Raw genomic sequence first — 288,358 nt, 5'->3', positions numbered from 1 at the left:
TGTATCCTTTAACGATACGTAGCTATTTTTTTTTTTAACAATTAATTTGCTTATTTTTTATACTTTCACTGACTTTATTTACCTTACCAACAGTAGACTGAGGGACTTATTAAAAAAAAAAAGTGTCATTAATGGACCAAGTGTAGTAACCAACCAGGTATCAGTTTATTGCCGTAAGGCCATTAAAAGATGATTTGTGGGCTGCATAATGCTGGCTTTCTTACTAAGTTCTTGCATTTGGAACCTGATCTCATTAGCATAGATATGGTAGGACATTGTTAAACAACATGACTGTGAATTTTATGGTACAAAGAAAACCTTTAAATGCTGATTTACTATTTTCACCTTACTATTTTTACCTTTCACCTTAGTCATTGATGGTACATTTTCCGGAACCAAAGTAATGGGATAGAGGGATAATGATTTTTCTAATAAATGACCCCCCCCCCAGTATTAGAATACTCTTCCAGCATACTGGAAAATAATGTTGATTAAGCACAATGTTATTTGAAGAAAGCAAACCAATGCTTTCATTGCAATATTAACAAAAAGGAATCTGTATAAAAATATCAATTACTTGCGTTGTCGTTGAAAAACGATTGCATATTTGTTAGCATTGAAACATTTTATATATTAAATAGATTTTCAGTCAATATTTAACTTTATAATTTGAAACCCACTAATACTATTGAGCTATATCAAATACATAGCACTACCTATGTGGGAGTCTGTTGAACATTCTCTTTTTCGGCTTTCTAATGCTTTAAAATAACTATTTGTGCTGTATTCTCAGACATGAGACTCATATGCAAGCTCATCTAGTTCTGCACAATTTAAATATTTTAATAATAGTGTGTCTTTTATTTAAATAGTGAATGAAAAATGTACATATGGCACAGGACATTTTTATGTGAAGAAAAAGGGTACATGAAAATGAAAATAATAATAAAAAAGTTGAAATATATCAAAGGTTTCAGCAAGGTACAGGAGGAAAGGCAGAGGTCACCTTCTGAAACTAGAGGGTGGGAGGCTCTCGGGAAATGTGAGGAAGTACTTCAAGGGAAGGGTGATGAATTCATGCTATTTACAGTGAGAGAATTGAAATATGCTCTGAACAGACATAAAGCTATCCTAAAAGACTGAGGAACTAAAGGATATGAAATGCTCTGAATTTTCACAGCAGCCTAGGTGGGCCTCTTACATCTGTACTTTTCTATTGTCTCACAGTTTTGTATTCTAGGTCATAGGCAGAATATCATCATGTTAACATTTTAACTGTAGGAAAGTCTTTCCAGTCACATAAAGTTCAGTTTATGTGGAAGTGTGAAGAATTAAGGTTACATTTATCAAACATTAAGGATCATCATTACTGGTGGATATTTTCTTTCATCAAATCTCTGCCCTATTAATAAACATATGCTTTGTTCTCTTTAGTTTGATGCTTCAAATTTAAATTGAAAAATATTCTTTAATATAGATGTAGAAGTTAAAATGTAACCAGTAATAGGCCACTATTACAAATAGTTTTTATGCTTTATTAAGTGTAATTATAAATACCGGTTTATAGCTTTTCACTGTACAGCAGTTACAACCACCTAAATACATAACAATAAAAAATAATTATTTTTAGAGTTTGCATATTTTAATGTTTTGCAGCATAACTTCCGAAAGGATATTTATTCATAAAACCGACTGGAGTATTGTATACATGAAACTTTTTTATATATTTATGTATTTACTGAATTCCATTGCTTTGTTCATTATACATTACAGTTTGTTTATTTTTTATTTTAAGTCAATGGTTTTGTCAAGTTGTAAAAAACAAAAACCAAATGCATAACAAAACCCGGAGTTAAGGCTGTCAGATGGAAAAATTTGGGCAAGTAAATATATTTGGTAGATTGTAACAAAATATATTTGAGTCAGCTAACCTGAACCATTCGCTGAAGTCATTTGGGAGGAATATTTAAAAGGCCCAGCCTTGGCATGCAAATGAAAACACCACACCTTCTTACTCACTGTGGGATATTTACATTTGTTTTTTCTTTATTTCATACAAGAACCACTTTTCTTTCTTCTGTAAGTAGCGCAATTGTGATAGACAATGTCATTTTCTTGATATCAAAGTGTCACCATAATGTTAACTAAAAATATAAGTTTAAATATTTCTTCTTTATACACTTCCTAAGAAGAGACTAGAAAGCAGACTGTAAAAAATTGATTCACCTTATCACACATTGTGTGAAACCCATTTCTTCTGCTAACAGACAGTAGGAGATTTAAACAGTCAGCATGCCTGAGTGCAGCAGAACAGAATGCTTTTGAATTGTTGGTACGTTTAAGGCAGTGGTCTCCAAGTCGTTCATGGTCTTTAATATCGATTTAATGAAGGGGCACAGTGCATCCAATCAGTGGACTGGAAGCTGAGGGTGTATTTCTGTCTAGGCTGACTATGGGCTAAAAAAATAATCGATAGTTAAAAACTTTCCCCAAAGGAGTTTCTTACAAAGTTTACATCCTACTGGAAATCGATTTATCATATGCGTGTAATCAGTTTTTCTCCCATTATGGCATTTATGAATGTCATTAATTGTAAATTTACTTATGCTGGCCATACACATGGCAATTCGTTAGCAGTTTACACAACTTTCAACTAGGTTTTGTTAGCATATACAAATAGATCAAAGCATCCTATCACCAGCAGTTTTTCATTTATGCAGCAGGGATGTTAGCTTGACCCATTTATTTGTGTTTGCGAAAGTGGTCGAAATTGCTAGCAAATCCACTTTTATGTATGACCAACTTTAAAATCTTAAAGCAAACCTTTCTAAAAAATACAAATGCACAGAGACTAAAGCAAGCCATAGACGATACAATTGTCTTTGGTTAAAGGAAAGAAAATGGCTCTATTTCTCCATCAACAACAGTGAGTGTTCCCTCCCGCAGCACTATCTTATCCTGGAATACACTAATGGTGTAGAGACCAATTAGTTCTAGGTTACTTTATTTCTGCATAGCTTAAACAAGTGGGTTGTAGTGCCATAGAAGAAAGGGCTGTGCACTAAATTTACCCGAGAGATTCTCTCTCAACAGCATTTTTTATCGTCTTTGGCACCAAGGTGAAGCTTTAAGTCCACCCTGTTTTTATTTAGAGTTTTGTGTGGATCATAGATCTATTAGCCTCTGGATATAACATCACTTTAAAACTTAAACTGTGATTGGGTGTGTTTGTGTGTTGGTATTAGTTATCTGTGTTGTCAGTAGTTAATGTGAAAGACTGAAAGCTTATGATTACTGAGCTTGAACTCTGCCTTGAATTTTATCATACACAAACAGATTTGAAATGTTCAAAGTGTTCAAAGCCATAGGCAAACCACAGAGATGAGGTGAGTCAGACTGTCTGCCAGAACATCTTTCTCTGAAAGATCTTTCCAAAACAATTGTATGGTTGTTTCAGTCAAACATGCACATGTATGAACTGAGCAGAACCCTTGGCACAGGTGTTATCTTTGGAGAACAAAAGCTTTTGGGGGGAATCTAACAAATTTGCTAAATATCAAATACTTTGGTCTAATTGCCTGCACTTGCAGAGCCTGAGCACCTCTCCTATAGGCCACATGCAGCAGATAAACCACCACAGCTCCAAACAAGATTAACAAAACTCACATGGAAAGCCATGCAAACCAAATAGCAATTCAGAGATGAGACTGGAGGATTTAGAATCCAACTCAACTCTAGCAATCATGTCTAGTAAAACATAACTTTTGTTTATGTTGCAAAATATATTAAAATTAAGATTCATTACCTTACAGATGTAAAATCACTTGGAAGTCTGTTGCATTACATTTCTAGATATTTTATTTAAATACATTTAGATGTAAATAGTTGTAATCCCAAAGTTGTGGCAAATGTTGCATCCTTCGGTTTCACATCTGGCTTGCCATCTAGTTTGCAGAGTGCATTACCATGCTTTGACTGAAGTTATAATGAAGCTAACTGCGACTTAAATAAAATACCTAAATTAATATTTATTAAAAGGTACTGTATATCTGCTTTATTTACATGGGCTTTAGCTTGTACAAAACCATTATGTACAGCAAGTTTTACAAAGAATTTGAAAAGCTTTCAAGCCCAGTGCACATGAACTGAAAATCAGCTGGTTCAGCCGATGCCCGCTTTTTTTTTTGGTACGTATATCCCACTGTGTTTATTCAACAGAAGTCGGTCTAATGGTCTTGCTGGAAAACCAGCATTCGATCAGCACTTGCAACTAATGGCTGCAAGTGCTGATCTGTGCATTTGGGCGGGGAGGGGGTCCCCCTTGTCAAGAATACAAGGTCTCAGTATAAGAGATCCCTGCATCACACATCAATGTGTTGATGCTGGGATCTGTCATGTTTTTTTTGTTTTTTTTCCTTCAGCCCTCTTCTCAAAAACTGAATGTGTTTATCCAGCTTTAGATAGATACAAGCACCTTTAGCTCTAGTTTGTAGATGTTTAACAGAGATCTTGATGGAAACCACATGTCATGGATCTGCAGTAATGTTTGTCAGCTTACCTCTCCATGTGTTCAGCTTAGAGACCAGCCCCACTTCACCTGGCTGCTTAAGTAATCTCGCCTCAAAGCATGGCTCCACCCCTGGCCCTATCAGGGAACACTATATTAACCTGTGCACTGCAAGCCAGCCCTGGTGATTAATATTGTGTGTTTGTCTTCTGTGTGCTCCTTGCTGTGTGTTCTACATCTGGTTCTAGTTACCAATCTTGGCTTGTTCTTGACTGTCCTTGTCTGCTTCTTATCTCTACCTTGGCGTGTTCCTTGACTATCCTTACCTGCTTGTTTCCCGACCTTTGGCTTTATCCTAACTATGGTTCGTTGCCGCAGTCTGCTGCTTCCTCTCTACCTTCCTGTAGTCTACTGTGAGCGTGAGCTGCGACCTGGAGCCAGACTGCAGCTAAATCATTCCCCACCACTAGGGACCTCTGAACACCCGCTGGCTCTTAGATTCTGCGCCCTGGGAAATCTCATGCTCTAGCTCCCAGTGTGATCCGTGTTGGTGCTCCAGAAAACCTGCTCTCCTGAATCACCTAGAGCTCCATCAGCAGCAGTCAGCCATAGGGTCCACTACCTTGCGGTGCACTTTTGACCCCAACGGGGGGTGCATCTGTCACCTGGACTCAGGTGACCTGACACCACAGTACATTTACTGCAGAGGTCAATCACAGCACACATGTACCATGTTATAGCTTTGTGTCAATCACAGCCCACAATAGTAATCACAGCTGTTATAAATATAACCCATTCATGACAGTTTAAAACATTGTTATTGCAGTGATCAATGTACACTGAGGGAAAAAAGTGTTTTATCCCCTGCTGATTTTGTACGTTTGCCCACTGACAAAGAAATGATCAGGCTGTAATTTTAATGGTATGTTTATTTTAATAGTGAGAGACAGAATAACAACAAAAATATCCAGAAAAACTTATTTTAAAAAGAAGTTATAAATTGATTTGCGTTTTAATGAGTGAAATAAATATTTGACCCCTTCGCAAAATATGACTTAGTACTTGGTGGTAAAACCCTTGTTGGCAATCACAGGGGTCAGACGTTTCTTGTAGTTGGCCACCAGGTTTGCACACTTCTCAGGAGGTATTTTGTCCCACACCTCTTTGCAGATCCTCTCCAGTCATTAAAGTTTTGAGGCTGATGGTAACCCAAACCTTCAGCTCCTTCCACATATTTTCTATGGGATTAAGGTCTGGAGACTGGCTAGGCCACTCCAGGACCTTAATGTGCTTCTGCTTGAGGCCACTCCTTTGTTGCATTGGCCGTGTGTTTTTGGGTCATTGTCATGCAGGAAGACCCATCCACGACCCATTTTCAATGCCCTGACTGATGGAAGGAGGTTCTCACTCAAGATTTGACGGTACATGGGCCTCGTCCATCGTCCCTTTGATGCGGTAAAATTGTCTTGTCCCCTTAGCAGAAAAACACTCCTAAAGCATAATGTTTCCACCCCCATGTTTGACAGTTGGGATGGTGTTCTTGGGGTCATAGGCAGCGTTCCTCCTCCTCCAAACACGGCAAGTTGAGTTGATGCCAAAGAGCTTGATTTTGGTCTCATCTGACCACAACACTTTCACCCAGTTCTCCTCTGAATCATTCAGATGTTCATTAGCAAACTTCAGACAGGTCTGTACATGTGCTTTCTTGAGCAGGGGGGCTTGCGGGCGCTGCAGGATTTCAGTCCTTCGCGGCGTAGTGTGGTACCAATTGTTTTCTTGGTGACTATATTCCCAGCTGCCTTCAGATCATTGACAAGATTTTCTTGTGTAGTTCTAGGCTGATTCCTCACTGTTCTCATAATCATTAAAACTCCACAAGGTGAGATCTTGCATGGAGCCCCAGACCGAGGGAGATTGACAGTTATTTTGTGTTTCTTCCATTTGCCAATTGCAGCAACTGTTGTCACCCTCTCACCAAGCTGCTTGGAGATGGTCTTGTAACCCATTCCAGCCTTGTGTAGGTCTACAATCTTGTCCCTGTCCTTGGACAGCTCTTTAGTCTTGGCCATGGTGGAGAGATTGGACTCTGATTGCTTCTGTGAACAGGTGTCTTTTATACAGGTAACAAGCTGAGATTAGGAGCACTCCATTTAAGAGAGTGCTCCAAATCTCAGCTCGTTACCTGTATAGAAGACACCTGGAAGCCAGAAATCCTGCTGATAGTGGATCAAACACTTATTTCACTCATTAAAATTCAAATCAATTTATAATTTTTTTGAAATGTGTTTTTCTGGATATTTTTGTTATTCTGTCTCTCGCTGTTAAAATAAACCTACAATTATAGACTGATCATTTCTTTGTCAGTGGACAAACATACAAAATCAGCAGGGGATCAAATACTTTTTTCCCTCACTGTAACCGCAATCAAAATGTAAAAAAAAAAAATCCCAGATTAATAGTGTCACTATGGTGATACTGTACTACTCTGATGAAGGTATGTTAAAAAAGAAAACTGCTAAAACAATGTTTAAAAAATGTTTGTTTCTTTTTATAAACATATTGTCACCAGTCAGTATCCCTGATCACCACCACACCAGCCATATGATGATGCTGTACTGCACTGGTGACAGTATGTGAAAAAAAAAAATTGTAATTTCTTAATTTTAAAAAAAATAACACTTCAAAAACTCGCCATGCCTCTTACTAAATACCTCAGACTCTCTAGTTTCCAAAAGGGGTAATTTGTGGGGTATTTGTACTGTCCTGGCATTTTAATGACTTCAAGAAATGAGATAGGCAATCAGTACATGAGGACTGATCAATTTCCAAATGTATATACAATAGTTTGTAGACGCTATAACTTTCACACAAACCAATTAATATACACCTATTGGGATTTTTTTGTTACTAGGTACATGTAGAAGTATATATTTTGGCCTAAATTTTTGAAGAAATTAGATTTTATTGGATATGTTTTATAACAGAAAGTAGAAAATATTGTTTTGGGGGTTTTTTGTTTTTTTTAATATGCAATAACAAATTATATAAATTTAATTTGTATACAGTGTTGCATGGCGGCGCAGTTGCCAGTTAAAGTATCACAGTGCTGAATTGCAAAAAACAGCCCGGCCATGAAGGGGGTAAATCCTTCCAGAGGTCAAGTGCTTAAATAAGCTGCTAGCAGGCTGAATTCAGCTAACACCTTGTTTAAAGCGAAAGCCAGCACTTCCATTTAGATCGGTTTTGAACATCCTTGCGCTGAAGATGAAAGTTGGTTTTAGGCCTAGTTTACACTTGTGGCTGGTGGGCAGAAAAAAATAGCAGATTTAGTTGCAGGTTGATGTCACCTTCTAACCTAATAAAGTGAATGGGGCCGCACCACAACCACCATGCACTGCACGTGTTTGTGGTGCAGGCTTACAAGGTTAAAACAGGCGGTGATATTGTGTTATTTTGCCTCCCAGTCACTTGTCAAACGCCCTCTGAGAAGTGATCCGCCGAAGATCCCTTTTCAGATGCACAGCAAAGGCTCAGCCTTTTCTCTCTCTATATGACACAGTAGTAGGAGTCAATGAACTGTGGAACCGTAAATTTTTCTTAGGACTTAGAATGACTTCAAGACTGTCCTGACCATTAATGGTGGGGCTAATAACAGCAAGTGCAGTTGCACTAAATTGAATTGTTGGGCTCAGTCTTCAAGGTAGTCCTGAAGATAAATTACACTATCTTTTTTATTATTATTATTTGTGGCAGGTGATAATAGGGAAATAGTTTTACAAAATGGTGCTGAATATAAATTATGCTGTATCTATATTTTTTTTTTTTTTTTTTTTTTTTTTTTTTTTTTTTTTTAATTTCTGGCAGGTGAAAATAGATTTACACAGGTCATGATTGATCCCCTACATCATTTTGTTTCTACCTGTAAATTAAATTTAATGTTTTATAAAGTTTTCGTATTTTAGGGCACATTCATTTCTTCTTTTACTCATTTTTTTTACAGATTGGTTTATACGTATTTCATATGGTACAGCTAGTGTTGGTAAAAGAGGCCCTTGTTATCTTGAAGGCTTGGTACATTGTAGACTGCAGATACTAAGTTGGGAATTCAGGTCTTCTTTTCTAATCTCTAGTCATATTGAGTGTTTCTGTCCAAGTTTTCATCTTATAGATCTGTATTTTTGCCTGTGCTACCAAGTAACACAAAGTGACAGCTGCTTTCTAATCCTGTTAGCAGCCATCTTAATCGAATGTCATGACAAATCTTGTCCTCCCACCTACTCCATTTGAGCTGGAGAATTGTGTTCAGAAACATGTTTAGAGAAGACACAGACAACATGTATTGAGCAGACATTGACATCCAATTATTTTTGGATTTGTGGGTTTTTCTATATAGTAAACCAGTTTTACTTTCCAGAAAAAGATATCAATGGAAAAAAAAATCATTTTTTTGTGTGTGTTTACAGATACAATCTCAGCATAATACTCAGCATAGTATCATTTATGATTCCAGCATCACATTTGGAAGTTGTAATTGTAGTTTAAATATAAAGAAGAAGCAGATTCATTTTTGGTCAGTTGTGACTGCTTGTTTCTAGGCAACAGTCTATAATTCATAAAAGCCTGAACAGGTGGATGCAGATAGGAGGCCTTGCAGGATATCTCCTCGATTCTAGCACAAAATAATCTAACTCGCATGGTGATAGCTTGGAAGAAAAAAAGCATCTGAACCAGAATTATAAGCAAAATAATCAGCGACTAGGGGATCTTAACCCAGATATAATTCAGACGTAATACAGCACAGCAGACACAGTGTCTATTATTAAAAATGTTTATATAATCTGCAGATCATATTAATATGAAATCATATAGTGATTAAGATATGTATGTTATAAGATAATAGAGACAAAATGATTTCTACCTCAATATTTGTCCTGAACGCTATACAACACAGAATGTTTTTATTCAGGACTATTCCAAATACAGGTACCTTCATTTGGTCAAGCAGTGCTTTGATGCCCAAGGAAGAAACTGTCATTGGGTACGAATATGGAACTGGGAGAATCGATTACACATTCATTTTCTGTCAGCAATTATGCAATTTTAACAGTGTTTTTAACACTTAGAGGAACGTTTTTTAAAGCAGTGAATCTGATATTCACCAAACATTCAATACAGGTGAATCTTCCTGGTGCATGTGTTGCAAACCACATTGATTCACCACTAGTAAATATCTGGTGAATGTCACATTTGCTGCTGCACAAAAATGTCCCTAACAGTTTAACCACTTCAGCCCCGGAAGGATTTACCCCCTTCCTGACCAGAGCGTTTTTGCGATTCGGCACTGCGTCGCTTTAACTGACAATTGCGCGGTCGTGCGACGTGGCTCCCAAACAAAATTGACGTCCTTTTTTTCCCACAAATAGAGCTTTCTTTTGGTGGTATTTGATCGCCTCTGCGATTTTTATTTTTTGCGCTATAAACAAAATAAGAGCGACAATTTTAAAAAAACGCATTATTTTTTACATTTTGCTATAATAAATATCCCCCAAAAATATATAAAAAAAACATTTTTTTTCTTCAGTTTAGGCCGATCGTATTCTTCTACATATTTTTGGTAAAAAAAATCGCAATAAGTGTTTATTAATTGGTTTGCGCAAACGTTATAGTGTTTACTAAATAGGGGATAGTTTTATGGCATTTTTATTAATAATTTTTTTTTTACTAGTAATGGCGGCGATCAGCGATTTTTATTGTGACTGCGACGTTATGGCGGACATGTCGGACATTTTTGACACATTTTTGGGACCATTGTCATTTATACAGCGATCAGTGCGAATAAAAATGCACTGATTACTGTGTAAATGACACTGGCAGTGAAGGGGTTAACCACTAGGGGGCGGGGAGGGGTTAAGTGTGTCCTAGGGAGTGATTACTAACTGTAGGGGGATGGGCTGTGTGGGTGATGTCACTGATCTCTGCTCCGATGACAGGGAGCAGAGATCGAGTGACACTAGTCACTAGGCAGAACGGGGAGATGCTGTTTACAACGGCATCTCCCCGTTCATCCGCTCCGTGAGGCGATCGCGGGTATTCCTGCGGCGATCGAGTCCGCGGGACCCGCGACCCGACTCACGGAGCTCCCGGCCGGCGCGCGCGCCGCCGGTGGCACGCACGCACGGGCACGGCGGGAAATTCAAATGGACGTACAGGTACTCCCATTTGCCCAGCCGTGCCGCTCTGCCGACGTACATCGGCGTGCGCCGGTCGGCAAGCGGTTAATACACAAAAAAAACGTATCTGAGCATTACATCACTGTGATATATATGTCTGCCATTCAGCAATGTTCCAAGAATTTTAACCTATTTTTATTTGGCTCCTTTGTTATACGGAACTAGTTAATTCTCTAAGTTTTTTTTTTTTTTTTTTTCAATCAATACCTGGAGCAGTTAGTTAATTCTAATGCAATGCACATATGTTAAAAAAAAGTGACTATTGGAGATCATGTCAATGAGCTGAGAATTTATTCACAGTCCAAGATACATATTAAAATCTTGCACCTGTGCACCCCCCTCAAAAAACTGTAATTGAAGGATTTCCACTTTTGAAGGAAAATCAGCAGGGATGATATTGATCCGTCTTTTTAGGGGGCCAGAGTGCAGCAGAAGGTGATACTGTGGAAGGCCACCACAAGCCCTCTGTTTTTCTGCCAAATTAGGCAGAAGGCTGACAGTGTAAGAGAACAAAAGAAGGGTTCTATTTCACACTGCAGATTTATCCCAACCGTCTCCTCACACCCTCCCTTAAAAATGCTTTTTTTTTTTACCTAGTGATTTCATAATGGTTTTGGTGCTTAGTCTTGCATTGAAACAGTTACTGTTGAAATGGGCAGGAAACAGTTTTGTTTTAATTGCTAAAATGATTCGGAAGTGCTTCGTGTGCTGCTTCTATACAGCAGGTGCTGTGCATTAATTGGCCTGTGCAGGCCTGACCCAAGGTCCCTTGCAGCGGGCCCAATTTTACGCAGAGTTGAAATAGCTTATTTATTATATTGTATAACCTGGCGTACATGATGTGTGCTTGCAAGTATTTTATTTCATGGTCTGCAATTTCTAATGTCATGTGGGTTTGGAAACCTGTGTTTCTTTGGTAATGTACTAGCAGCAGGTAAGCTCTAAATACCATCCATCAGAAGCTAATTTTTTTTACCCAGATACTCTAATGACTGATGAACCTGTCTTTAGTACGAATGTTTAGCACAGTAGAGAGCCATATGCCACTGGCACGGTTTCCTGTGCTTTTCTCAGTGTTACTGCTGAACAGATTAGGCAAAATCTAAAATAATCTAACTTTATAATCTATAATTTTCTTTTTTTTAGAATTGCAGCACTAAATTCTCTAGCACAAATAACTGATGACATCTTTATAATGCAAATGCACAGCTTCTATAATTAGCTATAACTGTTCCTGCATAGCCTTAAAAGGAATGGCATCATGCTTTGTTGCTTCCTGTCTGCTTCAAGCAGACCTGTGCACATTAGAAGTCCCTCCCCTGTGTGGGAAGAGCACAGCTGTTACTGTAAATCTCATCCAGTAACTGTATCACCCCATTTTCTGACTCTGAAGGATGAAATTGAGAAATAGAGCACTGTGCAGTCATCCTTTACGTCTGCAATTTTAGCTCTTGCATTAGATTTTCATGCTTTTATTCCAAAGCAAATAGCACTGGGCAAGTAACAGAGCTTATGATAAATGTCCACCATTCTTTTCCATGCCTTTTATATCATGTGTCTCAGGTTTTGCTGGCCACCTCACTGAATTAGACCAGAGGCAGGGATGGGGTTCTAAAATGTAAGTGTGATGGCTTTCCTGCGACACATCGATGCCACATTAGAAAACCTCCAAAAAGTTGTCAGGTGCTTTAATTAGAAATAAAAAAGTATACATCATTAACACAACAAAGTCAATGATGGGCTTGAAGATAAGTCTCCTGGGAAGACCTTCTTTAAAAATGAAAGGGACGTGATAGATTTCCATATCATTTATAACTCCCCTAATTGCATTTGGAAGGCTTGCCAATAAAATAGAAAATTGGCAGCGTATATCCATTATAGTAATTTTGCCAACAATGGCAAGCAGCTGGCTTTACTGGGTTTTATTTCCCACCACCCATAATTAATCATCAGCTAGAGATGTCTGAAACTTAAGATTGTGGCAGTGCCGTGTCACATCCAAACTTCCTTAAAACACTAAAATCGGTTGACTATACACATTGACGGTTCCTTCAAGCTAATGCATTGCGGTACAAGGCAGACTGCTGCTTAATGAGTGTTACTTTGATAATCGGATGTGAAGGTGACCTACGACCCTCCATGTCAAAGGAGAGGATGCAGCAAGCTGGATGAAAGATACAAGACCGAGATCTGCAAACTTTATACCAATTAGACAAGGAGTACAAAATACATCAGTGCAGATTGGGTTTATCAGAGAGACTTGTAAGGCTTGTGACCATTTTGTAGGAGTAGTTCTGAAAACAGCCTGTCATAGCAATTTGGGCTGTGACCAGTGATCTCATTTTTTTTTTCCTTTGTAGAATGTAACTCTAGGAGTGAAGTAAGTTGCTCCCTATCTATATATTTCTGTATGTCTTTTCTTTTTAATCTATATCAGCTTGAAACTGCATAAGCTTTTCAGAAGTGGTTGGTCACAATGTTATAATTTAGGAATGTCTTCTTTTCGATTAATGTAGTTTTTTTTACAATACCATGTTACAGTACATAATACTACTGTATGTGGCCCCAATACATATTCAACATTTTTCAGTTTGATGTGATTTAACAAATGATTAAACTAGTTATATAATCGTTTTATTTTACTAAGAATATGCTTACAGTATGACTGTTGCCAGAGCAGTGCAATCATATTGTCTCACTTAAAAATATTAAACAAGCATTTAATATTGATACTATATACTCATCTTTACATGAGCCAGCACTGTCAAAATGCACCATGCAGTCACCCCCCAATGCTAATCTTTCGAAAATCAATTGTTTTGGGGGGAAAAATCCGACATTGCGGTTTGTTTTTTTTCCATTAAAATTGCCATTTCGAGATTCGAAAATTAGCCCACTAACACTTTGAAAGTCGAACGATCGAGCGTATCGAACGATTTTCTATCCATGTATGGCCAGCATTAGTGTCCCCTTGAAGCTAGGGTAAAATGTAATTTCAATCAAAAATGATCAGTTATGGGTGGGAGTATGTTGGGCCAAATCATCCATACGGTAGGTGTGCAGACCTTGCAACTCAATAGAGATCTTGACTCCAAAGTCCCTGAGAAGTATAACTGACAATTTTTTTAGCCTATACCAAAATTGAAATATAGACTTCAGTTAATCTGTTTAAAGTTTACATCACAAACTCTAGAAGTGTCTGTCATATCTGTGTACTGACAGGAGCCTCATAGGTTATGACTGTAGCAGATTTGGATAAAAGTAGTGTGGACAAATAACACCTTCAACGTATGTTCAGTAAGTCCCATCTTCCAGGCCAGCATGAGATCTCACATTTCCATCGCAAACACCCAGGAAATGCTAATTAAAGCTTCATCTCCAGACATTTTGCAAACTCTTCAATGTGTCACTCATTTGTTGGCTTTCTTCATAACTGCTAGTTTAAGAATAAAATACTCTTTCCTATTTAAAGCAGATTTGTGTTGCTTTAACCACTTCAGCCCCAGAAGATTTTACCCCCTTAGCCCCGATTCACACAGGGGCGGCATGACTTGCAGGTCGCCTCACCGAGGTGACCTGCACACGACTGCCACGGCGACTTGCAAAAGGACTTCTGTATAGAAGTCTATGCAAGTCGCCCCCAAAGTAGTACAGGAACCTTTTTCTAATTCGGAGCGACTTGCGTCGCTCCTATTAGAACGGTTCCATTGTACAGAACGGGAGGCGACTTGTCAGGCGGCTAGGTCACCTGACAAGTCGCCCCTGTGTGAACCGGCACTAAATGACCAGAGCATTTTTCGCAGTACGGCACTGCGTCGCTTTAACTGACAATTGCTCGGTCGTGCGACGTTGCACCCAAACAAAATTGACATCTTTTTTTTTCCCACACACAGAGCTTTCGTTTGGTGGTATTTGATCAGCTCTGCGGTTTTTATTTTTTGCGCTATAAGCAAAAAAAGACCGACAATTTTGGAAAAAAAAGCAATATCTTTTTACTTTTTGCTATAATAAATATCCCCCAAAAAATATAGAAAAACAAATTTCTTCATCGGTTTAGGCCGATATGTATTCTTCTGCATATTTTTGGTAAAAAAAAATCGCAATAAGTGTATATCGATTGGTTTGCGCAAAAGTTATAGCGTCTACAAAATAGGGAATAGATTTATGGCATTTTTATCATAATTTTGTGATCAGCGATTTTTATCGGGACTGCGACATTGTGGCGGACACATCGGGCACTTTTGACACTATTTTGGGACCATTGCCATTTATACAGCGGTCAGAGCTAAAAATAGAAACTGATTACTGTATAAATGTCACTGGCAGGGAATGGGTTAAACACTAGGGGGCGATCAAGGGGATAAGTGTGTTCCCTCAGTGTGTTCTAACTGTAGGGGGGATGGGCTCACTAGGACATGACGGGGATCACTGCTCCCGATGACAGGGAGCAGTAGATCCCTGTCATGTCACTAGGCAGAACAAGAAAATGCCTTGCTTACATAGGCATCTCCCCGTTCTGCTTGTCCTTGCCACGTTCCTGCGGAACGTGGCATCTTGTGTGTGCCCGCTAGCCTGCGATCACGGAGGGATGTACAGGTCCACCCATTTGCGCATATGTGCCATTCTGCCGACGTACATCGTCGTGCAGCGGTCGGCAAGTGGTTAATATTATTTTCTGTATGAATGATCAATTCCTCAATTGGACAAGAGTTCTATATGTACTTAACACTGCAAGGTAAGGTATGTTCTATAAATATACTGTAGGTTTTTATGAAGATCTGATACTTGTTAATGTTATAGCTTGCTTTCTACTGAGATCTGATACAGCTTTAGTTATTACATACAATGTTTTATGTTCTGTATGTCTAAAATTCAGTACAATTTTACTGTGATAGGTGTCAGAGGGCCAAGAGATCTGTGTAATTGAAGCTATGAAGATGCAGAACAGTATGACAGCTGCTAAAACTGCCAAGGTAATGTTTGATGTGAAATTTCACAAAAAGTACTGGTAATTTCCTCTCTCATGAGATATTTTGGATTTTTGTAACAATGTGTTTCAAGCTAGAGAAGAAAAAATGGTATTGTTGCCCTTCACATTCAATCAAGGTTTACTTGCTGTTAGAAAATAAAAAGTGGAATTAAAGCGGGGTTCCACCCAAGTTTTGAACAATATCTGTATGTATTCTCTTCCTTGCCTAGATGCTGACATGCCGTTTAAAAAAATTTAAATCGCAGTAATTAACTAGCACCCTCCTGGGAGCTAGTCTCAGGCTTCCCAGAATGCCACTGAGCATGTGCAGGAACAAGCGGTGAATGCTGGGAGCACAGCATTCACCACATCCAGGAAATAAATGCTTGTGGGCTTCAAATACCCACAATGAAGATGGAAACCGCCTGCAGTGAATAATATAAGTTATTCTTTCCGACGAAATCTGACACAGGTGGACATATTACACACAATATGTGAGTATGTAATGCTGAGAAGAAAAGTTTGTGAATGAACTCAAAAAAAAAAAAAAAAGATAGATAGGTGGACCCCCGCTTTAAGTTATTATAGACAATTGCTTAGATCTAGTTTCTATATATTAGACCGGCTGTTAGAAAAGGTATAGAGTAGACAGACAAGATCAAGCATCATTACATTGTAAATCTTCCTACAACTCATTTAACCAACATTCACACAGGATCTGAATGTAGGATAAAAACCAATGTTAGGTCAGACTGCAAACAATACAAGTCAGTAGGCAGCCACCAAAGTGCATTCACTATCCATATTTTACCTGCTTAATAAATACTATATGAACCTTTTTTTTTTTTTTTGAGGGGCTGGGGGGATAGCCTTCATCATAAAATCCTGACAAGGGACCTACTTAAAGAGACCCCGTTGCCAGACCATTAATTTTAACAGCTATCTTTAATGTTATATGTTCATTTAATGTATTCCATGCATGGTATTTACTTGTAAAAGTCTCCCTTGTGTAGACATCTAAAAGCCCTGAGACTGCTGCTGGGTGCTGACATCTTGGATGTGCTGTCAGCAGCCCTCGTAGGCGCAGAGCTGTCACTCAAATGACTTTTTATAGTATTCCCAGCCCTCAAAAATTGCACTCGCCTGCTCGCATTTGACGAGTGAAATTATGAGCGGTGCGAGTATGGAAAGGGCTGTGCTGCATCGGGTATGTATCCAGTCGCCCCCCATCCCCCCCGCCGCGCACACGCTCGCAGTGCGGCCAGTTCAATATGCAGCTGCCTGGGACCACACATCTCTGCCCCGCACAGGCTCGCAGCGCGAGCTTTGCAAATAAGAGTACCAGCCAGCGCCGCCCCTCTCCACCGTCTACACATTGCCGCTTGGGACCGCCCCTCTCCACCCCCGATACATCCCTGCACTGCACAGGCTAGTACTGTACTGCTAGTACTGCGGGAGCCAGCGCTGCCCCTCTCCACCGTCCACACATCGCCGCTTGGGACCGCCCCTCTTCACCCCCGATACATCCCTGCACTGCACAGGCTAGTACTGTACTGCTAGTACTGCGGGAGCCAGCACTGCCCCTCTCCACCGTCCACACATTGCCGCTTGGGACTGCCCCTCTACACCTCCCACACATCTCTGTCCCGCACAGGCTAGCAGCAGACCTTTGCAAGGAAGTGTGCCAGCCAGCGCCGCCCCTCTCCACCATCCACACATTGCCGCTCAGGACCACCCCTCTCCACATCTCCGTCCCGAACAGGCTAGCAGCAGATTTTTGAAAATAAATGCAACAGCCGGCGCCGCTTAGGACCGTCCCTCTCCTCCCACACATCCAAGATATGCACTGATGCTTGACCCCCTGGCTGCAGGACAATGGTATGTAATAATGTGACATTCTGTGATGTTCTGGAGACATTGTGGGATTGAAGATGTTTGCTGGGAGCAAGGGGGGATTGAGAGCACATATGTGCTGGATTGGGGAGGGGGTTAATTGGAGGCATAGGTCTGAATCATCCCCCCCATCCAGTAATCCATTATAACTTATGCCACCAATTCTGCCAGCCCCCCCCCCTTCCATTCTATCATACCTATGACTCCAATTCCGCCCCCCCCCCCCCCCCATTCTATCATACCATGTGATAGAATGGGGGGAGGGAAGGGGAATTGGAGGCATAGGTATGATAGAATGGTTAGAGGGGGGTGGAATTGGAGGCATAGTTATGATAGAATGGGGGGGGGGGGCGGAATTGGAGTCATAGGTATGATAGAATGGGGGGGCGGAATTGGAGTCAAAGGTATGATAGAATGGGGAGGGGGGGCGGAATTGGAGGCATAGGTATGATAGAATGGGGGTTTGCTGGGGGGGGGGGGCGTTGGAGGCAGAGACATACTGGGAAGAGGGATTATAGGTATAGAGGTGTGCTAGAGGGAGAAGGGATTGGAGACATAGGTGTGATGGAGAGGGGAGGCATTGGAGGAGGCGTTGGAGGTAGAGGTGTACTGCGGGAGGCATTGGAGATAGAGGTGTACTGCGGGAGGCTTGGAGGTAGAAGTGTACTGCGGGAGGCATTGAAGGTAGAGGTGTACTGCGGGAGGCGTTGAAGGTAGAGGTGTACTGCGGGAGGCGTTGAAGGTAGAGGTGTACTGCGGGAGGCGTTGAAGGTAGAGGTGTACTGTGGGAATCCTTGAATGTAGAGGTGTACTGTGATGGAGGTAGAGGTGTACTGCGGGAGGCGTTGGAGGTAGAGGTGTACTGCGGGAGGCGTTGGAGGTAGAGGTGTACTGCGGGAGGCGTTGAAGGTAGAGGTGTTGAGCAAGGAATTACTCTGTTTTTTTGTTTTTGTTTTTTGCATGTGTTGCCCTTCCGTGTGCTCCTTGCTGCAAAGGCCTACAGAAAGGACTACATGTGTGCAGACTAAACCCCAGTTTTTAACACATACTGTTAGACAGGACAATTTGGTTGTTTATAGCAGGCTGGTCGGTAAATTGAGCTGGGAATTTCTGTTTTTTTTTTTTTTTATTTATTTTTTTTTTTTTATTTATTTTTTTTTTTTTTGCATGTCTTGCCCTTCAATGTGCTCCTTGCTGGCCAGTTATAGGTGAGGGCAGTGGCCATTTGTTTGTAATGTTAAAATATTGGTGAGGGGACATACAGGACACCTTTGCTACCATTGTGTTATGTGCTGGGTGTCCAGTGCGCCTCTGTGCCTTTAAGGAGAGGTGGTCTCCCTCCAGGCTCACTTGCCCTCTGCCTATCCTTTATAATGCATGTGCTTCCACTGTAGAGGCTCTCGAAATTTAGAGTTAGGACTACAGAAAATACTGGGGTGCCTTGACGGGGCTCTGTAGCTTACGCATGTATTTGCAAATATGTGCAGACTAAACCCCTGTTTTTACCGCATACTGTTAGACAGGAAAATTCTGTCGGTTAGCAGGCCGGTCAGTAAGTTTTTTTTTTTTTTTTCTTTTTTTTTTTCTTTTTTTTTTTTCTCTTTTTTTTTTTTTTTTTTGTTTGATGAACAGTTTATTTTATATAGTGCTGGTCATTTAACATGACATTTTTTTAATTTAATCATCTTTATTTATATTCATACAAAATACATCTCAGTGCACAATATTCTTACAGTGACATATTACTAATCGAGTAATCCACCACTCTTGGATGTACATAAAAACCCCATAACAAAAGTGCTCTATTATTTTGTATAACCTTATCCCCCTTCCCTTACTACGTCCCCTTCCCACAACCCCCCCCTCTCCCTTCCCTGCCCACCCTCCCCCATTCACATCATTACAACAAATATTAACCTTCCTATTCGTAAGGGCATTATCCCTATGTTCCACTATAGCGGGTATCCCACTTCCTCCAGCCAAGGTCTCCAAAGTTTTTTAAATGCTTTTAAGTTCCTCCTTTTTATATATACTGCCTTTTCCTTCCACATTGTTTCAGTCACTGTTTTAATCCACTCATCTTTCCGTGGGGGGGTTCTTGCCTGCCATCTTTGAGCAATTAACTTTCTTGCCTGAAAGAGACATCTCTGAACTATTGTAGTTTTGCAGGTTCCAATGTCCATATCCTCCCCTACACCCAAAATACATAGTTTCGGGTCCATTTTAAGTTCTAGGGAGAAAACTTTATTGAGAGTTTCTACAATCTCTGACCAGTACCGGAATAATTTCGGGCATTTCCATAGCATATGCAACAAGTCCCCTTCATCCTGACATCTAGGGCAGTTGGCGTCCATTCTCCTCCCAAACTCGAATAACCTTTTAGGGGTGTAATATGTCCTATGGAGTACCATTAGATGTGAAATCTTTTGGGCAGGGGAAATCGACACCCGATGTCCCCCCGCTAGTATCTCCCTCCACTGCCCGTCTGAAAGCACGCCCAACTCTCTCTCCCATTTGCCTCTACTTTTAAGTTTTTCCGGGGCCTCAATGCTGTTTTTACAAATATGTGGGTATATTTCAGCTATAGACCCACAGTGGCCTTCTTGATCACCCAGTTTCTGAAGCACGGTGGTCTCATTCCAGAGGGGACCCTGGTCCCCAAACTGTGACTTAAGGGCATGTTTAACTTGTATGTAGTTATATAATGACCTATCTGGTATATCAAATTCTTCTTTTAATGCGGAAAAGGGTTTTAGTAAAGACTGATTATATAGCTGAACTAATTTCTCTATTCCTCTTTTTTCCCATATTTTAATCGTTCCTATTTTTTGTAGTTCTTGTAGATTCTTATTGTTCCACAAGGGAGTGTGTTTGATCCAACCATTTATTCCCAGCAGCGCTTTGACGGTTCTCCACACTTTTTTTATTAATTTGACCGTAGGGGTTTTATATATAAAGGAGTCTGCTTCCAAAGTCTCTATCACGGTCCTATGGGGGGCTCCCGTGATCGTCAATCTCTCATTGCTATTTTTCCCCAAGTACTGCAGCTGGGCTGCCAAAAAATAACTACGTGGGTGCGGTACTGCCATCCCCCCTTCCCGCGATGATAGTTGTAGGGTCTGCAATCTTATCCTAGGAGAACCCCCTTTCCATATAAGGTCTCTAAATATTGTTTCTGTTTTATCAAACCATTTCCTGCTTATCCATATTGGCGAGTTCTGCATTATATACAGCAATTGGGGTAGCCATAGCATTTTAATTAAATTGCACCTCCCTGCTGTTGATAACGGGAGGCCCTTCCATATTTCGATCTTATCTTTGAATTTCTTTAACAGCGGGGCTAAGTTATTATCTAAGTAACTCTCTGGGTCCTTAGTTATCTTAATACCTAGATATTTTGTTAGCGTTGTTATTTCTAACCTGTTATTATTTGAGGGGGTATCTATACTATCTGGGTCTAATGGCAATAACACTGATTTTTCCCAATTTATGGACAATCCCGAGATTTTCCCAAACCTTGAGAATATGTCCATTACTTGATTCAGAGATCCCTCTGTGTCTCCCATGAATATGAGGACGTCGTCCGCATACAATGCGATCCGCTCCTCGCCATTCTCCCTCTGGAACCCCACTATTTTCCTATCTTGCCTTACTATTGTAGCTAATGGCTCCATGGCTAGGGCAAAAATCATGGGAGACAAAGGGCATCCCTGCCTCGTTCCCCTCTCTAATTTAAACCCATTCGAATAATCATTATTGACTTTTACTTTTGCATTTGGTTCATTATACAATACTTTAACCCAGTTGATAAATGAGGAACCAAAACCGTACTCTTTTAATACTCTCCAGACATATTCCCATTCTACGCTGTCGAATGCTTTTACCACATCCAACAGAAGCATTGCTCTCGAGCCTCTGTTTTCCGTGGGGATCTGCAAGTTCAAAAAAACTCTCCTGATGTTCATACTGGTTGTTCGGTGGGGTATAAATCCCATCTGGTCCGGGTGGACTATTTTATGAATCACTCTCTTTACTCTAGTAGCTAAAATTTTTGCTAGGATCTTTACGTCTGCACAGAGTAATGATATAGGTCTATATGACCCAGGGTCCAGGGGATCTTTCCCCTCTTTATGCAATACTATTATTGTGGCTTCTGTCATTGAAGTGGGTAGCCTCCCTTGCTCTTTTGCCCAGTTGAAAACGTCCAAAAGTTCCTGAAATAGTACCTCCCCATACTGCTTATATATTTCAACTGGGAGGCCATCGGGACCTGGTGATTTATGATTGGCCATTTCTGATACTGCCTTTTTGATCTCTTCTGTAGTAATTGGTCTTTCCAATTCCTCAACATCCATCTCCTCCAATATTGGTATGTCGATATTTTGAAAAAATTTGTCCATTTCCCCCTCATCCCTGGTCCCACTAGATTTATATAACCTCTTATAGTATTCTTTAAACGTCTCAGTGATCATTTCCAATTGAGATGTTGTCTCACCTGCCGAGGTCTTAATGACCGGGACCACGGATGGGGGGGAGCCGGACCTAACTATATGGGCCAGTATCTTTCCTACTTTTTCCCCTTCCCCGAACATGACTTGCTTCTGGAATGCCCTTTTATTTTCCACTTTCCTAATTATTATATCTTTATACCTTTGTTGTTTATTTTCCCACACTCTCTGTTTTTCAGGGGAAGGTTCATTTGTGTACTCTCTTTCAGCAGCAATTAATTCCCTCTTAAACCGCTCCTCCCAGTCCCGGGACGTTTTTTTAATTTTTGACACCTTCTGTATAAGTAAGCCCCTTAAGTATGCCTTCAGTGCGTCCCACAGCACCCCCCTCGATGTGGTGCCCGAATTAAACTTTATGAATTCTTTCAATTCTGCTATTACCCCTTCCTGGTTCTCTATCACTTCCAACCAAGCTGGATTCAACTTCCATGTTCTATAGGTTTTCTTATGACCCGGGTTTATCGAGATTGTGAGCGGAGAGTGGTCCGATACCCCTCTAGGGTGATAATTTATGTTATTTATTGCTTGTGATGCTAAACTATTACCTAAAACTAAGTCTATCCTTGACAGCGAAGCACAGGAGCTCGAGTAGCACGAAAATTGCTGAACCCTCGGATTCCGTATTCTCCACATGTCAAGCAGCCCTGTTTCTTGAAGGAATTGTTTCAACCGGTTTTCCTGCTTTCGTTGACTCTGTTTCCCCCCAGGGAATCTATCTATTTTATTGTTCAAAACCATGTTAAAATCCCCGACAACTATAATTGGTAATTCAGCCTTATCAATTATGAATTCCATAAGATTATACATAATATCCAATTTAAACGGGGGCGGAATATATAAATTAGCCAGTACACATTCCAGATTCTCCATTACACAATGCAGGAGCACATACCGCCCCTCATCGTCTATCCTGCACTGTCTGCAAGTGAACGCTACCCCACTACCAATCAAAGTTGATACTCCTCTAGAGTAGGAGGTATATGTAGAGTGGAACTGGTGTTGATATCTCTTCTTCCATAAATTGTTTTTAGAATCTTTTGTCAGGTGTGTCTCTTGCAGACAGGCAATTTCGACTTTTAGTGTATCTAAACCCTCATATACTGCTGCTCGTTTAACAGGGGAACCCAACCCTCTAACATTCCATGATCCAATATTCGGGGCCATTATTTATTACTTGTGTTTATAAACAGGGGACCTTCAATTAAAGGGAAAAGGCAGTAATAGAAGCGAGCAGGACATCAACAGACAGGAAGGAGAAAGAGAGAAAAAAAAAAAAAAAAAAAGGAGGAAAACTACCACCCCACCACTAGGTCCACTCCCTAACGCCTTACGTTCCCAACTAACTAGGGTGTTTATCTCTGCTGAAAAGAGGGGCTTTTTCTCATCCCACAACCTTTTTACTTTAGTGACTTCAAGTCTTAGAGACCTATGCATAATACACGTGACATACATATTTACCATAACTATTTATAATTTGCGAGTGTATTCAGTGCTACCTTGTGGAAAAATATAAATCTTTTTCTTTTTCTTTTTCTTTTTTAAAGTGCAAGCGTGCCCTTTTTGTATCTTCATATTATAGTCGTTACCCTTCTCTTCCCACCTCCCCCATCCCTCCCCTCCCCCCCCACACCATTCTAGGTCCCCCTTGTAGGCTTTTTTAATGACCATCACCCGCTCCTCTACCCCTACCCTTCCTACCCTCCGTCCTCCCCCCACCCCCCCTCCCTCTCCTCCATCCCTCACCCGTACAAAGACCTATCTTGCTTTTTATAGCAACCCTGTGAGTCCCCCCACCCCACACATACAAGTTATATCTTTTTATATTCTTTCCTTCCTCGTTTGCAGCCCCTGTTTATTTCGGCAAAAGCTGATCTTTCTTTTCTTCCAACCATGCTCGCGCTCTCTCTGGGGATTCAAAGATCTGACTTCCCCCCAACGCATTTACCCGAAGCCTGGCGGGGTAAAGGAGAGCATACGTAATGTCATACATTTGGAGGCTACGCTTGATACCCAGAAATTCCATCCTGCGCTTCTGCAATTCGGGTGAAAAGTCAGGGTACATTGATATCTTGGCTTAATTATAATACAGGTTCCCCCTTTCCCTAGCCCTTCGAAGAAGGGTCACCTTATCCTTGTAGTTTAAGAACTTCAATAACAAAGCTCTTGGGGGGCTACCCTGAACGGGGGGTCTAAATGGAACTCTATGTGCCCTTTCAATGGAGAACTGCTGTGAGAATGTTTCTACCCCAAAAGTCTCAATTAGCCATTTTTCCACGAAACCTGCCGGGTCTAATCCCTCGCTCTTCTCTGGGAGCCCAATTATCCTCACATTGTCTCTCCTGAGTCTATTTTCCATTTCGTCGAATTTTTCCATAAGTCTTTTTATCTAATCTTTCTGTGCTTTTAACTCTTGCTTCATTGGATTTAGGTCATCTTCCAGCTGGCTTATTCTCCCTTCTATTTCTGTCACTCTTTCTGCCATTTTCTTGAGATCTTGGCTTACATGAGCTAGTTCTTCCCTCATATCCTTCATTTGATCCGCCATATTACTCAGAGATTGTTTGCATGCGTTAACTGCAGTGAGGATTTCTTTAAGGGTTGGTTCGCCTTCCGTTACATGTATCTGGGTATTACTTGTTTCTGTTGTTTTCCCCACCATACTCGCACCTTTGTTTGAGGGGTTCCTTGTTGTGGTGCTATTTGGGAGCGCGTTCGTCTGGCCCTGGCTCTTCCTGTCTGACGCTGTTTTGCTTTGTACCTGCTGCCCCCCTTTCGTCGGTGTATGGTCTGTTATGTTAACCAGTCTCTCCAATTTTGCAGTTGCCGCCACCGCAGCTGCCGTTGCCCCTGCTACCAATGACACACCACCTTTGTCTTTGTCTTTTTCTTTCTCCTTGGCTGATCGCAGAGACTGAGACCCCATAGCTTCCATATTTACCTGCTCATCTCCCTTCCTTCTTGTCGACATTTTTAACCCCACCGGCCACAACTACTTTGTAGTATCTATCGTGGTACAACAGTACTTGAAGGGGCCAGGAGTCAATATAGTCAATATAGGGGAGTATCTAATATAGAGGGGGTACTTTTAGGAATATTTCAAGCTTTCCAACGTTTCGACTGGTAGATCCCTGAGTTTAAACTTCTCAGTGTAGTATACCACAGTATGGGCTGATGAGCTGATGCAGTACAATGTGCTACATCCCCTTTTCCTATCACCAGCAAGACTCACAAGTTCTATAGTTTACTTAGGCTTCTTCCCAGGAACTGGGACATAAAGGGTGGTATTATGAAAGATAGCAGCACTTCATTCAGTCCCAATCACATTTTTTAAATTCCTTTATTGCAAATACACTGAAGGCATAGAAATACAATCTGGGTTACAGTGCCTTACATATTCCATGTTGAAACATTTTTGAATCACATAAAATCTGACTGTAAACCAAAGTCCAAGTTATTTATCAAACAGATATAGTAGCCCAGATAGGTTCTAGCCAAAAGTATGACTGTTCTATTCAGAATATAAAAACTTATTAAGGTTGCCTACAACGGGCTTCCTTGCATAACACTAGATTGGTTTATGAACAGTTTTGATATTTATGGTAGTAATTAAATCTTCATAGAGAGATATGTCTATTGCTGTATATATGAGTGTTACCTGCTCATCATAAAATAATATTATTCCCATTTTATTCGTTTTCGCCGTCACCACGGCTGCTTAGTGAGCGGATCAAGATACAGAAAAAAAAACAGAGAAGAAGAGATTAGAAAACGGATAGAAAAGCCAAGTAAGCGGAGGGGAGGGGGATGCGTGAAAGGGAAGGAAGGAGGACAAAATAGGGTAATTTATATAGGAGTGGCTGCGACACCGCCCCCCCCCCCGACCCCACCCATCACACACTAGGAGGTTGTATATAGATATCTGCGTTAACAGGGTCCTCGCTCAGGTGGGTGAGGATTGAGTCTGGGCTAGGTCCTGTAGATAGGCGTCTGTACCGACAAAATATCTCCAGGGTCTCCATTTATCAATAAATTGTTCCTCTTTGTTTTGCAGAGTTGCCGTCAATTCCTCCATGCGTAGAATACAGTTCACTTTTGAATACCACAGGGCCCTAGTCGGAGGTAGAGGATCCCGCCAGAGCGCCGGGATGCAGGTTCTAGCAGCGTTAAGAAGCTGCATAGTCAGCGTTTTCTTGTATTTTTGAATCGGTCTTGTGGTCAGGTGCAGGAGGCATGCGGCCGGGTTGTCTTTGAGATCAACCGAGGTCAGATTTTGGATGGTCGAGGTTACTTCCTCCCAAAAGGGTCTCAGAAGCGGGCACGACCAAAAAATGTGGAACAGATTGCCCACCTCCCTGTCGCATCTCCAACACCTATCCGACAGTGACGGATTCATTTTGTTTAACACATATGGGACTCTGTACCACCTGGTCAATATTTTATATCCCGCTTCTTGATATTGGCTCGCTATAGAGGATTTGTGTGCCAAGATCAAGACCTTCTCTCTTTGCTTAGTGGAGAACTGGGTCCCCAGATCCCTTTCCCACTTCAGGAGGAACTCCGGGGTTGAGTCCCCTCTCTGACCCGAAAGTAGACTGTACAAGTAGGACAGTGTGTGTCTAATAGGTTCTCCAGATCGGCAGAGTGACTCTAGAGGGGTGTAGCTCCGAGGGACATATGATAGTTCCTGGAGGGTCTTCAGGTAGTGCCTAAGTTGGAGAGCGCTGAGGCCGTCCAATGGGGGATCTATGAGTTTGGAAAGTGCGGAGGCAGTTGGGAAGTCACCCTGGGGCCAGATCTCGCCTAGAGACTGCTTCTCATTAAACTTTAATTGTCTCAATCTACGGCTTGTGAGTCCGGGGGAAAAGTCGGGGTTACCTATGATAGGTGTCATGGGAGAGGGTAGCGGTGAAATGTCCGTAGCTCGGAATATTTTCCTCACCACTCGAAGGGTGGCCCCTATCAGTGGGTGAGATTTCATATCTGCTGGCGGAGTGGACAAGAGCCATGTTGATGGGAGTAAGGGAATAGAGACATCCTCAATTTCCATCCCCACCCATTGTTTTGAGTCCCCATTGCAGTGCCAGTCTACAATCCTGGCTAAGTGAACCGCTTGGTAATAACGAAATATATCCGGGAGCCCCACCCCCCCCTTGTCTTTAGATTTAGTCAGTGATTGTAGTTTCATTCTGGGGGATTTGTGAGACCAGATAAATTCTCTAATGGTAGACTGAATTTGTTTAAAGAAGGTAGTTGGTAGCTGAATTGGTAGTGTTTGAAGTATATATAAAATCCGGGGAAGGGCTGTCATTTTCAGGGCGTTGCAACGTCCGAACCAGGTTAGGGTAAGCTTGTGCCACAACTGGAGATCTGTCTTTAGTCTCTGGAGTAGGGGTACAAAATTGCTGTTGTATAAATGTGCCAAGTCCGGGGTGATGTCCACCCCAAGATAGCGGATAGATTTCTCCGCCCACCTAAAGGGGAATGATTTGCTCATGTTTACTGCTTCCTTAGCTGGTACTGTGATGTTTAACACCGCGGACTTGGCACAATTGACTTTGAAATTTGATAATTCCCCATACACCCTAAGAGCAGACAAGATGTTGGGAAGAGTGATACATGGGTTTGAGACAAAGAAGATCAGATCATCGGCGAAAGCCGCGATTTTGTGATGCCCCGAGGGCTTGACAATGCCTGTAACATTAGGGTGCCCACGGATGCTACACATGAATGGTTCAAGGGTGAGGATGAAAATCAGTGGGGACAGGGGGCATCCCTGTCTCGTCCCATTTGTAATATTGAAGAAATCTGAGCGCCACTCGTTGACCCGTACCGCAGCCGAGGGAGTCGAGTACAAAGACGACATCCAGCCTCTCATGTTTGGGCTCATACCAATATGTTCTAGGGTGGCCCGCATAAAATGCCAGGCCACCCGGTCGAAGGCCTTCTCTGCGTCCGTAGATAGGAGCAGAAAAGGCTTCCGGACTGATCTCGCTTCATGGATTAGATTGAGCACTCTGATGGTGTTGTCTCTCGACTCCCTTAGCGGCACAAACCCCGCCTGGTCTAGGTGAACCAACTGAGGGATATGTGGTAAGATTCTATTGGCGAGGATTTTGGAAAATAGTTTCAAATCTACGTTAAGCAACGCAATCGGGCGATAATTACTGCAATAATTAGGATCTTTCCCTTCTTTTGGGATCAGGGATATAAATGCCCGTAAGGGGTCTACCATGTTAGTATTAGTATTATTCCCCCTTAGTGAGTTGTATGCTTTCAAAAATTGTGACGATAAGTTGGGCTCAAAAGTCTGGTAATAGGTCAGGGTGAAGCCATCCGGCCCCGGTGCCTTCCTGGGTTTCGTTTGTGCCAGGGCTAGCAATAGTTCTTCCTGGGTAATATCCGCTTCAAGAGCGTCACTTATTTCAGCTGGCAAAGTAGGCATGCCCGAGGACCTGATGTATTCACCCGCTAGTCTCTCTTTCTCCACCAGAGAGCCCGTGGGTTCCTCCCTATGTATATTATAAAGCTGTTGATAATACTCAACAAATTCTCTGGCTATATCCCTAGAGGTATGGACTTTTGCTCCTTGTGGGTTCATTATAGATGGGATATAGGTGCGCTGTCTCGGAGCCCTTAGAAGCCTGGCCAGCATGGTTCCTGGCTTATTGGAAAATTCGAACATGGTTCTTTTAGCCCAAGCCAGATTCTGTATGGTTTTATGGTACAAGAGGTCTTTCAGTTCACCCCTGGCCTTCAGTAGAGCCTTGAGATGTGCTTCGGCCATAGACTTCTTGTGTAGCTGCTCGAGAGATCGTACCTGGGATATCATGAGTTCGATCTGTTTGGTTCTTTCCCTTTTTTTGGCAGCCCCGATCCTAATTAGTTCCCCTCTTACTACACATTTGTGGGCCTCCCATATTGTCATAGAGGGCAACAATGGGTCTGTGTTCTCTGAAAAATAGTTGGTTAATGTCCTACTTATCTCTGCACGTACTTCCGGAATTTGTAGGAGGGATTCGTTCAGTTTCCATGTGGGGGGGGATCTTATGTCCGTATCCCAGCACATGGTTACATGTGTGGGAGCATGGTCCGATAGTGATATGTAGTCAATTTGGGATGAAGTGACATATGGGAGATCTTTATGCTGGATTTGGAAGAAGTCTATCCTGGAGTAAGTTCTATGCACCGCGGAGAAGTAGGTGTAATCCCTCTCCTCCGGGTGCATGACCCTCCAGGGGTCAACCAACTGTAGGCTAGCTAGCTCCTGTTTGAGCTTTTTCAGGTAGTTGAAAGACAAGTGGGATGCCCCTCTTGAAACGTCGAGGAGCGGCTCTGGGGCAAAGTTAAAGTCTCCGCCCATCAGAAACATACCCTCTCGGAATTCCAGGATCAAGGGAGTGAGTGCTCGCAAGAAGGATAAGTGATCAGAATTAGGGAGATAGACATTGACCAGGGTCACTATGGAATTTCTAATCTTGCCTTTCAGAAATAGGTACCGCCCCAGAGGGTCTGCTCTCTCTTCTAACAGCGTCCACGGTATAGATCTTGCTATTAGTATGCTGACCCCCTTGGATTTCGGCAGGGGGGAGGGGGCATGATATACATTGGGGAAATCCCTCTTGCCAAGTCTGGGAACTGCCGACTGTTTGAAATGTGTTTCCTGAATAAACGCCACCTGTGAGCGCGATTTTTTCAGGTCAGAGAGGAGTCTGGAGCGCTTTTCTGGTGTCGCCAGACCTCTAACATTGAGTGAGGTAAACTTTATCTCACCTTGCTTACGTGAACCCGGGGGGATTCCCAGGGGGGCCATGTCGCTCACCAATACCATACCGGAAAAACAAGAAAGAAAAAAAAAAAAAAAAAAAAAAAAAAGGGGGGGGGGGGGGGGGGGGAACTGATCAGTGAGGTATAAAGCAGGGGGCAATGGGGGGGTTGCAGACAGGAGTGAAAGGGGTGAAGAAAGGAGAGGAGTAGGGGGGGTGGAGAAGAGGGGGGGTGGGAGAAAAAAGAAGGGGAGGGGAGAAGAAGAGGGGGGGGGACTAGAAAATAAAGAAACAGGTATAGAAACAGAGCAGGAAGGTGGAAAAGAACAAATGCTAAGAGGGATAAACGAATTATCCCCCTGTTGCTAAACTAAGCCTTGCGCACTTATGCGCTACCTATTAGTGGGAGTGGAAGGCTAGACTCTGTGATACAGCGGGAGACGTGTCGACAGGTGAGAACCGGCATGTTAAGAGATACCGGACTACTACCGTTTATAATAAAACATACCAAATAATAATAAAACTTTCCAAAAATAACTCAATTTGCCGTATTGCAGAACCGTTCAGGTCGCCTGTATGTATCCCCCCGTATCGCAACATATTGGAACACAGAGGGACACGCACACTAGCTTCCCGTCAGCAATAAAGCTATCACAGTAAGTTCCAGTATCAAACCTCAGTACATCATTAGATTATATACCATTCCGTGTCTTGTGAATTAGGGCTCCTTCAGCGCCACTCCCCCGCCCCCTCAACATAAAATGAGAAAAAAACCTGCAATAAACTGCAAACGGAGGGTAACAGAACAAAAACACGAACAAAAAATGTCTCCGTTGGAAGCAGTAAGTGATGGAAGGGGGGGGCAGCGCGAAGTCCCCCATGTCATTTGGGTCTAAGTGACTACTTTAGGCAATTGCCTCCCTGTGTCTAGAGGCAGGGCCCCTCTTAGGTGCATAAACAAGATAAGCCCCTTAGACTAACTATAACCCACTCACGGAACCGTGTGGATAAATTGTGAGATCAGGAAGGTTAGTCCAATCAAGACTCTGGTGAGGTGAGGTTGTCTCTCGGAGAGGTTCTGGATCTGGAACGCCATTGTCGTCTGCTGGGTCTTTGGGGTCTCGGAGATGCAGAACGTGGCTTGCTGGAGGTTATTGGAAAGTCCAGCCAGTTGGGTACTGAGAAGCCGGGGATTGCCAAAAATCCGAACAGATCAGGAAGCTGGTCGGGCCATCGCAGAACAAAAGAGTTGTTCCCTTTCTGTACTATCAAGTGGAAGGGGTGTCCCCATCGGTATGTAGCTCCTGTTGATCTGATCGCTTCAAGTAATGGTCGTAGTTGGCCCCTCATGCGTAGAGTGAGTCGCGATAAATCCGGGAGTAATTGCACAGACGCCCCATCAAAGTCCACGGGACCCCGAGTCCATGCTCTTTGCAGAATTTCCTCCTTAATTGTGTAGTAATGGACTCTCGCCAACACATCTCTCGGTGCGGGTTCTTCTCCTCCCCTAGGACCCTGTACACGGTGCACTCGGTCTAATTCCAGCTCAGCTGTAGGAGGTTTGTCCAGCAGTCGGTTAAATATGGCTACTATCGTGGCTCTGAGATCATTCCCTGATGTGGCTTCAGGTAAGCCGCGTACCCTAATGTTGTTCCTCCTGCTGCGATTTTCGCCATCGTCTATGGATAATTGCATCAGGATCAAGCGCTTTTTATAATCGACATGAACCTTTTCCATTGCTGACATTCTGGATTCAAGCAGGGAGGTGGATGTTTCCACTTCAGATACCCTGGAGTCCACTGTATCAATCCTCTGGTTAAGGTCATGGATTTCTTTAGAAAGGGTATTCACAATTGTAGCTGCAGAGTCAGAGATATCCTTTTTGGTGGGGAGAAGGGCGATCAGCTCTTTCCAGCCTTCAGGGAGTGCTGGCCCCTGTGTACTAGCAGATTGTATAGTTTGTGCGAATGAGCTACTGTCTAACCCCGGGATTTCTGGGGATAGGATCGTGGAGTCCGGTCTGTTGGGAAGAGACCCGTTACCTTGTGTGGCATTGGGGGGTCCTTTACCCGTCTTTTTGAGCGAAGCAGTGCCAGCGTTGTTGTTACTGCGCGGCGGCGCCATCTTGGATTCCTGGGCCTGTGACGGAGTGGCCGAATTCCGCAAGAAATAGGCTGCAATGTCCGCGGTTTTTTTTGTTGCGGGAGATCCCGGGGGTCTGTCCGTCATGGGCATGTAGTTATTTATCCGGTAGGTGTAATAAATCCGGTTCCGGCCCGAACGAAGCACGGAGCTCCCTAAAGAAGCAGCCTCACAGCGCCATTGCCAAGCCACGCCCAGTCCCAATCACATTTTGACTTTTCACTCACCCCTCCAAAGATTCACCCTCCAGCTGAACGGGTCCCTCCTCGAGGTACACAGGGTCAGAGTCTTCTCAACCCATCCGATGTCCCGTCCGACATTCAGCTTAGCCTTCCTCCCAATGCCGCTCACAACTGTCTCAGCGGTCCTTCCCTGCTGACACCTTGACGTCAGCCCTTACTGTGAGTGTCTTGACTGTTCCCGTGTATCGCGGCTTCACTTCCGGGTCTCACACAGCTCCAGTTCCAGCGAGATCTGGCAAGCGGCAGGGGGGCCCGACGATATTGAAGGGGAGAGCACCTCAGCTACTTAGGGGAGAAGGCACCACTTCAGGTAGGGGCACACGGCATACGGGCATTCATATCACCGATCTGCAAGTCGCATCAGCTGGTTTCAGGCAACAGCAGGTAGCATGTAATGGGTTACCGGTAACGGGTAGCGAATCCACATTGCTACCAGTGGATACCTTCGGCCATGTACTCTTGAACTTTACCAGGCTATAGGTGGGGTGGGGAGAGCACTCACGCCGCTCCTCACTGACTCACTCCTCCATCCACATCCGGTCCCGCCTCCTTCTCATTTAACATCAGGCCGGTCAGTAAGTTGAGCGAGGAATTTCTCTGGTTTTCTTTTGCATGTGTTGCCCTTCTATGTGCTCCTTGTTGCAAAGGCCAGTTATAGGTGAGGGCAGTGGCCATTTGTTTTTACTGGGGGAGGCGTTGGAGGTAGACGTGTACTGTGATGTAAAATGGGGATTGTGATATGCAGGGGGGACAGAGGACACGAATGTAAGAAGAACATTGTTGCACCCCACGACCACTACCACCACCAGGAGAGGAAAAGGGCACCTGAATCAGATGAACTGCGCAATTTGTCAATGTTCTTTCTCTGTTACTGGGATTTGTACTCCTCTATAACTGGTGGTATTTTGTACTGATGTATTATATACTGCTGGGATGTGTAGTCCTCTATAGCTGGTGCTATTCTGTATTGGTTCTTTCTTGTTCTCCGCAGAGATGTGACACCTCATCTTAGTAAACAAATTCAACTGGCTTTTCTCTTCAGTTTTGAGGCCTTTACAGGTTTTTGAAAGCACATAAAAGAAACATGAATCAGAGCAAATTAAACTTTTTCAATAAAGCAAAAGCTCAACCTACTACTGTGGAGTCACAACCAAATCCTATAGAAAAAGACAATGAATCAAGAACAAATCCAGCTGCTAGTTGTAGTTTGCCTCACAACTCAACTGCCATAACACCTAAGAGGAAAAATGATGGTGATGCTGACAAGACCTGTTAAAAATGCCCTTTTAATATGCATTGGCTGGAACAATTTTCATGGCTTATTTTCTCAGAGGATACAGATACGTGTAAAGTTTGCAGTCGGTTCCCCCAAAGTGCTGATGCAAAATGCAAAGATGGGATAAAGGCTCCCTTTAAAAGGGAAACCTTTGTATAGCACGAGAAAAGTAACAAGCACAAGGAGAATGTTGATAAGGTAAAGGCTAAAGACAACCCTGAAGAGAGACCTTTAGCTGTGTGTGTCAGAAGAATGAACGCTGCAGTGTTTCAGCACATGTTTAACATCACTTATTATGTAGCTGCTAAGCTTGATTTACCAGTTCTGCAGAAGTATGGAAATGATGTGCAATGCAAACAATTCATTATTTTCATTGCAAAAACAATCAGAGAAAGTCTTGTGGCAAACATTAAAAAAGTCAACTTTTATTGACATCATGATTGACGGATCTACTGATCAAACCTCCACTCAAAATGCAAACATTTATGTCCGTTATGTTTCAGAAGGAGAAATAAAAGAAGATTTTTTAGGTACTTTTGCTCTAGAAAGGTTTTTTCAAAGGATTGACTGCCTTTTTTTGGATAGTCTGCATCTTAATTACAAAGGCACTTCTTGGGTTGCAGGTTTGGGAACGGATTGGGCTGCAAGCATGCTTGGCCACAAGTCTGGTTTGGCAGTCCAGATGAAAGACATCTGCCCACAGATGATCAGTATACATTGTGTGGCTCATCGCTTGCAGTTTGCTGTCTTGGATGTTTGCAAAGAAGTGCCATACCTACAAACATTTGATGATGTGGTGCGGCGTACTTTTAAACGTTATCATGGCTCTGCCAAACGCCTACAGCAACTGAAAGAAATGGTAAAGTCTTTAAGTGAGGAAATCTTGAAACTGAAAGATATACACACAGTGCTGGTTATGCAGCAAAGTAGATGCTATTCGTGAAAACTGGAAAACAGTGGTGAGGCATTTTGAGCAGATATCAGCTGAAGGATCAGTTGATTCTGCTAAGGTTAAAGGTATCCTGTCCTGAAAGACCTAAAACTGGTGAAGTATGTGATACTTTTTTGTTTTTCCTGCTGTGGCAAGCTGAAATCATTGTCAGAGGGTCTTCAAAACAAAGAACTTCTGATATGTCATGTAAAAACCAAACTAGAACATTCAGTTAAAATTCTCCAGGATCTTTGTAAAGAGAGAGGAAAAAACAAACTTGAATTTCTAGATAAGTTTACAGGTGATGGAACACTTTATGGGCTACAGCTGACCAACCTTGAAGCCGGTGAAAGAGAATTTCAGTCTATACGCCAAACTGTTTTGGATAAAGCTGAAAGATATTTCATTTTGAGGCTTTCTTCAGTTTCTTCAGATATTGTGCAATCTTTTAATAAATTTTACAGCCTGTCCTGGCCAGACAAAGCACACATCCTCAACTTTGGATTGACTGAGTTGCACAGAATTGCAAAGCATGTTTTGCATGAGTTTGAGGACAACGTTGACCTTTTAGAAGCAGAGTGGGCTGACATGAAACTCTCCATTCAAAATGGACTTTCTTTCAATGAGACTTTGAAAAGAATGAACCAGCAGAAAGAGAGATTCCCCACAATACTCCCTCTTGTCAACTTCTGTGCCGCATTTCCCCCAACAACAGCATTGTGTGAACGTGGCTTTAGCTACCAAAACAGAATAAAGACTGTGTATCGTTCATCACTGGTGTTAGAGACTTTGGATGACCTTTTGATGATTGCTGTTAATGGACCACCACTTACGGATTACAATCCAAATTCAGCCATTGATAAGTGGTATTTTTCATCAGAAAGGGGATGTTACACAGGGCTTGCTCCTTCTGTACAACGTCTACCATAGCAAATCTCTGAAATTGGCTTTCTATTGTTAAGCCATATTGTTTGCCATGAAAGGAAGCCCTGCTTTATTTGCCTTAATACCACACTTTCACTTAGGGAAAGCACTTGTTTTCCTTTTATGTTTACATTGTTTTATGTTAATATTAAAGTTGTTGTTTATTTTTGTAACCTAATTCTAAATAAAACATTTAAGTGTTATTTCATGATATCATTTACAAGGGCGTGTTTAGGGGCCTGGCAGGGTAGGATTTGGGTGGGGCAACAGGTGGCGAGTAACTTTTAAGGCCTGGCTAGTAGCTCAGGACCTGAAATTTTGAGGCCTGGTATTCCCCCTTGCTCCTCCCCAGCAGCTGCATAATAGATTATGTAAGGGGTTGAAGAGAGGGAAGATGTGCTGCTGGCACTCCAAAACACTCCAAAAGAGTAGAGGGGCTATGGCGTGCAAGGAGAGGAGGGGCCCGTGCTTAGAAATGGCTTTTTATAGCGAGTTTAAAGGAGCACTGCCAAAAAACATATTTATGGAAAGGAAAAATACTGCAAGTAAACATTTAAAATGTTCTGTTCTTTTACTTATTTTTAGTTTGGTAACAGGGTCTCTTTAAGTGATCTTTTGAAAGTGGTACCACATGCTTACATACATGCACACTCAGAACCCATAATAACTATGAATACATTTGGAGGCTTTCATATTAATTGTTGTAGATAATTAAATCAGTTTTTTTTCTTTTTACACTGAACCAACAGAAATGTACTTTCTTGTCAAAGTGAAAACCAATCTCTTCAGTGTTTTTTTTTTTAATCTAAATAATTTTTGTTTTTCTGAGTCTTTCTTGTAATGTAATGTAGACCTATTATTTTGACAAATTTTGTAAAAAGGTGACAAGGATGTTTGGTCTGCAGTGAAAAAACACAATGGGGTTAATTCTCTAAAGGCAAATCCACTTTGCACTACTAGTGCACTTGGAAATGCAGTCACTGTAGATCCGAGGGGTACATGCAAGGAAAATAAAAAATAGCATTTCTGCCTGTACATGATAAAATCAGCAGAGCTTCCCTTGATTTCAGATCTTCCCCTTAGATTTACAGCGACTGCACTTCTATGTGTACTTGCAGTGCACTTGTAGTGCAGAGTGAATTTGCCTTTAGTAAATCAACCCCGTTGTCATCCTGTAGATAGGCTGGTCTTATATATACACCTAGTTTTACATGAGCCTAGAATGTGACAAACAAATTTAAACCTAGCTCCCACCAACATTTTTTAAGTGGTAACAGCAGCAGGTTTTAGTTTTCCTTTGGGGAAAGAGGGTTCAACTCTTTCGCTGCCAGTAACATATGGCGGCACAAAACCACTCCCAGCTAGCCAAGTCAGTATGCCTTACATCAGCTGCATTTCCTACTCTGCTTTAGGCTCATGGTCACTTCAGCAACTATGAACTACTGGTAAAATGGTCCTCCAGACTCTGAATAAATAGATAGCTATAACCAGCATCTAGCATGCTGCTGATCATAGCATTTCACTCATAAAGTGACTCCCTGCTGCTCTACTGACCACAGCAAGGAGAATCCAATGACGGGCAGGCCCTGGAAAAAAATTTCTGTGTATTCTACACTGCGCACTGTCTCCTCTGTGCCCACCAGTCCCCCTTGTTTGTAGCAGCACAGACAGTGGGCTGTGCAGGCAAAAAGACTGCCCGCAGATCCGGATGTTCAGGGTGGCTGAGTGGAGGATCGGTAAATATGACTATAAGTATAACTTTCCTGAATGAACACCAGTGCGATCAGTGTTGATCACCTAGTGTCCATTCATTAATACTGAGATAGTAAATATGAATGCCCATTTATGATTACGATCTCTTTGTGAATGAACTGGAGCACTCTGTACGGAACCCTTCCTGCTCAATGTATGAGTGCAACTGTGGCTGCAATAGAGAGCTTGAGGACTCAAAAGCTTTCTCTATTTCAAAAGTGAAATATCGGGGGTCTATTCAAACCCCTGATATTTCACTAAAGCACCCTCAGCCAGTAGTAAAAAAAATAAACAATTTTCCCTATTCATATCAGTGTGACATGGGAATGCATGTGCCATTGTGTATGTTCCACAGTGAAAAAAAAAAAACAGATCATTTTGCTGGTGCACTGCTATGTCAGTCATTGTTAATGCCACCTTAGCTCACCTTGCTATGCATTGCAGTGAGCCACAACACTTTTTTTTATCCAAACTCTTTTTTATTAAAGTGGAACTTCACCCAAAAAGGGCAAGTTCTGCTCCTTTGCACCCCCCCCCTCCTCCTCTTGAATTATTGGCATTTTTTTTAGGGTGAGCAAGTACCTGGTTTTGATAGGTACCCTCTTCCACTTCGGCCAGAACACCACGGTGATCTGAGCAGAAGTCCCCCCCCAGGTCCCAGACTGTGGGACCAAGTAAAGTGCTGTTGTGTCAATACCAGTAATAACCATACCAACAAACATCAGGTTAGTTTATTTGTGTATAGCAGTACCCAGCTAAAGATGGGATAGCAAAGAATCTTGCAGCCAACAAAGGATAAAAACAGGTCAATAAATATCACAACACTTATTACCATGCTTTGTGGTGTACTGAATTAAAAAAAAAAAAAGTATACACCTTTTTAGTGTGATTTATGTGCATTGGGAAGCCCATTTAACTGAATGGTCTTCCGTAACACGATGCATGGTAGTGCACGTGAAAACACGTATCAATGCACACTTGCTGGTGTGCATGTGTGCTGCAGTGGTGTCATGGTTATGCAGTAATTGTTCTCTGTCAGCTTACCTTCTCCTCATGTGTTCAGACTAAGAGGCCAGCCACTCACACCTGGCTGGTATTATAACCTCTCCTCTAAGCATGGCCCCACCCCAGGCCCTATCAGGGAACCCTATATTAACCTGTGCATTGCAAGCCAGCAGTGCTGATCAACCATTGTGTGTTAGCTTTCGTGTGTACTTGCTGTGTTTCCTACATCTGATTCCAGTTACCGACTTTGGCCTGTTCTCGAGGCTCTGGTGAACACCTGCTGGCTCTTAGACTCCGCACCCAGGGAATCTTATGCTCTAACCCCAGTAGGATCCGTGCTGGTGTTCCAGCGGCCCTGCCTTCCTTACCACCCTGATTCCCATCCACAGCAGTCAGCCGTAGGGTCCACTACCTTGCGGTGCACTCCTGATCCCAACGGTGTGCATCTGTCACCTAGCCTCAAGGTGACCTGACAAGTGGCACTGTTGCAACATATTGTAATGCTTATTTATTACTTTTTTTTTTTTTTACTTTTTTTAAATTATATATATATCGCAATTCACAACAGCACATTGCATCACATTGCCCTGCATTAATAAACTGTATGCCTGGATCATTTTATTACAACACGCACATGGTATTCTGGATCGAATGTTACCACAACACATAAGTGTAAAGCCAGCCTCCAGATTCATAGCATTGCTTATTTACAGTTTTGGGTACCTTCGATCTTCACATAAAGGCACAATTTTAAATTTACACGTTATTAGCTCAATACAGTTTTAGCTCTGAGATTTAGTAGAAATTGTGTAAGTTATGTTGTGTTTGTGAGCCTAATAATCAGAACCCGATCATAGACACACAACATGAAGCCTGTCTTACGAAAGTAGAAATTTCTGCTGCTATGTCTGATTTATTCCAACACCTGTAAATGATGTTCTGCCTCTACACCCCCTTATTATCTACAAAAGTTACAACCTGGGATACCTAGTTCATTTTCATTTGCAGAAGGCAAAGGGAAAGCTGTCTTTTTTGTGGAGGTTACAAATTATTTTTTATTGCCTGAATTATGGAAAGTTATATCTTCAGCTCCCGCCACATGCTAGCTATTGTGGACTCATTGGTTGCAATAAAGTATATATATATATATATATATATATATATATATATATATATATACACACACGTTCCTGGACAAGGCCATAGAGTAAGTGGGTGCTGCAGCAGATACCAGCTGGAAACTGGAAATGCCATACATCAAAGTATATCTCGTATACCGTGAATTGTCAAAATGAATGTCCCATCACATCACAGTGATAAAGTGCACTATTTTGGGACTGCACAAAACCCCTTTGCCAGGTATCTGCAGCAAAGAAACATTCTACTTTACCTTTGTGATGTGACCTTCTCACATATGAGATATACTCTGATGTATGGTGTCAATAGTCTCCAGCTGGTATCTGCTGCAACACCCACTTATGGCCTTCTCCAGAAATTTGTACGATGGGATTAATGCATGTTCATTGGTAGAAGCAGTGTGTTCTAGATAGATAAACTTGGTTCAACTAATTCCTTACATATTCTTTCATATTCTTACATATTCTTTCTTACATATTCTACATATTCTTCCAAGCACAAAAAAGAGGCCTACTTATAGAAAGATTTTCCCTATTCTTGATCAAGACCTTATATAATACCTTATATAATAATTCAGCCCAACTCTGGGAGGTTACTCCTTACTCCTAAAATTTTTTACACCTTGTACCCTATAGAAGAGGGGTTTAGGAAGAAATTAACTGTTCCTGGCCATCCTTTGGATTAAAGGTTTGCCCCCGCCCCTTGTCAAAAGAGGGGGAGTAAGATGTCTATTGACAGTTGCTCCACCTTAGAGCAAAGACATCCCAGCCTTTTGTTTTACTTTGCCCTTTGGAGAGATATACAAAACGTCTCTATTGCAGTTTTCTCTCCATTCTTTGTTTTTTCTCTGCTACACTTCCTTACTTGCTGCTTCACAAGGCAGACTGCTTTACCTACATCTTGTTGCTGTTTACTTTCACAAGGGGTGTTCATCTCCTTCCTATCTATGGACCCTTATCTATTCAACAATACATGTTCTGTCATATTCCAGAAAAACATCTATTTTTATCACTGCAGTGACTCGCCCACACAGAGCCCTCCCCTTGTGCTGAAAGGGTTACTCTCTTATAAGGGCCTCTGTAAGAATAAAATCTCCCTGTTAACCCTAACAACAGTTCTGCCTTGCCTCTCCCTATGTTCTTCCTGGGGTGGCCCCTCCTATTCTTGCGCTATTTGGCAATGAACTATGCTGGAAGACATTCCTTTTTGCTTCCCTAGGCTTTATTTACCCTTTGTGAAAAAGTTATTCCCCCCCCCCCCCATATCCTGCCTTGAAGACATGTCATACATTTATGATTTGCATTGTGGGTGGGCTCCAGACGGTTATATATGTCTGCATACCATATTTTTCCCTTGACACCTGAATCCATTTTGGTCTTCTCAGGGAGGTTATTTTGCCATTCTTTCTAGGCTTCTGTCCTTAGGGAACAAATCCCTCTTTCCCTACCTATACCCATCCTCATAAGACTTTCTCAGATTAATGTAATAGTTGCTGGCATGTGTTGTTGTCAGCTTGTGTTTTTGTAAAAAAAAACGTGCTGCTCTCCAGTGTGGTCATTCACAACACAAGCCAACAGTTGCAACTGTACTATCTCCTCTTGTTGCTGGCTGGTCTGTGTTCACCAGCTTTCTTTAGACCCCTTTCACACTGAGGCGGTTTTCAGGCGTTTTAGCGCTAGAAATATTGCCTGTAAAGTCCCGGAAAATTGCCTCCCATTCATTTCAGTGTGACTTTTCACACTGGGGCGGTGTGCTTGCGGGGGGTTAGGAAAAATCTTGCAAGCAGCATCTTTGGGGCGTTCTGGGAACGCTGTATACAGTGCTCCCAAAACACCCTGCCCATTAAAATGAATAGCCAGAGCGCCTGAAAAGTGTTTTGGAAGCGCCGCAAAACTGGCGCTTTCTACCACTTTCTTTGGCTGCTAGTGCGGGTTAAAAGCGCCCAGCTGGCGGCCGAAAAACGCCACTTAAACAGCGGTAAAGCGCCGCTAAAACGAGCAGCGCTTTACCGCTAACACTCGCCGGCCCCAGTGTGAAGGTAGCTATACAGTAAAAATGAAGATGGGGAGGGCTTCACAATTACATGGAAGAGTTGCAAAATAAAGGGGCGGTGGCTTCAGTGTTGGCTGTACCTCCCCCATGGGAACACCTATATATTGGGCTCTAGCACTGACAGAACTAAAAGTGTAAGTTTAATTAAAGGAGATAAATGGAATTAAAAAAAAAAAACATACATACTCGCCTCAATGCTGCAGCATCATTGTAATGCTACAGCTGTTCTACTTTGGCTCTAAGACCGAGAACTGAGCCATTGATCGCTCAGCTCTCAGTCTTCTTGAAGCGGAAAGCATTGACTGTCAGTCCTCACTCTCTGCTCTGTTCTGCCTGCACTCACTGTAGTACCTGCCGGAAGAGCTAAGATTCGAGAATTATTTCACCTTATTTCTACTTCTAGTAACCCATGCAGTATGAGGGGATCACACTGCACAGGTATATATTTAACAGAAGCCAGGAACGGGGGTTTAAAACTTGACAGAACCACAGATAACTACAGTTAAAACTATTTTGTTTCCAGTTTGCAATACTACAAAATGTAAATACGACTATGAGAATGAGAGGTGAAAGTTTATGAAAAGTAAAGTGTACGTGATATCCTAAAACACATGGTTATATCATTTAAATTTTGCATAGAAGAGAATTCAAGTGAAGTTTCAATTTCAGAATATTGCATTGCCTTTCTTTGTGTTATTTTTGGTAAATCTCCCATTCTGGGTAGGTGTTCACAACTGTGTTTCAGACATAAGAGCTAACCATCTGAATACTACAACACTGGCTAAAATAATTTTATGTATCTAACTTTATTGTAATGTTTTGAACAGGTAGTAGCTGTGCATTGCAAGCCTGGCGAAACTGTGGGAGAGGGAGATCTACTGGTGCAGCTGGAATAAATCCCATTTTCTACAAGACTTTGATACTTTAAACATGATTTCACGTCAACTCATATATTCATGTTTTGAGATGACATTCCTACAAAACAGATTTTATACAGTTATATTTATTAGAAATAAAGGTGGGATAAATAAACATGATTAAGAAATTTTCTGTGGTGGCTTATTTTTGTTATATTATCTCTCCTTGTGCGCTTTACATGTTGGCAGTTTTGTGGCAAACTTCACCGCAAAGATCATATTCCTCGCTTTTTGGTAGAAACTCACGACTGCATTATTTTCCTTCTTCCTGGATACCAAAGGGGAGAGTCTGACTTTTACAGTTACAAAAGTAGCCGCATTGTTTTCATAAGGAAATAAAAGAGTGGGATTGTCCTTTAAAGGTTTATAACAGACTACCTTCTATAAAGAATTCACTCAGCACGGGACTTTGAAGCAAGTGTAGATTACTGGAGTAGCAGTGTCTACTTCATTGATTCCCAACATCATTTGATTGTAATACCCAGAGACATATTCACCATGCTTTTTTTTTTTTTTTTTTTTAAATCAAAGAAGATTTATTTATAGTGTAGCAAGCAGGAGGCATAGAGTTCCAGGGCAAACAAATAGTACACAATACGAAATAGAGCTTGCAGGCCCATTTCTACTCCATAGGGTGTTACATAATGGAGTTTCTGATAATGCTAATATTTACCTCCAGAGTGAAAGTAATATACCGAGAGGCAGCAAAGACTGTGGGCTCGAACTGGCCGATTAATGGTACATAGACAAATATGTTGTCTATCAGGCATGTAGAGTCCTTCCTACTACTCGGAGTTAGACCTGAGGTATGTAACCATGGAGCTCAAAGTTTTTCAGATTTATTGGGACAGCCCCAATGTTGATAAATGTATCTTTTCAATCTATGTGTGTCACCCATGAGCTCCAACCATTCCTTATGGGTAGGGGGATCCCCCAACTTCCAATGTACCAACATGGCCTGGAATATGACTTATATACACAATACTTAGTTTTGTGGGAAAAGTGCTGTTTTAGTAGTGCATGCAACTTAAAATCTCTTTGCTGAATTGATCATTTGTGTCAAGGTATGCAGGAGGAAAATGAATCAGTATTACAGTGGAACAGAAAAATATGCTTCTTGATTAATAGTGCGATGCTGATACTCCAGGAATGTTTTAAAATCCAGCATCTTAACAAAATAGTCCTAATTGTCAGATTCATTGGATAATCCAAAAAAAAGGTCAACTTACATTAAATAGACAGTAGGGCAGAAATGACCGTAAATAATGAGTTATAATTATCCTTATATTGCACTTTATTGTAGAGTATCTAACCAAAAATGCAATTTTTTTGCAGGGGGTGCTCACAATCTGATTTGTATGTTAGTAGAGACTTTGGGGAAAATCAGCAAGCCAATCACACAAGCAGGAAATAACATTTCTGGGGGGCGTTCTGTACACCATCTGTGTACAGAATCCCTCCAGGTAGCCATATTGCTTTGCATGTTACAGAAAATTACAGAGCTGCAGATTGAAAAGGAATGGTAACATTGAATTACAATATCTTGACATTAAATGTCATAACACTGAGATACAATATGACTTGTGGCACAATTGTATATGCTATATTATAATTTATTTTTTTTCCAACGAAAGTGGAGTTACTCAAAGTGCCCGTGTTGAAATAAAATTACCCAATGTAGTTTTACCATGTACAACTGTGTGTATTTATGTATAATATATATATATTTTTTTTTTTTTACATCAGAGATATACACAAAATGTAGTCCCTGAGACCAAAGAAGCCTTAGTTCCATGTTCAGCTAACAGCAGATATTGCACATGTCCAGTATAGAACCCCAGCTTACCATATACAATTACTGACACTTGCTTTCTGTTTTTAAAACATACGTTATTCAATGGATGTGAAAGGTTCAATATTGACTCTATATGTGATGAGCTTGTAAGTCCTAAAAAAATAGGCCCAACCCTTATTTTTTTGTTTGTATTATAAAAATGGCATTAGCTAAGGTTTCTTTTTCTGTAGACCACCATTGGTATTGACAGTTGTGATTTTTCCAGAGATTACAATGACAGCAGATTGATCAAGTCCACACATTCATTCTACATTTCACCTAACATATTTTTATTTAAACAATTTATAACGCTATATGTGCAGATCCCCAGCACTGTCCCTTTAAATTATACAATTCATATATATACACTATAAATCATAAAAATCAATTATGCAAAATGTCATCACAGTCCTTCCAACAAAGTGCAATAGTGCTTTTTTCAAAGTGCAAACATTGCTCCAGATCTTCTTATGTGCAATAAGGTGCTGTGCTCCCCCTTTTGTGCCCTCACTCACCAAATAATGAGTGTAAATATGCCTGTACTAGATAAATGCTTGGATATCATCTCTCCAGCTCCTCCACAAATGATGAATGTAAATACACCTGTCAAAGGTGGCTACTCAGATGTCATTTCTCCAGCTCCTCCACTTCTCTCAATAGGATAGCAGGTTAATGCTCACATAAAGGGGGTAGAAATATCTCCATAGTGTGATTCCATTTTATTGTTAAAAAATGTTTAAAAATATAATACATTTTCCACTCACAAATTCACTGTGCAAACAAGCATGGGTTTGGAACCAACAGCACAGTGTGCATTCCAAAAGCCGCACGTGACATCAAAAAGGGAGCACGGCAACTTATTGCACATAAGATAATTTGGAGCACTGTTGCACTTTGTTGGGAGGACTGACATTTTACACGATTGAGCTTTATGAACTTTTATGATTTTATAGTGTGTGTGTGTGTGTGTGTGTGTGTGTATATATATATATATATATATATATATATATATATATATATATATATATATATATATAGTATTTTGCCGTATTTGTCAATGAGGTTCTTTATCTTCTCAGATGGTAAAGCTGCCCATTCCTCTTGGCAAAAAGCCACCAATTCCTGTAAATTCTTGGGCTGTCTTGCATGAACTGCACATTTGAGATCTCCCCAGAGTGGCTCAATGATATTGAGGTCAGGAGACTGAGATGGCCACTCCAGAACCTTCACTTTATTCTGCTGTAGCCAGTGACAGGTCGACTTGGCCTTGTGTTTTGGATCATTGTCATGTTGTAATGTCCAAGTCCTATGCGCAGCTTCCTGGCTGATGAATGCTAATGTTCCTCCAGTATTTTTTGATAACATACTGCATTCATCTTGCCATTAATTTTGACCAAATTTCCTGTGTTTTTGTAGCTCACACATCCCCAAAACATCAGCGATCCACCTCCATGTTTCACAGTAGGAATGGTGTACCTTTCATCATAGGCCTTGTTGACTCCTCTCCAAATGTAGTGTTTATGGTTGTGGCCAAAAAGCTCAATTTTGGTCTCATAACTCCAAATGACTTTGTGCCAGAAGGTTTGAGGCTTGTCTCTGTGCTGTTTGGTGTATTGTAAGCGGAATACTTTGTGGCATTTGCGTAGTAATGGCTTTCTTCTGACGATTAGACCATGCAGCCCATCTTTCTTCAAGTGCCTCCTTATTGTGCACCTTGAAACAGCCACAACACATGTTTTCAGAGAGTCCTGTATTTCACCTGAAGTTATTTGTGGGTTTTTCTTTGCATCCCAATAATTTTCCTTGCTGAAATTTTAGTTGGTCTACCTGACCGTGGTTTGGTTTCAACAGAACCCCTCATTTTCTACTTCTTGATGTTTGAACACTGCTGAATGGCATTCTCAATTCCTTGGATATCTTTTTATATCCCTTTCCTGTTTTATACAGTTCAGCTACCTTTTCCCGCAGATCCTTTGACAATTCTTTTGCTTTCCCCTTGACTCAGAATCCAGAAACGTCAGTGCAGCACTGGATGAAAGATGCAAGGGTCTGTCAGGAGTCCAGAAACTCATTGACCTTTTATACACACACACTAATTACAAGCAAACAGATCACAGGTGAGGATGGTTACCTTTAATAGCCATTCAAACCCCTTTGTGTCAACTTGTGTGCATGTCATCAGGCCAAAATCACCAGGGTATGTAAACTTTTGATCGGGGTCATTTGGGTAGTTTCTGTATTGATTATGATTTAAAAAGAGTAAACACAGTTGATTGATAATAAATGGCTTCAGCCAAACACTAACCATGAGTGATAAAAATGTTTTATGTTATCATTCATATTCTCTGAAAAATGGCCAAGAAATCATAAATTCCACCATGGTATGTAAACTTATGAGCACAACTGTATATACAGTATCTCACAAAAGTGAGTACACCCCTCACATTTTTGTAAATAGGTTATTTTATCTTTTCATGTGACAACACTGAAAAAATTACACTTTGCTACAATGTAAAGTAGTGTAAATATGCTGCCCCCTCAAAATAACTCAACACACAGCCATTAACTACTTCCCCGCCATATAGCTGAATGACGGCCGGAAAGTGGGTCTGTTATCCTGACTGGGCATCATAGGTCCAGCAGAATAAGCCACGATTGTGCGCAGTGCGGCGTTTGGTGGTGTCAGTCTGACACACCGCATTTCCGATCGTGGTAAGGTGCCTATGACGTGATCAGCTGTGTCCAATCACAGCTGATCACAGTAGACACAGCTGATCACAGTGTAAACAGGAAAAGTCGTGTATTGGCTTTTCCTCCACTCACACTGACAGGGACGAGTAGAGGAGATCCGATCGGCTGCTCTCCTGACAGGGTGGTATCTGCGCTGATTATTAGTGCAGCCCCCCAAGGATGCCCACCCTTGACCACCAGGTAAGCCCAATAGAGCCCACAAGGGATGCCAATCAGTGCCCATCAGTGATGCCTGCCAGTGCTGCCTATTAGTGCCCATCAGTGCTGCCTATGAGTGCCCATCAGTGCTGCCTATGAGTGCCCATCAGCGCTGTATATCAGTCCCACCTATCAGTGCTGCTTATCAGTGCCACCTCAGTAGTGACCATCAGTGCAGCCTCATCAGTGCCCAATCAGTGAAGGAGAAACTTACTTATTTACAAAGTTTTGTAACAAACGAAGAAAACGTTTTTTGGGTTTTTTTTTTGTTTTTTATTTGTCTTTTTTTATTTGTTGAGCAAAAAGTGCCCTGTATTGAAGTGGTTAATGTTGTTTAAACCACTGGCAACCTTAAGTGAAAATGTCCAAATTGGGCCCAAAGTGCCAATATTTTGTGTGGCCACCATTTTCCAGCACTGCCCTAACCCACTTGGGCATGGAGTTCACCAGATCTTCACAGGTTGCCACTGGAGTCCTCTTCCACTCCTCCATGACGACATCGCAGAGCTGGTGGATGTTAGAGACCTTGCACTCCTCCACCTTCCATTGGAGGATGCTTGATAGGGTTTAGGTTTAGAGTCATGTTTGGCCAGTCCATCACCTTTACCCTCAGCTTCTTTAGCAAGGCAGTGGTCGTCTTGGAGGTGTGTTTGAGGTCATTGTCATGTTGGAATACTGCCCTGTGGCCCAGTCTCCAAAAGGAGGGGATCATGCTCTGCTTCAGTATGTCACAGTACATGTTGGCATTCATTGTTCCCTCAATGAACTGTAGCTTCCCAGTGCTGGTGAAAAAATGGCTAATTGGGCCCAATTTGGACATTTTCACTTAGGGATGTACTCACTGCTGTTGCCAGCGGTTTAGAAATTAATGGCTGTGAGAGTTATTATGAGGGGACAGCAAATTTACACTGTTATACAAGCTGTACACTCACTACTTTACATTGTAGCAAAGTGTAATTTCTTGAGTGTTGTCACATGAAAAGATATAATAAAATATTTACAAAAATGTGAGGGTGTACCCACTTTTTTGTGAGATACTGTGTGTGTGTTACATATATATATATTTTATAATTTAAAGGGACAGCGCTGGGGATATGCACATGTTTCATTTAAAGGGACCACAGACCTCTTTCCCAGCAGCAGCCCATACACCAGTTTTTAGGACTTTATTGTTACTTCATAGACACTTTCCCTACCTAAGCACAGGTACACAAACATCAGATCAATTTATTAAGATAGTTGAAGCCAAATTACTAAAATAGCAGTAAAATGTGTATCTTAAATATGAAATTGTGTATAATTTAATCAGAATGTCTTGTAATCACAGTGTATTAAGAGGTAATATTTCCTTTGTGTATAAGGCCACATTTATTATCTGTCCTGACGATCACAGAAAAGCAATCCATGTGCCCCACAGGAATCGTAACAGTCATGGTAAGTTAGACTAAGCCACTCTGGCTTGTAGCTTGTCGTGCTGTAGACAAAACACTCTATGGTGCTAGCAGCTGGTCTCTCCTCAGGTGAGCCATCTTTACCTTCCCAATCCAATATTTCAATCCTCTTAATAGTGCGTTGGTACATGTCTGGGCAGCCTTCAAATTCATCCAGGAATTGTAGCATCTGGTCATCAACTGAGTAGATTTCTCCAGCAATACGATGACCCGTTCTTGGGACTTCTAAGAGAAATGGAATGTTCTCTTCCCGTGCAATGACCAATGGATACTTGTCAACAGTGCGTCCCCTGCCTTTAAATAATGCTTTTCCAAGCTTAGAATCTGTCATAATGTGATAGTTTGGCTGTCCTTGTTTCAGAGTTCCATATACAAAGATGTTATGCATGACTTCTTCCTGTGGGAAAATGAATTTAGATATATGGATCATTAATCCATTCAAGATAAAGTAAATGGTAGGATATATTAAATGAATGACACACTGAGGTTGATTTACTAAAACCAGAGAGTGCAAAATGTGGTGCAGCTGTGCATGGTAGACAATCAGCTTCTAACTTAAGCTTCATTGTTCAATTAAGCTTTGACAAAAAAAAACCTGGAAGCTGATTGGTTTCTATGCAGAGCTGCACCAGATTTGCGCACTCAAGTTTTAGTAAATCAACCACATTAAGTCTATTTTCTCTAAAACAACTCCTAACATTACCCATTCTTTTAGATGTGGTTTCAGTTTTGTTTAGAAAAAAAATCATCTGTTCACCTTCATAAAATGCAAGAGTTTTGCAAGCCTTATTACATATTGCTATTGTGCCTTACTAGCGTACATAAAATAAATGTTCCAACAGAGAGGCTGAGACTCCAGCAGTTGCCATGGAAGCCGGACAGAATATGGATCGCCTTAGAATTCCCAACGCTTATAAGAAGTTGCAAAATTCAACCGGTTGCCATCTACCCACACCTAACACCTCTTTTTAGGCCTTGTATATGCAGACTTAATCTTGTACAGAAGGCGTTTAAAAGGCTTTAGCAAGATTTCTCTGCTTTCCAGAATTTTTAAGAACAACACTCAGATCATTATGGTAGTGCAGGTTCTCTTTATACAAACTGCAGGCAGGTTTCTAGTAGTGCTGAAGGTCCCCAAAAGCCTGCTTAAAGGTTTGTTGATTTGTTTAACCACTTCAGCTTTCGTACCTGTATACTCTTAAGGCCCCTTTCACATGGATGGACCATCCATTGCTCTCTATGGAGCGGCGGATGTCAGTGGACACCCACTGGCATCCAATTTGGTACGCTAAAAAAAGCCATTGGGTGGGTCAGTTGACAGTCGAGTGGAAACTGATTGCCCCATAGAGAAGAGCAGACTGTGTCCCTGTCCGGTCTGCATAGCGGAGCAACCATGGAACTGTCATCCACTTGCTCAGTGGGGATCAGCGGACAGATCCTCCGCTGAGCAGGTGGATCCACTTGACGGAGTCTGCCCCGTCTGAAAGGGGCCTTATGAATGAAAACAATGTTTATATTTACACTATGGGCCTGTTTATTGGCATCAACTTTGTCATTACTTATAATAGCAAAGTAATGCATACATTTTATTCTATAATTTGACTAGTTTAAAATGAAACTAAAATGGTGTTTGTGGTATGGCAGTTATTTGCAAATGAAAAAACAATTCTTGTTGCGACACTGGAAAAAAAAAAAAAATGAAAACTTAAAAAAAAAATGAATGGTAAAAAAAAAAAGAAAAAAAAGAAAAACATAAACAGGACAAATAGTAAATCTCCCAAATGGGGGCACAGACAGCAACAAAAACTGACAAGGGTTTTAATCTCTCTCCACTCTAAAACTAAAAAAAAAAGTTTTGCCTTTAGTTACACTTTTACTTTGGATTAATAAGAAGTTAAATAGAAATACATTTTATTAAAAAAAAAGTAAAGGTTTTTTTTTAAATATAAATGCTATTCAGTGCTCGAGTTGCTGCCATATTGGAGATTCTCATACCGTTCAGTCATGTTCAAACAACACCTATGAAATAAGACAGTTGGTCAACTGGCAAACAAAATTTGTTGTATATGTTATGCTTTATCTCCTTTTTATTAAAATAGTCTGTTCAAGGGATTACAAAAGAATACAAAATAGTCATACAGTGACAGATCGGAGCTCTGTCAAAGTTCATATCCTTCAGACTTTTAACTGAATAAAAAATACATGGTCGCATATTCACTGATAAAGTGTATATATAATAGACAATACAAGAAAGATGAATGCATTGTTTAATTCAAAATTTGGTCATAACAATCGCAAACATAACATTACAGGCATACCCTAACTAGCCGGCTTGGTAAGTGGTAGAATATACCCGCATGTATAGTGCTGAATGTATCCGACGATTCTAGCAAGACTAAACCAACAAAGTTAATAATCATTGTAGAATGTTAACAGAAGGAGAAATAAGAAAGAAATTGTGTCAGAACAAGCAATGCATGTTTGGGTGTTATATACAGTATCTCACAAAAGTGAGTACACCCCTCACATTTTTGTAAATATTTTATTACATCTTTTCATGTGACAACACTCAAGAAATGACACTTTGCTACAATTTAAAGTAGTTAGTGTACAGCTTCTATAACAGTGTAACTTTGTTGTCCCCTCAAAATAACTCAACACACAGCTATTAATGTCTAAACCGCTGGCAACAAAAGTGAGTACACCCCTAAGTGAAAATGTCCAAACTGGGCCCAAAGTGTCAATATTTTGTGTGGCTACCTTTATTTTCCAGCACTGCCGTAACACTCTTGGGCATGGAGTTCACCAGAGCCTCACAGGTTACCACTGGAGTCCTCTTCCACGCCTCCATGATGACATCACGGAACTGGTGGATGTTAGAGACCTTTCGCGACTCCACCTTCGGTTTGAGGATGCCCCACAGATGCTCAATAGGGTTTAGGTCTGGAGACATGCTTAGCTAGTCCATCACCTTTACTCTCAGCTTCTTTAGCAAGGCACTGGTCATCTTGAAGGTTTGTTTGGGGTTGTTATCTTGTTGGAAAACTGCCCTGTGGCCCAGTCTCAGAAGGGAGGGGATCATGCTCTGTTTCAGTCTGTCACAGTACATGTTGGGATTCATGGTTCTCTCAATGAACTGTAGCTCCCCAATGCTGGCAGTATTCATGCAGCCCCAAATAAGTTTATCTTGGTCTCATCATCTCATCATATTCTTGTGCATCATCTTTAGAAAAGGCTTCCTTCTTGGACGACAGCCATGCAGACCAATTTGATGCCGTGTGCGGCGTATGGTCTGAGCACTGAAAGGCTGACCCCCCACCCCTTCAAGCTCTGCAGCAATGCTGGCAGCACTCATACGTCTATTTTTCAAAGACAACCTCTGGATTTGAGCATGTGCACTCAACCCCTTTGGTCGACCATGGCGAGGCCTGTTCTGAGTGGAAAATTTCCTGTTAAACCTCTGTGTGGTCTTGGCCACTGTGCCGCAGCTCAGTTTCATGGTCTTGGCAATCTTCTTATAGCCTATGCCAGGGATATGCAATTAGCGGACCTCCAGCTGTTGCAGAACTACAAGTCCCACGAGGCATAGCAAGACTCTGACAGCCACAAGCAGGACAACCAGAAGCAGAGCCATGATGGGACTTTTTTGCAACAGCTGGAGGTCCACTAATTGCATATCCCTGGCCTAGGCCATCTTTATGTAGAAAAACAATTCTTTTTTTCAGCTCCTCAGAGAGTTCTTTGCCATGAGGTGCCATGTTGAACTTCCAGTGACCAGTATGAGAGAGTGAGAGCGATAACACCTTCTACTTTACATTGTAGCAAAGTGTCATTTCTTCACTGTTGTCACGTGAAAAGATATATAATAACATATTTTCAAAAATGTGAGGGATGTACTCACTTTTGTGAGATACTGTATCTTATAACCTGCATACAATGCAATATCTAATATGTAGGCTGTATGACTAGATGCTTCTGTGACAGATAATGTGATCATATTTAGAACATCAACACTAATAAAGACACCAATGTAGCCAGGCACTTTAGATTACAGCATGGTCCCTCAGAATACAAATGATAGAACCGATTGACTCTCCCATTAGAGGAGGGAATCGTTTCTCCCTTCTCTGTAAAAGGGAGGTTTATTGGATTTTAAACTTCAAACCCGCATTTCTAAATGACTCAACCAGGAGTGGGATATTACCCATTAGTATGAGTAAACCACTTCCTCCCCCACTGATTCTCTTCCCTTTCACAAAACCCACCCCTCCTCCAAATCCCCCCTTTCCTCCTCCCCCAAACCCCATTTCTTGTCCTCATTCCCCACCATCTCCCCCCACTTTTCCTGCCCTCACTACCCCCCTCCTGTCAGGCTGCCTTTAGATCACATTTTGATGGGGACAAGGATCTTTTTTTTTAATTTGACACTTCTTCTGTTGAATGAGTAGGGGTCATCCGATGGGGCCATCCGATGATGTAATTGTGTGACCCAGCGCCCTTGTGACGTCATCGACCCAGCATGCCCCGAGTCACCAACTAATGTCATTGGGTGCCCCCACCCCCTTAGTTATTTAAGAACTGTCAGATGGCAGAAGCCTTCGTTTTTGTTTTTTTTGTTTTTGTTTTTTTTTGCAGGTCGGCAGCGACAACATTTATTGTGATCTATGCTGGATTTACTTTGGGGGACATTGTTTTTGTTTGCTTTTTTAATAAAGGAATTGATGAAATTTGATGAAAAATTGTACCCCATGTTAAAGGGGGCATCCAAATTCTGATAAGCCCCCCACCCACAGACCCCCACAACCATCGGCCAGGGTTGTGGGGAAGAGGCCCTTGTCCCCATCAACATGGGGACAAGGTACTCTTGGGAGGGAAAAGAGCCCCCCTGCCTCAAAGCACCCCCCCATGTTGAGTGCATGTGGCCTGATATGGTTCAGGAGGGGGGCGCATGCTCGTCCACTCCTTTCCTGGCCTGCAGCGCTGCATGCTTGGATAGGGGTCTGGTATGGATTTTGGGGGACCCCACACTATTTTTTTTCTACATTTTGGCATGGGGTGCCGCCTAAAATCTGTACCAAGCCTGAAGGGCCTGGTATGGATTTAATGGGGGACACGCAGTTGTTTTTTTTAAGTTTTTTAATGCTGGCATTCTTTGGTTTACATTCAGCTGTCAGCAAGGAAGCACCTTAACTGACTATCCACAGTTTAAGGAGCCTTTCCTATTAGAAAAAATGCAAAATTCATGGTCCATTGTGCAGGTCCAATGAAGCCTTGCATGCAAAACACAATATGCTGTGGGGAAAAAAAATTCCCAGGCCCATTCCAGAAATGCAGTGGCTGAAAAATGCATAAATGAGAACGTGTCCCATTGGAAACCATGTTAAATGGACTGTAGTGTGTTTCTGCAAAATGCACTAAAAACCCACTATTTTTATTTATGCTTTTTCACATAGATGTGTGTGTAAATATACTGTAGATATTTTATTCATTAGCTTGTCGAGTAATGCATCAAATCTATACACTTTTTTCAAACACTTTTCTATTCCACACATTACCCATCTTTATATTGTCTCTTTTAATTCTCATTTTTATTTCATTTTTTGATTTCATGATTTTTCTTTTTTTTTGTTTATATTTGCATACTCACCTTCAGTTTCCATTGATTTTTCAAGCATTTTCTTTAAGACTACTTACTTTTTTACGGCTGATGATGCTTTCAATACTTCTTTGACAGGAGTCACTTTCGGAGGGGAGGGGGGGTTGTGGAACTTGGCTTACCTTAGAGAGCTCTGGAGACTCCGTGTCCAGCTCCCCTGGCCCCTCTTATGTGTAAATCACCCTGTGTCCATTAGGGGCACAGGGTAACTGAGAACCCCACTATGATCTGTGCTATTTAGACACACTGTACAGCCATACTGGAATGTTGTGTGTATATATTGTGTGTTGTCTCATGCTGTTGTGAACTCTTTGCTAGGAGCGTTTGGGGTGGGGGATGTATTCCAATGTTCTATTGTGTCTGGCTGCCTTGGATATTATGGGATGTGTATGTAGATTAGCTGTGAGATTGGTGGGGGCGAATTCCTCCAACAGCTCTCCCTGCTGATAAGACTGTTTACTGATGAGAAATTTCAATACACCTGACCTGTGTGTCTATTGTGATTGGACAGTTTACCCCACCCTGAATCCAAGGGTGGGCGGAGTGTCTCTGAGTTGTATATCTGTGATAAGGTGCTGGAATAAAGGAGTTTGATGTTCACCCTACACTGAGTTACGGCTGGTGACTGGGTGGGCTAAAGGGTCTTGGATAGTGCTGGTTCTGGACAAAGGAAGCATTTACAGTGGACATAATCCTGTTGAGGATAAGGGTTCATCACAACTTCCATTATGATTCTGACTCCCACCTCTATGACTAAGCCTCCGTGGGTGGGGCAAAACTCAGCGGAGCGTTGATTGTGTAGGCTAAGGCAGTTCCTTATTCTGATCTTACATCAGCTGGCCAGGAGAGCAGTGTCCACCTAACTCTATTGTGTGTGTGAAGGTCACACCTGCTATGTAATACAAATACAAAACTGTAATTTTGACAGCAGGCAATTGCCAGCAATAGCAGGGGGAGATGAGCTAAATGTAGGAGATGCTTCCTAAAAACTTTGACAATTTTTAAGACAATATCTTACGTTTAAAATGCTGAGTTATTAAAAAATGTTTAAAAAGCTGCCTGAAGCTTGCTCAATGCATTGTAATAACTTGCTGTACACAGTGCTCTTACACAAGCTGAAGTTTGTTCATTTAAAGCGGAGTTCCACATAAAATGGAACTTCCCCTTTTCGGAGCCCTCCCCCCCTCCGGTGTCACATTTGGCACCTTTCAGGGGGGAGGGGGGTGCAGATACCTGTATAATACAGGTATTTTCACCCACTTCCGGGCATAGACCCCCGCGGGGGGTCTACGCCACTTCCTGTCCCCCTCCCGCTGTTTGCTGGGAGACACACAGGTCCCAGAGACAGCAGGGACCATTCGGATTGCGCAGCGTGACTCGTGCATGCGCAGCAGGGAACCAGGAAGTGAAGCCGCAAGGCTTCACGTCCTGATCCCCTTAGCGAAGATGGCGGCGGCAGCATCCGAGGACCGAGGGACGGTTCGGCCTCGGGTGCCGACATCGCGGGCACCCTGGACAGGTAAGTGTCCTAATTTTAAAAGTCAGCAGCTGCAGTATTTGTAGCTGCTGACTTTAAAAAAAAAAAAATTCAGCAGACCTCCGCTTTAAGGCTCTGGAGTGGCCTGGCCTTTTAATGTGCAAGATTAACTTTTTGTAAGACATGACATGGTAAAAGATGACATGTTTATCCGGTTCCCGACCGGCGCACGCCGATGTACGTCGGCAGAATGGCATGGCTGGGCAAATGGGCGTACCTGTACGTCCATTTGAATTCCCTGCCGTGCCATTGCATGCGTGCCGGTGTCTTGCCGAGAATGTTCCCTCGGTGGATAAGTTCCCCCCTGTACTGCGCAGGCGCAGCGCCTGCGCAGTACATACTACTGTCAGCCGCCGGAGATAGCCGAAGCTCAAATGCTTCAATCAGCTGTACACGGCGCCTGCGCTCTGGGTCCAGATTCCTTCCCCACCATCCAAGTGGACCTAGAGGGGGAATCTAAAAGTGCCCAGCGCAGCGAGGCCGTGCCCGAAGCGTGGCGAGCGAAGCGAGCCCGCGAGGGGCCCTCTTACAGGCGCCGTGTACAGCTGATTTTCAGCTGTTCTGCTTCGGCTATTTCCGCCGATACCTACTGCGCAGGCGCAGTAGAGGGGGGAACTTATACGCCGAGCGGAACTTTCTCGGCAGAACACCGGCCGGGAGCTCCAAGAGTCGGGTTGCGGGTCCCGCGGACTGGAGCGCCGCGGAGATACCCGCGATCGGCTCACGGAGAGGACGAACGGGGAAATGCTGATGTAAACAGCATCTCCCCGTTTTGCCTAGAGACAAGTGTCACTGATCACAGCTCCCTGTCATCGGGAGCTGTGATCAGAGTAATGACACTGCTAGCCCATCCCCCTATAGTTAGTAATCACTCCCCTAGGACACACTTAACCCCTCCCCGCCCCCTAGTGGTTAACCCCTTCACTGCCAGTGTAATTTACACAGTAATCAGTGCATTTTTAATCGCACTGATCGCTGTATAAATGACAATGGTCCCAAAAATGTCCGCCATAACATCGCAGTCACAATAAAAATCGCTGTAAAAAAAAATTATTAATAAAAATGCCATAAAACTATCCCCTATTTAGTAAACGCTATAACTTTTGCGCAAACCAATCAATAAATGCTTACTGCAATTTTTTTTTTTTTTTTTTTACCAAAAATATGTAGAATACGTATCGGCCTAAACTGAGGGGAAAAAATGGGTTTTTTTAATATATTTTGGGGGGATATTTATTATAGCAAAATGTAAAAAATAATGCGTTTTTTCAAAATTGTCACTCTTATTTTGTTTATAGCGCAAAAAATAAAAATCGCAGAGGCGATCAAATACCACCAAAAGAAAGCTCTATTTGTGGGGAAAAAAAGGACATCAATTTTGTTTGGGAGCCACGTCGCACGACCGCGCAATTGTCAGTTAAAGCGACGCAGTGCCGAATCGCAACGCTCTGGTCAGGAAGGGGGTAAAATCTTCCGGGGCTGAAGCGGTTAAAGAGGACTTGTATTTTGGATTAATATCTAGAAAGAATAACTACAAAACAATTAGAATTTGCATGAAAACCAGTTATATTTTTTTTTAACTGCAAGTCAGAGTGTGGATCAGATCAAACCGTTTCATGCAAATCCACTTAATTTTGGGTAGACACAGAAGGATTCAATCATCAACCTAATCCTTATTTTCTGCTCCAGCGGGGAAATCTACCAGCCGGACTCAATCTGGTCTTGCCCAGAACACATATGGCACAATGTAGGCTTGCAACTCAAACTGGGTCTCCTATTTTTACAGCCAGGAACCACAAGACTATGCACCATCGTACTGAAAGTGTGTGCACCAAAAAAGGAGTCCCTTGTTCATGAAATATAGGGTGGCGAATAGAATTTGCATCCCCCCCCCCCCGATAATTTAGTGTTTTTTTATTATACTGTATTTGGCATGTAAATGCTATGTATAGGACCTAATTTAAATGTCCAAGCTCTAAGAGTGCGTCAGTGTTCTTCATATTTCTTATTTGAAAATATTTAGATAAATATCTATTATACATATTTTTGAAAATATATTTGACAGCTGTGAAAAAATGACATATAAAATATACTAGTTCTACCTTTATATATATATATATATATATATATATATATATATATATATATATATATATATATATATATATATATATATGATCATTTTAGAAATCCAATAGTAGGGACTCAGAATCATTTTACATGTCTAGAAAATTGCTGCTATATAATAGCCATAAATAGTGTGTGTTGTTCTACTAGCCGCAAATGTTATATTTGCAATTTCCTGACACAGTAGATGTCAATTCCAAGCATGGAGGCTTCTGTTACCTGGATAACAAAGAACCTTCTGCTTCTTCTATTTTTATTAACAGAATCTTTACTCTTATAGTTAAATGTTCAGTAATCAACACTTATACTCTAGGAAGAAACCTGCCCCAGAAGGAACTGCAAAAGGGTCAGAGGTGAGCACTAAAACACGCAATTAAGTCTCATAAGAGGATTAAGCCACTCATGTTCACTCTGAATCAGAAAAATGAATTGTGTATACATTGTTCAAATCCAAGAATTTAGATGTCAAGACCAATAACTGTTAAATGGAGGAAGTGAGCACATAGAAGAACCAAGCAAGCAAGAAACTAATAAAGGCCTCACATCACAGGCAGCACTGATGAACATTAATGCATCCAATTAACCAGAGCAAATGCCCCAGTGACGTCAGCTGCAACTGCTAAACCACAGTGAGCTTACTATTTTATACCTACAGAATATATTCACTGTAAAACGCATCAGCCATTCTTTCTAGCAAAGTATCATAGTGAATGGTAGGGATGCAGGTAAGTACAAATGCAAACATTTGATTGCAGAATGCAGTTATAAACCTAAAATTACCTACTGTTGTATTTTTAAATTTGTATTTTTTGTTACAGCAGTCACCTAATTTGCTTGTAATGAAGTATGCTGCAGGTTGTAGAAACCTCTGCAGTGATGCTTGGTCCTTTTCAGAGTGGTGAACTTACTGTGCTGTGGATAATAACAGCTTTGGGTCTAATGTTGAAGAAGAATATGATGGACATTTGCCCCTTTCTGTCCTCTCCTTTATTGACAAAAGTCTTTCTGATATTTTCACAGAATGCAACATGCTCTGACAGGTACACCTTCTCCACAGCTCCTTAAGTTCATCACTGTGAGGACTGGACATCACTAGAGAAAATCAGCCTGAAGGACACGGGATACACTTTTTACAGCCAAATTGAGGCTGCAGTTGTAATAAAAATAAACTATATTCTCAGCTTTAAAGACAACTGCACCTTTTTGTTTTTAAATCAATGTTGTAATGAGCCTAGCACACATATTACATCAGCAATATAAATATCATACATGTTTCCACATAAACTAAGATTTTGTACTGTTATTTGTTTTACCATTCTGTGCATTACCTAATCAACTCTTACATTTTTTACCTGTTAAAAAAAATATATATATATTTTATCAAGGTCTGCCTAAATTAAAGACTTAGTTCACTTTTCATATAAAGTGGCCAATGCAGATAAGGGGCCTCCATATTTTTGAAAACTGACAATTTTTATTGAGTTTTTACACTAACAATACAGGGTAGCTATTGAGTACAAGAGTTCCAAGACATTAGAATCGAGTACAACAAGAGAACACTCTGATCAGAAGCAAATAGCCCAGAGTGAGTGTAATGTATATTGATGAGCGGGAAATTACTTTTTAAATGTATACACACCTATGTCCTTAATTCCATGAGACTACAGAAGTTGGGTGCTGGTTCCCAGCATTGTAGGGGCAAGCGTGCTTCCTTCCTCGCTTATCTCAGCAACAATGAGCTCAGCCCATGCTCACTATGTTTGAATAGTGAATTCCGCACCCTATTCTTAACTCCCCCAGCGGCTGGCACATTGCTCCACTGTTCAACACTCACAGGATGTGGGCAGGCCTTCAGCATCCTTGCATACCTTGCACTGTGCATGAAGATGTTGGAGAGCTGCATGAGTTTTGGCGGCTTTAGAAGATCTTACAAAGTGAAGGAAGCCTGCAGGTGCAAGGTATAAGGTAAGCATTCCATCAATCTAATCTCCTGAGCATTGCAGTGCCAAGCAAGACCCACTGCAAAGGTAACTTTTTCTTTAGCCCAGAGTTTGGCTTTAAGTCACAAGATACCTGACCATTCAATGCCATTGGCGCCTCCTCAAAGATTAGGCCTTCTGCACATATTAATATTGTTATATTTATGCAAGATATTTGCTGGCAGCAGATCTTGTGTAAAAAGATGTTTGTGTTGCATCCGAGCTCACACAGCCAACCCCCTTATACGTCCATATGGATTGAGATGTGTAAATTTTGCACATATGCTGCCGCCATATGAATGACTCATTCAGAGCCAAAGTAAACAATAGCATGCAGTCAGGGGGCACCACTGATCACACACTATTGTGTACACGATGGCCCTAAATGAGTGATTCATGTGGTGCATGTGCAGTCATTCTGAATAACTAAGGTAATTCTGTACATGCACAGCATGAATGACTCATTCAAGACCAACATGTAAACAGTATGCAATCAGTGGAGTCAACCACTGCTTACATACTATTGTTTACATGTTGGCACTGCACAATGGCGGTAGCACCCAGGGTCCATTACTCTGTACACATGTAGCACAAATGTTTACAAGTGTACAGCGTAAAATACTGTTCTAAAGCAGGACCACCATCACAGATATTTAGCTTTGGTTTATGCAGCTAAAGGCTACCGACAAACACAGAGCAGGGTGCGTGGGCCCATAGCATACAATACGGCTGCAATCAGATTAATATGAATTATAGATCTGAACACATCAAACGGGCACACCCATCTGCATGAGTGCTTAGACTGTTTTTTCAAATCTATATACAATGGTATGATCATTCTGTGTTCCCTGGAAAAATGACTGCTGCATGTTACTGACTCTAGAGATGCTCATGTATTTTAAACCCACAACTATTTACCTTTAGTTTATCTTTCCTTAAAGTGTTATTAAAGTCAAAAACATGTTTTGAATTAAAATAACAAACATTTTCTACTTACCTGGTCTGTGCAGTTGTATTGCACAGAGTGGTCCCGATTCTCCTCTTCTGGGGTCCCCAGCAGCGATCTAGGCTCCTCCTCTTCTTTTGAGGGACTACCACTGCTGGGAGTGAAGATGCCCGAAAAGTTAGAGGGGCTTTTAAACTAGGCGACGGGGGGAGGATCCAGAGGTAGAGATAGTCAGCGCAGAACATATTCCAGAGGGTAGTATTGGGGGCATTAGTAAATTGACTAAAGGACATAAATCCAAGGAAAGTATGGTAACAAGTCATATTTGCAACCTCAGAACACCCAATAAGAATACAGTATGCGTCCGGTCTAAACTACATGGCATGTTCACCAATGCCAGGAGCCTGGTGGACAAGATGGGAGAACTAGAGATACTGTTGCACGAGGAGGATTTAGATTTTGTGGGAATTTCAGAGACTTGGTTCAACAGCTCTTATGATTGGCTGGCAACCATTCAAGGGTATTCCCTTTATTGCAGGGATAGGGAGGATAAAAAGGGGGTGGGGCATGCCTGTATATCAAGAATAATTACAAGTGAATATGATAGATGATATCACTAGGGGAGCTATGAAGGAGGTGGAATCCTTATGAGTAGAGCTCCAAAGGGATAAAACTAAGGGGAAAGTAATACTGGGAGTATGCTATAGGCCCCCTAACCTGAGGAGGTCTGTCTCCCTATCACAAATTGGATAAGCGGCAAGGATGGGAGGTGTCATCATAATGAGGGATTTTAATTATCCAGACATAGACTGGGTGGAAGGAACCGCACATTCGTCTAAGGCTCGCCAGTTCCTAAATGTCTTGTAGGACAATTTCATGGGTCAGATGATAGATGCACCAACTAGAAACAAAGCGTTATTAGACCTACTGATTAACAACAATACAGACCTGATCATGGATGTGTAAATAAGGGGCAATTTAGGAAACGGCGATCACAGGTCAATTAGCTTCAGTATAAATCACACAAATAGGAAACATAAGGGGAATACAAAGACACTGAATTTCAAAAGAGCCAACTTCCCTAACTACGAGCCTTGCTAGAAGATATAAGTTAGGATAAAATCTTAGTAACAAAGAACACGGAGGAGAGATGGGTTTGCTTTAAGAGCGTATTAAATGAGGGCATTAGCCAGTGTATCCCATTGGGAAATAAATTTAAAAGAGCTAACAGAAGTCTAGGATGGCTTAACTCCAATATAAAAATGCATATAGAAGGAAGAAGGATTTAAAAAAAACACAAGGCTGAGGGATCATCAGCATTCAGACTTTACAAAGAATGCAACAAGAAATGTAAGGATGCAATTAGAGATAGAACACGAAAGACACATAGCGGAGGAGAGCAAAAAAAAAACCCAAGAAATTCTTTAAGTGCATAAACAGTAAAAGATTGAGGACAGACCATATTGGCCCCATAATGAATGAGGAAGGGAATCTGGTTATTAAGGATAGTTAGATGGCAAAGGTTTTGAATCTATTCTTCTCCTCAGTCTTCACAAGGGAATCGGGGGGCTTCAGTAACCAAAAACTGCAGTGTTTATCCTCATGACACATCACAGGAAGCACCCACATGGCTAACAGAGGACAGAATTAGAAATAGACTTGAAAAACTTAACATTAATCAGTCACCGGGACCAGATGGCTTGCACCCGAGGGTCCTTAGGGAACTCAGTCAAGTAATTGCCAGACCATTGTTCCTAATTTTTACTGACTGGAATGGTACCAGCTTATTGGAGAAAAGCCAATGTAGCACCAGTATTTAAAAAAGGGCTAAAATACATCTCTGGGAATTACAGACCAGTTAGCCTAACATCAATAGTATGCAAGCTCTTGGAGGGGAAGATCAGTGACTATATACAAGATTTTAGTAATGAAAACGGTATCATTAGCAGTAATCAGTATGGATTCATGAACAATCGTTCTTGCCAAACCAATCTATTAACCTTCTATGAGGAGGGGAGCTGCCATCAATATAAAGGAAGCCCATAGGCGTGGTGTATCTGGATTTTGCAAAGGCATTTGACACAGTTCCCCATAAACGTTTACTGTACAAAGTAAGGTCAGTTGTCATGGACCATAGGGTGAGTACATGGATTGAAAACTGGCTACAAGGGCGAGTTCAGAGGGTGGTGATAAATGGGGAGTACTCGGAATGGTCAGGGGTGGAAAGTGGGGTCCTCCAGGGTTCTGTCCTGGGACCAATCCTATTTAATTTGTTCATAAACAACCTGGAGGATGGGGTGAACAGCTCAATCTCTGTATTTGCAGACGATACTAAGCTAAGCAGGGAAATAACTTCTCTGCAGGATGCAGAAACCTTGCAAGTAGATCTGAACAAATTAATGGGGTGGGCAACTACATGGCAAATGAGGTTTCATGTGGAAAAAATGTAAAATAATGCATTTGGGTGGCAAAAATATGAATGCAATCTACTCACTGGGGGAGAACCACTAGGGAAATCGAGGATGGAAAAGGGCCTGGAGGTCCTAGTAGATGATAGGCTCAGCAATGGCATGCAATGCCAAGCTGCAGCTAACAAAGCAAACAGAATGCTGGCATCATGCATTAAAAGGGGATTAAGTCAAGAGATAAAGCGGTAATTCTCCCACTCTACAAGACTCTGGTCCAGCCGCACCTGGAGTATGCTGTCCAGTTCTGGGCATAAGTCCTGAGGAAGGATGTGATGGAAATTAAGTGAGTACAGAGAAGGGCAACAAAACTAATAAAGGGACTATTAGTTATTTCGTTATGAAGAAAGGTTACGACCACTGAACTTATTCTCTCTGGAGAAGAGACGCTTGAGAGGGGTATGATTGCAATGATTTACAAATTCCGTACTGGTGACCCAACAATAGGGATAAAACTTTTCTGCGGAAGGGAGTTTAATAAGACACGTAGCCACTCATTAAAATGAGAAGAAAAGAGGTTTAACCTTAAACGGCATAGGAGGTTCTTTACTGTAAGAGTGGCAAGGATATGGAATTCCCTTCCACAGACGGTGGTTTCAGCGGGGAGCATGGATAGTTTCAAGAAACTATTAGATAAGCACCTGAACGATCACAACATACAGGGGTATACAATGTAATACTGAGATAAAAGCACACACATAGGTTGGACTTGATGGACCTTGTGTCTTTTTTCAACCTCACCTACTACGAAACTATATATATATGCCATTTTTTGATTGATGAGATGAGCATGGGCTACTGATTAACTATATAGTAGGTGTACTATGTAACCATAGCCAGCCACTGGTTATGGAGAGAGCTTAGTCCCCACATTCCCGGCCTGTGTGACTGTCTGACTTACACAGCGGGATGTAGGACCAACCCCCACTTCCTCCTCACTGCATCTGATTGACAGCAGCAAGAGCCAATGGGTATGCTGCTGCTTGAATGCTGTGTAAAGAGGAAGGGGAGAAAAGATGCAGCCATGCACAGTGCTGATCTCCTTCTCCCCTCTCTTCCCTTTCACACAGGCAAGGGGGGTGCACAGGGACACTGAAAATGTTTTTTACCTTAATGCAAACAATGCATTAAGGTAAACAAAACGCTTTTAGGTTTAGTAACACTTTAATGATACAATCTGTCACGAGAGAAGGATGGAGGTTGCCACTGCTGTTCCTCTTCTTTTGAAAATGCTATTTGCCCAGATGTCATGCATGCCCTCTTGTATCAATACATTGATTGCCTGACTAAGAACAAGTATGGAAATAAGGATTTCTGACTTTCCTGACCTCCATACTTGTTTGAAGCCTGTGGATAACTGGAACAGCCAGACTAATGCCGTGTACACATGACCATACTTTTCGACCAAACTGGTCCGACGGAACGGATCCGTCGAACAATTCGATCGTGTGTGGGCTTCATTGGACCTTTTCTGTCGAAAAATCTGTCGGACTTTAGAAATAGAACATTTCGAATCTTTCCGACGGACTAGAGTCCGATCGAAAAATTGGTTCGTCTGTATGATAGTCCGACGGACAAAAAAGGACGCAAGGGCAGCTATTGGCTACTGGCTATGAACTTCCTTATTCTAGTCCTGTCATACGTCATCACGTTAGAAACGATTGGACTTTGGTGTGATCGTATGTAGGCACGTACGTTTAGTTGGAACTCTGTCAGAACTCCGTCGAAAAGTCCTTCGGAGTTCAGTCCGACGAGAAGTCCGCTCGTGTGTACGCGGCATAAGGGTGCTACGAGGAGGAAATCAGAAGTGGAAGCTCCTGCATTTCTCTCATGACACCTTTTTATGAACAGAAACCTAATCCAACATTGTCAACATATAGCAGTTACCTTGAGGTACATATACGTTTGGTTTTGTTTCAATGTATGCAAACCAAGTGATCTCATATACATATATTTCCTGATCTAATGGGCTGAGAGCCTGGTTCCACCCTCTTCTGCACCGTAAGCCTTGATATCATTCAGTGAGGCCACCAACCACAGTAATGGACCATTTAGTGAGCCTTATCAGGTCAGTGGGGTTGGAGCCGGGCTTTCAACTCATCATTCCAGGAAATGTGTATATCAGGCCCTCCCCGAAATGTTTTCAATCAAAGTAAACCTTGAGTAACTACTGCTGACAGTGCAGGACTGGGTGTTTTACACTTCGAGTTCTTTTTTTCTTTTTTGTGATCTATAAGGAGGGCATTCTTCCTCCTGACCATCAATATAAGGACATTCTTCCTGCTGATCATCAATGGTGGCATAGTGCCCATCTCCCAATGAACACTAGTGTAAGAGGCCCCTTCTCTCAATCACCAACAATCTAAGGGGGGGCCTCCTCCTCCACTGTGTACAATATAAATGGGCATTTCAAAGACCACCATATTAAGGGGGACTCTTCTTCACTAACCGACTATGTAAATGAGCCTTTTACTTACCACCAGTTTAAGAAGAGACTTTACTGACCACCAATAAAAGAGAATGCTACCGTTTTCAATATCCACATTTCTTTTCTGGCCTTTATTATTTTTTATTTCATTTCATTAGTATGATTGAACAGAATTGTCATATAGAGTAGGTTTCAAAATATGCAAAGTATGCCACATTCTTTTATGTATTTTTATAGTTTAACTTACTGTTCACACTGATTTAGTGTAGCTGTAGATATTATAAGAATAAATATTGTCAGGGGTTCCCTTAGACTTGAACGTTAGCGCAAGGATTCCTGAATGTTAAAGGATAAGTGTACCTTTCTAAACATGTTACACAAGTATTTAGGTTAGAGCTGCACGATTCTGGCTAAAGTAAGAATCACAATTTTTTTTTGCTTAGAATAAAGATCACAATTCTCGTGGCATAACATCATCTTTCACATTATACAAAAAAATTGGGCTAACGTTACTGTTTTTTCTTAATTCATTGAAGTGTATTTCATACAACAAACATTATATATATATATATATATATATATATATATATATATATATATATATATATATATATATATATATATAATGTTTGGGGGTTCTAAGTCATTTTCTAGCATAAAATAATGTTTTTAACTTGTAAGCCACAAGTCTCAGAAAAAGGTTTAGTCTTTAAATGGTAAAACTAACCTCATTTACAGACCTAAGTTCATTCCTCCTTTGATCTAAAAGAGCTTAAATATACTTTGTTTATAGTTATCTCCCAGCGCTGACAATGTTGATAAACATTTGCCTGCTTTTTTTTGACAGCTCTGAGTGAGAAGAGAACTTGAATGAATCATGTAAATGTTGGATAGAGATTGAGAGGGGGGGTTGAATTGAGATCGCAATTTTTTTTAAAGATTAATCATGCAGCTCTAATTTAGGCTGTAACATGTTTAGCAACCTCCCCCTATACCCTGATCCCACCCTCCATGACAGCGGGCAGGGGATCCTTTCCTCACACCTGCTGTCAGATTTCAAAAACATCACATCAGTGTGGGGCTCCTTTCACACAGCTGTGTAATTCATTCACATGAATCTGAACTGCGAGGGCACTGGTGAGCACTCTTGTAGTCCAATAACACGTCCTATAGCTTTTAAACAGAAAGCCCATACAGAGGTACAGGCAGAGACTGTAGTAAGTGTTTGCAGGATTCTGACTTTGCACCTTGCACTTGCACTGACAGTGCAATGCTCTGCAGGCTCCGGGGGGGGGGGGGGGGGAGATGCACTTTTTTTTACCTGCAAAAACAAGTACATTTATTATTTTTTGTAAAAGGTGAACTTAGCCTTTTAAAAAGGTTGACCTAATGTGTAAGCATCACAGTTAATCTGTGTTTAAAGGGGATCCTCAGTTCCCTTCCCAAAAGATTAAAAGTCAGCTACAAATACTGTATGGCACTTGCCTGTCCAGGAATCCAGCACCATCCTCACCTGAGCCGGTTCTTTGGATCCCCAACATATTTAATTTGGGAAGCCAACTGTGACTCCTTGTAGCTTCACAGCCAGCTTCCCACTGTGCTTTGTGAATGATCCTGCAACCTCCTTGAACCTGACATGTCCCATTAGGCTGCAGGCAAAGGGGGGAGAACTTGCCTAGGTGATCCGAGCGGAAGTTGGGGCAGGTACCTATTAAAGCTATGCAGAGGCGCAGCTAGTGAAAATGCCGCCTATAGCAAGCACTGAAAATGGTGTGAATTATGCCATTGGAAACCATGTTACCTACTTTCCATGCGTTTTTTTTTTCTTTAGCAAGAAATAAAAAACCCAGTGCTGATTAAATACCACCAAAGAGAGCTCTATTTGTGTGAAAAAAATTTATAAAAATGTCGTTTGAGTACAGTGTTGCATGTCCATGCAATTGTCATTCAAAGTGTGACAGCACTGAGAGAAACAAAGCACTGACACAAGCACAGAGAGAGACAGAGCACTGACACCAGCACTGAGAGAAACAGAGCACTGACACCAGCACTGAGAGAAATAGAGCACTGACACCAGCACTGAGAGAGACAGAGCACACTGACACCAGCATTGAGAGATACAGAGCACTGACCAGGAAGGACTGAGAGAAACAAAGCACTGACACCAGCACTGAGAGAGACAGAGCACACTGACACCAGGACCGAGAGAAACAAAGCACTGAGAGAGACAGAGCACTGACACCAGCACTGCCAGAGACAGAGCACGGACACCAGCACTGAGAGAGACAGAGCACACTGACACCTGCACTGAGAGAGACAGAGCACACTGACACCAGCACTGAGAGAGACAGAGCACACTGACACCAGCACTGAGAGAAACAAAGCACTGACACAAGCACAGAGAGAGACAGAGCACACTGACACCAGCACGGAGAGAAACAAAGCACTGACACAAGCACAGAGAGAGACAGAGCACTGACACCAGCACTGAGAGAGACAGAGCACTGACACCAGCACTGAGAGAGACAAAGCACTGACACCAGCACTGAGAGAAACAGAGCACTGACACCAGCACTGAGAGAGACAGAGCACACTGACACCACCACTGAGAGAAACAGAGCACTGACACCAGCACGGAGACAGAGCACTGACACCAGCACAGACAGAGCACACCGACACCAGGACTGAAAGAAACAAAGCACTGACACCAGCACTGAGAGATACAGAGCACACTGACACCAGCACTGAGAGATACAGAGCACACTGACACCAGCATTGAGAGATACAGAGCACTGATAACAGCACAGAGACAGAGCACTGACCAGGACTGAGAGAAACAAAGCACTGACACCAGCACTGAGAGAGACAGAGCACACTGACACCAGGACCGAGAGAAACAAAGCACTGTCACCAGCACTGAGAGAGACAGAGCACTGACACCAGCACTGCCAGAGACAGAGCACGGACACCACCACTGAGAAAGACAGAGCACACTGACACCAGCATTGAGAGAGACAGAGCACACTGACACCAGGACTGTGAGAGACCAAGCACTGACACCAGCACTGAGAAAGACAGAGCACTGACACCAGCACTGAGAGAGACAGAGCACTGACACCAGGACAGAGAGACAGAGCTCTGACACCAGCACTGAGACAGAGCACTGACACCAGCACTGAGACAGAGCACTGACACCAGCACTGCCAGAGACAGAGCACACTGACACCAGGACTGAGAGAGACAGAGCACTGACACCAGCACAGAGAGAGACAGAGCACTGACACCAGCACTGAGAGAGAGCACTGACACCAGCACTGAGAGAGACAGAGCACTGACACCAGCACTGAGAGAGACAGAGTACTGACACCACCACTGCCAGAGACAGAGCACGGACACCACCACTGAAAGAGACAGAGCACTGACACCAGCACTGAGAGAGACAGAGCACACAGACACCACGACTGAGAGAGACAGAGCACACTGACAACAGCACTGAGAGAGACAGAGCACACTGACACCAGCACTGAGAGAGACAGAGCACACTGACACCAGCACTGAGAGAAACAAAGCACTGACACAAGCACAGAGAGAGACAGAGCACACTGACACCAGCACGGAGAGAAACAAAGCACTGACACAAGCACAGAGAGAGACAGAGCACTGACACCAGCACTGAGAGAGACAGAGCACTGACACCAGCACTGAGAGAGACAAAGCACTGACACCAGCACTGAGAGAAACAGAGCACTGACACCAGCACTGAGAGAGACAGAGCACACTGACACCACCACTGAGAGAAACAGAGCACTGACACCAGCACGGAGACAGAGCACTGACACCAGCACAGACAGAGCACACCGACACCAGGACTGAAAGAAACAAAGCACTGACACCAGCACTGAGAGATACAGAGCACACTGACACCAGCACTGAGAGATACAGAGCACACTGACACCAGCATTGAGAGATACAGAGCACTGATAACAGCACAGAGACAGAGCACTGACCAGGACTGAGAGAAACAAAGCACTGACACCAGCACTGAGAGAGACAGAGCACACTGACACCAGGACCGAGAGAAACAAAGCACTGTCACCAGCACTGAGAGAGACAGAACACTGACACCAGCACTGCCAGAGACAGAGCACGGACACCACCACTGAGAAAGACAGAGCACACTGACACCAGCATTGAGAGAGACAGAGCACACTGACACCAGGACTGTGAGAGACCAAGCACTGACACCAGCACTGAGAAAGACAGAGCACTGACACCAGCACTGAGAGAGACAGAGCACTGACACCAGGACAGAGAGACAGAGCACTGACACCAGCACTGAGACAGAGCACTGACACCAGCACTGAGACAGAGCACTGACACCAGCACTGCCAGAGACAGAGCACACTGACACCAGGACTGAGAGAGACAGAGCACTGACACCAGCACAGAGAGAGACAGAGCACTGACACCAGCACTGAGAGAGAGCACTGACACCAGCACTGAGAGAGACAGAGCACTGACACCAGCACTGAGAGAGACAGAGTACTGACACCACCACTGCCAGAGACAGAGCACGGACACCACCACTGAAAGAGACAGAGCACTGACACCAGCACTGAGAGAGACAGAGCACACAGACACCACGACTGAGAGACAGAGCACACTGACAACAGCACTGAGAGAGAGACAGAGCACACTGACAACAGCACTGAGAGAGACAGAGCACACTGACACCAGCACTGAGAGAGACAGAGCACACTGACACCAGCACTGAGAGAAACAGAGCACTGACACCAGCACTGCCAGAGACAGAGCACGGACACCACCACTGAGAAATACAGAGCACACTGACACCAGCATTGAGAGAGACAGAGCACACTGACACCAGGACTGTGAGAGACCAAGCACTGACACCAGCACTGAGAAAGACAGAGCACTGACACCAGGACTGAGAGAGACAGAGCACTGACACCAGCACTGAGACAGAGCACTGACACCAGCACTGAGACAGAGCACTGACACCAGCACTGCCAGAGACAGAGCACACTGACACCAGGACTGAGAGAGACAGAGCACTGACACCAGCACAGAGAGAGACAGAGCACTGACACCAGCACTGAGAGAGAGCACTGACACCAGCACTGAGAGAGACAGAGCACTGACACCAGCACTGAGAGAGACAGAGTACTGACACCACCACTGCCAGAGACAGAGCACGGACACCAGCACTGAGAGAGACAGAGCACACAGACACCACGACTGAGAGAGACAGAGCACACTGACAACAGCACTGAGAGAGACAGAGCACACTGACAACAGCACTGAGAGAGACAGAGCACACTGACACCAGCACTGAGAGAGACAGAGCACACTGACACCAGCACTGAGAGAAACAGAGCACTGACACCAGCACTGCCAGAGAGAGAGCACACTGACACCAGCACTGAGAGAGACAGAGCATGCTGACGCCAGCACTGAGAGAAATAGAGCACTGACACCAGCACTGAGAGAGACAGAGCACTGACACCAGCACTGGGAGAGACAGAGCACTGACACCAGCACTGAGAGAGACAGAGCAATGACACCAGCACTGGGAGAGAGAGAGCACATGGACACCAGCACTGAGAGAAACAAAGCACTGACACAAGCACTGCGAGAGACCGAGCACTGACACCAGCACTGAGAGAAACAGAGCACTGACACCAGCACTGGGAGAGACAGAGCACTGACACCGGTACTGAGAGAGACAGCGCTGACACCAGCACTTAGAAAGACAGGGCACACTGACACCGACACTGAGAGAGACAGCACTGACACCAGCACTTAGAAAGACAGGGCACACTGACACCAGCACTGAGAGAGACAGAGCACCGACACCAGCACTGAGAGAGACAGAGCACACTGACACCAGCACTGAGAGAGACAGAGCACCGAAACCAGCACTGAGAGAGACAGAGCACTGTCACCAGCACTGAGAGAGACAGAGCACACTGACACCAGCACTGAGAGAGACAGAGCACACTGACACCAGCACTGAGAGAGACAGAGCACCGAAACCAGCACTGAGAGAGACAGAGCACCGACACCAGGACTGAGAGAGACAGAGCACCGACACCAGGACTGAGAGAGACAGAGCACACTGACACCAGGACTGAGAGAGACAGAGCACACTGTCACCAGCACTGAGAGAGACAGAGCACTGACACCAGCACTGAGAGAGACAGAGCACTGACACCAGCACTGAGAGAGACAGAGCACTGACACCAGCACTGACAGAGACAGAGCACACTGACACCAGCACTGACAGAGACAGAGCACACTGACACCAGGACTGAGACAGAGCACACTGACACCAGCACTGAGAGAGACAGAGCACACTGACACCAGCACTGAGAGAGACAGAGCACACTGACACCAGCACTGAGAGAGACAGAGCACACTGACACCAGCACCGAGAGAGACAGAGCACACTGACACCAGCACCGAGAGAGACAGAGCACTGTCACCTGCACTGAGACAGACAGAGCACTGTCACCAGTACTGAGAGAGACAGAGCACTGACACCAGCACTGAGAGAGACAGAGCACTGTCACCAGCACTGAGAGAGACAGAGCACACTGACACCAGCACTGAGAGAGACAGAGCACACTGACACCAGCACTGAGAGAGACAGAGCACCGACACCAGCACTGAGAGAGACAGAGCACACTGACACCAGCACTGAGAGAGACAGAGCACACTGACACCAGCACTGAGAGAGACAGAGCACACTGACACCAGCACTGAGAGAGACAGAGCACACTGACACCAGCACTGAGAGAGACAGAGCACACTGACACCAGCACTGAGAGAGACAGAGCAAATTGGCAACAGCTTTCAGAAAAACAGAGCACACTGACAACAGCACTGAGAGAGACAGAGCACACTGACACCAGCACTGAGAGAGACAGAGCACACTGACACCAGCACTGAGAGAGACAGAGCACACTGACACCAGCACCGAGAGAGACAGAGCACACTGACACCAGCACTGAGAGAGACAGAGCACACTGACACTAGCACTGAGAGAAACAGAGCACTGACACCAGCACTGCCAGAGAGAGAGCACACTGACACCAGCACTGAGAGAGACAGAGCATGCTGACACCAGCACTGAGAGAAATAGAGCACTGACACCAGCACGGAGACAGAGCACTGACACCAGCACTGGGAGATACAGAGCACTGACACCAGCACTGAGAGAGACAGAGCAATGACACCAGCACTGGGAGAGAGAGAGCACATGGACACCAGCACTGAGAGAAACAAAGCACTGACACAAGCACTGCGAGAGACAGAGCACTGACACCAGCACTGAGAGAGACAGAGCACTGACACCGGTACTGAGAGAGACAGAGCACACTGACACCAGCACTGAGAGAGACAGAGCACTGACACCAGCACTGAGAGAAACAGAGCACTGACACCAGCACTGAGAGAGACAGAGCACACTGACACCAGCACTGACAGAGACAGAGCACACTGACACCAGGACTGAGACAGAGCACACTGACACCAGCACTGAGAGAGACAGAGCACACTGACACCAGCACTGAGAGAGACAGAGCACATTGGCACCAGCTTTCAGAAAAACAGAGCACACTGACACCAGCACTGAGAGAGACAGAGCACACTGACACCAGCACTGAGAGAGACAGAGCACACTGACACCAGCACCGAGAGAGACAGAGCACACTGAAAACCAGCACCGAGAGAGACAGAGCACACTGACACCAGCACTGAGAGAGACAGAGCACACTGACACCAGCACTGAGAGAGACAGAGCACACTGACACCAGCACTGAGAGAAACAGAGCACTGACACCAGCACTGCCAGAGAGAGAGCACACTGACACCAGCACTGAGAGAGACAGAGCATGCTGACACCAGCACTGAGAGAGACAGAGCACTGACACCAGCACTGGGAGAGACAGAGCACTGACACCAGCACTGAGAGAGACAGAGCAATGACACCAGCACTGGGAGAGAGAGAGCACATGGACACCAGCACTGAGAGAAACAAAGCACTGACACAAGCACTGCGAGAGACAGAGCACTGACACCAGCACTGAGAGAAACAGAGCACTGACACCAGCACTGGGAGAGACAGAGCACTGACACCGGTACTGAGAGAGACAGAGCACACTGACACCAGCACTGAGAGAGACAGAGCACTGACACCAGCACTGAGAGAAACAGAGCACTGACACCAGCACTGAGAGAGACAGAGCACACGGGGGGAGCAATTCGGGGTACTTTGTCGCAGTAAGTGGGCTTAGCACTATATGACCATATAGTGTGACCAAACCCCCGTATTTTTTGAATATGTTCAGGTGTTCAGGTGTTTTTAACTAGCCCTGCAGGAAATGTCATTCTTGTATGTGTGCGCTGTAAAATATTTTTTAGACAGAGCACACTGACACCAGCACTGACAGAGACAGAGCACACTGACACCAGCACTGACAGAGACAGAGCACACTGACACCAGGACTGAGACAGAGCACACTGACACCAGCACTGAGACAGAGCACACTGACACCAGCACTGAGAGAGACAGAGCACATTGGCACCAGCTTTCAGAAAAACAGAGCACACTGACACCAGCACTGAGAGAGACAGAGCACACTGACACCAGCACCGAGAGAGACAGAGCACACTGACACCAGCACCGAGAGAAACAGAGCACTGACACCAGCACTGCCAGAGAGAAAGCACGCTGACACCAGCACTGAGAGAGACAGAGCATGCTGACACCAGCACTGAGAAATAGAGCACTGACACCAGCACTGAGAGAGACAGAGCACTGACACCAGCACTGGGAGAGACAGAGCACTGACACCAGCACTGAGAGAGACAGAGCAATGACACCAGCACTGGGAGAGAGAGAGCACATGGACACCAGCACTGAAAGAAACAAAGCACTGACACAAGCACTGCGAGAGACAGAGCACTGACACCAGCACTGAGAGAAACAGAGCACTGACACCAGCACTGGGAGAGACAGAGCACTGACACCGGTACTGAGAGAGACAGCGCTGACACCAGCACTTAGAAAGACAGGGCACACTGACACCGACACTGAGGGAGACAGCACTGACACCAGCACTTAGAAAGACAGGGCACACTGACACCAGCACTGAGAGAGACAGAGCACCGACACCAGCACTGAGAGAGACAGAGCACACTGACACCAGCACTGAGAGAGACAGAGCACCGAAACCAGCACTGAGAGAGACAGAGCACCGACACCAGGACTGAGAGAGACAGAGCACACTGACACCAGGACTGAGAGAGACAGAGCACACTGACACCAGCACTGAGAGACAGAGCACACTGACACCAGCACTGAGAGAGACAGAGCACTGACACCAGCACTGAGAGAGACAGAGCACTGACACCAGCACTGAGAGAGACAGAGCAAACTGACACCAGCACTGAGAGAGACAGAGCACTGACACCAGCACTGAGAGAGACAGAGCACACTGACACCAGCACTGACAGAGACAGAGCACACTGACACCAGGACTGAGACAGAGCACACTGACACCAGCACTGAGAGAGACAGAGCACACTGACACCAGCACTGAGAGAGACAGAGCACATTGGCACCAGCTTTCAGAAAAACAGAGCACACTGACACCAGCACTGAGAGAGACAGAGCACTGACACCAGCACTGAGAGAGACAGAGCACTGACACCAGCACTGAGAGAGACAGAGCAAACTGACACCAGCACTGAGAGAGACAGAGCACTGACACCAGCACTGAGAGAGACAGAGCACACTGACACCAGCACTGAGAGAGACAGAGCACACTGACACCAGCACTGAGAGAGACAGAGCACACTGACACCAGCACCGAGAGAGACAGAGCACACTGACACCAGCACCGAGAGAGACAGAGCACACTGACACCAGCACTGAGAGAGACAGAGCACACTGACACATGCACTGAGAGAGACAAAGCACTGTCACCTGCACTGAGAGAGACAGAGCACTGTCACCAGTACTGAGAGAGACAGAGCACTGACACCAGCACTGAGAGAGACAGCACTGATACCAGCACTGAGAGAGACAGCACTGACACCAGCACTGAGAGAGAGAGCACACTGACACCAGCACTGAGAGAGAGAGCACTGATACCAGCACTGAGAGAGACAGCACTGACACCAGCACTGAGAGAGAGAGCACACTGACACCAGCACTGAGAGAGACAGAGCACTGACACCAGCACTGAGAGAGACAGAGCACACTGACACCAGCACTGAGAGAGACAGAGCACTGTCACCAGCACTGAGAGAGACAGAGCACACTGACACCAGGACTGAGACAGAGCACACTGACACAAGCACTGAGAGAGACAGAGCACACTGACACCAGCACCCAGAGAGACAGAGCACACTGACACCAGCACCGAGAGAGACAGAGCACACTGACACCAGCACCGAGAGAGACAGAGCACACTGACACCAGCACCGAGAGAGACAGAGCACACTGACACCAGCACCGAGAGAGACAGAGCACACTGACACCAGCACTGAGAGAGACAGAGCACACTGACACCAGCACTGAGAGAAACAGAGCACTGACACCAGCACTGCCAGAGAGAGAGCACACTGACACCAGCACTGAGAGAGACAGAGCATGCTGACACCAGCACTGAGAGAAATAGAGCACTGACACCAGCACTGGGAGAGACAGAGCACTGACACCAGCACTGAGAGAGACAGAGCAATGACACCAGCACTGGGAGAGAGAGAGCACATGGACACCAGCACTGAGAGAAACAAAGCACTGACACCAGCACTGCGAGAGACAGAGCACTGACACCAGCACTGAGAGAGAGAGCACACTGACACCGGTACTGAGAGAGACAGCGCTGACACCAGCACTTAGAAAGACAGGGCACACTGACACCGACACTGAGAGAGACAGCACTGACACCAGCACTTAGAAAGACAGGGCACACTGACACCAGCACTGAGAGAGACAGAGCACCGACACCAGCACTGAGAGAGACAGAGCACACTGACACCAGCACTGAGAGAGACAGAGCACCGAAACCAGCACTGAGAGAGACAGAGCACCGACACCAGGACTGAGAGAGACAGAGCACACTGACACCAGGACTGAGAGAGACAGAGCACACTGACACCAGCACTGAGAGAGACAGAGCACACTGACACCAGCACTGAGAGAGACAGAGCACTGACACCAGCACTGAGAGAGACAGAGCACTGACACCAGCACTGAGAGAGACAGAGCAAACTGACACCAGCACTGAGAGAGACAGAGCACACTGACACCAGCACTGACAGAGACAGAGCACACTGACACCAGCACTGACAGAGACAGAGCACACTGACACCAGGACTGAGACAGAGCACACTGACACCAGCACTGAGAGAGACAGAGCACACTGACACCAGCACTGAGAGAGACAGAGCACATTGGCACCAGCTTTCAGAAAAACAGAGCACACTGACACCAGCACTGAGAGAGACAGAGCACACTGACACCAGCACTGAGAGAGACAGAGCACACTGACACCAGCACCGAGAGAGACAGAGCACACTGACACCAGCACCGAGAGAGACAGAGCACACTGACACCAGCACCGAGAGAGACAGAGCACACTGACACCAGCACCGAGAGAGACAGAGCACACTGACACCAGCACTGAGAGAGACAGAGCACATGGACACATGCACTGAGAGAAACAAAGCACTGTCACCTGCACTGAGAGAGACAGAGCACTGTCACCAGTACTGAGAGAGACAGGGCACTGACACCAGCACTGAGAGAGACAGCACTGATACCAGCACTGAGAGAGACCGCACTGACACCAGCACTGAGAGAGACCGCACTGACACCAGCACTGAGAGAGAAAGCACACTGACACCAGCACTGAGAGAGAAAGCACACTGACACCAGCACTGAGAGAGACAGAGCACTGACACCAGCACTGAGAGAGACAGAGCACTGTCACCAGCACTGAGAGAGACAGAGCACACTGACACCAGGACTGAGAGAGACAGAGCACTGACACCAGCACTGAGAGAGACAGAGCACACTGACACCAGCACTGAGAGAGACAGAGCACACTGACACCAGCACTGACAGAGACAGAGCACACTGACACCAGGACTGAGACAGAGCACACTGACACAAGCACTGAGAGAGACAGAGCACACTGACACCAGCACTGACAGAGACAGAGCACACTGACACCAGGACTGAGACAGAGCACACTGACACAAGCACTGAGAGAGACAGAGCACACTGACACCAGCACTGAGAGAGACAGAGCACATTGGCACCAGCTTTCAGAAAAACAGAGCACACTGACACCAGCACTGAGAGAGACAGAGCACACTGACACCAGCACCGAGAGAGACAGAGCACACTGACACCAGCACCGAGAGAGACAGAGCACTGTCACCAGCACTGAGAGAGACAGAGCACACTGACACCAGCACTGAGAGAGACAGAGCACACTGACACCAGCACTGAGAGAGACAGAGCACACTGACACCAGCACTGAGAGAGACAGAGCACACTGACACCAGGACTGAGAGAGACAGAGCACACTGACACCAGCACTGACAGAGACAGAGCACACTGACACCAGGACTGAGACAGAGCACACTGACACATGCACTGAGAGAAACAAAGCACTGTCACCTGCACTGAGAGAGACAGAGCACTGTCACCAGTACTGAGAGACAGAGCACTGACACCAGCACTGAGAGAGACAGCACTGATACCAGCACTGAGAGAGACAGCACTGACACCAGCACTGAGAGAGAAAGAGCACTGACACCAGCACTGAGAGAGAGCGCACACTGACACCAGCACTGAGAGAGACAGAGCACTGTCACCAGCACTGAGAGAGACAGAGCACACTGACACCAGGACTGAGAGAGACAGAGCACACTGACACCAGCACTGAGAGAGACAGAGCACACTGACACCAGCACTGAGAGAGACAGAGCACACTGACACCAGCACTGAGAGAGACAGAGCACACTGACACCAGGACTGAGAGAACAAAGCACTGACACCAGCACTGAGCGAGACAGCACTGACACCAGCACTGAAAGAGACAGAGCACACTGACACCAGCACTGAGAGAAACAAAGCACTGACACCAGCACTGAAAGAGACAGAGCTCACTGACACCAGCACTGAGAGAGACAGAGCACACTGACACCAGCACTGAGAGAAACAGAGCACTGACACCAGCACTGAGAGAGACGGAGCACTGACACCAGCACTGAGAGAAACAGAGCACTGCACTGACACCAGCACTGAGAGAGACAGAGCACACTGACACCAGCACCGAGAGAGACAGAGCACACTGACACCAGCACCGAGAGAGACAGAGCACACTGACACCAGCACCGAGAGAGACAGAGCACACTGACACCAGCACCGAGAGAGACAGAGCACACTGACACCAGCACTGAGAGAGACAGAGCACACTGACACCAGCACTGAGAGAAACAGAGCACTGACACCAGCACTGCCAGAGAGAGAGCACACTGACACCAGCACTGAGAGAGACAGAGCATGCTGACACCAGCACTGAGAGAAATAGAGCACTGACACCAGCACTGGGAGAGACAGAGCACTGACACCAGCACTGAGAGAGACAGAGCAATGACACCAGCACTGGGAGAGAGAGAGCACATGGACACCAGCACTGAGAGAAACAAAGCACTGACACCAGCACTGCGAGAGACAGAGCACTGACACCAGCACTGAGAGAGAGAGCACACTGACACCGGTACTGAGAGAGACAGCGCTGACACCAGCACTTAGAAAGACAGGGCACACTGACACCGACACTGAGAGAGACAGCACTGACACCAGCACTTAGAAAGACAGGGCACACTGACACCAGCACTGAGAGAGACAGAGCACCGACACCAGCACTGAGAGAGACAGAGCACACTGACACCAGCACTGAGAGAGACAGAGCACCGAAACCAGCACTGAGAGAGACAGAGCACCGACACCAGGACTGAGAGAGACAGAGCACACTGACACCAGGACTGAGAGAGACAGAGCACACTGACACCAGCACTGAGAGAGACAGAGCACACTGACACCAGCACTGAGAGAGACAGAGCACTGACACCAGCACTGAGAGAGACAGAGCACTGACACCAGCACTGAGAGAGACAGAGCAAACTGACACCAGCACTGAGAGAGACAGAGCACACTGACACCAGCACTGACAGAGACAGAGCACACTGACACCAGCACTGACAGAGACAGAGCACACTGACACCAGGACTGAGACAGAGCACACTGACACCAGCACTGAGAGAGACAGAGCACACTGACACCAGCACTGAGAGAGACAGAGCACATTGGCACCAGCTTTCAGAAAAACAGAGCACACTGACACCAGCACTGAGAGAGACAGAGCACACTGACACCAGCACTGAGAGAGACAGAGCACACTGACACCAGCACCGAGAGAGACAGAGCACACTGACACCAGCACCGAGAGAGACAGAGCACACTGACACCAGCACCGAGAGAGACAGAGCACACTGACACCAGCACCGAGAGAGACAGAGCACACTGACACCAGCACCGAGAGAGACAGAGCACACTGACACCAGCACTGAGAGAGACAGAGCACACTGACACATGCACTGAGAGAAACAAAGCACTGTCACCTGCACTGAGAGAGACAGAGCACTGTCACCAGTACTGAGAGAGACAGGGCACTGACACCAGCACTGAGAGAGACAGCACTGATACCAGCACTGAGAGAGACCGCACTGACACCAGCACTGAGAGAGAAAGCACACTGACACCAGCACTGAGAGAGAAAGCACACTGACACCAGCACTGAGAGAGACAGAGCACTGACACCAGCACTGAGAGAGACAGAGCACTGTCACCAGCACTGAGAGAGACAGAGCACACTGACACCAGCACTGAGAGAAACAGAGCACTGACACCAGCACTGCCAGAGAGAGAGCACACTGACACCAGCACTGAGAGAGACAGAGCATGCTGACACCAGCACTGAGAGAAATAGAGCACTGACACCAGCACTGGGAGAGACAGAGCACTGACACCAGCACTGAGAGAGACAGAGCAATGACACCAGCACTGGGAGAGAGAGAGCACATGGACACCAGCACTGAGAGAAACAAAGCACTGACACCAGCACTGCGAGAGACAGAGCACTGACACCAGCACTGAGAGAGAGAGCACACTGACACCGGTACTGAGAGAGACAGCGCTGACACCAGCACTTAGAAAGACAGGGCACACTGACACCGACACTGAGAGAGACAGAGCACTGTCACCAGCACTGAGAGAGACAGAGCACACTGACACCAGGACTGAGAGAGACAGAGCACTGACACCAGCACTGAGAGAGACAGAGCACACTGACACCAGCACTGAGAGAGACAGAGCACACTGACACCAGCACTGAGAGAGACAGAGCACACTGACACCAGCACTGACAGAGACAGAGCACACTGACACCAGGACTGAGACAGAGCACACTGACACAAGCACTGAGAGAGACAGAGCACACTGACACCAGCACTGAGAGAGACAGAGCACATTGGCACCAGCTTTCAGAAAAACAGAGCACACTGACACCAGCACTGAGAGAGACAGAGCACACTGACACCAGCACCGAGAGAGACAGAGCACACTGACACCAGCACCGAGAGAGACAGAGCACTGTCACCAGCACTGAGAGAGACAGAGCACACTGACACCAGCACTGAGAGAGACAGAGCACACTGACACCAGCACTGAGAGAGACAGAGCACACTGACACCAGCACTGAGAGAGACAGAGCACACTGACACCAGGACTGAGAGAGACAGAGCACACTGACACCAGCACTGAGAGAGACAGAGCACACTGACACCAGCACTGACAGAGACAGAGCACACTGACACCAGGACTGAGACAGAGCACACTGACACATGCACTGAGAGAAACAAAGCACTGTCACCTGCACTGAGAGAGACAGAGCACTGTCACCAGTACTGAGAGACAGAGCACTGACACCAGCACTGAGAGAGACAGCACTGATACCAGCACTGAGAGAGACAGCACTGACACCAGCACTGAGAGAGAAAGAGCACTGACACCAGCACTGAGAGAGAGCGCACACTGACACCAGCACTGAGAGAGACAGAGCACTGTCACCAGCACTGAGAGAGACAGAGCACACTGACACCAGCACTGAGAGAGACAGAGCACACTGACACCAGCACTGAGAGAGACAGAGCACACTGACACCAGCACTGAGAGAGACAGAGCACACTGACACCAGGACTGAGAGAGACAGAGCACACTGACACCAGCACTGAGAGAGACAGAGCACACTGACACCAGCACTGACAGAGACAGAGCACACTGACACCAGGACTGAGACAGAGCACACTGACACATGCACTGAGAGAAACAAAGCACTGTCACCTGCACTGAGAGAGACAGAGCACTGTCACCAGTACTGAGAGACAGAGCACTGACACCAGCACTGAGAGAGACAGCACTGATACCAGCACTGAGAGAGACAGCACTGACACCAGCACTGAGAGAGAAAGAGCACTGACACCAGCACTGAGAGAGAGCGCACACTGACACCAGCACTGAGAGAGACAGAGCACTGTCACCAGCACTGAGAGAGACAGAGCACACTGACACCAGGACTGAGAGAGACAGAGCACACTGACACCAGCACTGAGAGAGACAGAGCACTGTCACCAGTACTGAGAGAGACAGGGCACTGACACCAGCACTGAGAGAGACAGCACTGATACCAGCACTGAGAGAGACCGCACTGACACCAGCACTGAGAGAGAAAGCACACTGACACCAGCACTGAGAGAGAAAGCACACTGACACCAGCACTGAGAGAGACAGAGCACTGACACCAGCACTGAGAGAGACAGAGCACTGTCACCAGCACTGAGAGAGACAGAGCACACTGACACCAGCACTGAGAGAAACAGAGCACTGACACCAGCACTGCCAGAGAGAGAGCACACTGACACCAGCACTGAGAGAGACAGAGCACACTGACACCAGCACTGAGAGAGACAGAGCACACTGACACCAGCACTGAGAGAGACAGAGCACACTGACACCAGCACTGACAGAGACAGAGCACACTGACACCAGGACTGAGAGAACAAAGCACTGACACCAGCACTGAGTGAGACAGCACTGACACCAGCACTGAAAGAGACAGAGCACACTGACACCAGCACTGAGAGAAACAAAGCACTGACACCAGCACTGAAAGAGACAGAGCTCACTGACACCAGCACTGAGAGAGACAGAGCACACTGACACCAGCACTGAGAGAAACAGAGCACTGACACCAGCACTGAGAGAGACGGAGCACTGACACCAGCACTGAGAGAAACAGAGCACTGCACTGACACCAGCACTGAGAGAGACAGAGCACACTGACACCAGCACTGAGAGAAACAGAGCACTGCATTGACACCAGCACTGAGAGAGACAGAGCACACTGACGCCAGCACTGAAAGAAACAGAGCACTGTCACCAGTACTGAGAGAGACAGCACTGACACCAGCACTTAGAAAGACAGGGCACACTGACACCAGCACTGAGAGAGACAGAGCACTGACACCAGCACTGAGAGAGACAGAGCACTGACACCAGCACTGAGAGAAACAGAGCACTGACACCAGCACTGAGAGAGACAGAGCACACTGACACAAGCACTGAGACAGAGCACTGACACCAGCACTGAGAGAGACAGAGCACTGACACCAGCACTGAGAGAGACAGAGCACACTGACACCAGCACTGAGAGAGACAGATCACACTGACACAGCACTGAGAGAAACAGAGCACTGACACCAGCACTGAGAGAGACAGAGCACTGACACCAGCACTGAGAGAGACAGAGCACTGACACCAGCACTGAGAGAAACAGAGCACACTGATACCAGCACTGAGAGAAACAAAGCACTGACACCAGCTCTGAAAGAGACAGAGCACACTGACACCAGCACTGAGAGAGACAGAGCACTGACACCAGCACTGAGAGAGACAGAGCACACTGACACCAGAAATGAGAGAGACAGAGCACTGACACCAGCACTGAGAAAGACAGCACTGACAGAGACAGAGCACTGACACCACCACTGAGAGAGACAGAGCACTGACACTAGCACTGAGAGAAACAAAGCACTGTCACCAGCACTGAGAGAGACAGAGCACTGTCACCAGCACTGAGAGAGACAGAGCACTGACGCCAGCACTGAGAGAGACAGAGCACTGACACATGCACTAAGAGAAACAAAGCACTGTCACCAGCACAGAGAGAGGCAGCACTGACACCAGCACTTAGAAAGACAGGGCACACTGACAACAGCACTGAGAGAAACAAAGCACTGACACCAGCACTGAAAGAGACAGAGCTCACTGACACCAGCACTGAGAGAGACAGAGCACACTGACACCAGCACTGAGAGAAACAGAGCACTGACACCAGCACTGAGAGAGACGGAGCACTGACACCAGCACTGAGAGAGACAGTGCTGGTGTCAGTGCTCTGTCTCTCTCAGTGCTGGTGTCAGTGCTCTGTCTCTCTCAGTGCTGGTGTCAGTGTTCTGTCTCTCTCAGTGCTGGTGTCAGTGTGCTCTGTCTCTTTCAGTGCTGGTGTCAGTGCTTTGTTTCCCTCAGTGCTGGTGTCAGTGCTCTGAGAGAGACAGAGCACACTGACACCAGGACTGACAGAGACAGAGCACACTGACACCAGCACTTAGAAAGACAGGGCACACTGACACCAGCACTGAGAGAAACAGAGCACTGACACCAGCACTGAGAGAGACAGAGCACACTGACACCAGCACTGAGAGAGACAGAGCACTGTCACCAGCACTGAGAGAGACAGAGCACACTGACACCAGGACTGAGAGAGACAGAGCACACTGACACCAGCACTGAGAGAGACAGAGCACACTGACACCAGCACTGAGAGAGACAGAGCACACTGACACCAGCACTGAGAGAGACAGAGCACACTGACACCAGCACTGAGAGAGACAGAGCACACTGACACCAGCACTGACAGAGACAGAGCACACTGACACCAGGACTGAGAGAACAAAGCACTGACACCAGCACTGAGCGAGACAGCACTGACACCAGCACTGAAAGAGACAGAGCACACTGACACCAGCACTGAGAGAAACAAAGCACTGACACCAGCACTGAAAGAGACAGAGCTCACTGACACCAGCACTGAGAGAGACAGAGCACACTGACACCAGCACTGAGAGAAACAGAGCACTGACACCAGCACTGAGAGAGACGGAGCACTGACACCAGCACTGAGAGAAACAGAGCACTGCACTGACACCAGCACTGAGAGAGACAGAGCACACTGACACCAGCACTGAGAGAAACCGAGCACTGCACTGACACCAGCACTGAGAGAGACAGAGCACACTGACGCCAGCACTGAAAGAAACAGAGCACTGTCACCAGTACTGAGAGAGACAGCACTGACACCAGCACTTAGAAAGACAGGGCACACTGACACCAGCACTGAGAGAGACAGAGCACTGACACCAGCACTGAGAGAGACAGAGCACTGACACCAGCACTGAGAGAAACAGAGCACTGACACCAGCACTGAGAGAGACAGAGCACACTGACACAAGCACTGAGACAGAGCACTGACACCAGCACTGAGAGAGACAGAGCACTGACACCAGCACTGAGAGAGACAGAGCACACTGACACCAGCACTGAGAGAGACAGATCACACTGACACAGCACTGAGAGAAACAGAGCACTGACACCAGCACTGAGAGAGACAGAGCACTGACACCAGCACTGAGAGAGACAGAGCACTGACACCAGCACTGAGAGAAACAGAGCACACTGATACCAGCACTGAGAGAAACAAAGCACTGACACCAGCTCTGAAAGAGACAGAGCACACTGACACCAGCACTGAGAGAGACAGAGCACTGACACCAGCACTGAGAGAGACAGAGCACACTGACACCAGAAATGAGAGAGACAGAGCACTGACACCAGCACTGAGAAAGACAGCACTGACAGAGACAGAGCACTGACACCACCACTGAGAGAGACAGAGCACTGACACTAGCACTGAGAGAAACAAAGCACTGTCACCAGCACTGAGAGAGACAGAGCACTGTCACCAGCACTGAGAGAGACAGAGCACTGACGCCAGCACTGAGAGAGACAGAGCACTGACACATGCACTAAGAGAAACAAAGCACTGTCACCAGCACAGAGAGAGGCAGCACTGACACCAGCACTTAGAAAGACAGGGCACACTGACAACAGCACTGAGAGAAACAAAGCACTGACACCAGCACTGAAAGAGACAGAGCACACTGACACCAGCACTGAGAGAGACAGAACACTGACACCAGCACTGAGAGAGACAGTGCTGGTGTCAGTGCTCTGTCTCTCTCAGTGCTGGTGTCAGTGCTCTGTCTCTCTCAGTGCTGGTGTCAGTGTTCTGTCTCTCTCAGTGCTGGTGTCAGTGTGCTCTGTCTCTTTCAGTGCTGGTGTCAGTGCTTTGTTTCCCTCAGTGCTGGTGTCAGTGCTCTGAGAGAGACAGAGCACACTGACACCAGGACTGACAGAGACAGAGCACACTGACACCAGCACTTAGAAAGACAGGGCACACTGACACCAGCACTGAGAGAAACAGAGCACTGACACCAGCACTGAAAGAGACAGAGCACACTGACACCAGCACTGAGAGAAACAAAGCACTGACACCAGCGCTGAGAGCATGCCAGCACTGACCCCAGCTTTGAAATAGAGGACACTGACACCAGTACTCTTAATATAGGAAATTCATTTTTATTGCTTGAATTATTTTTTCCCTTATGGAGGTGAGTGGGGCCTCATGTCTAAGTTATGCCTAAGGCCTCACAAAGCCTACAGCCACCTCTGTGTGACAGCACTGAAAGCTGACATTTGGCCTGGGCAGAAAGGGGGTGAAAGTGCCCAGTAAGCAAGTGGTCAAGCACCATACTTTGCCGTCATTTCACGGTGAAACTCAATTTTAAAGATTTAAATGTTAGGTATCTATTTACTCGGTGTAACATCATCTTTCACATTTTACAGAAAAATTGGGCTAACTTTAGTGTTTTGTTTCTTTTTTTTCATGAAAGTGTTTTTTTTCCCCAAAAAAAATTGCATTTGAGAAACCGCTGTGCAAATACCATGTGACATAAAAAATTGCAACACCCACCATTTTATTCTATAGGGCTTCTGCAAAAAAAAATATAGAATGTTTCGGGGATTCTAAGTAATTTTCTAGCAAAAAAAAAAAAAAATTGGATTTTTACATGTAGGAGCGAAGTGTCAGAATTGGCCCGGATGGAAAATAGTTAATCAAAAACAGATCACACGGTGAACCTAGCAACCTCAGTTTTGTTGCTACAAAAAAAAAAAACTTAAGATCTGCTGACAGTCATGGTTATTTCCAGGAGAGAACTTACAAAATGTAATATTCTGGATCTAGCTATATGTAGGATTCATTGTGATAATCAGCCTGCCTGGAGCAGTACAAGGCACTCAGTGATTGCTGGAGGAGCTCGGGGATGATGTAGACTCCATAGGGGAGTCTGCCTGGGAGGAGGCATGTACATGGATGAGGCACAGCAGCAGCAGCTGCTGACAAGAAGCTGTATAGTGCCGGTGTTCTGCCATATAGTGTCCTCGTATCAAATAGTGTCCGCCTCGTACTGCGCAGGCGCAGCGCCTGCGCAGTACGGAGGAGCAGGAGAGGCCGAAAATGCCCGAAGTTGATCAGCTGACCATCAGCTGTACACGGCGCTCGGGCACTTGTTAGCGATGGCAGTGTAAGAGGGCCCCTCGCGGGCTCGCTTCGCTCGCCACGCTTCGGGCACGGCCTCGCTGCGCTCGGCAAATATTTATTCTAACTCTATGTCCACTTGGATAGTAGGGAATGATCCTGGACATAGGGTAAGAATAAATGCGCAGGCGCCGTGTACAGCTGACGATCAGCTGTTGAACTTCGGAGACTTTCGGCGTCTCTTTTGTCCTCCGTACTGCGCCTGCGCAGTACAGGGAGGACACTATATGATAGGGGACTGAATTCGATAAGACACCGGGTCTGCCCTCCTCTGTACAGGGTACAGCACACAGAGGTCACCTCCTGCTGGCTTCCCTGTTTATATGCCATGCTCTTCTCATCCTGGAAAACTTTAGCCTGTTATTAGAATGTTCTAGGACTTTCCTACTGAACACACTCACCATGTTCACAGATCAGATGAGAAGCCGTCCACAATAGGAAATATGTGAGCACAGCACTCCTTCCTCTTCTCCTTCTCTTGCCTTGTACAGCCACGCCCCCATCACATGATGTGCCCTGCCTGCCCAGGGATCAGAGCCCTGTACTGGTGAGCTATTCATTCCTTAGTAACTCATTTACTACCACCTATGGCACACTGAGCTGTGAAGACAATGGGGTTGTTTTACTAAAGGCAAATCTACTGTGCACTGTAAAGCTTTGCAAAGAATACCCAATCGCATGCAAGGAAAATTAAAAACCTGCCTTTACAGTGGGGAAAATAATGATTTGATCCCCTGCAGATTTTGTAAGTTTGCCGACTTACAAATAAATTAAGGGTCTAGAATTTTTTATCATAGGTGTATTTTAAATCATAGAGCTAGAATATCAACCAAAATTCCAGAAAAAAAACACGATACAAATGTTATAAATTGAGTTGCAGTTCAGTGAATAAAATAAGTATTTTGATCCCCAAGAAAAACATGACGTATTACTTGCTGGCAAGCACAGAGGTAAGAAGTTTTTTGTAGTTGGTGACCATGTTTGCACACATCTTGGGAGCAATTTTGGTCCACTCTTCTTTACAGATCTTCTCTAATCCTTAAGGTTTCTTGGCTGTTGCTTGGCAACTCAGTTTCAGCTCCCTCCATACATTTTCTAGGCCTCTCCATGACCTTAATGTGCTTCTTCTTGAGCCACTCTTTTGTTGCCTTAGCGATATATTTTGGGTCATTGTCATGCTGGAAAACCTATCCATGACACATCTCTCATCTGACCAACACAATTTTATCCAATCCTTCTCTGAATCATTTAGATGTTCTTTGGCATGACTGTACATGTGCCTTCTTGAGGGGGGGGCTCGCCGTGTTTGGAGGAAGAAAAATTCTGACTATAACTCTAAGAACACCATCCCTACAGTCATGCATGGAGGTAGAAACATTATGCTTTGGGGTTGCTTCTCTGCTAAAGGTACAGATCAACTTTGCCGCATTGAGGGGCCAATGGATGGGGCTATGTATTGTAAAATCTTGGATGAGAACCTTCTTCCCTCAGCCAGAACACTGAAGATGGGTCTTCCAGCATGACAATGACCCAAAACATACCACCAAGGCAACAAAGGAGTGGCTCAAGAAGAAGCACATTAAGGTCATGGAGTGGCCTAGCCAGTCTCCAGACCTTAATCCTATAGAAAATGTATAGAGGGAGCTGAAACTTTGAGTTGCCAAGAGACAGCCAAGAAACCTTAAAGTGGATGTAAACCCGGAATTTTTTCTTTAATCATACTGTAGATTATACGATTTGCTATCATTTGAGCCCAGTCTTGCCACACAGAGTTAATCCATCTCTGAGCAATCCCATTTTATTGTTCAGTGAGACAATTCTTGACAAACTGAGAAAAACTTTGTCAAATCCTCCCCCTTGCTGTGAGTGACAGGTGATTTACATATCCCGTGCACTAGCCTAAGACACAGGCATTATTTTTAAATTCCCTCCCCCACTCCTTTCTTCAGCAGCTCTGCAAGGATTGGCTGTTCCACACCTCACCATGATTTGGCAAGCTGAAGTCATGTGGTTACTTTCCTGTCTTTTCACTGGATGTTAGAGATCATAGCAGAAGTTCAGTGTAAGAAATACACAGGAGAAAATGCATATTGATAAGGAGAGTGTAGAGATGGGCGGGGAGTCTACTGACATCACGACTCCACCCACCGAGCTCCAGACAACAGTCCCACCCACAGAATCTGCAGCTTTTCAGCTCTCATAACAGACAGAGGGGAGACATTTGACAGGTAAAGATACATGCAGGAGGCATGTATATCCTTATAGATAACCCCTATGGCAGTAGTTTAGAAAGGATGACATTGGGTTTACATCCACTTTAAGGATATAGAGAAGATCTGTAGAAAAGAGTGGACCAAAATCCCTCCTGGGATGTGTGCAAGCCTGGTCATTAACTACAAGAAACGTCTTACCTCTGTGCTTGCCAACAAGGGTTTCTTCACCAAGTATTAAGTCATGTTTTGCTTGGGGATCAAATACTTATTTTACTTTACTTTACTCAACTGCAGCTCAATTTATAACATTTGTATCGTGTGTTTTTTTTTCTGGATTTTTGGTTGATATTCTGTCTCTACCTTTTAAAATACACCTATATAAAAATTGTAGACCCTTCATTTCTTTGTAAGTGGGCAAACTTACAAAATCTGCAGGGGATCAAATAATTATCAGCAGAGCTTCCCCTCCTAGATCTAGAGAAACTGCACTTGCAGTGCACAGTATAATCTGCCTTTAGTAAATCAATGCCAATGTGACCCAATCACACGACCACTCAATTACCAGTTAACCCCTTCCCGACCAGCCGCAGTTATACTTCGGCAGGATGGCTCCCCTGAGCGAGCCGTCATAGCTGTACATCTGCTCTTTAAGACGCTTTTGCAAGTGTGCGCCCGCAGCGTGTCCCCGGAGCCAAAGCACTCGTGACAGAGCAAGAACAGGGATCTGTGTGTAAACACACAAATCCTGGTTCTCTCAAGGAAGAGGAGACAGATTGTGTGCTCCTACTAAGTAGGAACACCGATTGGTCGCCTCCCCTAGTCAGTCCCATCCCCCCCCAAAGTTAGAACACACCTAGGGAACACAGTTAACTCCTTGGTCGCCCACTAGTGTTAAACCCTTCCCTGCCAATGACATTTTTACAGTATTCAGCTCTGATAGCTGTATAAATGTCAGTGGTCCCAAAAACATGTCAAAAGTGTCCGATCTGTCCGCTGCAATGTCGCAGTCATGATAGAAAAAGGCTGATCACCCTATTTTATAGACACTATAACTTTTGCACAAACCAATCAATATACGCTTATTGCGATTTTTTTTTTAACCAAAAATATGTAGAAGAATACATATCAGCCTAAATCGATGAAGACTTTTTTTTTTTGGGGGGGGGGGGAATGTTTATTATAGCAAAAAGTAAAAAATATTGTTTTTTTTCAAAATTGTCGCTCTTTTTTTTGTTTATAGCTCAAAAAATAAAAAACGCAGAGGTGATCCAATACCACTAAAAGAAAGCTCTATTTCTGGGGAAAAAAGGACATATTTTGTTTGGGTGCAATGTCGCATGACCGCGCAATTGTCAGTTAAAGCGTCAAAGTGCTTTATCGCAAAAAATGGCCTGGTCAGGAAGGGGGTAAATTTTTCCATGGCTGAGGTGGTTAAAGTAACGCAGTGCTGCATCGCAAAAAATGGCCTGGTCATAAATGGGGGTATATCTTCTGGAGCGGAAGTGGTTAAATAGAAGTCTGTTCTGCCCTAACCATCACAATGTGCTTATCTCTCACTTACCTAGTCCATGCCAGCTTTGAATCTTCACCTTTCAGTTCAAAATCTTACAAAATGCATTCTGACCCCATCACTTCCTGTAGCATCATGTGACCTTCCAGGAACTTCATATCCCAATGCCTTACTGTATCACAGAATAGGGTGTGTTTTACCAATGTGAAGCACACCTCCCTCATTACTACACCACCTCTTTTTTATTTCTACCCTCTTTTCTACTTTCTTTAAGGTGTCCATACTCTATACAATCTGATTGTACAATCTCCTTTAGATCTCCCATCAACTATGTGGTGCAAAGGCCTGCCTGATTTGATACAAATTGGAAGCAGGTTCAGGTGTGCCCTCCTATTACATAGCTTTGGTAAATCTAAAGGAAATTGTACAGTGATTGTACCAGGGGCAGAAGTATAGGGGTCACAGAAGTCACCATTGCGACTGGGCCCCATGCTGTAAGGGGCCCCGTGTGCTCCCCTCCCCGAGCGGTGGCTGCATGTGGGACAGAGCTTCTCGATCCTCAGCCGATGTGTAAATTGCAGTACAGGAGCTCGGTCATGCTGTGTTTACACTGAAAGTGAAAGCAAAGGAGGGGTGTCTAGCACAGTATGTGCTGTGCTCTCTGCCTCCCCCTACAGTGCAATACCCAGCATGGAGAGTGAAGGTACAGTGCTGAAGCTGCCGATCTTTAAAAAGGCGATCTATATATGTTTGTATGCATGTGTGTGTGTCTGCATGTTTAGGTGTGTGCATGTGTGTGTCTGCGTGTTTGTGTATTTATTTGTGTGCATTTGTATATGTTTATATGTGTTTGTATTTGTGTGTGTGTGCTGTGTGTTTTATATGGGTGTGTGTGTGTATATATGTGTTTGTGTGCATGTTTGTGTGTGCGTTTGTGTGTATGTTTATATGTGTGTGTATTTATATGTGTATGTGCGTACATGTGTGTTTACATGCATGTGTATGTATACACATTACTTTTAATCCTGGCCCCCTTTTTCTTTACGCACTGATTTTTTTTTTTAGGGCGGTTCATAATACCAACAAGAAAATGCCATTCCTCTGAAAAGTGATGCAGGCTTAGATCACTTGTCAGAGGCATTTTACAGGCAGTGAAGAGGTAATATGTTGCGCCTTGACTGGTAAAATGTTGAGAAACACTGATACAAAGAAACTGCTCTCTCCATTTTCCTCCTGCAGCTGCTGAAAGCCTGCGGGAGGGAGAGGAGAAGTGGGTGAAATGGAAAGATCAGTTCCTCTATATGCAGCCGCTCCCACAGCTCCTCCTATGCAGCTTCTTTCTGCTGCCCCCCGTGTGCTCTCCAGTCCCCTTGTACTTTTTCCTGGCCCCCCGTGCTCTCTTCTGGCCCTTCCCCTTCTCCCCACAGCTCCACAGAGTTCCCCCCTCCCCTCTCCTGCCGACTGCTGCAGGGTATCTGTCAGGATGAAGCCTTTTCTGAATGGAGAGTCAGTGATCCATTCTGTTCGCGGACTCAGTCCATTCATAACTGAAACATAGTAAACTATATTTACTATGTTTCAGTTTGCTAATGAAGGGGCAGCTCTATACAGAGCTATTCCCATTCATTCATTTTGTGCAGCTGAGGCTGTGTTCTCAATCTCCTCTCTCTATCTCAAAGGTGAAACATCAGAGGTCTGCTTAGACCCTTTATAACTCACCAAAGCCTCCCAACGGGGTAGAAAAAAAAAATAAAACAGACGCCAGTGGCAGAACTACTAGGGTTACAAACGTTGCACTTGCAAAAGGGCCTTGGCGTTTCTGCTACCGGGCTCGGAGGGAAGGGCCCCAGCTGGGGTTCAGGGGGGGCCTTCATGGTTTCTTGCACTAAGGCCCTGAAGGTTCCAGTAACGCCACTGGATTGTACGATCTGATTGCATAGTGTATGGCCAGCTTTATACATGGGAGGGAGACATTCAGCTGTCGATGTTCTTGTAATCCAGCTTGGAGAGGAGGGAGGGTACAAGCACACCAATTTCACTTTCAGGCCTCATTCACACAACATAGTGGGAGTGCACATTTTCTTGGTGCATTTTCTTCTGAGACACACATATCACAGCTTGCTGATTTCAATGTGCTGCCCTACACAGGACAAATGCAAGAAAGTAGCTCATGGAGCATTTTGGCGCATTGGGGTTTGCAAATTTTTTACCGTGCGTTTGTCAGACGATTTTGAACTCCACAAAATGTGCATTTTCTTATGCATCTATAGAATTGGTGGACACACCTATCTAACCAATCACTCTGTGTCCAGTCAGGCAGGCCCTTGCACTACATAATTGATGGTAGATCTATAGGAGATTGTACAATCAGATTGTATAGTGTGTGGTGAGCTTTACAGACTTCCAGGGACACACTTCTCCTGTTTTGAATACTACAGCTCTACTCCACATAGGTTGTTATGTGATCACTCAGCTCCTGCACACTCTGCCAAATGACTGATCTATGCAAGAAGAAGGTACAAAACGATCAATGGTTGTGTATAGAGGGAGAATGGTGAAATATCCTGGAGGGGGAGGGCAGGTGTAGTGTGTGCGTTAATGAGGTCAGCTTCAACAGTTTTCCCCTTCCCAAATACCAGGATGCAGTTTTCCTATAGCGGTTTTCTACTGGAGGCTGAGAAAAAAGCCTGTCCTACAATATAGAGAAAGCTTTTTCTTTTCTGCAACAGAGTACTTTAATGGTAAATTGGTACATGGGGAAAATATGGGAAGCTGGAATTTATTAAAAAGCCTTTAGCCTTTAAAGTGTATTCTGTTCCCTACTTGCCTAGATGCATAGAGGGGCCCCAAATCCACCTCCAGGCATCCCAGGGGCATAAATTACGCATCTAATTTCCTGACTACCTAATTTTTGGAGGCCCTGGTGCACCAAGACAGTGGAAATAACCACACATGACCCCATTTTGGAAAGCAAATGGGTATTTTCTGAAATGGAAAATTGAGTCTTTTAACCACTTCAGCCCCGGAAGGATTTACCCCCTTCCTGACCAGAGCCCTTTTTACAATTTGGCACTGCGTCGCTTTAACTGCTAATTGCGCGGTCATGCAATGCTGTACCCAAACAAAATTTGCATCCTTTTCTTCCCACAAATAGAGCTTTCTTTTGATGGTATTTGATCACCTCTGCGGTTTTTATTTTTTGCGCTATAAACGGAAAAAGACTGAAAATTTTGAAAAAATATGATATTTTCTACTTTTTGTTATAAAAAAAAATCCAATAAACTCAATTTTAGTCATACATTTAGGCCAAAATGTATTCGGCCACATGTCTTTGGTAAAAAAAAATGTCAATAAGCGTATATTTATTGGTTTGCGCAAAAGTTATAGCGTCTGCAAGCTAGGGTACATTTTCTGGAATTTACACAGCTTTTAGTTTATGATTGACTATGTCATTTCTTGAGGTGCTAAAATGGCAGGGCAGTACAAACCCCCCCCAAATGACCCCATTTTGGAAAGTAGACACCCCAAGGAAATTGCTGAGAGGCATGTTGAGCCCATTGAATATTATTTTTTTTGTCCCAAGTGATTGAATAATGACAAAAAAAAAATTACAAAAAGTTGTCAGTAAATGATATATTGCTCACACAGGCCATGGGCATATGTGGAACTGCACCCCAAAATACATTCAGCTGCTTCTCCTGAGTTATGGGATACCACATGTGTGGGACTTTTTGGGAGCCTAGCCGCGTAGAGGGCCCCGAAAACCAATCACCGCCTTCAGGATTTCTAAGGGCGTAAATTTTTTATTTCACTCCTCACTACCTATCACAGTTTTGAAGGCCATAAAATGCCCAGATGGCACAACCCCCCCAAATGACCCCATTTTGGAAAGTAGACACCCCAAGCTATTTGCTGAGAGGCATGTTGAGTCCATGGAATATTTTATATTTTGACACAAGTTGCGGGAAAGTGACACATTTTTTTTTTTTTTTTGCACAAAGTTGTCACTAAATGATATATTGCTCACACAGGCCATGGGCATATGTGGAATTGCACCCCAAAATAGAATTAGCTGCTTCTCCTGAGTATGGGGATACCACATACGTGGGACTTTTTGGGAGCCTAGCCGCGTACGGGGCCCCGAAAACCAATCACCGCCTTCAGGATTTCTAAGGGTGTAAATTTTTGATTTCACTCTTCACTGCCTATCACAGTTTCGGAGGCCATGGAATGCCCAGGTGGCACAAACCCCCCCCCCCCAAATGACCCCATTTTGATAAGTAGACACCCCAAGCTATTTGATGAGAGGCATGGTGAGTATTTAGCAGCTCTCATTTGTTTTTTTCTTTTTCAATCTTCAAAACTTTGTGACAAAAAGTGAGGTCTGTAAAATACTCACTATACCTCTCAGCAAATAGCTTGGGGTGTCTACTTTGCAAAATAGGGTCATTTTGGGGGGGGGGGGGTTGTGCCACCTAGGCATTCCATGGCCTCCGAAACTGTGATAGGCAGTGAAGAGTGAAATCAAAAATTTACGCCCTTAGAAAGCCTGAAGGCGGTGCTTGGTTTTCAGGGTCCCGTACGCGGCTAGGCTCCCAAAAAGTCTCACACGTGGTATCCCCGTTCTCAGGAGAAGCAACAGAATGTATTTTGGGGTGTAATTCCACATATGCCCATGGCATGTTTGAGCAATATATCATTTAGTGACAACTTTGTGCAAAAAAAAAAAAAAAAAAATTGTCTCTTTCCCGCAACTTGTGTCACAATATAAAATATTCCATGGACTCGACATGCCTCTCAGCAAATAGCTTGGGGTGCCTACTTTCCAAAATGGGGTCATTTGGGGGGGTTTGAACTGTCCTGGCATTTTATGCACAACATTTAGAAGCTTATGTCACACATCACCCACTCTTCTAACCACTTGAAGACAAAGCCCTTTCTGACACTTTTTGTTTACATGAAAAAATTATTTTTTTTTGCAAAAAAATTACTTTGAACCCCCAAACATTATATATTTTTTTAAAGCAAATGCCCTACAGATTAAAATGGTGGGTGTTTTTTTTTTCACACAGTATTTGCGCAGCGATTTTTGGGGAAAAAACACACTTTTTTAAAATTTAATGCACTAAAACACACTATATTGCCCAAATGTTTGATGTAATTAAAAAGATGATCTTAGGCCGAGTACATGGATACCAAACATGACATGCTTTAAAATTGCGCACAAACGTGCAGTGGCAACAAAATAAATACATTTTTAAAAGCCTTTAAAAGCCTTTACAGGTTACCACTTTAGATTTACAGAGGAGGTCTACTGCTAAAATTACTGCCCTCGATCTGATCTTCGCGGTGATACCTCACATGCATGGTGCAATTGCTGTTTACATTTGACGCCAGACCGACGCTTGCATTCGCCTTAGCGCGAGAGCAGGGGGGTACTCTTTTTTGAAAAAATTGGGGTCTATTAGACCCTAGATCTCTCCTCTGCCCTCAAAGCATCTGACCACACCAAGATCGGTGTGATAAAATGCTTTCCCAATTTCCCAATGGCGCTGTTTACATCCGGCGAAATCTAAGTCATGAAATGCTCGTAGCTTCCGGTTTCTTAGGCCATAGAGATGTTTGGAGCCACTCTGGTCTCTGATCAGCTCTATGGTCAGCTGGCTGAATCACCGGCTGCATTCTCAGGTTCCCTGTTGAGACAGGGGAGCCAGAGAAAAACACGGAATATGGTGGGGGGGCATTCCCTCCAACTGCTTGTAAAAGCACTATAGAGGCTAATTAGCCGCTAGGATTGCTTTTATAGGAAAGCCGACCGCTGGCTGAAAAGAATGATACCAAGATGATACCCAAACCTGCAGGCATCATTCTGGTATAACCACTCAAATTCGTGAATGGCTTACCTGAAGACAAAAAAATGGTTAACAAAAAAACACAGTAAACGGTAAAGTATAAAAAATTGCGTACCTGAAAAGCAAACATGGTAAAACATAATAACAATAAAACATTGCAGAATAGAGTACAGTAAAAAAGAGCAGAACAATAGAGAGAGAATAGAGAGAGAGAGAACACAATAAAACGACAACTATTTTTAAAAATTTTATATATATATATATTTTTTTTACACATTTTTTTGTAACTAACTTTTATAACGGTAACCGGTTCCAGGTTCGGGTCTCTCAAAATGCGATGGCATCTTGGGAGACCCTGTGAAAGTGTGCCTAGTCTGTGCAATGCTGTACCCTACGCTAATACTCAACTAGTGAATGGTAGCGTTCAAAACATTCACCAATGCAAAGACCAGGATTGTCAGGACAGGAGGGAAAATAATAGCGGGTGTCACGCATATATCCGCGCTTGCTGCAGACACAACATCTTTTTTGGGGGGGTTCGTTGGGTAGGGGTACTTGGGAGGACATAAAGAAAATGCCTCTCATGCAGCTGACTGTATTTGGTTGGAGATGTGAATGGGGGAAGTACGGGCGCTGCAGAAGTGGTGGGTTCCCAATTAGGATTGGCGAATGCAGCAGGAAGGGCATTATGGGCCTGTGTTTGTCTTCTTCTTGGTGGCAGCGGGACACTACTTGTGCTTGCCACCTCACCAGCTTGAACTGCACTTATGGGACTCGCACGTCACCAAGTGTTACTGCAGTGCTGGTTTGACTACGACCGGGGTGTACTAGGCCGCTGGTGCTTGCCAGTTCACCAAAACGCTACCAAAAACTGGGCTGATTCCGCTAACACTGCGTTTTTTGGAAACCCTAAACTCCTGGGGATGCTAGTATAGATCTGATCGGATCAGATATTGATCCGTTCAGATACTATACCACTAAGGGAGGTGTACGGTGCGTGCGTGGGTGTTAGCGCTACTGGCGCTAACCTGACGCTGCCTGGGGCTGGTGCTTGCCAGTTCACCAAAATGCTACCAAAAAAACTGTTAGCGATCACAGGGATCAGGCCTGACTCTGCGAACACTGCAGTTATGCGTTTATTGTTTTGTAAGTGACAGTGATCGATCGATACTGCACTTGAGTGGGCTGGGCCGGGCTGGGCGGAGGGGCAAAACGCAGGTGCTAGCAGGTATCTGGGCTGATCCCGCTAACACTGCGTTTTTGGGAACCCTAAACTGCTGGGGACGCTAGTATAGATCTGATCAGATATTGATCCATTCAGATACTATACTACTAAGGGAGGCGTATGCTGCGTGCGTGGGTGTTAGCGGTACTGGCGCTAATCTGACGCTGCCTGGGGCAACACATATCACCACCGGGCGATCAGGGGGCTAAACCTTTATTAGGTAATAAACGGCGGGTGCCCTGACACTATAAAAAATAAACGAACTAACCAGCGTCACCCGTAACGATTATACAGTGATCAGTGGTGAAAGGGTTAACTAGGGGGCAATCAAGGGGTTAAAACATTTATTAGGTAGTTTACGGGGGTCCCTGACGCTATAAAACGCTGACGGCGAACCTAAATATTTACCTCCCTAACTAGCGTCACCAGTGACACTAATACAGCGATCAGAAAAATGATCGCTTAGCGACACTGGCGACGGGGGGTGATCAAGGGGTTAAAACTTTGTTAGGGGGGTACCCTAGACTTAAAGGGGGCTAACACTAACTGCCCTACCACACTAACTGTCACAAACTGACACCAATGCAGTAATCAGAAAAAAAAAAAAATAACTGCTTGGTGTCAGTGTGACGGGGGGATGATCGGGGGGGGGGGATCGGGGGGTAAAGGGGGGTGTAATGTGTGCCTGGCATGTTCTACTGTGATGTGTTGTGTTGTGTTGGTGCACTCACATTGCAGTCTTCTCTCCTCAGCGCCGGAACGGAAAATACAGAGCCGAGGAGAGATGACATCATTTCCTCTGCCTCTGTGTACTATACAGAGACAGGGGAATGATCTGATTGGCTGAGAGCGATCGCGAGGGGGGGGCCACGAATGGATGGCCTCCCCCTCACCTCCAAAAGCCGGGGGAGATATGCCGACCGCCTTGGGCACCGAGGGGGGGTCCGATCAGACCCACCGCCCGCGGGAGTCAGATCACGTACAGGTACGTGGTTCTGCCTGCCCGTGCCATTCTGCCGAAGTACATCGTCGTGAGGCGGTCGGCAGGTGGTTATAAAAAAATTCATTTTTTGCCACAGGTTTTTGGAAAATGCAGGAAATTAAATTAATCTCTTCTTTTTTTTTTTTTTACACAAAATTGGCAATTATTAATATATATTTTTAACGCACATCATAGGCATACTTAGAATTACACCACAAAACACATTCTGCTATGCCACAGCTATCACATGGTACACGGATACATAATCTGCTGCAAGGCCTTGAGGCTAGGTATGTCCTCCCAGAATGACGCCTGTCCCACCCAGTTGTGTTATGCAGTTGCTGGGCTTGATTAAATTAAAGTAACCTATTAATTTTTAATGGCTTGCAGTGCACCTTAAGGTGTAAATACACCTTAAATCTATAGTGCAGGTTTGTTGATTCTACCTAAAGTGTTACTAAACCCAGGACCATGCATTCTCTATACCTGGTTGTATAGCAGTCGTATCACTTCTATGAGTATCTGGTAAAGCTTGTAGGAGGAGTTTTCATTCTACTCTGACTGTCCTATGAGGCTGCAGGGCCCTAACCCTCTGCCTTGACACTGCTAACTGGCCCTATGCTGATCACATGCACCCCCCAAGAAAAAACAAAAAAACTCTCTTTTGGGGACTGTGGATATACAGACGGATTTTACTGTTGTGGTTTTAGTAATGTTTAATTGTGTGACAAGTACTCCCTCTACGTGTATGTATAGTATGCACAGTCTTTTACAAATGAATGTTTAATACATGCAAAAGGATTTCCACAATGGTATTAGTTAACACACGCAAGTACACACAAGGCTAACCAGTCGATCGATCCACACAAACACAAAGAAGACAGCGGCACGGGAGAAGACAGCGGCGCGGGAGAAGACGGCGGCAGCAGAGATGGCAGTGGGAAAAGTGAAAATAGTTAGCGGGTATTTTGATTGGTAAGGCTTGGAAGAGGTATAAATATTTGGGTAGGATACACATCTTAAGAAGATTGCATCGACCAAACCATGAGTGCAGTAGGATACACATCTTAAGAAGATTGCAACGACCAAACCATGAGTGCAGTCCTCATGGTACCTCAGTGCCAGGTCTCTAGTAAGATGCGGGTTTTAGTGAGAAGAGGGGGGAAGTTGAGTTCAAAGATTCACATCAGGTCTGAGGCGATATATGTCCCAAGATATTTTAGGGACGAATCTGTCCATTTGAATTTAAAGTTGAGTTTCAATGATTGAAGTAGTGGGAGAGACAATTCCACCCCCATGGCTTTGGATTTACTAAAATGTATTTTCAGGTTTGATAATCGGCCATAGACCTCAAATTCTTGAATAAGGTTTGGCAGAAACACTACTGGATTAGTGAGGGAAAAGAGCATGTCGTCTATGCTGAGATTTTGTTGTGTGTTGCCTACTGTAACTCCTGTAATGTCCGGGTTTAGACAGATAGTGCTAAGAAAGGGTTCTAGAGAGAGGGCGAATAGTAATGGAGATAGTGGAGATCCCTGCTGGGTCCCATTTGTAATTGGGAAGGAGTCTGAGAGAAACCCATTGACCTTAACTTGTGCCGACAGGTGTGAACATATCTTAGCGATCCATTGGAGCATATGTTCTCCCAGGCCAATATGGCGTAATACCGCTAGCATAAAATGACAATTAACGCGGTCAAATGCTTTTTCTGCGTCCATTCCGATGCATATGCATGGGGTGCCAGTCTTATTTGCTACATGGATGAGGTTTATTACCTTGAGCGTGTTGTCATAGGCTTCTCTGGTTGGGATAAATTCTAATTGATCTAAATGTATCAATGGTTTAAGTGGTGTGCCATACGTATGACGATTACATTTGTGAATAATTAAAGATCACAGTTGAGAAGTGAGATAGGTCTGTAACTACAGCAGCATGTCGGGTCTTTGCCCTCTTTAGGGATCACTGTGATATGAGCTTTTAGGGAGTCTCTTGGGAAAGGAGTTGTTGCACCTAGGGCATTGAAAAATTCTACTAGAGGAAGGAATAGTTTTGTAATATTGCATCGAGAATCCATCCGGACCTGGGGCTTTGCCTGTTTTAGTGAGATTAATTGCAGTTCAGAGTTCCTCTAAGGTTATTGGGGTTTCTAGGTCTTCCCATATCTCAGGTGTCAATTGAGGAAATCGAGATGCAGTAATATAGTCTTCTATATGAGTCTGAGGCGGAGATTGGTCTGGCAGGTTATATAGAGAGGAATACAATTCTCGAAAGCATCTGCAATTTGCAATTTGTTGGGGAAGTTTAGCTTTGCTGCCTTAGGGGGTGGTGATTTGAGGGATATAGGAGGCCAACTTTTGGTCCCTGATTGAGCGGGCTAGCAACTTCCCGCACTTGTACCCTGACTCTTAGCTGAGCTTGCGGTATCTCTGTATCGCCGCTTTGGCCTGGTAGTTTAGGAGAGTCAATATTTGTGTGCGAAGGAACGTGAGTTCTTGTTCGAGTGCAGGGGTCAGGTTTTGTTTATGTTGGTTTTCTATTTCATGGATATCGTTAAGGAGAGAGGTTAGTTTCTCCTCCTGTCGTCGTTAAAGTCTGGACCCGTGTTTAAAGTGGGATTCTGGCCAGCTAAAAAAAAAATGTTAAAGTCAGCAGCTACAAACACTGTAGCTGCTGACTTAAAATAAGTAGACTTACCTGTCCTGGGTGCCCGCGATGTCGGCCCCCCGAGGCCGAACCGTCCCTCGGGTCCTGGCACCGCCATCCTAGGTAAGGGAAACAGGCAGTGGAGCCTTGCGGCTTCACTGCCAGTTTCCTACTGCGCACGCGCGATTGAACTGGGAATGGCCCCGTGGTGTTCTGGGAACACACACAGTTCCCAGAAGACAACGGGGCCGCTCACCGAAGAGAAGAACACGCCGCAGAATAGGAAGAGGTAGATTTTTCCAAATGTGTTTCTTTAAATTTTTTTAGGAATTTTGGTGATAACCGCCTTATGGGCTTCACAAAGAATTCCTCTGTCAAGGTCAGGTTGGTCATTGGTCTGAAAATATAAAGTTAATTATTTTTGGACATCTTTTACCACTTCAGGGGTTTGGAGTAAGTTTTCATTTAGTCTCCAAAACCTGGGTTTGGAGGAGTTGGGATCTGAGAGCTTGTAGATTAGTTCAATCGGTGCATGGTCTGACCATGTGATTGAGCCTATTGCGGAGCTGATAACCTCATGTAACTGAGCATTAGGTATGAAGAAATAGTCTATGCAAGTGTAGACTTTGTGGGGAGGGGAATAGTATTAGTAGTCTCTCTCACCCGGGTGTTGTAGCCCCAGATATCAATCAGTTGCGCGATTGCAGTACGCGTTTGTGAGTGCCAGGGGGGATTGAGGACACGCCAGAGGAAGTATCTGCCGAGGGAAGCAATGGAACATTAAGATCTCCTCCCAGTATCAACTGACCTTCAGAGAAATCTAGAAGTTGGCGTAGCATGCGGGCCAGAAAATTATCTTGACAATCATTAGGGCTATAAATGGTGGTAAACGTAACTTTAACTTCCCCAACTAAACCTTTAATAAACAAAAAGCGGCCTGCAGGGTCTGCAAGGGTATGTCCGCACGTCCAAGGCACTCGGTTGGATAATAGTATGGAGACGCCTTTGGATTTGGCAAGATTGTTAGTGGAGTGATAGTTAACTGGATACAACCTATTTTTCAGGATGGGAAGTTTATCGTCTCTGAAATGAGTTTCTTGAACACTACATCTACATGTATTCGTTTCAGATCATTCAATAACATTCGTCTTTTTTCAAGGATATTAAGCCCCTTGGCATTGAGCGAAATTATCTTAACAGTCCCAGTATAGGGAGAAGGAGGGTAGGGGGAAGAAGATGAGGAGGAGAGTCAGGTATCAGAGGGAAAAAGGTAAGGCAGGAGTGGTTAGAGGAGAGAGGGAAGGGGGGAGGGAATGGAGAAGAAGCGGGATTCAAATCAGTAGGTAGGTCCAGAGGGCGGTAGACTCAGGTCTACCGCCTTTGACCCACGGTGGCAAAATATTGCCAATAGTGCACCTCTACCGAGGAAATTCCTAGGCAGGTGTACAAGCCTATGTGGGAGAGAGGTGGGAGAGAGGTTAGACAGAGGCTCATCAGGGGTTGGCTCCAGTCCTACCCACCCAACCCAGCAAATATGCATGAAAACAGCAACCAAACATATATAACAGGAGCAATAACATAGGCAGCGTAAACATCATTTGTCTCCTGTTCAACCTATATCAACATAAATGGTAGAGCAGTCGGGGACTAACCTAGTGCCCCCCTGCAAATGTACCTAGGGTGCCTGCGTGATAGGTAGCGCATTAGTCCTAGTTATCAAAAATGACCGGCTCCATCAGGCCCACCCCATCAACCTCAGGGTTGGGGAGTAGCTTCAGAGCCTCCCAGCTACCCTTCAGAGAGACACGAGCCCTTGGCTCCATCCACCCCCGCGGGCACCCCACTCCAGCCAACCGCCCCCAAAAAAGGGGGAAGGGACATAAATCCCAAACGGGGGGAGGGGGGGCAAAAAAGGGGCCCCCCTGCATAGGATAGAACAACGTCTCCTCTATAGTCTCCCCCCGCCCTCCCACAGGCGGTGCCACGGGTATCCCGTGCCCCAAGCACCCCAGGCACCTCCAACTTTTCATCCCTCTATGCAGCGGTGAACGCAGTTAACATATTCTACGCACGATAGAGTAGTAGTTACATGTACTGTTTTAGGCATCTATTCATCAACACATATTGCTCCATTTCAACATTATAAAGCATAAAAATCTCTGCAGTTATAGCCTATGGTAGGATAGAACATGTCATACTTACAAAACAGCAGACAAAACAACAGGGGGGGGCAATATAACCAGCCATCCACCCGTGGGGAGCAAAGGGAAGCAGGGCATGAAGCGTGATGCGAGCAAAAGTTGGGGGGCGGTAAGCTCCCGCAGATGCCTCCAGAAGCAGGGGGGGAAACCAATGGCAAAACAGCGAAGCATGTCCCAGTCATTTTACAGGGTAGCAGGCATGGGGGGTCAGCTTAAATTAGCTGGAGCCATAGTTAGGTGTTGAGTTTATATCTGCCGCATGAGGGTGATATATGAGTACAGCCGGCTCTGTATCCCCCAGGGGGTACGTCAGTATGTCCGGATGTTGTCAGTAAGGCACAGGGAAACATCCAGGCAGGCACCAACAGTGGTTTCCTTATAATAAGTCTGGATCAGGTGGTTGGCATCAGGAGACATTCAGTTTAAATTTAAGACTCACGTGACTCATCTTGCGACTGTAATCTGTATCTCCTTCTGGATCTCTGAGGTCGAGATTGACCAGCCCGCCAAGCCACCCCTGAGCTGGCCCGTCCCACCGGCCAGGGGAGAAACATCAGCCAGTTGGGGATTGGCACAGGGTCCGAATCTAGGAACGTAAAGAGAGCGGGGAGATCCCCCGGGTTACGTAAAGTAAACGAACGTTGCTCCTTCCGGAAGGTGGCTAAAAGAGGAAATCCCCATCTGTAAATGACGTTAAGACGTCTGGCCACATCCAGAAGCGGCCGGAGCATAGCTCTACGTTGAGGGGTGGCCCTGGATAAATCCGGGAGGATCTTAACCTCCGCGCCATCAAACTCCAGTGTTTCATATTCCCATGCCTTCCTCAGCACGACTTCTTTCTGCTTGTAACGATGGAGTCGGCAAATCACGTCTCTCGGTCTAGCCGGATCAATGGATTTGGGGTTCCAACGCTCTGTGGATTCGATCAAACTCTATCTGTCCAGAGATGGCTGACTCAGTGACTTTCTGAAATATCTCTGCTGCCGATTCCGCTAGATCTTCCGATTTCGTTGTCTCTGGTAAGCCCCTGAGTTTTAGATTGTTGCGCCTGCTGCGATCTTCCATTTCCTCCATACGAAGTTGTAGGGCGATCAGCCCTAGAATCCTGAAGGGATTCTAGGGCTGATGCTCTCTGAGTTAGTGCTTCCACAGCAGAGGATTCGCCTGTAGTCAGCCTGGAGGAGAGGGATTGTATGTCTTGTTTGACCCCCTGGATGTCTTGGCGGTGTTGCTCTTCGAGGCGGGTATCTGCCTCAATATCTGACTTTGTCGGTAATGCTCGGAGCAAGGTCCGCATCTCCATGACCATCTGAGTAGTGCAGGGGTATTGTGGGGAGCCTTGTATGTCTGGTCGGAGATCAGGCGGGGTATCCATGTAGGTGCCCGAGGCTGAGGAAGCAGTCAGAGAGGCAGGTTGGTCGTGTGTGCCGGGAGTCTCATGGGAGATGTTGCGCTGGTCCGCCATCTTGAAATCCAGGGAGGCCGCCTGGGTGTTGGTAATGAAGCGGTCTAAAGTTCCACCCAGGTTTAGGAGCCGGTTTAGGAGTCTGTTTGCTGTCTGTTGTCTTCTGTTTCTTGACTGAGGGCATGCCTTTAAAAATAGAGCAGAGTAAGCCGGGTTGAGCGGTGAAGGGCCGGAAGCTCGAGCTACATGCGTCCTCCTGCAGCCATGTCCAGACCACGCCCAAGGATATTTTTTTTACCATTCTTTATTCATGACTGTGTTCTTAGGCAGAATTGTGAGTGAGCCGACTCCCTTGGCTGAGAAGCAACCCCACACATGAATTGTCTCAGGATGTTTTACTGTTGGCATAACAAAGGACTGATGGTAGCGCTCACCATCTCCGGACAAGGTTTTTTTCCAAATGCCCCAAACAATGGGAAAGGGGGTTCATAGGAGAAAATAACTTCCCCGGTACTCAGCAGCCCAATCTCTGTACCTTTTGCAGAATATCATTTTGTCTCTGACGTTTTTTCCTGGAGAGAAGTGGCTTCTTTGCTGCCCTTCTTGGTACCAGTCATCCGTCTAAAGTCTTCTCACTGTGTGTGCAGATTCATTCACATCTGCTTGCTGCCATTCATGAGCAACCACTGCACTGGTGGTGCCCCAACCACGCAACTGAATCAACTATAGGAGACGGTCCTGTCGCTTGCTGGACTTTCTTGGGTGGCCTGAAGCCTTCTTCAGAAATGCAGTGGAAATGTTTTTTTTATGGGATTAAGTTAATTTTCATGACAAAGAGGGACTTTGCAATTAATTGCAATTCATCTGATCACTCTTCATAACATTCTGTAGTAAATTTAAATTGCCATCATAAATAACAAAGGAAGCAGACTTTGTGAAAAGTAATATTTGTTTCATTCTCATAACTTTTGGCCACGGGTGTACTATATATGGTTTGTTATACACATGAAAGAAATGTGTTACTTCTCAGTCACATTTTAATTTTCTCTTGAGAAAATATGTTTAGTTTTGGCTCAGTGACCACATGCACTGTAGTTACATATTCATTCTTTAGAAGTCTCTTGCAAGGAAGCAGGTGAAAAAACAAAAACATTGAACTTTTAACTTGAGTGCTGACTATTTGAATGAAGTTATTTCTAGGACCACTCAATGCTTCATCTTAACATTTAACCCACATATTGCTTATACAACCTTCATGCTCTTTAATGCAGCATACACTTAGACTTGCCCAGAAAAAACGGGTTAATGTAAGCCAACGTGCAAAACCACACTTGTGGAATTACATCCTGTTAGGTTTTTTTAAGCTTTCATTTTGTTATGTACATTCTTATTTTTTGTGTGTCAGACAAGAGTTTCCTGCTTTGGATGACCCTTGCGAAACCTTCTCGACTCCCTCAAAAGTTAATGGCAAGGCACCTTTCTTAGCAGCAGCCAAGGAATGAGTTCTTGCTTTGAAATCGAAGGGTTATGGTCCCTGCTCAGCAGTGGCTCTCTCAGAAACTATGAACTTCAGTCTGTAAAAACAAACAAGAGCATCACAGAGTAAATTGCTTGTAGGCTACTACAAATTACTCTTTTGATGGTATTTTTAAACACATAAATGAAAAGAAATTTCTTAAAAGTGTAATCCCTTTAAAATGTTTCTTCTGAAACACCATGAAATGGAAGTTGCTGAACAATTGCACAGAGCTCCTCAGGGAATACTTTAAAGGAAATTATCATTAAAAGGACACATTGCCCTTATTTAATGGAGAGCCTATCACTCATGAGGCTGGGCATGTCATTTCAAGAAAGGTAAAGTTGACCCTTCTATCACCTGGAGATCTAACCACATTTCCTGAGTATACAATCCGGTGTTAATTTCATAGCATAGTGAACAATTATATAAATATGAAATTGTGGAGATTACAGTAAAATCTACACAGCTTGTGGGAAGAGTTGCATGATATATTAGTCAAGGATCATGCTATCGGATATGGAGTACTTTGTACCTTTTGTATTTTAAGGCTCACATAAGCAACAGAATGCGTGTGTGTATGTACTGTGTGTGTGTGTGTGTGTGTGTGTGTATGTATATGTGTATATATATATATATATATATATATATATATATATATATATATATATATAGTACATACGCATAAATCCTACAAATTCATTGATACCTGAGATAACGGTCAGGATCATTAACTGATATGGTCATCTTACTAACCTATGGTCTACCAGGGTATGTTTATAAATACCCTGGTATTCAAGGGGTTATGACAAGCTCATTGCTTTTCTTTTTTTTTTGCTGTAAAGCAGCCTGATCCTTACAGAATCGAGAAGTTTCTGCCCACTGTGGTTGCCATGTTCTCTTAATCCCCCGGGGAGCCCAGGACAGAGGTAAACTGCTTTAGGATGCCAAGTACTTGGAAAACAGATTTCCTGCAACAAGCATTTTCTCACTTAAGGTTCGGGGTTGTGTTGCCCTGTCAACTGAAGCCAGGTAAGCTGCTATTCAAGCACTGTCTGTGCTTGATTAGCTGCAGTGAGGGGCAGAGGCAACATTAGGGGTCTAACAGACCCCTGATTTCTCAATAAAGAGGACCTGTTACCTGACCATGCTATCACAAAGGGGGGTTGTTAAAAGAAAATTGTAATAAAATAAAAATAAATGTAATGTACAAATTAATTCAGTATCTGGACCTAAATATTACCCCTGATCTTGCAGACCTATTTATTTTGAACCTGCTGCCCCTGAAAAAAGACCTCCGCAACTGGCACACTTTGATGTTGACATGGTTTGGGAGCTGCAATTCACTTAAAATGACGGCCCTCCCAAGCCATGCCCATCCACATCCCCTCAAACGTTTTCAAACAGCTTCACTCTCTTTATAGGGCCTTTATTTGGCCCCGTAAATCCCCCAGGGTAAAATTTGCAAACACTTACTCTATATGAAGCGCGTAGGGATTTTGGCCTTGTTTAGGTTGTACAGAGTGATACATCTTTTGAAGGTGGTGGATTGGCTATGCGACGATGATTCCAAACAGTGGGTGGCAATTGAGATGGAGCATGCTTCAAATCCATCCTTCCATACTCTGTATATGGTACAGGGTACCTTACATGCTTCAAAAAATGGATAGCTCAGTCTCTGACAAGTGCTGGCAGTGGAACAAGAGTGGTGGGAACAATGTCTCACATTTTTTGGCACTGCCCTGCTTAAGACCTTTTTGGGAGGAGGTGAGGATGACCATAAAACATCTGACATCTGTCGACCTGAAAGACTATCCAGCAGTGTGCTTACTTCACCTTGTCAGGTTACCTGAGTCCAGGTGACAGATGCACAGGGTTATACACAGGATAGTCAGAAGAACAAGCCAAGGTTGGGGCAACTAGCAGACAGCAATGGTCAGGAAAGCGCGCCAAGGTTGGGGTTACTAGCAGACAGGAATGGTCAGAGGGACACACCAAGGTCAATACACGGTAGTTAGAGATAACATACAGCAGGACGCCACACCAGAAGCCTAAACACAACTGTTGCTCGGGCAAAGCTGGCTTTCAGTGCACAGAGTTAAATAGTGTTTCCTGTTAGAGGCTGGGGTTGAGTCATGCTGAGAAAAGATTACTTAACATGCAGGTATGAGAGCGCGGCCCCTAAGCTGATACACAGACCAGAGAGGTAAGCAGACAGCCAAGGCATAAAACATTACTGCAGATTCATGACACACCTAATGGAAAGACCCACCTGGAAATAAAAAGATTCCCTTACCATCCATCTACTCAACATGGTGAAGGCTTGCATTCCCACCCTGTAGAGGCAGCCCTGCCCACCAGAGTCCTGTGGTTCTCAAAAGTAGATAATATCCATCATATGGAAGAACTAACAGCCACCCTCCATAATTCTGAAGAACAGTTTAGGGATAAGTGGAGGCCCTGGAGGTATTTTACCTGCACGGATGCCTTCCTGCAAGATGTGGCCCGATGTGAGTTGGAGTCGAGCTGAGCTGTTTCCCCTGTCCTGATCCTGTTTAGAGGTCCTGTGAGGTGTGCCCCTCCTGGAACCTCCCCCCTCCCCCCGCCCTTCTCCTCTTACCTTGTGTTCACCATCTCTTTCTTACCTGCTGGTTGGCTGTTATAGGGTATGTTTCTTTCTACTAACTGTGGGTAGTTTAGGCACTGATTATGTCAGCTTATCTGTTATTATTGAATGTATATTGTTCCAGTTTAATTAGCTATGTTCTCATTGATTCCGGTCCAACTCCTAACGGGTCACCTGACCCACCCTTTTGTTGAGCAGTATCTGTATTTTACACAAAGCTGTGGAGAATACCAAAGCGACCTCTGGGTCATGTCTCTTTTCATGTCTTTTCTATCACTGCGAATGTCAGAATAAGACCACAATTCATGGTTAACACTAAACTGGTAGGGGGCGTGGCCACGGCATGAGTGTGTGGAATCACACTGGGATATTACCCTCTCCTTGCAGGACCTTACTGAGAGATGCAAGACACAGGATCAACGGATTAACTCTTTATTTGATCAAATGGATGCATTTGAAAAAGAAAGTCGCAGAGCTAATATTCGCATCAAAGGCCTGCCTGAGGCCACTGCGCCTCGGGATATAGTCCCTACACTGCAAGGTGTCTTTAAGCAGATCCTCGGCTGTGAGGCGCCTGATTACATTGAAATAGATTGCGATCATAGCGCGCTTCGCCCACCCTCAGAGGGCTCGGATAAGCTGAGACACATTATATGTGAACTCCATAAAGGAACGCATTATGTTTCATGTCAGGGGTATCTGTCACGTGGACTTTGTGCCAAATTGCCCTTTTTTTCTGTATCACTCCAGGTGCACCCTGATGCAATGCCACACTCTCAAGCCATTGTTTGGGGGCCTTGCAAGATGCGAAGCTTACCTACCGGTGGGGCTTTTCTTACAACCTGCTGGTCACCAAGGATGGCCAATAAATCATCTTACGGAGCAAAGATGACTTGCCTCAGTTCCTGACTCACTTTGGTTTGCGTGCATCGGATCATGTCCATAAACTCCACATGGTGACGTGTTCCTCGGTGGTGCACTCTTATAAAATAGCTGCCGCTTTTGAAGACTGTTATGCCCAACTCTACCACCTTTCTGACACACTCCCTGGCTCTACAGACGCCCAGAAAGCTACCTATGTATCATGTAGTAACCAGAAGAGGCTCAGTCCCCACAGATCACCAAACAAGTTTGCAACTAGAAGCACCCATTACCCCAGCAGAATTGTCGGCTGTTATTAAAGACCGCCCAAAGGGGAAAAGTTCGGACCCCGATAGCTTCACCAACGCCTACTATTGTAAATTCCACATGCTGCTTTCCAGTTGGACGTGTGCTTATTTTAACGCCCTGGCCTCTGGTATTGGTGCTCCCAAGGAGGTGCTGCTTGCCCACATTACGGTTATTCCCAAGGAAGGAAAAGACCATATTACCCCCGGTAATTACGGACCAATTTTGCTCCTAAAAATTGACTCCAAAATACTAGCAAGGATCTTGGTCGATTGCCTTAAACTCATCCTGCCAACAGTAGTCAAGCCTAACCAAATGAGGTTTATTGCTGGGAGGGAAACCAGGGTATAACTCTAATCGGGCGATCCAGCTGATTCACTTTGTCCGCTCACAAGCTGACCATCCACCCTGTCTTCTGCTTTCTACAGATATCGAAAAGGTGCTCGACAGGGTGGATTGGGTATACCTCCGGACTGTACTGATCAGGCTGGGCTTAGGCCCCAATATGCTCACATGGATAGCGTCACTTTATAGCTCTCCAGAAGCTCGGGTTAAGATGAATGGAGTTCTTTAGAGTCCATTTCCCCATTTGTAATCGGATAAGGCAGAGGTGCCCTTTTTCCCCTATTTTTGCACTCACCCTCGAGCCACTGCTTAATTAAATATGCTTGAATCCCAATATCAAAGGACTCTGTGGGGACGGCGGAACATAAGTTGTCTGCTAATGCGGATGATGTTTTGTTCTATATTTCTGACCTGTTGATGTTTCTCCCCAATATCATGGCTGAGCTGCAGAATTTTCAATTGCTATCGAATTTTAAAATGAAATTACAGTAAATCTGCAATTCGGCCCTTAGTCATGCCCCCCCCCCCCCCCCCCCGGGCTTACGTACACAGTTGCAGACTTTGCTCTACTTCACTTGGTGTCACACCTCTTTAAAGTAATTTTTGTAAATGCAACTTTTAAAATGTTTTAATAAAACTGGATATACAGCATGATGAGTCTCATCTCTTTCTATACACACTTCATGGTTTGAGACCAAGGGATACTACTGAGGTCGGTGGTGAGCTCTTGCGTGGAGGGGTGGTAGCTGAGGAATCCATCGTTGAGTCTGCGATCTGTCTCTGCACAAGTGCTGCTGTTTAGCTGGACGGAGCTGGATGGGAAAGATCTTGATCTCATACTGTACATGATCTCCTATAATTTAGAGATCATGTTGATCTGGTAAGAGGCTGTGTATTATAGAGTACGGGTGGAGGACGGAAGCACTATTAGAGTTTAATATCGATACACTGGGAACAATGCACGTCTCAATATTTGTTTGTTTCTACAATTATATAGACACTTTGTAACAATAACATTTTTCCCTTTCTGGACAACATTTCATGAAGGTGGTGTTATTCCGTTTTGTCATTATCATTTTGGATACTTCGATAATCTCAGCAGTTTGGTGTTTTTAGACGCAGATTTTTTTTCACTTATTAGATGATGTGTGTTAAAGCCACTACCCCGGATTCTTTTCTACTTGCAAATGGTGCCCACCTCTTTTTCTTAAACGTCAACAGTCTTTCTGAAATACATCTGGCATGGGCGAAGCCCACGTTTGGCCCTTCATACTTTGCAACGTTCTAAGCGGATGGGTGGTATGGGTGTGCCCGTCATTTGCAAATATTATGAGGCGATTGCCCTGCAATTTTGGCTGTCCGTAACCTCTCCTATGCTCCTTGGCTCCCCCGGGAATATCGAGGGCTATCTGAATATACCTCCCCTACTACCACTCATGCCTTGAAGTTATGGAATGCATTGAATAATTTGGGATTGCTTCATGTCCCCTCTTTTCCTCTCAGCCATTACTGCAAGTCAGTGCTGCCCATCTTCTAAATGCAGCTAGATGATTGATACCCGTGTATTGGAAACAAGCTCAAATCTCTGGCCGAGTGAAGTGGATTCGTCTTGTGAATAATATTATGGCTGCGGGGAAATGGATATTAACATGTAAAGGTTACCACAATAAGTTTTATAGCATCTGGGCCACATGGACTCATTACACTGTTAATACCCTACCGGGCTCTCACATCCGAGACGGGCCCCTAATCCCAACATAATTGGGACTGTTTAAGACCCCTGACTTAGGGGGTTTCTTGTTGATCATTTCAGACCGACTATATTTGATCCCCAGGGATCTCTGACTAATAGCTGAAGTAATTTTACAGTAGGGTATTGCTTGTGTTGTCTTTATCCTCTCCACCCCGGCCTTTCTTTCCCTTTCTCCCTTCCTCCCTCCTCATCCTTCCTTCCCAAATGTATGTTTTGTCTCTGTTATTTCTTCTTATGTCCAATGTATGAGTACCAAGTCAACACCGGTTCTGAGGAGCGATGGTTGTACTTGGGGCAGTATACTGTTGTAAATTCTCTGTTATAGTACAAGTTATGTTGCTTTCCCTGCCCTTCTGCCCTCTACCTAGGAGGGTTAACTGCATTCCATCAGTTACTGTTGGCTAGTTTATGTGTATCATGACCGCTGTCTATTTGGACCCATTCTGTTCATCTACATTCTTTTATTGTCTTTTCTGGGCTTTTTGTATATGAAATGTTTAAAAATATAAGTAAAGATTACATAAAAAGAAAACACTGAAAGCCTGTTTTAACCTTTTAAAATGTCACCTATGGACAATTTTGAGTACCATAGTTTTTCACCGTTTCACGGATGCGTGCAATTTTAAAGATTGACATGTTTGATATCTATTTACTTGACACAACTCCATCTTTTATATTTTCCCAAATTAGGTGTTAATTTTAGTAGACAGAAACACAATATAATTTTAGTCAATAAACAGTTTTCTGCGACATAAAAAATGAAAGAGACCATGCCCCCATACACACACACTTTTTCCTGCAGCACTCTTTATGTGCTGCTTCCTTTTCACCCTATTAAAGCGGAGGTCCGCTGAAAAAAAGTATTAAAAGCTAGCAGCTACAAATACTGCAGCTGCTGACTTTTAATATATGGACACTTACCTGTCCAGGGAACCCACGATGTCGGCAGCCGAAGCTGATCCGTCCTCGTTAAGGGAATAAGGAAGTGAAGCCGTGCGATTTCACTTCCTGGTTCCCTACTGCGCATGTGCATCCTCTCTGGTCCCTGCTGTGTTCTGTGTCTCACAGAATACAGTGGTGGAGGAGAGTGTAGGTGCCGGAAGTGGCGTAGGCTACCGCAAGCGCCGCAGTGATCTATGCCAGGAAGTGGGAGCAAATACCTGTATTAGACAGGTATCTGCTCCCTCCTCCCCCCTGAAAGGTGCCAAATGTGACACCGAAGGAGGGGAGGAATCCAAAAAGTGGAAGTTCCATTTTTGGGTTGGTCTCCACTTTAACTGCTCTCCTAGATTGATATCTCTGCGTACAAGGCAATGTAAGTGAATATAACATCTTGGATAGGAGTTGTTAGCTCCTCCCTCAGCTGTGCTGTGTCAGGGTAGGTTTCATTGTTTCAGTCTGAATGCTGTGCTTTTTATTATACTCCACACCACTAATCATTACTGTTACCAGACACAAGTTATTTGTACCCCTGTGACTCCAGAATCCCCCCTACAGTATCTCACAAAAGTGAGTACACCCCTCACATTTTTGTAAATATTTTATTATATCTTAGCGGTCATCTTGGAGGTATTATTATGTTAGAATACTGCCCTGCAGCCCAGTCTCTGAAGGGAGGGGATCATGCTGTGCTTCAGTATATCACAGTACATGTTGGCATTCATGGTTCCATCAATGAACTGTAGCTCCCCAGTGCCGGCAGCATTTATGCAGCCCCAGACCATGACACTCCAACCACCATGCTTGACTGTAGGCAAGACACACTTGTCTTTGTACTCCTCACCTGGTTGCTGCCACACACGCTGGACACCATCTGAACAAAAAAGGTTTATCTTGGTCTCATCAGACCACAGGACATGGTTCCAGTAATCCATGTCCTTAGTCTGCTTGTCTTCAGCAAACTGTTTGCGGGCTTTCTTGTTCATCATCTTTGGAAGAGGCTTCCTTCTGGGACGACAGCCCCCACCTTTTCAACCTTTGCATCAATGCTGGCAGCACTCATATGTCTATTTCCTAAAGACAACCTCTGGATATGACGCTGAGAATGTGCACTCAACTTCGTTTGTCGACCATGGCGAGGTCTGTTTTTAGTGGAACCTGTCCTGTTAAACCGCTGTATGGTCTTGGCCACCGTGCTGCAGCTCAGTTTCTGGGTCTTGGCAATCTTCTTATATCCTAGACAATCTTTATGTAGAGCAACAATTCTTTTTTCAGATCCTCAGAGAGTTCTTTGTCATGAGGTGCCATGTTGAACTTCCAGTGACCAGTATGAGAGAGTGAGAGCAATAATACCAAATTTAACACACCTGCTCCCCATTCACACCTGAGACCTTGTAACAATAACGAGTCACATGACCCCGGGGAGGGAAAATGGCTAATTTTCACTTAGGGGTGTACTCACTTTTGTTGCCAGCGGTTTAGACATTAATGGCTGTGTGTTGAATTATTTTGAGGGGACAGCAAATTTACACTGTTATACAAGCTGTACACCCAGTACTTTACATTGTAGAAAAGTGTCATTTCTTCAGTGTTGTCACATGAACAGATAGAAGAAAATATTTATAAAAGTGTGAGGGGTGTACTCACTTTTGTGAGATACTGTATATAATGCAGGTGTATCTTTGATATAACCAACTATTCCAAGGTCTCTTGTCCTCTCATATATGAAAAAATATACACTCACCGGCCACTTTATCAAGTACACCTTGCTAGTACCAGGTTGGATCCCCATTTGCCCTCAGAACTGCCTTAATTCTTCATGGCATGGATTCAACAAGGTGTTGGAAACATTCCTTTAGAATGGTCCATATTGACATGATAGGATCATGCAGTTGCTGCAGATTAGTCAGGTACACATCCATGATGCGAATCTCCCATTCCACCACATCCCAAAGGTACTCTATTGAATTGAGATATGGTGTCTGTGGAGACCATTGGAATACAGTGACTTCATTGTCATGGTCAAGAAACCAATTTGAGATGATTTGACCTTTGTGACATGGTGCATTATCCTGCTGGAAGTAGCCATCAGAAGATGGGTACAATGTAGTCATAAAGGTATGGACATGGTCAGCAATACTCAGGTAGGCCGTGGCGTTTAAACAATGCTCAATTGGTACTAAGGGGTCCAAAGTGTGCCAAGAAAATATCCCCCACACCATTACACCACCACCACCAGCCTGAACCATTGATACAAGGCAGGATGGATCCATGTTTTCATGTTGTTTACACCAAATTCTGTCCCTATCATCTGAATGTCACAGCTGAAATCGGACTCATCAAACCAGGCAATGTTTTTCCAATCTTCTATTGTCCAATTTTGGTGAACCTGTGCGAATTGTAGCCTCAGTTTCCTGTTCTTAGCTGACAGGAGTGGCACCCGGAGTGGTCTTCTGCTGCTGTAGCCCATCTGCTTCAAGGTTCGATGTGTTGTGCGTTCAGAGAAGGTATTCTGCATACCTTGGTTGTAACGAGTAGTTATTTGAGTTACTGTTGCCTTTCTATCATCTTAAACCAGTCTGCCCATTTTCCTCTGACCTCTGACATCGACGAAGCGTTTGCATCCGCACAACTGGATATTTTCTCTTTTTCGGACCATTCTCTGTAAATCCTAGGGATGATTGTGTGTGAAAATGTCAGTAGATCAGCAGGTTTTGAAATACTACACCAGCTTGTCTGGCACCAACAACCATGCCACATTCAAAGTCACTTAAATCCCCTTTCTTCCTCATTCTGATGTTCTGTTTGAACTTTGGCAAGTCATCTTCATCACTTCTAGATGCCTAAATGCATTGAGTTGCTGCCATGTGATTGGCTGATTAGCATTTTGTGTTACCAAGCAATTGAACAGATGTACCTAATAAAGTGGCCGATGAGTGTATATATATACACAGTATATGATAGATACAAATATATACAAATAAATTATCACAAGTACTCTTTATTTACCTTCAAGCAGGATTAAGCTAAAAATTTATTATATTGCAGTTTACCAATCATAAGATGAGGTGACTCCATCAGTTTTCTTTTGGCTTTTTTCCCTCTGTTTTCACCTGGTGATCTGGTGAGTACCACACCTCCTGTGTTAGTGAACCCTGGAGGAATAAGCAGCGGAGGCAAAGCAGACAGCAGCATTGCTAATCAAGGGGGGAGGGTAGTGCAGTTATTAGCAGATTTAGATGCTAATCCCTTCACTGGAACTAAGGGGCCAAGCCCAACCCCTGAAAAACAACACCATAATCCCCCCTCCACCAAATGATTTGGACCAGTGCACAAACCAAGCTCCATAAAGACATGGATGAGTGAGTTTGGAGTGGAGGAACTTGACTGGCCTGCACAGAGTCCTGAACTTAACCCAATAGAAAATCTTTGGACTGAATTAGAGTGGAGACTGCAAGTCAGGCCTTCTCTCCAACATCAGTGCCAGACCTCACAAATGCACTTCTGGAAGAATGATTCAACTTTCCCATAGACACACTCCTAAACCTTGTGGACAGCCTTCCCAGAAGAGTTGAAGCTGTTATAGCTGTAAAGGGTGGGCTGACTCAATGTTGAACCCTACGGACTAAGACTGTCTCAAGACTAAAGCAGTCTTATACTAATTATCCAGTGGAGCTTCCACAAATATGTAGTCCAAAAATGTGGGTAGATTGCACAATTATCTGTGAATTTTAAAGTCTCCAGGTAAGTATGACTATGAATTTTGGATTACTATCAAGAAACAGATCACAAGTGTTGTTTCAATATCACTTTGCATTTGAAAGCATTTTCTGTCGATAATGTCTGTAAGTGTACACATCTCCAAACAGTAATGGTAGATAAAAGGTTTCTGAACGCAACATTTGCTCCCATCAACATTAATGTACTGTAGGTACATGTGTCACCCAGCATGAGCCCTAAAGGCAGTACCATATACAGCATTTACTAACATGCAGCTTTTCACATGATGTTTCAAATTTGTGGCTGTGGATAGTCTCTGTGTACAGTATATTAACAGAAGAAAAGCTTAAATATTGACAGCTCTCACACACATTATGATTTTGACAAAAGTGGTGCACACTTGGAAGTTTTACATGTGTCAAATACAGTGATGATCATAACATTACAGCAAAAATACATAACTATCCTTTGCAGAACAGTCCACATACAGGAACAGTCCTTATGAAAAACATGGTGGCAAAATAGTATTCCATGAAGTGTTACCAGATTTAGCAGAGTGGAAAGAATGCACATACAGTATATCACAAAAGTGAGTACACCCCTCATATTTTTGTAAATATTTTATTATATCTTTTCATGTGACAACACTGAAGAAATGACACTTTGCTACAATGTAAAGTAGTGAGTGTACAGCTTCTATAACAGTGTCAATTTGCTGTCCCTTCAAAATAACTCAACACAAAGCCATTAATGTCTAAACCACTGGCAACAAAAGTGAGTACACCCCTAAGTGAAAATGCCAAATTGGGCCCAATTAGCCATTTTCCCTCCCCAGTGTCATGTGACTCGTTAGTGTTACAAGGTCTCAGGTATGAATGGGGAGCAGGTGTGTTAAATTTGGTGTTATCGCTCTCACTCTCTCATACTTGTCACTGGAAGTTCAACATGGCACCTCATGGCAAAGAACTCTCTGAGGATCTGAAAAACAGAATTGTTGCTCTACATAAAGATGGCCTAGGCCAGTGATGGCGAACCTTGGCACCCCAGATGTTTTGGAACTACATTTCCCATGATGCTCATGCACTCTGCAATGGAGTTGAGCATCATGGGAAATGTAGTTCCAAAACATCTGGGGTGCCAAGGTTCGCCATCACTGGCCTAGGCTTTAAGAAGATTGCCAAGACCCTGAAACTGAGCTGCAGCACGGTGGCCAAGACCATGCAGCGGTTTAACAAGACAGATGCCACTCAGAACAGGCCTCGCCATTGTCAACCAAAGAATATGGTGCTCTGCGCCATATCCAGAGGTTGTCTTTGGAAAATAGACGTATGAGTGCTGCCAGCATTGCTGCAGAGGTTGAAGGGGTGTTGGGTCAGCCTGTCAGTGCTCAGACTATACACCACACCCTGCATCAAATTGGTCTGCATGGCTGTCGTCTCAGAAGGAAGCCTCTTCTAAAGATGATGCACAAAAAAGCCCACAAACAGTTTGCTGAAGACAAGCAGACTAAGGACATGAATTACTGGAACCATGTCCTGTGATCTGATGAGACCAAGATAAACTTATTTGGTTCAGATGGTGTTAAGCGTGTGTGGCAGCAACCAGGTGAGGAGTACAAAGACAAGTGTGTCTTGCCTACAGTCAAGCATGGTCGTGGGAATGTCATGGTCTGGGGCTGCATGAGTGCTGCCGGCACTGGGGAGCTACAGTTCATTGAGGGAACCATGAATGCCAACATGTACTGTCACATACTGAAGCAGAGCATGAACCCCTCCCTTCAGAGACTGGGCTGTAGGGCAGTATTCCAACATAACGTCCCCAAACACACCTCCAAGATGACGACTGCCTTGCTATAGAAGCTGATGGTAAAGGTGATGCCCAAGAGGGTTAAACAATGATGCAAAATAATGGTGGCCACACAAAATATTGACACTTTGGGCCCAATTTGGACATTTTCACTTAGGGGTGTACTTACTTTTGTTGCCAGCGGTTAAGACATTAATGGCTGTGTGTTGAGTTATTTTGAGGGGACAGCAAATTTACACTGTTATACAAGCTGTACACTCACTACTTTACATTGTAGCAAAGTGTCATTTCTTCAGTGTTGTCACATAAAAAGATATAATAGAATATTTACCAAAATGTGAGGGGTGTACTCACTTTTGTGAGATACTGTATATCTGAGAGTGTATATGATTCTCTCTCTCTCAGAACCATTCACAAACATGCCCCTCTATGTGTCTTATAAGTAGCGGAAGACAGCATGTGCACTACATATATGTGGCTCCCTATAATAGAACTGGTGATTTCGTACAACATGGAGGACATTCTGGGTTCCTTTGTCCACTTTAGATTTCACAGAACAGTGGGAATATATTGTAGCCAGGTGCAGCAATATGGAGAAGGAGACATTGGGCTCCATTCACTATAGAAGATTGCATGCAGTATTTAGGTGATCTGACAAATTTCACATGCAATACTGAAAATGTCAATTCACTATCACCATTATGTGGTATGTACCTCAAAAAGCAAAAACGTTCCGTAAATACCTCATAAAACGGCATTAAAGTCAACTCACTTTTTATACATTTTGCTATGTTACAGCCTTATTCCAAAATGGAATAAATTCATTATTTTCCTCAAAATTCTACAAAAAACACACCATAATGACAATGTGAAAGAAGTTTGTTTGCAATCTTTGTACATAAGTATTCACAGCCTTTGCTCAATACTTTGTGTAACCACTTCCCGCCCGGCCCATAGCAGATGACGGCCGGGCGGTGGTTCAGTTATCCTGACTGGGCGTCATATTATGTCCAGCAGGATAACATGCCGCCGCACGCCCACGGGGGCGTGCTTCGCGGCGATCGGTGGAGCGGTGTGTCAATCTGACACACCGCTCCACCGATCTTGGTAAATCACGGCTGATGACGATGTCAATAGGAAGAGCCATTGATCGGCTTTTCCTCACTCGCGTCTGACAGACGCGAGTAGAGGAGAGCCGATCGGCGGCTCTCCTGACAGGGGAGGTCTGCGCTGATTGTTTATCAGCGCAGCCCCCCCTCAGATGACCACACTGGACCACCAGGGATCACCACTAGGACCACCAGGGAAGGGGGCAACATGTGGATGGCCAGGTATGTACCCCATGGCCATCCACATGTGCCCAATGTGCCCACAAATGGGCACTGATTGGCACCATTATATTGCAGTGATGCCCAGCAATGCCACCCTTAGGGGCATCAATGTCATCAGTGCCACCCATCAGTGTCCATCGGTGCCACCTGTCAGTGCCCACCTATCAGTGCCACCCATAAGTACCCATCTATCAGTGCCACCCATAAGTACCCATCAGTGCCACCTATGAGTGCCCATCGGTGCCACCTATGAGTGCCCATCATTGCCGCATACCAGTGCCACCTATCAGTGCCCATCAGTGCCACCTCATCGGTGCCCGTCAGTGCCGCTGTATCTGTGCCCATCATTGAAGAAGAAAACGTACTTATTTACAAAAATTTTTAACAGAAACAAAGAAAAACTTGTTTTTTTTCAAAATTTTCGGTCTTTTTTTATTTGTTGCGCAAAAAATAAAAACCGCAGAGGTGATCAAATACCACCAAAAGAAAGCTCTACTTGAAAAAGAGGGGGGGAGGAGAGGAGGGGAGAAAGCTCTACTTGTGGGAACAAAATGATAGAAAAATTGTTTGAGTACAGTGCAGCATGTGCGCGCAATTGTCATTCAAATTGCGACAGCGCTGAAAGCTGAAAATTGGCCTGGGCAGGAATGTCTAAGAGCCTGGTATTGATGTGGTTAAGCACTTTTGGCACCAATTACAGCCTCAAGTCTTTTTGAGTATGATGCTACAAGCTTGGCACACCTATTTTTGGGCAGTTTCTCCCATTCTTCTTTGCAGGACCTATCAAGCATCATCAGGTTGGATGGGGAGCGCCAGTGCACAGCCATTTTCAGATTTCTCCAGAGATGTTCAATTGGATTCAAGTCTGGGCTCTGGCTGGGCCACTCAAGGACATACACAGTGTTGGCCCATAGCCATTCCTTTGTGATCTTGGCTGTGTGCTTAGGGTTGTTGTCCTGTTGGAAGATGTACCTTCACCTCAGTCTGAAGTCCAGAGCGCTCTGAAGCAGGTTTTCATCAAGGATGTCTCTGTACATTGCTACATTCATCTTTCCCTCGACCCTGGCTAGTCTCCCAGTTTCTGCCACTGAAAAACATTCCCACAGCATGATGCTGCCACCACCATGCTTCACTGTAGAGATGGTATTGGCCAGGTGATGAGTGGTGTCTGGTTTCCTCTAGACATGAAGCTTGCTATTCAGGCCAAAGAGTTCAATCTTAGTTTCATCAGACCAGAGAATTTTGTTTCTCATGGTCTGAGAGTCCATCTGGTGCTTTTTGGGTTTTTGGTTATCTCCCTGACTAAGGCCCTTCTCCCTGATAGCTCAGTTTGGCCAGGCAGCCCGCTCTAGGAAGAGTCCTGGTGGTTCCAAACTTCTTTCATTTCCGAGTGATGGAGGCCACTGTGCTCATTCATTGAGACCTTCAATGCTACAGAAATTTTTCTGTACCCTTTCCCAGATCTGTGCCTCGATACAATCCTGTCTCGGAGGTCTACAAACAATTCACTGGACTTCATGGCTTGGTTTGTGCTCTGACATGCACTGCTAACTTTGGGACCTTTATATAGACAGGTGTGTGCCTTTCCAAATCATGTCCAATCAACTGAATTTACCACAGGTGGACTCCAATCAAGTTGTAGAAACATCTCAAGGATGATCAGTGGAACAGGATGCACCTGGTTTAATTTCGAGTCTCATGGCAAAGGCTGTGAATACTTATGTACAAGTAATTTTTTTCGTTTTCTATTTTTAATAAATTTGCAAAGCTTTCAAACAAACTTCTTTCACATTGTCATTATGGGGTATTGTTTGTAGAATTTTGAGGAAAATAATCAATTTAATCTATTTTGGAATAAGGCTATAATATAACAAAATGTGGAAAAAGTGAAGCGCTGTGAATATTTTCCAGATGCACTGTAAATGCATGAATTAAATAAGTAGTGATCCAGGCATGCGGTATTTAAGGAATGTAAAAAAATAAATATTTTTAGCAGTCTCTACCTTTTTGGATCAGCTCTCTCACTAGTAAGGTAGAGAAACCTAAATATGAAAAACACATAATCAATGGGGTTGATTTACTTAAAGTACAACTATAGGCAAAACTTCTCTATTTGTCCTGTTTACCATTATAATTGAAAGTAAAAGAAAATCCCAAATTTTGGGTTGTCCCTAGAACAGTAATAGAAGGGAATGGCTACAGCACGGTCTCACATTTCTGGGAAGGCGTCTATTAATGTCCCTCCGCGATTGCGCTTCTCGAGCACTCCCTGCAGCGCGCATCGGCAGGGATCTGTGATTGCTGTGTCCTTAGAACACAGCTGATCACAGGTCGGGGTAAAGAGCCAATCACAGCGGCTCTTTACCACATGATCAGCTGTGTCCAATCATAGTGTAAACAGGATTTGCCGGTTATCAGCAGTCCTCTCCTCAGGCTGATAGCTCTTGAGGAGAGGAAAACCAGTAAGCAGCAATCCACACAGGGGACATCTACACTGATAATCAGGGCACTAATCATCAGTGTCCTGATTATAAGTGCAGCTCCAACAGTGCTGCCTGCAAGTGCCCATCAGTGTAACATTTTAGAACAGAAACAAAGAAAAACTTTTTTTATTTTTAAAATGTTCAGTCTTTTTTTTGTTTGTTTAGATAAATAAAAAACACAGTGGTGATTAAATACCACCAAAAGAAAGCTCTATCTGTCTAAAAATAAAATATATATTTATTTATAAAAATTTAGATTGGGTACAGTGTTGCATGACCGTGTAATTGTCATTCAAAGCTGAAAATTGGCCTGGGCAGGAAGAGGGTGAAATTGCCCAGTAGGCAAGTGGTTAATTTGCAGGGATTTCCTCTCACTTCCTGTTTTTACTAAGGGACAGGAAGTGAAGATATAGCTCCCTAATGGGACACAGATTGTTAAAAAAACTGACAGTGGTTGTAACCTCTATCCAAAATTTTAAAAAAATGTTGTGTCTATAGTTCTACTTTAAGGCGAATAGACTGTGCACTTTGGAAGTTTCTACGTAACTTAGTAAATAAGGTAAAGCTTCACTTTACAAAGAATACCCAATCACATGCAAGGAAGAAAAAATTAAAAAAAAAAATTTTTCCTTGCACATGATTGCATGATGGAAGTCAGCAGAGCTTCCCCTCATTTACTAAGCTCGCAAAGTGCTCAGTCTACATGCTGTTAGTAAACCCACCCCATTATATATCTATTTTTTGTGAATATTTTTGCAAAAAAAACCCAGTCAGGCCAAATATAATACAATGTACATGCATATCACAATGGTCTAATCCCTTGGTATTAGAACAATTATTTTTAGAGATTTCTTCCCACTGACATCATTGCTCTTTTTATCTATCTGTAAGGGGTTATTCTTCCCACTGACCACAAGTGTAAGGAGCATTCTTCCCACTGTTCATCACACTAATGTATCATGAGCTGTAGATATGGTAATATTTAGCAGGGTGTTTCTTGAGATTGGGAACAAGGGTTCTTATGTGTTGAAAAGGTTGAGAAACACTGCTTGAAAGTATAACTAAAGACTCAGCTTTCATTTTCATTTTGGATAGAGTAATGGAGGGTTAGAACCCCTGTCAGTCTTTAATTTTTTGCCATTTGTGTCCCATTGGGGAGATTTACCTTCACTTCCAGTCCCATAGCCAAGGCAGAAAGTGAGAGGAAATCCCTGCAAATTAAGGTAATCCCTTGGGGACCCCCAGGTCACCAGAACTAGTGTCTCTATTGGAAAATTTCCCATCTATTACTTTTCTAGGGACAACCCAAAATGTGATAATTTCACTTTCAATGATAATGGTAACAGGACAAGACAGGGCACAGACAGCAGTACAAATGTAATAGGTATTCTAATATCATTCCGACCTATTCAAAACTAAAGAAAAGATTCCTTTAGTTATACTTTAAGTAAATACAAAATATCTTTATAAATGTCAAATATTGAAAGAAAATCGTATCAAAAATCATACACATATACTATATTGCCAAATGTATTGAGATGCCTGCCTTTACACACACATGAACTTTAATTAGAATAATTAACAGAACCACGCTAATGTGGAGATATTTTATATAATCGCAAATAATCTATATACAAATAGAATTACCATTAACAAAATATCTCATATATTGTGTCAGGATTGAAACAACACAATATATTCTGAAACCCAAATGTTAACATTTAAACACCATGTGTGACTAAATAAATAAAAAAATCGGTAAATATTGTGACTGTAATGTAAAAGTCCTTAGAGCAAATGAATCCTCAAAAAGTGATAAAAAAGATGAGTCAGTGACTGATAGCGACTTCAATGAAAACAGTCCTTAACATAGATGATTCCACCAGTAGTGATTAAAGGCTTAATTAGCAAACACCCCGTGAGAAGGATCCGCCACCTATAATGATGTACGCTTACCAGAGGTAAGCTTTATTAAAGCTTATGTCAGAAATCCACTCTGCGGGGACACCACCATCAGTCTCAGCACAGGGGGAGGACAACCCGGAACTCTCCGTCCAAAGAAACCAAAACTCAGCAGGAGGAACCCAGGGAAATGAAAGACACATCCTCCATAGTGTGAATCCGCATAGACAATTTATTAAATAAAAGTAATACACTTACATGAAAGTATCGAATAAAAAAAGCATGTATCGTATGACAGCCGGCCGGCCTGCATGCACCCGTTCACAGTGGGATAGAAACGATGACGTCAGCGCGTCTGCCTTCCTGAACTTTAATGTCTTCCCAATCTTAGTCCGTAGGGTTCAATATTGAGTTGGCCCACCCTTAGCAGCTATTACAGCTTCAACTCTTCTGGGAAGACTGTCCACAAGGTTTAGAAGTGTGTCTATGGGAATGTTTGACCATTCTTCCAGAAGCACCTTTGCAAGGTTAGGCACTGATGTGGATGGTAGTCTCCACTCTAACTCATCCCAAAGGTGTTCTATCGGGTTGAGATCAGGACTCTGTGCAGGCCAGTCAAGTTCATCCACCCCAAACTCACTCTTCCATGTCTTTATGGACCTTGCTTTGTGCACTGGGGCACAGTCATGTTGGAACAGGAAGGGGCCATCCCTAAACTGTTCCCACAAAGTTGGGAGCATGAAATTGTCCAAAATGTCTTGGTATGCTGCCGCCTTAAGGGTTTCCTTCACTGAATTAGAGCACAGACTGAAAGCCAGGCCTTCTCTCCAACATCAGTGCCTGACCCCACAAATGCACTTCTGGAAAAATGGTCAAACATTGCCATTATAGTTCATGTGCGTGTAAAAGGCAGGTCCCAATGCTTTTGGTAATATAGAGGGAGGGAGGAAGGGAGGGGAGGGGGAGAGGGAGAGGGAGGAAAAGGAAGGGGATGAAGGGAAACGGGCATAAGAAGAATAGACGTGAGATGCAGGATGTCTTCTACTATGTTTCACGTTCTACTTATGGGGTAGGGGGTTCAGGGTCCCCGGAGGCGTCCACCCAGGACGACCAGATTTTATCAAACTTCCCCGGGCATTGCCTACTTTCATACGTCAATCTATACAGGGGGAGTACATTGTTCACCGACCTTATCCACGAGGCCAGGGTAGGAGGCTCTACCAGTTTCCATCGCAGTAGAATTTCCGGCCTAGCATAGTACTATGCGAAGGTTAGACACAATTTACCATATCTATCACCCTCAACAGCCTCCAGATGACTGAGCAATAGTATTTGGGGATCAACCGTTAAGTCTGAGCCTATGACGTTGCTCAGTGTGGAGGCCACTGCTGACCAAAAGGCTCGGACTTTGGGACAAGACCAGACCATGTGCCAGAAAGTACCCACTTCCTGTCTGCATCTCTGACAGTTGGCATCTCTTTGGTGGTAAATGCGCGCCAGTCTCTGTGGGGTGAAGTACGCTCTGTGTAGGATCTTGAATTGTATGAACCTATCCCTTGCAGCGATCATGGAAGGAATGTAGGATATTAAACACTCCTTCCACTCCTCCTCGTCTAAAGAGGGAATATCAACCCTCCACTTTCCCCAGGTTTTAGTTAGTTTAGCATCATAGTTCACCGTAAGGTATAGATATAGTGTTGAGAGAGGCTTCCCCATCATGTTGGAAGTCAGGACCCTTTCAATGGAGTCTGATTCCAGAGTGAGGGGGGCAGGGAACTGAGCCTCAAAGGCGTGCTTCAACTGCCAGTATCTGAATTGGAAGGAGGATGGGATAGCAAAGGATTGCCTCAGGGCTTGGAAAGTCATAAGCCTGCCGTCCTTAACTATATGTTTTAATGTAAGGATTCCCTTTTTTGCCCAGAGAGAGGGGTCCGGTATAGTGTAAAAGTGGGGGAGCATAGGGTTACCCCATAGGGGCATGTGGGGTGAAATGTAGTTGGGCTTCCTATAGATTTTCCTAGCCTCCTGCCATACCCTCACAGTGGTTCGCATCGGAGTTGTCATGGACAAACTGGCCCTGAGACCACGAAACGGGAGATTGCTCAGGGCAGCAAAGGAACCCAGAATGGCTGCCTCCAGAGTGACCGCCGGATTCTGCGTGGGCTGGGAGAACCACCACCGAATCATGACCAAAACGGCTGATTTAAAAATTCGGTAGCGCCAATCCCCCCCCCCACCCCCCCCCCACCCCCGAGAGTGGGAGATATAAGATCTGCTTGGCCACCCTGGGTGGCCGCCCAGACAAAGTGTATCAACAGACTCTCCAGCCTTCGAAAAAAAAGTCCTAGGGATGGGTATGGGTGTGTTGCAGAAGAAATATAGATATTTCGGGAGGTAAATCATTTTTAATTGACTCTGCCAACAGGGGTCAGTGGAAGGGAACGCCAAGCAGCACACCTAGCCGTAAGCCATGAGTGCCAAGAGTGGACGCAAATTGTTGTCCATGTAGTCTTGGACTTTACCGCTAATTTTTATCCCCAGGTATTTAAAGTCATCTACCCATTTGAGCTGCGGGTGTGGTACCCTAGGGGTCGAGGGATGGAGCGGGAAAAGAACCGATTTGTCCCAATTAATGCGAATCCCCGAATACCCACCAAATTGGTTAATCAGTTCGAGTGCAGTCTGCAAAGAGGACGACGCATCCGCTAAATAAAGCAGAGCGTCGTCCGCGTATAGTGATAACTTCTCCTCAATGGGACCTACCTGGAGTCCCCTTACCCCAGGGTCGGCCCTCAACAATATAGCCAGGGGCTCCATCGCCAGAGCAAATAGACCCGGGGAGAGGGGACACCCCTGTCGCGTGCCTCGAAACAATTGGAACTTCCCCGAGAGGCATCCGTTGGTACGTATTCTAGCTGAGGGGCAATGGTATAACATGCGGAGCCATTTCGTGAAACCCGTGCCAAACCCGAATCGCGAGAGCACTTCCCATAAGTAGCCCCACTCAACGGAGTCAAAAGCCTTCTCCGCGTCGAGTGAGGCCACCTTTCCATTAGTCACATCGTCCGCCCTGTCTATGTGGGTATGGAGGCATCTGATATTAATGTCAGTTCTTCTCCCGGGCATGAAACCTGTTTGATCCCTGTGGATGAGAGCAGTAATTACCAGGTTAAGCCTATTGGCCAGTACTTTTGCATCCATGTTCAGAAGGGATATAGGGCGATACGAGGAGCATAACGTGGGGTCTTTCCCTGGCTTGGGGATCACCACTATGATCGCTTCGCTCATAGTGTCCCGGGGGTTTTCCGAGGAGGGTCGATGCAGAGAAGAGGCCCTGAAGTTTATCGACTAGTTCCGTTGCATATTGTTTATAAAACTCCACAGAGATGCCATCGGGTCCCGGAGTTTTCCCTGTCTGCATTGATTTAAGTGCCTGTAGTATCTCCAAGGACGTGATTGCAGCGTCAAGCTTGTCACGATACGTTACTGTAAGGGTTGGGATATCAATGTCGTCTAGGTATGCCACCAGATCCTTCCCTCTATAGTCCACCCTGGACCCATAGAGGGATTCGTAGAACTCCACAAAACAGCAATTGATCCCTTACGGTGTATGGATCAGCTGTCCCGAGGAGTCCCTAATATGTGAGATGCTCATCCTGCCTGCCTGTTCCCTGGAGAGCCAGGCCAACAAGTGGCCTGACCGCTCTCCCTGCTCAAAAATGCGTTGGGATTGAGCCAGCATTTTCTTCTGGGTAAGAGAAGTACAGAGACGAACCACCTCCTTCGTCATAAGTTGTAGATGGGAATAGTGCACAGGGTCTCGGGTACGAACAAAAAGAGCCTCTGCACTACTCACCTCCCCCTCAGCCTTAACCAAGTCTGCCCTACGCTCCCGTTGGACTCTGGCAACAATGGTCTGGTAATGCCCCCTCGTCGTGGCTTTAAAGGCATCCCATACAACTGCGGGGTCAGCCGAGCCCACATTTACAGCCCAAAAGTCAAGCATTTCCGTTCTAAACTGGGAGTCTACTGCAGTGTCTGAAATCCAAAATCTGGAGAGCCTCCATATCCTTTCTACTGAGCCAAGGGAAAGGTCCAATGACAACATCAAGGGTGCGTGATCGGAAATTCCCCATGGCAGTATTTGTATGTCTGTGACCCGTGGGAGGACCTAGCTCCCTGCGAAGACCAAGTTTATGCGGGAAAACGTTCTGCGAGAGGCCGAGTGGCATGTGTATGCCCTGGTCTGGGGGTGACGCCATCTCCAGACATCAGTCAGGCCATAGGTATCCACCCACTCAGCCAACCCAGGGAAATGATGTCCCGCAGGAGTTAGCCTGTCAAAATCCGGGTCAGGGACCAGATTAAAATCACCCAATATAACATTATTGTCTGATGCAAAGTCGGCCATCCTGCCAGTGATCTGATTGAGCACCAGCAAGGAGGCCGGGGGAGGCAGATATAAGCCCACAATGGTCCACGTTAGAGTATATTTTAGCATGAATAATTACATACCGACCATCAGGGTCCAGGGCCAAATCCAAGAGCCGAAAAGGAAGTGACTTCAATACTAGTATAGTAACACCCCTAGAGAATGAGGAGTGCGTGGAGTGGTAGTGGTAGTGGTGTCCCACCCATGTTTTTTTTAGGGCCAGAACCCTACGTCCTGTTAGGTGTGTCTCTTGGAGCACACATATATGTGGGTTATAAGTTTTAATGAATTGGAACACCAGGGAACGCTTGACCAGGGAGTTCAGTCCCCTGGTGTTCCAGGAGATGATGTTAAGGGAGGACATGACCACCAGGAATATGAATAGTGTTAGGATCAATGGAATTCACGGCTCCTGGACCGGACCCCGGGACCCAAAGTGGACACATCCGTAGACAGTGCAATGCTGATGAGTCAATTTTTTTAGTACAAATATCAAACAAAAACAAAACCAAACTAAAAACAGATAGAGGATGCCAATATCTAAGGTAGATGAAACTAGCCCCATATGGGGAACTTACCCAACCCCCCAAAACTGAGGCGGGTTTCAATCCCAAACTTATTCAGCTCGCCGGCTGCAACAGGGGGTCCGTGGAAGAGGCGAACTCACCCCCCTGAGACTTCACACGGGGGGGGGTAGCAGTTCAAGCGGCTTACGTACGTGAGATCTCCGCTTGTGATACAGCAGGCTGTGAGGACTTAGAAAGTCAAACGAAGGGAAGCAGCCCATAATGCGACCCCACAGTGAAGTCGATCCATCTTTTGGGTGGAGATACCGAACAAGAACTCCAGCACTCCTCAAGGAAACAAGCATGTTTAAAAGAAGCTTCATATTTCAACGGTCTCCTGGCCAAGTTCTTTGGCAGGGGCATTATCTTAGAATTTTCCTGGTAGGGATAGTGAGCATCCCCCCACAAGTCCGCACACACCATGGATTGAACTGGGCATAACCTGTGCAATGTAGTAAGTCATCCATGTGAAAGTTCGTGTGGTAACGCAGACCTGGGCCCAGGCTATGGTGAGTAAACAATAAAAAGGGTCATACAGCACATACCAGGTAGATCATCAGTGATTCTGTGGTAGCGAGTCCAGCCAGGTGGAAGCCTCTCGGAGTGGTAAAGAAACGAGTTGTCTCGCCGTCCTGGACTCTCAGGCGTGCAGGGAAGAGTACACTGTAGCGAATGCTGCGTGATCGCAGTGCCGCTTTGACTTGGTCAAAAGATTTCCTGAGTTTCTGGGTCTCTACTGAATAGTCGGGGAAGATCATCAACTTAGTGTTCTGGAATCTGAGGTCCCCAACGTTTCTAGAGGCGCGGAGAACTTCGTCTCTGTCTCTGAAATTGAGGAGACGGAGGATGAAGGTGCGAGGGGGGGATACAGGAGGCCCCGGCTTAGGCAGGATGCGGTGCGCCCTTTCCACCGTGTAGTAAGGTGACCAGCGGGCCTCGGGTAAGAGGTCACGGAGCAGACCCTCTATAAAGGAGGTAGGATTGTTCCCCTCCGCTAATCCAACGATACGAAGATTATTACGCCGGTTTCTGTTCTCCACGTCCTCGGCTCTGTATTCAAGGGCCTTTACTTTGGTTTGAAGCGTACGGAGTGATGCTCCATGTTCCCGCAATGGTGTCTTCGGTGGTACTCAGTCTTTGCTCCGTCTCAGTGACTCGCGATCTGATTTTATCTATATCTTGGCGAATTAGGCCCATATCCAGCTGAACTGCTTCAATCTTTGTTGTTAGCGTGGATTGGCAAGTAGCAATGGCCACCATGACATCCGCCAGCCAGGGGGGCTGAGAGTCATCCGACTCCATAGTGTTTGTCTGCGGAGCCCTGTGGGTGCTGCGTGTATTGAGGGCCTCCGGGGGGGACAGGTGGGCATCTGAGGGGAGTCCGGTTGTGGCGGGAAGGTCAACCTCTTACCCCCTTTGCTATATTTTGCGCTGGAGTTCCTGCGCCTCATTCAGGTGTTGGTGGCCCAGGCTTGGGCAATTATCAACAGCTGGCTATGGGAGCCTGTCCGCAGAGTCAGGGGTATTTAGGCAGTAGGTAGGGTAAGGCGTGTCCCCCCTGTAATAGTCTTTCCCCTCACCTGCAAGTGTATGGTGCAGAAGCTGTCCAGTTCAGGCCTACACTGACCCACAGGGATGTTCAGCCAGCCACCTCCCTTCACAACTGGGGTGAGAGGCATGTGGGCACTCCAGGATCTGTCCCGTTTATCAGGCAGTTGTCCCCAGCCATCACAGGGTCTCCTCCACCAGAGCAGGAGGATCCGGCACTCCTCCAGGCAGACCGACGGCCCCGGAACTCCAGGAAAGGCCGCGGTCGCAGCCTAGTGAAATATGGGGGGAGAAAAAAGGAATCCAGGCCCAGAGCACAGCCTATCTTCCGTCCAGGGTCAGCTCTCCCGTCCTCATCCACGGTCTGCGGCATCAGATGAGACCCGGCAACAGAGCCGATCACAGCAGGGGCTTCCCGGTTCGCCGCGCGGGCCGACAGGAAAGGCCGCGGCTTCGGCCTAGTCGCCCGCGGTAGGCCGGGAGCATGCAGCGGGCCAGGAACCAAAAACTCTCCTCACTCCTCGGCAGATAGGGAGTCCCCGGGTCCCCCCAGTCAGCAGGGATGCAGATAGTGTAGTATTGGAATCGATGGATCAGGATTTAGTACACGGATTAGCGAAGCTCTCTAAAAAAGCAACCGCTCACAGCGCCATCTTGGCCACGCCCCAGCCCATTATCTTTAAACATGTTCAAATTGTCTGTTCATGGTTTCATGCATTGTTTAACTGCATATGGCAAAATACATCCTCTCAGTTGACCATCCAGTTGCTTGTAGCCCATTTTTTAGCTTACTAACTTTACTTCTGAGATACTCTGACTCTTTTTGCATCTAATTGTATTACTGACCTGTTGCCAATTAACCTAATTAGTCGCGAAATGTGTTGCTGCCATCAGTTTCAAAATTACCTTTTTTTTTTTTTTCCCCTTAAAATGGTACATTAACTGCTTCCCACCCGACCTATTGTAAAATGACGTCCAGGTGGGAGCCCTGTTATCCTGGGTGGATGTTGTATGATGTCTTCCCAGGATTGGGCCATGCACTGGCGCAATCTGACAGATCAGTGTACTGGCCCGCTGCTGATACCAAATGATTGCTGTGAACAATCACAGCAGATCACATGACAATTGTACACAATGAATGAGTTTGATTTATGTGATTCATTGTGTACTATTTTGTTGATCTCTGGGATTGGTAGTGATCACATGGTACAGACAGGGCCAATCACAATCCATCTGTACCATAGTAAACACTGAATAAATAGATTTCATTCAGCAAAAATGGTTGCTTATAACAGTGAAATTTACTGTTATATGCAATCATAGTGTGTAAAAAAAAAAAATGCTGATGACCTCCTCAGAGTAGTACAGTGTTACTATGGTAACACTGTATTGCTCTGGTTACAGTATGTAAAAAATAAATGTGATTTTTTTTTTTTTTTTTTTTTACATACTGTCACCAGTCAGTGTCCCTGATCACCGCCACACCAGTTATCTGATGATGTTTTACTGCACTGGTGACCGTATGTAAATAATAAAAATAAATAGTGAAAAAAAACTAAACATTTTAAAAATTAAAAATGTAAGTTAATTTTTTTTTTAATTTCTTAAATTTTCCAAAAAATTGTGACAAAAAAATACTTTAAAAAACTCGCCACTTACTAAATACTTACTTATCTACTTTCCAAAAAAGGGTCATTTTGGGCATATTTGTACTATTCTGGCATTTTTGGGCCTCAAGATATGAGATAGGCCATCAGTATATCAGGACTGATCTATCTATCTATCTATCTATCTATCTATCTATCTATCTATCTATATATATATATATACACACACATACATACATATATATATATATATATATATATATATATATATATACATACATACATATACACACACACCATAGATTGTGGACTATATAACTCTCCTACAGACTAAACACTGATTTGGGTTATTTTCACCAAAGAAATGTAGCAGAATACATTTTGGCTAAAATTTATGAAGAATTTATTTGCAAAATATTATAAGAAACTAAGAAAACTTTTTTTTTCTTCCACATTTTTGGTCTTTTTTTGTTTATTTAGCAAAAAACAAAAACAAAAAAACAGCGGTGATTAAATACCACCAAAAGAGAGCTTTATTTGTGTGGAAAAAAAAAGGATAAAAGTTTCATATGGATACACTGTTGCATGACCACACAATTGTCATTAAAGTGTGACAGCATTGAAAGCTAAAAATTAGCCTGGTCAGGAAGGGGGTGAAAGTGCCCAGTATTAAAGTGTTTAACCATTTGATACATTTTCTGTTGTGAATACAAGATGAGTTTATGACATTTGCAAATCATTGGACAATCAAAAACAATCAATCAGCGCAAAACCTAATAACAGCTAAAAGCCGCTGAACAATAAAGGCAAATATATAAACCCTTTTAAGCTTAACTATAACAGACAGTGCAGCGCTAAAAAAAAAAATCTAACAACTATAAATAATAAAGCCCATATAAATCGGAAGCTATAGAGCGAAAGAGGTGCCCGGCCTTCCATCCAAAAGTTTAACCTTAACCACCATTGGTGGCGAATGCCTGTGTGAGCTTCCTGTTAGCTCAGGGGTCCATTCTGTAAGGTGAGCGGTTTGGCTAGCAAGTGGTGTGAGCACGGACTAAGGAGCACTTCAGAATTTGCATGAAGCACCCTTCACCACCGTTGATGTCTCCGGCTTTCCGATTACATTTGTGTTTTTACCTCACATGATTTATATGGACTTTATTATTTATAGTTGTTAGATTTTTTTTTTTAGCGCTGCACTGTCTGTTATAGTTAATATATTTGCAAATCATTGCATTCTTATATGTAGATTTTAAACAGCTTCCCAACTTTTTTTGGAAATGGGATTTTAGAAAATGATTATCCATTTTTTTTTTTAAATCTGAGAATATTATTGCAGCATATTTTTATTTAGGGAATGCAAGATGTACTTTTTATTTATTTAATCACATCTAGAATGGGTAATCTTGTACCCATGACTAGTGCTCACATAACTTATTTTCAAAAAACCACGTTAGCGTAATTTTTGAAAGTAATACAATATATCTGCAGAAGCTCAGGTTTTGTTGTGTACATTTTTAAATGCAGAAGAAATATATTTTTTTTTTCTTGGCAATGAAAGCGGATAGTCACAGAAAAGGAATTGTTACTACACAGGAGATGCAGGTATTGGAAGAAAGAAGTGAAGGATATCGTTTACATATTGACCTTTTATGGTAGCAAAAATATGCCAGGTTTGATAGGATGGTAACAGTTTTGTAGTCTGTAGGTAATTTATATTGTATACTGTATATGTGTTGATAAAGCCACCCCATTTAATGTGAAAATAAAGGAATGCAGCTTTCTAAAATGGAAAACATGCCCAATTATTTAGGTTTCCTTTTTTTGTTCAACAAGCATGGTTGCGATAGAGCAATGATTGCTATATATATATATATATATATATATATATAAAAAATATAACCCATAGTCTATTCTACCTTATAGTGCAATTTCTTTGGCACCATACACAGCCATATTTTTTTTGTATGGTTGTGTATGATTAGATTACATACCTTAGACTAATGTAATGTATAAAATAATCTGATTAAAAGATAATAATTGGAGTATACAAGTATTGTAGTTTTTTGATAAACAAACACATTTACAGATAGGATTACTATTTAGACATTTTATTTAATGTCATTCAGTAATACCATTATCAATGAATTAGTGTTTTTGTATTGTGTGTCTATTGTTACTTTACTTGCAATCAGTATAAATGTTTTTAAATACAGTTCTCAATTTGTTATACATTTCTTCATATTTTTTTATGATGGATTAGATGTGTATAGATTACGGTTCTTTTAATAGGATTTACAAGGGTTAACGATCAGGATGGAGACCGTATGGGCAAGTCTAAGGCTGTTTTTTGTACAATCAGTTGCTCCCTCCCCTTTTGTCCCCCCCCCTCCCTTAGTTTTTTTTTCTGCTGATAATGTCACATGACTTGAGAAAGCGCAGGCGCACAAAACGCATGGTCACGGTGACTGACTGATTCACTGGTGTGTTCTCTACTCTAACTACCCACATCGACCTTCCAGTCGGCAGGTTCCATCTTCGGGCGTGACATCATCTCTGGCCACCCTACCCAGATGCTGTGTCCCCACTTAGTGTAATTTTGTGGATTCCTTGAACATACCTTCACCACGGGTGGCAGCCGCTACAGTAGCTGGGGGCGACAAACACCCTTTAGTCCATCAGCGGGTCCTGACAGCCGGCGTCCTTTGCAGTGCATTCTCCTACTGCCGAGGCTTTATTCACCCAACATTTCTGTGCGGAAGTAGGCTGATACAGCCACCTGGATTATGCTTGGGACTCTCTGGGTTAGTATACGGTTACCAATTGAACTGCCCAGTTAGAATTGTATTGTTCTGATCATACTAAACGTTTCAATAGTGAATTGTGATTTTTTTTTTTTTTTTCTCTGTGACCTTCAGGTCATAATAAACAGTTTAATAATTTTTATCCCAATGGGACTTCGTGTGAACTGGTTATAATTTATCTAAGACATTGCATATTCAGAACAGCCACAGTTTTATGGTAGGCACAGCCTATGTCCCAAGCACTCTACAGCGATTTTTGGCTGCATGTTTTCTATGGCTACTCTCCGCAAGGGGTTCTCTCTAGCAGCTATGTGCGCTTTGTTGTCCCAAGGACTTTCCTAGGTCTGTTTACCCCAAGTGGTGTCTGATCCTTTGGGTGTACTATTGTCTTTTCAACACTAAATTCTTACCTGCATTTCTTTAAATTTGGCCATGTTCAGCAGAGACACATAATGAATGGTAAACACAAAAATGCATGCATCATGCAGCTTTGGGCATTTTTACGGCATCTATGCCAGAGTTAATCTCTATTTTTCCCAAGTGTGCGTAATAAATTAATGCATGTAATTGTAAGAGGGCCATCAAAGTTGGAAAAACTTTTTGCCAACATGACATTCATAGTACAAGGACATATTGTTAAATAAGTAGGCACAAAGTACTATTCACAGTACAGTGACCCATGTCAACTAATCTGCTTACATGTCATTATTATCTGCAGCATTCTGAGTGGTTGGTTGCAAAGGCTTACTGCACTTTGTACCTTTTTGCTATTTTATCTGTTGTAAATGTTAAAGGTTAGGATACTTGGTTTAATGTGTGCCAGTGGAAATATGCATGTTAGCAAGATCAACATGTTGCTGCCCTGAAAACAAATCTTTTCTAAAATGAGGATATAGTTAAAGTGATAAAAAAAAAATGAAGAGGGTTTACAAATAATAAACATATATCATACGTACCCCCACTATGCAGTTCATTTTGCACAGTGTGGCCCCGAACCCCGTCTCCTGGGGTCCCCCAGCAGCGCTGGCGGCTGCTCCTTGCATTGGTAAACCCCCTGGGAGAAGCGCTCTCGCTGGGGGTTACCTTGGAGGCACGCTCCCGAGTCCAGCATTTGCGTTCATAGACACAGAATGCCGGATTTAGCCCTGGCACCTATGTCATTGGATTTGATTGACAGCAGCAGGAGCCAATGGCTGCGCTGCTATCAATCTATCCAGTCAAGAGCCGAGAACCCCGGGCAGAGAGGTACAGAGCATCTCCACCGAGGGAACGAACAGGCTCAGGTGAGTAAAAACGGGGGGCTGGGGGGCCAATCAGTGTCAGAAGTTTTTTCACCTTAATGGATAGGATCCATTAAAGTGAAAAAACACGAGGGTTTACAACCCATTTAAACTATTAGTAGTACAAGTCAGTAAAACACAATGAGCTTGAGGGAAAACAAGGTGTACAAGTCAAACCTTATAGCGAATTATTATTATTTTTTATTTATAAAAAGTGTGACATTAAGGGCTCATTTACACTTGCTTCAACACACGTTAATGGCTAGCTTATACTTGCTTCAAAACAAGGCTTCGGACAGGCTTTGTCAAAACTCTCTGAACACTAGTAAAAACCCGGCACTAAATAAAATGGTTAGCTTACAGTCCCGTTTACACCTGCTTTTGTTTTGCTTAAAAAATTATACCCCATGTAGCTTTAGTGTTGCTTCAAAGCCTCCATAGAAGTCTATGGCAAAGCTCGCTTGAAGCCCCACCAAAGCACCAAGCAAAAGCAAGGTGTAAACAGGACTGTAAGCTAACCATTTTATTTAGTGACAGGGGCTTTGACTGGCATTCAGAGAGCTTTAACAAAGCCTGTCTGAAGCAAGTGTAAACTAGCCCTAATAGTCCACAGCCTCATAATAGCCATAATGTAATATTTATCACTTGCTCAACAAGTAATGTACGATTATGGCTGCGTTCACACCCATGTGCATTGCTTCATGTCAAAACACACACTGAACATTTTGAAAGTGGGAAGAACGATTTCTTGTTTTTTGTCAATAACCAAAGTCACTTTAGGGTTAGAGCCCAGTGTAGGATTTAGGACCACTGGGTCCAGATAAAAGGTCAGGACAGGCTCCTTATGTGTAAGGACCCATTTCAGAAAACCTCTTGGCTGATGTAATGTCAACCAGGAAAGCTGTCTTGATAGACAAAATCCCTCATCAGGATAGATTAAGAGTGGTCAAATCTAGCACCAGACAAGTCTGGTAAATTATGTTAGAGTACAGTACATGACATGTCCCTCCCCTTTGTTCTCAGTTTCCCCATCTTGCTTGCTACAAAACCCACAGAATGGGTGGGGTTAAATAAGGGCACACTGCAGGGTATTCCAAGCAAAGCATATGCCAGCATCCAGTCACCTGAAGGTATTTTCCCTACATTCTATGAGGCACTGGGTTTTGAGAGGCCGATTCATTGATTCTGGTAAAAAATAGCATTCACATTAAGAAGGCAATAAAACTATTTTTATTATGACATGCCTAAAGGTATGCTAAACATAGTGACACACTTCCGAAAACAAAAAGGACATATCATAGATTTACACATTGTGGAATGCCAAGGTGCAATAAAAAAAACAAAAAAAAAAAAACAGAACATGTAACAATTCTAGAGAAGTGGTTTTCACTTACTATGAAGAGTGAAACAGCCTGGAACACAAAAAGATGGCAAGCTTGATGAACATTTAGGTACATACACTTTCAAAGGAAAACAAACATACTGTATATGCAGCTATGTCTAGAAGATGCCCTGGATTACAGGACTGCTAGAAGTATGCAGGTACATAAAAGGTATAACAGGCTTTTACTATTTCTTTTTATTTAACAAAGGAATAAATTGTATATAAAAAATAAAAAAAACAAAAACATTTGTCTGTGAGTAAAGGATGCAGTTTTAGGTTCAGCACACTCGGATGCTCAGGTAGGAGTAAAAACTTCACAACTTTAATGTGAAGCATGTTGCTTCCTTCTAACAATCTGCATAAAAGACTTTGTATTCAAGACACATGCGGCAAACATTAAAAAAATAAATAACGGTAACAGTACAAGTGTTTACATCATTGGTGCCATGGGTGTAGCAAGTGATGCTACTTAACAATGTTTTTATTTCATATGCTACACTTTTGGGCAGAATAGCAAACAAATCATGGTTTGACAGCTATTATTATGGGCCTGCTAGAAACCATCAATGCAAAATAGAAAGCAAAAAGGCAGTTTTCAATGCAACCATAAAACACACACTATTTCAATACCAGATGTGTCTGCCAATGGCTGTAATGTTCCTGGCCTGCTCCCCTATCTTGATTGTGTTTCACATATGGCCTCTCTGTTCCAGCTTTCGTTTCAGAAGATTGTAGTTCTCTCTGGTCCCCTGAGCAGAAGGGTCAAGCTTCATGGAAATTTCATAGTATTTTTTGGCCAGGTCCAGATGTCCCCAGCGATGGTAAAGAACAGCTAAAATACATTACACTTTTTAGTATTTAGGACCATCACTAATTTTTCTTTAACATGCATTTTTAAGAAAAAAGTATATTCCAAACACACATTAAAACAATTCAATTTGCCACCTTGCTATCTATCCTTTATCTTGCAACTAATCTAGTAGGTTGAAACTACAGCATTTTAAAAACAGCTTGGATTTAGCACATGGATTTATTATATAAACAATGTTTATTCTCTATGGTTATAGTTTTCAAGACCTGGCTGGAATGCTTATTGTAAAATAATAGATCAAGATATGTTTTTTAAGCATATGATGAAAAATAGATTGTCTAAATAAAGCATTATAACCCTTTCATGGCTAAGCCTATTTTTGAAATTTGGTGTTTACAAGTTAAAATCCGTATTTTTTGCTAGAAAATTACTTAGAGTCCCCAAACATTATATATATATTTTTTAGCAGAGAATCTAGAGAATAAAATGGCGATTGTTGCAATATTTTATATCACACGGTATTTGTGCAAGCGGTGTTTTAAACACAACTTTTTTGGAAAAGGGACACTTTCATGAATTTTAAAAAAACCAAACAGTAAAGTTAGCCCAATTTTTTGTATAATGTGAAAGATGATGTTACGCCGAGTAAATAGATACCAAACATGTCACGCTTTATAATTGCATGCACTCGTGGAATGGCGACAAACTACGGTACCTAAAAATCTCCATAGGTGACGGTTTAAATTTTTTTATGATTACCAGGTTAGAGTTACAGAGGAGGTCTAATGCTAGAATTATTGCTCTCGCTCTGAGGATCGCGGCGATACCTCACATGTGTGATTTGAACACCGTTTACATATGCGGGCTTTTAGCCGCATCGGTTGTTATACCAGGAAAGACGATCGCCGGCTCTAAAAACCAGTACTGGGATGATGCCTGCAGCTGCAGGCATCATCCCGGTATAACCCCCGAAAGCCGAGTACGCACATCTGTGTACGCTCGGCGGGAAGGGGATAATTAAATTCAGCTATGTAGTTATACATATCTTAACGGTTATTGCAAGAGCCAAACTTGGTCACTCTTACAAGTTTCCCTATAAAACCTTTAATGTGATGGGCAACCTAAGTGACCATTAGGAGAGAGTGCAGTCAAGTTGAACAAGTACTTCAAAATGCAAGATTTGCATATACTGTAAGCTCTGCTGCCTACATCTCTGGAGGTCAGTTTGAATTGTCCAGGTTTGTGACAAGTTTACCTTAAAAAGGTTTTTTTTGTTTTTTGTTTTTGAGCCAGCATTTTCTTTTTGTTTGTTAACAGTTCAATTACTGGTACACTTTAGTATTTAAAGCTTTCTCATCTGCCCGGTGTCCCTTTAAACACTTCTGAATGCCTGGGGGGCAGGAAGGATTGACAATCAGAAGCCGGTAATGCCTGCTACCAATAATTAGCCTGGACTAAGAGCTGTCTGACAGCTTGATCTTTGAGCTGTGAGTATACTCTCAGCGCATGACGATCGTCCGCCAGTGATGCACATGTGCAGTGTGTGGGCATTAAAACCCATCCTTTTGCCGCTGCACGTGTGCTGAGCGGTTGTAAAGGAATTTAAATTTTGATTTTTTAGGAGACTGAATATGGACTGAACTAAAATGTGAGCTACCTTACCTAGAGGAAGAAAAAAAAAAAAAATTCACATATATGTATGCAAAAATTTTCAGACAGGTGACTTAAGAATTGTGTAGTGAATTTTGGCATGGTGATTGTTGATTTACAGTTATTTTGATCAACGTTACCATGATGGCCCTTTCATTCAATAAAACCTGCTCACTTGTAGACATTGGACTGTGTAATGGTGAATAATGTGGGCCGACAATGTACATTTTATATCCATCTATAAAATCACATATCAGAAAGTGCATTAGGTAAAATTAGTTAATTTTTTCAAGTGAAACATGCATTTGGAAATCATTAACCCCTTTTCTCTCGGAGTACATCTTTAAATGGTGGATTGGCAGCCCTAAATTTACCTAAACAGCACTGGAGTCGCCATCAGGAGACTGATCCACCCAGAAATCGCGGTGTCCTGAGCTGTCGTTAGATGGCTTGGTACATAACCCGCTCAATACTGGTTTCTTCATTTTCAAAAAAAGTCACAAAAAATTATCCCCTTGAAGTATCTACCTTCCAAAAGCGTAATTTTTTAGGGTTTTTGTACAATTCTGTCATTTTTATTTTAACAAAAAGTCAGAGAAATAGATCTTTTTTTCCTTAAAAAAACAAAACCAAAACCAGTAGTTATTAATCAGTTCCTGCTTGCGCTATAGCCGAACAACGGCTACAGTGCAGGCTTACAATGCTGGCGTCCACGGATGATCCTTCAGACTCAGCTGATCACAGATCGGGATAAAGAGCCAATCACAGTGCCCCTTTACCACGTGATCAGCTCTTAGCCAATGACACCTGGTCACACGATGTAAACAGAAGCCGGCTGCCAGCTTTCTTTTTCCCCTCACGCTGACAGCATGAGGAGAAAAGAAAGCCGATGACTGGCTTCTGTTAAAGGGACATCGGTGGCAACATTGCCCACCAGTACCACCTATCCATGCCTATCAGTGCTGCCTATCATTGCCACCTCTCAGTGCAGCCCCATCAGTGCACATCAGTGAAGGAGAAAAATTACCTGTTTGCAAAATGTGATAAACTATGAAAAAAAATCTTTTTTCTAATTTTCGGTCTTTTTTTGTTTTTTTATTAGCAAAAAAATACCACCAAAAAATACCACCAAAAAATACTCTATTTGTGTGAAAAAAAATTATAAAAATGTCATTTGGGTACAGTGTTGCATGATCACGCAATTGTCATTCAAAGTGTGACAGCGCTGAAAGCTGAAAATTGGCCTGGGCTGGAAGGGGATAAAAGTACCCTCTAGGCAAGTGGTTAAATATGAAAGCTCTGTCTAGAAAAATGATATAACATTTCATTTGGGTACAGTGTTGCATAATGGAGTGATTGTCAAACTATGAAAGTGCTAAAAACAAAAAATTGGGGTAAAGGGGTATTACAAAATCCAGTGGTTAAATCGGTTTTGTTAACTCTTTGTTTAACAGTTTGGTGTATGCAGGCCCCTTTGAAACGCAACCTCTACCACACTTCAGTAACTACTTCACAACATATCTCAAATTGCTTAAGACATTCTGATATAGCAGAATAAACAGCTAAGGCTTAATTATTATTATTATACAGGATTTATATAGCGCGGACAGTTTACGCAGTGCTTTACAACATTAGGGCAGACAGTACAAGTACAATACAATTCAATACAGGAGGAATCAGAGGGCCCTGCTCGTTAGAGCTTACACTCTAGGAGGGAGGGAAAGGCTTAATGTACACAGGCCATTTTTACAACCTGTCCTGAACGATTTAACTTGACAAATAGTAACCCACGTTTAAAACGTCCCTTTTGCCGAGCTTGAATAAATTTTTTTTTTTTTTAAATAGCCAAAAATGAAGAACGGAGCAGTTGGGGCTTTTTTTTTTTTTTTTTTCAGCTGCCTCTGAACTCTCCTCTATGCTATCTTTTCAGTACATGTACACAGGGTCGTTTGGAGTCGTTTCTAGGCGGTTGAGTTTAGAAGCATTTTTTGGAAAGCAAAAAAAATGCGTCCAGGATGGATGTTCAGAGGCATTTGAAATGCCTGTAACAGCTTGTAAATTCAGTAACTTGCGTTTAGCCACGTTTCGTTTACAGGCATTTTTAATTTTTGACTATTTGAAAAAAAAACACTTCTAAACACAAATGCGGCAAAACAAGTTTTGAAACGTCGGTTACTATCTTTCGAGTTAAATCGTTCAGAAAAGGTTGTAAAACATCCCGTGTACAATAAGCCTTATGCACAGAGCTTTTCCTACAAGTTAGTCAGAAGTGATCAGTACGACTACCTAGCTAGTTAGCTTAGCCACACATGACTCGAAGAAATATATGTTAAAAGCAAAACAGAAATTTTCTCTGTGTCCATTGATTTTATAGACTTTTTGTAAGTAAACATGCCCATTGAGGGCTAAATTTCTTTAAAATGTTCACACAATTTTATATAAAAAAACTTCTGTTAAAACATATTTAAAACTTTTTTTACAATGCTAATTAGAATAAATTGCTAAACACAGTGGTCTACAATGATAAATAGAATATATTGTGCTAATCATCTCAAACTGTCAAAAAACCCCCCTAATAACTGAATTGACCTAAGGATCTTCTATGTTTTGCCCTGTCCACTTTCTCTGCAGTGCTTTTTAACTCAGCATGTCTTGAAAACTTTGACAGAATTGTACTATAAGAAAATGCAGGCCTCAAAAGTCCTCTCCTATTTTTTAATTCTATTCATGGGGTTTCCTAAACAAAGCATCTGCACCAGGGGTCTTTACAGTTATAACAGTCATCTCCACATAAAGGAAAAAGCTTCACTCCAATCGCTGGGCCTTTTGTGCACACATATATTTGATTGAAATTGATTTTACCCCTTTCAATTACAACGCAGTGAGAAAGAACTGCTAAACATATGCCTTTTTACATTCCTTTCTCGACACTGTTTGATAATTAATTTCCACTCCATCACTGTGAAAATATCTCACAGTTAATGTCTAGAGTGTGACATTTTTTCCGTTAAATGAAAATATTAATGATGGAATCAAAGTCTTACCCAAATTGCCATGATAACTTGCAGATGAGGGGTTAGCTTCAATAGCCCTAAGGAACAAACTTTCAGACTCCTAAAATAAGACAATAGAAAACTTACTTTTCTCAAAGGACAATACATTTTGTTAGAAAAAGTAAATGACCAGTTTTATTTGTATCAATAAAAAAATATGTAATCTAAAATATTCACATTATGCTAATATTGCATATCAATATAAAGTTCATAATAATTTCCCTTTGAGATCAATAAAATATTCTGCATCTGAATAATGTTGGTAGATATCATGTAAAAATGCAATCTTACCCTAAAGACAATTAAAAAAACACTGCCCTCATGTGGCCAAACCATGTCCTATGAATTACAGAAAGCACCATAAAGTTAAATAAACATCTCACATTTGTAAAATACGAAGGATATTAAAAAGTGCGCAGTCAAATAAGCTCAAACAGTAAAATCAAACTATGACACATGTAGCTGTAAGTGTGGAGCTTGCATAACCAACAATGTTGTGCAGCTACCAGCAACAATCAACTGTGTAGAAAGCTAAACTGTTAAAATATATAATTAACTGGATACCTTGGTAAACCTCATGTAGTTGCTTTGTGTTACGGAATTAAACTCACATTATACATGTAAAAGTGAAGCTTCTTTCTAATATATTGCCGCAGTCACGTTTGTAGTTAAGATTGGGATAGCAAATACTCAAAGTTTCTAACAAAAAAGATATCAGGCAACAAATGTGCATTGTATGCATAATCTATTGAGTTCTCTGTAGCCTCAAGAGGCTTTTATATTATCATTTGCAGCCAAATAAATATGGCTCCTAGAGAGTAATGATCAGCAGAGCCAACCCCATGTCTGCATTATCAAGATAGTCTAAAATTACTGATAGAATCAATGTGGCTGGTGCCTGATGCCAACAAGCTGGGCTGCCAAATGCAACACTTCTGGTGACACATAGGGGGAGAGTTACTAAAGCTGGTGCTCTCAGAATCTGGTGCAGCTGTACATGCTAGCCAATCAGCTTCTAACTTCAGCTTGTTCAATTAAAGCGGGATTCCGGCCAGCTAAAAAAAAAAATTTAAAGTCAGCAGCTACAAACACTGTAGCTGCTGACTTTAAATAAGTAGACTTACCTGTCCTGGGTGAACGCAATGTCGGCCGCCCGAGGCCGAACCGTCCCTCGGCTCTCGGGTCCCGGCACCGCCATCCTATGTAAGGGAAACAGGCAGTGGAGCCTTGCGGCTTCACTGCCAGTTTCCTACTGGGCACGTGCGAGCGGCGCAGCGATCTGTGAATGGCCCCATGGTGTTCTGGGAACACACACAGTTCCCAGAAGACAACGGGGCCGCTCACCGAGGAGAAGAACACGCCGCAGAATACGAAGAGGCAGATTAGGAAGACTGCCTAGCAACAAGGGTTTAGGTAAGTATAAAACATTTTTTTTTCCAAATGTTTTTTTTTTTATTTTTTTTTAGGAATTTTGGTGGCATTTTTTTTTTTTTACGGGTGGCCCTCCGCTTTAAGCTTTGACAATAAAACATGGGAGCTGATTGGTTTATATGCAGAGCTGCAACAGATTTTTGCACATTTCAGTTTTAGTAAATAACCCCCATGGATACTTGATTCTATCTAGCAAGGCACCAATCGATGCGTATTGCCTATGCCATTTTTGTTTTGGCACAGTTAAAGTGTATGCAAACCTTCTTCTTGTAAAACAACCCATTCAGTTTAAAATAGAAATGAAAGGCAAACCATTTGTGTATAGATATAAAAAGTATAAACACTTTCCACCCCTTTTTTTATAAGTGATCATGTTCCCTCTATTCTCAACTGCATAAGAGCAGGGGGAAGAGAAACAACAGTACATTGTGTGGTCATAGAAAAGCAGAGGGACTGGCAGAAACACCAGGAATTTCACACAATGGTGTCCGTTTATGAAGCAGTGAAATCTATTCACTGCTTCGTTCTCCGGCATTCACAGTGAAGATCTTTCTCCTCTGTGTGCCTGTTTATGAAGCTTTGTAGATCGCTTCACCTTTGGAGGAGTGAAGAGATCTACAAATGCTTCAAACAGTGGAGAACGGCCCCTGATACTGGAATCTCGTGAGACTTTACGAGATTACAGCACCAGAAATACAGAGATGTCAGTTTATTAAGCGGTGATAAATTATCACCGCTCAATACACGGACGATTAATGTTAATAAAATAATGAGTCCCCCTACATTATATACATACCTGTATGTATACACACATTATATATACATGTATATACACACACATTATATATATATATACATATACACATTATATGTATATAAATGTATACACATAAATATGACAGGGGGACATGGTTACAGTGTTGGGGGGTCTGAACGAGGCATAAGGAAGTTAAAAATCTTCCTCCTTCCCCCTCAGATTTCCTCTTCACTCCCCGATTCACCACCTCTGAGCTGGTGAACCTGGGAGTGTGAATTCTGACTCAGATTGCCAGTGAAGCGGTGAGATCACCGCTTCATAAACTGGCCGTTACTGTCATTCAATGAGGATTCTCTGTGTGTAGAGATAATTGGCGGGAGAACAAGTTCAAACATGTTCTCCCCCGATTATCACTGTTTCATAAACTGTTTATGGACTCTGATCAGCGGTGATCCTCGGGATCACCGCTGATCACTGCTTCATAAACGGACACCAATGGAAGCAATATGAAAAGATGAGAATACTTTTTCATACAAGTACATGGTACAGCAGACACATATCAGGAATATGAAATGTGGGGTTTACAAGGAAGCTTCCTGGGAAACCACCTGGAAGAGAATGCCCAACACGGCTACAATTGAGGACCCAGTGGACTTGCTTTTCCCATCCAATTACTTCCAGACTCTAGTAGTGGTTACTACCAATGGCCATTTTTCCAGAGCCTTTTAACATCCTTGCATTTTATTAGCTGGGGGTAGTTTTTTTTAATCTGCGGGAAGCAAAAAAAAAGTTTTTTTAAAAAGACATTATGGGACACTGGATGGTATTCTAGAACTAATGGGAGGGTCCATAAGCAGTCCAACTGAGGGGTAGGCAACACAGAAAATAAACAGCTAACAGCCCACAAAAATAAACAAGAGAACAGACAGGGCCTCCTCCTTACTACCAAAGCCGGCATTCTGCTGAGGCCTGAAGGTCCACCTGGTAAAACTTTGAAATCTGAAACCGAATATCTAAAAGCCTAGGAAGTACTAAATGATTTAGGGGAGTGCACAGTGACCAAAGGGGAAACTTTGCCCTTGAATTCATAAACTTGGATAACCAGTTGTAGAATCCTCTTAGAGATAGTGGAAGGAGATGTCAGCTGACCCCTTTGGGGGCCTTCTGAAATGACAAATATAGAATTGGACTGAAAAAAAGCTGTACTGTAGCCAATAAACCCACACGAACGTGTACTATGTCCACACAACAAAGGGAAACCTCTTGCATGTTTTGGTGCTGAACACAGAGATGACAAGAAGGGTAGATGGAAGAAATCACATTAGGAAGAAAAAAGGCCCTCAGCCTCAAAACAACCTTGTCCTTGTGAAACACAAGGACGTTTCTTTAAAAGGTCAAGCCTGGCAACTCAGAAACTCACCTTGCAGAAATGATAACAACAGGGAAGGTGACCTTGCGAGTAAGAGTAGAGTGGGAAGTGTACCTAATAGACTGAAAAGGGTGCTCTCCGAAGGACTGACATTTCTAGATTGAGATCCCACTGAGTCACTGAGGAAGGCACAGAAGGTACAATATGAGCAAAACCCTGTATGAAGGCCTTCACTAAGTGAAAGGCAAGCAGCCTTTAAAATAGAACTGCTATTATTGAGATTTAACCCTTGATGGTACTCAAGGCCACATTGTGATCAAAAAGACCAGAGAAAAGAAAGAATTAATCCCACAGAGTTTTTTCTGAGATGGCATTTCCTCAACTCGCACCAAGAACGCCAAATGCGATAGTAGACCATGCGTTAGTGTGACTTCCTAGTCTTTAAGAGGATAGGGATAGCTAAATCCGATATAGGCCCATATCCCTCAGTACCCAGGATTCCAAGCAGTTAAAGCCAATGATTGAGAAGCAGGAGGGTAGACCATGCACTGGAAGAGAAGATCTGACGTCTGATGTCCTCCTTATTAACTTATGACATCATTGGTTGTTAGGATGCCAGTGGCTGGCCTTTCACAGTGCCCAAGGCTATAATGCTGCACAATAGAAACCTGTGGCTCGGTGTAACAAAAAGGCAAGCTTGATCTACTGGCTGGCTTGTTGACAATTTTTGGGCTTTTTGTGACAATTTTAAGGCATTTTGCCAAAGCACGTCTGAAAAAGGCACCATGGCACCCTAGTTCAAAAAGGCTGTTACAGATAGTATATTAAACAAGAACACTCCTATCAGCTTCCTTCTTTCTTTCCTAACGACTTTTTAGAAAGTATAGGCTGCAAAAAAGAAGCCTGACCTTTGGATATCCTCAAAAAGGGGGTTCTCTCTCCCCATCTCTAAAGAGATACAAAATGGTTACACAAGTGTTACCTTGCTTTTTCCATATAAGATTAATAGTACATTATACATTAACAATTAGGCTCAGAAACTCAGAGCAGAAAAAATTGTTTGGAAGGAAGACACTGGACAGGGCGCATCCAGGATTAGGCCCAGATACCCCAAAGGGATAGGTCAGACCCTGCACTGATTTTTGGTGATTTAGGATCCATCTAAATCTCTGCACCTGCATCCGCAATGTTTATGAGACTTATATGACCGTTAACCATAGCAGGAGATCATCCAGATATCAGAAAATGAGGATACCCTGAGAGCGAAAACGGGCCAACACCTTGGTAAAGACCTGAGGTACATGGAACAGGTCAAAGGGAAGGAAAAAAAACCTGGTAATTTTGTGCTCCCCCAGCAAAATGCAGGAGACACTTGACGTGCTGGAAGATGAGGATAAGTAATTAAGCATTCTTGAAGTCCACAGAGGCCAGAAAATTTCCTGGGTAAAGGGAAATAAGGACAGGCCAAGCTGATTCCATACAGACTTTTTGAACTTGAAGGAATCCGTTGAGAAACTTTAGATCCACTATGAGGTGAATGCCTCCTTTTGCCTTGGGAATGGTGAATAGGTTTGAATAGAAACCCTGGAACCTTTTCTCTTCTGGGGCAATAGCTATAATGCTTTGAGAGCAGTATGAAATTTGATAGCGTGAAGTGGGGTTTGTAGCCCCTCAGACCAGATGGCCACAAAGGGTAACAGACATCTCTCCACTTTGACAAGTAGGTTTGCCCCTAATCGTTAGGAGAACATATTTCTGGACTTGGATGGGTTTGGGGGACCAGGCTTTATGGCAGAACTGAGTTCCAAGCTTGGACCTAGGGGCATGAGAGAAATGAAATGCAAATTAAGCAGATCTCCGTTCTGAAGGGGGAAGGGGTGGATTTTGTGTCCCTGCAAAATAATATCCATCTCTTCTGCTAGTAAAAGCACATACAGTACACAAAAACACTGGCTAGGTACATAGTTTACCCCTTTGATCGCCCTAGATGTTTAACCCCTTCCCAGCCTGTGTCATTAGTACAGTGCCGGTGCATATTTTCAGCACTGATCACTGTGCTCGTGTCACTGGTTCCCATGAAGTGTCAAAAGTATCAGTAAGTGTTCGATTGTCCACCGCAATATCACAGTCCTGCTAAAAGTTGATGATAGCCACCATTACTAGTATAAAAAAAAAACAATTCCAGTATATACACCATAGTTTGTGGATGCTATAACTTTTGCACAAACCAATCAACATATGCTTATTGGAATTTTTTGCACCAAAAATATGTAACCAAATGCATATTGGTCTAAATTTATAAAGAAATTGAATTTTTTTAATGGATATTTTTTATAGCAGAGAGTAAAAAAATGTTTTTTTTTTCTTCAAAATTGTTGGTCTTTTTTTAAAGCGCAAAAAATAAAAACCACAGTAGTGATCAAATAACACCAAAAGAATGCTCTATTTGTGTGTGTGTGTGATTTACATTTAATTTATATACAGCGTTGCATGACCACGCAATTGTCCGTTAAAGGAACACAGTGTCATATTACAAAAAATGGCCTGGTCATGAAGGGGGGTAAATCTTCCAGAGGTCAAGTGGTTATAAAGCAAAGTGTACAGGGAAGGTTTTAGCAGGCTGAGACATTTTTTGAGAACCCAGGTTAGTGACCTTTGCCAGGGTCAAAGCACTGCATCAATAAATTTAGAAATAGTATCCTTCATTTTGGAAGATTATAAAGGGGGTGCACAAATTCAGGGCCCACCTGCATGAGATTGTGGCCAGCACATATGCGTTATATTCGATCAGGTTAAATAGGGGTTAAGGTAGGCAGGAATTGGGTTACTGTCTCTAAGTTTATGGTACAGGTAACAAGGGTCCAATCGGATCAATGGGATAGTTCTGGAAGCCTGGAGGTGTCTATAAAAGGAACCTGCAGTGGGGCTTATTTCCTTTTCCCCTTTGGACCAGTGCAGCACCAGAAGAACTGCAGAAATAGGCTGGACCACAGCAGAAGAGCCATAATACTACCATGAGCTTACCTGCAGAAATGGAAGCTCTGGTCAGGCAGTTCATAGAGAGAGCCGGAAGCGCAGGGGGAGAAGCTTGGATTCGCCGCTGTTTGGCATTGTCTGAGGAAAGCAATACGGAAGAAGCAGGGCTGGCGGGCAGTATCTCGGCTGAGGAGGAGCGCCCACAGCGGAGGAGCGCAGGCCAGTGGATAGATGAGCCAGTCACCAGGGAGAGACAGCGCTGCTGCATGCCATCAGTTCATTACAGCCCAGCAGTGGGGGGAGCAGTGTCCCTGGAATTCAGCAAGGAGGTGGAGGAAGATGGCGGCGGCAGCTGTACGAATAAGAAGAGGCGGACTGGGTCTCCGCCGCCAGGGAACAGCAGTTGGCGGGGCACAGTTAAACAGCCCGCAGCGCAGAAGACAAGGTGGCGGGCGTCCTCCCCACGGCCCCCCATCATTCATGATGTCAGTCAGGAGCAGCTGCAGCAGGAAGAGTGCCTGGAAGAAGAGAGACAGGATGGCATGCTGCACAAGAGAGCGCAGGGCTCGGTGTCTGGTATGATGCTGAAAAGCATGGCTCAGCACAGTACAGGGCAGCCGAAAGTGTCCGGTGAGTGTCAGCAGTTTCAAGCTTTGTCTGTATTAGTTGATTCTCTGTCTTCATTGATAAAGTCTTTCTCTCCTGTGGTAAACCCTGTCTCTGCTGCTACTTCTACTGCTTTACCCAACCCAGCCCCTGCTGCTGTTTCTAGTACTGTTTTTGTTCCCAATTTTTCTCCAGTAGTCTCTCCTATGGTCAGGACATTGCAGAATAGTGCACACACTTATCACACGGCTCAGGGAGAAAGGGATAGGAATGGTGTACCAGAAGCCTGTATGAAAGATGTTATGCCTAGTGAAATTTCCCCCCTGGGTTACCATTTAAGTTCATCCATGAAAGAGAAAATTTGGCGGGGAGATTTTGTGGATATTTTGTCACTTCTTCCATGCCAAAAAGATTTTGCATTTAAATCGGACAGAAGGGGGGAGGAAGAGCAGGAGGAGTACAGGCGTAGAACTGTACCAAGATCCTTTCACAATTGGCTGCAAGCATATTGCATCTATGCTGGAGTAGCGGCGGAAAAGCGTCCGGAATTGTGTGGGGGTCTTTTCCAGAATCTGGACCACATTTTGGAGGCCTATACAAATTTTGGGGGCTTGGGGTGGTATTTTTATGACAAATCCTTTTGTCAGAAGCTGGCTATTCACCCGTCGCTCCAGTGGGGCATGAAAGATGTGGGCCTATGGCGGAACCTGATTTTGCCCCAAAAACAGGTCGCTCCAAGAATCAGTGCGGTTACGCCTGCTCAAGCAGCCTGTAGAAAAGGCTGTTGCTTTGCATTCAATGAGAATCAGTGTCGGTTTAACACTTAATGCAAGTATAGGCATGAATGTGCCTTTTGTGCCGGAGCACATCCGGTGATTAAATGTTTTAGGAAATCCACTTCCTCGGGTGCAGATATTTTTCCAAAGAGCCTGCACTCCAGTGAGGCTGGAAAAAATGCGATCGTGGCTGGCCAAATACCCAGACACGGCGAAAGCTCGATTGCTCATTGAAGGATTTTCCAAGGGCTTTACGTTACCCCCTTTTTGGGAGACGGGTGTGAAGTGATGGATAACCTGAAGTCGGTTGAAAGTTTTCCGGATGTGGTGAGGGATAAGTTGTGGAAGGAGATTGCTGAGGGGCGTGTAGAGGGCCCTTTCAGGGATCCGCCTTTTCAAAATTTCCGCATATCCCCGTTTGGGGTAGTTCTCAAGAAGGAGCCCCATGCGTTCCGATTGATTCATCACCTGTCATTCCCGAAGGGAAAATCGCTGAATGATGAAATTGATGAGTCATTGTGTTCTGTGAAATATGCAACGTTTGATGAGGCCACCGAGAAAATAAGGGCTTGTGGCCAGGGGGGCTCTAATGGCCAAAGACGACATACAATCAGCCTTTCGACTATTGCCAATCTCTCTGGTTGCTTTTAGTTCTCTGGGTATGCATTTTGATGATTGTTATTTTTTCGACAAATGTCTTCCGATGGGTTGCTCATTGTTGTGTTCATACTTCGAAATTTTCTCTACTTTCCTTCATTGGGTGGTCTGTTTTCAGTCAGGAAATGACAGCTTGGTGCACTACCTTGATGATTTTTTGTTCGTGGATCTGGCTGATGGGGTGCTTTGCGCAGAGTTGCTGCAGACATTTCGGTCTATCTCACTTGATTTCGGAGTTCCGTTGGCGGAAGAGAAGATGTGTGCACCATCATCAGCTTTGGAGTTCCTTGGGATTCACATTGATACTGTTAGAATGGAATTTAGTTTGCCTGTGGCAAAGTTGGAAAAATTGAGATTTTTGTTGACCCAATTTTTGCAAAAGAAAAAAGTTCTTTTGAAGGAATTACAGTCCCTATTGGGTAATTTGGCTTTTGCATGTAGAATCATGCCGGTGGGCCAAATTTTTTCTCGGCGGCTTTATCTTGCTTGTTCTGGCCTGAAGTCTCCGTTTGCCCATGTAAGGTTGACTACCTCCCTGAAGGAGGATTTACAAGTTTGAGCGAAATTTTTGGAGTCATGTAACGGGCGGTCTTTGTTTCAGCAGGATTTTGTGTTTGCGCTGGATTTTCATTTATTTACTGATGCAGCTGGCTCTAAAGGTTTTGCGGCCATCTGGGAATCTCATTGTTGTTGCGCAGCTTGGCCGGTTTCTTGCATAAGTTGGAATGTCACGAGAAACATTGTGCTTTTGGAACTGTTCCCAGTCTTGGTATCAATTGAACTGTGGGGTGCATATTTTGCAAATAGAAGGATTTTGGTTGAAACAGACAAAGGGGTTCTGCAGTGAATTGCCTTTCTTCCAGCTCATTGTGGGTTATTAAGGTGCTGCGTCGTCTTGTTTTCTTATGTCTTCAATACAACATTTGGTTGAAGGCTAAACATACGGCGGGGAAATTGAATGTTACAGCCGATTCCTTATCCCGGTTTCAGATGGACCGTTTCCGGCAATTGATGCCAGAGGCAGACGTAGAAGGCACCAGGGGTCCGGAGCATGTGTGGACATTGATCTGACGTTGGCATCAGAGGCTATCCAGGGATCAGTGGCGTCTAGGACTTGGGCCAGCTACTCGGCTGCGTGGCGGAATTGGGTATACTTTGCAAGCTCAGCAAGCGTAGATGGCTACAGGCCATCGGAAATAGGGATTCTGGCTTTTGTGTCTTCCCTAATGCAGCAAGGTTTTTCAGGTAGTTACTTGTTGAAGTCCTTACCCGGGATTTCCTTTTTCTGTCGTTTGAAGGGCCTGCCATCCTGTATGTCATATTTTTCGGTGAAGCAGGCAATTAAAGGGTACAAGAGAAAGTCTTTTGTTCCGGACAGCAGACGGCCAATTTCGCTAACCATGCTTAGTGGCCTTTGTGCAGCTACATCAACAGTTTGCTATTCTGAACATGAAGCATTGCTTTTCAGAACAGCTTTTGTGTTAGGATTCTTTGGTGCTTTTCGCATCTCAGAGCTTGTTCCGGGCTCCAGATTTGGCAGCTTGGGCCTCATTTATGAGCAAGTACATTTGGAACACTCAGTGATTCATATATGGCTGTGGCGTTCTAAAACAGATCAATGCGGGAGGGGTACATGGATTACCGGGGAGCATGATGATAAGTCAGTGTGCCCGGTCTCTGTGGTACGACAATTCAGGCCCCAGGTAACTGGCCATTTACTCATTTATTGTAACTTAGTACCAATGTCACAATATCAGTTTAATTTTGTGTTTAAAAATTGTTTGGGCATAATGGGTTTCCATGGCTTCCGGTTCTCTTCCCATTCTTTTAGAATAGGTGCAGCATCAGAGGCTGCCAAAAGGGGGATGGATGACTTGGCCATTAAAGAATTGGGGAGGTGGAAATCTAAGTGTTTCAAACTGTATGCAAGACCTAATTTGTTTATTTGATTTTCCAGACTTGCATCGCACAGTATGGATTCTGGGACACTTTTATACATTGGGCGCGGAAAAGAACGGCTCAACGAAACTATTCCACAAACTTGTCATTACCGCCTGAATCCTTTGAGTTATTTTTGAAGGGTGTGCGAGGCCTTCAATGGCATCAATTATATTTTCATTTAACCAGATTGTTTCAGGTGTGGCCCCCGCCATCCATTTTAGTGCTACATGTCGGGGGTAACGATTTAGGTAATGTTAGAACATTAGATTTGTTATTTATCATCAGAAGGGATCTTCACCGATTTATGTCGACTTCTCTGGGCACGACTATCGTGTTTTCTGAGATAATCCCACGTCTTTCTTGGCTGTCTTCGCCTCAGAAGAAAGTGATGGAAAGAGTGAGAAAAAGGGTGAACAGAGCCGTGGAAAAAATCATGCCTAGTATTGGCGGTTTGTCATATAGGCACATAGATTTGGAGGGAGGGATTCCCGGGTTTTACAGGGCTGATGGGGTTCACCTCTCAGAAGTGGGTGTTGATTTGTTTAATTTAGGTCTACAGTCTGGGATTGAGATGGCTGGGGTGGTGGGGGTGGGCCGGACTTGATGTCAAGACCGGCTGGTGGGGAATTTTTTGATATATGAAAACTGTGGTTCGTTTGCTGCTCGAGTTCTGATAACTGGGCAGTGTATTTATTTGGTGTGAATTAAAGTTATGATGAGTTTAATTTGAATAAAAGAAAGAATTTATGTTTAATAACTATACCAATAAAGGTGCCGCGGCCAATTATTTGCCAAAATGGTGTATGGTATTATTACATTTAGCAGAGTTGGGATTTGGTTATATTAAAGGGGGAGGGTGTGTGGCCTATAATCTCATATAAAGGGGGGGGGCACAAATTCGGGGCCCACCTGCATGAGATTGTGGCCAGCACACATGCGTTATATTTGATCAGGTTAAATAGGGGTTAAGGTAGGCAGGAATTGGGTTACTGTCTCTTTAAATTTATGGTACAGGTAACAAGGGTCCAATCGGATCAATGGGATGGTTCTTGAAGCCTGGAGGTGTCTATAAAAGGAACCTGCAGTGTGGCTTATTTCCTTTTCCCCTTTGGACCGGAGCAGTACCAGGAGAACTCCCTCCCTCCCTCGTCGCGTGCACCTGTTATGTGGTTGGATCACCCTGGATCTTAGGGGGGATTTTTTTGATGTATGAAAACTGTGGTTCGTTTGCTGCTGGAGTTTTGATAACTGGGCAGTGTATTTATTTGGTGTGAATTAAAGTTATGATAAGTTTAATTTGAATAAAAGAAAGAATTTATGTTTAATAATTATACCAATAAAGGTGCCGCGGCCAATTATTTGCCAAAACGGTATATGGTATTATTATATTTAGCAGAGTTGGGATTTGGTTATATTAAGGGGGGGAGGTGTGTGGCCTACAATCTCAATATCAGAGCACTAAACTTCCTTATGTACTGAGAACTCTGAAACAGGACAAGTAGCATCCTCATTTTTCTCTTAAAGAACTATCACAAATTTTTACATTGATCAGTTCACTATGGGACAAAGGAAATGTAGCACTTTGTGCCATCTTTCTAGGTGCCCTGTAAGACTAGCTGCCATGTCAGACAGGGTGCCTACTGTTTGGTGCATAGCAGCCTGACACTGCAAATAGCAAGCAGACATCAGCTTTGATAGCATCTGCCTGTCTCCACCTCCCAGTATTTGCCCAAGGTAAGCACTGGCAAGAGGAATGCAGAGGGATGTGAGATGTGTCAGCAACACCCCCTCTACATTACTGTTGCTGGTGCTTACCTCAGGCAAATAATGGGAGCAGGAGACAAGTGCTTATTAACCAAGCAACTATCTACTTACTAGCAGTGGTGGGGTTGGGCAGCTATGCCCCGAGGGGGCGCCCTGTCCAACATCACAGCTAGCATTACAGGTTAACTAGATAGATGGGATAAAGTGCTACATGTGCCATGAGGAATTAAATTACCTCAAAAAAAAAAAAAAAAAAAGCAAAACGCAGTAGGCAGCAAACGTTGATCAAAAGTGCAAGTAAGCCTCCTGAATGTCCAAAACGTTCTGGTAGGAGGGAGGCAATGATTGGCCTGGTCAATTCTATGCAGAGGTTTTGAACATGCAGAAAAAATTTGAGAGCTTTCAGATCCAAAATGGGCTAAAACACTATTTAGCTTGGGAACTGTGTACAAGTTTCAGTTCACTGTGTTCTTCATACAGGACTGGGGCAAAGACCTGTGAGAGACCTTGCTAAACAACAGCAAGTGGATCGGTCTGTCTTTTCAGAAGAGAGGCAATGGAGAGGCATAGAGTTGGAAGGAGGCAGAGTTCTGAAATCCAGTTTGTAGCCCTGGGAAATGACACTCAGGACCCAAACACCTGAGACTTCCCAGGACCAGAAGGCCAAAGACACCCCCCATCACTAAGAGGGCTTGGAGCCAGAGGATTTTTGGCTTGAATGCTGGTCAGTGAAACTCCCATTCAAGAAACGCCTCGAGCAGTTGCCCTTTGAGGAAGAACGCCTGTTTGGTCCTTCCTTAGATAAGTACAGCGAGGAGATCACAGGGTCCAAGAATAAATAGCTATTCAGGGTGAGGCCTGTCACTGTATAGGGCAGGCTGTAAGACTGATTGGACTTAGAAGTTCTTAGGAGATTTGGCAAATTGTGGGAGTCCTGTGCAGGAGGCCATTGGGCAGTGAACCTTGGCACCCCAGATGTTTTAGAACTACGTTTCCCATGATGCTCAACTACACTGCAGAGTGCATGAGCATCATGGGAAATGGAGTTCCAAAATATCTGGGGTGCCAACGTTCGCCATCACTGTCTTAGGGTATGCAGACCCAGGCTGCTCTACTGCTAAACGAGAGCATACAGCATCAACATGTGTAGCAATAGTACATAACCTAATACTTTACCCTGGATGAAATTTCGGCCAAAGACAACAGTTCACTGTCATCCTCCCTGGACATGCTCACCCCCCTCACTACACATAGAATGAGGCCCCGACCCATAAAACCGTGGCAAACAGATGACAGAAGAAGTCTGAAGAAACATAACCAAGCTCTTGAGCACCTGTGGTGTAAGACTAAGACTCAGACAGACTTCAGCCAATCTAAATTTAACCTCCAAAAATGCAATTCCTGCCTCCTCACTGCCAAGCAGACCTATTTTATCACTATCATTTCTAAATTATCAATCAGTCCCCATCAACTCTTCTCTACTGACAACTCTCTACTTCATCCTCCACCCACTAACTCACTCACTGCACAAGAGATCGCCATTCACTGCAAAATAAGATTGATGAAATTTGTGATGAGAACTCTGCTGTATAGATACCTTCCCCACTTAACACTCCATGTCCACAGGTACAATCAACACTTTCCTCATTCCACCCCACTACTACAGAAGAGGTTGCTAAACTTTTTTCTAACGCCCCCCCCCCCCCGGACCCCCGTTTCCTCACAAATGCTACGGTTACCCTTAGATTCTATCCTACACATCTTTCCCAACTCTCTAAAACAAGCACTAATCACCCTTATACTTAAAAAGCCCTCATTGGACCCCACCAATCATAACAACCTACGCCCCCACCTTTTTGCTCCCCTTTTTATCCAAACTCCTTGAACATCTAGTCTACAACAGACTGAGCGACCATCTCACGGAAAATAACCTTCTTGATCCTCTTCAGTCTGGGTTTCATCCTCAACACTCAACAGAAACTGCTCTCCTAAAACTCACAGAAAAATCTACTCACCGCTAAAACCAGTGGACACTATTCTGTACTCCTGGAAGACTCTGCTGTGTTTCAAACAGTGGATCATCAAAAAAACTCCATTCCTTTGGTCTCTAACTGCACTCTTCGCTGGTTCTCATGCTACTTAACCCAATGCACCTTTAGCGTTATTTACAATTCTACCTCCTCCTCGCCTTTTCCTTGGTCAGGGTCCCCCAAGCTTCTGTTCTTAGACTTACCCTATTCGATCTACACTTCTTCCCTGGGTCAGCTGATAGGCTCAAATAGCCTCCAATACCATTTCTATGCTGATGACAACCAAATCAATCTCTCTATCTCAATCTCTCTACCCCTCAGCTCCCCCCAATCATCTCCGAACGCAACACTAATTTACTAACAGAAATATCAGCCTGGATGTCACACCACTTCCTAAAAACTCAATCTAACCAAAACCGACTTCATAATATTTCCTTCCCCCACGTGCCTGACTTCTCTGTCAAGATCGATGGCACAATTATAAACCCGTCCCCGCATGCCAAGGTGCCAGGTGTAATCCTGGACTGAGCTATTCTTTTGGTCTCACCTCCAATCCCTGTCCAAAGCTTGCCGCCTCAACCTACACAACATCTCTAAATTATGTCCCTTCCTAACCAATGACACCACAAAACTTCTAATTTAATCCCTGGTCATCTCCCTCCTCATTGACTTACCTTTACATTGTCTATCCCCTCTTCAGTGCATCAAAAATGCTGCTGCCAGACTCATCCACCTTACCAACCATTCAGTACTCCTCTCTGCCAAGCCCTCCATTGGCTTCCCCTCTCCCAACAAATTAAATTCAAAATACTAACAATTTCTTACAACGCCCTCCGCAACTCAGCTCCCGGCTACATCACTAAACTAGTCTCAAAATACCAACCAAATAATTTTCTTTACTCTTCCCAAGACCTCCTCCTCTTTAGCAACCTTGTCACCTCCAGGACTTATCCCAAGCCTCTCCTATCCCTTGGAACTCCCTACCCCAATCTGTCTATCTCCTACTCAGTCTGCTTTTAGACTATCCATGAAAACCCTTCTCTTTAGAGAAGCCTATCCAGCAACCACCTAACAACTGTAATTTTATTTTCTCCATCAGCTCATTCCCCTCAATTAATACCTTTTTTGTAGCTTGACCTGTCCCTATTACTTGTAAGCTCCAATAAGCTGGGCCCTCTGATTCATCTGGAATTATATTGTAACTGTCCTGTCTGTCCTCATATTGTAAAGTTCTGTGCAAACTGAACTTTATAAATCCTGTATAATAATGATAAAAATAGACAACTCAACCTAATCCAATTCCTCAGAAGGAGTAAGAGGGGAGGAGGGGGATCTACAGCAAAGGCAAAGTTAGACACAGATTCACAAAGGGAGACTAAAAAGGGGCTCATGTGTGAGCTTTGGTTTCTAATACTACCAAAATTCTGCCCATGAACTTTGACACTGTGGCAGAAAATTCCTCCCTGGGAAAATAGGAGGAAGTCTGTAAGGTCAAAGAGCCAGCGGACTGTAGAGGAAGGCATGGAGTCAGACTGAGGACAACGGTCCAAACAGGGGGGTTCTAGGGCCCTATGGAAAGAGATTACCATACCACACCTGAAGTGAGTGGAATTCTCTGACTGTATCCTAGTGCTCTTGTCACTTGTGTATATTCCTTTCACCCAGATACCCCTGAAAGGGTCTTCAGGGACAGAGATTGGAGGTGAGACTCCAATGTCCAATTTAGACATTTTCACTTAGAGGTGCACTCACTTTTGTTGCCAGTGGTTTAGACATTAATGGCTGTGTGTTGAGTTATTTTGAAGGGACAGCAAATTTACACTTTTATACAAGCTGTACACTCACTACTTTACATTGTAGCAAAGTGTCATTTCTTCAGTGTTGTCACATGAAAAGATATAATAAAATATTTACAAAAAATGTGAGGGGTGTACTCACTTTTGTGAGATACTGTAACAGTATAATACTGTGGTCACTTAGTGGGTCCCCGGCGGATGGTTATGCGTAGATGTTAACACGAGAGGAGAGGAACAAACGGCCGGACGTCAGTCTTGTCATCTTGGAACCAGCATGGAATACACTCAGAGTCGCATCGGAAGTGACGTCAGAACATGGAGAGAATGTTTCAAAGCATCCGCTTCTTCAATAGACATTTAGATCTGATAAAGAAGCAGATGCTTTGAAACGTTATCTCCATGTTCTGATGTCACTTCCGAAGCAACTCCGAGAGTGTTCCATGCTGGTTCCGAGACAAGACGTCTGTCCGGCTGATTGTTCTTCTCCTCTCATGTTAACATCTACACACCACCATCCACCGGGGACCCACAGAGTGACCACAGTATTATACTGTTATATGCCTATTGATCTTTATATTAGTGTGAGTAGCCATTTGGTTGATTTGAATTATATATACCATTCGTTGCATCTTCTACTGCACTTCGTTTTTGGTGCACCTAGTTTTTTCCCCATTGTTCTTCCAGAGACTGTGTCACTCTCAAGGGAGCTGCCACTAATGCTGCATATGTATACTTCCCGGGATTTTATAGACTTTTAGTTGTGTTATCAGTGTGTTTTGGTACCCTCTCGTGCGCCATTCTGTTTTTGTCTTGTTGCTCTACGCTATGGGCCCTCCGATCAGATCAACCCAGACAGAAGGGGACAGATCTCCTTCTGTTTATTTTTAAGCAGATCAGATTGGAAATAGGTGGGTGTAAACGGACACAAAGTCCATTTACATCTGCCACTCCATGGAGAGTCCGTTTGGATCCGCGGGGCGGGGGCTGGGCAGTGGGAAGAAGTGGCAGCAGCTGAAGAGGAGTCGCCTTTCAGCTGCTGCAGGAGGAAAAGGGGACCAGTTCCTGTAAATGCCTTCACCTACCCGAGATTGCAATCGAAGGGTTGCTAACCCTGGATTATACTGGTTAAAATCCACTGTCTCACCCTGCTCTACACATGCTCAGTTGCTCTCAATTTTCAGCACTGGGCCTAAAAATCTGAGCCCCTAGAGGCTGATCAACTGACAGCTTTAAGATTTACTTTTGCTGAATAGGGAAAAAAGCAACAGGAATGACACAGACTGTACTGAGGGAACACAGATTAAGGAGGGAGAAAAGAAAAACAAGACAAGTCAAGTCAAACTCTGCTGCCTGGGAGACACAAAAAAAGAGTTAAAAACTTACAAGGATAGTGTCTTATCTTCTCCCTCATCCGCAGACTGTGAATCAGCCTGTCTTTTTTTTTTTCAATCACTGCTGGCGGCTATAGTTGCTGGCAGTGATCACTGTATTCTAACAGCTGGGAAACCTCCCGCTGTCACAAAACAATAGTGCAGTGGGAGGGATTTCCCCATCAACACTGACTGTGTTGGTTTGAGAATGGAGCAATTTTTCTGCGGTGGAAAGATGGAACATTGCATTATGTATGGCCTGCCTTAAGCATTCCTATCTAAGGCAGCCCATACATTTTGAATACATACTAGAGTTCTACAATGACAACACCATTTCAATAGTCTGGTTCACCAAAATATGGAGGAGTTTTAGCAGAGACCGGTCTAGGAGGCTGTCATATTCTTTATGATCTGGTGGCAAGGAAGTCAGGGCATGTCTGATTTTAAATAACAATTTGGCCCCTTTCACATGGATGCTGTTCATTGTGATCAGCAGGGGCTCTGTCTACTGGGCCCCTGCTGATCAGAGCAGAGTGGACAGATGATAGGTCCCTGTCCACTCATTTTATACAGAGCAGACATGGACTCCACTATTCATTTACACCCGGCTGCCCTTCAATCTGATCTGCCTACACGGAGAATGGAACCTGCTTCCATTTGTTTTTAACGGACCGGATTGGAGGTAGGCGGGTATAAACGGACTTGGGGTGAATGGACCATCTGATCTGGTCCTCCTGAAAAACTGACAGGCGGCCCTATCGGAACAGTCATGTGAAAGGGGCCTTAGTGCAAACTTAACCCGTTTTTTTCATGCCTGGCTAAATCAAGTTGTGTAGACCTGTGAAAAAGTACTTTACAGCAGATACCTAACCTATGCTGTAAAGTTCAGCAAAAACCCTTTCTAGTGGCTCTATGCCTATAACATCTACCACTATATCATCTACCACTGTGGAAACCAGATTTTGCTAGTCCATAGAATCATGAAAAAGGCGATCGATAAATATAATTTTTACAAAATGCCCTGCTAGAGTGCTAAATTTTCCAAAACAGTTGCAGAAAGGCAGTATATATGCTTTAACTAATAACTACTTTTAAAACACATGAGCTCTTTTTACAGGTTAGCGATAATATCAGGACTGAGAAAAAGGGTTAAAGCATAGGGAATAATAATTAAAAAAGCAGAGGTTACATTTGAAATGTTGCTTGATATACCTTGACATATTAAAAGCTAATGTTTTTGCAGTTACCCTGCAGCTTCTTTTTTTTTTGCAATATGTTTGCTACAGAACACTTAATATCATGGCACAAAAAGCTCTGTTATAGGAAAAAAAGATTTGTAGAAACAAAGATGTTTGATAGACATGTGTAGCAGATACTAGACTTTAGACAAACCTTGTATTTCTCTGCTTTTCCAAGCACATTGGCTAAAGAAAATGTGATGGAGTGGTCATGTGGCAACAGCTTTAAGGCTTCTCTTCCAACAGCTTCTGCCTGAGCTAAATTTCCTGAAGGAACAAGTTAGATACAATAAATTATTTGAACTCCTGACTTATACCCCTTCAGCTTTAAAGTGACCCTATGGCCAAAGTAAAAAAACACATATATGTATATATATATAGTCTGTCACTATTAACACAGCAGTCTGTTTTTCTGAGACACCCCTGTAACATAGCTAATATCTGGTGATCCAGCCAGTACTTCTGTTTTTCATCTGCTTTTAACTGGCCAGCAATAGTTGCAGTTAGAAGGCTGAGACAAACCATTTACCACAGACAAGGAAAATAAAACTATTGCTGTAACAGCTTAAAAAGCGTTAGCTGGAGTTGGGATTTCCATGGTTAGTCACTTATGTAAAGTCCACCTAAACCTACTGGTCAGTTTAACACAACCCTCACTACTGATTGAGAATGCTGCTTTCTAAGGGTGGCCACGTTGCTTCTCAATAGATACAGTGGAGGAGAAAAAAAAAAAAAAAAAGCAAGCTCGTTTTTGGTTTAATTGTGCTTTAATTTTTTTTTTTTTTAAAGCATTATGTTAATCGTGCATGTTGTCTGCAGGCTTTGGCTTTGTGATGTCCTCCAAACTATCCAAAATATACTATTGAGTCTGAACACATTGACATCACAATGTGTATGTGGATGCTTGTAAGTGGCAGAGATATAAGAATAGGGCACTGAAGGGTGTATATCGTTATGTGCTAACAAAATGAATACATTTTGCAACAACCCATCAAACTCTTTTCTGTTCTGCAATTCAGTGTACTGTATTTACTGAAATCTTCTAATTAAAATGCTAACAAATATTATCAGTCTACAATATTTCTGGCTGGATACACCTAATTTCTTGAGCATATTATCAGAGACTAGATTTTGTTTTAACCCTTTTATCTATAAAAAGCTTGACAAAAAAAACCCACCACCACAAGTTGAGCTGTCACCCACTAAGACCAACCAAGTTTCAGCTGTAATCCTCTCATAAAACAAATAAAAGGTATCTAATTAATCATTATGGGTAACAACTCCACTTGCATTCCAGTTTTTTCCACACATAAAATATGTAGAGTCTGTAAATGGACTAGATAAATTAATATGTATGCAAAGCAAGACTATGCAAGACTTTGTTCTCACCTTTCATCAAATGACCTACCAAAATATACAATTAGCAAACACCATTGCAACAGAAAACCCTGCAATATAAACCCAAAACTTGCTTTTACAAAAGGCATAATATAATGTTAGTTAATCAGAGATCTCTTCAAATTGAGGAATATACCTCTCTTATCACCATAACAGGTTTACTTATTTAGTTTTTCATTACTGCCTGTTCCAGTGACAGCTCAAAAATATAGGATCTTCCTAGCAGTGACCCAAAAATACAAATCTGTATAAAAGAGATCAAATAGGATTCTGACCACATTGCAATGAAAATAAAAATGGCTAGTAATATGTTTTTGAATTCATATTGTAGGCTGGGAATCTGTTTCTGCAGTCTGCTGATGTGCAGTTTACCTCTCACGGGAATTACAAGATCATAAGCCCTGGGCAATTTCTAAGGGTATAGTACACCTTGGGAGAATTGTGTAAATGTGTAAAAGCATTCTGATTACAGCAGTTTTCAATTTTTATTAAGTTACTTTCACACTGGGGTGGGGGTGTTAGTGGTAAAGTGGTGCTAATTTTAGCAGCGGTTTACCGCTGTTATAGGGGCGCTTTTAACCCCCCGCTAGCGGCCAAATAAAGGGTTCAATGTGCCCACAAAGCGCCCCTGCCAAGGAGCTTTGCAGGCGCTTCAGCAGCGGTGACCACTGATTTCAATGGCAGGGGCGGTGGGGGAGCGGTGTATACAACGCTCATGGACCGCCTGAAAGATGTTGCTTGCAGGATGTTTTCTAACGTCCTGCAAGTGCACCCTCCTGTGTGAAAACACTCAGGCTTTCACATTGGGGCTGCAGGGGAGCTGTTTTTTAGGTGCTTTACAGGCGCTATTTTTAGCCCTTTAGCGCCTGAAATACACCTCAGTGTGAAAGTAGCCTTACAGAATATTTCTCTACTTCCTTCTTAAAGATTTCCTTTCTTCTCTCGCACTGAGGGTAAGCAGCATTTTGTGTATCAATTACTTAACTAAGGAGTCCATTTATAAATATTTTCCCACAAGATTCATACAATTTTCACCCACGATTTGAACATATTCCTTTGACTGGCATGGGTAGGTGGGTGGATGACCTCACAATCTCAGCTATTCAGAAGAGGCCTTGTCACACAGATGGCATCTGCATAATTTGTTTGATCCAACCTGGCCCAAAGTCATATTTTTTAAAGTAATCTCATTCCTGAAATTCTTCTTTAAAGCATATCTATGGTCAACATGTAAAATCATATATTCGTTTCCACATTGAACTTCAATTATTTCTAGCTTACTCCTATTAAAGCAGTATTAAACCCAAAATCAAACATTATATTGCAGCTTACCAATTATTTGATGTGATGGCTGCATTAGTTTCTTTTTCAGGCTTTTTCTATTTTCATCTGGTAATCCAGCCAGCAAGTCTGTTTTTCACAGCACAAACTCTCCAGCAGAATGTACCAGTTTACATGGATGAGACAAAACCACTTACAACTGGTAGGGGTGATTAAAATGAAAACTTTTATCCCAAAAGGAAAAAACAACTGTTTGCTGTAACCGATTATAAAGTGTGAGCTGGAGTTTGGATTCAATTTTTTAGAGGTTCTAAATCTGCCTAATACATTTAACACTCCCCTTCCGGTTGACAATGCGGCTGTCTGCTCTTTGTCCTGTGCTCATTCTTCCAACGTTGCCCCTTACACAGGAGATGTGTTACTGGCCAGATCACCAGGTGAAAACAGAGGGAAAAAGAAAACTGATGCAGTCACCACATCTAATAATTGGCAAGCTGCAATAGAATACATTTTTGGGCTTAACCATTTTCCGTCCTTAGGCCATTTATAAAGGGATGACAGATTTGGCCCAGACTGGAAGTGGTTAATACCGCTTAAATCTGAATGATCTTGAAGTTTGTGAACCTACTTTGTGAAGGTCCCAACACATTTCCTAGAATTCTTTGACACCTATTCACTATGTCCCATTAGTAAGCACTGCAGTGTCAGACATTTCACAGGGCTAGCCTTCTGATGTACAGAAGTGCTGAGCAAGGTACCATGGAATATATAGTAATTGAAGGCAAACAGCAGAGGAAAAGCTGCAAAGCATGCAGGGAATTCAGGAAGTTGTCAAAATAGATGGCCAGGAAACAGGCAGAACTCACGTCAAGAAATACGATTTTTCAAGTAAACATATTGGATTGTCAAAAACGACTATCGCTTTTTAATGTAAACAATGAAAGTACATGCTGTGACTTTAGAACTCCCTTTAACAGAAATCCAATAAAGACTTTACAGACATTCTAACCCATTCTCACTTTACTAAACATGTCTTTATGGTACCATCTCTGTCCCCAGTGGAGAGTGTTAACCATCAGTTCCTGTTTACTTTCAACAGAGCAGGAAGTAAAATCTCTTAAACGACAAAGGCAGCAATATAAATCTATATCAGAAAAAATGGACTGTGCTGTAAACTTCAATGTAATATGATGCACCAAGAAAAAAATAATGTAGGGCAAATATAGAATATTTTTAATTCTGGTGAATAAATGCATACCTTCAGAAAACATATTTTGTAATTGTAAAAGAGCAGAAAAAAGGTGCTGAGATTTTTTCAAAACCAGAAAAAATCTAAAGCAGTCAATTGGATTCACAACACATAAACGCTACAATTTATCACGTTTGAAATCACTAATTTGGCAGGACCCTGACTGAAAAAGGTCACTTTACCACAATAAATGGAAATAAAGATTATTTCTGTATATATAAGCCCCAATTGAAGAAGGATGTGTCAATTCCGAAGCATCAGTATGCTGTAATAACTATAAAGAAGTATTTTTTACACTCTAATCCCAAGTTGAATTGTTAAACAGATCTCCTGTAAAAATAAGCTTCTCAAATGGGAAAAAAAAAAAAAAAAATCACACAAATCCAATATTTTGTTAAGAACAGCACCAGTTTTCTCACATATCATGTTACATCCCTCAGTTATTTTAATAGAAGAATACAGGAAGTGAAATGGTGTTATTGTTTTCTTCTTAGTTTCATGCTGAAATTCAAATTAAATGTTCATAATAAAAATATAGGATAATTATAAGCCTAGTTGGTTAGGCCCCTTCACATGGGAGTCCGCCAGCTCAGCAGGAGATCGCTCCGTTGATCTCCGCTGAGCCGGCGGATGACAGGTCCGTCTCTGTTCACTGAGTAGGGAGGGACCTGTTAAAGCCCCGCTGATCTCTATGGGGAGATCAGACGAAAACAGACAGCATGTCAGTTTTCATCAGATCTCATCCAATCCGATCCACCAAGATGGATGTCAGACATATCACCATACGTCTGTCTTGAGCGGATCAGATGACAGGCGGGTGTCAGCGGACACATCTCCGCAGACACCCGCCTGCCCATAGTAATCTGTTTGGATCCACCTGAAAAACGGACAGGCGGATCCGAGCAGGCTTATAGTGTGAAAGGGGACTTGGAGATAAATAATGTTTGTTTAGTTTAAATTAAACTAAAGAACAACATTCTCCTGGACTTCTCCGACATGGTGTCAGGGTTCCTTCTAGAAAGATGGCAGGTGGTCATTCGTATTTAAGATGAGCTTTGTGTTGGTACCAATAAAGCTGGTCATACACTTTGATTTTTTTTTGTTCAACCAGCTGGCTGAATAAAAAAAAAAAAAAAAACTCATTAGATTCCCACATCTGTGCAAACTTATTCATTTGAATGGGCTGCCGTGCCTCCTAAAATACAGGGAAAAGGTCCTTGCAGCACTTCAGAAATCTCACGCAGGAACTGCATGTGCAGTGTGGAAGCAATTTCCAGTACCTGTAGGGTGCTATTAGCATTAATGGTATTTGCACACCACTCCTGCGTTTTTCTGTGCAGGTGATTGCGGAACAGCTGCAATCAAGTTTGCCAGGTTCAAATGTGAACCTAGCTTAAAGAGGAAGCAAACCCTGATGTGTTTTACTTCCTTCCTTTGCCCCTGCAGAGTAAAAGCATAATGTGCTAATATGCATTGTATACTAGCACATTATGTGACACCTGCAAAGGAAGGCCGTGCCATCCCTGCTGCAGGCCACATGCATGTTCGCTCCTCTTCCTTCCGGGGCCGCGGACTCCGGCTCTGTGACTGGTCAGAGCCGCATGCGCACGGGATCTGCCAGTCAAGGCACTTGCTCATGAAGAAACGGCACAGGGGCAGTTTCCTCACAGCACATGCGCCAATGACATCATCGGCGTAGAACGCAGTAAATATCTCCCAAATGGCGCACGTTTAGGAGAGATTTACAGTAACTATAGGTAAGCCTTATTATAGGCTTACCTATAGGTACAACTTCCACAGAGAGGTTTACAACCTCTTTAAGAATGGTTCAAACATCCTGTCTGCAGAATCTTTGAATGGACAACTTCAATACAATGATACAATGAGATGTTTGTTTAAGACTGAGACAGCAGGATCAACTATCAGAACAGACCACTTTTTAGGGAACTCTTTTCCACTGGATAGAGCTCGAAAATTATTTTCGGAGCAGTGAAAATCTTTTCTGGATTGACCCAGTCATCATAAATTGCCTATTCTATTTGTTCATAAAGGGGGAATGTCTTTATTTTATTTAGCAGGTTTCTTTGTAACCAAGGCGAGATGGAGAATATTTAACTGCGACAACACCTAGGCAAGCACATTGCGTGAAACTGCAACCTTAGGAGTAAAGGAGGCTGGGGGTGAGAAATCCGAGGTGAAGAGTAGTGGGGCTTTTGGCGGAGTGAATGTTCAGCTGAGTATTTTGCGATGGTTCCCTTGCATCTGGTTTCAGCCATAGCCATGGGTGAGGGTCATCCCCTGTAAAGTACTCACTAAGTATGGGGCAGCTAATAGGGTAAGCATGTCTGAGAACAAATACACAACAACCCAGGTGCAGCTTCTGATGATGTAATTTGTGATGACGAAACATGTTAAGCTAGGACGCATGGTGTGCTGGATCAAGCTCTAGATGGTATGCAACAAGTATAGCCGTTTTATTGCAGAGTCTGTGAGGACTTCATGTGATGCACCAAAACTTTATAACAACCCACTTGAGAAATGTATTTTTAAAAGAAGTATTATTAAAGAGTCTACTGGTTTACGCTATGAGGAGCCCATTTTCCTTTTCGAATATCATGTGGTTGTCCCTTTGGAGCACAGATAGCAGCAGGGAGCTGTTGGTTGGAGCCCGTGTGTTGAGCCTTTGATTGCTGAGACTGCTTCACGGTCTGGATCTCGTTCAGTGTGGGAGAGCGGAGGCGGTTTCCTCTGGGCTGTTCCCCGGGATCACGGATCACAAGGTAGTGACGGGAGCCGGTTCCTGCAACCTCTGGTGATTAAGACCGTACAACACATTTGACCTCTCTTATCATAAGGTAATGAGGGTCAACTCTATTCAGTGAATAGGGACCTTCACCTTTTTCTATGAATCTTTTGGGAGAATTATCAACATTTGTTCACTATTGTATGACATTTCTACAAAGAAATATATCTATATCTATATCTGAATGAGGAGATCATTTCATTCATTATCACTGGACTATACTTGCACTTATTTATCTATTTATTTTTTAAGATCACTGTTAGTTTTTTTATTCACTATGAATTAATATTATTTTTTTTGCTAGTGCTGTTTGTCTAAGGATTAGTTCCTGTGACACCACTTTTCTTATATATCACATGACTGAAACAGCTGCTTCAATGATATATTGTGTTTAAAAATATATAGATTGAGGCACGGGTTTTTTTTTTCACTTTTAATACATTTCAAATATAGCCCTGTTTCTAACAGTAATGGACAAAGATACAGGGCAACCCTGTCTGACCAGTCTACGATTCTGGTCCCTACATACGTAGGATCTTGGCTTCTCCCATCACTGTGGGCATAGCCCTGAAACTGTCTTCGGGGCCTGGGTTCCATACAAATGAACCACTGCCCTGGACCTGTATAGCATCCTGTAGCCAACTACATGTGTTTCAGCAGGTGCCAAAGTGCGTTCCCATGCAGGATACAGTGCCTGAAGCAACATTACAGGATGTCCCCCATGGTTTTACTCTGCTTCTATTGTATTAGTAGACAGTGAAGAGTTGTTTGAAGAATCGAAAGATAAAATAATTATGTAGTTAAACTAAGAGTGATGTCTCCTAAGTGAGAAGGTCCATCACCTTAGCACACTAGCAAAGAACTGAGGACTCATGGAGTCAGGTTGGGTTATAGGGGGTGTATCCTCAAAAGTTTTGCCAGTGTCCAACCTGAAGGTAAGAGCCTATAACCCAGGGCCTATGAATACTCAGCTTGGGTCTGGTACTGTACAATTAGGGTAAAACATTTTGGCTATATATATATATACACAATTTTAAACTATTTCACATCAGGTTTTTTGCTGTGGATCAAACAGCTGCATCCACCACCATATCAGAGATATCTTTAATCAACTATAAGACAGTGGATCAAACAGCCACATCAACTATCATTTCTGAGATTCTATATATTTTTTAAAGATTTAATTAAAATGACATTAAAATGGAAAAAAATCTTGTTGAAAGATATTGGAGTTTTCCACTGCATTCAATCTAATTCAGTAGAAGCAGACTGAAATCCATCTACGTATTCAAAAGATTTTCAAATCTGCTAAAATTTGAATGAAAAATGTAAATACTCTATAAAATTACCAAGTGTGGACAGCTTAAGCCGAACGATCACAATGTGGTGTCAATTCTGGAAGCTTTATTTCAGGTGTCAGATTGAAAGAAAACATTTACATGTAAGTGGATGGTCCACAGAAACCTGCTTCCCATTGTAGAATGTGTTCTGGTTTTCAGCAAACAAATGAAATGGAGGTAAAAATGAATCAGAAATGGCTTTTGATGCCATTTCAGGTGCCATGGCAATTTTGATGGTCTGATGCTCAACACTGGGAAAAAATACAAATCATGAGTCACCACGAGTTTTATTTGTGCAATCTTTTTTTTTTTCAAATAAAATTTGATGGAAAGGTTCCAAAAATGGTTGTGTTACCACATTTATTGCAAGCATTCTAGTACCAACTTTTCAGAACTCCAAACAAAACAGGTGTGTTTTAAGCAAACACACCTGCACCTAATACATAGGGCAGATAACCCAAAACGGTTGTGTCTGTAACCACCCTCTGTACAACATCATGATGACCATCATGCACAGCTTACATAGAAAAAAATAGAAGCTTAAATTATATCATGAGAGCCAAGATTACATTTTTTCAAATTCAGGATTTAAACCGGAACTTCAGCCTTACCTTATTTTCCCCCTGAAAGAACTAGAACTGCCTCTGACATTTACAAATATTGTAGTCCTAATATAGCCTTCCCTGCGGGCTTCATTGAAAAAAACACAAGTAATACAGGCTCTCTCTAGCGCCCCCTGCACTTCCCTTCCTTATTTTATGTTTCCTGCGGATCCATACAATGGCAAAGTTTAGAGCAAGATTTGATTTGTGTATCAATGCCGAAATGTTCTGGGGGGCCCTGATGTGAGACTTTACTCAGTAAAAGGCAAGTGCTGACAGCTTATGCCATCAGCTACCTCCTGCTTAGTTGTTTAAATGTAGCTATTCCTACACAGAGACATCAAATATTTTCTTTTACAAGGAAGCAAATATCATATAAACAGCTTACCTGTATTGTCAAGCAGTATGATCATGTTGTTCCAAGCCAAACTGTGATTTGGTCTAAGAATAGTGGCGTTTCTCCATGCATTTAATGCATCCATATTTCGATTTAAATCTGCATACTAAAATTAAACAGTAAATCCACACTACTGAACAAAAACAACAGTAGTAAATATTCTATCAGCATTCTTTAAATCTAAAAGTAAACAATACATCCTTTTAGGAGTAGCCCACAACAAAACCAAAATGCAAAAATTATTTTTCTTTTATGTGTGCTCAAAATCTGCTGCTCCTTTACATTGCAGTGGACAGTACATGATAGAAGATCACTGGGACCAGATTGTGGATAAACGTAGGAGAGCAGGGACAGTCGGTCAGCATGTGGGACTAGATCGTGGTTAGTATGAGGGGAAGAAGAGGGAGTGAGTGCATATCACGGACAGCAGAGCAGGAACAGAAAGGAGGAGAAAGAAGTGTAAATTTTTGTGTGAACCCTAACCAATAAAATCAGGCGTGTTAAAATTTCTCATATTGAGTGGAGGTAAGGCCCTCCGTTGTTTTAATTTCTAGGACCTTACAGACAAAATGTTAAAACACTGTAAGGAGGAACTCAGGGGGGAGAGAAAAAAACTAAGGAGGAAAACAGAGCCTTTGCATGTGACCCCAGTAGCATATAGCGGATATGTGCAAATAAAGAGGTAAATTCACTAAGAGTTAAATAACAGCCAATGAAATATGGTAAATCAGTTTTAAAAGTGCAATTCACAAATAATTTTGCGTTAAATAATGAATGCAGTATTTGTTTGATTGAGCAGTATTTACCGCATTTTTTCATGCAGTAATTTACCACATTGAGCTGGTTGCTAAGGAGTGGGCTGGGAAGCCTGTCGCCACGTCCTTAACGATGGGTTCCCCACTGACAGCTGAATGTAGAAAAAAAAAAAAAAAAAAAAAAACACAACATGCTGGCAATTAAAAATTCTGGGGAAAAAAAAAAAAAAATTCAAAAAACAGCGTGGGGTCCCCCCCCCAATGCATACCAAGACCCCCCCTCGCAGACCCCCACAACCCTGGGCTGTGGTTGTGGGGGTCTGCTATGGGGGCAATCCAGAAGGCAGGAAGAGCTAGGAGCACCAGTGGATACCCCAGAAAAGGAGGATCGGGGCTGCTCTATACAAAACCATTGCACAGAGCAGGTAAGTATAACATGTTTTGTTTTTTTTAAGAAAAAAAAAAAACCTTTGCATTCACTAACATTAAATGGGCATATGTTGCATATTACTGTACGCAAGGCAGCCTAATAATTTTGAATGGACTGCCATTGCTCCCAAGTGCACTCCCAAGAAACTGCATCCGTACTCTTTTTTTTGGGGGGGCAGGAAATGCAAGGCAAGGCAAAAAAAACAACATACTGAATGTCTCCGCAGCACACTTAAGCATGCATGGCACTTTATCCTGGGTTACTGCAGTGCAAAGGTGTGACGACAGCCTAACTCCAAGGAAGTCATCTAACCCTGCCATTCCCAGCCAAGTTTTACTGTGGATCAAGCCACCTGAGAAAAATTTCTTACATATATTTTTACAGTTTTTTTTTTTTTCAAAATCCATATTATGAAGAGACAGTGGAGTTGATTAAATTGATAGGTTACCCTTTAGCTGCATGTTGCATTTGTATTTAGGATGTAACATGTTGCTAAGAACCGAACAACCTCACCCCCAGAGCCCCTACCCAGCAGCTGCTATCACATTTAAAAATCCACCTGGTCAGACATGTCAATCATTCACATTGTGAAGGAAAAAAATAAAAGTATTGTCTGCCACCGCAGCACGAAAGTGTAGCTAAATCCAGGACCCTGCATTCACTATATCTGGTCTCCCACAGAACATAGAAATGCAACTATTTTAGTAAATATGTGTAGCGATACCCTCCGTAGGAGCTGCTGGATATTGTGATTCACCCATCACCTTGCCCAGCCCGACATTCACTTCTCAGACACAAAATAAAATCAGTCAGAGAGCTTTGTTTTTTATTTGTTTTATTGAGGGGATTGAACTTGGATGGGGTAAGGGACATATGGGATGCTCAACAGAATTGACAGCTGTCCCCTCCATTCTCCTGTGTCCCCCTCCATTCTGCTGTCCCCCCTGTTCTCCTCCGTGTCCCCCTCCATTCTCCTCTTCTGCCCCTTCGATCTTTCAGGATGGAGAGCGGAGGTAGGAGCCAGTAAATCTGGCTCCTTCCTTTTCCGAATGAACAGTCAGTGATAATTGACTCTGTCCATTCACATAACTGAAACATCGTAACCTGTGTTTACGGTGCTTCCGTTTATGAATGGAGAGGAGCCTCTGTCTTCTCTCCATTCATTTTCAGTGCAGCTGAGACTGCTGAGAAGGGGACTGGGAAACATGTGTCCTCAGTGCCTTTCCCTGTCTCAAAGGGGAGATGTCAGGGGTCTGTTAAGACCCCCGATATCTTACCAAAGCCCCCCAACATGGCTAATTAAAAAAAAAAAAAAAATGCAATAAATAATAAAAAAAAATTGTAAAAAATAATAAAAAATAAACTAAAAAAAAAAAAACAAAAACACTGATACTGTCCACTACCCCCCCCCCCCCTTAAAAAAAAGAAAGCATTGTAAAAAAAAAAAAAAAAAAAAAAACATAACAAAATAAATTATAAAAAAATAATTTTCAAAAAATTGATTGTAAAAAATAAAATTTTAAAAACAAAAAATAGGATTTTTTAAAACAGCTTACCTGTAAAATCCTTTTCTTTCGAAGGACATCACGGGACACAGAGCCACAGTAATTACTGATGGGTTATATAGGTATCACTGGTGATTGGACACTGGCACACCCTATCAGGAAGTTCAACCCCCTATATAATCCCTCCCCCTTACAGGAATACCTCAGTTTTGTAGCCAAGCAATATAGTGTATTAGAAGAGGGGCGGGACCTCTGTGTCCCGTGATGTCCTTCGAAAGAAAAGGATTTTACAGGTAAGCTGTTTTAAAAAATCCTATTTTCTTTCTCGAACATCACGGGACACAGAGCCACAGTAATTACTGATGGGATGTCCCAGAGCAATGCTACCTGAGGGGGGGGAACCACGACCAAGTAGGGTGCAATCAGACCTGAGGACCCTGTACCGCTGCCTGCAGCACACTACGCCCAAAGGCGATATCCTCATGCCTTCTCACATCCACCTGATAGAATCTGGTGAATGTATGAACTGAAGACCAGGTTGCGGCCTTGCAGATTTGAGCCATAGAGGCCCGGTGATACACTGCCCAAGAAGCACCAATAGCCCTTGTGGAATGTGCCCTGATCTGAAAAGGAGGAATCTTCTGTTTCAAACTGTAAGCTTGAATGATCAACTGTCGAATCCATTTAGAAATGGTAGCTTTTGACGCTGCCTGTCCTCTATTGGGACCCTCTGGCAGCACAAACAAAACATCCTTCTTGCGGATCTGAGTAGTTGCCCCTAGATAGGCCTTAACTGCTCTTACTACATCCAACGAATGTAGAGATCTCTCTTCCGGAGAACAGGGATCTGGAAAAAAGGAAGGTAGAACAATGTCTTGGTTTAAATGAAAATCAGAAACCACCTTCGGTAAAAAACTAGGATGAGGGCGTAGTACCACTCTATCCTTGTGTATAATCAAATAAGGCTCCTTACAGGAAAGAGCTGCTAATTCTGATACTCTTCTAGCAGAAGAGATGGCCACCAGAAAAATTAATTTCCTTGTCAACAAGACCAAAGGAATCTGACTTATTGGTTCAAAAGGCTGTTTCTGTAACACAGCCAGGACCAAATTCAAGTCCCAGGGGTTTAGGGGCGCTTTAACCGGAGGATTAAGACGCATCACCCCCTGCATAAAGTTTCGGACCAAAGAATGCGAAGCAAGTGGCCGCTGAAATAATACTGATAAAGCAGAAACCTGGCCCTTGATGGTACTCAAGGCCAGCTTCATCTCTAATCCCATCTGTAGAAAATCAAGGATTCTACCTATGACATATTTCCTGGGATGCCAACCTCTGGATTCACACCAGGTTATATAAGCCTTCCAGACTCTATGATAAATCATCCTGGAAGCTGGCTTCCTTGCATTAATCAAGGTAGATATGACAGGACCTGAGAGCCCACGACTCTTCAGAACGTGGGTCTCAATAGCCAAACCGTCAAATTTAGCGTTTGTAAGGCAGGATGGAACACTGGACCTTGAGATAACAGGTCTGGGCGTACCGGTAGGGTCCACGGGGAACCCACCGTCATCCTTACTATTTCTGCATACCAAGTCCTTCTGGGCCAAGCGGGGGCCACCAGAAGTACCGACTTCCTTTCCTGCCTGATCCTGCGAAGGAGTCGTGGCAGTAGCAGAATAGGCGGGAATGCGTAAATCAGTGAGAACCGATGCCACGGAATCACCAACGCATCCGTCCCGCATGCAAGAGGATCTTTTGTCCTTGCCACAAATCTGTCTATCTTTTTGTTGAATCGGGATGCAAAGAGATCTACATCTGGAACCCCCCATCTTTGGCATATGGCCCAAAAGATGTCGGGATGCAGAGACCATTCCACTGGAAGTAACTGCTGGCGACTTAGATAGTCCGCCTGCCAATTTTCTATTCCCGGGATGAAAACTGCCGATATGCATGGCACATGCATCTCTGCCCAGACTAAGATCTGGTTCACCTCTTTTTGAGCAGCTCGGCTCCGGGTGCCTCCCTGATGATTGACATAAGCCACTGCTGTGGCATTGTCGGACTGGATCCTGACCGGACAACCCTGTACCCTGATAGTCCAGGCTTTTAGAGCTAGATGTATCGCCCGGATCTCCAGAATGTTGATGGGTAAGGTCCTCTCTGTCTTGGACCATACCCCTTGGACCGCAGCCTGTTCCAGAACTGCTCCCCAACCTGACAGACTGGCATCTGTTGTTACCACCGTCCAGGTAACCGGTAGAAAGGATTTCCCCTTCTGCAGGTTTTCGGGTATGAGCCACCAATTGAGGCTCTGACGCACCGCATGCGACAGGTGCATCGGAAAGTCTAATGCCTGAACCTTCTTGTTCCAGGTCGACAGAATACTGTGTTGCAGCATTCTTGAGTGAAACTGAGCATAGGGAACTGCTTCGAATGAAGACACCATCTTCCCTAGTAGCCTCATACAAAGGCGGACTGAGGGACCCTTCTTGGTCCTTACTGTCAGAATCAGCTCTCTCAAAGCAGTGATCTTTGCCTGGGGTAGAAATATCTTCTCCTGGCTTGTATCTATAATCAGACCTAAATACTCCAGTCTTCTTACTGGTTTTAGGAAAGACTTTTCTAAGTTGAGGATCCAACCCAGGTGTTCTAGATACCTGACCGTGGTCCTCAAGTTTCCCTTCAAAGAGGCTACCGACCGGTCTATCAAGAGCAGGTCGTCTAGGTATGCTATGACAGCTATACCGTGAGCCCTTAATCTGGCCAGAGGAGGAGCCAAGATCTTTGTGAACACTCGAGGTGCAGTGGCTATCCCGAAAGGCAGAGCCACAAACTGGAAATGGCGCCCTCCTACCTCGAAGCGCAGAAACTTCTGATGAGCAGGAAAAATGGGCACATGCAGATATGCATCTCTGATGTCTATTGATGCCAGAAATTCTCCTCCCTGCAGGGTGGGAACTACTGTTCGAATTGATTCCATGCGGAAGGATTGAATCCTTAGGAATCGGTTCAGATCCCTTAAGTCCAGAATGGGCCTGACATCCCCATTTGGCTTTTGGACCGTAAAAAGGTTGGAATAGAAGCCCAATCCCTGGTCCTTTGCGGGAACTATCATAATGACCTCCTGCGACAAAAGTCGCTCTAATGCTAGAAGGAGCGACTGCTTCTTCTCTGGGTCTCTGGGAACATTTGATCTGAGGAACCGAGGAGAGGGGAATTCCTGAAACTCCAGCTTGTACCCTAAGGTTACCGTGGAGATTACCCATCTGTCCTGGAAGTCCTCCTGCCAGAGCTCTGAGAACTGTCGCAGTCTTCCCCCCACTCGAGTGAGCGGGGGCGCCCCCTCATGCAGAGGTCTTAGTGTTTTGCCTAGTAGGCTTCTTTCCCCAGGACTTCTTTTGTCCCTGGGGTTGACTCTTGTCTCTGGACCCCGATGGAGGCGGCCGTCGAGACTGCCTGGAGGCTGAAGCCCCCGGCGCTGGGGAAAGAGTCCGTTTGAAAGAGGGACGCTTACTCTTCTTCTTGACAGGTAAGAGAGTGCTTTTCCCACAAGAGATTCTCTTGATATAGTTATCCAAGTCCTCTCCAAACAACCTTGCACCACGAAATGGAAACCCAGCCAGTAGCTTCTTACATGGTGCTTCGGCTGACCAATTTTTCAACCATAGGATTCTACATATATGCACCAACCCCAGTGAAAGACGGGAGGTTTGCACGATAGAATCTGCCTGAACGGCTATCTTGAGAGATGGTGGCCATTAGGCCGCAGAGCCCGGGTGGTATAACCACTTTCTAGACCCCTGTGGCCCCTCTCTAGCCTGGGGGGGAACATTCAAACATGAGAAATCCCCCTTTCCACCTTACCTGTTTGCAGCCTGCTTGAGACGCTGGGACAAACAGCGATTACAACACCTGAGACAGAGTCAGCATGTGTAGGTTTGTGCTCTTGGCAGCCCCCGGTGGTCACAATAGGCATAGCATGCATTTACCTTAAAGGAGAAAAGCCACTAGAACTCAAAAATTCTGTGGAATCTCCTCTTACCTTATCCAGCCGCAGGGTGCTGTTTACACAGACCCAATCTTCACCTCTCACGGTGGGCTCCGTTTGAAAAAACCGTCAGAGACTGGGGCCCCCATCAGTAGGGGGATCCAACAGTTCTGGGACCGTAAAGCACCTCGCCAGAAATTAGGAAGTTTAAAGCCATTTTCTGATCTGCGGGGTCCAGCTCTCTAAAAAGAGAAGCATTACGGGTAAAACCTTGTTTCTTCGGACACGAGGCCCGGGTACCATTCAACTCGGCCATGAAAAGACACTTTGAATGGATCCGGTTCGCCTGGCTTGCCCCAGTATAGGATCTTAGGATATTCCCTTTGGAGCTCAGCACAGGACATCTTTACACGTCCATCACCTAAGACACTGGCGTAAAAACTGAGGTATCCCTGCAAGGGGGAGGGATTATATAGGGGGTTGAACTTCCTGATAGGGTGTGCCAGTGTCCAATCACCAGTGATACCTATATCAGTATATCAGTAATTACTGTGGCTCTGTGTCCCGTGAGGTTAGAGAAAGAAAACTACTGGACACACGTGCCACTGTCACATGACATTTAAAAAAAGTATTGGTACTAGTACTCGGTCTTAAAAAAGTGGTATCGGGACAACCCTACTTAGGTTCCACAGCGAGTATAACAGGAATGCTTTACTGCATATACAGACTGATTTTACTGTTGTGGGTTTAGTAACACTTTATAGTTCTCCATAGACTATGAGTGCAAAGTATTGCACACTCATAGTCCACTGAATCTTCCTCCGGCTTTTTAACTGAAATCTCATATGGAAGTATGGACAGAAAGCTGGCGGAAGAATGTGCTGGAGCCTAACACTGTACACCCGATTCACTGATCGCTGGTGCAATACTTTGCAGACCTCTGCACAGGCAGTCCTTGAGTTATGAACACTCAAGTTACAAACGACTAATACTTACGAACGGACCTCAATGCTGGCTGCTTGTGCTCCACGCTGGTCCTGGATACCTCTGAGAAGCCATCTTGCAGCGCCGGACACATTTCATACTGTAGTACTACTACATGTACTGCATGGCCAGAAGAGCACCAGATAATATAACTTTATGCCCAGATGTGCCCGGAACATTCCACATCCCTGCACAGGGTGAAGTTACACTTAAAAATTCACTGTTCCGATTTACACGCAAATTCCACTTAAAAACAAACCTACAATCCCTATTGTGTTCGTAACCCGGGGACTGCCTGTATGCAAAAAAAAAAAAAAAAAAAAAACCTGCAAAAATGTGTGCATTTATTTACCTGAAAGTGAACTTAGCCTTTATTAAAAGAAGAAGGGCAGTTCACTTTGTAAAATTAATGATAGTAAATAAGATTATCCTGTGTTTACTTTGATCACTCAATTATGTGAAAGGAAAATGAAAAAAGCAGGATTTTTGCTAGGGCATGACTGGTTGTTTGAAGTGCACACAGCCTCACCTTGTTTATGAAGTTGAGTGATCATCCACATTACCAAGTTAACAGTCTTTATTCTTTTACTAAACCTAACCCCAATCAATGGGTGGTAAATGTGGCTTTCAGTCACTTTTTAGATTTACGTTGTTTTCATACACCTTTTGCTGCGAAAGTTCATAGACAGTGTCTTATGTATTAGGTTTCAACTGGTAGACAGCTGAAAAATGATTAGCCACATATGTGTAAAAAAATAAAAGCTGTCACTTTTTACTTAAAAATGAAGTAATTAAAGACTTGAACACAGAACTTTGATCTTCAGCAATTGTTCATCTTCTGTATTTAAATCCCTGAGCTGGCACAATTTTACAAAATTGTTAAATATTATTAAATTGTAATCTTGGGGTCTAAACACTGAATATAAAATGGTCAAAATATCAAATTTTCAGCTGTTCTATGTAAAAACTAACAAGACACTGGAATGTCTTAATTGGAATAAATTAATCCTTTTCAATTTAAACTTCCTCTTCCGACTGTAACACCTTTCTTCATTAACCATTTTCGATGTTAGAAGAATAAGCTGTGAATTTCATTACTTCATTTATCCAAATTATTGAGCACTGTGTACAGATTATTACAAAGATAAAGGTTTCAAGAAATGTGTTTTTTTTTTTATTGTCCCTGTGGCAATAAACAATTGGGTAAATCGATATGGTAAACTGTTAAAAATCAAGAGTTTAAATCATTTCACGTGTTAAAGTGATTGTAAAGGTTTGTTTTTTTCCCCTATAAAAATAACAAACATGTTATACTAACCTGCTCTGTTGCAGTGAATTTGCACAGAGCAGTCCGGATCCTCCTCTTCTCAGCTTCCTCTTCTTTGGTCCTAGCCCCTCCCTCCTACTCAGTGCCTCCACAGCAAGCAGTTTGCTATGGCAGCACCTAAGTCGAGTCACAGCTCCCTGTGTCCATTCAGACAAGGAGTCCCGACTCAGCCCCGCCCCCTCTCTTCTGATTGGCTGATTGACAGCAAAGGCAGCTAATGGTGCTGCTGCTGTGTCTAAGCCAATCTGGAGGTGAATCTCAGATTGGCTGAGACACTTGTGGACATCGCTGGACAGAGAGGGACCTCAGGTAAGTGTGAGGGGGACTGATGCACACAGAAGGCTTTTTATCTTAATGCATAGAAAGAACTGCAATGATTACAGTGGTATTAAACCCAAAAACAAGAAAGGGTAAAAAAAAAAAACCTAAAAAAGAAAACGAATGCAGCCACCACATCAAAGGATTGGTAAGCTGCATTTATTGACTCCCTGCGGTACCCTTAGGCCCCTTTCACACATGCGGATCCGTTATACGCAGCAGGGATTGATCCGTTGATCCCCGCTGAGCCGGCGGATGACAGGTCCGTCTCCGCTCACTGTGCGGAGACGGACCTGTCAGATCTTCGCTCTCCTCTAGGGGGAGATCGGATGAAAACGGACCAGATGGATGGAATATAGGACCACCATTTGTCTGGATTTAGCCGAGCGGATCGAGTGTCAGCGGACATGTTGTCGCTGACATCTGTCTCTCCATAGAGATGCATGGAGCGTCCGTTCAGGTCCACATGTGTGAAAGGGGCCTAAAACTTACACTTTAAAGTGATTGTAAAAGGAAAAAATTTTATTTTAAGAAAAATAACAAACACGGCATACTTGCCTGCTCTGTGCAGTGGTTTTGCACAGAGCAGCCCCGATCCTCCTCTTCGAGTCCCCTGCTGTTAGTCTGGGCACCTTTCCCTTGCCGAGTGCCCCCATAGGAAACCTCTTGCTGTGGGGGCACTCGTGCTTGCTCCCTTCCAAGCCGGCTCTCTGCGTCCATAAGACACAGAGCACAGCTCAGCCCCACCCCCCACCTAACTGGCTGTAATTGACAGCAGCTGAAGCCAATGGCTCCTGCTGCTTCATCTCAGCCAATTAGAAGGGAGCGACCCGGGAGAGCCTTGGGTCTTGTGGACATCGATGGATCAAGATCGGCTTAGTTAAGTATTAGAGGGGCTGAAGTGCGAGCAGCGCACAGTTTAATATGCCACGTGATGGTGTTCTAGAAATATATTTTTTTCCAGATTTACAGACACTAAGACACTATAGTGACTTATTTAGAAGCAAAACAAATACTTGTGTTGTTCTTTTAAAATCATTCCATATTACAAAAATGTAATAATGTAATAAGGTAATAATACTGTTTAGGGGGAGAAGCCCCAATTACTGAAGCACAGCCATAGCCATGGAATGCCATGGTGGCTCTGAAATACAGCAAACAAATCTTATTTTTATAAAGACGAATTAGACACTTTTTCTATTGATAATTGGGATTTGACCAGCTTAATAAGCCAGTCTGATTAAGCACAGAAATCAGTACAATTGCTAGGGTCTTGATCTGCACTGCCAGAGTGCTTGGTCCATATTTTGATACAAACATTGTTTTTATACTTTTTTGTCTTATGATAAAGACAAATCAATTTCACACTGTTTATATTAGCAGAAATTCACCTTTTTTTCTTCAAGTAAAATACATCTAAAGTGAGTAAAATGTCACCTAAACTGCTGGAATTTTGTACTGTGCAATAGGTGTTAAAACTACAACCTCTTTTAAAGCCTGAATATAAAATATACAAGCCATGCATAGTATGGACATTAGCTACTTCCAAAAAAATACACACAAAATGGCAAATGCATAAAGAGAAATGAACAATCACATTTTTGATTTCAGAAAACATGTCTAAAAATAACAGGAGCAATTTTCCTGAAAACCAGGACACTTACCAGCCGCCCCAGGTTGTAGTAACAGTCTGGATATTTTTTTCTGTATTTGATAGCAGTTAAGTAGCTTTTTTCAGCTTCTTCAAACCGTTTAAGGCTGTTCTGCACAATGCCTAAATTCATCCATGCAGCTGAAAAATCAGGCCTATAATCACAATATAAAGGGCATACATTGAATAAGGCCAGCCACATGAATATAAAGAACCAAAAAAGCACAGTTGCCATCAATTTCAACCTATTTACTTACTGGATTGAGACAGCTCGTGACAACAGCTGCTCTGCCTCATGGAGTTCTTCTTTCTCTTTTAGAATGTTGCCAAGATTGTTCATTGCATGCACATACTTTGGATTTAATCTGTAAATTTCAGATATTTGATTAACTATGGCTACTAATGGGTGACTCAACAGAAACAGTTATATTCCCCTACTTGGGAAGCAAAGTACTTAAAACAAAAAGAAGAAAAAAAACACACAAGGCAATTGTATGCTTAACCTTAGTTTATAGAATGCACATATCACTACTTTGGCAAATCTAACACAAAATTTTACAATGACTTACATTTTAAGAGAAGGAATATGTCTTGTTTCCTTTTTTACTGAAGCTCATAGAGGGTCAGGCAGGCACCTGTGCAGCTACATTGTCAAATATATTTCACTATTCCTCCTCAGTATGTCATAGTTGGGCAGGTTTGGGACACAAAAAGCTCATATCCATGATGCCTTGGAAGCTTTCCTGTTCTACGCTATGTAATCTGGGCTGCAATAGGAGTACTTGAGTAAAGTAAGTCGGCATAGACACAATGTGAGGCAATCAGGAAACTGCACTTTCTTATTGCTCGTCAGCCAGACAATTACAGTGATAGGCCAATAGGAACGTATTAGCACAGTAGGTACAGTACAGTAGGTAGCAAAGCAATCCAAGTTTTCACCCAGAAGTGCCAGAGCTTTCCCTGTTCATACTGGCATGCCATTCAGATATAGAGGGGGAAATAAAAAGATGCTGCAGCCATGTTCAGGCACTTTTAGGTGCCTGCACTTTATACCTTTAAGCAGCTCAAATATTTTATATGACAGCATCTCTTTAGGGTAAAAATAATACTTCAGCATTTTTATTAATAAATCTTTTCTAGACGTTTTAAATACTTATTAAAGCAGAAATTCCAATGTAAAAAAAAAACAGGAGCAGGCAGGCTTTTATTGCAGATGTCTCTTCTACAAAAAAAATGCCCCTGTCTGCTCACGGTCTTCTCTGGCACTGTAATCTGAGCTGCACGACTTGCAGTGTCGGGCTGGCCTCTGAGTGCCTGCATGACTGGCTCTTGCACAGGAGTTACGTCATCCCACACTGGCCAATGAGGCAGCCCGAAAAACAGCACTCAGAAGATGCTGGTGCCAGTGTTCTGCCGAGAAAGTTCCCCTCGGCGGATAAGGACCACCCTCTACTGCGCAGGTGCAGCGCTTGCGCAGTAGGAACAACAAGGGAGCTAGCGAAAAGAGCCGGAGCTGAACACCTGAGTCAGCTGTACACGGCGCCTGCGTGCCAAGACTATTTTAATAAAAAAAAAAATTGTAACAGGCCACTCGCCATGCTTCGGGCACGGCCTCACTGCACTCGGCATATTATTAGTCTACCTCTATGTCCACTTGGATAGTGGGGCTTTAACGTGGACATAGGGAAGAACGTACTTGCGCATTCACTCTACCCTAAAAACTGTCAAACAAAACTAAAAATAAACAGTTACACCCCCTCAAGTGCATTGACATAACTGAAAATGTATATTTACAATATTCCAAATTCTGTCAAGGCACTTAAAGTGAAAACAAACCCTACATAATCCCTACTTAATCCCAGTAACTAGCACGGGTGATACACTATGAAGAAGCAAATCCTCCCACATAAGCGGTACATAACCACTTGTTGACCGCCCCATAGCAGATTTACTGCTACAGAGCAGCCGCTCTGTTCATAATCAAGTATAGATACGTGATTCTGCACTTCCGGGTGTTGGGCGCGAGTGCGCGGCGCCGGCAGCTCACTCACGCTGTGATTTTACACAGCGGGAGCTGATCAGCAAGTCCCGTGGACCCGATGTATGCTGATTGTTCGGTACACTGACAGAATGCCAGTCTGCCTATGTAATTAAGGCAGACTGTCATTCTGTCAGTACAGAAGACCTGGATCCTGTGTTTCTGTAAAGTAGAAACACCGATCCATGCCTTCCACTTGTAAAAGCACCTCCCACACTACACTGAAACATTAGCTTGGCACACAGTTAACCCTTTGATCGCCCCAATGTTAACCCCTTCTCTGCCAGTGTCATTAGTACAGTTTGTGTATATTTTTTCACTGATCACTGTATTCGTGTCACTGGTCCCCAAAAAGTGCCAAAAGTTTGTTAGGTGTCCGATTTGTCTGCTACAATATCGCAGTCTTGCTATAAAAGTGGCTGATCGCTGCCAATACTAGAAAAACTTTTGCGCAAACTAATCAATAGACGCTTATGGGGATTTTTTTTTTTTTTTACCAAAAATATGTAGCAGAATACATATTGGCATAAATTGATGAAGAAATTAGATTGTTTAAATTTTTTTTAATTGGATGTGTTTTAGAGCAGAGTAAAAAATATATAGAGTAAAAAATATTTTTTTTTCTCAAAAATTGTCGGATGTTTCGAGAGCGAAGATTAAAAAAAGCAAAGTTAATTTTTCCTTTCAGAGTTTATATCCACTTTAAGGTATTGTAACTGTTTATTTAAATTTTGATTGCATTTCTTATATTTTATAGCGCCACTCAACTTAATAAAAAAGTGAAATTTGGCAGCAAAGAGCGTTGTGATGCAAATGGTAAAAGTATGTAAAAGAGAAAGCCACAACAGTAATCATTGATCACTATTAGAAAATAAAACCCATAATGTTACCTTACAGCCTCTCTGTAGAATTTAATGGCTTCCGTTTGTTGGCCGCGATCTGCTAAATTTTTACCTACATTGTAGTGCACCTACAAATTATCAAACATATTTCAATTTGACAATTCATACACTTTAAAAAAGGTCAATATTTGTATATATAAAGCACCAAAATTATCAGACTTGTGATGCATATATTTATACACATTTTCATGGTCTACTTTCATATAAACATACACTACAGCAAGCGCACAAAGCAGCAAATAGTCCATGGTTAATGCATAAAAATTCTCTAAACGGACACTCACTTACTTGAGAGAGCTCCTGTCAAGCACCCTTAGCACCACTAGACAGGATTAGAAGTAAAAAAGCCTGTTTAATTGGCACACTTGTTTGATTATTTAACTGCTTAGTTTAAGATGTGGTTTGGCGACCAGGAATATAGAAGCAGCTGCCAATCGTCAGAAGAAAAAAAAAAGAAATTCAAAACACTGTTGCAGAACTATAAAAGGTATGGGCTATTCTATTGGAGAACCTTTATCTTTTTCACTCACAGTTAGATTAGGTAAACCAAACAAATAAAAAAAAACAAAAAAAAAAAAAAAAAAAACAAACAAAAAAAAAAAACACACACACACACACACACACACACACACACACACACACACTAGCCCGTTCTTGTGTGCCACAACTTGACTGCAGTTTTTTTTAGAAAATTGTGTTGTTTTGCAAATTATGACATGCAGTAACACTGCGTTCCAAATGTTGGAATACCCTATTGTATTGGAAACAAATTAAATCAAACTAAATAAAAAGCCCTTTCTCTGTGTCATGGTTTTGTTTATGACACTGTAGCGTTCATGTCCTTCACTAGATAAATAAATGTGTTTCATTAATGTCCCTTAACTGAGATCTATTCATTATTCTAACACTATTCACAATCACATTTCAAAAATGGCCCTCCACAATATTTACTACAGCTTGTCCTTTACCAGTAACACATCGTAAACACTCTGAGATAGACCCCCCAAAAATGTTGATACAGTTAAAAAGCTAAAAGTCCCTTAGGCCTCATTCAGACAACTGATAAGGCCATCCACCTCCAAAAATCTATGTATTTATGCAGTGAATAGCACAAGTGTTTGGGATTTGCCATGGCCAGCAACTTGTACAAATCAATGGCAGGCCTGCAGACGTCACTGCTGTTCACATGTAACCACAGATCGAGCTGTCACATAAGATTAGGACAAATGAGCAGTCCTTGAAAAACATTAATAAAACTGTGGTCTTAATTACAATTTGTAGTACAACAATACTTCTTCAGCGCAGACCTGAATACTCTCCCTCTGCTGTGGTATGTTAGAGACTTTCTCTTGCTGTGCCTCCCGACTATGATCACATCGATTGGTGGGGTTGCGCTTGGGCTCATTGTTTATCAACAGCTTGTTCATTAGATGGGAATCTTCCACAATTATGGCCACCTTAATAGCTAATTGCTGGATAGGTTGGGTGTTGTCCATCTCTAGTACAGTGTGCATCTGAATGCACTAGGGAGGATGCTCACAGCAGCCAAGAATGGAGCAGGCCATGCGTATAGCTGCATCAATAGCAGGAACAGTCTGCATTATAACTTGGGTTTGCCCACATGGCTGCAAACTGAACAATGCTGCAAATCCCACCACTGGTACTCTACGGGCAGAATGATAAATATTTAAATCAGAACTCTTTGAACAGGCTTACAAGATATACATACACCTCCCTTAATCATTATACACAGATACACACACACACACACACTGCTAAAGCCCAATACACACTACTAGCTTTTTTTGTACCCAGCAGGGCTGAATGAAAAAAAAAAAAAAAAATCTGATAGCTCAGGAGGAGCCGTTGTACTAATGATCTGATATTAGTACAGCAATCTCCCCTGCTATGCTACTATGTTCTGACAGCAGGATGCCCAGCCCCCATACAGAACATTCTGGTCAGCCGATAGGCATACCTCTTTCAGTCTTGCCCCTTCTACAGAAGCCAGCCAAATGGCTGGCTTCTGTCAGACTGGTTGCAGTACACACGGGCCGAATGTCCCTGCACAATGCTGCCCAACATTTGGCCACCTATTTGCAAAAGTATGTTGGCATAGGACACACCCCATGCCATGCTCCCTTAAAAGTAGAATTGTACAAAAAAAAAAAATAGATTAGTTAAACCCCGAGTGTTTTTTTTTTTTTTTTACCACTACTATTCCTTTATACTAGCTTTTAAAATTTACAAATACAGAAATCTGGAAATTGGATGAAAGCGTTTCCCAGTGCTAAACCTACTTGAAAGATAAATAGTGCAACTATACAAGTATATACAACTATATAGATCAAACCAAAATGAGGGACAAAAAGGAGGAGGAAAGAGGGATAGACTTTGTGGCAAATCAGGGACATTACCTAAAAATCAGGGACAGTTGGGAGCTATGTAAACACAACGTATGTGCTACCAAAGAAAGGTTCTATGGGTGACAAATGAAAATTCTATACTGCTTTGAGAATAAAATATGCACACTGCTTGGCAAAGTATGCTAATATTTTATAGACAAAGTGGAATGTAGATGTGAGGAACACTAGACATTTTAAACATGAACTGGAATGAGCAAAGTGCAGTAGCTTAATAAAATATATCCGATCAGATTAAGCTGAAAACTGACTATACTTCGCAAAACATCTTTGCTTTGAGCTACTCGTTTTAGAACAAAAAGGCTGCTAAAAGTTAACCCAAAAGATTTTAAAAGCTGAACTAAAAAGCACTCCCCCCCCATTTTAGATGGAATATGGATTAAGACCCCTGTAGTGTTTATTTTTGCCATCTGTGTCTCATTTGGGAGATTTCCCTTCACTAACTGTCTCATAGCCAAAACAGAAGGGATAGAAAATCCCTCCAAAATAAGGGAACCCCTGGTTGTCACAAGAACTAGTGTCCCCATTGGAAGATGTTAATGCTAGTCCTGTTTTGGGGACAACCTACAATTTGGGATTTTCTTTTACTTGAACTTTTGGTGTTAATGAAAAACGGGACTAAGAGAGAGTGAATTTCCCTAATGGTGGCACAAGCAGCAATACAAACCTTACAGGTGTTCCAATCCCTGTCCACTGTATCCAAAAGAGTTTTGCCTTTAGTTATACTTTAATTTTACAAATGGCACCAGAAACTCTTAATTTTCAAAGACAAATGGCACCAGAAGCTCGGAACGTCAGTCATTTTTTTTTTCAACTTTCCATCTATTATATCTTCTGCCCATGTTGTTTTAACTTTGGATAGTAAAACATTTTTTTTCTGCCAGTAAATACCTTTTAGAGCCCACTTCGTTTCTTGTCTGGTAAAAAGCCTAGGCATATGACATCATGCACAGCTCTCTCTAACTCCAGGAAGGGAGGAGGGATGAGTCATAAGAAGGCCAATGAGAGCTGCAGAGCTGTAGGTGTGTGTGTAAATCCAGGAAGTGAACAGGCAGCAGCTTCAGCTGCCCACAATTAAAATTATTGCAGCCATACTCAGTGGAGGGAGATTTCTGCAGTATATTTGCCAAGTACAGAATCACAGTAAAAGACTATGCAAAGTATGCACTGTATGCAAGTATGCAAGTATGCAAATTGGTTGGAGGGAAGCTTCACAAAGGCAAAGATGTTTTTATTACAAATTATGTGAGCAGACTGCAGTTCCTCTTTAAGATACCTGGGTCATAATCAGAGGGGTAAAAATACTGTGAATTAAACAATCGGTAAACTTACTTTAGCATTCAGTGGACAAACAAAAAGGGCACTTTGAAAGAGAAGTTCTTCAGATTTCCACTGGTTACTTCTCTGTACACAGCGTATTACGTTGGTGGCCAAAAGTCCCAATACTGTCAGAGTCACAAGTTTCTTAAAAAAAACACAAAAAAACCCCATAAATAATAAAACAAAAACAAATAATATATGCGAAACAATGACAACTTACACGTTTTCTTTCAATTTGAACAAATTTGACAGTGTGATTTAAAGCTTCACCCCATCGTCTCCTAAGCCTCTGGAAAAGTGTAAATCAAAATTACAGGAACCTGCTAGAAAGCGCAATCCCTGCATATAAAGAGACAAGTTTGTAAACACATGGTACTAGAAAAAAAAAAATAGGGCTAAAACAACTAATCAATTATAATCAATTATGAAAATAGTTGTCAACTATTTTCAAAATCGATTAGTTGGTCAGCCGATTAGTTGGCCTGCAAACGGAATACATTATTTGTTTACATATCCGAAAATACAATGCAGCACACATACAGCTCAATACACCATCCATACATGTCAGTAAGTGTGTGAAAACTTGTGAACGTGAACATATTAGGAGCAATGCCTCATGGGACATGTAGTCCTGAGCAGGAGAAGGAAGTGAATGATTCTAAAGGCAGAAGTATTTTTACCTTGCTATAGAGCATTTTATAAGGAGAGGTCGCCAACCTTTCGGACCTCACGGACCATTAACCACTTCAGCTCACACCTGTTTATCCACTAAAGACCAGACCGTATTTTCACATTTCTGCTATGTGTTTATTCAGGTGTTTACAACTTGGTAATTACTCATAAGGAATTGATACATGTATTGTTTTTTGGGGGACAAATGGGGCTTTCTTGTGACCCTAAAAGTCCGCTGAGAATTTTTTTAATTTGCATTTTACGGAGAAAAAGAGTAAATATCTGTAGAATAAGAGCATGTTCTGGTTAATTAAGAGTTAACTCCCTGTGCACACAAAAATTCCTCTCTCATTTACAGATCTGTCTTACAGGGAACTCAGGCGATAAGACAGCTACTGTATTACTTTTGTTTTGTTAAACTGAATGCTCACTGTGATTGGCTGTCAGAGTGATCATTCAATGAGGAAGGCGTCTGACTGGCTTCCCGGGTGCTGATCTTTCTACAAACACTAGGTCTCGTGGGGCTGTGCACGGAAGGGAGCAGGGGGGGATAAGAAACTGCAGGAAATACAAGAGATGCTCTGTGTACAGAGGAGGGGGTTTTATGGACGTGTGTGAGACGCCAAAGGTAGGCAAATGGCTAAACTCACAATTTTGAATCCCATGGACCAATAACATGAATTTTACATGCCTTAATACACTCAATGCTCCAGCTCTCTGCTCCCCTCCCCTGGATCACACTACTACCTTATACACACACACACACACACACACACACACACACACACACACACAATACTCCACTCCAGCTCTCTCCCCACCCCCCCTGCGTCACACAGCTGGCTTACACCATCATTGGATCTCACCTCCTTATGAAGCCATGTGCTCAAGCTCTGTGCTCCCTCAGAGTTTGTGATAAGCGCTGCCATTGGAAGTCTCCTCCATCTCCCGCTCTCTGCAATACTCCCGGCGACTCCGCCAGAGTTCACAGGAACGGGAACTATAGAGGACGCATCGGGTATCATTGCACGCTGACATTAACTGTCAGCATGCATTGAGAACAACACTGGAAACACTGGGTGGTATACATCCGCAGCAATGTTGATTTGCAGCAGAACCCCTGGGAACCACCAACATTTTCTCGTGGATCATTAGTGCTCCATGGACCACTGGTTGGCAACCGCTGTGGATTGCTAATGGGACACTCTGAAGACTGGAAAACCTAGAAGTGCCAGTGGGGGACCGCAGAAGAGGAAGAAAATCGGTGCAGCTCTGTGCAAAACCACTGCACAGAGTAGGTACGAATAGCATGTTTGTTGTTGTAAAAAAAAAAAAATCCAACATTCACAATCATATTAAGGGCTCTGTGGAGGGAAGATCAGCATCTTAACCCAGAGAAGCTGGAGGCTGATAGACTGGGCTAACTTCCTCAGCCCAAGGAAGTCCCAACCATAGGACGCAACGTGTGTAGAAGACGGAGTCCCCAACGTGACGTCATTCCACGGCCATCTTGGTTCTCAGCTGAGTGCTGGTGATTGTTACTACATGCGTATACATTGGAAAGGAGAACCTGGGGCTAACCCAAACATGCCTCTGGCCAAAATAGAGAAGAGTGGACTATCTCTGTACCCAAGGATTGAGCAGAGATATAATTAAAATATAACAATTTATTAATTTATCAGTGGTGTAGTGGATAGCACTTTCGCCTAGCAGTAAGAAGGGTCGCTGGTTCGAATCCCAACCACGACACTACCTGCCTGGAGTTTGCATGTTCTCCTTGTGTCTGCGTGGGTTTCCTCCGGGTACACCGGTTTCCTTCCACACTCCAAAGACATGCTGGTAGGTTAATTGAATCCTGTCTAAATTGTCCCTAGTATATGTATGAATGTGAGTTAGGGACCTTAGATTGTAAGCTCCTTGAGGGTAGGGACTGATGTGAATGTACAATGTATATGTAAAGCGCTGCGTAAATTGACGGCGCTATATAAGTACCAGAAATAAATAATACAAAAACATGATTAAAACAGGGAAGAGAAGGGACAATTTTACAAAAATACTCTATACAATCAATGGTTACAGCCGTGCATGATTCTTAAAGAGATTCAAAAGGTCGATCAACCCCAATAGTTACAAGGGGTACTGGAATTAGTAGACTATGGATATTCATGGACCCTGGGTTACAAGCTGCTATCTTCAGGTGATTGGACACTCCCCCTGAGGGTACCCCCTATAACTCTTCCCCACCCTTTGAGACCTAAGCTTTTTTAAGCAAGTAATTCAGAGTAACACAGTAACAGAGGTGAGGGCGGTCTGTGTCCTGTACTGTACTCCAAAATAAGGACTTTAACCATCTCTATACAGGGCACTTTCACCCCCTTTCTGCCCTGGCCATTTTTCAGCTTTCAGTGCCATCACACTTTGAATGACAATTGCGCTGTCATGCTACACTGTAACCATGTGAAATTTGTATCATTTTCTTCACACAGAGCTTTCTTTTGGTGGTATTTAATCACTTCTGTTTTTTTTTTCCTAAAAAAAAAAAAAAATGTCTTCGTTTCGGTCAGTAAATTTGTAATTAAGTAATTTTTCTCCTTCACTGATGGAAAATGATGAGGTGGCACTTACGGGCACTTATAGGTGGCACTGATGGGCGGCACTGACAGCCAGTACCGACTGGCATCACTAATGGGCACTGTGGGGGCTTTATTGTAATCGGAGCACTGATGATCAGTGCCCTGATTAAATACATAGATGTTCGACACAGCCCACCACATGATTAAAGAGCCACGGCTCTTTACAGAGATCGGGGTCGTGCCAAGTCCTAGCAATATGGCGCAGCCGCGATCGCCTTGCTGCATGCCCCCACCGGCGTGCAAGAGCGGTTGTTCTGGGCACCGTCATACGACGTCCACCCAGAACGAGAGCCGCACCGCCCCGCCGTCATTTGATGGTGGGCGGGCTGCGAGTGGTTAAGATAATAGGAATTTTGACTTGGCTATAATCGTACAGTACAGGGCACAAGCTGTAAAGTTATAGGCCCTGGGATGTGCCCAAGAAATGAATCAGAGGGGCAAGCAACAAGACAAACAGAACAGTGCGAACAGGCCTGACAAAACAAGCAAGGGTCAGTGACCCAAATTCAACTCAGAGTGCCACTGAAAGGCTGCATCCGGAGAGGCTTGAAAACTCATACAGGGTTGCCAAATAAATTTATAGACAGTTTGTAAAAATCACCACATTTTTACACTGTCCAGAAATGTCCGTTATAGATGGCAGCTGTCTGTAAAAAAAAAATGGCCCCAGGTCAGCTGCGGAACTGTGCATGTACTGTTCCGAAGCCGTCCAGGCCTGGACGCCACTTGGCGTGGTGGTGGTGCCTTTTTTTAATTAACTTTAGAAGGATATTAGGATTCTGGACAGCCGCACTCCGATAAGCCTTTATTGTAGTGAATAATGTTCATGTGACAACAGAAGCGGGACAAACAGCTGACGCATTTCACAACATCATTCTTGCTTAGTCTTAGCTAGAACTTTGGTAACTTTAGAAGGAGCTGGGCGTCACGCGCTGTCGGAGGTCACTGAATTCTAACAATGCTTGTCCCAGGAGTGCTGCCAGAGGTCAGTGCATGCATTCTAACAGTACTTGATACATGATACAAGGGCAGAGATTATCCAAATGGAAGGAATGATTTAAGGATTTTGGTTGTTTCTGGGGAGGGGTAGTCATTTAACGGCTAACCAAACAAAAGGACAGGGGTAACTGTACTAACAGGGCACTGATAGGAGACATGGTGCAGGGCTGGCCAGTGACAAGCGATGGAAAGCACACACACAAAGCCATTGAAAAGAGACAAAGAGCAGAGCGGGGCAATGACAAGAGATTCAGAGCACAGCAGATCACTGATAGGAGACATGGAGAAGAGGGGGGCAGTGAAAAGAGAAGCAGGGTACAGTGGGCCACTTATACGGGACATGGAGCAGTGACAGGAGATGCAGGCACGAGAAGTGCTATATACTGGTACTGCTATTTGAGAGTTAGGAATATAGGATAGAGATTAAAGTGTGGAGTGATGCTATTGGGCATAGAGGGGCTTTACGAAGGAATGCAGAGGAGCAGTGCTATTGGGAATGAAGGAATGCATGAAGAGGAGCAGTGCTAATGGGAAGGTGGAATGCAGAGGGAGAAGCTGTGCTAAGTGGAATAAGGGAATGCAGAGGAGTCGAAACGGTGCTATTGGGATTGCAGAGAGATGAGTGGAGCGGTGCCAAGTCTGCGGAAGGTGGTCTGTGGTCTCTAGAGTCCTCCTCCCCCCAACATTGGTGTTCCCAGTTTTCCCTTTTAAATCAGTGTCCTCAGAGTTCTCCTTTACATCAGTCTTTATTGCCAGTACACTTTAAGGGGGAACTCTGTGGAGACTGATATAAAAGGGGAACCCTGATGTGAGGGAGAACTCTCATCAACTGTTATGTAAAGGGGAGCTCTGTGAACTCTTGTGCAAGGAAGGGGAGAGGCCCGGGTAAACAGAGACCCACTTACTTAGTTTCACTTTACACCAGAGTCTGCAGCATTCCCCATTACAGCAGAGCCTTCAGAGTTCTCTTTTACATCGGAGCCTGCAGGGCTCCGACTAGCACTGTAATAGGGGAACCCTGCAGACTCTAAGCTGGGTTATATTAACCTGAGCTTCATGTAAATGGAAAAAATATTTTTTTTGCCTTTTGTTATACCTTAAACCTATTGCCAATAGTACTAGCTACATGTTTTTTGCCTAAATATTGATTTTTTTTTTTCACACTTTTTTTGTTTCCATCTTTCACTTTTGCAAGGAGCTAAAGATACAATGTATCATTTATTCAATTCAGAAGAGAATGTGAACATAAGGGCGGGCTGCACAGTGATCACTGATGATCAATTAGAGGCTATCAAAGAGATCAGGTGACCAGAAACTAGGAGTCCCTGGTCCCAATCATTAGTGTGAGAGAGCTCGGTCTCTGTGCTTGGAGCACGCCGCCACATTATATGTGGTGCCAAGATTTAATGCCCACCTCCTGAACACCACGTACATATGCGTTACTGTGTCGTCCACCAAACTTGCTGTAGGGGCTCTCCCTGTTCTGTCAGACTTCTCAAGAGGGAGCATCAACCTGCTTCATGACTGACTACAAAAAGGACTAAACAAACTATTTGTCTTTAGTAAATCCACCCCCAGTGTCCAATCCTTCCCTATGTCTCTCCAAGCCTCAACTCTCTCCCTTTATTATATAAAGTATGTTGAACCCAATCTTTGAGCATATTACCCTACTACTGTTGCATGGAGGTTGACCATGGTACAGTAGGCATCTCGCTCAAATACAGTGTTTAATCACTGGGAAAATAATTTGCCAAATACCAGCCTGCAGCTTCCTTCAGTGGGAATGTAGGCTAAAGAACAAACTAGGTGTAGATTTAATAGAGAATTATGTTATACAGTGCTTCGATCGCTTAAAGCGTAACTTCAATCACTTTTTCATCTTTCCATCTATTAAATCTTCTGCCCTTGTTGTTTTAACTTTAGATAGTAAAACATTTTTTTCTGCCAGTAAATACCTTATACAGCCCACTTCCTGTTTGTTGTCTGGTAATAAGATAAGGCTTATGACATCATGCACAGCTCTCTCTCTTACTCTTGTGAGAGTTTGCCAGGAAGGGAGGGGGGTGGGTCATAAGACTGCTAATGAGAGCTGTAGAGCTGGAGGTGTGCCTCTGTGTGTAAATCCAGGAAGTGAACAGGCAGCAGCTTCAGCTGCCTACAGTTAAAATGATTGCAGCCAGACTCAGTGGAGGGAGATTTCTGCAGCATATTTGGCAAGTACAGAATCACAGTCCATATAAAATATTTCAGCAAAGGCAAAGGTTTAGGGACTTTAAGGACATCTGGACTGGTAAGGCCGATATTCCATCCCTTGGGACTTTAATTGAAATTGTGGCCTGGTAAGGTCACATATTTCCATCCCTATTGTATATCAAAAGAAGGGGAGAGGACAGGGCGGTGGGACTTTAAGTGAAGCATATGATGACGATAAGGTACAAAATGGTGGAATTATTTGGAGGGTTTTAATAATTGTCATGAAGTACAGTCAAATATAGAACATGTAAAATATACAATACATAGCAATGATAGCATAATAATGTAAAACATAGAGTGTTACAAGTTCATTATCACATTGTATAATAGGCAATAACCTCCAAAATTCACCACGAAAGGTAAAGATAAAAATTGGTAATACATAGTAATCCTTGCACGGCCTATGACCACAAGATCCAAAACAGGGGGGGTATAGAGGGTAAACATGGAAACAAGGGTACTGATTGGTAATAAAACGTGTGGCAGCTCAACGCGTTTCGTGACTAGACGGTTACACATCAGGAGCAAGCACAAGATAAATCTAGGGGTAAAAAGATTAGTTCAATTGATGGTCTGTAAACAAACATGTAAAATAGCGGGGTGGAACCCCCTATCTGAATACCAACAGACCATATAAAAAAAATGCAAAGCAGTTGGAGGGAAGCTTCAGATTAGCAAAAATGTTTTTATTACAAATTATGTGAGCAGACTGTAGTTCCTCTAACTTTATCCACATTTTGTTATATTACAACCTTATGCCAAAATTGATTAAATTGTTTATCTTCCTCAAAATTCTACAAACAATACCCCAGAATGACAATGTGAAAGAAGTTTGTTTGAAATTTTTGCAAATTTATTAAAAATGGCAAAAAGAAAATAATAATAAATCGCATGTACATAAGTATTTACAGCCTTTGCCATGACACTCAAAATTGAGCTCATCATCATCCTACAACTCGATTGGAGTCCACCTGCGGTAAATTCAGTTGATTGGACATAATTTGGAAAGGCACACACCTGTCTATATAAGGTCCCACAGTTAACAGTGCATGTCAGAGCACAAACCAAGCCATAAAGTCCAAGGAATTGTCTGTAGACAGGATTATGTTGAGGCACAGATCTGGGGAAGGGTACAGAAATAATTCTGCAGCATTGAAGGTCCCAATGAGCACAGTACCCTCAATCACCCGTAAATGGAAGAAGTTTGGAACCACCAGGACTCTTCCTAGAGCGGGCTGCCCAGCCAAACTGAGCTATTGGGGGGAGAAGGGCCTTAGTCAGGGAGGTGACCAAGAACCCGATGGTCACTCTGACAGAGCTCCAGCGTTTCTCTGTGGAGAAAGGAGAACCTTCCAGAAGAACAACCATCTCTACAGCACTCCTCCAATCAGGCCTATATGGTAGAGTGGCCCGGCTGAAGCCACTCCTCAGTGAAAGGCACATGACAGCCAGCCTGGAGTTTGCCAAAAGGCATCTGAAGCAGCACTCTCAGACCATAAGAAACAAAATTCTATGGTCTGATGAAACAAAAATTGAACACTCTGGCCTGAATGGCAAGCGTCCTGTCTTGAGGAAACCAGGCATTGCTCATCACCTGGCCAATACCATCCCTACAGTAAACACATGGTGGAGGCAATATCATGCTGTGGGGATGTTTTACAGTGGCAAGACCTGGGAGACTAGTCAGGATTGAGGGAAAGAGGAATACAGCAATGCACAGAGACATCCTTGATGAAAACCTGCTCCAGAGTGCTCTGGACCTCAGACTGGGGCGAAGGTTCATCTTCCAACAGGACAACTACCCTAAGCAAACAGCCAAGATAAAAAAGGAGTGGCTATGGGACAACTCTGTGAATGTCCTTAAGTGGCCCAACCAGAGTCAAGACTTGGACCTGATTGAACTTCTCTGGAGAGATCTGAAATGGCTGTGCACCGACGCTTCCCATCCAACCTGATTGAGCTTGAGAGGCCTTGGAAAGAATGGGAGAAACTGCCCAAGCTTGTAGCATCATACTCAAAAGACTTGAGGTTCCAATTGGTGCCAAATGTGTTTAAATAAAGTATTAAGCAAAGGCTGTGAATACTTACATGCATGTGATTTTTTTCATTTTTTATTTTTAATAAATTTGCTAATATTTCAAACAAACTACTTTCAAAATGTCAATATGTTTGTAGAATTTTGAGGAAAATAATGAATTGAATCCATTTTGGCATAAGGCTGTAACATAACAAAATGTGGAAAAAGTGAAGCTCTGTGAATACTTTCCAGATACACTGTACATATGGCTTGGAATGTCAAAATGTGAAGTTAAAAGGTTTATAAACTTCTAAAAGGATACTTAAATGTTTAATGAACAGTTCATTCTTTTTTTCGCATATGCACCAGATTGTGTTTTTTCTTTGTATTTCTCCCATGTGTGTCATTTAGCTTCTGAGCAGTATGTTACAATGCAGATATTATAATATATACATATAAATAAACACATACATACATATATATATACATACATACATACACACGCAGTCCCCCAGTTAGGAACGGCTCCTACTTACGAACAGAGGTGGTGTGACATCACTGCCGGCCGCTTGCGCTCCTCACTGGTGCCGAATACTTTCAAGCAGCCATCTTGCAGCGCCGGACACATCCCACAGTGCTGTACTGCATGGCCACAAGAGCCCCACATAAACACAATTGCACACATACAGTGGGGCAAAAAAGTATTCAGACAGTTACCAACTGTGCAAATTCTCCCATTTAAACAGATGAGAGAGGCCTGTAATTGTCATCATAGGTATACCTCAACTGTAAGACTATGAGAGACAAAATGTGGAAACAAATCCAGACAATCATATTGTCTGATTTTTGAAAGAATTTGCTTGCAAATTATGGTGGAAAATAAGTATTTGGTCAATATCAAAAGTTCATCTCAATACTTTGTTATATATCCTTTGTTGGCAATGACAGAGGTCAAACATTTCTGTAAGTCTTCACAAGGTTGTCACACACTGTTGCTGGTATGTTGGCCCATTCCTCCATGCAGATCTCCTCTAGAGCAGTGATGTTTTGGGGCTGTCACTGGGCAACACGGACTTTCCCTCCAAAGGTTTTCTATGGGGTTAAGATCTGGAGACTGGCTAGGCCACTCCAGGACCTTGAAATGCTTCTTACAAAGCCACTCCTTCATTGCCCGGGCAGTGTGTTTGGGATCATTGTCATGCTGAAAGACCCAGCCCCGTTTCATCTTCAATGCCCTTGCTGATGGGAGGAGGTTTGCACTCAAAATTTCACAATACATGGCCCCATTCATTCTCTCATGTACATGGATCAGTCGTCCTGTTCCCTTTGCAGAGAAACAGCCCCAAAGCATGATGTTGCCACCCCCATGCTTCACAGTAGGTATGGTGTTCTTTGGTTGCAACTCAGCATTCTCTCTCCTCCAAACACGACGAGTTGTGTTTCATCTAAACATATGACATTCTCCCAATCCTCTTCTGGATCATCCAAATGCTCTCTAGTAAACCTCAGACGGCCCGGACATGTACTGGCTTAAGCAGGGGGACACGTCTGGCACTGTAGGATCTGAGTCCCTGGCGACGTAGTGTGTTACTGGTGGTAGCCTTTGTTACGTTGGTTCCAGCTCTCTGCAGGTCATTCACGAGGTCCCCCCGTGTGGTTCTGGGATTTTTGCTCACCGTTCTTGTGATCATTTTGACCCCACGGGGTGAGATCTTGCATGGAGCCCCAGATCGAGGGAGGTTATCAGTGGTCTTGTATGTCTTCCATTTTCTAATCATTGCTCCCACAGTTGATTCCTTCACACCAAGCTGCTTGCCTATTGCAGATTCAGTCTTCCCAGCCTGGTGCAGGTCTACAATTTTGTTTCTGGTGTCCTTCGACAGCTCTTTGGTCTTCACCATATTGGAGTTTGGAGTGCGACAGTTTGAGGTTGTGGGCAGGTATCTTTTATACTGATAACAAGTTCAAACAGGTGCCATTAATACAGGTAATGAGTGGAGGACAGAGGAGCCTCTTAAAGAAGATACAGGTCTGTGAGAGCCAGAAATCTTGCTTGTTTGTAGGTGACCAAATACTTATTTTCCACCATAATTTGCAAATATTTTTTTTCAAAAATCAGACAATGTGATTGTCTGGATTTGTTTCCACATTTTGTCTCTCATAGTTGAGGTATACCTATGATGACAATTACAGGCCTCTCTCATCTTTTTAAGTGGGAGAACTTGCACAATTGGTGGCTGACTAAATACTTTTTTGCCCCACTGTAGAAGTGCCCAAAACATCCCACATCACTGCACAGGTTGGAGTTACACTAAAAAAATGTACAGTTCCGACTTACAAATTCGATTTAAGAACAAACCTTCAGTCCCAACTTGATCGTAACCCAGGGACCGTGTGTGTCCACACACATAGTATCTCACAAAAGCGAGTACACCCCTCACATTTTTGTAAATATTTTATATCTTTTCATGTGACAATATTGAAGAAATTACACTTTGCTACAATGTACAGTAGTGCGTGCATAGCCTGTATAATAGAGTAAAATAACTCAAACACACAGCCATTAATGTCTAAACCAGGGGTCTGAAACTGGCAGCACTTCACCTACACCTTTTGTTTGAGGATGCCCCAGAGATGCTCAATAGGTTTTAGGTCTGGAGACATGCTTGGCTAGTCCATCACCTTTACCCTCAGATTCTTTAGCAAGGCAGTGGTCGTCTTAGAGGTGTGTTTGGGTTCATTATGTTGGAATACTGCCCTGCGGCCCTGTCTCCGAAGGGAGGGCATCATGCTCTGCTTCAGTATGTCACAGTACATGTTGGCATTCATGGTTCCCTCAATGAACTGTAGCTCCTCAGTACTGGCAGCACTCATGCAGCCCCAGACCATGACACTCCCACCTCCATGCTTGGCTGTAGGCAAGACACTTGTTTTTGTACTCCTCACCTGGTTGCCACCACACGCGCTTGACACCATTTGAACCAAATACTTTTATCTTGGTCTCAGACCACAGGACATGGTTCCAGTAATCCATGTCCTTAGTCTGTTTGTCTTCAGCAAACTGTTTGCGGGCTTTCTTGTGCATCATCTTTAGAAGAGGCTTCCTTCTGGGACAACAGGAACGCAGACCAAATTTGATGCAGCGTGCGGTGTATTTTCGGAGCACTGACAGGCTGACCCCCCCCCCCCACCCCCACCCCTTCAACCTCTACAGCAATACTGGCAGCATTCATACGTCTATTTCCCAAAGACAACCTCTGCATAGGATGCTGAGCACATGCACTCAACTCTTTTGGTCGACCATGGTTCCAGTAATCCATGTCCTTAGTCTGTTTGTCTTCAGCAAACTGTTTGCGTGCTTTCTTGTGCATCATCTTTAGAAGAGGCTTCCTTCTGGGACAACAGGAACGCAGACCAAATTTGATGCAGCGTGCGGTGTATTTTCGGAGCACTGACAGGCTGACCCCCCCCCCCACCCCCACCCCTTCAACCTCTACAGCAATACTGGCAGCATTCATACGTCTATTTCCCAAAGACAACCTCTGCATAGGATGCTGAGCACATGCACTCAACTCTTTTGGTCGACCATGGCGAGGCCTGTTCTGAGTGGAACCTGTCCTGTTAAACTGCTGTATGGTCTTGGCCACCGTGCTGCAGCTCAGTTTCAGGGTCTTGGCAATGTTCTTTGTAGCCTAGGCCATCTTTATGTAGAGCAATAATTTTTTTTTTTCAGATTCTCAGAGTTCTTTGCCATGAGGTGCCATGTTAAACTTCCAGTGACCAGTATGTGAGAGTGAGAGCGATAACACCAAATTTAACACACCTGCTCTACATTCACACCTGAGACCTCGTAACACTAACGAGTCACATGACACTGGGAGGGAAAATGGCCAATCGGGCCCAATTTGGACATTTTCACTTAGGGGTGTACTCACTTTTGTTGCCAGCGGTTTAGACATTAATGGCTGCGTTGAGTTATTTTGAGGCGGACAGCAAATTGACACTGTTCTACAAGCTGTACACTCACTACTTTACATTGTAGCAAAGTGTCATTTTTCAGTGTTGTCACATGAAAAGATAAAATATTTACAAAAATGTGAAGGGGTGTGTATATTTATATTACACACACACACACACACACACTCTCCTTTACTGGAATTACGAAATCACAGTATTCTGTTGAAAGAGGTTTACATAGAGTCAAGCCTTAAAATGTTTGCTAAGCCAATAGCTTTATCTTTCAGGTATCGGTTTAATCCTAGGCACTCTTTGTTTTTTCCACTGATACATTTTCAAATGGTATTTGGAAATCCCAGTATGCCCACTCTAATGCCCAGTTCTTTATTTCTTTGCCATGTCTACATACACCATAGTATGGGGCCTATGTCAGAATTAGTAAATTAACACTAGTTTGGTTTAGCCACGGTTGCTTAGCAATATTATACTGTAACATGTTTCCCCAAAATTAAGCCCGGGTCTTATATTAATTTTGGCAACTAAAGACCAGTAGGGCTTATTTTTGGGGTAGGGTTTGTCATGTGCTGTCTTCTCTCCCCATCTCCCTCCCAGCCTGTCAGGAATCCCCAGTGGCACCGAGTAAATGTGGCGGCAAAACTCCAGAATGCACTGTATTACAGTATCACACAATGTACCTTTCTGCAACGCATACAGTCCCTGACAAAAGTCTTGTCGCTTGTGTACAAATTGACCTGAAGTGCTCCTAAAATATATTTCTAATCAAGATTTTGTTACAAGAAATGGGTCATTTTAATCCCAACAGCTTTTGTAATAATGCAAAACGAAACTGACAAAAAGTATTCTAATATTCACAGCTTGGTGAAGCCCACTGAGTCAAATTTTGCCAAGACATAAGTGTTGTCGCCTTGTTATATGAGCTTCACCTGTGACTAATAATGGATCAATTAGGTCTCAGGTGTGTATAAAAAAAAAAAAAAAAAGAACACCAGTACACTAGACCTTCCCAACTGCAGCTAGACCTCTGCAAACATGCCTAAGATTCACCCGGAGACTAAAGTGTTGATTATCAAGAGGCTGAAGACCAGATCCACTGCTGATGTGGCAGACACCTTCAATGTGTCTCAGCGTCAAGTTCAGAGGATAAAAAAAAGATTTGAAGAGACTGGTGACGTTTTGGACAAGGCCAGGTCAGGCCGACCCCGCAAGACAACTGCTCGAGAGGACCGTTTGTTGGCTCGAAAATCCAAGGCCAGCCCATTTTCAGCAGAGCTCCACGAGACTTGGTCACCTGAAGTCAACCAGAACAGTTTGTTGGATTCTGTCTCGAAATGGCCTCCATGGTCGAATCAGTTCCCATAAGCCAGCACTAAACAAAAGACAATTGAAAAACCGTGTGGCAATTGCCAAGGGCCACAGCCTGCTAAAAGGATGGACTCTGGAAAAGTTGGAGAAGGTGGATTTTTCAGATGAATCTTCTGTTGAATTAGTGGTGTAGGATGAAAGATGAAGCATGGAAGACGAAACCAAAGAATATTGATGAACTCTGGGAGGCATGCAAGACTGTTTTCTTTACTATTCCTGATGACTTCATCAATAAATTGTATGAATCCTTGCCAAACCGCATGGATGCTGTCCTTCAAGCTCATGGAAGTCATACAAGATATTAAATTTGGATCTCAGAGCACCACTACTTAATTTGCCGACATATTTTTGGATTTTCAGTAAAGTTGTTCAATTTCTGTATAGGCGACAAAACTTTTGTCTTGCCAAAATTTGACCTGTCTGTCTTGATTAAATGATAAATCTTTTTTCAGTGAAACTAATTTATTTCAGTGCATTAAACATCATTTGGGAGGGCTTTAGCTTTTCATATGAGCTATTTCTAACACCAATTGATTAATTAAAAGTCAGGTTAATAGCAGGAGTTTCTACAAAATAGAGAAGCGACAAGACTTTTGTCAGGGACTGTATGTGAAAAACACCTTCCCATAGTCCCGCTCCCGTGACCTGCCGGCGCACTGCAGAGCGGGGGGGGGGGGCCCCGAGATTCCCCGCTGACAGAAGAGAAGATCAGCGGGGGGATCAGCTGAGTGGCCCTATACCGAAGGCATCCGGCACAAACAGACCACAGAAACGCACACAGCCCACATCGCATACCACTGCAATACAGTGCATTCCAGGATTCCACAACCACCTTAAACTAGGTCTTATTTTCAGGGTAGGTCTTATTTTAGGGGAAACACGGTAGACGCAAGAGCTGTGACATGTCATTGTCTGCAATTTGTTAAGCTTTGCGTTAATAGCTATCATCCTCCTTATCTAAAGCTCTCTGGAAGGATAATACATGGATAAGATTTTGAAATTACACCCATCTACCAATACATTTCTAAGGAGGACTTTGCATAGTTTACATCCCTTATACCTTTACAGTAAGTGGAAGAAATTACATTGCCCAATAAATTATATATTTGCTGGGAATGCATGCAATTTATATATTTCCATGGGATTATTAGGGAATATAGGCTTAGTTTGAATTGACGAGATTGTCAAGACTGGCTCCTGTTTCTCAGAGAACAAAAGCTTTTGCTTTGCACCTTCAATAGCATGCTAAAAGCCAAATGTTAGGCATTATGATTAAAGTGGTATTAAACCTAAAAGCAAATATTTATTATACTGCAGCTTACCAGTTCTTCGATAGCTGCATCAGTTTACTTTAAGTTTTCTTCTATTTTCATCTGGTGATCTGGCCAGTTTTCCAAAAGAAAAGCTCTCCAGCAAAATTTATCAGTTATAGAGATGAGACAAACCATAGCAGGGGGTGCGTTTAGTGATCTTTTTAAAATGTAATGTAAAACTCTTATCCCAAAAGGAATAAAAAACTGTTTGCTCAAACTGCATGAAAAGTGTTAGCTGGAGTTTGCCTTAAATTTGTTAGTGTATTTAAATTTGCTAGTCCACCTAACACTTCCCTCCGCCAAGCCTGACAATTCTGCTGTTCAAAGGTGTACCCTGTGCTCATTCATCCAGAGTGAGGGCACTCTAATACAGGAGGTATGTTACTGGCCAGATCACCAGGTGAAAACACAGGGAAAAAAGCCTAATTAAAAAAAACTGATGTAGCCACCACATCTAATGATTTGTAAGATGCAATATATTACATTTTTGGGTATACTACCGCTTTAAGATTGCCCCTTAGGCCCCATACACACAGGCATAACATCGGGAGACATTTGCCGGTTGAAAGAAAAAAAAAAAAACAAAAAAAAAAAAAGGCCAACATTTGGCCCATGTGTATGTCGATCTGTTCGGACAGCTTCTGTTGGACTAGAATGCTGGAAAACCAGCAGCCGACCGACTCCCGAACGCTGATCGGAGTGTTCTGGCGGGGGCGCCCCCGTCAGAACACAACAGCTCAGCGTGGGAGATCGCTGAACTAGCATGGTTAGTACAGCAGCTCTGACCTGAGCTGTCAGGTTTTTCTTTTCGTGCAACCCACGGGGCTGCATGAAAAAAAGCTGTAGTGTACACCCGGCTTTAGTCTTTAAAGGGCTGATGTATAGGTGGAGGCCAGTTGCCAGACTACATGTTTTCAAAGGTCCTGTGACTTTGCGAAGTTGGTTGACTGTTTGTCAGGAGATAAGCTTAAAGTTGTAGAGGCAGAAGGGTTTTTATCTTAATGCATTCTATGCATTAAGATAAGAAGCCTTCTGTGTGTAGCAGCCTCCCCAGCACCCCCTAATACTTACCTGAGCCCCCTCTCTGCCCAGCGATGTCCACGAGTCCCTCGGCCATCCAAGACTCTCCCTTCTGATTGGCTGGGACACAGCAGCGGTGCCATTGTCTCCCGCAACTGTCAATCAAGGTCAGTTAGACAATCAGGAGAGAGGGGGCAGGGCCGAACTGAAGCTTTGTGTCTGAATGGACACACGGGAGCTGCAGTTTGGCTCAGTGCCCCCATAGCAAGCTGCTTGCTGTGGGGGCACTCGACAGGAGGGAGCAGCAAGGGACCTGAGAAGAGGAGGATCTGGGCAAATCCACTGGAACAGTGCATATAAGTATAACATGTTTGTTATTTATTTTTTTAAACAAGACTTTACAATCACTTTAAACAAACTTGGAGGTGCTCAATACATGCTCTGGAAATCGAGTCACCGAATAGCAACCAGAGAGAGTGATTACTAGGAATGAATCATAACATCAGGAAGGCTTGAGTTCCACCCTTTCACTTTCATGAGAAAGATGATTGTGCCATTTGAACAAGATCTTACTCAATGGCAGTAAATAGAAGGAACTAAATTAATAATTCTGGAGAGGGTGGGTGGCCTTGACTAGGGAGGCTTGACCGAGGAGAGAGGTAATATTGAATAAGCTTGTACGTTGGTAATCTACTCAGTTTATGATGGTTGATTTGGTATTAAGTGCCTGCGAGTTATATGCCACTTAGAATTGGTTCTGCAATATTGGTGGAGGAGCTCTGCCTTCGCCTTTGCTGACATCCCTTCTGGCTCCGGATCCTGCTTGCTGCTCCACTACTTTGATCCCTGACTTCTGGGTTGGCTGACTATCCATTCCGGTTACTGAATTTTGGCTATTTTTTGACTAAGTTTGTTCTTTTTACTTTTATTATTAAACAAGTGTGATTCAACTGTACTTCTGCCTCGGTCTGATTTCATGGTTTCTGACAAAGTGTAAATAAAGATTTCTTCGTCTTGCCTCAAAACATAAAATTGGTTGCGTTTCTGCTGCTTTTCCCAATAGGAGAGGAAGTGTGTAAAAGGGATACACCCACGGCATATGGGAAACAGCACCTGCAATTACAATAGTGTTTCACAACAGTACAATAACCCAATGTCAGTACTGGACCACTTTCACCCCTTCCTGCCCAGGCCAATTTTCAACGTTTAGTGCTGTCACATTTTTGAATGACAATTACTCATGAAACACTGAACCCATATTAAATTTATATAATTTTTTTCACACATATAGAGCTTTCTTTTGGTGGTATTTAATCACCACTGGGGTTATTTTTTGCTAAATAAATGAAAAAAAAAAAAAAAAAAAAAAAAAGACTGAAAAACTTGGAAAAATAAAAGAAACACAAGCGTTTTTCTTCGTTTGTTATTTTGCAAACAGAAAATCTTCCTTCATAAATTTAGGCCAAAAGGTATTTTGCTACATTTCTTTGGTAAAAATAACCCAAACCAATGTATATTATTCAGTTTAGAGGTCGACCGATATATCGGCCGATATTTGGCCTTTTTAAGAAATCGGCCGATTTTTGTGCAAAAATCGGCCTATTACCTCCCTTCCCCATACTCCACTGACAATTTCACACACTGAGCGGCCGATTTGCAACTGAATGCTTTTAGAGGAGCTGTCAGAATTCAGCGTGATGTCGGGGGTGGGCGGGACCCAGATATCAGACACCAGCCAATGGGATGGGATTTGGGCGGGCCGCTACGTGTATGTGGCCCACCCACTTTCTTGAGCAGCCCAATCATTGGCTGGTGTTTGATAGCTGCAGGGCCCCGCCCACCCCCGACATCACGCTCAATTCTGACAGCTGGTTTCTGCATTCAGTTACATATAGTGTAACTGAAACTGACAAATCGGCTCAGTGTGAAACCTGCCAGTTCCAACCAGTGCCCAGTGCCTGTCCCAACCAATGCCACCTGCCAGTGCCAATCAGTGCCAGTGTCCCCTGCCAATGCCAACCAGTGCCACCTAATTCAAAGGAAAAAGCCACGCATCATGAAACCCTTTACAATATGACATCTACTTATATGTATTAAATATCCCTAATGAGTAAGGGACAAATAAACTTCCAATCCACGTGTCAATTTGTAGATCTAAATAAAACAATACTACAACACAAGTATCAGAATATTGGAATTAAATGCATATAAAATCATCTACATGATATGATCAAAAAGAATATCCCTGAGAGAGTTCATATCAACAAGGATTCACTGATGTTGATCACGAGGTATTCACATTAGTAAAAAAAAGTTTTTTCTTTTGTTAGTTGATTTGTGACTTAAAACGGGGAAACACCGTAGAAAGGGTGATTTTTGAAAGAAAGATTCCTCCACCTAAGAAATAGCTGCCTCTCACCAGCTGCACTATCTCCTTTTGAGAGAGCAAGTCCGCTTTAAACTTATCACCCAGCCAAGGTCTCTGTTGTTATCCACCGGATGACAGCTCTCCACCTCTCATATCACTCCTGGGTATCTCACGGTCATCAATCAGCTATTGGATTGGCTCTGCAGACTCCTCTTCTCTGTTGCCGATAGCTGCAGGTTTCCTGCCAATCCCCTGGACAGATTTGTTGGTGGCGGGGGTCCTCAGAGATGAACACATGGAGACAATCTGTTCCAGCGAATTACAGGAAGCCCGTGGAGACGCTGCAACTTCTAAATGCTGACCCACATTCGTTATTTGCCTAATCTGGATGGAATCTTTTGTAAGTGCGATCTATTTTATTCAATAAATCTCTGTTATGAACGATTACACTATCGGAGCCATTTCTGTTTTTGTTTTTTTGAGTGTCACGGACCTAGCTGCCTTTACAGATGCCGTTACGGGTTCCTGGGAGACCTTATCATTCCCTGTGCCTGGTGAGATCACCTATGGTGGTCACCTGTAGGTAGGTCACTGGAAGACTCAGCTAATCCCTTTGGATTTTTCGACATTTGGAAGGAGGGAGGGCCGTACAAGCCCAGATGACCCCCGCCATCAACAAATCTGTCCAGGGGATTGGCAGGAAACCTGCAGGTATCAGCAACGGAGAAGAGGAGTCTGCAGAGCCAATCCAACAGCCGATTGATGACCGTGAGACACCCAGGGGTGATATGAGAGGTGGAGAGCTGTCAACTGGTGGATAACAACAGAGACCTTGGCTGGGTTATAAGCTTAAAGCGGACGTGATCTCCTTAAAAAGAGATTAGTGCAGCTGGTAAGAGGCAGCTATTTCTTAGATGGAGGAATCTCTCTCTCAAAAATCACCCTTTCTATGGTGTTTCCCCATTTTAAGTCACAAATCAACTAACAAAAGAAAAAACTTTTTTTTACTAATGTGAATACCTTGTGATCAACATCAATATTTCCTTAGTGAATCCTTGTTACGAACTCTGTCTGGGAAATTCTGATTTTATATGCATTTATTTCCAATATTCCGATACTTGTGTTGTAGTATTGTTTTATTTAGATCTACAAATTGACATGTGGATTGGAAGTTTATTTGTCCCTTACTCATTAGGGATATTTAATACATATGAGTAGATGTCATATTGTAAAGGGTTTCATGATGCGCGGCTTTTTCCTTTGAATTATTTGCATTGTGTATATCTCACATTCAAGCTGCAGCTGGACCTGTTGGTTATTTTTATGTATATTCCAGACAGCGCTGTATTCCCACTTGCAACATTTTTAACCAGTGCCACCTGCCAGTGCCAATCAGTGGCAACCAGTGCCACCTGCCAAAAAAATGAAAAATTGGCTTAAAATATCGTCCGCAAAAATCGGCATCAAATATAGGCCGGCCCGATCTTAAAAATCGGCATCGGCCAGAGAAAAACCCATATTGGTGGACCTCTAATTCAGTTTGTAGAAAGGTTAGAGTCAACAAACTATGGTGTATATATTTGAAAATCAGTTAATCTAGATTTACTGATGGCCCACCTCATTTCTTGAGGTCTGAAAATGCCAGGACAGTACAAAAACCCCGCAAATGACCCCTTTTTTGGAAAGTATACAGTCAATCAAATCCAATGACGCGTGAGCCGGGGAGTCCTGCTGTCAATTTGTGTCAATAGACCAAGCAGCGGGACATGGGAGTGTTCCCGCACGAGTGCCCGGAGGGAGAGCAGCTCTCCAATGAGGCACTCAAGAAGAGGAGGAGCCAGGAGCTCTGCTGAGGGACCCCAGAAGCGGAGGATCGGGGGCCACTGTGTGCAAAGCCAACTGCACAGAAGAGGTAAGTATGACATGTTTGTTTAACCACTTCAATACCAGGCACTTAGACACCTTCCCGCCCAGGCCAATTTTCACCTTTCAGTGCTGTCGCAATTTGAATGACAATTGCGCGGTCATGCTACACTGTACCCAAACAAATTTTTTATCATTTTGTTCCCACAAATAGAGATTTCTTTTGGTGGTATTTGATCACCTCTGCGGTTTTTATTTTTTGCGCAATAAAAAAAGACCGAAAATTTCGAAAAAAAACAAGTTTTTCTTTGTTTCTGTTAAAATTTTTTGTAAATAAGTACGTTTTCTCCTTCAATGATGGGCACTGATATGGCTGCACTGATGGCCACTGATATGGCGGCACTGATGGGCACCGATGAGGTGGCACTGATGAGGTGGCACTAACGGGCACTGATAATGGGTACTGATAGGCGGCACTGATAGGTGGCACTGATAGGTGGCACTGGTATGCGGCACTGATGGGCACTTGTAGGTGGCATTGATTGGTACATATGGGTGACACTGATGTGTGGCACTGATGGGCACTGACAGGTGGCCACAGATGGGCACTGACAGGTGGCCACAGATGGGCACTGACAGGTGGCCACAGATGGGCACTGACAGGTGGCACCAATGGGCAATGACAGGTGGCACTGATAAAACATTGCTGGGCAGATCTGGGCATTGCTGGGCAGATCAGTGACATAATGGTGCCAATCAGTGCCCATTTGTGGGCACGTGGATGGCCATCCATGTTGCCCCTTCCCTGGTGGTCCTAGTGGCGATCACTGGTGGTCCAGTGTGGTGATCTGAGGGGGGGCTGCGCTGATAAACAATCAGCGCAGACCCCCCCTGCCAGGAGAGCCGCCGATCGGCTCTCCTCTACTCGCGTCTGTCAGACGCGAGTGAAGAAGAGCCGATCAATGGCTCTTCCCATTGACAGCGTGATCAGCCGTGATTGGACACGGCTGATGACGTGGTAAAGAGCCTCCGCCGGAGGCTCTTTACCAAGATCGGTGTAGCGGTGTGTCAGGCTGACACACCGCTCCACCGATCGCCGCGATGCGCGCCCCCGGGGGCGCGCTGCGGCATGTTATCCTGCTGGACGTCATATGACGTCCAGTCAGGATAACAGAACCACTTCAAGGACGTCAATCCGCTATAGGGCGGGCGGGAAGTGGTTAAAAAAAAAAAAAAATGAATCTTTAGATATCCTTTAATGCTGTATTTGATATGAGTACAGATTGCTAACTGTTCCAAGCAAAGTTTGTAAGGGCATTTAAAGCTCATCTAAACCCAAGAACAAAAATGCAATATGTTGCACCTAACCATTCCTTAGACATGGTGACTGCATTAACTTTCAGAACCTTTTTTTCTTTAACAAAATGCTTTCCATTACATATTTAAATAGACCAAATGGGAGCAAATAAGAAAAATTCATTGTTGGGGTTTACATACCCTTAAGTAAGACAGAGACATGAAGAAATTGTCTGTGGTTCAGCAGGGACCTAAATGACCACAGAGTTTGTAAGCATATATAAGTCTAACAAAAAAAAAAAAACACATGTCATACTTACCTGCTCTGTGCAGAGGTTTATCACAGAGCAGCCTCGATCATCCTCTTTTTTTTTCAGATCCCCGCTGGTGCTCCTGGACCCTCTCTCCTTCCACGTGCCCCCAGGGCAAGCAGCTTGCTCTGGGGGCACCCATGAAGGATCGCTCCTGAGCCGCTGCTCTGCGTGTATTCACACACACAGAGCCACAGATTGGCCCTGCACATCTCTACCTTCATTGGCCCTGCACATCTCTACCTTCATTGGCCCACTTGCTGTGATTGACAGAAGCAGGGGCCAAATGGGGAAGGAAAGTCCCAGGAGAGTGGATGCACAGCACAGCACTGGAGGAAGATTGGGCTCAGGTAACTATTAAGAGGGGAGGAGTTTTTTTACCTTCATGCATAGAATGCATGAAGGTAATTAACCTCGAGTCTTTAGAACCACTTTAACATAATATGAATACTTAAACCAAGAGTACTGGTGTCTGTAAACTTGATGGGGTTAGGTACAAGAACATGTAAACTCCAGAACAACAGATAATCAGGATATTTCAAATAAGAAATGGGAAATGTGCAAAGTACACTTAGCCACTGCAGAATATCCAACTTAACAGCAGAAATATGGTTGCTAGGGGTAAATCTCCTACTTGCACTTTGCAATAAAATAAACTGATTATCAGCAACAATGGTGAAAAATGGTCCTTGTTATCATGAAACTATGACTTTGGAAGTCCTACCTTTTTAATATATTGTCTACAGACTCTACTGTAGCCATAAGTGAGCAACATACAGTAACCAACACTGGGCAGATAAAGAACCCGTTCAGCAACAGCAAATCCGACTCTGAAAAATAAATTACTGGCAGGGAGAAAAGGTATGACGAGAAATCCCAGCCCCATGGTGACAATCCTGTAGGAAAACATGAACATGGATTAGGAAATAAACAGAGGCAGTAAGAGCAGATATGTTACTGTCTAACGAAGGATTAAAAAATCAAGGTTTACCTGGGACTATGCCACTATCTTGTATTAGCCTTAATTTTTTTGGAGCGCTGTTGTAAAAACAAGTATTTGCACTAGAACTCTATTATTTTCAGGGCATTCGGTTTCTTTAAAATACTGAACATAAAAGCAAAATGCACCATATGGCAGCAACTCAACTGTACATGGGTCACACCTCTACATGATAAAGTGGCTACAATTGTTCAAATATTTGTCTGTACTGCCACTGTTATTACATTTCACCTATAATATTTGGAGTACTGTCTTTAGAAACCAGAAACATGAATGTTTATAACAGCAACATTAAAGCTGACATTTCGGTATAGCAATGTTTACATGTAAGCATGTGCCATACATGTGGGACCCCGGGGTAGCAGGAAACCATTGTAATAGGCAGAGCTACTATAGTGATCTTCAGTAGCTTCCAGGTCCTGCATCAAGCAGCTGACCAAGGTTCAGAAGGGGCACCATGCAGGGAACACTTTGCAAAGCTTAAGTTTGAAGTGCCTCTGTTATGAGCTTTGAAAATGCATTTCTCTACAACTATATTTATACAGTATTTAAAGTAGTGTGTAAAAGGCAGGTTTTTATTTCTGTCTATACCCCTGCTGGGTAAAATCACCCCTCCAACTGTTCTAGTAACAATTGTCACTGAGACAGGAGGTGAGAGGAACTCCAAAATTTTAGAGTTGCCAACAGAGCAACTCCCCCAATGAAGACAAATGTTTAAGCCCTTAACTCACTTCCCCCTCACTTTGGCAAGATTTGCTCTTGTTTTCTATTGGGTCTCCCGGACAGGAAGTGAAAGTAAACCACTCCAAAAGCGACAGAGAATAAGCAAAAGAAACCCTAATTGGGATTTAACCATTCCTCACATAATTGTATCTAAAACAAAAACCAAAAAATGGCTTTACATACACTTTAACTAATATGTTACATAAAGAGTTGCACCTTCACAAAAGTATGCTCATCTCTCCTGCCTAGGCTCATCAACTTAAAAGTGAGGAATAATCTTTTCTATCCCATATGTACAGTATCTCACAAAAGTGAGTACACCCCTCAAATTTTTGTAAATATTTTATTATATATTTTCATGTAACAACACTGAAGAAATGACACAATGTAAAGTAGTGAATGTACAGCTTGTATAAGGCCCCTTTCACATGTGCGGACCATTCAGATCTGCCTGTCAGTTTTTCAGGCGTATCTGAACGGTCGCTCCATACAGGTCTATGGAGCGCCAGATGTCAGCGGTGACATGTCCGCTGACATCTGATCTGCCCCGATCTGCACAATCCAGATGGATGGATGTCCTATTTTCCATCCGTCTGGGGGATCGGAACGGACGAAAACGGACAGGCGGTCTGTAATCATCCGATCCCCCCATAGGGGAGAGCGGTCTCTCTGACAGGTCCGTCCCTGCACAGAGTGCAGAGATGGACTTGTCATCAGCCGGCTCAGCAGGGATCAACGGGGTGAGCAGCGGAGTAGTAAAACTGGACAGCCCCGTGTGAAAGGGGCCTAACAGTGTAAATTTGCTGTCCCCTCAAAATAACTCAACACACAGCCATTAATGTCTAAACCACTGGCAACAAAAGTGAGTACACCCCTAAGTGAAAATGTCCAAATTGGGCCCAAAGTGTCAATATTTTGTGTGGCCACCATTATTTTCCAGCACTGCCTTAACCCTCTTGGGCATGGAGTTCACCAGAGCTTCACAGGTTGCCACTGGAGTCCTCTTCCACTCCTCCATGATGACATCACGGAGCTGGTGGATGTTGGAGACCTTGCGCTCCTTCTCCTTCTGTTTGAGGATGCCCCACAGATGCTCAATAGGGTTTAGGTCTGGAGACATGCTTGGCCAGTCCATCACCTCTATCCTCAGCTTCTTTTGCAAGGCAGTGGTCGTCTTGGAGGTGTGTTTAGGGTCGTTATTATGTTGGAATACTGCGGCCCAGTCTCCGAAGGGAGGGGATCATGCTCTGCTTCAGTATGTCACAGTACATGGTTGCATTCATAGTTCCCTCAATGAACTGTAGCTCCCCAGTGCTGGCAGTGCTCATGCAACCCCAGACCATTGTAATGGATGCGATTAAGGTGTCACATAAGGTACCAGGTGAACATGTTAAAATGCCTATTTCAAATGTAATATTGTGTCATTGCTTAGCTTGTTAAATCTTAACTCTAATGCCCCGTACACACGGTCGGACTTTGTTCGGACATTCCAACAACAAAATCCTAGGTTTTTTTTCCGACGGATGTTGGCTCAAACTTGTCTTGCATACACACGGTCACACAAAGTTGTCGTAAAATCCGATCGTTCTGAACGTGGTGATGTAAAACATGTACGTCGGGACTATAAATGGGGCAGTGGCCAATAGCTTTCATCTCTTTATTTATTCTGAGCATGCGTGGCACTGTGTCCGTCGGATTTGTGTACACACGATCGGAATTTCCGACAACGGATTTTGTTGTCGGAAAATTTTATATCCCGCTCTCAAACTTTGTGTGTCGGAAAATCCGATGGAAAATGTGTGATGGAGCCTACACATGGTCGGAATTTCCGACAACAAGGTCCTATCACACATTTTCCGTTGGAAAATCCGACCGTGTGTACGGGGCATTAGAATTCAGATAACTGCTAGTTCCCTTTTCTCAGTCTAAGGCCGAACCGCAAAGAATTATAAAAATACTGTGTCTCCTCAGAAAATTTCACCAAAAGCAGACATGACATCAACATCCAATGTCTCGGGAGGAAGTTACCAAGATATTTAATAATAGCTATGATTAATTGCTAAATTTGCTGAAGCTGCTAAAAAAACTCAGACAATGTCACAATAAAGTGTTTTACAAGTGCCTTGTTTTTGTCTGACAAAAATGTATAAAACTGTGAAAGAGGAAATTAAGACTTCAGAAGTTTTTTATTCTGAACTGAGAGTCAGAGCTTGATTACTTCATGGCATGCATGCTTTTACATTTAATTTGATAAGGGGTAAATATAATAATATCAGACTTTTGTTCTGAATCCAAAACACCATGACACTCCCACCACCATGCTTGAGTGTAGGCAAGACACAAAACTTGTCTTTGTACTCCTCACCTGGTTGTTGCCACACACGCTTGACACCATCTGAACCAAATATGTTTATCTTGGTCTCATCAGACCATAGGACATGGTTCCAGTAATCCATGTCCTTAAGTCGGCTTGTCTTCAGCAAACTGTTTGCGGGCTTTGTGCATCATCTTTAGAAGAGGCTTCCTTCTATGCAGACCAATTTGATGCAGTGTGCGGCGTATGGTCTGAGCAGTGACAGGCTGACCCCCCACCCCTTCAACCCCTGCAGCAATGCTGGCAGCACTAATACGTCTATTTTCCATAGACAACCTCTGGATAGGATGCTGAGCACGTGCACTCAATTTCTTTGGTCGACCATGGCGAGGCCTGTTCTGAGTGGAACCTGTCCTGTTAAACCGCTGTATGGTTTTGGCCACCATGCTGCAGCTCAGTTTCAGGGTCTTGGCAATCTTCTTATAGCCTATGCCATCTTTATGTAGAGCAACAATTATTTTTTTCAGATCCTCAGAGTTCTTTGCCATGAGGTGCCATGTTGAACTTCAAGTGACCAGTATGAGAGAGTGAGAGCGATAACACCAAATTTAACACACCTGCTCCCCATTCACACCTGAGACCTTGTAACACTAACGAGTCACATGACACCGGGGAAGGAAAATGGCCAATTTTGGACATTTTCACTTAGGGGTGTACTCACTTTTGTTGCCAGCGGTTTAGACATTAATGGCTGTGTTTTGAATGATTTTGGAGGGGACAGCAAATTTACACTGTTATACAAGCTGTACACTCACTACTTTACATTGTAACAAAGTGTCATTTCTTCAGTGTTGTCACATGAAAAGATATAATAAAATATTTACAAAAACGTGATGGGTGTACTCACTTTTGTGAGATACTGTATACTTGCCTGAATATCAGTGCCAAAATCTTTATTTCCATAATTTGTGTCTACACAGTTGATCCCTTTAGACTAATTGGGACCATTTTTATGTGTACATGTAAATTCTATCAAATGAAAATATGAACATTTTAAAAACCTGGTCTGTAGCTCTAGTTTATAACTTTACACAGTATGTACATATTTGCTTATTACATAAACACACCTAGGCTGGGCACAAGTAGGCAGGAATCTCTCCAAAATCAATAGGCAGGAAGATATCTGTCTGTTCTCCAATAAATCACTAATGAAACAGATCAGCTGTAGGTACCTGGTTGATGATGACCACAATACAAACTTTGATCCTTTCTTCACAAAAGGAGGAAAGGATTGGACATGCTTATACAGAAAATGTCTTGCTGGTTTTAATGTTCTCCTGAATGCAGGGCAGATACTGAGCAGCTGTCTGTTTAAGCTGACTTAATACAATGTGTAGGTGACTAAAGCTTTTATCTTAGCAAAGTCAATAATTACGTTTCTAAATTCAGTATCTGACATACAGACAGCTACTAAAAGACATTATAAATCTTTATATTAAATACATTTGTGAAAACATGAAACCAGCAGGCAAATAAAAATTTTACTTTTTTATTCTTCTGCCACCAATCCCAAAGTAAAAAAATTGTCTTTGTAAAAATCTTCTATGCCCATTGATCCATTTGCTGTTCTTCACTATAAATTTCTGAAGTTCAGTAATGGACAGAGGTCCGTGTGGAAATTACTGTGTCATCAACCTACATGTGTTAGGCAATAAGAGGTTTTGGGAAGGGACAAAGAAGAGAAAAGACCCATATTACACCAAATGAACAAAAAGGCCAGACATATACTAGCATGGCACTCTATACAACAGCTGAGCCAGACAAGAGTATATGTCGTAAAATAAAGCAATAAAATTATGTTACTGATTATTAGCAGTGTCTTGAAATGCAGGTTTCATGAGCTCCTGGCACCCTACTGATAAAAAAAAAGCCATGCTTCCATTATTGGAAATACACAGAGATCTCACCTTCTCGTTTGGCCATTATTGGAGAATAAAGCCTGGTACATTAAGCCAAACAAGCACAACCAAAGTGCTGCTGGTGCCATTATCCGAAAATCACTGAGAGATTTAATAAGAGGTATGCAGCCCATTGACCAATCAAAGCACAGCCACCATGGGCACAGCAGCAGCCATCCATTTAGGGAATAATAGTAATTATAGTTTATTACCTGTCATTAAGACAAAAAATATATTTCAATGTCTGATATTCAATGTTAACAGAATCATCAGTACAGGTGCACTTCCTTGCATACATTTATTTTGCACAAGTTAAAAAAAATTCCTAAAAAATTAAGAAAATTACAATCTGTACTGTGAGCATTAATTTGAGATCACAAAAATGTATCATGCATATGGATAAAATTTGCGTTTTTATTTAACATTTAAACTTTTAGCAACTAAATTTAAATTCTATGAAAAAAACATCACTTGGGATAAAAGAACCCATGTTATTTTATTTCTCCTTTTTTGCTCTATTAGTTACATGCATGATGTTTCTACCTCAATGCTAAAGAAGAATGGAAGGAAATACTAAAATAGAATGGAAGGCAAAACTTTAAAAAAAAAAAAAAAAAAAAAAGAGAAGGAAGAAGAAGTTTGGACAGAGCAAGGGATTGTTTCAACTCCTGCGAGGGTTATTTTTGCCATCCATGTCCCTTAGGGGAGATTTCCCTTTAATTCCTGTACCATAGCCACAAGAAGTCAGGAAATCCCTGGCAGTTGGAAGAACTAATGTCTAAAAAATTGAAGATTAACCCTCTATTTTAATTATGAAGACTAAAAATGTGTGATTTTCTTTCACCTTTGACGATAACAGACACCAAAACATATAGAGAGTTAATCCCTCCAATGAGGACCAAGACAGCAATAAAAACCTAACAGGTGTTCTAATCCCCCCCCCCCCCCTTTTTATTTTTTTTAAATAAAAAGAGGTTTGCCATCAGTTATACTTCAAGGTTTCCAAACAATTTTGCCATGGCATCTTCGTTCAGGTCTTAAATTCCATATATAACTTGGATAACCCTACTATTTTTCCCATTCCCTGTCTACTGCCCAGTGTGAACTACTGTAACACTTTAATAACTTCAAACACTCAACATTTTGCCTCTTGCCATCTTCAGGTATAAAGCATTTCCTTCATATGTTTTTTTCCTCACACATGACATTATGAATATACTATTTATTAACAGCACCATATAGTACTTGACTGCTGCGACCTGTGATCTTTTATGTTATAATATCAGGTAAAATCATGCAGAGTATAAAATCTCAATATATCAAGGGCACAAATAGCAATGAACCATTCCAGAGTCAGTTAAAGTCATAACTTTTTGTAACAAGAGCCACAGACAACTGAACCTGTGCTACTGAATTGGCTGTATATGTCACAGTCTAACCCGAGACCTGCATTAGTGTTACATAAGGCTCAGTTCAGAAAGCCTTAACATAAGGATATACATTTCTCCAATTTAGCCATGCAACTGTAATTTTAAAATCTCATCATCATGTTTTCAAAAAGAAAAATACTTATCCTGCTGTGTTAATTTTGCAAATTGAGCTCATTGTGTTGTATTCGTTCCATTTTATCAAGCACACCCCAACTAATCTAAAACCATCGGTTTAAGGAAAAAAAGACTGTGTAGTTAGTCTGAAAATATATGCATAGCTTAAAAGTCATCACAGCACATCATGCAATAAAGATAAATACACCTGGATAAATATCAGAATTGTGCAATGCACTGTAGTTAAAAATGGTACATAATCTATATGCCATGCTGATCGACAACCAAGGCCACTGTAAGAAAAGAAAACGAATACACAATAATAGTCTCATTTATCAAATAAAATGCCCCAGTTGTGTAATTTCCCAACAACCAGCCAGATGTTTTTTACATTATAGAGCAATATAATAAGTTGCTGTGGTACAACACAAACTGGCTGAAGCCACTCTTGTCTGATGCACTTTCAAAGTTAATGCAATGGGGACCGACATTGAAAAAGACATCAGCATTAGTCTGTTAACAATACATCCATCTCAGTATGAGCTGCCAATGCTTTGCTAGTGTAAGAGCGTTAGGTTTGATACTCACTCTAACAAATAGGCTATCGGCAAAAGATGCCGGGTTGTCAACATCAGTGAATGCTGGTGGTCCAGTGCCCATAATACGCCAGCGTATATAAAGCACACACATTCCCCCAATGGCTAAGAGGCCGATTCTTGTAAACAATCCCTTTTTTAGAAATGAAAACTTCTGTGGGGGAAAAATAAAACAGAATGCATCAACTATATTAATGTTAATATACGAACAAACAGAGGGAACACAGACCATGTAGATTTTTTTTTTTCATTCATATATAACGAATTCTACTGAATCGTTCTCGCTTTAACATACCGTATTTATCGGCGTATAACACACACTTTTTTCCCCCTGAAAACAGAGGGTAAACCGTGCCTGTGTGTTATATTTTTTTTTTAAAACAAGGGGTTGGTGCAGCGCTAACAACAGTGTATATACAATGGATCAGAGTAGTGACAACAACCAATCCCCTGACAGCGTCCTATCGTGGTGAAACGCATAGGGTGGGCCTGCGATACTGACGTCATCACGTTTTTGTCTCTTCGAAGATTGATGGTACAGCAAGCAGTAGACGGAGGAAGCCCAAGGAGACGCCGCTACTCTGATCCATTGTGTTACACCGCGCATATTTGATCTTTGTCCTGTAAGTGCAATCTATTTGAGCGTATTAAATTATTCTTTTAACCACTTCAAGACCGCCGCACGACGATGTACGTCCAAACTTTGAACGGGGATATCGTTGTTATAGCTAGCTGCCATAGCCCCGGTATCCCCGTTTTCGTGCGGTGGCCAGCTTTCAGATAAAAAAGTGGTCCCTGCGGCGGATTCACAGTGAGATCACTTTTATCGGTGGCGGGAGAGGGCCCCCCCCTCCCACCGCGATCCGGTGCACTCCGCTGCTTACTGGAGCCGTCGGTAGCGGCGGAGGCGATCGCGTCCTCCTCCGTGGTTTGTCTGGAGACTAGTGAGGCCAAGATGGCGCTCACTCGTCTCCATGACACTGCTGGGCGGAAGCGACGTCAAAACGTCACTTCTGTCCACGCCTCTTAAAGGCAGATTTTTTCAAATGTCATTTTTCTAAATGACTTTTTTTTTTATTTTTTTTATTGCATTTTAGTGTAAATATGAGATCTGAGGTCTTTTTGATCTCATATTTAAGACGTCCTGCCATGCTTTTTTCTATTACAAGGGATGTTTACATTCCTTGTAATAGGAATAAAAGTGACACCATTTTTTTTTTTTTTTTTTTAAAAACAGTGTAAAAATAAATAAAATATTGTAAAATAAATAAAAAAAAAAATTTTTTAAAACCCCCCTGTCCCGACGAGCTTGCGCGCAGAAGCGAACGCATACGCGAGTAGCGCCCGCATATGAAAACGGTGGTCAAACCACACATGAGGTATCGCCGCGACCGGTAGAGCGAGAGCAATAATTCTAGCCCTAGACCTCCTCTGTACCGCAAAATATGCAACCTGTAGAATTTTTTAAACGTCGCCTATGGAGATTTTTGAGGGTAAAAGTTTGACGCCATTCCACGAACGGGCGCAGTTTTCAAGCGTGACATGTTGGGTATCAATTTACTTGGCGTAACATTATATTTCACAATATAAAAAAAAATTGGGCTACCTTTACTGTTGTCTTATTTTTTTATTCAAAAAAGTGAATTTTTTCCAAAAAAAGTGCGCTTTTAAGATCGCTGCGCAAATACGGTGCAAAAAAAAGTATTGCAATGACCGCCATTTTATTCTCTAGGGTGTTAGAAGAAAAAACATATACAATGTTTGGGGGTTCTAAGTAATTTTCTAGCAGAAAAACCTGTTTTAAACATGTAAACACCTAAAATCAAAAACGAGGCTGGTCCTTAAGTGGTTAAATACTACACTATGGGCGCATTTCTTGTTTATGTTTCTGAGTGACACGGATCCAGCAGTTTGGGACATCCAATTAGGTTTTTGGGAGACCGCATTCCCTGAGCTTGGGGAGACCGCTTTGGTGGTCACTTCTGCGGGTAAGGAGACTACATACTCACTTTGGGTGCTAAGCCTTTTGGAGGAAGGGAGATTTTCTTCACGGTTTCGTGTTAACATCTTGTCTCCACACCTGCATGGACATTTCTTGGTTCACCTTCAAATTCATTTGGGACTGTGTTTCAGTTTTACGTTTATTTCTTATTTTTTGGGGATTTTGCCTTTGTTCTTTTTTTTAAAGATCTTTTTCATCAATGCTTTTGTGAATTTTCTTCATTTATTTGATTTTAGTATTAGATGACTGAGTTAATTCATATGAGCACCTTTGTAGGTTTCAAATAATTAATTTTTGGTGTTTTACTACTAATTAATTTTGGTATGTGAGCACATTATTTTGTTGCTATGGGTTTGACACCAACATAGATGCAATTTTCATGCAGTTTTTAAATTTTAATTATTTTGAACTCTGCCTTTGTTTTTCACTTTCAGTTTTGGGTTTTTCAACATTTCTGAAAATTTGAAAGTAATTTATATTTCCTGTTTTTTATTATTGGATATATACGCTGTTATTAGCACTGTACCCGCCCCTTGTTTTTCACCGATTTGAGTTTTGTATTTAGGACTTCTGGTGCTGGCAGCTTTTTTATTTGATTTACTGCAAAAAAATAGTATTTTTATATTTTATATTTATTTCTAGCGCAGGGTTAACAGTTAGGTTCTTTTATTATTATTTTTTTTTAACCAATGGGGGGGCGGGGATCGGGTGGTCCACCTCATTGGGAGGGTGTCGGGCCGGCCGCCCTGCCTGGCCCTGGGACAGCGCTGCCATACGGCAAAAATAACACTACCAGCCCCCTCCCACACCCCCCCCCCCCGCATCACCCACAATGCAAACAGGAGCCTATTCCTCAAGCAACGCCGTTCTCCTCCTCCCGCTCCGCCTTCTCCTTGATTGTAGCTTTTGATTGGAGGAGGAGGCTTCTGTGTGGCTCAATTGATGCAGCTCTCTCGAGGACCCAGTCATGCGACTCTCCTTTGCTGTTTCATTGATGGTCACATGACCGCTCTCCTCCCCCTCCGCCTCGATTGTAGCTTTTGATTAGACCATCCCTGAAACAGCAGAGTCACATGACTGGGTCCACGAGAGAGCGGCATTAATTGAGGCACACAGAAGCCCCCCATCCACAATGAGCATGACACAGGAGGAGCGGAGCACGAGAAAGAGCTGTCAGCAACACCTTCTCAACCCCTAAAGGTATGCTGGCAGTGCTGTCCCAGGAGGCTTTATAATGAAAGGAGCCCCTGCTGCTGTGCAGGGAAAAGGAGCCCCTGCTGCTGTGCAGGGAAAAGGAGCCCCTGCTGCTGTGCAGGGAAAAGGAGCCCCTGCTGCTGTGCAGGGAAAAGGAGCCCCTGCTGCTGTGCAGGGAAAAGGAGCCCCTGCTGCTGTGCAGGGAAAAGGAGCCCCTGCTGCTGTGCAGGGAAAAGGAGCCCCTGCTGCTGTGCAGGGAAAAGGAGCCCCTGCTGCTGTGCAGGGAAAAGGAGCCCCTGCTGCTGTGCAGGGAAAAGGTGCCCCTGCTGCTGTGCAGGGAAAAGGAGCCCCTGTTGCTGTGCAGGGAAAAGGAGCCCCTGTTGCTGTGCAGGGAAAAGGAGCCCCTGTTGCTGTGCAGGGAAAAGGAGCCCCTGTTGCTGTGCAGGGAAAAGGAGCCCCTGTTGCTGTGCAGGGAAAAGGAGCCCCTGTTGCTGTGCAAGGAAAAGGAGCCCCTGTTGCTGTGCAGAGAAAAGGAGTCCGTGTTGCTGTGCAGCGAAAGGAGTCCATGGGCTGTGCAGAGAAAGGGGTCCGTGTGCTGTGCAAAGGGCTGTGGAAAGTTTTTTTCTGAAACTTCCCACATAAAATCAGGATGCATGTTATACGCCGATAAATACGGTAATCACATTTTGTTGCTTTGCAGCCTGAAATTAAGACAGGCACAGTTTTTTTATTTATCCAGCTGTATTCACTCAGTGCAACTTATAACATCCAACTAAAAGATATAACACCAATATGTCAGACACTTAAAAAAAAAAAAAAAAATTCAACAGAATCACTGAGTTGGAAATAGATCACTCCCTCGTAAAAATGACTTGTAAACTCAGATGAAGCTAATCACCTTCTCAATGACACACACAGCCACTTGATTTTCAACTGTGATCAGATGTGGTCATTTTGATTAGCTCAGCATGAAAAGAGATTTCCTGGAGCATTTCAGTCCCTGGTAGTGCAACTAAAGCAAACAATTAACTATGGGTGGCAAGGCACTGTCAAAAGATCTCCGGGATAAAGTTGTGGACAGGCACAAGTCAAGAGATGCATACAAAAGGATACAAAGGCTTTATCAATGCCTAGAAGCGCAGTGAAGTCTATTATTAAGAAGTGGAAGGTATTTGATACAACACAGACTCTCCCAAGCGCCAGGTGAAAAGTGATCAGAGAGGCTACCAAGAGGCCTACAGCAACTCTGAAGCATTTGCTGGAATTTATGACACAGAGTGGTTATTGTGTGCATATGACAACAATATCACAAATTCTCCACATATGTGGCTTGTTTGGGAGGGTTACAAGAAAAAAGCCACAGGCAGTCACGACTGAGCTTTGCCAAAATGCACCTTGAAGATTCTGAGGTCACATGGAAAAAGGTGTTATGGTCAGATGAGACTAATATTTAATTATTTGGCCTCAACACCAAACGATATGTCTGGTGGAAATCCAATACAGCTCACCATCCAAACTACACCATTCCTACAGTAAAGCATGAAGGTGGTAATATTCTCTTATGGGGGTGTTTCTCTGCAGCAGGGACTGGAGCACTTGTCAGGATAGAAAGAAAAATGGATGGGGCAAAATACCGTCAAATTCTTGAGGAAAATCTGCTGCCCTCTGCCCGAAAGTTGTCAATTAGAAGGTTTACCTTCTAACATGACAATGACCCAAAGCACACAGCAAAAATGACCACACAGTGGTTGAAGGAGAAGAAGGTGAATGTCCTTGCATGGCCTAGTCAGAGCCCAGACTCAAACCCCATTGAAAATCTGTAGAATTACTTGAAGACTGCAGTACACAAACGGTCACCACCAAACTTGATCAGTTCTGCAAAGAGTGGGCAAATATTGCAAAGTTTAGATGTGCAAAGTTAGTAGAGACATATCAGACTAAAGGCTGTAATTACCGCCGGGCACCCGCGATCGCTCATGAAAGAGCAAGAACGGGGATCTGTATGTGTAAACACACAAATCCCGGTTCTTGCAGGGGAGTAGAGACAGATCGTGAGCTCCTACTAGACAGGAACACAAATCGGTCTCCTCCCCTAGTCAGTCCCATCCCGCCGCAGTTGGAACACACCTAGGGAACAGAGTTAACCCCTTGATTGCCCCCTAGTGTTAACCCCTTCCCTGCCAATGACATTTATACAGTAATCAATGGCTATTGTTAGCTCTGATCGCTGTATAAATGTCACTGGTCGCAAAAAAGTGTCAAAAGTGTCCGATCTGTCCACCGCAATGTCGCAGTCATGATAAAAATTGTTGATCGCAACCATTTCCAAAAAAAAAAAAAAAAATGTAATAAAGATGCCATAAATCTATCCCCTATTTTGTAGATGCTATAACTTTTGCGCAATTGAGATTTTTTTTTAACAAAAATATGTAGAAGAATACACATTGGCCTAAACTGAGGAAGGAATTTTTAATTTTTTTTTAAATTTGGGATATTTATTATAGCAAAAAGTACAATATATTGTGTTTCTTTTTTTTCAAAATTGTCGCTCTGTTTTTGTTTATAGCGCAAAAAATAAAAACCACAGAGGTGATCAAATACCACCAAAAGAAAGCTCTATTTGTGGGGAAAAGGGGACATCAATTCTGTTTGGGTACAACTTTGCACGACAGTTAAAGAGGCACAGTGCCGTATAGCAAAAATTGGCCTGGTCAGGAAGGGGATAAATTCTTCTGGGGCTGAAGTGGTTAAAACAAAAGGTGGTTCAACAAAAAACTGACACAAGGGGGCAATCCTTTTTCCAAATCAGTGAATCTGTTTTTGATTTTTTTTCCTGACATGTTGGTGTTATATCTTTCACTTGGATGTTATAAGTTGCACTGAGCTGGATAAAACAAAAACTATGTGTCTTCATTTCAGGCTGCAAAGCAACAAAATTTGATTATTTTAAAATGGGGGTGATTCTTTTCTATACCCACCACAGTCCATAGATAGCCCATAGTATTGTATTTCTACATTTACTAATAAGTGTGTGTCACACAAAAACTGTATTAATGGACAACCTTAGAGTTGCACACATACCTCAGTACAGAAACAAGGCAAACAATTCAGTATCAGTTCACAAAACAGAGAAGCAAGACAATTTCTATTTATCCATTGACGATATTTATTGTACAATAAAGATATTAGGTATCTGTACAGAATGCATCTCTGGTAGCTCCAATTTTGTTTTGACTATCTGTGCATATGTCAGTGTTTGAAATGTGTCCACATAAAATAAAGATGTTAAATAAGTGTATATAACATATGATATAAGTATGCTTCTGCTCTGGTAAAATAAGAATGCATGTTATTAAGAGTTACTTCCTAACCACACCTTGCAAATATGGCTTTTGCTCCTTTCAACAAAATGAGTTTGGCTATGTATTCCCACAGCAACAACGAAATCAAAGGGCAGGAGTTTTTTTCTTTTCTCAAATAAAAAGACTCTTTCAAGAATGCAACTGAGCGACAGACACGAGATCACACTGTGCAGTAACTGAGGAGCCCAGAATCTGTTCTGAATAGGGAATGGGAAATTGAATACACTCACCTCTGGGGTTTTGTCCCTGTGCAGTACCTTCTGGATACATTCCAGCATGTTTAACTTGCAGATTACAAAGACATCAAATACAGCATTCAAACCCTAGCAAAGACAATAATCTTTTCTTATTTCCAGCGACCATAAGCTTCAATGGGGTAGAAAAAAAAAAATCTAAAATATTTAAATTCAACATCAATAACTCAAACTCTTTTTTCTGGTTTTATCAAGAATATAGGAAAACTCTTAGATATTAATTCATGCGTAGCAGCCACGCTTTTGTATGTTCAAATTATGTTCTTATGGAAGCATGTTTTAAATATTTTAAAAGTTATTTTGTTTTCAATATCCTTTTCCTATTTTGCCAATTGTCATTTTCAAGGTTGTCACCAAGCAAGAAAGTTTTTCAACCAAAGCATGACTTAAATATTATTTTATCAAGTTTGAACATTTTACGCCATTAGTAAATTAGTTTTCTTACCAAAACAGTTATGCCTTGCTCTTTACACAACATAGCAACTGCACCAAGAAAAACACTACATATGACCCAAAATGGAGAGGTATGTTCTCGTTTATTAACTGTAGGAGAAAGAAAAAAAAAAAAAAGAAGATTTATAAATGCTAGGTTTACACTTATGCATTTTGTGCACTTTAACACAGGGTTTAAACGCATGGTAGATGTTTGGACATCTGGACTCTGCCATACGAGTTAAGAAATCTAAAACAAAAATGATATATTTATCCAGTGCTTCAGATGCTTATGCCCCGTACACACGATCAGACTGACAACAAAACTGTAGATTTTTGTTCGAAGGATGTTGGCTCCAACTTGTCTTGCATACACACGGTCACACAAATGTTAGCAACAATTACAAACGTAGTGACGTACATGATCTCAATTACGAACGCTAGTTTTACAAGACCGAGAGCTTCCGGCTCGTACTTGATTCCAAGCACGCGTGGACTTTTGTTCGACGGACTTGTGTACACACGATCGGAAAGTCCGACAACAAATATTTGTTGGTGGAAAATTTGAGAACCTGCTAGCCAACATTTGTTGGTGGAAAGTCCGACAACAAATGTTCGATGGAGCATACAGGACGAGCTCACATCCAACATTTGTTGTCAGAAAATCCGATTGTGTGTACGGGGCATTAAACTTTTCAATAAAGCGTCACTTTAATATTGCAAAGCTTGACCTTGATAGCTCATTACTAGGGATGAGCCGAACACCCCCCCATTCGGTTTGCACCAGAACTTGCGAACAGGCAAAAAATTTGTTAGAACACGCAAACACCGTTAAAGTCTATGGGACACGAACATGAATAATCAAAAGTGCTAATTTTAAAGGCTTATATGCAAGTTATTGTCATAAAAAGTGTTTGGGGACCTGGATCAATGCAAAAAAGTTTTAAAAACGGCCGTTTTTTCGGGAGCAGTGATTTTAATAATGCTTAAAGTGAAACAATAAAAGTGTAATATTCCTTTAAATTTGGTACCTGGGGGGTGTCTATAGTATGCCTGTAAAGGGGCGCATGTTTCCTGTGTTTAGAACAGTCTGACAGCAAAATGACATTTCAAAGAAAAAGAAGTCATTTAAAACTACTCGCGGCTATTAATGAATTGCCGGTCCGACAATACACATAAAAGTTCATTGATAAACGGCATGGGAATTCCCCACAGGGGAACCCCGAACCAAAATTAAAAAAAAAAAAAAAAAAAATGATGTGGGGGGGGGGGGGGGATGGGTTGTCCCCCTAAATTCCGTACCAGGCCCTTCAGGTCTGGTATGGTTATTAAGGGGAACCCCGCGCCAAGATTAAAAAAAAACAAAAACAAAAAACGGCGTGGGGTCTCCCCAAGAATCCATACCAGACCCTTATCCGAGCATGTAACCTGGCAGGCCGCAGGCCCCCCCTCCTGAAACGTACCAGGTCACATGCCCTCAACATTGGGAGGGTGCTTTGGGGTAGCCCCAAAACACCTTGTCCCCATGTTGATGGGGACAAGGGCCTCATCCCCACAACCCATGCCTGGTGGTTGTGGGGGTCTGCGGGCGGGGGGACCCCCAGATCTCAGCCCTCCCCCTTGTGTGAAATGGTAAGGGGGTACTTCCTACCATTTCACAAAAAAACTGTCAAAAATGTTAAAAATGACAAGAGACAGTATTTGACAATTCCTTTATTTAAATGCTTCTTCTTTCTTCTATCTTCCTTCGGTTTCTTCCTCCATCTTCTTCTTCTGGTTCTTCCTCCGGTGTTCTCGTCTGGCATCTTCCTCCGCGGTGTCTTATCTTCTTCTCGGGCCGCTCCGCATCCATGATGGCATGGAGGGAGGCTCCCGCTGTGTGACACTTCTCCTCTGACGGTTCTTAAATAACGGGGGCGGGGCCACCCGGTGACCCCGCCCCCCTCTGACGCACGGGGACTTGACGGGGACTTCCCTGTGGCATTCCCCGCGACGTCAGAAGGGGGTGGGGTTACGTAATGGGTGAATTTGAACTTTAATACTGTATATCTAAAAGAAATCCGTACCAAGATAAATACAAGGGCTAGTGTGTTTAAACAGCTTCTGAAAATACAAGATACTATACATGACTGTTTCTGGACTGGGAACTGGATATACCTCAGATCAGTTGCAATTCTTGCACAAAAACACAGAGATTTGACATTAATACCTTCTACAGCTGGGGGCGACTGGGTTTAAGGAGAAGAGCAGCAGGCTTTGTAATTTACAGCCTATCGAATTGTCAATTACAGCTTATGGCAGTTGTACTGTATTTTTGTGAAGTAGGTGCACACAGGAGGACACACTGGGTGGGCTAGTCCAAGCCTGCGCACATAACACCTAAGTATTTTTAAGGTTCCACTGAACATGACACATCTGCCCGCCTTAACATGCATGTCTTAAGTTGCCTCTGATCTTATAAAGTCATGTATGTACCTGGAACTATACTGCAAGTAAATCAATGGTGATTTCAAAACTTCAGATTAAATACTTTGGTTGTAAAAGTAGCATAGAAAAATCCAGAATATTTTTGTTAGCAGTTGTGAGCGATTCTCCCAAATAAGGATATAGCAATAAAAACCTGACAGAGGTTAGAATCCTTTCCCACTGCTCTTACAACTAGAAAATGTATTGGCTTGAGAAACACTTTAAAAAACAGAGGAGTGACTGACCAGGATGGACGTGCAGTGAGTTCGCTCCACTAGCCCAGGCAATCAGCTGTTGCATGTCTTTAATGATTCCATAGACCTCCCCAGTCCTCCCATACAGCACACTGCTGAACAAACAATTCTCCAAGCCAGCTGCCTGTCTTTGTGCCCTTTCCTGCTCTCAAGCCCTGGTGTTAGGCTATTGGATCCACGGACGATCGAGGACGAGGTGTTGTGGAAGGAGGAAGTGGTGAGAATGAGCGGCTAGATCCGAGTCTCACCGTGAAAGCACGAGCTAAACTGAGTCCCGCCGAGTCCTTCCGATTCGAGCTCCACCGCGTTCATTCAACCGCTCGGAGAGAGGGATCCCACAGACCGGGTGGAGGGAGAGTCCGCGTGTGCAGAAAGTTCTCTTCTATTTTTTTGTTGAGAGAGGAAGGAAGGAGTGGAGACAGAAGAAAAAGGAAAGAAAAAGGAGGAAAAGAAAAGGGAAAAACTAATCCCCACGGAGTGCAGAGGTAACAGTGTTACTGATATAACCCTGGATGATTTTTGCTCAAGAGTCTCCATAACAGCAGTGGGGAATAGTGTTATTCCAGATATATACAAGGTACTCTACTAGAGGCTATAAGAAGTCGGATATGGCAAGGTAAAAAGTGCCTTTTTATTTATTAATATCTGATCTGATGAACATTACCTGATTTGGTTCTGTTAAATGAGGTAAAGGAATATTACATTTGTTGAAACGAACTCTAAAAGAGACAGTATACATAGTGAAATAAGGGCGGTAAAATTTGGGTTCAAGTGAGAGCTTTACTCCCTTATAGCTGTATACCTTAAATATAGCATGCCTCCTAAAAGCACGCATTCCCAGAAAACAAAAAGGGGATCATTGGGGGGGTCAGCTAAATATCCCCCTAAACCCGCATCAGCACAAAAGTCAGATATTAAAGGTTTTTTTCAACAACCACAGGATCAACAAAATAGCTCTATTCTAACTGAGCTAAATTTCTCATCTCCAGCTGGAGAAGTAGAGCATGGAACAAGTAGTAGCCCTAGTGAGCACACACACAGCTTCTTATGATGGATATGGAGGGAGCAGAAGGAGGCCCCATGTGGAATTTACAGACATATATAAAAGCTCTACCAACCAGGGAAGATATGGATAAATACATACACAGATTAGAATCCTCTTATAAATCTGAAATACAAACGTTGAAAACATCTCTGACTGATATGCAAAATAAGATCATGGACATGGACACTAAAATTGTAAATCTGGATCAAAAAATGATTTTATTAGAAGAGAAAAAGATAGAACACGATCGATACTTGAGCTACATAATAAATATCACGGACAACCTCGAAAATAGAAGTAGACGAAACAATATAAGAGTCAGAGGACTTCCTGAGACTGTGAATGTAGAGAACCTTGGGAAAACTCTCCAAAATATATTTAATTCATTGCTGGAGCGTCCAGGGGAGACAGAAATAGAGATCGACAGATTCCACAGAATCCAAGGCCCTAAAGTCAATGATTCAGGAAAACCTAGAGATGTGATTTGTAGAATACATTTTTTTCAGGTTAAGGAAAAAATTATGATGGCGGCACGGCGGCACCGGGATTTTGAATATGAGGGTGCGCAGATTATATTTTTGCAGGACCTGTCAAAATACACGCTAATAAGAAGAAAAGCAGTGAAACCATTGTTGGATGTGTTGAGGGAAAGGGAAATCCTATTTAGATGGGGTTTTCCTTTCCAGGTCATTGTTCATCAAGGCGGCCGAAGGGTTATTTTTCAGGACATTAATGATCTCCCTGAATTTTCTAGACTTCTGCAATTACCCCTGATTCATTTGCCGGACTGGCCACATTCATATCAGGGATTGGATTGGAGACAATATAGAGGAAGATAGAGAGCTTTAGTGGTGGATGGGTGGGGGGGGGGGGGGTCCTTGTTGTTGTTGTGTTTTTTTTTTTTTTGTTTTTCCCACTTAAGGTATTGGAATACGTTTTGGTATATACTGGGGCAGGGTTTAAGTGAAGAAAAATTAAAATGTTGTTTTTTTTTTTTTTTGCTTTTTATTTGTTAGTTAGTATTATGATTGAGATGGACTATATGTTATAAGTCAAAATATGTTTCTGATAATTTCTTAGAGTAAAATTGTACATTATTTTGTTAGGTTGGGTTGGTGAGGATCTTTTTTTTTTTTTTTTTTTAAAACGATTGAAATGGATTATTTGTTATAAGTCAAAATATGTTCCTGATAGTTTTTCAGAGTTTTTTAAATGCACATTATCTTTATTATGTTTGATCGGTGGGGTTTGGTTTTTTTTTTTTTTTTTTTTTTTTTTAGTTTTGGTTATTTTTTTTTTTTTTTTTTAGTATTGTGGATTTAGAAGATAAGACAGGTTTATTCATGTCCAATATTGAGAGAATTAAGACACATTAAATTACAAGGGTAGGGTGGTGGGTGGGGTATCTAATTTTTTTTTTATTGCAAATGATTGACATGGATTATTTGTTATAAGTCAAAATATGTTCCTGATAGTTTTTCAGAGTTTTTTAAATGCACATTATCTTTATCATGTTTGGTCGGTGGGGTTTTGTGTTTTTTTTTTTTTTTTCCTCTCTTCTCACTAAAGGTATTGGTACATGGTTTGATGTATATGGCGGAAGGGGTTAAGGCAAGAAAAATGAAAATGGTGTTCCTATATGTGCAGTATTTTGTGTATCACCTTAGATAGCTGATGCGGTTGAGGGTTTTTTAACCCACTGGGTGGGATAGGGGGACCATTTTGGGGGTTCATGTTTTTTCTACACTGGACAGTAGATATGGCTGACTGTCCTCAAGTTTACACTTTACTGGGTGGGTCAGGGGTTTTTTTTTTTTTTTTTAGGGTTTTCATGTTTTTCTTTTATGTTTGGCAATATTCCACTATAACTCACTAGGCACTAGTGATGCACAAGGTTTGATTGGTATTTGACGTGGGGAGGGCGTGGGGGTTGGGGGATTTTTTTTCCCCTTTTTTTTTTTTTTTTTTTTTCACTGAAGGTATTCGTACAAGGCTTGATATATATTGGGGTAGGGGTTAAGGCAAGAAAAATGAAAATGTTGTTCCTATATGTGCACTATTTTGTATATCACACTAGATAGTTGATCCGGTTGAGGTTCTTTAACTTACTGGGTGGGATAGGGGGACTATTTTGGGGGTTCATGGTTTTTTTTTTTTTTTTTTTTTTCCCTCTCCCACTAAATTTTGTAATGGATACAGAATTTATTTATTAATCTATTTTTTTTTATATATAATTTTTTCTATATTTTTTTTTTTTTTCCATTCTATCTTTTTTCTTTAAGGATATATGGGCTATAACTGTTTATATAATATGCCTGATTAGAGGAGTTTTTTTTAATTTTTTTTTTAATTGATACCGTGGGATTTTTTTTTTTTTTTTTTTGGAATAATAAAAATTATAGCCTGGGCTAGGCACGTTCAATCCTGGGGAGGATATCCTTTTATTCCCCAATCTAGGGAACTTACTTGGTAAGGTTAGACTCGAAGGAGTCGAATAGATAGTGAGTAGAAGTAGGTTGTGTGGCTGGGTTGATTGGGGTGAGTGGTAACAGATTTGTGGCTTTTTTTTTTTTCTTTTCTTTCTCTCTCCTTTTCCGTATGGACTCAATTAAAATATGCTCTTATAATGTTAGAGGTTTAAATTCAGCGGCAAAGAGGGCGCAGGTTCTGTACTCTTTCCACAGACAAAAAGTAAATGTGATTTTTTTTCAAGAGACCCATTTTCGGGCGGACCATATACCCAAGTTGCAAAAGGGATATTATAACGCTTGGTATCATGACTCCTTCGCATATTCAAAATCGAGAGGAGCCTCTATAGCGATACATAAGTCATTACCACATCAGGTTTTGGAAGAATGGAGAAATAGAGACGGTAGGGCAATATTTCTCAAGCTCCTAATATTTGGTAAGAAATATACATTTATTAATGTATATTTACCTAACCAGGGACAATCTAAAGTAGGAGCACAATTGATCACAGATCTTATGGAAAAAGCGGAAGGGATTACGATAATTGGGGGAGACTTTAATTTTATATTGGATAATGATAGGGATACTTCAGCAACATTAATAATGCAGAAGGCTAAGGATAAAGTCAAATTTAGGGAAGTAATGGCTAAGCATCATCTGGTCGATATATGGAGGGCGCTCCATCCCCTGGAAAGAGACTATACGTTCCACTCCAAGGTTCATGGTACTTATCACAGAATCGATTTCTTTCTGATGAATCAGCTGGGAGTAGCTGTGACTTCCTCCTCTGAAATTGGCAGTGCCATATGGTCAGATCATGCACCGATATTTCTAGTATTAGATATTTCCAGGGAGAGGAGCTCAAGAGGTACCTGGAAATTGAATGATAATTTGCTATTTGATGAGGTATGCGTTTCAGAAATAAAGAGGGCAATAATAAACTTTTCTAAAGATCATATAAGCGATACTACCTCCCTTTTGATCCAATGGGAAGCGTTAAAATGCGTAGTTCGGGGCCTATTCATAAAGCATGGGGCTAGACTAAAAAAGGCAAAAAGGAATAGAACGACCCACCTCCTGAAGGAAATATCTAAACTGGAAACTCAGCATAAGCAAAATCCTCTTAGAGAAGTATTATTAGAATTAACAGAAAAGAAAACGGAACTGCAAAATCTACTTAATGAGCAGACATTACAAATTAGGGATAAAAATCGTACGTTATTTTACCAACATGGCAATAAACCGGGTAAATTACTGGCAAGAGCTTTACGTCAGCGAATTAACGCCTCATCCATTGTTAAAATCAAAGCAGATAATGATGAAATGATATATGATCCAAAAGGTATCTTGAAAGCATTCCATACTTTTTATAATAATCTATATAATTTACCAAACCAATTAGCAAATACAGACCCGATAAGATATCAAGAAAATATACAACAATATATCAAAGACACAGCATTACCATCACTAACAACAACAGATATAGAACAGTTAGAACAAGAATTTTCAGAGATAGAAATACAAAAAGTAATAGATTCATTAGTGATAGGGAAAAGCCCAGGCCCGGATGGTTTTACCCCACGGTTTTATAAAACATTTAAAGACGTCTTAATCCCTATTATTAAAAGAACATTTAACTCTGTATCTACCTCTCAACCGTTTGTCCCGCATAGCCTACAGGCATATATCTCACTCATACCTAAACCGGAAAAGGATCCCTCTTTCTGTGGTAATTATAGGCCAATATCCTTGACTAATATTGATATTAGATTGTATTCAAAGATTATCGCTAACAGACTTACCCCAATAATACCGGCACATATACATCTAAACCAGGTGGGATTTATAAAGGGGCGAGAGGCGAGAGATAATACGCTTAAAACATTAACACTGGTGGAATATGCCCGGAGACGCTCCATCCCATCCTGCCTGTTGGCAGTGGACGCCGAAAAAGCATTTGACAGGGTGGGATGGAGCTTTCTCAGGGAGACATTAAAGCAGTGGGGGATTGGTCCCCTACTGCAGGATAAAATAATGGCCCTTTATCATAATCCAATGGCCAGAATACGGGCAAATGGGGAGTTATCGGATACAGTAAATATCACCAATGGAACTCGTCAAGGATGTCCATTGTCCCCAATTTTATTTGTATTAGTTATGGAACACCTCTTAATAGCGATTCGGAAGAATAATGACATTAAAGGCATCAAGGTAGGGCAGATTGACTATAAAATGTCAGTATATGCAGATGACTTGTTATTGTACATCACAAATCCGGTGGTAACAATACCAAATCTAATAGCAGAATTTAAAAGATTTGGAGATTTGAGTAATTTTAAGGTGAATTATAATAAATCTGAGGCCTTAAATATTTCTCTGTCTAACTCTTTGGTTGAGCTCCTAAAAAAAAACTTTTCATTTAAATGGCAGGAGGAGGCAATTAAATACCTCGGAATTTTTATCCCTAGAGAGATGAATAAGATACAGGAACTTAACTATCTTCCGCTAATACGTAAAATAACAAAGACACTACAACTTTATGATAGAGGGACCTTTTCCTGGATGGGAAGGATAAACATTGTAAAAATGGATATACTGCCTAAAATCATTTATATACTCCAAACGATACCTATATATCCCTTAAGAACCATAATGAATCAAATCCGTAAGGCTATAGGAAGTTTCATTTGGGCAAAAAAGAGCGCCAGAATAAATAGGAAAACATTATATAGACTAAAAAAGGATGGTGGACTGGCTCTCCCAGACATTTCGTTGTACCTCAGATCAATATTTATAACCAGGATTGTGGATTGGTTCCATAATATGGACAACAAACAATGGGTGAAACTGGAGGAAGAAGTCACAGACATAAAACTGAAATCATTACCTTGGATTAAGAGGGAATATAGACCCCGGGAAGGGGATATGCCCTTCTTGGTCGTATCAACCTTGAAAGTGTGGGACGATTTGATAAAAAGGGGGATAGGATCTACATTGAGAGGTCCAATGACCCCCCTCTTTAGCAACCCGGAATTCCCACTTGCTTTTAAAGCCAAGACCTTCCTAAAGTGGCAAAGGAGGGATGATACAAGGATAGTGGAAATAATGGAAGAAAATAAACTCCCCCCATTGGAGGCCCTTGGTACCGAACATAGAAAGAAATGGTTTCAGCATGGACAACTCCAGCAATACATTTCATCTTTGACGAAGGAGTCCATAATGAATAGACCATTGTTAGGGTTAGAAAAAATACTGTTACAGAAACATAGACCCACACATATCTTATCTGTTGTGTATAAATATTTAATTTCAGAAAACAAGGAGGAAGGGTTACAATACATAAAAAAATGGGAGGAGGAACTAGGGATGGTTATCCCTAGAGCTAAATGGGAAAAAGCAATTACAGTAACTCATAAATTATCAATCTCTACTAGGCATCAAGAAAGAAATTACAAAATACTAGCCAGGTGGTATAAATGCCCAGTTGATATGAACAAAATAAATTCAGATAATACAGACAGATGTTGGAGATGTGAAGTAGCAAAAGGCTCAATGTCGCATATCTGGTATTTTTGTCCAGAAATTCAAGCATTTTGGGAAAAGGTATTTAAAATATACAGGGCTACAACCGGGGTAAAGATACAATCAGATATATATGTGGCGATATTGTCAATGATCCCTGGATCAATAAAAAATATAAAAAAGGGAACTTTGAAGTACTATATAACTGCGGCACGTACCGTCATAGCTAGAAATTGGAAAAATAAAAAAGCCCCCTCCATAAAAGAATGGGAATGTGAAATGGGAGTGATGCGATCCTTAGAGGAGAGGATGATATTAGAGGGAAGGAGATGAGTAGGTACAGGAAGAGTGTGGGAAGAGTCTAGAATAGGGTTGTCCCGATACCGATACTAGTATCGGTATCGGCACCGATACCGAGCATTTGCCCAAGTACTTGTACTCGGGCAAATGCTCCCGATGCCTCCCCCGATACCTTGACTGTCAGCTGTGATCGGCGTGTGGGGGAGTTACAAGATTCTCCCCCAGCGGCTTTCACCAGCTTTAGTGACAGACAGCGGTGATCGCTCACAGCTGACTGTCACTGCATCCTCCTCCGTGCCCCCTCCTTTCCTCTGTCCTTCTCAGCTGTCCCCTCCGTTCTGCTCTTATCTGTCCTTATCTGTCCCTCTCCGCTGTCCCCTCGTTCTGCTCTTATCTGTCCCCTCCGTTCTCCCCTTCAGTTCCTCCGTCCTCCCCCTCCTTCCTTTGTGTATGGATAGAGTCAGCTGACTCTGTCCATTCACATAACTGAAACATTGTAATCTTCTGTGATTACGATGTGTCAGTTTATGAATGGAGAGAAGCTGCGGTCTTCTCTCCATTCATTGTCAGTGCAGCTGACGCTGCAGAGAAAGGGACTGGGGATTCTCTATCCTCTGTCTCTTTCTCTGTCTCAAGGGGGAGATATCAGAGGTCTGTTAAGACCCCTGATATCTCACCAAAGCCCCCCAAAAGGGCTGATTAAAAAAAAAAAAAAAAACAATAAAGAATAAAAGAAATATTATTGTAAAAAATAAAAATTGTAAAAAAAAAAAAAATAACACACACATACAACGTTCACCCCCTCCCCCCCCCCCCCCAAAAAAAAGCAAGCACTGTTAAAAAAAAAAAAAAAAATGAAAAAAAAAACACTGTCACGTGACATTAAAAAAAAAGTATCGGTAATCGGTATCGGCGAGTACTTGAAAAAAAGTATCGGTACTTGTACTCGGTCCTAAAAAAGTGGTATCGGGACAACCCTAGTCTAGAACCTCGCCGCGATAGGGGAACGAGAAAAAGGGGATAAGGATAGAGCAAATACTGTGATGAAGAGTTGGAGAAGGGGGGAGAGTTCTTCTGAATTGGAGAAATTTTTTTTTTTTTTTTTGTTTTTTTTTTTTTGTTTGCTTTTCGGTTAGCTGAGTGGTGTTGTGTAAGAGGATTGGTTGAGGGTGTATGATGGGTATTGATGGGGGGTACTGGGATAGTATTGTGTGGTAGATATAGGGGCCGTGCAAAGATAGAGTAACGAATTATATCCAGAAATGTATACAGATGATGCTAGTATAGATCATGGGGATATATAAAATGATCTGAATATTAATTGTGAATGCCCCTATACACCATGATTTATTTTTTTTTCTGTGTAGATGTATGTATGTATGTGTATATGTTTTATATAAAAATTTTGTAAAAATGTTTGATAAATAAAGATTGTAAAAAAAAAAAAAAAACAGAGGAGTCAGAAATACTAAATATTGGTCACATTTTAATTTAGCCAAGAAATCCATTTAGAAATGATTCATGCTATGGCTCCTGTTGGTGGAATAATATTGATAATGATAGTAAACAACAATAAACATTAAGTTGAAAGCATGTAGTCACTGCATTATCTTTGTAATTTTACTCCAGAATACGCCACATAATTTCACTTATATGCTCAGCAAGACACTGTAGATTACATTTGTGACCATACAACTCTTTGATGTTAGAAGAATCAATGTCTCCAGAATCAGAAAGAATATGATGTTATTATGGGAAATGTTTTGGAAGTAAGTGGCATTGATCTTGGGTAAAAATGCAGAGAATCTAACTGCTGAATGAAATATGAAATCAATACATCAGCTCTAAGCAAGCAACCTAATAGGTTACAAGGAGTATCTCTAGGGAAACCAACATTAACTACAGTGTTTCCTAGAATGCTTCGAGCGGTCACTGACTCAAATGTGGAAATACAACCATATTGCTTAACAAAAATTTAAAACCAAATACTCTGGCTTAATACACTTACATAACCACATTTAAGTAATGGCATGGTTTAAAAAAGTACTATAACCCTGGAAGCTGCAAATCACTGAAGTAGACACCTCCACTTGCTTCCGGGTCCCATGCTGAGTGAACGGCCTAATGTATTATTAATAAAGGAGGTCCCCGCTTAGCACAGGTGCCATTCAGAGAATGCACAGCATATTCTGAATGAATACAAAGCATTCTCTGATTGGAAAAGGTGGAGAGCGTGACATCATCACCCCACCTCATCCAATCACAGAACACTTTGCATTCATTGACAAAATGCAATGCATTCCTTAAATGTTGCTGGGTTGACTTCCTGTATTCACAATGCATCAGGCCAGAAGTTCAGCATGGGACCAGAGAGTAAATAGGGATCACTGAAGTAGTGGTGATTACTTCAGTGATTTCCAGCCTTCAGGGGTAACAGCCAGGTATGGTTTACACATATTTAATTTGGTCCAAGCTAATAAAAATATAACATGCTGGGAAAATAGGATGTTTATAACAGCTTACCTGTAAAATCCTTTGCTTGGAGTACATCACGGGACGCAGAGCCACAGTAATAACTGTGGGGTTATTTGGCACCTTCAGGTGATGGACACTGGCACACCCTAAACAGGAAGTTCAATTCCCCATATAACCCCTCCCCTTACCAGGAGTACCTCAGTTTTGTAGCAAAGCAATACACGTGTAACCAGAAAGAGGGGAGGGACCTCTGTGTCCCGTAATGTACTCCAAGAAAAGGATTTTACAGGTAAGCTGTTATAAAAATCCTATTTTCTTTATCATACATCACGGGACACAGAGCCACAGTAATAACTGTATGGGATGTCCCAGAGCACTGCCACCTGAGGGGAGGGGACACAAACAAAAGAAGGGTACAATCATACCTGAGGACCTATGCTGCTGTCTGCAGCACACTGCGCCCAAAGGCGATATCCTCATGCCTTCTTACATCCACCTGATAGAATCTGTTGAATGTATGGACGGAAGACCAGGCCTTGGAGATTTGAGCCATGGAGGCTTGGTGATTCACTGCCAACGAAGCACTAATAGCCCTGGTGGAGTGTGCTTTGACCTGAAAAGGTGGAACCTTCTTAAAGCCATAAGCTTGAATAACTACCTGCCGAACCCATTTGGCAATAGTGGATTTCTATGCTGCCTGTCCTTTCCTAGGACCTTCAGGCAACACGAACAAAACATCTGTTTTTTTAATCTGAGCAGTCGCCTTCAAATAAATCTTGACTGCTCTCACTACATCCAAAGAGTGTAGTGACTTTTCTTCCTTAGAACAGGGTTCTGGAAAAAAATTAAGGTAAAACAATATCCTAGTTTAGGTGAAAACCTGAAACCATCTTTGGCAGAAAGCTAGTATGAGGATGCAATACTACTCTATCCTTGTGAACGATTAAATATGGCGCTTTACAAGAAAGAGTCGCCAACTCTGATACCCTTCTTGCAGAAGAAATGGCTACCAGAAAAACTAGCTTCCTTGTCAAAAGGACCAAAGGAATATGTCGTATCAGCTCAAAAGGCTGTTTCTGTAATGCCGACAGAACTAAATTCAAGTCCCAAGGGTTCAGGGGTGCCCTAACTTTTTAGGACTAAGCCGCGTTATCCCCTGTATAAAGCTTCAGATCAAAGAATGCGAAGCAAGCGGACACTGAAACAATACTGATATTGATGCCGAGACCTGACCCTTGCAGGTCTGGATGTGGTGGTAGGGTCCATGGGGCCCCTAGCACCATCTTTACTATTTCTGCATATCAAGATCTTCTGGGCCACAAGAACTACTGACTTCCTTTCCCGCTTGATCTGGCGAAGAAGTCGAGATAGCAGCAGAATAGGAGAGAATGCATAAATCAGTGAGAACTGATACCACGGAATCACCAACGCATCCGTCCCGCATGCAAGAGGATCTTTTGTCCTTGCCACAAATCTGTCTATCTTTTTGTTGAACCTGGACGCAAACAGATCTACATCCGGGATCCCCCATCTTTGGCATATAGCCAGGAAGATGTCAGGGTGAAAGGACCATTCCCCCGGGAACAAATACTGGCGATTTAAATAGTCTGCCTGCCAGTTCTCTACCCCTGGAATGAAGATTGACGAAATGCACGGCACATGTTTTTCTGCCCAGGTTAGGGTATGGTTTACCTCTCCCTGGGCTGCCTGACATCTGGTGCCTCCTTGGTGATTGATATAGGCCACTGCATTGTCGGACTGAATCCTGACAGGAGAATTCTGCAACCTGAATGTCCAGGCCCTTATGGCTAGACGAGCTGCCCGAATCTCTAGAATGTTGATGGGCAAGGTCCTTTCGGATCTGGACCATTTCCCTTGGACAGACGCTTCTTCCAGGACTGCTCCCCAACCTTAAAGGCTGGCATCTGTTGTTACCACCTTCCAGGTAACCGGTAAGAAGGATTTCCCCTTCTGCAGATTTTCAGATATCCTCCACCAAATGAGGCTTTGGCGCACTTTTGGCGCATTGGAAACGCATTGGAAAATCTAGTGCCTGAATCTTCTTGTTCCAGGCCGATAGGATACTGTTTTGCAGCAGTCTCGAATAAAACTGAGCATAAGGAACTGCTTCGAATGAAGCCACCTTCTTCCCCAACAACCTCCTACAAAGGCGGATGGATGGACCTTTCTTTGCCCTGACCCCTTGGACCAGCTCCTTTATGCCGCTGATCTTTGCCTAGGGTAAAAACACCTTCTTCTGGGTTGTATCTATGACCAGAACCAAGTACTCTAATCTTCTTACTGGCTTTAAAGAAGATTCTCTAGGATGATGACCCAACCTAGGTTTTCCAGGTAGTTGACTGTGGTGACCACGCTTTGGTCCAAGCGGGCTACCAACCTGTCTATTAAGAGCAGGTCGTCCAGGTATGCTATTATTGTCGATTGATGCCAGAAGCTCTCCCCCTTGTAGGATGGAGACTACTGATCAGATTGATTCCATGCGAAAAGAGCGAATCTTCAGGAACTGGTTTAGATCTTTGAGATCTAGAATGGACCCGACATCCCCATTTGGTTTTGGTACCATGAAAAGGTTAGAATAAAACCCCGACCCCTGCTCTTCAACAGGAACCACCATGATGACCTTTTGCGACAAAAGTCAGTCGAACGCTAGAAAGAGAGACTTCTTTTCTCTGGATCTTTGGGGACATTTGACCTGAGGAGGCGGGAATTCTCGGAATTCTAGTATGTAACCTAGAGCTATTGTGGAGACTACCCACCTGTCCCGAAATTCGTTCTGCCAGACCTTTGAGAATTGGAGAAATCTCCCCCCCCACTCGAGCTAGCGGGGGCACCCTTTCATAAAGTGGCTTTAGTGTTCTGTCTTGCGGGTTTCCTCACCCAGGACTTCTTTTGTCCCTGGGGTTGACTCTGAGATTTACCTCTTAAACCCGACAGTGGAGGCAGTCGCGACTGCCTGGAGGCTGCTGCCCCTGGCATTGGAGAAAAAGCCCGTTTAAATGACAGACATTTACTCTTTTTCTTAACTGGCAAAAGGGCACTTCTCTCACTTGATATTTTTTGGATATATTTGTCTAAATCCTCCTCAAACAGCTTTTCACCGTAAAAATAGGATTTTTATAACAGCTTACATGTAAAATCCTTTTCTTTGAAGTACATCACTGGACACAGAGCCATAGTAGTTACTATGTGGGTTATAGGCCACCTTCAGGTGATGGACACTGGCACACCCTAAGACAGGAAGTCCACTCCCTGTATAACCCCTCCCACTACTGGGAGTACCTCAGTTTCTGTAGCAAAGCAATACATGTGTATACCAGAAAGAAGGGAGGGACCTCCGTGTCCCGTGATGTACTTCAAAGAAAAGGATTTTACAGGTAAACTGTTATAAAAATCCTATTTTCTTATCGTACATCACGGGACACAGAGCCATAGTAGTTACTATGTGGGATGTCCCATAGCAATGCCAACTGAAGGGAGGGAGACACAACAAAAGTAGGGCACCAAGAGACCAGAGGACTTATACTGCTGCCCGCAGCACACTGCGCCCAAAGGCGATAGCCTCTTGACTATTTACATCTACTTGATAGAATCTGGTAAATGTATGGACTGAAGACCAAGTTGCGGCCTTACAGATTTGAGCCATGGAGGCTTGGTGATGCACTGCCAAGGAAGTACTAATAGCCCTGGTGGAGTGCGCTTTATTATGAAAAGGAGGAACTTTCCTCTTTAAAGCCCCATACACACTATCAGATTTTCTGCTGATTTTTGTCTTCAGATTTACCAAAACCATGTAGTGCAAGGGTCTGCTTGATTGCATACAAATTGAAACTCCTAAGGTTTGACCTCATATTATATGGTTTTGGTAAATCTGAAGGAAAAAAAAAATCAGCAGAAAATCTGATAGTGTGTATGGGGCTTAAACCATAAGCTTGAACAATCACTTGACGAATCCATTTAGAAATGGTAGATTTCGATGCTCCCTGTCCCTTAGGACCTTCAGGCAACACAAACAAAACATCCGTTTTTCTAATCTGAGCAGGCGCCTTCAAGTAGACCTTGACTGCTCTCACCACATCAAGATACCGTAATGACTTTTCTTCCACAGAACAGGGTTCTGGGAAAAATGAATGTAGAACAATATCCTGGTTTAAATGAAAACCTGATACTACCTTCGGTAGAAAATTAGGATGAGGACGCAATACAACGTTATCTTTGTGCATAAATATGGCTCTTTACAAGAAAGAGCAGCCAACTCTGATACCCTTCTCCTGCAGAAGTTATGGCTACCAGAAAAACTAGTTTCCTTGTCAAAAGGACCAAGGGAATATGTCGTATCGGCTCAAAAGGCTGTTTCTGTAATGCCGACAGGACTAGATTCAAGTCCCAAGGGTTCAGGGGAGACCTAACCTACAAACCAATGAGTGCGAAGCAAGTGGTTGCTGAAATAGAATACTGATAAAGCCGAAAACTGGCCTTTGATAGTATTCAAAGCCAGCTTCATTTCTAATTCCATCTGTAGAAAGTCAAGGATTCTACCTATGACATATTTCCTGGGGTGTCAACTTTCCTCCATAGGATAAATTGTTGAAAACTTTTTTGGAGGAAAAAACTGTTTATCTGGGTGATCCCACTCAGAATACATAAGCTTTTTCAGTAATGAATGGATAGGAAAAGCATGACTAGCTTGGGGAGGCTTTAGCAAACGTGGGCTCATCAACCGACTCAGCTAACGGTAGCATGAATGTGGAGCAGACCAATTCAGTAAGAAATTGTACCATCAATCTTTCAGATTGTGAACCTGATCCCTCCGCATCTGACTCCTCAGAGGAGGAGTCATCAGCCTCTTCCTGGTTCCCCGAGAGAAACTCATCTCCCGCCCCTGGTTCCTCAGTTTGAGGGTCCTGGATAATGGAAGGGGACCTGTCGCGCTTAGTCCCACTCTGGGATGCGATTAAAGCCTCTATTTTCTGCTCCAATCCTAATATTGTTGAGGAAAAAACCTTATATAGTAATATATACAGGGGCTGCAGTGTTGGAAACAGTTGCAACACCTGATGGCCCAGGTTGCTCACTCTGACCAGCCACCTCAGAACTCTCAGGGGAGGATGCCATTTTTTTTTTAGAGATGGTTCTAGGTTTTTTGCGGCTGAAGTCATCCTTCTTGAGCCCTTTTTTGGGGTGTTTCTAGCCCCCCTTCCGACCACAGCCCGATGCACAAATGCAGAGGTACTACCAGAAGGATTGCATCCACTGCTTGAGCAATAGTCCAGCCCTGCCACTGCTATTAATGCTCAGCCTTATGCTAATAGTAAATGTGTCAATAGGAATGCCTGTGTCACCAACCTCTTACATGCCCTTTTTGCTCGTGTCCCTCCAGCATCTGCAGCCAGCAAAAATTGAGTTTTTAAGGAACTCCCGCGCTGGATGTTGGAGGACAACAATGCAGCGCTAAGCCCCGCCCCCTCCATTTCCAGGGAGAGGTTAGTCCAGTTGGGGGGTGTCTGGTGGAAGAAAATCCCCCCCAAACTTACCGGAGGTCTGAGCTGCTAGCCGGAGGAAAAGCCTGCTGCTTCTGCTGACACAGTGTGACTCTGAGGAAAGCATGACAAGGTACGTGCTCTACACAGCCTCCAGTGGTGACTCTTAGGCATGACATTTACTTTTTTCTTAAAGGAGACAAAAAACCAAAGCTCTGGGTCCCGGGTTCCAGCTCTCTAAAAAGAGAAGCGTTACGGGCTAAACCTCGTTTCTTCCGCCACAAGGCCCGGGTACCATTCAATTCGGCCTGAAAAGACACTTTGAATGGATCCGGTTGCATAGCTTGCCCCAGCAAGGATTGCTCCACTGGAACACAGCACAGCACAGCACATCTTTACTCGTGACCAATACCTTAGACACTGGTGAAAAAACTGAGGTACTCCCAGTAGTGGGAGGGGTTATATAGGGAGTGGACTTCCTGTCTTAGGCTGTGCCAGTGTCCATCACCTGAAGGTGGCCTATAACCCACATAGTAACTACTATGGCTCTGCGTCCCGTGATGTACGATAAGAGAGGAAAACCAGCCAGGAGCTTTTTGCATGGCGCTTCGGCTGACCAACCTTTTAACCATTAGATTCTATGCATATGTACCAACCCAAGTGTAAAGCAAGGAACACCTTGAGTACCTGTTTCAAATGGTCTCTCAAAAGGACTGACATACCCCAATTGCCACCACTGCAGGTTGAGCCACTGAACCTGCCAGGGAGAAAATGTTTAAACAGGAATTCCAAAATTCCAATTTTTTATCAGTTGGATCCCTAAGCATTTGTGCATTGTCAACCGGACAAGGCAAACGTTTATTCACAGAGGATATAGCAGCATCAATTGCTGGTATACTCCACATCTTAGTAAATTTTTCCTCCATAGGATAAAGTGTTAAAAACTTTTTAGGAGGAAAAGTCCTTATCTGGGTGATTCCACTCAGAATACATAAGCTTTTCTAGTAATGAATGGACAGGAAAGGCACGCAAGGCTTGCGGGGGCTTTAGTGAACCAAAATAGGAAGTGGGCTCCTCAACCGACTCCGTTAAGGGTAGCTTAACCACTTAAGGACCGCCTAACGCCGATTTACGTCGGCAAGGCGGCACGGGCAGGCAAAATCACGTACATGTACGTGATTTGCCTCTCGCGGGTGGGGGGTCCGATCGGACCCCCCCCCGGTGCCCGAAGCGGTCCCGTTCTGTTCCCCGGCGATCCGAGATGAGGGGGAGGCCATCCGTTCGTGGCCCCCCCCTCGCGATCGCCGCCGGCCAATGGGAACACTCCTTTGCTGCTGTATGCTAAACAGCAGCAAAGGAAATGATGTCATCTCCCCTCGGCTCGGTATTCCGTTCCAGCGCCGAGGGGAGAAGACATCAATGTAAGTGCACAACACACTACACACACAGTAGAACATGCCAGGCATACAAAACACCCCGATCCCCCCCCCGATCGCCCCCCGATCCCCCCCCAATCACCCCCCCCCCCCTGTCACAAACTGACACCAGCAGGTTTTTTTTTTTTTTTTTCTGATTACTGCATAGTGTCAGTTTGTGACAGTTACAGTGTTGGGACAGTTAGTATTACCCCCCTTTAGGTCTAGGATACCCCCCTAACCCCCCCTAATAAAGTTTTAACCCCTTGATCACCCCCCATCGCCAGTGTCGCTAAGCGATCATTTTTCTGATCGCTGTATTAGTGTCACTGGTGACGCTAGTTAGTGAGGTAAATATTTAGGTTCGCCGTCAGCGTTTTATAGTGACAGGGACCCCCATATACTACCTAATAAATGTTTTAACCCCTTGATTGCCCCCTAGTTAACCCTTTCACCACTGATCACCGTATAACTGTTACGGGTGACGCTGGTTAGTTTGTTTATTTTTTATAGTGTCAGGGCACCCGCCGTTTATTACCGAATAAAGGTTTAGCCCCCTGATCGCCCGGCGGTGATATGCGTCGCCCCAGGCAGCGTCAGATTAGCGCCAGTACCGCTAACACCCACGCACGCAGCATGCGCCTCCCTTAGTGGTATAGTATCTGATCGGATCAATATCTGATCCGATCAGATCTATACTGGCGTCCCCAGCAGTTTAGGGTTCCCAAAAACACAGTGTTAGCGGGATCAGCCCAGATACCCGCTAGCACCTGCGTTTTGCCCCTCCGCCCAGCCCACCCAAGTGCAGTATCGATCGATCACTGTCACTTACAAAACACTAAACGCATAACTGCAGCGTTCGCAGAGTCAGGCCTGATCCCTACGATCGCTAACAGTTTTTTTGGTAGCATTTTGGTGAACTGGCAAGCAAGCACCAGGCAGCGTCAGGTTAGCGCCAGTAGCGCTAACACCCACGCACGCACCGTACACCTCCCTTAGTGGTATAGTATCTGATCAGATCAATATCTGATCCGATCAGATCTATACTAGCGTCCCCAGCAGTTTAGGGTTCCCAAAAACGCAGTGTTAGCGGGATCAGCCCAGATACCTGCTAGCACCTGCGTTGTGCCCCTCCGCCCGGCCCAGCCCAGCCCACCCAAGTGCAGTATCGATCGATCACTGTCACTTACAAGGCACTAAACGCATAACTGCAGCGTTCGCAGAGTCAGGCCTGATCCCTGCGATCGCTAACGTTTTTTTGGTAGCATTTTGGTGAACTAGCAAGCACCGGCCCCAGGCAGCGTCAGGTTAGCGCCAGTACCACTAACACCCACGCACGCAGCATACGCCTCCTTTAGTGGTATAGTATCTGAACGGATCAATATCTGATCCGATCAGATCTATACTAGCGTCCCCAGCAGTTTAGGGTTCCCAAAAACGCAGTGTTAGCGGGATCAGCCCAGATACCTGCTAGCACCTGCGTTTTGCCCCTCCGCCCGGCCCAGTCCAGCCCACCCAAGTGCAGTATCGATCGATCACTGACACTTACAAAACACTAAACGCATAACTGCAGCGTTCGCAGAGTCAGACCTGATCCCTGCGATCGCTAACAGTTTTTTTGGAAGCTTTTTATTGAACTGGCAAGCACCAGCGGCCTAGTACACCCCGGTCGTAGTCAAACCAGCGCTGCAGTAACACTTGGTGACGTGGCGAGTCCCATAAGTGCAGTTCAAGCTGGTGAGGTGGCAAGCACAAGTAGTGTCCCGCTGCCACCAAAAAGACAAACACAGGCCCGTCGTGCCCATAGTGCCCTTCCTGCTGCATTCGCCAATCCTAATTGGGAACCCACCACTTCTGCAGCGCCCGTACTTCCCTCATTCACATCCCCAACCAAATGCAGTCGGCTGCATGAGAGGCATTTTCTTTATGTCCTCCCGAGTACCCCTACCCAACGAACCCCCCCAAAAAGATGTTGTGTCTGCAGCAAGCGCGAATATAGGCGTGACACCCGCTATTATTGTCCCTCCTGTCCTGACAATCCTGGTCTTTGCATTGGTGAATGTTTTGAACGCTACCATTCACTAGTTGAGTATTAGCGTAGGGTACAGCATTGCACAGACTAGGCACACTTTCACAGGGTCTCCCAAGATGCCATCGCATTTTGAGAGACCCGAACCTGGAACCGGTTACCGTTCTAAAAGTTAGTTACAAAAAAAGTGTAAAAAAAAAATATATATATATAAAATAAAAAAAAATAGTTGTCGTTTTATTGTTCTTTCTCTCTATTCTCTCTCTCTATTGTTCTGCTCTTTTTTTACTGTATTCTATTCTGCAGTGTTTTATTGTTATTGTTATTATGTTTTATCATGTTTGTTTTTCAGGTATGTAATTATTTATACTTTACTGTTTACTGTGCTTTATTGTTAACCATTTTTTTGTCTTCAGGTACGCCATTCACAACTTTGAGTGGTTATACCAGAATGATGCCTGCAGGTTTAGGTATCATCTTGGTATCATTCTTTTCAGCCAGCGGTCGGCTTTCATGTAAAAGCAATCCTAGCGGCTAATTAGCCTCTAGACTGCCTTTACAAGCCGTGGGAGGGAATGCCCCCCCCCCCCACCGTCTTCCGTGTTTTTCTCTGGCTCTCCTGTCTCAACAGGGAACCTGAGAATGCAGCCGGTGATTCAGCCAGCTGACCATAGAGCTGATCAGAGACAAGAGTGGCTCCAAACATCTCTATGGCCTAAGAAACCGGAAGCTACGAGCATTTTATGACTTAGATTTCGCCGGATGTAAATAGCGCCATTGGGAAATTGGGGAAGCATTTTATCACACCGATCTTGGTGTGGTCAGATGCTTTGAAGGCAGAGGAGAGATCTAGGGTCTAATAGACCCCAATTTTTTCAAAAAAGAGTACCTGTCACTACCTATTGCTATCATAGGGGATATTTACATTCCCCGAGATAACAATAAAAATGATTTAAAAAAAAAAAAAATGAAAGGAACAGTTTAAAAATAAGATAAAAAAGCAAAAAAATAATAAAGAAAAAAAAAAAAAAAAAAAAAAGCACCCCTGTCGCCCCCTGCTCTTGCGCTAAGGCGAACGCAAGCGGCGGTCTGTCGTCAAACGTAAACAGCAATTGCACCATGCATGTGAGGTATCGCCGCGAAGGTCAGATCGAGGGCAGTAATTTTTGCAGTAGACCTCCTCTGCAAATCTAAAGTGGTAACCTGTAAAGGCTTTTAAAGGCTTTTAAAAATGTATTTATTTTGTTGCCACTGCACGTTTGTGCGCAATTGTAAAGCATGTCATGTTTGGTATCCATGTACTCGGTCTAAGATCATCTTTTTTATTTCATCAAACATTTGGGCAATATAGTGTGTTTTAGTGCATTAAAATTTAAAAAAGTGTGTTTTTTCCCCAAAAAATGCGTTTGAAAAATCGCTGCGCAAATACTGTGTGAAAAAAAAAAATGAAACACCCACCATTTTAATCTGTAGGGCATTTGCTTTAAAAAAATATATAATGTTTGGGGGTTCAAAGTAATTTTCTTGCAAAAAAAAAAAACTTTTTCATGTAAAAAATAAGTGTCAGAAAGGGCTTTGTCTTCAAGTGGTTAGAAGAGTGGGTGATGTGTGACATAAGCTTCTAAATGTTGTGCATAAAATGCCAGGACAGTTCAAAACCCCCCCCAAATGACCCCATTTTGGAAAGTAGACACCCCAAGCTATTTGCTGAGAGGCATGTCGAGTCCATGGAATATTTTATATTGCGACACAAGTTGCGGGAAAGAGACAAATTTTTTTTTTTTTTTTTTGCACAAAGTTGTCACTAAATGATATATTGCTCAAACATGCCATGGGAATATGTGAAATTACACCCCAAAATACATTCTGCTGCTTCTCCTGAGTACGGGGATACCACATGTGTGAGACTTTTTGGGAGCCTAGCCGCGTACGGGACCCCGAAAACCAAGCACCGCCTTCAGGCTTTCTAAGGGCGTGAATTTTTGATTTCACTCTTCACTGCCTATCACAGTTTCGGAGGCCATGGAATGCCCAGGTGGCACAAAACCCCCCCAAATGACCCCATTTTGGAAAGTAGACACCCCAAGCTATTTGCTGAGAGGTATAGTGAGTATTTTGCAGACCTCACTTTTTGTCACAAAGTTTTGAAATTTGAAAAAAGAAAAAAAAAAAAGTTTTTTCTTGTCTTTCTTCATTTTCAAAAACAAATGAGAGCTGCAAAATACTCACCATGCCTCTCAGCAAATAGCTTGGGGTGTCTACTTTCCAAAATGGGGTCATTTGGGGGGGTTTTGTGCCACCTGGGCATTCCATGGCCTCCGAAACGGTGTTAGGCAGTGAAGAGTAAAATCAAAAATTCACGCCCTTAAAAACGCTGAAGGCGGTGATTGGTTTTCGGGGTCCCGTACGCGGCTAGGCTCCCAAAAAGTCTCACACATGTGGTATCCCCGTACTCAGGAGAAGCAGCTAAATGTATTTTGGGGTGCAATTCCACATAGGCCCATGGCCTGTGTGAGCAATATATCATTTAGTGACAACTTTGTGCAAAAAAAAAAAAAAAAAAAAAAAAAAAGTGTCACTTTCCCGCAACTTGTGTCAAAATATAAAATATTCCATGGACTCAATATGCCTCTCAGCAAATAGCTTGGGGTGTCTACTTTCCAAAATGGGGTCATTTGGGGGGGGGTTGTGCCACCTGGGCATTCCATGGCCTCCGAAACTGTGATAGGCAGTGAAGAGTGAAATCAAAAAGTTACACCCTTAGAAATCCTGAAGGCGGTGATTGGTTTTCGGGGTCCCATACGCGGCTAGGCTCCCAAAAAGTCCCACACATGTGGTATCCCCGTACTCAGGAGAAGTAGCTGAATATATTTTGGGGTGCAATTCCACATAGGCCCATGGCCTGTGTGAGCAATATATCATTTAGTGACAACTTTTTGTAAATATTTTTTTTTTTTTTTTTTTTTTGTCATTATTCAATCACTTGGGACAAAAAAAATAAATATTCAATGGGTTCAACATGCCTATCAGCAATTTCCTTGGGGTGTCTACTTTCCAAAATGGGGTCATTTGGGGGGGTTTTGTACTGCCCTGCCATTTTAGCACCTCAAGAAATGACATAGGCAGTCATAAACTAAAAGCTGTGTAAATTCCAGAAAATGTACCCTAGTTTGTAGACGCTATAACTTTTGCGCAAACCAATAAATATACGCTTATTGACATTTTTTTTACCAAAGACATGTGGCCGAATACATTTTGGCCTAAATGTATGACTAAAATTTAGTTTATTGGATTTTTTTTTATAACAAAAAGTAGAAAATATCATTTTTTTTCAAAATTTTCGGTCTTTTTCCGTTTATAGCGCAAAAAATAAAAACTGCAGAGGTGATCAAATACCATCAAAAGAAAGCTCTATTTGTGGGAAGAAAAGGACGCAAATTTCGTTTGGGTACAGCATTGCATGACCGCGCAATTAGCAGTTAAAGCGACGCAGTGCCAAATTGGAAAAAGACCTCTGGTCCTTAGGCAGCATAATGGTCCGGGGCTCAAGTGGTTAAATGTGGCGTGGACCATTTCAGTAGCAGAATACACCAGCAACTTCTCAGCATGTGAAGCTGAAGAAGGTCCTTCCCCACTTGATTCCTCAGAAGAGGAATCATCAGCCTGTTCACGGTCCCCTGATGGGGATTCATCTTCCCCCTCCCACAGTTCCTCCGTTTGGGGATCCTGGGTGATAGAGGGGGAGCTAATGCGTTTTCTTCCACTCTGTGAAGACATGATTAAAGCCACTAATCTTTCCTCTAAACCACTCATAGCTGAGGAGAAAACCTGCTCAATTATATAGACAGGGGCTGAAGTGTCGGAAGCAACTGCAGCCCCTGATGGCTCACTCTGACCAGCCTCTTTAGATCGGGATGGTGTTGCTGAGGGAGGGTCCATAGGACCTGAGGGCGACCCCTTTATGTCCTTGGTCTTTGTGGCATTTGAACCACCTCCTCTGGTCATAGTGCTGAGCACAAACACGTACCACCAAAAAAATGCACCCACTGCTGAGCAATAGTCCAGCAACTGCCATTAAGCTCAGCCTGATACTTAAAGTAAATGTGTCTGGGAATGCCTGTGTCACCCACTCACATGCCACCCGTCCGCTCTGTGCCCCTCTCCTAGCTGTATGCACCTGAAAAAGGAGCAATTTATAGCTATGCAGCCCGCATTGTGGACGCCAAATCGCGCCAACGCCGCTAAGCCCCGCCCCGAGTGGGCTCGGACCCTGACCGGACTGCATGGGGGAGGACTAGGGTAGAGGAGAGCTGCCGAAGGGAACCGCCGTAATAGCAGCGGGAGTGCCGCGGCACACCGTCGTCTAATGCCATGCTCACTCTGCCTGGAGGAAAGCTATCCAGGGGACATTCCTAGGAGAAGAAAACCCCCCTTTCCCACGACTTTACCTGGAGCCTGGGCCGGAGGAAGGATGCAGCTTGTACACAGAGGCGAGACTGACAAACATGGAACAGGTACGTGCTCTTGACAGCCCCCAGTGGTGACTATAGGCATAGCAACATTTACTTTAAAGGAGAAAACCCATAAGAATTAGAAAAACCGGAGTTAGACTTACTGGTAACTCCTATTCCAGTAGTCTTCCAGGACAGCCCTTGAGAGATGGAGTCCCTCCCATCGCCACAGGAAACACATTGCCACAGTTCAAAAGGCGTTCCCCTCAGGTCCCTAGTCATTCACAAAGAACCGAAGGATGGAACTGAAAAACATAACCATAACAGGTAATAACATTGATACATCAACATAATCCAAGAGTGGGATCGTGCTGTCCTGGAAGACTACTGGAAAAGGAGTTACTGATAAGTCTAACTCTGGTTTTCCCCAGTCGTCTTCCAGGACAGCCCTTGAGAGGATCCCCAAGTACTCACCAGATCAGGGGGGGGGCCACGGTTTGGAGGACTTTCCTCCCAAAAGCCTGATCCTGACTGGACATTAAAGCGGAGTTCCACACAAAAATGGAACTTCCGCTTTTCGGAACCCTCCCCCCCTCCGGTGTCACATTTGGCACCTTTCAGGGGGGAGGGGGGTGCAGATATTATATATGATATAATATGCAGGTATTTGCACCCACTTCCGGCATAGACTCCCATGGGAGTCTATGCCTTTTCCTGTCAGTCCGCGCTGTCTCCTGGGAAAACACACAGCTCCCAGGAGATAGCTGGGACCAGTTACGATGCGCAGCGCGACTCGCGCATGCGCAGTAGGGAACCGGGAAGAGAAGCCGCAACGCTTCACTTCCTGATTCCCTTACCTAGGATGGCGGCGGCAGCTGCCGAGAACTGAGCGGGTTCTTGGCGTCGCCTGCCGACATCGCTGGACCCTGGGACAGGTAAGTGGCCATGTATTAAAAGTCAGCAGCTGCAGTATTAGTAGCTGCTGGCTTTTAATATCTTTTTTTTTTGGCGGTTTAGGTGGACCCCCGCTTTAAGTCTAGTCGATAATGCTTTGTAAAGGTGAAAAGGCTTGACCATATGGCTGCTTTAAATATTTGCTCTGAGGTGACACCAGCTCTTTCTGCCCAGGATGCCGAGAGTGCCCTTGTGGAGTGGGCTTTAACACCCTCAGGAGGATTTCTATTTATTGTTCTATAACGTTCTGCAATAGCTTGCCTGATCCACCTAGCTATAGTGACCTTAGAATCTTTTTGTCCCTTACGTTGTCCAAAAAAAAAAAAAAAAAGTGAATCTGCAATTCTAAATGGTTTGGTTGCCTCTAGGTACTCTAGGATACACTGCCTCACATCTAGTAAATTAAATTGCTTCTCTTTTTCGTTTGAGGCTTCCTGACAAAATGAAGGGAGGACAATATCTTGTGACTTATGAAATTTAGATGCCACCTTTGGTAAGAACCCAGGGTCTGTCTTTAGGATGACTCTGTCCTCAAAAATCTAAAGGAAGGGCTCTCTAATGGAAAGAGCTTGAATCTCACTGACCCTACGGGCTGAAGAGATTGCCACGAGGAGCACCGTTTTAAATGTACAGTAATCAGTCTTAGAGAGGCCTCTGAGTTAGGTTCAAATGGTGTCCCCAAAAAGGCCCAGAGGACGATCGATAGGTCCCAGGTTGGAGTTGTGTTAACTCTTACCAGTTTGTGTCTAGAGATTGCCTTACAGAACCTAGCGATAAGGGTCTCTTCCTGTAATCATTTCTCTAGGTACACGCTTAAGGCAGCTATCTGAACTTTAAAAGTACTAGGAGTTAACCCCCGGTCTATCCCTTCTTGGAGAAACTGTAGGATATTTGTTGTATCCTTGTTTACCTCACCCTGGCCACCCAGCCAGATGTTAAACTTCCTCCAAAATTTTCTATAAATAGCTCGGGTGACCGGTTTCTGGCTCTGTAGTAAGGTCTGAACAACTCTTTCTGTTAGGCCTTTACTCCACAGAATTTCCTCCTCAGTAACCACGCTGAAAGCCTCAGCATGGCTACTTGCGGATGTAAGAGAGGTCCCTGTGACAGGAGATCTTGTCTGCAGAGAAGCCTCAGAGGGGGCTGGTCTGTCAACTTTAGTAAATTTGTGAACCATGGCCTCCTGGGCCAAAAAGGTGCCACTAGGATTAAAACACGTTTCTTCTGCTAGAAACTTTGCTAGAACCCTCAGGATGAGGTGAAGCGGTGGAAATGCATAGGCCAAGTTGAAAGTCCAGGGGGTCTGAAAGGCGTCTACCACCAAGGGCTGATCTGCTGGGCATAGCGAACAGAAACTGGGAACTTTTGCATTCTCTTTGTTTGCAAATAGGTCCACTTCTGGTTTCCCCCAGTGAGCTGTTATGTGGTCGAAAACTTCTGGGTGCAGAGACCACTCTTGATTTGAAACTAGTTGTCAACTCAAGAAGTCTGCAGTGCCGTTCTGTTCCTCCTTTAGGTGTATTGCAGAGATGGATTCTAGATTGGATTCTGCCCACTGAAATATGTGCTTGGCTACCAACATTAGCTGAGGACTTTTGGTGCCTCCCTGCTTGTTTATATAGGCTACCGCCGTCATATTGTCTGAGCGGACTTGTAGGTGGTGACCTTGTACTGTGTCCTGAAATGCTAGTAGGGCTCTGAGGACAGCTGTTAGTTCCTTCCAATTGGAAGAGCACTGTTTCTCCTCTGGCGTCCACCTGCCCTGGGCCCAGCAAGAGTTGAGATGGGCTCCCCAACCGCTTGCATCCATGGTTAGTGTGGATGTGATAGGCAAGACCCAGAGTACCCCTTTTTAAATTTTCTGTGTAACATTTTACTCGGGTGGGGATTGACACATACTCTTCTAGATCTTTGTCCTTTAACTGTTCCAGCAAAAACCTCTGAAGGTCTCTTTGGTGGAACCTGGCCCACTGTAGGGCTGGAATTGCTGCAGTCATAAGTCCTAATACTGACATCACCTCCCTCACCGTACATTTGGTGCTGGTTTGAAGAAATGACATCCTCTGCTTCAGATTCGATATCTTTTCTTCTGGCAAGACTATCCTTTGATCTACAGACAGAATCTTGTAGCCCAAATACAGAATATTCTGTGTTGGGGTTGTTTTGGATTTTTCCAAACTGATTATCCACCCCAATTGACTCAGGCTGAGTTGTGTTAACTCTAAGTCCTAACGAAGTTGTTTCTCCGAGTGGGCCATGAGGAGCAAGTACGGAATGATCGAGACTGATTGGAGTCTCAACAGAACCAGTGCCTCTCCGAGAACCTTGGAAAAAATTCTCAGAGAGGACGACAGTCCGAAGGGAAGTGCTCTGCACTGAAAGCACTGATAAACTTTGGTATCTATCGGAATCGCCATACGAATACATTTCTGGCATTCCTTCCTTATTGGGATATGTAGATAGGCATCCCTTAAATCCAGGGTAGCCATAAACACCTCTTTTTGGAGAAGATTCCTTTTTGAGTAGATGGACTCCTTCCAAAATTTTTTGTATCGGATGGAGAGGTTCAGGGGTCAGAGGTTCACGATTAATCTAAACTTCCCTGACATTTTTTTCACCACAAAGACGTGGGAGTAAAAACCGTCCCCCTGTTCCTGAATAGGGACTGGTGTCAATACGTCTTGATCCACCATCTCCTCTATTAGTAATGGTAAGGCCCTGGCCTTTTCTGAGTGTCATGGAAGTTTTGTCACTAGAAATTGTGAGGGTGGGTCGCTGTGAAATTCCAGCACATAATCTCTTTTTATTATGTTTAGAACTAACTTGTTTGAGGTCATCTTTTCCCACTGTGGGAGAAAATTTTTTAGTCTTCCTCCCACAGGGGCCCTGATGTCACTGGGGTTTGGGGTTCTGACTGGGGTGGTTAAAAAGTATACTTCCTTTTCCTTTCCCTTTTTGCCCTGTTCAGTGCTTCCTGGGTTTGAACTCCTGTTTTTGAGGGTTCTTTTGAAGGACGAAAAAACTTCCTTTGAAAGAAAAACAGAAATTAAACTTGTCACCTTGAAAAGCATAGGGAAAGTTTTTAAGAGCTCCCCTCTAGGGGTGCCTGCCCCCAGGTGTTCTTGTAGTTGTGACAAGCAAAACTCAAGATTTCTAGCTACACAAGAAGTGGCTAGAGCTGGCTTCAGGCCTGCCATTGATGCACCCCAGGCCGTTTTTAAGACTACGTCTGTTTTCCTGTCCATTGGGTCTTTTAAATGTCCCATAACCTCAAAAGGCAAGGTCAGACTGTTTCGATACTTTGGACAGTGGGGCCACTCCTTACGGACAAGATCAGAAAGTATGCTATGTATAGGGAATACTTTTGCATTCTTTTTCCCCAGGGTCTCATACATCTTATGCCTGGACAACTGAACTTCTTCCTCATCGGTTTCCAGCGTATTATAAATAGTGCCGAACAGCTCGTCCACTACCTTAAGGGACAGCTTGTATTTTGCGGCTTTGTTATCTACAGCCTGATCCTTATCCTGGTCAGAAGATTCAGGCCCAACGCGGGGCTATGCTCCCTGACTCTACGGGGCTCCCCAGAGCTGGATGTTGTAGGGCCTGGCGAAGAGGGAATCACAGCTGCACTACTGGTGGAAGCAAACGTGTTTACATCTGAGATGAACTCCCTGATTTAAAGGTTGATGCCATTTCATCTTTAAAAGGTGCTAAGGAATTTGGCCAAGGAAGAGTCTGCCTCTGATTTTAGTAAGCCAGCAATACACTTCCCGCATAAAGCTTTGTTAGAGCCTGAGGATAACTTGTTCCCACAGGTAGGGCACTTCTTGCGGCCTGACTTGTCTTCCCTTGGAGCCTCCTTAGCCTGTAAACAAAGATAGATGTACTTAGCATCAAATCCCCACTCTCTTTAAACACCCATGCTGCAACCACCATACTGCATATTCCCAGGACAGTGAGGTATCCACCACCATGGAGTATACTAGTCCCAGCCCTACAACTACCAACAAGTAAAACCACAGTACAGGGCTTCCCCAGCAGCCTACCTGGGTTTGGCTGGTGCCTGCCTGATTCGCCTCCATGGTCACCCCTTCATGCTCCAAATCCCGCCACTAGTCCGGTATTGCTGGATGCTGGTCGTGATTAGTAGGCCCAGCCTGGGCTTTTCCCTTCCTCCATGCGCCGTGGAGACCTGGAACCGGAAGTCTCGGCGCACAGTGATGACGCGGTTCCGACCCCCACCGCGATCGCAGCAAGGAGCTGAAATGGATGAATCCACCTGCACAGCTCCTGGGGGAACCTGCATCACCCTGCCACTGGCACACCTCGGCACTGGAAGGAGGGGGGTAACGGATCTGCTCCTGTTATGCTGGACGGTACCCGAGTCCAAAGAAAAGAGGTAAGACTTCACTTGGAGCCGACGGATAGGACCCAGTCCCCCTGTGTGGTCTCCACTCCCTTCAGGCAGCCCCTGAGAGATGAAGTCCTTCTCTTGGTTCCTCAGCAACATGTTCCTCTGACAGAGGAAAAACAAATGACTGACCAGGGACCTGAGGGACTGCCTTTGAACTGTGACAATGTGTTTCCTGTGGCGATGGGAGGGACTCTCAAGGGCTGTCCTGGAAGATGACTGGAGAAAATTCCTTAGGAATCTCCCTTACCTTATCCAGCTGCAGGGTTCTGTGGCAAGAGACCCAATCTTCACCTCTCACGGTGGGCTCTGTTTAGAAAACCTTCAGGGACTGGGGCCCTCTTTTTATCGGGGGATCCACAGCCCTGGGCCTGTAAAAAGCACCCCACCAGGAGTATGGCTGAAAAAAAAAACAAATACTGGATCCCGGGGTCCAGCTCTCTAAAAAGAGAAGTGTTACAGGTAAAACCTTGTTTCTTCATACACAAGGCCTGGGTACCATTCAATTTGGCCTGGAAAAGACACTTTGAATGGATTTGGTTGCATGGCTTGCCCCAGTAAGGAATATTCCAGCGGAGCTGAGTACAGCACATCCTTACTCGTGACCAACACCTAAGACACTGGCGGAAAAACTGAGGCACTCCCGGTAAGGGGAGGGGTTATATGAGAAATTGAACTTCCTGTTTAGGGTGTGCCAGTGTCCATCACCTGAAGGTGCCATATAACCCATACAGTTATTACTGTGGCTCTGTGTCTCGTGATGTACAATAAAGAAATGCTTTAAGATAATTTCACGTGGCCAAAAAACTGAATGTTATATGAAAATATGCCCACTATAGTTTTAAAGGAAGAGGGTAAACTGGATGCACAACTGCAGAAGATGTTTGATAAATCAGAATCTACAGTCGGAGGAAAAAAAAAAAAAAAGTCTGAGTGCTTTCACACTGGGTCGGTGCGCTTGCAGGACGTTAGAAAAAGTCCTGCAAGCAGCACCTTTGGGGCGGTTTGCGAGCAGTGTATACACAGCTTCTCCACCGCCCCTGCCCATTGGAATACATGGGCAGCGCTGCCAAAACGCTTTGGCATCGGCGCTACACGGGTGCTTTCAACCCTTTTTAACTCCTCCTAGGGGGTTAAAAGCGCCCCGCTCCGGCCCGAATAGCAGCGACAAAGCACCGCTATAACAGCGGTAAAGGGCTCTTAATGTTTGTATTATGGCACCACAGAATGTTCTGTTAGTTTTCTTTTATATCTTTGTTTTTATATATACTTGTGCTGTTTGCGCATTTTGTGAATCCTCTTATTAGCAGCGCTTCAAATTCAATCAGACATAGGACTGAGTTTGAGGCGTTTGGATCAACAAGGAGAACATAAGACATAGAACAAACAAAATGATAATGGAGGAGCACTTCACGCTTTCTGTCAAACAGAGAAGTAAATGTAAATGTACGGGCTGCAGAACTAATGAACCACAAAAAAGTAAGAACTTTATTTTACAATGTCACGCTATCCCCTATGTTCAGGGCAATATGAAGAATACTTCTAAACTATACAAACCCCATTTGTTGAAGTAACAGAAAGCCTGAGTACTGCCTCTGAAGGACTGGCATCTACAAATCACTAGTCCATAACTGTACCAAGCTCTTGCGGGCAGAGCTTCACAATATCAGAAAAAAATGCCCTGCAAGCCAGTTACAGCTTTAGAAAGAGCTAAGGTTGAAATTTCCCCCTGAATATCTTTACAAACTGACAGATAGTAGGCCAGAGGGTCAGCAAAGCTGAGATTGCTGTAAATAGAGGATTCTGCGATGAATATAAAATGTACAATGAATTGGAAAATTATATAAAATAAAGACAATGCTCCAACATTGTCAAGTAACTTTAATTTCTGACCACTTTAATCCTAACTAGATAAAAAGGATCAACTGCTATATGAAAGTTTGCAGAATGCTTTAACTATCCCCCACTTATTAAATCGCTGACCCGCTACTGTATCCCTTCCGTGTTCTACCCGTTTTGGTTCCTCCCCATATATTTTATCTGGGGCTCGACTAGACCTCGGCTTAATAAAACTGTGCTTTACAGGCAGAAGGTTGGAGGGGACTGGGGATGTCAAACATAACCTATTATTAAAAAGCAGCGCAAATCACTCCTTTAGTATAAATGTTTGCTGGAGCTGAGGCACCCGTCTGGATTTATATTGATCTGGTAGACATGGACCCTGTTCCACTCTCATCCCTCCTTTGTTTGTCTCCTCAGCTCCGTCCCAGGCCTCTAAACCCAACCCTAGCCAAAACTTTAGGAGGTCTGGGACACAATATAATATTTACAGACCTCATCTCTCCCCATCTACCTCTCCTAGAAATTATTAAATGCCCCTTGTTCCCTCCTGGTCCTAACAGCCCTCATAGTTTCATCTGGTGGCGATCCAACGGTTTGTCAACGGTTCGCTCCTTTACCGCACGAGGTATCCGTACCTTTCAGCAGTTAAAAACCCATGATATTCCCAATTCAGAGTAATATCACTATAGCCAAAATTTGTCAGTTTCTGGATTCCTTGAACCAAAATTCCAACAGCTCTAAACCCTCAACGGCATTTGCACCTGCCTGACCATTCAAGGATTTGTATCATCACTATACACTTCCGAACATTACCACCACCCAAATTCCCTCCTATTGTGCACAGTGGGAATATAACTTTGGTGTCCGGCAGGCTCCTGCGGACTGTACTAAGATGTGGAAGGTTCTATTTCACGAAATGCAATAGCGCTGGAGAATTCATTCAAGGTAATGTCCAGATGGTACTATACTCCAGCAAGAATTGCAAAATTCCTCCCTTTTACCCTGATCGCTGCTTTCGAGGCTGTGCAGACAGGCGACATGAAGCACATTTGGTGGACATGTCCCAAGGTTAAACACTTATGGATTTGGGTCTATGCCATGGTCAATACAGTACTGTACCTGAACATACGGAAGGACACATGGGAAGCCGTGTTTTACACTAGCTAATGCCAGAAACAATGTAAAAATAGCGCATTTTTTTGGCCACAGCGCAGACCATTGCAAAAGCATGGAAGATGCCATTCCTTTCACTTGATGAGGTAAAACCATGCGTATACGATACGCTAGTAAATGAAGAAATTAACAGCAATCCTCACGGACACGCACGATAATATTTACTTGGCAGCCCTTGCTTGATCAGTTCTCAATGACAAGTTCGCTGATGTGTTTTCTGGATTTGTAAGGTCCCTCTTGGGCTTTTCAAAGCTGGTCACGGACCCCCTGGGGAGGAATTCTGTTCTCTCTCTACCAATCCTCTCCTCCTTTCTTTCCCTTCTTGCCTAATAATTTCCTCCTTCCTCTTTTTTTCTGGTGCCCTCTTTGGCGCTATCCACATTTTTTTTTCTTACTCAAACCACCATGTAATTTGCCAGATCCCTTGAGATTTAATGTATTTATGCACTTCTAAACGTGGCCTCTCATACAGGTTGGTCCCCATACTAGCCCCGTAGAGTTTATGCTCGGCTCTTCGGCCAGTGTATAGAACACAGGTTGATACCTGGTGCTGCTCTTACTATTTAGTTTTTTTGCTTATGTTTTACGATATACCTTTTCTAAAATGTGCATATGCTTGGTGTGAATTTGTATCATCCCTGCTCTGCTATGGAGCAAACCATTTCTCTGGAACAATCTCCTGATCTTTGTTTTCATGCGATTTATGTGTTACGTAAAGGGATTGGCTGTTTTTGCCAATACATGTATTGGTTACACATTTTCTATCCTCACTGACTCAAAACAATTTTTTCAGTAAAAATATCGTAAGAAGGTTTGCAAAATGCTAACAGAAATCCACAGATATAGAGGTTTACTTACTAAAGGCAAATCCGCTGTGCATCACAAGTGCAGTCGCTTTAGATCTGAGGGTGACATGCAAGGAAAATAAAAATGAGGATTTTTGCTTGCACACGATTGGGTGATAGAAATCAGCAGACCTTCCCCTCAGATCTAAAGCAATTGCACTTCCACAAACACAGTATATATACATTGTTATTTCAGCAATATTCTATTCAAATATATTGTAATAATCATCATTGTATTGGGATATACAAATGAAGCACAAAGATGCTCCAAGTAAACTGGAATGTACTGAAGGGTCTGCATTAGCAGATACTTGGTAAGTTTTCCCTAGATAAAAACTCAGATTTGCAACTATAGAATTCAAGTGACAGATGCTGTAACTACTAATTATATATAGGTCAGCGATCAAGAGAAGATCTGTTATTCAATGGTAATGATTTGTTAAAATTTTTTTTCATATATTCATCCTCCAGTGCAGAAATTACAATTTATCAAGTTTATAACATTTAACACATTTTTTTCATTGAAAAACAGTTGTATTTTCTCATCAGGTTTTCTTCTGCAGAATATACTTAAGGATGCGTTAGTGCTTTTATCAGAGGCGGTCATGAATCCTTTGTTCTCATCTAACAGCAGGGATTTTTCTATGATATATGGAAGGTCAGAGCACAGCTATTATTTTTGCATATGTTACAGACAGTGCACTTAAAAACAAATGTGAGCTCCACTAAGGCCAGGCATAAATGGAGAACTTCATCTGTTGTGAACATACATAAGAGATTTTAACAAGGAACGTGGATATAAATCTGTGGCTAACTTTTGACTTGCATATTTTTCTAAACATTAAAGATATAAAATGTGTGTGGACAGCAATAAATTACTTATAATACGGTGTCCAACTCCATCCCAACTTTTTCCATCTGAATGGGGATGGGGGAATTGGGCTAAAATCTCTGGCACATTTTAATTGCTGTTTGTGTCCCCTTTCAGGAGATTTACCTTCACTTCTTGTCTTCATAACACCCTGTTGCACACTGCAACATAAACAGGTGACATTTATCAATCACATTAGAGACACAATTGATTGCAAAGGCAGGCGGCTCCTCATTTAGTAAAGCCCATACTATAGTTTCTCCACGTATAGGAAACCCCCTGTGCCTATACTCCTAGCCAGCCAAGTGGCCAGATCATTTTTAAATGCATTTATTTGCTGTAGCTAGTTTACTGTAATAAACGTTGACAGGTAAAAGTTATTTGGTCCAGGGAAGAGAAAAGTATCCAATTTTACTTGTTTAGCAAACTGGGTGGTTGATTTTTGGATATATAACGAACAGAGATCTCCCTCAGCACATGAACTTAACATACTGGTTTTATTCTATTTTTGCAAAAGTAGCAATGCAGCTTTTGTACTATGAATATGAATACTTACATCCTGGTAGAGCTTTGCAGTATCCAAGAAATGATAAAACAACAAATAATGCACACAGAAGGTCTGCCCTGCCAACAATTCCAGACACCTATACATAATAATAATAATAATAATAATAATAATAATAATAATAATAATAATAATAATTAATAGCATTCTGAGATCAAACAGTCCACTAAAATAACTTTCACTTTAAAAATTCTTATAAACATTTAAAAAACTAAAACACGTCAGATTTCAGAACTTGCAAAGGCAGCTCCTGGTACCTTCTGTCTTTACATTTGTCCAGGATCAGAGTATCACTCTTGTACCTGGGCTATATAAACCATTGCTCCTTTATGCCTGCAAAACTTTTTATACTCCTGATGATGTGTGTGTGTGTGTGCGCGAAACAGATGTAGAGGTTTATTACTATACAATGCCTGAGGTCCTGGCCTCCACTATGTTTCAGATTGGCGGCGCTTCACGTAAGTGCAAGCTTACTATTTTACACATGAAGTTTTGTATTTGAGATCCTGCCGCCATTATCCCTGGTTGGATTGGCGTTTTTTTATGTAATGGCTAAAGGTACAATTGTTTTATGTTTGTTTTTATGCTGGTTCACCAATAACTACTGCACCATGAGATTTTTTTTTTTTACTTTGTCATTGGTGACTTATTACTACGGATGGGATATGCTGAGCCATTTTTAAAACAAGAAATAAAACTTCCTGGTCATGATCCATGCACTTGAATACATTCTGAAGAGGGTCTTGTGATCCGGATAGAGGGGATAAGTGCAACCTAATAATGACTACATACCTCAGATTACCTGGATCTTATCATATGCAATTTTTGCTGTTCTATTCATTAGACAGCAACTATATCTGGTGATTGTGTTTTTCTGACATTGGTGGGAGGTCGCACTGGGTAATTGAAGCACTAGAGGAGGGAGATCACCTGAATCATATCACTTGATATTTCTTCATAAGAACTATTCTATGTTTGATTCTTTTGAACAGTTTTAATGTTGGACTCACATATCATTACACTTCAGGTGTTTTGGGTTTTTCGATATTGTGCTGAGCGCTGCAATTTTTCTTTGTTAATCTTTCTGGTTGTTTTTGTTATTCTCTGCAATGCAAACTGTTTGCCTTATATGCCATTCACACTGGTAACCTAATATTGGGATTGTGGGGCATTCCAATGTTCCCAAAACTGGAGGGTCGATTAACAACAGTGGTTTCAAGATGCCACTGTGGAGTTCCCTTCTACTGCTCACTAGACTAAAACAGACATCCCAACCTGCAAAAACTCATTTCAGGGAGGTTTCAAACTCATTTCAGGGAGGTGACGCTTCGCCCCTCCCCAATAAAATGCAACCAATGCCCATGAAATGCAGCCTGATCACACAGCTGTTGGTCCTGGGGTCTGGCTGCTGGTCCTGGGGTCTGGCTGCTGGAGCTGGGCTGTTGGGGCCAAGGGTCTGGCTGCTGGGGCTGGGCTGCTGGAGCTGGGCTGTTGGACCTAGGGTCTGGCTGCTGGGGCCAAGGGTCTGACTGCTGGAGCTGGGCTGCTAGTCCTGGGGTCTGTCTGCTGGAGTCTGGGCTGCTGGTCCTAGGGTCTGGCTGCTGGAACTGGGCTGTTGGTCCTGGAGTCTGGCTGCTGGGGCCAAGGGTCTGGGCTGCTGGAGCTGGGCTGCTGGTCCTGGGGTCTGGTTGCTGGGGCCAAGGGTCTGGCTGCTGGAGCTGGGCTGTTGGTCCTGGGGTCTGGCTGCTGGGGCCAAGGGTTTGGCTGCTGGAGCTGGGCTGCTGGTTCTGGGGTCTGGCTGCTGGAACTGGGCTGTTGGTCCTGGGGTCTGGCTGCTGGAGCTGGGCTGCTGGTTCTGGGGTCCGGCTGCAGGACCAGCAAACCAGACCCCAGCAGAGTCGGCTGCTGCCGGTTAGGGGTGCGCATCTTCACTGGTTTCACGATTCGATTATCTGGTCAACTATTTGATTTGATTCCGCGATGCATCACGATTACCGACGAGCTCCCACTTCCACTTGGGCCGCCTAGGCGGCCCTTCCTCCCTGCAATCTTCTGGGACACATCACAGTTCCCAAAAGATTGCCTGGCTATGCAGGAAAGCACAGTGAGACATGCGCACAGTTCCCTGTACTGTCTCTGTGCTGACCAGTGCAGCTGGTGCTCAAAATTTTTTGGGGGCGCAAACAAACTGAAAAATACTGAACCTCCCCCATCCTGCCACCTGTGCCCGTCAAACGTAGCCACCTGTGCCCGTCAAACGCAGCCACCTGTGCCCATTAAATGCAGCCATCACTAACCCCCCCCCCCCACAATGCATGGGCCACCACTGGTGCTGACAGTTCCTTGGCATTCCTGTTTGCACCTTCCAGCACACTAGGAGTTAACAGTGGAATGTGCACAGGATAGCCAGGGACCGGTCAGCATGGAGCGTGAGGTGTAATGTTACTGTTGTTAAAATGACTTTCTTTTAATAAATTCTGTGTTACAATGGATGATGTGCCCCGCTGTACTGTGTATATGCTTTTTAAAAAACTGTCATTTCATACCGAATTTCATTGTAGTACGAAATATCCCGCTCATGTGACTTCCGGCCCGTCCCGCCCCTCTCCTCTCACGTCTCCCGAGTCCTGACGTCAGTGGGGAATTCTCAGACCCGCCCGCTGACTATAGCTATCGTATCAGAAGAGAGGCGGGCGGGACTGAGAAGTCCCTGCTGACGTCAGAACTCAGGAGAGCGGAGAGGAGAGCGGAGAGGAGAGCGGAGAGGGGTGGGACGGGTCGGGAGTCACATGAGCGGGATATTTCGTACAACAGTGAAATTCGGTATGAAGTGACATGGTTTTTTAAAAAGCACATACACAGTACAGCCAGCGGGGCACACCATCAATTGTAACACAGAATTTATTAAAAGAATGTAATTTTAAAAATACGCTCCGAGTGCATTCCCGGGAGGGGCGGAGCTAGTCGCCATGATGTCACCCGCAATAGATTTTCCGGTCCTTATGCATCAATGCCGCATCAGGGACACCCGAATCGCGATGCATCAATTAATTTCAGCACCCCTACTGCTGGTGCCGGGGTCCGGCTGCTGCTGGTCCTAGGGAACCATCCCAGTCAGAGAATCCCCCAGCAGGAGGGGGGTGGGCAGAGGCAGAGAGAAGACTGGGCGTTGTGATCTGTAGGCTGTAGCAATTCAAAGAAAAAAAAAAAACAACTTTCCCCTTTCAAGCGGACTCTTTCTCCACTTTCGGGTGCCGCTGCACAGTGATCTCCTATGCGACAAGTACATGATAATCCCGGTTTGATATAGAAGAAAACTGTCATGTACTTGTCGCATAGGAGATCACTGCGCAGCGGCACCAGGAAGTGGAGAAAGTCCGCTTGACTGGGGAAGGTTTTTCTTTTAATTGCTACAACCTGCAGATCACAGGGGGTGCACAGTCTTCTCTCTGCCTCCACCCACCCCCCTCCTTTCCTTCCCTGCTGTATTGGCCGGACCGACCCGACCTGACAGAGCGGCTGTACTCCATTCGGCCACTCGGGCTGCTCTGTCTGCCTGTGGCTGACTGACAGGTCCAGCCAGGAGAGCGCCCTGCACTCGCGGGTGTCCGGGAGCCCGCAACCAAATGCGGGAGACTTGAGATGTCTGCTAAAACTATCCAAACCAGTGTGATAAAGTTCATGGAGTGGCCATAATACAGGAAGTATGATCTGTCTGAGGTGAATTGAGAATATTGTGGAGTCCACTTTTTAGTTCTCACAAGAGCGTGCCTGTACAAATGTCCAACTGTACACATTAAAAGAAATTAAACAAACTAAAACAAATGAGTAAAGCACATTTTATCTTTGTCCTATTTAAAAGGGCACAACTATTTGATTCTGTGTGGGAAAATATACTTACACATTCTGTATGTACAGGATGGACTGCAAATAATAAAGCACTTAGCAGCGCAGATTTTGGAGCACACATGATTTTCTTGCCTTTGTCAGTAGCTCCACTACTAAACAGCAGTGAAAAAACATCAAGCATCAGGACAGCGACTATGCAATGTAGTAGTATGTTGACCACATGAAAACCAGCTGGGTGCAGACCTCCTGCCAAAACGTAATTGATCCTGAAAGAGAAAGTAAAATTAAACATGTATAGTGACAAATGATTAATTTGGTTTAAAAGGGGTTGTAAATTTTTTTTTTTAATAACAAACATGTTATACCTACCTCCTCTATGCAAGGGTTTTGCACAGAGTGGCCCCGATCCTCCTCTTCTGGGGTCCCCCAGCAGCGCTCCTGGCTCCTCCCCGCATCGAGTGCCCCCTCGGAGACCCGCATTCGAATGGGACACCTGCTGCACCATTGACACAGACAACAGGACTCTGCCCCGGCCCCCAACTCCCGTGTCACTGAATTGACAACAATGGGAGCCAATGGCTGCGCTACTATCAATCTATCCAATGAGGACCCGAGACAGTGGCTGGAGCTGCTGTGCTCATCCCTGTCGATCGAACGATCGGGTTCAGGGGGGCTGCTGCACTACAGAAGGTTTTTCACCTTAAGGCAAAGAATGCCTTAAGGTGAAAAACCTCGAGGGTTTACAAATTTTAGATGGGTGGAGAATGGTTTTTAGCTATGTGTAGTGCCACTTATTTTCAGGGCACCCCGATGCACACACATTACAGTGTCCCCCAGTGCACGGAAACCTGTTGTGTTAAAAAGTGAGCAGCATGTTGCTTTCATTAGGCATTACCCCTGGTCAGCCACCTCTACTAATTTGAATTATAGAGCATCATAACTGTGCCTATAGCGTTTACAGTAAGTTAGTTAGTCATGTATAAAAAGTGTTAGAAGGGTGCTGGGGGAGCAAAGATGACAACCCTTAAATTTATGACATATAACGTACTTGGGCTAAATACTTCCATAAAAAGATATAACATAATAAGAAGGATCAAACTTTATAAAGCAGATGTAGTTCTATTACAGGAGACACATATCTCACAAGATTGTAACCTTACAATCATTTCAAAAGATTACCCAGCTTGGTTCTATGGGGACTCTCCAACAAAAAGAGCTAAGGGAATAGCTATAAGATTTGCCAGTGAGGTAAGGTTCACTTTGGAGGAGAGAAGTATGGAACCGGAAGGGCGATATTTATTTTTGAGAGGCATAATTAAGGAAGTGGAGTACTCCCTGGCAAATATCTACTGTCCAAATAATAATCCAATAAAATATTCAATAGATGTCATGAGAAGGGGAGCCATTATGGGCGGAGATTTTAATCTCTGTATGATACCGGGGTTCGATAGTATGTCAAGTGTACAGAGGACTGGGAACGTAAAGAGGAAGTTAATTAAAAAGATCTTACATCAAAATCAACTGATGGATGTATGGAGAACACATGCTAAATGCCGGGACTATACGTTCCACTCCTCTGTACACGGGACGTATTTAAGAATTGATTTCTTTTTTGTCTAAGTAATTAACATGAATTTTGAAATTTCAATGTTCTCTGACCATGCCCCTGTGATCATGGGAATAAAGATTGAGGGGAACCAAAAAGGCCACCCACCTAGAGAAGAACTATTACAGGATAAAGCAGCGGAAGAAAGGATCAGGCAGGAGTTAGAGGCGTACTTTAAAATAAACGATATGGAGGAAAAAATAGAAGCTACACTATGGGAAGCCCATAAGGCTTATATTAGAGGTATACTGATCCAACTGGGAGCAGAAAAAAAAAAAAAAAGGGCGGAATAAAGAGGAGGAATGTTTTGATAAAAGAAATTTCTGAGCTAGAACAGCAACATAAAAAACAGGGGATAAAGAAATAAGAACAGCATTCATTTGTAAAAGGGAGGAACTGAAAGATATAGTTGAGCAAGAGACACGGTCGGCCTATAATAAAATTAAATAGGAAAGGAACCTCTGGGGAAATAAGACTGGGAAGTCTCTGGCAAGATTACTAAAAAAGAAAACTGCACTAAACTACATAGAGAAAATACAAAAATAGTGGACTAATGGTCTATAATACATCAGACAGACATAGCTAGAACATTTCAGGATTATTATGCGACCTTATATGCAATTAATAAGGTTGAAACAATAGAACAGGTTAAAAAAAAGGAAGACTGAAACAAATGATTTCTTAAAGGATATAGATCTAAAGAGAATCTCGGAGGATTAGATGAGGGTGCTTGAAGACCCTGTAACAGAGGAAGAGGTTATGAAAATATTAAGAGAGACTCCCCTAGGTAAGAGCCCAGGCCCGGATGGTCTGACGACACTATACTATAGAAAGTTTAAAGACAAACTAATCCCGAAGCTGTGTTCATACATAAATGGGATAGGAACGAAGTGGGGTATGAGGAAGGAGGCACTGGAGGCGGCTATAACAGTAATACCAAAGGAAGGAAAAGATGCCTCACTCTGCTCTAGTTATAGCCCTATATCACTGTTGAATGTTGACACCAAGTTATTTGCAAAGATAATGGCAGAAAGGCTGAAATTAGTAATGAATGAGCTAGTATATGCGGACCAGGCTAGGTTTGTTCCAGGGAGAGAAAGTCGGGATAATGGAATCAGAACACTCCTGGTGTTCATAACATAAAATAAAAAAAAAAGACCAAGGCCCCCGGTCTGCTCCTGTCAAACGCTGAAAAAGCATTTGACAGGGTAGACTGGGGGTTTATGCAAGATAACTTAGTGCCAATGGGACTGGGTCTGAGATTCATGCAGTGGATCAAATCGCTTTACAGACATCCCACAGCAAGGGTAAAAGTAAATGGGTCTGCCTCAGGATCTTTCGAGATGTATAATGGTACTAGACAAGGCTGTCCCCGTCCCCCCTGTTTGTGCTGTCATTAGAACAGTTGTTGGCGAAGATAAGGCAGGACATAAACATTCGGGGGATTAAGAGAGGAGAGGAGGAACACAAGCTCGCCGCATATGCAGAAGATATTTTGTTCTACATAACCCACCCCAGAATAACTCTCCCTAATTAAATAAAAACGTTAAAACAATATGGAGAAGTAATTGAATTTTAAAAATGAACCTGGCCAAATCTGAGATCCTAAATATAAATGTGCCAATACAGAAGACCCAGACCTACCAAGAGGAGTTCCCATTCATCTGGAGACAAAAAGAATAAAAATACCTAGGTGTTAATATTACTACTTCCTTGGATACACTATATCACTTAAAATTTCCTGCCATTACTGAACGACATTAAATTAAATTAGAACTGAGTAAAATTGCATCAAGACACGTGTCATGGTTGGGGAGAATTAATCTCTTCAAAACGAGTCTCCTTCCAAAGATCATGTATAAGTACCAGATGTTGCCGATCCCACTTTCACAACTCTGAATACGATACTCCAAAGGTTCATTTGGCAGGGTAAAAAGCTGCGGATTAGCATACCAGTGTTAACCAGACATAAGAGTTAGGGGGGTCTGGGGGTACCAGACCTAAAGAACTATTAGAAGGCGATTCTCCTTTCACGGGTGATAGACTGGGCTGAAAGTAACAGATAAAAGATGGGTGGAATTGGAAAGTACAATAAGAAAGAGAGCTTTGGGGAAATCCCGCACAATTAAGGAATTTAGGGGAGAACACACACAAGATGACACAGAGAGCACTAGAGATATGGGTAAGCAACATAGAGTATGGTCCAAGAGGAGTCTCGGACCACTCCCCGCTGGTGCTGACAATAAATACAGGGGATAAAGCCAATTTTAGAGAATGGAGGATCAGTCCCTATTGTTTGGAATTGATTGGCAACCCGGGAGATATGGTGACTAGATTGAACGAATTTGTACAGATCAATGCAGGCACGGCATCAGTCGAAGTGGTTTGGGACTCCTTGAAGGCTTATCTTAGAGGTCTCTTGATCCAACAAGTGGCAAGAACCAAAGGGAAATCTAGAGAGTGGGAAAGGAACGTTAGGGACGAGATGATGCAGGCAGAGAGGCGATATGTTGAAGACCCAACTCCAGATAGGCAAAGGGAATGGTTAGATAAGCAACAAGTCTACAAAATGGCCACTACAAAGAGGATGGAGAACAGACGTATATTTCAGAGGCAGAACTATTTTGGAGAAGGGGAGAGAGTGGGCCGTATGTTGTCCCTCTTGATTAAATCTAATACCCCCCCTTCTTCTGTCCTGGGAATTAGGTTACCAAATGGGGAGATATCCACTGATGCGATAGCAATAATGTATACTTTCAGTAAATATTATAAATGTTTGTATAAATCCAAGAGGGGAGCTGAGAGTGAAAGAACACACGCTTTCCTTCAGGGAATATCAATCCCGACTTTATCAGAGAAGGATAGAACAGATATAGAAGCACCGGTGACCCTTGAGGAGTTAAAACGAGCAGTGGCTGGAATGTCCTGCCAAAAATCAGCAAGCCCAGATGGGGTCCCAGTAGAAATATACAAACGATATGGTGAGGTACTACTTCCAGAATTGTTGAAAACATTAGAAAGGTCATTAGCCAATGAGAGAATCCCCAATTCAATGTCGGAAGCCACCATCATAATACACAAGGAGGGGAAAGATCAATTGGATGTATCCTCTTAACGCCCAATTTCACTACTATGTACCGATGTCAAAATCTTGGCTAAAGTTCTAGCAACTCGTCTAAATGGATGTACTCAAAAGTTGATGCACCCTGACCAGTGAGGTTTCATTCCCAACAGATCAACTAGCACCAACATCAGAAGAGTCTTTTTAAACATACAGATTTCACCTGACATTGCAGGCCCTAGGGCCATATTGGCCTAGGATGCTGCTAAGGCCTTTGACAGGCTAGAATGGAACTATTTATGGAGGGTGTTAGAGAAATTTGGGTTTGGCCCCTCCTTTATGAGTGGTGAAAATACTCTATAGCGAACCAAGAGCTAAAATTAGAATTAACAATGAATATTCAGAATTATTTCAGCTGGAGAGAGGGACAAGACAGGGCTGTCCTTTGTCCCCTCTATTGTTCGCTCTTGCAATAGAACCACTAGCAATTATGACTAGATCACGGGTAGATATACATGGGTTCCGGCGGCAAATGGAGGAGGACAAGATCGCACTGTACGCAGATGATGTTCTGTTTTTTCTTGGAGATGTTAATACCTTGTTAAACACAGTGATACAAATGGTTAATGAATTTGGGCGATTCTCAGGTCTGGTTATCAACTGGGAGAAATCGCTTTGTTACCGATTGACCCACTTGGTAACCAGATATTGCCTGGTGCCCCCCACTTGGAGGTAGTTACCAAATTTAAATATCTTGGGGTCTGGATTACGAGTGACATAAACCAGTACATTAATGATAATTTAGTCCCATTATTACTTAAATTAAAGCAAAGGAGAGATAATTGGATCCGACTCCCTCTATCTATAGCAGGGCGTTGTAATTTAACCACTTGACAACTGGGCACTTAAACCCCCTTCCTAACCAGACCAATTTTCAGCTTTTGGTGCTCTCACATTTTGAATGACAATTACTCAGTCATGCAACACTGTATCTTTATGAAATTTTTTCACACAAATAGAGCTTTCTTTTGGTGGTATTTAATCACTGCTGGGTTCTTTATTTTTTGCGCCGTAAAAGAAAAAAGACCGAAAAATCTGTAAAAAAATACATTTTTCTTCATTTCTGTTATAATATTTTGCAAATTAGTAATTTTTCTTCATATATTTTGGCCAAAATTTATACCGCTACATATCTTTGGTAAAAATAACCCAAATCGGTGGATATTATTTGGTCTTTTTGAAAGTTATAGAGTCCAAAAGCTATGGTGCGCATATCTGAAAATTGATCACACCTGAATTACTGACGGCCTATCTAATTTCTTGAGACCCTAACATGCCAGAAAAGTACAAATACCCCCCAAATGACCCCTTTTTGGAAAGAAGACATTCCAAGGTATTTAGAAAGATGCATGGTGAGTTTTTTGAAGTTGTCATTTTTTCCCACAATTCTTTGCAAAATCAAGGTTTTTTTTTTACTTTTTTTTTTTCCCACAAAATTGTCATATTAGCAGGGTATTTCTCACAGACCGCATATGCATACCACAAATTACACCCCAAAACACATTCTGCTATTACTCCAGAGTATGGCGATACCACATGTGTGAGACTTTTACACAGCGTGGCCACATACAGAGGCCCAACATGCAGAGGCCCAACATGCAGGGGAGCACCTTCAGGCGTTCTGGAGCACCCAGGCCAATTCTGACATTTCTCTCCTACATGTAAAAATCATCATTTATTAGCTAGAAAATTACTTAGAACCCCAAAACATTATATATGTTTTTTTAGCAAAGACCCTAGAGAATACAATGGCGGTCGTTGCAACTTTTTATCTCGCACGGTATTTGCGCAGCAATTTTTTTAACGCGTTTTTTTTGGAAAAAAAAATGTTTTGTGCTTTACAAAAACCAAAACAGTAAAGTTAGCCCAATGTTTTTGCATAATGTGAAAGATGAAGTTACGCCGAGTAAATAGATACCCAACATGTCACCCTTCAAAATTGCACGCGCTTGTGGAATGGCGCCAAACTTTGCTACTCAAAAATCCCCATAGGCGACGCTTTAAAATTTTTTACTGGTTACATGTTTTGAGTTACAGAGGAGGTCTAGGGCCAAAATTATTGCTCTCGCTCTACCGATCGCAGCGATACCTCACATGTGTGGTTTGAACACCGTTTTCATATGTGGGCGGGACTTACGTATGCGTTCGCTTCTGCATGCGAGCACACAGGGACAGGGGCGCTTTAAAAATTTTTTTTTTTTTTTTTTTATTGTTCATTTTACTTTATTTATTTTAGTTGGATGCTTTTTTCCAAAAAAAAAAAAAAATTTTGACCACTTTTATTCCTATTACAAGGAATATAAACATCCTTGTAATAGGAATATGGCATGACAGGTCCTCTTTACAGTGAGATATGGGGTCAATAAGACCCCACATCTCACCTCTAGGCTGGGAAGCCTGAAATAAAAAAAAAAAAAAAAAAAAAAAAGATCCTGGCTTCGATCGTAGCGGTGAGTCGGTAGAAGCACCGCAAGGCGGCGGGAAGGGGGGACGTCCCCTCTCGCCTCCCGTAAGAACGATCAAGCAGTGGAACAGCTGCTATGATAGTTCTCATGGTGTAGGGAATCGCCGGCTGAAAAAGCTGATATCTGAATGATGCCTGTAGCTGCAACCATCATTCAGATATCCCCGCACAAAGTCAAGGACGTTGTATGACGGCCGGCGGGCGGGAAGTGGTTAAAACTGAGGAAAAAATGTGTTTTTTTTTTTAAATTTGGGATATTTATTATAGCAAAAAGTAAAAAATATTGTGTTTTTTTTCAAAATTGTCGCTCTTCTTTTGTTTATAGCGCAAAAAATAAAAACCACAGAGGCGATCAAATACCACCAAAATAAAGCTCTATTTGTGGGGAAAAAAGGACGTCAATTTTTTTTGGGTACAACGTTGCACGACCGCGCAATTGTCGTTTAAAGTGCGACAGCGCTGAAAACTAAAAATTGGCCAGGGAAGGAAGGGGGTGAAAATGTCCTGTATTGAACCGGTTAAACCCTTTGTGTGGGGAACCAACAGACATAAATTGGCTTGGCAGGCGCTAAAAAAAAATGCCACTGATCTGGGGGACACTGCATTGCCTGACTTCAGTCTCTACTACATAGCGTCCGAGAGAGAGAGAGAGAGCGCGAGAGCGAGAGCGAGAGCGAGAGAGAGAGAGCGCGAGAGAGCGAGAGAGCTAGAGAGAGAGAGAGCTAGAGAGAGAGAGAGCTAGAGAGAGCGAGCTAGAGAGAGCTAGAGAGAGAGCTAGAGAGAGAGCTAGAGAGAGAGAGAGCTAGAGAGAGAGAGCTAGAGAGAGAGAGAGCTAGAGAGAGAGAGCTAGAGAGAGAGAGCTAGAGAGAGAGAGAGCGAGAGAGAGAGAGAGCGAGAGAGAGAGCTAGAGAGAGAGCGAGAGAGAGAGAGAGAGAGAGAGAGAGAGAGAGAGAGAGAGAGAGAGAGAGCGAGAGAGAGAGAGAGCTAGAGAGAGAGAGCTAGAGAGAGAGAGCGAGAGAGAGAGAGAGCGAGAGAGAGAGAGAGCGAGAGAGAGAGAGAGCGAGAGAGAGAGCGAGAGAGAGAGCGAGAGAGAGAGCGAGAGAGAGAGCGAGAGAGAGAGCTAGAGAGAGAGCTAGAGAGAGAGCTAGAGAGAGAGCTAGAGAGAGAGCTAGAGAGAGAGCGAGAGTGAGAGCGAGAGAGAGAGCGAGAGAGCGAGAGAGAGAGCGAGAGAGAGAGCGAGAGAGAGCGAGAGCGCGAGAGAGAGCGAGAGAGAGCGAGAGAGAGCGAGAGAGAGCGAGAGAGAGCGAGAGAGAGCGAGAGAGAGCGCGAGAGAGCGAGAGAGAGCGCGAGAGAGCGCGAGAGAGCGCGAGAGAGCGCGAGAGAGCGCGAGAGAGCGAGAGCGAGAGCGAGCGAGAGAGAGCGAGAGAGAGCGAGAATCTCTAAATCTATCTATCTAGATAATCTATATCATAGTTTGTAGATGCTTTAACATTCATGCAAACCAATCAATATATAGAGTACACTTACTGGAATGTTTTTCTTACCAAAGACATGTAGCAAAATACATTTTGGCCTGAGGAAATTTGATTTTGTTTTTTATTGGATATCTTTTATAGTAGTGATCAAATACTACCAATAGAATACCATTTGTGTGAACAAAATTATAGAAATTTTGTTTGGGTACAGAGTTGCCTGACCACGCAATTGCCAGTTAAAGTAGCGCAGTGCTATATAACGAAAAATGGCCTGGTGAAGAAGGGGGAAACATCTTCCAGAGCTAAAGTGGTTTAAAAAGATGCAAATTTTTATCAAAGATATTTTCGCTAAAAATACAAAAAAAAAAAATCATTATTAGCGGACATAAACACAACCTAACTTACAAAATTCCTGCTAAATTCATAATAAAGCTAAAGGCTAAAACTGTATGGAGTTATAAAATATTTCTAAATTTTAAATTGTGCCTTTTTTGCGAAACAGTAAAAATCGAAGGTACACAAAACTATATATAATCAATCTGAAGGTTGGCTATGCATTTTTCTAATACCCAAAGTGTCATGTGTGCACTGAATTAGTGTATTTTTTTTTTTTACAAAAAAGGATGCATTTTATTGCAATGCAGTGCAGTACAACGCGCGGCAACGTGTCAATGTATCACAATGCGCCAATGCACATAGAGTTGGGTAAAAGTAAAAAACAAAAAAAAAAAAAAACAAAAAAACAAAATCAAGCACTGTGATGCTTTGTAACAATGTACAACACATACCAGCACATGCGGGTTATGTGCATCATAATGCATGCCAGCAGATGCGAATGTGCCCCTAGTGTGCTGGTGCCCTGGTTCGGCCTAAGGCAGCTGAAGCTTGCGGGAGGGTGAGGAAGAGAAGCCAGCAACGTTGCAGGAGAAGCGACTGGTGAATCTGGGGGAACCATTGGCAGACCCCCCTGTGGCTCCTTCTGCAGCAGCTGAAGCTGGTGGGAGGATGAGGAGAAGCTGGCAGCGCTGCAGGGAGAGCCACAGAAGGATCAGCACAATGGGGATGTGGTGGTCTCATTGTAAATAGCCGTGATCAGCGGCATGTCAGCCACTGATCACAACTATTTGTTTATTAAGCAGAGTCTACTGTACAATTACTCCAGTGACCCTGAGCTTATAGCAGAAAGAGGAATGCCAGCGATGTAAAACTTACTGAGCTGACCAGCTGGAAGCAGTTCTGTGGCACTGTAGGTTTTACATCGCTGGCAGTGAAAGGGTTAATCAAGAAACCTAAAGAACAGCACATACAAAATATTATAAAATGTACAATCCATAATTTAAAATAATAAATCTTTAACAATTTTTGCCCTGTGTCCAATGATTTGTGGCTTCAAGAACAGAAATAACTTAGCTGACAAGCTAATTTTGTGAAAAGACTAGACATTGTAAACCAAAGATATCTAATATATAGAAGATGTTTACATCCCCTTGGAGCTACATGATTAACAGATATGCAACATGCAAACATTGTAAAATTTGTAACTTACAAGAGCAACACAGGATACACAAAAAACAAAATAGATTACCATCTTACCTGAATGTTAAGACTGTGAGTGGCCTATAAGACTTATGACTAGCATTGCTGCTGAGTTTAGTACCCCAAAAATCATGGAGCCACAAATCACTGATCGATGTATCTTCTCGAAGGTCCTATAACAACAACAAGAAAAAAAATATTGTACTGCACCAATATAATTTTTGTAATTTAGTATTGTATATTCCTAATATATAAAGTGAAAATATAAACAGGGGATACTAAAAAACTACAATCAATTTGTTGTGCTTAAAAAATGTCATGTTGATCCTGTATATGTTGTATCAAATGTATTCTGGTAGCATATACAGCAATAATATGAATATTTTACAGAAGTCAGAACAATTTAATTTTATGGATTACTGGCCTTTACAAAGCGTCTTATGGCCTTATTAAAGCTGAAGTTCAGCGGATTTCAAATGTTGCTCTGTCTACAGCTTCATTACTTACCTGTAATGAAGGATGTCCCACATCATGCAGCTGGATGCTGGAGAAATCTTGACTGTAGGGGGGTGCCCAGCCTCTTCCTGTGCCTGAACTTACAGCACACAGGGGGTTAAAGCATTAGTAAAAAGTCGACCACTTATTTTTAGGAGCTCCCTGCAGTGGTATGCCATAATGTGCTAGTATGTACCACATACTGGCACTTTATGGTAAACTTACCTTGCTTAAACAGAGCCCTCCAGCACTAAGCTGCCACCACTGCCGGAGCTCCCATCTTTGCTCGGTCTGACTACTGGTTTCACGATCTCTGGCTGTTTGAATGGCCAGGCTGTGATTACATCACTTACATGCATCTATATGGGATTCAATACTGCGACACAGCCCTCTGCATTCAGGGCCAGTGTCGGGACAAGGCTCCCCCCCGCTGTGAAAAGCTACAGTGCCTACAGACGATGGGATCTATACTAATGCATCAGTGACAGTGCATTAACCCCCTTCCTGCTGCATATTACCAATACCATTGCTAATTAAGCAAACTCCCCTCAGAGACTGCAGACATGATATAAGACAAGAGATGGTTAGAGACTGAGGACATGATGCAGGCGATGATAAAAGTGATCAATGCAGTCTCACCATTGCCCATCAAATGCAGCCTACCGCTGTGCCCATCAATGACGCCTCACTGTGCCCATCAATGACGCCTCACTGTGCCCATCAATGACGCCTCACTGTGCCCATCAATGACGCCTCACTGTGCCCATCACTGCAGCCTCTGACCATAATCGCAGCCTCTCTCTGACCATAGAAAATAAAAAATATTATACCGCGCTACCTGGTGAAATATAAAGCAGCAGCTCAAAATAAGTGGGATATACACAAAACAGTAAATATTATAAAACGTGAGCAGCGCTAAAAATAATTGAACAAGCATATAAAGTGATATATGTAAACAAAAAAGCCCTGAAGGACTCGGAAATAGCATATATGAAACACAATTAAGGTCACAGAAAAAAAACAAAAAGGGGGGGGTAAAAATAAGTCCAAATAGTGAAAAAATGTGAGTAAATGGATATTCAGTCCAGATAGAAGGGGGAAAGGAGTCCAACCAAAGATGTACGGATAAAAAAAATTCAATCACAAAACACCAGCATGTGAGGGGATCCACCACCGTGTGTATTATGCGCTTACCAGATGGCAAGCTTTAGTAAGCTTGTACAGCAACCTGATGGTCAATACAGGAACTGTCACACCACGGCTTTCAATGAAGGACCAGGACTCAAAACAAGGCAGCTCAATCCAACCCGACATTCAATAGGCAGGACCCAGAAATATAAAACAACGGCTCTCCATAGTGTGAAATCGTTAAGACCAAGATTTAATGTAAATAAAGATTGCACTTACATGTGAACCAGAGATAAAAGCATATAAAAAAACTGCAGCCGGCCGGCTAATGGACACCCGTTCAGGACGAGGTACGGGATATACTGTGATGACGTCAGCGCGTCTACCATCCGACGTACGTTTCGTATCACGAAGACATCGTCAAGGGAACGTTTTTTGTTTACATATATCACTTTATATGCTTGTTCACTTATTTTTAGCGCTGCTCACGTTTTATAATATCTCTCTGACCATAATCGAAGCCTCACTGTGCCCATCAATGCCGTCTCACTGTGCCCATCAATGCCGCCTCACTGTGCCCATCAATGCCGCCTCACTGTGCCCATCAATGCCGCCTCACTGTGCCCATCAATGCCGCCTCACTGTGCCCATCAATGCCGCCTCACTGTGCCCATAATAGCAGCCTCTCTGTGCCCATGAATGCAGACTCACCATAGCCTGCCCTGGATCACAGCGGACATCTCCTGCAGCGCTGTGTGTGTGTTCGGCGGCGCCATAACAAGGTCCCGCCCCCCTAAACCGGCTCGTGTGATAGGCGGAACAATGGTTCAATCTGCTACCACATGAGCCGGTCTAGGGGGTCGGAACCTTGTTACGGCGCCGCCGAACACACACAGACCCAGCTCCCCGACATACAGCGCTCCCAGCGCTGTGTGACAAACAAGAGGAGGAGGTGGGAGGGGAGCGCTGCAGCCACAGATCAAAGTGGCCCCAAGCGCCCCCCCCCTTCCTCCAGTAAATGGTCCCGCCCAGGGCATCCGCCCCTTCTGCCCACCCCTTGTACCGGCCCTGTTCAGGGCACTCTTGGTTTGCCCTGAAAGCAGTGACGTTACCTGCTATTGCTGATGTGAATACCTTCTAAATGGTGTACGTTTAGGAGACATTCACTGTACCTACAGGCTAGCTACATGATAGGCTTACCTGTAGGTACTAATGAAAAATGAGAGTTTAATAGCACTTTAATAGCTTCAGGCTCTGGGCTGTGGCTGTGGAAAAATTTCTAGATGAGGACCTGTCCCCTCTTCCCTCCTCTTCTAAAAAATGTTATTTCATTGCCTGTAGCACGATCTGAGAGTGGAGAATTATATTACTCAGACTCTCCTCCATTCACAGATCGGGTTACAGTGATCGACAGTGAAAGCAATCAAAAAATATTTCTCAATGGAGGAGGGAGTGGGGAACTTTTTCCACGGCATCACAGTCCGATGCCTAAGGTCAGCCGAAAGAAGAGGACATAGTACCCCTGCAGCAAAGATTTATCCAGGATCCAGCTACCTGCATGACGTGACATGGCTTCTAGGACAGGTAAGTAATATCACTGAAGCTGTAGAAAAGAAAGAAAAATTAAACAAAAAAAAATTACCTAAACTTCAGCCTTAAATGAACCTTATTTAGGATACCAATAAACATGACAAAACAGTAGCTGAATTCAGCTACTTTTGCCTGGATCAGCTAACAATTTTATGTCAATGGGGGTTGATTTACTAAAGGCGAATCCACTTTGCACTACAAGTGCATTTGGAAATGCAGTCCCTGTAGATCTGAGGGGGACATGCAAGGAAAATAAAAAACAGCATTTTTGCTTGTACATGATTGGATGAGAAAATCAGCAGAGCTTCTTCTCACTTCAGATCTTCCCCTCCGATCTAAAGCCACTGCAAGTGCACTTGTAGTGCAAAGTAGATTTGCCTTTAGTAAATCAACCCCAATGTGTGTCAATTAATACAGGAGCCCGCTCTGCTATTCAAGGAAGCTGGTGACATGTTTGTTCAGTTATAATACAGGGTCAATGTATTCTTATTGGTCTAAGATGTTGCCCTGGGATGATACAATCATGATGTAATCTTGGTTCCTGTGCTATATATATGCTATGACTGACTGCTCATTAGCTTGCTTACACAGCTATGGTAATGAAATATGGGTGGTGTATCCGCGCAACGGAACAGAAAATAAAGAGTAGAAAAAAATGAAAAAAATGAAAAAAATTGGGAGAAATCGCATAAAGGACTGCTGCCTCCACAGATGTGGTTTCCCCCGAGGTGGAAAAGACAGAGGTAAATGAAGGGTTAGTGTATAGGTGTGGCGCTGTCCTAATTCATAGAGATACTTTGTAATTAAATCCCATATAAAGTCGCATATAAAATATAGACCAAAATTGCATATAAAAATTCAGCAAAAATAAAACCAAACATAAAACAGCAAAGTGACCCCCTTTGGAGTGTGTGGGTGTAGCGTAGTCCTAGTTTATAAAAATATTTTATAAATCGTGTATAGTCAAATCCCACATGTAAAATCGCATGTAAATTGTGACCAAAATCGCATATAACAAATTCAATAAAAATAAAAAAGCAAGGGTGGCCCCCTTTGAATTGGGGGGGAAGGAGAGGGGAACAGAGGATGAAATCAAAAAAGTGACTTTAGCCAAAACTATTCCATCCACATAAAAACCCCATATAGTGATTTGAAAATCTTTGGCAAACATAACATAGCTGAATAATTACATAGATTAAATCGTGACTAGTGCTCAGTGCAACTTTAGTGAAAATCTTAAAATCTTCGTAGATCAAAGCAGGTGTTTGTATTAATCTTGGTGACCAGGTGCTCGTGCCTTGTGATCATGCGGACACTCACCAGCTTCTTTAACCCCTGCGGGGGTAATACACAGTCACAGTGTATGCCACTGTGCGGCACTCCACAGGCTGTTTCTGGGTCACGGTGACGTTTTAGGAATAGGAGAAGAAAGAGGAGGTCCATAGCGTAAAACCATAAACCACTGTTTATTAAACGCAGATGACAGAATGGTACTCACATTTAAGCAGTTTTTAATAGGCAACCCAATGTCATCAAAACAGGAGAGCGTCAGATTTAAATTGATGATCCTTTGGGAGATGATGCAAAAGCGTCAAAATAGGCCACGCCCTACGCGTTTCGTCATAGGGACGTCAACTGGAGCGCTCATCAATTTCATCAAAGGATCATCAATTTAAATAATAATTTTTGGCTAAAGTCACTTTTTTGATTTCATCCTCTGTTCCCCTCCCCTTCCCCCCCAATTCAAAGGGGGGGAAGTTTTATTTTTATTGAATTTGTTATATGCGATTTTGTTCAAATTTTGGTCACAATTTACATGCGATTTTACATGTGGGATTTGACTATACACGATTTATAAAGTATTTTTATAAACTAGGACTACGCTACACCCACACACTCCAAAGGGGGTCACTTTGCTGTTTTATGTTTGGTTTTATTTTTGCTGAATTTTTATATGCGATTTTGGTCTATATTTTATATGCGACTTTATATGGGATTTAATTACAAAGTATCTTACACAGCTATGCCCCCTGCTTCTGCCCATCACCCTGTTGCCAGAAATGATCACTATGGGGGGCAAAAAACTGAGAAAACGCTGCCTTCTGGCAGTAGCAGACTAAGATTACATCATTAATCTGCTGTTTTTCCTGAAGGATTTTAAGAGAAGTGTTGAAGCAGTCAGGTTAAGGCTGCATTCACACATGAGCATAGAGTCCTTGAGGGGTTGTACTGTGATTTTGGCACTTTTTTTGCACGATTTTGAGCTTTGGTGTTTTTAGCCAATAGTGAAAACTCATCTGTTGCAACCTTTGTTGCTAGGTATTTCAGCTTTTCCATTAGCTTTTATTTTTATTATTTATTTATTTATTTTTTCTGTTAGGGTAAGGGGTTAGAGTTAAAGTGGGATGTAAACCCTTTCCTATACCCAGTGAAGTGAACAGCTTCAGATGATACATAGAGATTAAACAAATCTCCCTACATAAGTTTTACATATATATATCTGCTGTCTTCAGCTTGCAATATTCTTTAGAATTCTGACATTGTGTTAGAATTTTCACTTCCTCATTTAGCAGTAGGCATGGATTCTTGGCATACGCTGTGTGACAGGTCCTCCCCCTCCACATAGGCAGCAGAAGGAAGAAATGTGCAGAGCTGTGCTGTGACAAGACAAGCTCTCAGCTAATTTATACTATATATCAGCTATTTATACCACCCACCCCGACACAAATTTCAGGCTGGTTTTATCTTGGTTGTCGGAGAACTTGTGAGAAGTTATTATGCTGAAGAATGAAACAGCAGAAAGACACGAGACTTGGGTTTGGAGAGAGATAAGTAAACCTTGCAGATATATGTGACTAGGTCAAATTTCATGAATCGGGTTTACATCTACTTTAAAGGTTAAGTTTTTGAGTTATTTATATTTTGTCGGGGTGCCACTACTATAAAAAACCTCCTATCCCCTCTAACATAACAATATGTGTCCCTGTGCCCGTGTTATATAAGAAATATGCCGATCTGTACCTATTTTGGAGCGGTTCCTGGTGCTCACGTGACTCCTCGGCTCTTTCCTCTGCCTGGCTGACAGCTCCAGCGGGTGGGGCCGAGCACTCCCAAAGACGTCAGCCGGCGAAGTGAGGAGAGAGAGCCGGGAGGCGCTCTGAAATAAGTACAGATCGGCTATTTTTATATAACAGAAGCACAGGGACACAACAATATGCTACAGAGGGGATGGGATGTTTATATTGTAGTTATAAATGGCAGCACAAGGGGAGGGGGCAGGCGCTGGACACAAGCAGGGCACCTAAACTGACCACGGTGTCAGGGCGCAGCAGCCATGATAAACCATGGTCAGTTTACAGGGGGGAGGGTATAGCCAGGCAGGATCAGCCAGATTTTTTTTTAGGCGATAGAAGGGGCCAAATTATACAGCACAAGCACTGTGCTGTATAAAATGATTCAACCACTTTAATACAGAGCATTTTCAACCACTTCCTGCCCAGGCCAATTTTCAGCGCTGTCACAATTTGAATGACATTTGCGCGGTCATACACTGCACCGAAATGAAATTTTTATCATTTTTTTTCCCCACAAATAGAGCTTTCTTTTGGTGGTATTTGATCATCTCTGCGGTTTTTTTTTTTTTGCGCTCTAAACAAAAAGAAGAGTGACAAGTTAAAAAAAAAAAAAAAAAAAAAAAACACCCACAATATATTTTTTACTTTTTGCTATAATATCCAATTTAAAAAAAAAAAAAAAAAATTTTCTTCCCTCAGTTTAGGCCAATATATATATTCTTCTACTTTTTTTGGTAAAAAAAAAAATCTCACTAAGCGTATATTGATTGGTTTGCGCAAAAGTTATAGTGTCTACAAAATAGGGGATAGGTTTATGGCATTTTTATTATTTATTTATTTTATTTTTTTACTAGTAATGGCGATGATCTGCGATTTTTATATCGTGACTGCAACATTGCGGCGGACATATCGGACACTTTTGACACCATTTTGGGACCATTCACATTTATACAGCGATCGGTGCTATACAAATGCATTGATTGCTGTATAAATGTCACTGGCAGGGAAGGGGTTAACACTAGGGGGCAATTAAAGGCTTAAATTGTGCTACCTAGGGAGCGATGCTAACTGTAGGGGCCGGGGTTTTACAAGGGGAGGAGACTGATCGGTGTTCCTCTGATCTGACAGGATGTGGATCTGTGGGTTTACACAGATTACACAATAGCGGGCGCCCGGCGGACATCGAGGCCGCCGGGCACGCGCATTGGCTCCCGAGTGACGTGGCGGGGGCGCGCGCCCCTCAGCCGGCCGGGAAGCCCAGGATGTCATATGACGCCCGCCCGGCATGGGAGATCCCTCCTGCGTTCATCATATGATAATGGGCAGGATAGGAAGTGGCTAAGGGAACAGAATCTGTTTTTTGATTTTTTTTGGTTAACCACTTCCCGACCGCCGCACGACTATATACGTCCTAAGTTTGAACGGGGATATCGTTGTTATGGCAGCAGCTTGCTGCCATAACCCCGGTATCCCCGTTTTCGTGCGGCGGCCGGCTTTCAGATAAAAGTGGTCCCTGCGTTGGATTCGCCGCGAGATCACTTATCGGTGGTGGGAGAGGGGCCCCCCCTCCCGCCGCGATCCGGTGCCCTCCGCCGCTTACCGGAGCTGTCGGTAGCGGCGGAGGCGATCGCGTCCTCTGTCGTTGTGTGTCAGGAGATGAGTGAGGCCAAGATGGCGCTCACTCGTCTCCAAGATACTGCTGGGCAGAAGCGACGTCAAAACGTCACTTCCGTCCACGCCTCTTAAAGACATATTTTTTCAAATGTCATTTTTCTAAATGACTTTTTTTTTTTTTTTTTTTTTTTTTATTGCATTTTAGTGTAAATATGAGATCTGAGGTCTTTTTGACCCCAGATCTCATATTTAAGAGGTCCTGCCATGCTTTTTTCTATTACAAGGGATGTTTACATTCCTTGTAATAGGAATAAAAGTGACACAATTTTTTTTTTTTAAACAGTGTAAAAATAAATAAAATATTTTAAAATAAATAATTAAAAAAAAAATTTTTAAAACCCCCCTGTCCCGACGAGTTCGCGCGCAGAAGCGAACGCATACGCGAGTAGCGCCCGCATATGAAAACGGTGGTCAAACCACACATGTGAGGTATCACAGCGACCGGTAGAGCGAGAGCAATAATTCTAGCCCTAGACCTCCTCTGTAGCGCAAAATATGAAACCTGTAGAATTTTTTAAACGTCGCCTATGGAGATTTTTGAGGGTAAAAGTTTGACGCCATTCCACGAGCGGGCGCAATTTTCAAGCATGACATCTTGGGTATCAATTTACTTGGCGTAACATTATATTTCACAATATTAAAAAAAAATTGGGATAACTTTACTGTTGTTTTATTTTTTTATTCAAAAAAGTGAATTTTTTCCAAAAAAAGTGCGCTTATAAGACCGCTGCGCAAACACGGTGCAAAAAAAAGTATTGCAATGACCGCCATTGTATTCTCTAGGGTGTTAGAAGAAAAACCATATATAATGTTTGGGGGTTCTAAGTAATTTTCTAGCAGAAAAACCTGTTTTAAACATGTAAACACCTAAAATCCAAAACGAGGCTGGTCCTTAAGTGGTTAATAAACACTTTATTATTTATGTATTATTTACACATGATTTTATTTATAATGATTTTTAGAAATTAGCGTATTTATATTTAAAATGTGAGACAAAATGCGACACAAAAATGAACGAATGACGCAATTGCAAAAAAAGCTCAAATCTGTCCGATTCGAGGTACAAAAAAAAAAAACAACTTTTTTGAGCTTCAGGCAAACCATCGCCACAGAGAATAATTGAGTTTTTTTCCCTCCAGCATTCGAGCTTCAAGCTACAACATGCTGGAGGTGCAAATGGGGCCTAAGGGCTGCTTTTCAATATCAAAACAGCATTTTTTTTTATTGTATTGCTGAAATATATATATATATATATATATATATATATATATATATATATATATATATATATATATATATATATATATATATATATATATATATATATATATATATATCTATACATACATATATACACACACACTTGAAAAAGTTCATAATTGGTTCAACTTTAAAATGTAAATTTCCAGACAGACTTTTTGTTCTAGTTTGTTAGAACTCAGGTCTTTGTTCCGAGGGAGGATTTCTCTCTGTAAATCAAAACTACAAACCTAGTACAAAAAGTTACCCATTTGAGCGATACACTACTTTTAAGAATACAAATCATCCCCGGGCAGAGAAAAAAAAAAAAGAAGAAGGGCATGAGCATTTGAGAATATCGGTCCATACAAATGTATACAGTAATACCTTTTTTTATATCTGTAAATGCATTAGCCAATTAGGAAATACACATTTAAAAACACAAACAGGATGCTATATCCACTAAAACATTGTGTAGAATTATCAAAAAATAAAAAAATAAATTAGTACTCTTAAAAATGGTCTCACTTCTGAACCCTGAACTGTAAATATCCTTTGTAAGAGAAAAAAAAAAAAAAAAAAAAAAAAAAAAGCATGACAGGACCTCTTTAACCACTAGGCGTCCGCGCTATAGCCAAAAGACGGCTACAGCGCGGACTCCAATTGCCGGGAGGGCGTCCCTGGACGTCCTCCTGTTCACTTCTGCGATGCACGCTCCCGTGAGCGCGCATCGGGGGAAATTCTGCTCTGGACGTGTCCCTTCGACACAGCCAGTCACAGATCGCCGTAAACGGCCAATCACAGCGGCCGTTTACAGCGCGATCCAAGCTTCCAGTGAGAGATGATCTCAAATGTAAACATATGAGATCATCTCTCATTGCCGGCTTTCTCTCCTCACACAGAGACCGTGTGTGAGGAGGGAAAGCGATCTGTGAAACTGTGAGTGAAAAGCTTTTAGTTGAAACACCCAACAGTGCCACAGTGCTCATTACTGTTGCTGCCATCTGTCGTCAGTGCCACCTGCCACATCAGTGCCACCTGTCAGTGTCACCTGCCACACCAGTGCTACCTGTCTGTCACTCACCACATCAGTGTCACCTATCAGTGCCATCTATCACCAATGCAATCTGCCAGTGTCATGTGTCACCAGTGCCACATATCAGTGCCATTTTTCATCACTATGTCACAAAGAGTATATTCAGCCGAGGAGGCATATAATATTCTTGCGGCCGACAAGAGCAACGGGGAGCTCTCCGCTTCGGATTCCTATTCAGATTCTGAGTCTGACGTGGACTACGAGCCTGTCCTCAGC

General features: G+C 43.2%; 3 protein-coding genes across 3 annotated transcripts in view; 1 reads left to right on the top strand and 2 right to left on the bottom strand.

Moving 5' to 3' along the window:
• PCCA (propionyl-CoA carboxylase subunit alpha) overlaps positions 1 to 42,377 on the top strand; it is a 1,163,293-nt gene extending 1,120,916 nt beyond the window's left edge. Inside the window, exons 23-24 of the mRNA XM_073614439.1 lie at positions 15,633 to 15,710; positions 42,159 to 42,377. Of these exons, the coding sequence (XP_073470540.1) occupies positions 15,633 to 15,710; positions 42,159 to 42,227 (147 nt within the window). The 3' untranslated portion in view covers positions 42,228 to 42,377. The remainder of the gene's footprint in view (positions 1 to 15,632; positions 15,711 to 42,158) is intronic.
• Positions 42,378 to 43,524: 1,147 nt separating this feature from the next.
• Positions 43,525 to 88,082, bottom strand: GGACT (gamma-glutamylamine cyclotransferase). The gene is made up of 2 exons (XM_073614441.1): positions 87,966 to 88,082; positions 43,525 to 48,879 (listed from the first exon to the last, which is right to left on the bottom strand). Exons 1-2 carry the CDS (start codon positions 87,966 to 87,968, stop codon positions 48,403 to 48,405), a joined length of 480 nt encoding a protein of 159 aa, XP_073470542.1. The 5' UTR covers positions 87,969 to 88,082; the 3' UTR covers positions 43,525 to 48,402.
• A 50,545-nt stretch (positions 88,083 to 138,627) lies between these two features.
• TMTC4 (transmembrane O-mannosyltransferase targeting cadherins 4) lies at positions 138,628 to 278,015 on the bottom strand. The gene is made up of 16 exons (XM_073614440.1): positions 277,904 to 278,015; positions 267,697 to 267,910; positions 263,787 to 263,874; positions 227,218 to 227,315; positions 226,749 to 226,841; positions 219,953 to 220,114; positions 217,830 to 218,032; positions 212,550 to 212,721; positions 189,753 to 189,884; positions 185,986 to 186,065; positions 183,315 to 183,422; positions 183,071 to 183,212; positions 172,091 to 172,205; positions 163,184 to 163,296; positions 144,310 to 144,379; positions 138,628 to 139,636 (listed from the first exon to the last, which is right to left on the bottom strand). Exons 2-16 carry the CDS (start codon positions 267,823 to 267,825, stop codon positions 139,494 to 139,496), a joined length of 1,848 nt encoding a protein of 615 aa, XP_073470541.1. The 5' UTR covers positions 267,826 to 267,910; positions 277,904 to 278,015; the 3' UTR covers positions 138,628 to 139,493.
• Positions 278,016 to 288,358: the final 10,343 nt, after the last annotated feature.

This window comes from Aquarana catesbeiana, linkage group LG02 (assembly GCF_042186555.1).
Source record: "Aquarana catesbeiana isolate 2022-GZ linkage group LG02, ASM4218655v1, whole genome shotgun sequence".
Lineage (NCBI taxonomy): Eukaryota > Metazoa > Chordata > Amphibia > Anura > Ranidae > Aquarana > Aquarana catesbeiana.
This window is presented reverse-complemented; position numbering and strand designations above follow the sequence as displayed.

Bases quoted from the DNA above. Each gene is read 5' to 3' on its own strand.
- TMTC4 (XM_073614440.1), bottom strand. From the start codon at position 267,825: ATGCTTGATGTTTTTTCACTGCTGTTTAGTAGTGGAGCTACTGACAAA. The intron at 220,115-226,748 runs GTGAGTGTATTC...TTTCCCCCACAG, and splicing joins ACAGGGACAAAACCCCAGAG to AAGTTTTCATTTCTAAAAAA. The intron at 218,033-219,952 runs GTGAGTATCAAA...TCTTAATGACAG, and splicing joins CCGATAGCCTATTTGTTAGA to GTAATAAACTATAATTACTA.